Source organism: Parambassis ranga, chromosome 16 (genome assembly GCF_900634625.1).
Source record: "Parambassis ranga chromosome 16, fParRan2.1, whole genome shotgun sequence".
NCBI lineage: Eukaryota > Metazoa > Chordata > Actinopteri > Ambassidae > Parambassis > Parambassis ranga.
The window spans coordinates 10,464,550-10,741,631 of record NC_041036.1 but is presented as its reverse complement, the minus strand read 5'-3'; the positions used below and the strand labels follow the sequence as shown (position 1 = coordinate 10,741,631).

At 41.4% G+C, this 277,082-nt stretch overlaps 28 protein-coding genes and 1 long non-coding RNA gene across 62 annotated transcripts; 18 read left to right on the top strand and 11 right to left on the bottom strand.

Annotated features, from left to right (window-relative positions):
• Positions 1-18,159: 18,159 nt before the first annotated feature.
• On the top strand, positions 18,160-23,749 carry LOC114449119 (protein BTG4). Its single transcript, XM_028426489.1, has 5 exons — positions 18,160-18,310; positions 21,080-21,257; positions 21,350-21,487; positions 21,691-22,021; positions 22,710-23,749. Exons 1-5 carry the CDS (start codon positions 18,220-18,222, stop codon positions 22,920-22,922), a joined length of 951 nt encoding a protein of 316 aa, XP_028282290.1. The 5' UTR covers positions 18,160-18,219; the 3' UTR covers positions 22,923-23,749.
• A 510-nt stretch (positions 23,750-24,259) lies between these two features.
• On the top strand, positions 24,260-39,253 carry kcnn4 (potassium intermediate/small conductance calcium-activated channel, subfamily N, member 4). Of its 2 annotated transcripts, XM_028425003.1 has the most exons (11): positions 24,260-24,316; positions 24,432-25,137; positions 28,995-29,090; positions 29,889-30,325; positions 30,424-30,462; positions 32,974-33,109; positions 35,105-35,215; positions 37,182-37,303; positions 38,345-38,414; positions 38,924-39,090; positions 39,230-39,253. In XM_028425003.1, exons 2-11 carry the CDS (start codon positions 24,682-24,684, stop codon positions 39,231-39,233), a joined length of 1,638 nt encoding a protein of 545 aa, XP_028280804.1. In that variant the 5' UTR covers positions 24,260-24,316; positions 24,432-24,681; the 3' UTR covers positions 39,234-39,253. The 2 variants fall into 2 exon arrangements, with proteins under 2 accessions (XP_028280804.1, XP_028280805.1); XM_028425004.1 differs by lacking the exon at positions 30,424-30,462.
• A 584-nt stretch (positions 39,254-39,837) lies between these two features.
• On the bottom strand, positions 39,838-43,535 carry LOC114448206 (zinc finger protein 62 homolog). The gene is made up of 2 exons (XM_028424997.1): positions 43,250-43,535; positions 39,838-42,368 (listed from the first exon to the last, which is right to left on the bottom strand). Exon 2 carries the CDS (start codon positions 42,329-42,331, stop codon positions 40,526-40,528), a length of 1,806 nt encoding a protein of 601 aa, XP_028280798.1. The 5' UTR covers positions 42,332-42,368; positions 43,250-43,535; the 3' UTR covers positions 39,838-40,525.
• Positions 43,164-52,740, top strand: smg9 (SMG9 nonsense mediated mRNA decay factor). 4 transcript variants are annotated; one of them, XM_028425001.1, is made up of 15 exons: positions 43,164-43,234; positions 44,230-44,383; positions 44,473-44,547; positions 44,816-45,041; positions 45,124-45,221; positions 45,319-45,431; positions 45,874-45,985; positions 46,409-46,504; positions 47,513-47,598; positions 47,720-47,826; positions 49,804-49,911; positions 51,859-51,978; positions 52,056-52,202; positions 52,358-52,468; positions 52,538-52,740. In XM_028425001.1, the coding sequence occupies exons 2-15, from the start codon at positions 44,237-44,239 to the stop codon at positions 52,738-52,740; spliced, it is 1,749 nt and encodes a 582-aa protein (XP_028280802.1). In that variant the 5' UTR covers positions 43,164-43,234; positions 44,230-44,236. The 4 variants fall into 4 exon arrangements, with proteins under 4 accessions (XP_028280802.1, XP_028280799.1, XP_028280803.1 ...); XM_028424998.1 differs by lacking the exon at positions 43,164-43,234 and adding an exon at positions 43,606-43,922; XM_028425002.1 differs by lacking the exons at positions 43,164-43,234; positions 49,804-49,911; positions 51,859-51,978; ... (1 more) ...; positions 52,358-52,468; positions 52,538-52,740 and adding exons at positions 43,616-43,922; positions 47,909-48,016; positions 48,433-48,558; positions 48,649-48,793; positions 49,091-49,589.
• A 1,096-nt stretch (positions 52,741-53,836) lies between these two features.
• Positions 53,837-55,287, top strand: LOC114448745 (urokinase plasminogen activator surface receptor-like). Its single transcript, XM_028425885.1, has 5 exons — positions 53,837-53,985; positions 54,124-54,240; positions 54,310-54,456; positions 54,630-54,740; positions 54,828-55,287. Exons 1-5 carry the CDS (start codon positions 53,940-53,942, stop codon positions 55,034-55,036), a joined length of 630 nt encoding a protein of 209 aa, XP_028281686.1. The 5' UTR covers positions 53,837-53,939; the 3' UTR covers positions 55,037-55,287.
• A 1,259-nt stretch (positions 55,288-56,546) lies between these two features.
• LOC114448658 (urokinase plasminogen activator surface receptor-like) lies at positions 56,547-61,590 on the top strand. 2 transcript variants are annotated; one of them, XM_028425758.1, is made up of 8 exons: positions 56,547-56,701; positions 57,240-57,373; positions 57,651-57,712; positions 59,863-60,019; positions 60,241-60,348; positions 60,439-60,585; positions 60,916-61,026; positions 61,109-61,590. In XM_028425758.1, the coding sequence occupies exons 4-8, from the start codon at positions 59,974-59,976 to the stop codon at positions 61,312-61,314; spliced, it is 618 nt and encodes a 205-aa protein (XP_028281559.1). In that variant the 5' UTR covers positions 56,547-56,701; positions 57,240-57,373; positions 57,651-57,712; positions 59,863-59,973; the 3' UTR covers positions 61,315-61,590. The 2 variants fall into 2 exon arrangements, with proteins under 2 accessions (XP_028281559.1, XP_028281561.1); XM_028425760.1 differs by lacking the exons at positions 56,547-56,701; positions 57,240-57,373; positions 57,651-57,712 and having other exon boundaries at positions 59,255-60,019.
• Positions 61,591-69,906: 8,316 nt separating this feature from the next.
• Positions 69,907-74,256, top strand: LOC114448362 (urokinase plasminogen activator surface receptor-like). The gene is made up of 5 exons (XM_028425280.1): positions 69,907-69,952; positions 70,203-70,322; positions 70,399-70,545; positions 73,884-73,994; positions 74,084-74,256. The coding sequence occupies exons 1-5, from the start codon at positions 69,907-69,909 to the stop codon at positions 74,254-74,256; spliced, it is 597 nt and encodes a 198-aa protein (XP_028281081.1).
• Positions 74,257-74,379: 123 nt separating this feature from the next.
• On the bottom strand, positions 74,380-99,536 carry LOC114448280 (uncharacterized). 11 transcript variants are annotated; one of them, XM_028425134.1, is made up of 28 exons: positions 96,924-98,608; positions 93,033-93,477; positions 83,982-84,038; positions 83,513-83,896; positions 83,151-83,438; positions 82,773-83,066; positions 81,619-81,999; positions 80,972-81,259; positions 80,604-80,897; positions 79,944-80,324; positions 79,463-79,750; positions 79,095-79,388; positions 78,502-78,894; positions 77,746-78,033; positions 77,379-77,675; positions 76,732-77,070; positions 76,349-76,645; positions 76,145-76,259; positions 76,001-76,048; positions 75,765-75,791; positions 75,625-75,669; positions 75,525-75,551; positions 75,406-75,447; positions 75,296-75,322; positions 75,177-75,215; positions 75,034-75,099; positions 74,915-74,934; positions 74,380-74,716 (listed from the first exon to the last, which is right to left on the bottom strand). In XM_028425134.1, the coding sequence occupies exons 3-27, from the start codon at positions 84,022-84,024 to the stop codon at positions 74,919-74,921; spliced, it is 5,001 nt and encodes a 1,666-aa protein (XP_028280935.1). In that variant the 5' UTR covers positions 84,025-84,038; positions 93,033-93,477; positions 96,924-98,608; the 3' UTR covers positions 74,380-74,716; positions 74,915-74,918. The 11 variants fall into 11 exon arrangements, with proteins under 11 accessions (XP_028280935.1, XP_028280937.1, XP_028280939.1 ...); XM_028425136.1 differs by lacking the exon at positions 93,033-93,477 and having other exon boundaries at positions 96,924-97,163; positions 98,060-98,608; XM_028425138.1 differs by having other exon boundaries at positions 98,060-98,608.
• On the top strand, positions 86,188-87,494 carry LOC114448361 (zinc finger BED domain-containing protein 4-like). Its single transcript, XM_028425279.1, has 2 exons — positions 86,188-86,360; positions 86,567-87,494. Exons 1-2 carry the CDS (start codon positions 86,188-86,190, stop codon positions 87,492-87,494), a joined length of 1,101 nt encoding a protein of 366 aa, XP_028281080.1.
• Positions 99,537-100,320: 784 nt separating the features above from the next.
• Positions 100,321-104,576, bottom strand: LOC114448981 (myeloid cell surface antigen CD33-like). 2 transcript variants are annotated; one of them, XM_028426267.1, is made up of 14 exons: positions 104,485-104,576; positions 102,963-103,046; positions 102,788-102,863; positions 102,313-102,705; positions 101,916-102,212; positions 101,737-101,836; positions 101,613-101,648; positions 101,505-101,537; positions 101,385-101,426; positions 101,176-101,202; positions 101,002-101,037; positions 100,863-100,928; positions 100,713-100,740; positions 100,321-100,622 (listed from the first exon to the last, which is right to left on the bottom strand). In XM_028426267.1, exons 3-14 carry the CDS (start codon positions 102,837-102,839, stop codon positions 100,560-100,562), a joined length of 1,173 nt encoding a protein of 390 aa, XP_028282068.1. In that variant the 5' UTR covers positions 102,840-102,863; positions 102,963-103,046; positions 104,485-104,576; the 3' UTR covers positions 100,321-100,559. The 2 variants fall into 2 exon arrangements, with proteins under 2 accessions (XP_028282068.1, XP_028282067.1); XM_028426266.1 differs by lacking the exon at positions 104,485-104,576 and adding an exon at positions 103,117-103,169.
• Positions 103,920-110,477, top strand: LOC114448982 (sialic acid-binding Ig-like lectin 14). Of its 4 annotated transcripts, none has more exons than XM_028426268.1 (8): positions 103,920-104,158; positions 104,601-104,667; positions 108,743-109,135; positions 109,238-109,534; positions 109,642-109,741; positions 109,845-109,880; positions 109,969-110,001; positions 110,267-110,477. In XM_028426268.1, the coding sequence occupies exons 2-8, from the start codon at positions 104,622-104,624 to the stop codon at positions 110,277-110,279; spliced, it is 918 nt and encodes a 305-aa protein (XP_028282069.1). In that variant the 5' UTR covers positions 103,920-104,158; positions 104,601-104,621; the 3' UTR covers positions 110,280-110,477. The 4 variants fall into 4 exon arrangements, 3 of the variants coding, with proteins under 3 accessions (XP_028282069.1, XP_028282071.1, XP_028282070.1); XR_003671936.1 differs by lacking the exons at positions 108,743-109,135; positions 109,238-109,534; positions 109,642-109,741; ... (1 more) ...; positions 109,969-110,001; positions 110,267-110,477 and adding exons at positions 104,768-105,160; positions 105,261-105,557; positions 105,667-105,766; ... (1 more) ...; positions 106,197-106,288; positions 106,689-107,176 and having other exon boundaries at positions 103,955-104,158; XM_028426270.1 differs by lacking the exons at positions 108,743-109,135; positions 109,238-109,534; positions 109,642-109,741; ... (1 more) ...; positions 109,969-110,001; positions 110,267-110,477 and adding exons at positions 104,768-105,160; positions 105,261-105,557; positions 105,667-105,766; positions 105,862-105,950; positions 106,689-107,176 and having other exon boundaries at positions 103,955-104,158.
• A 3,321-nt stretch (positions 110,478-113,798) lies between these two features.
• LOC114448512 (myelin-associated glycoprotein-like) lies at positions 113,799-117,454 on the top strand. Of its 4 annotated transcripts, XM_028425500.1 has the most exons (10): positions 113,799-114,055; positions 114,166-114,519; positions 114,878-115,168; positions 116,048-116,305; positions 116,396-116,487; positions 116,566-116,653; positions 116,734-116,818; positions 116,889-116,975; positions 117,075-117,144; positions 117,231-117,454. In XM_028425500.1, exons 1-10 carry the CDS (start codon positions 114,007-114,009, stop codon positions 117,264-117,266), a joined length of 1,410 nt encoding a protein of 469 aa, XP_028281301.1. In that variant the 5' UTR covers positions 113,799-114,006; the 3' UTR covers positions 117,267-117,454. The 4 variants fall into 4 exon arrangements, with proteins under 4 accessions (XP_028281301.1, XP_028281300.1, XP_028281303.1 ...); XM_028425499.1 differs by having other exon boundaries at positions 113,803-114,055; positions 116,396-116,653; positions 117,231-117,453; XM_028425502.1 differs by lacking the exon at positions 116,048-116,305 and having other exon boundaries at positions 113,823-114,055; positions 117,231-117,448.
• A 1,539-nt stretch (positions 117,455-118,993) lies between these two features.
• Positions 118,994-122,911, bottom strand: LOC114448709 (uncharacterized). Its single transcript, XM_028425844.1, has 9 exons — positions 122,699-122,911; positions 122,553-122,613; positions 122,096-122,467; positions 121,980-122,012; positions 121,043-121,078; positions 120,839-120,953; positions 120,547-120,618; positions 120,389-120,464; positions 118,994-120,276 (listed from the first exon to the last, which is right to left on the bottom strand). Exons 2-9 carry the CDS (start codon positions 122,611-122,613, stop codon positions 120,202-120,204), a joined length of 840 nt encoding a protein of 279 aa, XP_028281645.1. The 5' UTR covers positions 122,699-122,911; the 3' UTR covers positions 118,994-120,201.
• Positions 122,912-124,792: 1,881 nt separating this feature from the next.
• LOC114448597 (TBC1 domain family member 15) lies at positions 124,793-129,602 on the top strand. 3 transcript variants are annotated; one of them, XM_028425640.1, is made up of 11 exons: positions 124,793-125,331; positions 126,131-126,500; positions 126,570-126,755; positions 126,846-126,964; positions 127,403-127,506; positions 127,633-127,700; positions 127,853-127,999; positions 128,252-128,342; positions 128,438-128,586; positions 128,670-128,811; positions 128,896-129,602. In XM_028425640.1, the coding sequence occupies exons 2-11, from the start codon at positions 126,407-126,409 to the stop codon at positions 129,062-129,064; spliced, it is 1,269 nt and encodes a 422-aa protein (XP_028281441.1). In that variant the 5' UTR covers positions 124,793-125,331; positions 126,131-126,406; the 3' UTR covers positions 129,065-129,602. The 3 variants fall into 3 exon arrangements, with proteins under 3 accessions (XP_028281441.1, XP_028281439.1, XP_028281440.1); XM_028425638.1 differs by lacking the exon at positions 126,131-126,500; XM_028425639.1 differs by lacking the exon at positions 124,793-125,331 and having other exon boundaries at positions 125,578-126,500.
• Positions 129,603-129,995: 393 nt separating this feature from the next.
• Positions 129,996-133,801, top strand: hsc70 (heat shock cognate 70). The gene is made up of 9 exons (XM_028426314.1): positions 129,996-130,155; positions 130,945-131,149; positions 131,262-131,467; positions 131,552-131,704; positions 131,783-132,338; positions 132,440-132,642; positions 132,724-132,922; positions 133,017-133,249; positions 133,371-133,801. Exons 2-9 carry the CDS (start codon positions 130,945-130,947, stop codon positions 133,563-133,565), a joined length of 1,950 nt encoding a protein of 649 aa, XP_028282115.1. The 5' UTR covers positions 129,996-130,155; the 3' UTR covers positions 133,566-133,801.
• Positions 133,802-134,315: 514 nt separating this feature from the next.
• On the top strand, positions 134,316-136,165 carry LOC114448301 (chymotrypsin-like protease CTRL-1). Its single transcript, XM_028425187.1, has 7 exons — positions 134,316-134,439; positions 134,630-134,733; positions 134,815-134,894; positions 134,971-135,052; positions 135,149-135,329; positions 135,429-135,559; positions 135,808-136,165. The coding sequence occupies exons 1-7, from the start codon at positions 134,394-134,396 to the stop codon at positions 135,967-135,969; spliced, it is 786 nt and encodes a 261-aa protein (XP_028280988.1). The 5' UTR covers positions 134,316-134,393; the 3' UTR covers positions 135,970-136,165.
• Positions 136,166-137,299: 1,134 nt separating this feature from the next.
• LOC114448600 (chemokine-like receptor 1) lies at positions 137,300-139,226 on the top strand. The gene is made up of 2 exons (XM_028425648.1): positions 137,300-137,376; positions 137,719-139,226. Exons 1-2 carry the CDS (start codon positions 137,367-137,369, stop codon positions 138,783-138,785), a joined length of 1,077 nt encoding a protein of 358 aa, XP_028281449.1. The 5' UTR covers positions 137,300-137,366; the 3' UTR covers positions 138,786-139,226.
• A 675-nt stretch (positions 139,227-139,901) lies between these two features.
• lin37 (lin-37 DREAM MuvB core complex component) lies at positions 139,902-143,025 on the bottom strand. The gene is made up of 12 exons (XM_028425510.1): positions 142,963-143,025; positions 142,798-142,876; positions 142,343-142,430; positions 141,836-141,933; positions 141,651-141,726; positions 141,512-141,562; positions 141,334-141,363; positions 141,097-141,182; positions 140,832-140,992; positions 140,570-140,701; positions 140,417-140,487; positions 139,902-140,213 (listed from the first exon to the last, which is right to left on the bottom strand). The coding sequence occupies exons 4-12, from the start codon at positions 141,867-141,869 to the stop codon at positions 140,126-140,128; spliced, it is 729 nt and encodes a 242-aa protein (XP_028281311.1). The 5' UTR covers positions 141,870-141,933; positions 142,343-142,430; positions 142,798-142,876; positions 142,963-143,025; the 3' UTR covers positions 139,902-140,125.
• proser3 (proline and serine rich 3) lies at positions 142,397-146,447 on the top strand. 2 transcript variants are annotated; one of them, XM_028425509.1, is made up of 13 exons: positions 142,397-142,574; positions 142,800-142,902; positions 142,992-143,227; positions 143,347-143,495; positions 143,578-143,681; positions 143,983-144,047; positions 144,132-144,262; positions 144,354-144,589; positions 144,683-145,191; positions 145,281-145,425; positions 145,642-145,810; positions 146,054-146,135; positions 146,261-146,447. In XM_028425509.1, exons 1-13 carry the CDS (start codon positions 142,555-142,557, stop codon positions 146,310-146,312), a joined length of 2,001 nt encoding a protein of 666 aa, XP_028281310.1. In that variant the 5' UTR covers positions 142,397-142,554; the 3' UTR covers positions 146,313-146,447. The 2 variants fall into 2 exon arrangements, with proteins under 2 accessions (XP_028281310.1, XP_028281309.1); XM_028425508.1 differs by having other exon boundaries at positions 143,962-144,047; positions 146,261-146,446.
• On the bottom strand, positions 146,343-147,968 carry hspb6 (heat shock protein, alpha-crystallin-related, b6). Its single transcript, XM_028425512.1, has 4 exons — positions 147,812-147,968; positions 147,563-147,720; positions 147,021-147,143; positions 146,343-146,933 (listed from the first exon to the last, which is right to left on the bottom strand). The coding sequence occupies exons 2-4, from the start codon at positions 147,716-147,718 to the stop codon at positions 146,775-146,777; spliced, it is 438 nt and encodes a 145-aa protein (XP_028281313.1). The 5' UTR covers positions 147,719-147,720; positions 147,812-147,968; the 3' UTR covers positions 146,343-146,774.
• Positions 147,969-148,940: 972 nt separating this feature from the next.
• Positions 148,941-151,100, bottom strand: psenen (presenilin enhancer, gamma-secretase subunit). Its single transcript, XM_028425513.1, has 4 exons — positions 150,945-151,100; positions 150,553-150,631; positions 150,249-150,353; positions 148,941-149,430 (listed from the first exon to the last, which is right to left on the bottom strand). The coding sequence occupies exons 2-4, from the start codon at positions 150,611-150,613 to the stop codon at positions 149,291-149,293; spliced, it is 306 nt and encodes a 101-aa protein (XP_028281314.1). The 5' UTR covers positions 150,614-150,631; positions 150,945-151,100; the 3' UTR covers positions 148,941-149,290.
• A 760-nt stretch (positions 151,101-151,860) lies between these two features.
• Positions 151,861-174,229, top strand: kmt2bb (lysine (K)-specific methyltransferase 2Bb). Of its 3 annotated transcripts, none has more exons than XM_028424846.1 (36): positions 151,861-152,202; positions 153,760-153,832; positions 154,006-157,548; positions 157,683-157,864; positions 158,483-158,602; positions 158,728-158,914; positions 159,686-159,920; positions 160,001-160,068; positions 160,162-160,419; positions 160,520-160,626; positions 160,786-160,911; positions 161,104-161,217; positions 161,332-161,478; positions 161,563-161,655; positions 161,741-161,858; positions 161,945-162,058; positions 162,278-162,462; positions 162,545-162,646; positions 162,800-162,910; positions 163,016-163,092; positions 163,222-163,445; positions 163,554-163,657; positions 163,746-163,883; positions 164,068-164,226; positions 164,318-164,435; positions 164,531-164,609; positions 164,695-164,855; positions 164,958-165,125; positions 165,209-168,227; positions 168,465-168,565; positions 169,072-169,209; positions 169,328-169,580; positions 169,673-169,780; positions 169,970-170,053; positions 171,354-171,483; positions 171,591-174,229. In XM_028424846.1, exons 1-36 carry the CDS (start codon positions 151,897-151,899, stop codon positions 171,864-171,866), a joined length of 11,526 nt encoding a protein of 3,841 aa, XP_028280647.1. In that variant the 5' UTR covers positions 151,861-151,896; the 3' UTR covers positions 171,867-174,229. The 3 variants fall into 3 exon arrangements, with proteins under 3 accessions (XP_028280647.1, XP_028280646.1, XP_028280645.1); XM_028424845.1 differs by having other exon boundaries at positions 151,861-152,226; positions 159,689-159,920; XM_028424844.1 differs by having other exon boundaries at positions 151,861-152,226.
• A 59-nt stretch (positions 174,230-174,288) lies between these two features.
• On the bottom strand, positions 174,289-177,023 carry igflr1 (IGF-like family receptor 1). 2 transcript variants are annotated; one of them, XM_028424853.1, is made up of 8 exons: positions 176,866-177,023; positions 176,575-176,767; positions 176,070-176,097; positions 175,950-176,000; positions 175,654-175,726; positions 175,498-175,578; positions 175,237-175,320; positions 174,289-175,116 (listed from the first exon to the last, which is right to left on the bottom strand). In XM_028424853.1, exons 1-8 carry the CDS (start codon positions 176,954-176,956, stop codon positions 174,788-174,790), a joined length of 930 nt encoding a protein of 309 aa, XP_028280654.1. In that variant the 5' UTR covers positions 176,957-177,023; the 3' UTR covers positions 174,289-174,787. The 2 variants fall into 2 exon arrangements, with proteins under 2 accessions (XP_028280654.1, XP_028280655.1); XM_028424854.1 differs by lacking the exon at positions 175,950-176,000.
• A 949-nt stretch (positions 177,024-177,972) lies between these two features.
• kcnj20 (potassium inwardly rectifying channel subfamily J member 20) lies at positions 177,973-182,676 on the top strand. 2 transcript variants are annotated; one of them, XM_028424849.1, is made up of 3 exons: positions 177,973-178,146; positions 179,046-180,270; positions 182,087-182,676. In XM_028424849.1, the coding sequence occupies exons 1-3, from the start codon at positions 178,012-178,014 to the stop codon at positions 182,449-182,451; spliced, it is 1,725 nt and encodes a 574-aa protein (XP_028280650.1). In that variant the 5' UTR covers positions 177,973-178,011; the 3' UTR covers positions 182,452-182,676. The 2 variants fall into 2 exon arrangements, with proteins under 2 accessions (XP_028280650.1, XP_028280651.1); XM_028424850.1 differs by lacking the exon at positions 177,973-178,146 and having other exon boundaries at positions 179,124-179,242; positions 179,341-180,270.
• zbtb32 (zinc finger and BTB domain containing 32) lies at positions 182,656-191,333 on the bottom strand. Its single transcript, XM_028424851.1, has 5 exons — positions 191,256-191,333; positions 187,863-188,868; positions 186,967-187,076; positions 185,502-185,663; positions 182,656-184,170 (listed from the first exon to the last, which is right to left on the bottom strand). Exons 2-5 carry the CDS (start codon positions 188,834-188,836, stop codon positions 183,941-183,943), a joined length of 1,476 nt encoding a protein of 491 aa, XP_028280652.1. The 5' UTR covers positions 188,837-188,868; positions 191,256-191,333; the 3' UTR covers positions 182,656-183,940.
• A 4,181-nt stretch (positions 191,334-195,514) lies between these two features.
• On the bottom strand, positions 195,515-223,606 carry aplp1 (amyloid beta (A4) precursor-like protein 1). Of its 2 annotated transcripts, none has more exons than XM_028424847.1 (17): positions 223,313-223,606; positions 205,454-205,633; positions 204,469-204,598; positions 203,462-203,574; positions 202,884-203,077; positions 202,505-202,800; positions 201,804-201,931; positions 201,030-201,104; positions 200,767-200,925; positions 200,552-200,680; positions 200,064-200,163; positions 199,802-199,969; positions 199,674-199,694; positions 199,508-199,566; positions 199,317-199,379; positions 199,067-199,210; positions 195,515-198,363 (listed from the first exon to the last, which is right to left on the bottom strand). In XM_028424847.1, exons 1-17 carry the CDS (start codon positions 223,376-223,378, stop codon positions 198,262-198,264), a joined length of 2,127 nt encoding a protein of 708 aa, XP_028280648.1. In that variant the 5' UTR covers positions 223,379-223,606; the 3' UTR covers positions 195,515-198,261. The 2 variants fall into 2 exon arrangements, with proteins under 2 accessions (XP_028280648.1, XP_028280649.1); XM_028424848.1 differs by having other exon boundaries at positions 195,515-198,360.
• Positions 223,607-225,005: 1,399 nt separating this feature from the next.
• Positions 225,006-244,133, top strand: st14 (ST14 transmembrane serine protease matriptase). The gene is made up of 19 exons (XM_028424357.1): positions 225,006-225,196; positions 230,881-231,028; positions 231,678-231,838; positions 233,095-233,165; positions 234,168-234,340; positions 235,036-235,071; positions 235,466-235,694; positions 236,843-236,982; positions 237,105-237,205; positions 237,579-237,688; positions 237,888-238,018; positions 238,443-238,547; positions 238,928-239,035; positions 239,337-239,450; positions 239,908-240,027; positions 240,443-240,623; positions 241,202-241,470; positions 241,994-242,130; positions 242,270-244,133. Exons 1-19 carry the CDS (start codon positions 225,170-225,172, stop codon positions 242,429-242,431), a joined length of 2,523 nt encoding a protein of 840 aa, XP_028280158.1. The 5' UTR covers positions 225,006-225,169; the 3' UTR covers positions 242,432-244,133.
• A 594-nt stretch (positions 244,134-244,727) lies between these two features.
• On the bottom strand, positions 244,728-276,875 carry kirrel3l (kirre like nephrin family adhesion molecule 3, like). 4 transcript variants are annotated; one of them, XM_028424360.1, is made up of 15 exons: positions 276,223-276,875; positions 256,441-256,596; positions 255,704-255,853; positions 253,674-253,831; positions 252,216-252,366; positions 252,028-252,133; positions 251,623-251,771; positions 251,402-251,529; positions 250,066-250,192; positions 249,374-249,474; positions 248,502-248,700; positions 247,568-247,687; positions 247,295-247,404; positions 247,034-247,144; positions 244,728-246,908 (listed from the first exon to the last, which is right to left on the bottom strand). In XM_028424360.1, the coding sequence occupies exons 1-15, from the start codon at positions 276,260-276,262 to the stop codon at positions 246,417-246,419; spliced, it is 2,298 nt and encodes a 765-aa protein (XP_028280161.1). In that variant the 5' UTR covers positions 276,263-276,875; the 3' UTR covers positions 244,728-246,416. The 4 variants fall into 4 exon arrangements, with proteins under 4 accessions (XP_028280161.1, XP_028280163.1, XP_028280162.1 ...); XM_028424362.1 differs by having other exon boundaries at positions 247,034-247,123; XM_028424361.1 differs by having other exon boundaries at positions 247,580-247,687.
• Positions 254,637-255,402, top strand: LOC114447864 (uncharacterized). Its single transcript, XR_003671872.1, has 3 exons — positions 254,637-254,765; positions 254,842-254,947; positions 255,071-255,402. It is a non-coding gene; the product is annotated as an uncharacterized LOC114447864 (long non-coding RNA).
• Positions 276,876-277,082: the final 207 nt, after the last annotated feature.

Genomic DNA, 277,082 nt, shown 5'->3' with positions numbered 1-277,082 from the left:
AAAGCCAACAAAAGTCCAGTGCCACGCACATCTCCCACAGTCACACACAAGCTAATGGGTGAAAAGACTTCATAAGGAGGGAGAGTATCATGATTAGACCTTGAGAGGATGAAAAGGCGCTGCAGTTGAAAAGGACGAGTCATTAAACACTGTAGGAGATCCTCCGGCTGAGCAACAAAACATACTCACCTCTCTGCTGGTGGTATACGCTGGACGTGGCAAGAAGTGACTCCGCAGGGAAAGCTAGAAGGTTGTACAGTTATCTCCGTGCTGTTTATTATGCGAAACCATACAACCAACTACCTCACACTGCAGAGCACAGACTGTGGGAGATGCTCTCCAGACAAGGTCTCGAACAGCAGGATGTAGGTGTGTATATATGTGTGTGTGTGTGTACAGACACCACACACCTGTCTGCCTCACTGTCTTCTGGTTGAACAATTACCGTCACGTAATGCCCTCTGCGCTATCATTTAGGAGTGTTTGATCGTCTTTTCTTTGCATTTGGATTTAATAAATATGTTTGTGTTCGGTTAAATGAAGTGTTGTGACAGAATCTGCTGTCTCATCTTAGCTTCCAGATGCTACACACACAGGAGCTTGTTGGAGAAAGTAACATGTAACATACAAGAAAAGGATGCCAGTGCTGAAAATGAAAAGCCTCTGATGCTTAGGCCTCTGATGCAGGTATGAGTACTACAAAGGCTTCATTTCCTACTTTCATTCATAGTATTTCCCTTTATTTCTTAGGAGTTGTTGCCCTCTACTGGTGACAGTGCGAACTGCCACTCTATACCTCCGCTCCTCTGAGCTCTGTTCTGTCAGCTTGACGACAGAACGGCACTGACAACCTTCAGTTTTAGGATCTGCAGTCACTGCTATCCCATCATCCACCTTATCCTTCTTATTGAATCATATTGTTCTCTGCCCTTTCATACAAGCACACTGCAGCATTTCATCCAAATCAGCTGTCCGATTCCACTTAATGTCTGACAGGTTTTCATAAGAGTTAAATGCCACCTGCCATAACACTGTCATCACCGTCAAGTCTGCTGTCAGCTGTGATATCTAAATCTGTGTGACTTCTGCTTCAGTCAAAATGGAATTTCCTTTACGACACACAGAGGTTTAAAATATGACTGCTTTAACTAAAACTTAAGAAAAAATATAAATCTCTGGTGTGCTGCAGCTCTATGTTCGCTGGCACGATGCTACATTCCAGTGAGTGTTTCGTTACTCTGTCTGATTCAGACATAACTGGGGCAAGATGACACGCTGTGTAAATGCCAGTTAAAGAATTCCAGCAGACCCTTATCAGAAAAGAAATGTAATGACAAATACCATCAAAATAAAGATCACTTTGTGAAAAATTAAAACATGTTCTAAGCCAGCATTGCTGACAAAAACACAGCAGGTCTGTAGGAGCTCTTTATCCTAGGCAACAAATCCTCGCGTGTGGGATTTAAGGAATCCATCTTCCAACAAAGAAGCATTACAGACATGGAGAAGAAGACACTACATGACCCAGCTTAAAAACCCTTTAAGCCAATTGGGCAACATGTCTTCTTCTACTCTTTTCATTTTCTTTTTGAACGTGTTTCTTCCTTTTGCCGCTCCCTTTCAATCTCCTGTCCCTCCACCTCCCTCCCTGCGCCTCAACCCTCTCCTCCCTCACTAAACCATTTCTCTGCTTCAGCCCTTCATGGGTCCCCCCTTACCCTTTTAACCACCCTCTGTCTTCATACCCCCCTTTTTGCCCACACATGCTGGCCGGCCTTCTTTTATTTTTTTCATAACCTGTCCTCTACTTTACCCTGTGTGTGTTTATAGTCAAATCACGCAGAAATGCAGTGTAATTGTGCCAATGTCAGCTATCCTTCTCTCTCCCTCTCTCTCTCTCTGTCTGTCTCACTGGCTCTAACCTTAAGCAGGCCTGTCGAGCGTCTAAACGGTAAAAACTGACCTGCTCTGAAAGATGTCTGGAGCAATTCCTAAATGGGGTGGCGTCGTCGTCAACTTCTAAATTCCTCACATACTTGATCATTGCCTGCATGCAGTGACACACACATTCTCCCAACGAAGCAAGACAGTTTCACTTTCAGTGATTTCACACTGCAGGTGATGAACATGATGCAACTCTGAGAAAGACTGAAGATACTTGTCCTGGTTTTCATGCAGCAAATTCCCAGACCCCAGTTCGTGTATCAGACATGAACTGAATAACACGTACAACACATCTGAGTGAGGGCAACATGTTTATGGTACAGAGTAACCCCCCCCCAGGTAGAAAAGCAGTTCTCCACACTAATCTGCTTTGGTTGACGCCAACCTCATATACCAAGATGGCAAAATGAATGTTGCCATGGGAACCTTTTGCCTGGCAACCCCAACAGCCTGGCAACTAGCCAAACTGTTGCTATGGCACAGCTGTCAATTTACGTATGCTGGGATTGGTGTGTGACTGGCCTTTTTGTGACACCTCCCCTCCAATCAAAAGCTTGAGGGGAGAATGTGCCTGATACAAAATTAAATGGGCAGGTTGTTGGTGTGGTGAGGTTTCATTTTTTTCCAAAGAAAGCATCACAGAAGAAAAAGAAAATTAGGCAAACAACTGCTCTATAGCATCTGGTACACTGCATCACAATGTCTTCATTTTACATTAGAGCTTGCATCACCACTTATTATGCGTGGCCTTAAATTACTAAACAGATATATTTTGGTTTGCAGCCTTTTAGAATAAAGGTAAAATCAATGGCTTTGTAAGGACACTCTTTCCTTTAGATGATCTCTTAGATGTAAATGTGTGTGATAACTGAAGCATTCTGATTTAGTATATTTGACAAGCTTTAAGTTTTATTTAAGTCAATGTTTTTATCCCCACAGAAGAGTCGGAAGATAAAAAGAAGCAGATTTTGAAATCCCTCACAGTTTACAATAACAGAACAGACTGAGGATTAGACAAACAGAACTTCATATCAGTCCCAGCATACATAATGGATTAGGATCCAAATGTGATATACAGTAACCACAAATATGCAAGATACACTGCAATGTTTAACATGCTAGTCTTTGTGATTAAACTGTAATTGTATGATTGAATAATCCTAAATATACATGAATTCTCACTTTTCCTGTAGTTTTAATGCTTTCATTTATGGCACAGATTGAGGTGCCACAAATTATAATGTGTGTGTGCATGTAAAAATACATTTTCACCTGACTTTTTAGGCTCTATTTTTGTTGTTTTTGTTGTATTGAATTCATTTTAAACGTGTGTTTAATAAAAAATGTTTTTTTTGTTGAGATGTTACCTTGAGGTTTTGTCCCTTGTCACCGTGTGCCAGGTGGCCCCATCACACGTGAGCTGGTAGCTGACTGGAAAACACAGAGAAAACACACACAAAGAAGTCAGAAGGTGTAAGGCTGCCCGGTGAATGGACAGGCTGTTTAACCAAGAGGTCACAGGTTCAATCTCTGCAACAGCTGAAAAGTTAGTGGACACGCTACTGCATTACTCCTGAGCTGCTCCACAGAACAGCATTATTTTCCACACACATGGGCTCTTTTTCAAAATAATTTGAGGAGAGTTTAATTTAATTATATTGTACCGCTGCTGAGGTGAATTAATGACAAGGTGCAAAGATGAGTAATAATTTAATGTGGACACAGCGTTTAAATAAGGGACGGGTTATCATTAAATACTTACACATAAAAGAGACCAGACAAATGACGAGTAGAAAATCTATTAACGTGAGACACATTTATGTAAAAATTCTGACAGAAAACAACAGCGCAAAACAGTTCACACCACAGAGTTAATTACATTATAATTAGCCTCATTTTAAAAGCTGGAAGTAGCACTTAATGCTCGGATGTGTTGTGTTACGTTTTGAGTGCTGCCATTAATAAATACTCTATTTATGAAATTCTCCCAACATGATCCAGCTTATCATGTAATTTCCCTATTGTTTTTTTAAAAACCTTAATCTTATTTACAAATGCTCCCACCTTTGCTGAGCAGAAAGTCAGGTTTTATTGACAAAAATGATATATAATGTATAAAAATATGTACCTACAATGAGGCACACATAAAATGCAAGGCAATTACTGAAGGTATCACATAAAACATTGCACATTTGAGATTGCATAGATAAATATTTGAGGCTGTTCAGATCTAGATATATGAAAGCCATCTCATGTGCACACATGCGTTCTGCAGTGTGGACAAACCATTGCACCAGCTTGAAGCGCTAAGCCTCCTGCTCCGGTTTGATAAATATAACTTCAAAAGAAGCAGCCAAACAGCTTTAGCTGGCCGACTGCACAATGAGCATAATAACTCCCCACCTCCTGGGAGCTCCAGCCTAGTTCATTTACCCTTGCAGAGCGCTGCCATGTCTGTATGTGCACATGTGTCTTTGTTTCACTGAAAGCCTCTTGGAGGCTCCCCACCTTCTGTTCTGTACAAAGCGGATGTATAGAGGAACCTTTTGGACCTAATTCTTACAGAGGAAATGCAGCCCCTCCCTCTCCTCCCTTCGATTTGCCCCTCACATGTAATGCCTGATTGACCACAGAACCCCTTAAAGAGGTCAAAGGGCAGACAAAACAGTCTGGTGTCATGGCAACCTGTGTGCCACCAAACCCGAATGGCAAGGGGGAAAGCAGGGGGGGGTGAAATGAGCTGTCAGTTAAACCTTTAAGAACGCTGCTTTGTGTTGAGGTGTGTGTGTGTGTGTGTGTAACATGCAACTACAAATACACACACGTGCACCTGCACTATGAAATGGACCCTCCTAATTTGCACTCCACAGCCGAGGATAATCAAGGCAATTCCCACAGTGCAATGCGGTTAAGCGTAGTACCTATCAGAGTGTCAGATGGCGCGCATGCTGCAGTGATGTGTGTAACTGCGTGAACACGTGCTGGCAAGTGTGTGTTTAGTGTGTGTGCGCGGGAGACACTCCGGTGTAAAAGGTTCTTTGTGACCGCTCAATGCGGTGGCAGTGCATATGTGATGGGGGAGGGATGCTAACGGATAAATGGGAAGCAAATGCATTCAGATCAATACTAAGCTGAGAGAGTGAGTGGGGCTGAGAAGAGAAAGTGGAAGGTGGTGGGTAGTGAAGGAGGGGCCACGGAGAGACTGATTAATCATTCCTGTATTGTTATTGACTTTCTGTTAAAGGGAGTGAGTCAGACTCTGAATTATGGGCCTGTATGTGCGTGCGTGTGTGTGTTGTACTGTATTCATTGAGAGCACAAAGTCATCAATTACAGGCTTGGACTTCCCAAAGGTTTGGCTGTGGAGCTGCTTTAGCTGTGCTCTGACTAGCTTTTTCAATCCTCATGTGTAGTCCTAACTTTTTAGGCTGTTAGCGAGCACTGTAGCTGTGAAGGATTTAATTATTCATGTTTTGTAAAAAGAGCTAATACGCTGTTCCATTTTGAACAGGAACAGGGAAGTGAAGGGGGCGAACAGGAAATCCCCTGTGAGGAGTTAATGAGGAGCTGACGAACGAACAGACACAACAGAGAGGGAGGGGGGAAGCTGCTGGAGGTGGAGGGGGGTTGAGGGTGGAATGCTAACCTGACATCTGACCCTCTGACTGTGACCTTGTTCGTTGTCTGAAAGGGAACAGAGTGGACACACCTGAGCACCAGCCATGTGCAGGCACATCTTATCGTCATATTTAAAAAGAAACACTGTTGTCCGTTAATCCAAAACAGTGGCGCTCCCTGCCAATCCGTGGCAAAAAAAATCCTATTTAAATAAATAAAACTGACATAATTAGTTTACAATTATAACAGCATGACACCAACGTCAGACGATGCCAAAGGCAGTGTTTTCCACTAATTGCGGCCCTTTTAAAAACAGCAACTTGTCAGAGGATGAGGGCTGAGCTACATGAATGAAACCCCTATTCAGGGTTACCTTGAACTTGAACAATGAGTCTGGTGTTTGTGCTGGGGCCACTTCCTGACCTTTCCTCTTTCTGGAAGCAACCAACCGCAGCCTCTCCTTTCATCTTACAGATGTGACCCTGACGACCTATGCTGACCGAAGAACAGCCAGGTTTTACTTCCACTACACGGACTCCCCTGTCCTTGACTTGTAAAAGTTAGCTTGACATTTACAAACAGATGTAATGCTTATTACATTGACATCTTTTCTCTTCAGTTGATCTTTACTGCTGAAGAGCTGCTGAGGTGATTGTTGGTTCCCCTGAGCTACGAGGTTCATTTTCTAATAATTCACTGACACAAATACTTCCTCCTCTTCCTCCCATTCTCCAGCGATAAACCCTTTCTTCTCCCTTCTGATGTTTTGCTTTTTTACCCACTTGTCTCTTCCTCTCAGACAGCCTGTTTCTTTACACCTTCATTTTTCCTTCCCCTCCTTTCTTCACACATGCGCTCACCCCTCCTCCTTCGTCTAGCACCAGAGAGTTGGCACACTCGAGGGAGTCGTTGTGTGACGCGGGCACTGCTGACACCTCCGACACCATTGCAGAGCATGTGTATCACTGCAAATGTAATGGAGAGCCTTGTGAATGCCATCAATATGCTGCCAGAGGAGATGTAGTGACACTTACAAACTAATACCAATAAATGTCATATTTTCTTTCTTGATCAATAATTTAAACAATCGAGTGTCAAAGGTTTTGTTGACTTGAAATGGTTAAAGCAAATTACCTTTATTTATTTATTTTTTTAGCCAAGAAGATAAATCTCACTGCTTTTTATTAATCTGACAGCATCTGTCGTCTGAGCTTCATGTCTGAATGGGCACTCTGGTCACTGTACCGTAAAAGTCATGACAGTGATATTACTGGGTTGACATAACCTTTATTTATGCCTTTCAACACAGCGCACAGCAGTCACATTAGGCACACACAAGATTACAACCAAGAAAGATGTCCTGGCATCGACAGACATCTGAGGACCTGCGCAGGCTTCCAGCCGACATGGAAGAGGCTGTCCATGAGTGAATGTGTAGATAGGGAGGCTGGAGAAGGAATTTAATCCAGGAACATTAATGTAGAAATGACCTACAACAACGATACATTTCCAGCCTGGAAGGTGCATTTAGAAGTGCATTCGGTCTTCAGGGTGGAGGTAGCAACAGGTCTTTGGTGTCTACCCAGCTGACTGCTTGGTAGACCTCTGATGGAAGGCGTCATTATCAGGAAATCTGAATAATCAGCACCTGAGCAGAGAACATTTGCAAAGCTTTTAATCGTTGTTCTGGTCGTTGCCCACATCTCAAGAGTGAAGGCCATAACTTAGAACTCAACCCCATCTAATATGAGAGTGATGTCTGATTTTTGTCCTGATTCGTCTGAGGCCATTCTTAATATAATTTACTGCGTTGTAATTCAACTAACTTGGGTGAAAATATGAACAGACAATGCCAGATGATCAACAAAAGAAGACCATAAATCATACATGACTGCTGTACCAAGGAGGACACAAGTCCAGCAGGAGACAGCCCTGCACTAGCATTATCACCATCTCTTGCTTTTTTTACCCAACCCCCCAGCTCCTGAGGCTCTTAAGATGTCTGTGAGACATCTTAAGAGCTGGAGAGGAGAGGGGAAATGGTGAGGATCAAAAACTCGTGAGAGAACATAGAAGAAAAAGATGTGCATCGAGAATGAGACAGCGGCAGGAACATGGCAAGAAAGATGAGACAGTGTGGTGTAGGAAGAAAGAGGAGACAGAAGGGGGGGCGCGATTGAGATAGTTAGGGAAGGTAAGAGGCAATGCTGTGACCTACTAATGCAGAACTGAGGAATTCTCACTGCTGACTCCAAACACATTCCTACAGCCTGCAAATATTAACCCCCACCTCACCACCTCTGCCTGCTTCAGAACATGCACAAGGCAGCCACCTGGCCCCTCCACGAGGAAACGATTCATTGATATCAACTCTGGAGAAGATTCTAACACTGCAGAGGGAGGGGAGGGAAAACACAGCCAACAACAGCTGCTCCATGCACAACTATGCGACAATTTGTATGCTGAAACCATGTACTTCGCATACCTGTAAAGACCATATTTGAGATGAAAAATAAACATGACATTTTTCTATGGTAAGGTGATGCTGCTGCCAAGCTAAGCCTCTGGGACTAAAGAAATAAAGCCTAAACTACAGCCCCTCCACTGACGACTGGATACAATCCCAATAGACCCCCATGTAAAAGAAATAAAAAAATTATATACTGCCTGGTACAAATAACAGTTTTGGTGTCTTAACAGTGAAAACAGGGGGCTTTAGTCTATTAGACTTTTAGTCTATTCGTTTTTGCAGGGTATTTCACAAGACAATTGATTTGTTGATAATAAAATGTTTAATAAATATAGTGTAGTAAAAAACACATAATTTTAGGATGAATTCAATTTTATACTTCGGCAGAGACACTAGCATCAGCAAGAATAATCTATTTACCAACAACATTACTAACACGACTTGCAGCTCTTGCAGCTGAAACCAAACACAAACTGAGACTGTGCAGAACTTTGCATCCAGTGCAACAGAGAGAAGCATTATCAGCTCTGTGCTAATAAAGTAGGAAAGCCCTATGGGTATCCAGATGGAGCTCTCACAGCTCCAGCCCCATTTCAGCCCCATGTCCTAGAGAAGGCAGACAAACACTGATGCAACTGGAACACCGAGTCCAGGGGGAATAGCTCTCACTCAGACCGTGAGAGCGTTAGTACAGCTACAGCAGTCACATGGTGCAGCGAGCGCTTTCTCTCCATGCTGGACTCTGTAGTGTGTGGCCCTTTTCCCATCTCTTTCACACCAGAACTACATAATTGATAGCGAAGGCTGAGTTACGTTTCATAAAGTGAATGGCTCCCTCTCCACTCCTACGTTTAGATGTGCTGGGGTCAGTAAGTGGCAACCTCAAGTTGAGGAGGTTTTAAATAACTGATAGATTCTTTGTCAGTACAATGAGCCGCTGCAATCCATTATTCCTGCAGCAATCAAGCGGCCATATGGCGGTCTCATACGTTCTACTCTAGTGTGTGGCGATACGATGGGCTGTCCTAATGCTAAAGCAGGAGCCAATAAGTCACAGATTTAACAACACAGGTACAGGTCTATATAATCATATATCAATGAGGGAAGGGCAGAAAGCCACCAAACAAAACAAGTGGCTTGATTTTTATGTTTGACACCAAACAACAAGCCACTCAGCTGTCAGATGGTTAAGGGTCACAGGAGACTGACAGATAACTCCCAAACAGCCGGTATTAGACAAGCATCACTAACAAATTACTGTACTGCTAGTGTAGCATTGTTAGCCACACTGAGCTGAAGGACAACACAACACTAACTAATGTCACCGTGCTGTATAAATCGTAAGAAATAGATAAGGTATAGATGAAATGAATATTCAAAATATATATTAAACACTTTTTACACTGTACAAGTAGAACTTCCACTATTCAAGACGCATGTTAACAGAAAGGGATTTTTTGACTTTATTAATCTGATTTAGAAATAATACAAAACACTTGACCAATATACATTTCTGTTTACAGTTAGTCAGAAACAAATAGATCAAGTGTATAGCACAGTGTGACCATGAACACATTTGTGTAGGAAACTATGTTAATGTGTTTTTTAATGTGAATGCAATGGAGTTACCAAAATAAATGTATCCCTATAGTCCAAATATATATGTCCATTTTCAGTTGAGTCAATTTTGTGTGAAATGACAGAAACAGAATTCACAGATTCATAACTGTCTCCAAACACCTGCATTAAAGTTTTTTTCTTCAATTTCCAACCATCTGAGCTAGTGACCACACCACAGTTACCTTTCCAGTCATAGTTAAAAATTGGGGGAACCAGCAACCACTCACATGTTCACTGTATTTACCTCAAAGGACTAGATCCTGCATTAAACCTGCAATCAGACGCACTATGTCCCTGTCATCCCCACAGTCACTCCAACCAGGAAAACCTTACAACAATTCTGCCCTCTGCCACATGGCGCTCCCTGGCAGGGACACCACGGGGTATCTTTGTGCATGCATGGGTGGCAGAACTAAAAGCCTGTATCAGATCTCCATGGAGATGCACATGGTTGTCAGGATCATAGATGAGGATATATCCCAGATTCTGGCAGTGCAGAAGACAACAGTAACTTGTCCCTATCAAACAATGGAGGCAAGGCAGCGGACAGGCAGGACGGAGAGCATGGGTGTGCACAGGCACAAAACATGAAGGTATTCAGAGTAGTAAGTTCAGTGTTAGTGGACACATCAGTCATTAGCAGCATAACAGGGATGCATACTGAGACCACAAACAAACAGTGAAGGGAATTGGAGGGTGGGATGTGTCAATTCCAAAGTATGGAGAATGATGACCAAATAATTCCAACACTTTGTGTCATCTTTTTAACTGTTTCATATCTAACTACATAAAAAGCCAATACTACCCTAAATAACATTGACGGAGTGACAGGAAACCCAGCACTAACACAGTGAATCTTATAATTCAGATTGATAAAGAATATGACAGAGGAACGAGTGCCCCGGCCCAGTTCTTCCTTCCCCTTCATCCTCCAAGCTGGGCCCCAAAACCAGCCTTTAGCAAAAACTGAACTTGTACTCAGACAAGAGCTCTTTAAGGAAATATACATATATTGTCTGGCTGGATTATGGGAGAAACATGGAGACAAGGAAAAATGTTCCAGTGGAAGCGGGAGGAAGGAAAATTACTTTATGTTCACGAACCGAACCAAAGCCGAGAACAGAAACCAAGGCGGGAAAACACCTCACAGGAGTTATTTATTTACTTTATAATACTATCAAACAGGAAATGTATTTTTTTTTTACCTTTTTTCTTTCCTCATTCCAACTTGGTTCTTCCTCTCTGCCTCCTCACCCTCACTCTCGAGTTAGTGCTCCCTCTCTTGACTTGCAGCCTTGCATCTGTCAGTCCAGCCTGGTCACATTTTATCCAGAGGTAACAACCTCATCTGCTTTTCCTCAGACAGCATTTCACTGTTCCTCAAGCCGCTCCACCACGCTCAGGACTTTGAAGGGAAACTTGCCTTGTGGACAAAGGAAATCAACACCGTGAGGAGGAAAAGTGCAGGAGGGAAAAGGCAGCCGATTAAGTCAGTGGCAGTAAAGTGAGAAGCAGGCTGATCTGCTCAGTTTGTAGCTGGGACAGCATGTGCTGTAGCTGTACAGAACCTGTTCCACCGTACGGTATACCCAGAGGACAAACAATCAAAAGTCTCAGCAGCGCAGAGACAGAGAGACAGAGTGAGAGAGAGCGAGAGCTGAAACGGAGAAGGCATCAGTCATCGTGTGTATCTGTGTGTGTGAGAGTGTATGCATGCAGGGTAGGAATGAGGGAGAGGAAAGAGGGAGGGACAGAGATTGAAAGAAAGGTGGGAGGGAATAGGAGGAGTACATGGAGAGAGGAAAAGGGGAGGAGACAGTTTTTCTCCGTTTTCCTGTTCACATTTCTTTTCTTAATTTCTACTACATTTTTGAAAATTGTGGAATAATATGCATATTGTCCCTGTGTACAACACAATTACCATGTCAATAGGTTACTATCCTGCCTTTCAGTGACTGTTTTCTCCTGGTCATACACCCCTTTGTTAGAGCCAGCTGTGTCTTTAAGCCTATGTGCACTTGAACTCAGAGAGTGCTTTTCTTTCTCAGTGTACTTCCCCTCCGCTGGCCCCCCAGCACACAGGAAAGAGACGCAGCTTGCAGGAGGGAGAGAGAGACAGAGCGGAGAAAGAGAGAAAGAGCAGGACAGAGGGGCAAAAAGGGGCAGAAAGAGAAATGCAGAGGGGGGGAAGGGAAAAGGTTGGTTAATGCTGCTTCAAGGCTATGCAAGACTTGTAGATCAGATCGAAAAATGTATCGTGTATAAACGTTCAACAAAAGTTTATCTCAGTCAGAGCAGAACCTTAAAGGGATGATTAATATGTACAAAAAGAGAGCGGGCGGTGTTGGAAATATTGACTTACAGTATATATATGCCTGTGTGTTGGTAACATCATGAAAGCATACAGTGAAGAAAGTGCAAGGTTAAGGTCAGACCATTAAGCAGCGCTTCGCATATCTGCACCAAATCTCCATGGCAACTGCTGACATACAGGTGAATTGTTTCATAATAAGACAACTCGGTTGTACTGTGGGTCATCGAGTGGACGATTATACCAGCTTATGCTTAAATGCTTTTTGCCAATTCTTTTATAAAAGAAGGAGAGTGGGCGGTCCCCTCACCTTCACTGACTTAATTGTTGAGACAGCTGGGGAAGGGTGGAGGTGGAGGATGGGGGTGAGGGGTTCTATTGTAGGGCAGCTGGGGGCACATGGTAACCTGAACTGAGCATGACGCCTCTCACAGCACAGACTTGCATAAGTTTAATTGTTGCACACTGCACAACCAGCCCCCGAGCTTTTACACTATAGAGCAGCTACAGGTAAAGTTTCATGTAGCTGCAGAGCATTTTATAACCTAAGCATGCATCCATTTGCAAACACAAATGCAAGGAAACAAAATCCTTCATAAAGAAACTATTTTGACAAACATCTTATGTATATGCTACAAATCACATCATGAATGCAGCCAGGGAATTCAACAACCAGAGAAACGCCATACCAAATTACCTTTAAAAACTGGGTAAATTAATGATTTTAAGAATTTTAAAAATGTAGATGTCCCCAATGTATGAGCACACAGATTTCTAGGTGAAGCAGCTGGGCCAGAAATCCAAAGAATACATCATTCATCCTCACTTCTAAGTGTCGTCTCTTCTAGCTTCAGTGGATAATCGGATAATAATTAATTCACACTGGGTTCATCTCATCTTAACCGGCTAGCTATGGTGTCAGTGGCTTGGTGTCATTGAGCAGAACTTTACTGTCACTGTACTAAGTCTCGAGTACAAACCTGTTTGTCTGTACATGCTGTTCTCAGTCTCAGTACATGACTACAGTATTACAATATGATAATGATACTAATAATAGGATGACAGCACAGCAGGAAGACAACAGAAGACAATTTCAGAATTGGTCAAATGCATGCCATGATGGAATAAAAGCCTGAGCCTGAGATGCTGACATTTGAATTTTGAAACATCAGCAGTGAGCTGGGAGGAAATTATCTTACAAATTATTAAAAAAAAAAAAAAAAAAACCCAGGAAATTCATTTTGCAACCATCGTGAATAAAAGCAGAAGTTTGGTACAAGCAGAAAATTACTTAAAGTTTGTTTTTGATTATTGATTTATTCACTCCTTTTCATAGCATTGTTTATTCTTAATGCACTTAGTAGATATAATGTTCACTGTGTTTAGACTGGGACCATGAGAACCAAAGAGAGGGACTGAAATATAGGTAATTAAAAAGTCGCTCTGCAAATTGTATGTAGTGAAATATGACTTTGTTGCTGATTTAACCCTATATAAAGCTTAGATCAACAAGATATATGGGCTGATGTAAGGCGGTCTTATCTACAAAGAAAACACCAGCAGAGGGAAAACGTCAACATGACTTGCACAGCACTTGAACCCTAACAGCAAAGGGCCGTCTGCAAAACTGAAGCAAGGCCTTCCCTCCACAGTGCTGCAATGTGCTTGTCTAGCTATATGTTAATCCAGATACTGTGTTCCTACTTGACCCCTGTTCTTTTTTATTCCGACAGCATGAGTTTTAAGGTTGCAGTTTGTGACACAGTGTCCTGTTTTTGGATCATCTACAAGTCTTTCAGCCAAAGCACACTAGAACATAATTGATGAACATCAGCAACTCATTCAGATAGCGGTGGTTAAACTTGAACCACTTTAACAGAGCAATCGCACCAGATTACTCTGGACTAACCTTAAATGCTGGCTGGTTGAACACAGGAAATAATGCTGTGTTTGAGGAATAACTCTTCAGTTTAGTTTCTCAACATATTTTTGTCTTCTATCACTAATCCTAGATCTGTCTGATTTTTCATGACCACAGGTTGAGCTTCAGTACCACACACCCCCACCGGCTGCAGGAAGTAACGTGCTGTTTCTTCAAAAAGCTTATACGTTGGAATGGGTGTGACTTTCTCTCAGCATGTTTCTCTGAGGATTAGAAAAAGACTTATCTATTTTAAGATGCTAATTTACATTAAAAAAACCATCTACCTTGCTGGTGTGATTTGCCTGCAAGGCAATGAACTAAGAAAGGCCAACTTTTTTTAATCTAAATAGTAGGTACCAGTGTAATGCATTGCAAATACAAAGAGGTATTGATCCACTGACAGGTGGAGAGGGGGGTGGAGGAGGTTGATAAAGGTCAGAGGAGTGGTGTGCTGCATTCTCCATACTTCTTAAAGAGGTAAACCCTGCGTTCCAGACTTAACCACATTACTGGAGACCAGAGAGGAGGGACAGTGACTGGATGCCAAGAGAAACACTTTTCTTTCTTAATGCAGACAAACTATTCCCCCCAGCCCAAGGACAATCATTACCTGAGGAGAAAGAGGCACCATGTGTGTTAGGGGAAGAGATGCTTATACTGGCGCTGATCTTGAAAGGGCCTGGACGATCGATCGCATTAAGCTCCCTGCGAAAGACAGAAATCAATATGTTTTTAAAGGCGAAGCAGGCTGCATGTGGTGTATGCGTGTGGGCTTCATTGATACCGCCAGACGCGTTCAGAGAGAAGCCTGAATTCCTGAAAAAGGACTATCACATTTCGAGGTCAAGTGGTTTCATTTCCAATACTTATCTCCAAAAATACAACACTTCATAGAAAATCTGTACATGGAGAGCATGTGTGCGGTGTATGAGGTGTCCCAGTTTGAGTTCCCATTATCACAGCACACTATTGGCCAGCGTTTCAGGAGCAGAAATGACACACTGTCAGGAAAAATCAATAGTGTTCATATGGAGAAAGTCATGCAGAAGTAGGTAAAGTCTGTGAGGCAACAGGAGGAGAAGAAAAAGAAGACCAAAGATAAATGACCAGAGACTTTGTAAGGAAAATAATTGTTCATTTCAAGCTGTAGTTCATTGCAGTCAGTCTCACAGTTAACAACAGGGATCACTGACAGATGTTGAGTTTAGGAATATGGAGTGGGAAGGAGGTCAGAAGGGAAACAAAGACAGAGAAGGCAATTTAAGTTCCATCAGTTGTCAAAACAATGCTAATCAATACAAAAGACACCCACTCAACACTTTATACTGCGCTCTTTCCTCTCTGGCCTCACTTTCTCTCTATCTATTTCTATCTCTCAGCCACTCACAGTAATAATTTACTCTTGAGTTGGCATCTGGGGCAGAGAGTGTGATCCAGCAGAGGCAGAGGTGAAAAAAATCCAAGACAAAGTGGACACACTGTCCTCAACTGCTTATACAAACACACATCTGAGAAAACAGGTGATTAACAGGTAAATGGGTGAGAGACGGAAGACATTTACATCGAAGAGTGATCAAATACAAAAAGAAAGGTAATTCACACATTAACACAAGGAAATGCTAATTTCCACAACAGCTTCAAACAGTGGCAAACAAAGACATGCAAAGAGTACTCAATTAATCACAAACACAAGGATAAAGTGTGAGGAGCAGATGTAATAAACGGCAGAGTGATACAGACACAAATAAAAGTGGTGGAGTTTCTAATGTGGCCAATAACTCTGCTGCCTGGTGAAATTTGAGAAAAGAAACCAGCCTGCCCCCCAGTGGTCAGAAGGACGAACTTCTCTACAACACATATCTACTGTGCCTTGCATTTAGTTCAGGTTTGAGGCATTTTGTTTTACCTTGCATATACATTTAGGCTACTGGATACTTTGCCTTAGATAAATTACCACCACCACCAGCTTTAACATATATGCATGTTTACTCACATTCAAATACAAAAATATGATGCGCAGCCACCCCAATACTACAAGTGATCCTTACATTGTTACATTTAAGGAAAATGTGGAATACAGCACTTTTCTATTATGTTAGAAAACAACCTTTTTCTATATCTGCTTAAAAAGATTACAAATTTCTGTATTTCAAAACATATTTAATTTTTATATCTGGTGTCTGGTATGATTTCTGGCACAAGGAGGTTTGCTGGTAGTCGGTAACAAAACAAAACCTTAACCTTGATGCTACAGATAAAGAAATCTGTTCAGAGGCACAAGCACTGTGCTAGTTATGGAAAGTCAGGATAGTTTTTACAGAAAAAAATGCTACAGTTTTGAGACAACGATCCACTTTAGAGTAAGAGCTACATTGTTATCTAGAGTGTTTGCATTTCTCGTTGCCAGAAGGGGGAGACAAAGGATTTGCATTGCAGCTTTAAGCTCAGGATCGGCAATCAAAGATGTTAAGCCCCTGTGAACACACAGACACAAACCCAGCAGAAAGAAAATGACCTGCACGCGACAGGAATAGGAATAGAACTAACACTCCAGCATACAGTACTGTCTGTTAATATGATACGTGCCTGTACTGTGTGAGTTAGAGCTGCAGTCTCTCAGTCTGTGTTGCTGTGAACTGCTGGTATTTATGGACGCTTTATTGATCTTAAACATACTGACTCACAGCTTGTTATGGCTGGAGCAGCGTGATCAAAGGAGCACTGGGTGTAACTGCAGTTTAGTCTTTGAAAAATAACCCCAGATAAATAAACAAAAGATAAACACATTTAAGCACAAAATCCAAACATCTGAAGAGCAATTAAATCCTGTAACATATCCTACCCTCATGAGAAACGACTGCTGCATTTATTTGACAAGTACTTTTAAACTAACAAATGCTCTCATAAAAAATGTGTGCACAATGTGAATGAGCTTTAATTCAGCTGTCTATAGTATAAGTAACATACATGGCTCGTCCTATTTCTGGAGACCTCAGTGGTTTAATGTAATGTTACTTTATACTTGCTGCTTTCCAGAGAAATACACACTTTTTCCCACACTAATGCTATGACAGCTGCCCAAGTGACTTTATAATCACTCATTGAATTATTTTATATTACGTCCAAAGCATAGCTCCACTTCTGTGAGCGTGTCAGATGTGCTATGCTAGTAGGTGTATGGGACAGCAGGTTTGTTTGCATTATTTTTGGCTGGAATTCAGACATTTAATAACTGCTGGTTGTATTAAAAAGCCTCTAACTAATGTCATGTTTAGTTCTCGGTGTTTTCTTGGGCTCATACGTTAATGACCTGGAATACTTACTTTCTTGCCTTCACGACTTTAAAGCACTGCAGACCGTAAATGAAGTAAAGTAGTAATTGGCGCTCACTTCCTGTATTTAAGCACTGATGACATCAACCGTGACGTAATGGGTAGAGACCAAATGTGAGGGGGGGAGTGAGGAGTTCGGCTGTTGTAATGTTTGTTGTTGCACAAATCACAACTTTAATAAACCAGTACAGTTTTTTAATCCTAGATTATATATTTTTATGACCACATTTAATTTAGTTTTTCTAAAACTACAGGTTTAGGTTAATTATGTAAGTGATTCATTTGTTTTTAGTTACAGCACTTTACTATTATGTTTATTTATCCCTGCATTTTCAAAATTCATAAAAGTCTGCTTGTTTTACTCACTCACTGTAGTAAGATAATTTAATCTGTATTTATGTAATTAAAGTTAAATGACCATCTTTTGTGATTTTGTTCCTATTTTGTGAATGTATTGATTGTCTTCATTACATTTTTATAGGTAATAATAATCCATTGTTTGATTACTTTGAATCAATTGATTGTTTTCATTACATTTTTATTTTATATTGTTGCATTGCTTTATTCTTTCACTACACAAGTTTAGGGGCAAAAAACTTTTAACTTTACTTGTTATAATGATGATTGCTGGAATTAACTTCCATCAATTATTACATAAATCTTCTAAAAAGGCAAGTGGAACAAAAATAGCTGCAAGATTCAATGGACACTACAGTCTACAAACACCAAAAACAGAATATTAAAAATAAGATATAAACAGGACAGTTACGGTAATTTCATCATAAACGCAGATGTGGCTGTAACAGAGTGAAATCCTCCACTCAGCTGTTTAGGGTGTCTGCCCATATTTGGGCTGCGGGCGGGGTGTCTCCGCCTCCGGCAGCCAGTCAGCGTCAGCTCGCGGCGGTGAGTACAGGAAGTGAGTCACGCTGACGGTAATGTTACGTCCGCGTTGCAGCAGCACGGAGCGGAGCGGAGAACAAGGAAGCAACACGTGCTGATGCACAATAACTTCCAGGAGCGGAGCGGAGCGCACGGACGAGAGACGAGAACCAACGACTGCTGTTTCATACACAGGACATCTCTTTACTGTGAGTAACACTTACAATTTATATGTGTGTTTATTGTTTGTTTGTGTTTTTCACATTGTTAAGTTGTTTTACGCTTCTGTCTTGGTCTTTGTTTTCCCCTATTTATTATATTCTGTCCCTTTAACTCAAACCTAATGTTAACATTTCACTTATAGAAACCTTAAAATGACCATTTTTGTTCGATAATGTTGGTTGTCAGCTGAAATAACCTCCGTGGGCTGGTCTCTACTAACTTTCTGAAATTCCACCGGGGGGTTTCCGCTTTGTATAGAAACACCGTGTGTCCATGGTCACCGCCTACAGTGACAGACATACGTTTAAACAACAACATTGATCTAGTTTTTCTTTCATTCTTGAGTTTTTAGTGAATATTTCCACGAGCACGTGCACTTTTTTGGATCACACTGTGCCCCCACGGCTGTCGCCTTTTGTTAGTAAAAAAAGACGTAGAGAAGATTGAAACAAGGTGTCTGGACTGTTTGGTCAACTCCTTTGAGGACAACAATGTTCACATTTTAGACAGGGAGGAAAGGTGGTATGAAAGAGGAGTCAAGGAAGCCATCTATGTTAAGCTTAAGAGAGGTGGTGGCCTCAGACATCATCTTTCTACCCCATACAATGCAGTGATTCCATCCATTCCCAGGAAGTTTGCACATACTCACAGTAAGAACAAAGGGCTGTCAACCAGTCCCCCTCCGGCAGTTTCATAGTCGTTAGCCAGTCGTTAGACACACCTGGCCCAGTCAGCCAAAACATCACAGATAAGTATGGAAACATTTAGTGCTATTGTTTAAGTTTTACCCAGACCCACCCACTGAGGTCTGCAACCACATATAAACCATGTTTCCCCACCAAACAGTTAGAACTGATGAAGCTGCTTGGATGAGCAGTGAAACGTCTTCAAGAAAACTCTACAAGTCCAGACACCTTGCTTCAATCTTCTCTACGTATGATGACCTGGATGACTGAGAATCTTCATCAACATTTCACAAGCTTCTAAAAAACATTTACAAACCCAGTTTGAAAAACACACACTTTACTCTCTCACACACACACTCCATCACGTTTTTGTGTCACTGCTGAAGTTTTTAATACCGAAACTGCTACATAAGCAGTTAGTCTCAAGTCTGAGGGGTCCAGTTGTTTTGATCACACGTGGAATTAAAACGGTGTCAGCGGAGTGTGTGATAATGGCATCAGCACACAGACACGCGCAGTAAACGAGACGTGCAGACTGAGGCGTCTCAGCGTGGCCTGGAGGGTTTTCTTCTCTTTGTGTGAGGCGCACCACGCTGAACTTTCTACAAGTGGAGCAATTTGAGAAAGCGGTCATGTTAGACACACCTATCATTCACTTATGTGATGACACAGTCCAGCTGAAGACATGACTCATCCTGTGTGTTTTCAGCAGGAAGTCAGCAGTGATGTGTGGGATGTTGTCATGAGGACAGAAATCAGACATGATGATCAGACGGGTTATGTACTGGCACACAACAATATCCGGTCTTGGTGACAATATGTTTGTTATAACCCACAAACATGTCTTCCTTCAGTTCAACTGCTTGGTTAATCGACAGACATTTAACTGGTATCAGTCTTAGTAATCAACAGTCATGCTTTGTGGGTAAACAGATTAATATGTGAGGCCTAAACTAGAGGTTAAATTTGACAGTTATGCCCACTGTTCACCATCATCTTCATGTAATACCAGATTAATTTATTTATCAAAACATAACCGTGAGATGAATCAGTAATTAAAACATTGAGAACACCAAATTTGGCAGATTTATTTGAACATTTTGAGCTGAGTCCCCAGAGTTGTCCGTCTGTCTGAGAAGTCTGTTCTGCACAGTGGGTGCTCATCGTGTGGCCTCCTCCTAAACACAGGATTGGGAGAACTGAAGAAGCCACTTGGGGGAGTGGCGAAACGTCCTTGAGTTCAGTTGCCCCGATTTAAACTCTTGGAAACAGGATTGGGAGGAATGCAAGTTTAAGGCCTCTTTAAACATTCTTCAGTGTCACAGCTTAATTAGAAAAATGTGTACAAGGCAGCATGTCGCAAGATGCATACACTCTTAGAAACAACAACAATCTAAGGAACACATGCAATTTGACCCTGTTTATCCTGCAGACAAATACCTGCCTGCTGTTTGAGCATCTGTACAAGACTGACAACATTTGTTACATTTACGGGTGTCACAGGCTCATTACCACTCTTGATGGAAGACTGTGGCTCCATCTAGTAGAGCAAATAATAATTTTCTCCCACTACAGATTGCACTTTTTGTAGTGATAGTGGTGTGTTCCAAACCACAATAACAAATGACTGTATGCAGAGTTCAAGGCACAGCTGTCTTGTCAGGGACAGCAGCAGGATATGAAAACACACACACACTGCGTCGGCTAATTCAGCTGCAGAGTTTTGAATTGCCTTGAAGCACACTCCTCTTCTTGGTCAGGCTGACATTGGCACTCAACCTAGACAGACATGCTATCAGAAGATAAACAGCACAGTGTGCTCATTGGATTTGCGTGTCAAAACACTTCTACAAGTCAACATGGCAGCACTGGTTTGCATCTCGTTTGCCTGGCTTGTAGCTTTTTGTCAACACACAGTTCTGTGAAATGGTTATAAAAGACAGGGAAGTGGTGTTTTTATTGCTACCATGACAGTTTCTGCTCCCGCACTCATGCACCCACTCTTAAACTTTGAGATAAATTTGTTGGCAACTTCAAGTGATGTTATTTTTGTATGTTCTGTTTTTGCAGACACCATGAAGCGAGAAGTTAAAGCTGGAGTCGACTTCCTCAAGCGTCTGGCTATGGAACGCGGCAAGCTCGACAAAGCCAAAGCAGAATTGTTTGCGGAGAAGCTACAGAAGCTTTTATGTGACAAATACAACCAACACTGGTACCCGGACTGTCCCAGCAAAGGCCAGGCTTATAGGTAAAAACCAGCAAACGATGAACACAGTGTAATGTAAACATTAAACTGAATGACATTAGAGAACACAATTGTTAACTTTTTAACATCCGCAGATGCATCCGGATTAATAATGGAGTGCTCTCTGACGAAGCTGTCCTAAAGGCATGTGAGGAGAGTGAGCTCACACCCAGCGACCTGGGATATCCGGCTGAGATCACGCTCTGGATCGACCCCCTGGAGGTGTGTGCAAGGTGAGTCATTGGCTGAGTTGTCGGGGCAAAGAATGAACCACACACACACACACAGACGTTTCAGTAAACGGGAGGCATTTCTCTGTCTAGCCAAGAATTATGAGTCAGTCACCTATGTATACCAATATGTTTTCTGTGAAACCACGTGTGAAAACACACAGGTTGTCAAAAAGAGGTAATTATGATCTTCTCCCCTCTCACAGATCTAGGGAAAATGGCAGACCATTCACAGTAGCATGTTTTGACGAGGAAGAAGAGGAGGAGGAGGAAGGTGTGAAGGGAGACCAGGATGACTCCTTAAATCTAGACACATCAGACTACCACTCGGCTACTTCTTCAGACTGTGGCTCTACTGTATCAAGCGACACAGAGGAGGAGGCCAAAGATGGTGAGACGGAGGCAGAGCAGGAGAAAGAAGAGGCGGCTGTGAAGAAAGAAGAGGCAGAAGGCGACTCCTACTCAGTAGTGATGGTGCCCAGGATTCGGAAGCGGCAAGGAGATGGACCAAACAAGGTCAAATACGTCAGAAATATGGTAATTTTTTTTCTCTTTTTTTGGAATGAGGAGCATCTGTTGGGACTTTACAGAATCTATGTCATAGTTTCATGTACCCTTTGATTACCAGTGTATGTGAGGCAGTCTCATCTACACCTTTCAGCAGCCACAAATATCCTCTGGGGCATAAATGTGTAGTAACCTGCAGTGCCAACCACTACCACAGATCCTTCCTGTTTGAGGAGGCTACTGAACTCTCATATTATTTGTAACCACTTTTTACTTATGGCCATATAGAAACAGCTGGAGATATTTCTGCCTTGGAAGATGAAAAATATAGTATAGTGTATGTGTATATATATGTGTATGTGTGTGTATATATATATATATATATGTATATATGTGTATGTGTATATATATATATATATTAAAAACTAGGAAACACCGCATGACATTACAGGGGACAATGTAGTAGTAGGAAAGAGTGAAAGTGGTTACGTAGCTAGCGCCCTCTTGTGGCAGTAAACTATAGAACATTTAGAATCTGCTTGTTTGGCCTGGATTTGTTGGTTTATAAAATATGATCTTTTCCAAAAATAGTTGTGATAAACTGTTTTAGTTTTGAATGTTTTTAGAAAACAAAGCGCCTTCTGCTTCCTCTTATAGCAGCCATGTTGTAAAATCCTGCTGACCTCTGGTTCTCCCCCCTCTCTGTGTCTCTGCTCAGCTCCCCACCAGCCTCCAGTACTTCTACCATTCAACACCAGTTTGGCCTCAGTACAAGAAAGGTACCCCGGTGTTCCTCCCTACAGTGTGCGCCCCCCCGGCACCGCCACCTCAGACTCAGCAGGTCTTGGGCTACTACATCTTGCAACAGCCATCTCCACAGTTCATCCTGCCTCAGGCCTCCCTGCAGCCATGGGGACCCGTGACGAGCTAGGCTGCCTCCCACTGAGCCGTGTGATGTCAGGACTTTCAACTGAGCTAAACCTGGGCCAAAAAAGAACATTTATTTTTTAATCTTTACATTTAACGATATTTCTGGCACAATCTCACAATCTGATGGCTTTCAACTTGAGTAAAATCTTTTTGTAATCAATCGTGTCTGCACTGCTAATGTTTGTTTGTACTGTAAGAAAATTAAGTCACTGGGTGCTTGGACTAACTCAGGAACTTTCAGCAATATTGTTAAATACCAAATGATTGTCTTTTCTACGTTCATCTAGGGCAGTTCTCTCATCCAGTATGGTTCACTGTGTAGAAGTCATGGTTAATCTTTGTAAAATGTGATTCAGGGTTTTTAATCTACTGTAGCTAGAGTAACTATATCTGTATATTAAGAATATTTTTTACTAAACTGCTTGTAAATATTACAGTTGACACACACTTTCTAACCTTACTATTTCTGTCATAATTTATTTTGCCACCAGTAGATGGCACCCACGTCACACCTGTTATGAAATGTGATTTTTTTTATGAACTGTGGCTGCTGTAAATCGCAAACCTAACTTCACATGTGTTTTAAAGCCTTTCACTGCTGTCAGTGAGACTAAAGCCATGCTTCTGTTCTTCAGGGAAAGTTTTTTTTCTTAAGCGTTTTTTTTTGTAAATGAAATGTTATCAGTATCTGTTAAAAATCTACAATTGCGGCTTTGTCATTAAAAGTATATTTATCTGCCGTTTGTGCCACTTTAAAGAATCTGTGCTCACAGTTTTTCTTCCACCTTTTGTATTTTAGTTATTCAGCTTTTCACTGCAGCGGATTAAAGCAACTCTCTCCTGGAAATGTAACTTTTTCTCTTCTTCTTGTGTGTGTGAGAGCAATACCATCATGGAGTCAGATGATATTTCCCATAAAAATATATAGTCTTGGACTAAAAGCGCGCACCTGCCGGACTCACCTCCCTACTTGAGAACCGTCATTACTCTTAGCAGGATGCTGCAGCGGAAGTAACTACTCCTGTGTGCTGTTGCGTCATTTAGCCCAAGGTCATGACGCTGTTCCTCTTTCAACGGACCCAGCAGAGAGGGGAGAGTTTTATGTTCCACTTTGTGTTTCCATCAAATTTGGGTTCATTTCCAAGGACCTAAGACAGGACAAGAAATAAAAAAGCGGCACAAAATCAAGCACTGATCAGTCAGTTTCTAAAACTTGGAGCCAGTGAAAAGCAGCGTGTTCTCAGCAAAGAGGCGGACCTTGACTGTTGTTATGAATAGCAACAAGTCAGGATAAATCCACAGCCACTTATCCACATGATGTCACTCTGTAGCTGTTACAGAACGTGCGCAACACGTCTGCGTTATAATAAAAGCCCGCAGGTTCCCCGTAGGCTGGTAATTTGTTACTTACTCTGACACCACTTTTCGCCCTCTGATAATTAAAGTGCAGCATTCATGTTATTATGTTTAACCTGTTGTCTCCATGTTTTCCATGTTTTTGTCTGACCAGCCTTATCCAAGCGAAGAAAACCTTCCTGTGCTTAGAGGCGTTGTGATTCTGTGGAAGCGCATCACGCATATGACGATCCACACACACCCAGGACACACAAAGACTTCATTTGACGCGCAGTCTTAAAATAATAAGTTATGCAAATAAGAGTCCGTCTGCCCGATGCAGAGTGCAAACGGCACAAGTGCGCGTAACCACGGCGCGCCGGTTGGCTATTGAGAGTGTAGGTTTTGGCAAACCCGCTACTTCGATGAGCAACAAAGGAGAGAAGGACCTGGAGCACAACTCTCCCATCGGACTATGCCTTCCCCAACTCGGGAGGAAAGCAAAGACGAGACCGGAGAGGCTGGACGGGGCAGCGGAGAACTACGACAAGGACGGGAGCGGGACAGGCGGGCGTTTCGTGTGCGCTCTGGAGATGGAGATGACAAACTGCAGCCTGCACGGCGACTCCAAAGTGGATAGTGTGAATTGCGATGGATTGGTGAATCGAAACTGCGGAGACTCAGCTGAAGTGTCCGTGCCACTGTCATATCCCGGGAAGAGGACAACTCACATGGAGGGAGACGACCTCTACAGACTGCGAGACAGAAAGTTCTTACTGGAAGATAAAAAGCGCCTTTGCGCGTTGGCTTTGGGCACTGCTCTGCTCGGGATACTGCTCATGATAATCCACGCTGAGACATGTCCCATTTATTATAAACCGGTAGGTTGAAGAAATAATAATTAACTTGATTCCGTCAGACGTCAGTATTGAAGCAACAACTAGATAGAAATGTTTAAAATGTTATTTACTTGTGTTTCCATTACAGTCCTCTTTAAAGCATTCTGTGGATGATGTCAGTCTCAGAAATCAAATCCAAAACATTTTCACCGGTGCACAAGATGCAGACAGAACAGGTTTCAGAACAGGTTTATTTATCTACAGAGTCAGAACATTTAGACAGCCCTGCAGTGGAACTGGCAGCCAGATCTTTGACATTAAATTCATTTTCAGTGTTGGGCTTTGAGATCATCATCAATTATAATTTGAGTCAGCATCACCCAGTGTGACTGAAGCCTGTGAACACTCACTCAGCTTCATCCCAGTCTAGTAACTAACATAGTTTTTCAGTTAGAAGTGATGTGAATAATGTTTTCTTTAATTTGTGGAATATTTAGTAACAAAATTGTCCATAATTGATGCAGAAAATAACACTACTCTTGCATAAATGTCTGTATTTGTTGTCATAACAACTTTCTTGATTAGCAAACACGAACCTCACGATCTGCACCTGGGCTTTGATCCTGCCTGACCTACTGATTATAGTTAGTCCATTTCCAGACATTCTATTTGGTAGCTGCAGCCTCGTGACATTAACATGCAGATCTCAGTGGATAACAATGCCAGGCCACACAATCAACAAATTATTACCCCCCCCCAACTTCCTACAGCACACGCCAGTTCCACATGTGGAAAAAAGTTCTCATGTTGTGCCGCAAAACATCAGACCACCACCATGCTGTGCAGCCAATGATTGATTACACTGTCAGAAAGCCTCTGCACTTCTAACACACGTCAACTACTACACTCCCTTTGACAAACCTGCATGGAAATGTTGCCTGATGCATTCTGAGTGTTGGACCTTGGAGAAATATGGTTGTGAAATTAACAGTGCTGGCACACATATAATGTTACTATTCCAGTTTACAAATATGAACCAAGAACAGGTGTTGTCCGACCATTCCTAACAACAGGCACCAGCTTTGGTACAATGGAAATGCTGATGCACTGGAAAAGTCGTCTCTGCCGCAGTTAAAGATTTAGATATTTAACCATAGCCTGTATAACAATCGTCAGCACTCATCCTTTTACTTTATGTGACGCCCAGGTCATGAGAGCGAGCTGTGACATGTGGGCTGACGTGACTTTTGGTCACATAGCGGCCGCCCTAACAAAACACTGCGTTTTGTTTTTGTTTTGCATTTTCAGTGTCCTGCAGCATATTTTGAAGCTGCCCTGTCATGGCTAACACCAGTCTGCACTGTTATATTCGAGCATACCTTTTAATGGTTATGCACGAAAACAAGGCTATTTATGGAACCTTTTTCCACATTTCACCTCTTCCCCTACAGCCAGATTGTTAACAGCACTTCAGGCTATCTTTCCACATCATTTAGTGTGTAATTATAGTGTTTGCATGGCCAGTCTAGAAGTCTCTGTGTCTTGACTGTGGCTGCACTACAGCCAGGAGGGTGCACTTTCACCTGGAAGTGGCCTCTTCCGCATCTTCCCTGCAAATCTCTGTACAATTTCTGTTAAGGATTTGCAATTAAAAACAACATCCACACAGTGAGACCTAAAGGCCGAGCATGATTTTCAGTTTCTAAAGTGGATAATTGGGATGATTTGCCTCAACAATGTGTGTGTGTGTCCATGTCTGCAGGTATTACTAAAGCCCAACAGCTTCAGATGAATTCAAAAATATTTGACATCTGAAGTTTTATTTTATGCTTCTTTTGTTCTTCTTTCTTCCACAATCACAGCAACAGAACTCCCAGAGCAACAATAATAATTCCTAACATTCTAAGATACTTCTGATATATAATGGCAGGAAGTTTCATGATTAAATCATTTTTCTATTTTTTTATATTTCTATTGCTACAGTAAATCCACACCTAGGAAACATTTTTGCCTGGATTCAAGCCACTGTAAATATCTAACAAAGAACATTTAGACTCTTTTTATTTCATAGAAAATAATACAGAAGAAAGAGTTGTAAGCATTTGATGACGGTACAGAAACCTCAACATTCCCACATGTAGTAACTCTGATTAAACATGCTGTGGTCCAGACAGTATGTGATGTACATCTAAACAGGCAAAACTCACAAGCATGTGTCTTTATCACCTATGTATATGTATGGCCCTTTAAAACAACACCTGTGCCTGGAGCCAATCATACATGTGACAGTCTCTTGTTTTTCCCTTCATCTCCTTTCTTCTGCCTGCTTCATTGATTGCTTAGGACACAATTTGTAAACCAACTCTTACAATTATTTGAGAGAATCTGCATGAAAGCTAAGGAAACCACAACGGCTAACAAACCTAATTGGAAAACTAAAGTCAGATGCATGTATTATTGCACTGGAAAAGTATTTATTTATCATAGAACAAACAAAGTGGACCACCTTCTCTTGCCCTGGATTTGACGTTGTTGCTGTGGCCTGTTTTGGTGACAGTGGCTCATCATCATCCTCTATCCAGGACGGCAAGAAACAATCCGTGTTACTGTTAACCCCAAATTAGGTTCACCAGGCTTGAAATGAGAGTTTCTAAAAGGAAAATGTTGGAAAGACGCTGAACTCTCTGTTATGGCGTGTGGTGAAATGTTGAGCTTTTGTGGGGTCTTCTAATGAGTCCTGGATGAAACACAGACATGATGTGGATGCTACGGGAGAAACAGTGGAAAACAATGTACCTTGCCAACGGACGTCACAGCATACCACCTACACGCTCAAGTTTCCCCGAGTTTGAAAGTTTGTAATTATCTTTTTAACTGTAAACCACATTAAACTGCACGTCCTGTTAAAAACTTCCACTGACGTTGCATCACTTGCAATGTGATGCATGCTTCAAGGATAACCTGTAGGTGCTCTGTAACCTGCTGAGACAGAGGTGGGAGGTAGAGTTTCTGATTCAGTCTGTGAAACCTTTCCTGTTTCTAAGACGGAACAAGACAGCATGGTGTGTGTGTCTGTGTCTCCAGCTCTTACTTCTGTGGAATGGAAAGTATTTAATTACAAGCGAACTCATTTCTGTAATTGAGTAGCTTTTATTTACTTTTTTCATGAGTTCATTATAGAACCGGGAATACCTTTTTTCGGTGTGAAGTGAAGGTGCACAGCAAGCAAGTTTTTCATAATGTAAATGAAAAAGCTGCTTTCACCCACTGAGTGCACATGTTATTTGCAGTTAGCAGCACAAGTGTTGTTCATAAAGCATATAGGCACTTTCAAAACACACCTACAGCTGACTGGATGAACCATCTGTCTAATGCAAACTAACTTAGCCACTCAAATCATCTCCTGAAGTCTTCAGCAGACACTTATCTTCTCTCGTCTTGGTCAAAACTGCTGCTGTTTGGTCACAAGCACAAACTAGATGAGGATGATTGACGAGTGCGCTCAGTCTCACAGACCTCAGACTGTTATTCACATTGTGGCCGTGAGCCTTTGATGATGTGTTATCGGCAGTTACGTCAGCTAGCAAACTACATAATGCATATGTCAGTAGTCATATTTTAAATTTCATTTACCTCGTATTATATTTTTAGTATTTCTGTGTGATATGTGAGACAAACAGATAGACAGACAGACAGACAGACAGACAGACAGACATATAGATAGATAGATAGATAGATAGATAGATAGATAGATAGATAGATAGATAGATAGATAGATAGATAGATAGATAGATAGACAGATAGATAGATAGATAATGTAATATATATAATATAAAAATATTAAAGTTCTGACAGAAAACTTTTTGTCTGTTTTATCTCTCTTTCTTATTTCTTCACAGGGTTCAAACGTCGCTTTAATCATCAACTGTTCCATCAGCCTGTCCACTGGGTGTCTCCTGATCCTCATCATAGCCTTCCATTATAAGGACATTAGAGTGAGTTTGACTTTGTGCATTTTCGTTGGACACTCTTCATATGATCTAATATCCCGTTAAGGTCACAATGGGCATTGGACTGATGGAAGCCTTTAACACTGCTAATCTATACTGTTAAACTTTACACACACTGGCACGCACAATAATACAGCTGTGACGTGTTTCCAGTCCACATGGCTCTCTGCCATTACATGCAAATTCATTATACATGGCTAACATTGAACAGAGTAAACATTGTTTTGTTTGCACTCACAACATTGTTGTACATGCAATATGAACAAGTGCAGAGCTGCTTAGTTTGTTGTCTCACCTCCAGTGTTTTTAGTTTGGTCCCTGATGTGAGAGGGGTTCCACTTGGAGTGTGTAGAGGAGATAAGGAAGGGGAGGTTTAGGGTGGAGACCAAAACGCAGGCAGTGTGCAAAGATAACTGGTGTCAAAGATGACAGACGAAATCATTCAAGAGGTGTCAATCAGTGATCAGGAGAAGTGTTTATTTGTACCTAGGTATCTAGGCTTTTACACATTATTTGATCCATCCACCAAATGAAGTTTTACAAAGCTTCTAATCCTCTTTCTTTAGTAGCTCAGGTCTTTAGAGGAGTAAAATATTTTCTTATCTCAGCCCTTTTCAGACATTGTGGGTTTTTATTTGTCTTAATTATTCCAACATGTGACTTTTCCTCAAACAGAAATATTACATGTGTCAATCCCATGCAAGTTATTAACAGCACTACAAAAAGTAAACATAGCACCATCATCATTTTTCCCTTCTTTCACTGTCCTCCTCCATCTTTCAGCTGTTCATCATTGACCACAACCAGGTGGACTGGCGCATAGCCATGACCAGGCACAGGGTTTTTGTGATCACCCTGGAGCTGCTGGTCTGTGTCATCCATCCTGTTGGATCATACCGGGAAGTGGGCCTGCAGGTCAACTCCTCTTCTTCAGCTCCCCTGTGTGTTTCCAGTCATGATGGCGAGGCCCTGTTGAACTTGGAGCTGCTCTTATCAGTGCTGATGTTCCTTCGCTTGTACTTGGTGCACAGAGCCATCCTGCTACACAGCAAAGTGCTGCTGAGCGCCTCCTACAGGAGCATAGGCTCACTCAACAATATCAACTTCACCTTTCGCTTTGTTCTCAAGGTACTGATGAACAAACACCCGGCTCGTACGCTGCTGGTCTTCATCCTCTTCTTCTGGCTTACTGCATCCTGGATGCTAACTCTGTGTGAGAGGTAGGGAGGCATGTGTGTGTGTTTGATGCAAATGGACTCATCATACCATAATTTTGAAGTTTTAAGTCAAATTTTATAAATGTTGTGTTCAAATCCAGTTTAAGGTGGACCCAAAGGAAGACAAACTCAAATGATTTGTAAGTTTAACCAAAGACGAGCTTTAATTAACAAAGCCGACAAACTCAAGAAACCAAAAGTCCATAAGCAAACTCCAAAACAATCAATAATATTAATACATAGTTCAAACAAAACACCCCAAAACCATTGACAGTAAAAACTATGGACAGAGCTTCCGTGATGTCACCCGTTTGTTTCTGAAGAGCCGTTCTGAGGCTCGGTGGGAGGTTCCAGGACGTTGATGACCGCCGCCATGTTGGCAGCGTCACGTCCGCCAAAACTCCAAATATGGACAAAAAGGGGGAGGTTTAGGGGGGCGGGCGATCATGGAAGCAGGAAACTCAAGTTGTGATACGTCAACTGTCTGTCACTCAAGCGGCAACGCCCATAATTATGCGTAATTTTAAGTCAGAATACAATTGAAACGAGTGAGTTGTAAAAAAATTCACCCCCCCTACAATTGACACTAGAAGAGAACCTATCATCTGAGACCAGAGTGGTTTTTTGTACCAGGCTGTAAACATGTTTTTTTCTGCTGTGAAGTCGGCCATTTTAACATGGGAGTCTATGGGAAATTACTCGCTTTTGGAGCCAGCCCCCAGCAGTTGCGGCGTGAATTACAAGTTTTGACACTTCCGCATGGGCTTCAACTTTGAGCCCCGAAGGTTGCCACTTGCCCAAAACAGAACCAACCAGACTCAAATACACAAGGAGTAACAAGACACAGGTGAAAACAATCAGGGTGGGGCAGATAATCACAAATGGAGGGAACACAAAAGGAAGTAAAACAGAGAAACACAAGGAAACAGGTTCTTTCAAAATAGAACAGGAAATAAAACAATATTATCCAATCAGAAGAGTTTGTTCAGTTGGGATATTTTTTGCAGCTCAGCAAAGTGAACGTGTAAAAGCTGAAATTAAAAGTCTTTCCATCTTAGGGTAGCTACGTTCCTTTTAATGGAAAGGCATCTGTGATACTCACCAACATGTCCTTATAGATAAAAAGTCTGCGAATGGATGAAGTAGATGGATCATCCAGGATTTCATGTCCTGTATCAGGTCATATAAAATGCACCTGTCAACTTGACTTAAAACTTTTACCACTGCATTTTCCTGGTAAGTCAGATGGAGAAAGTCAGAAAAGAATGCTGGTTATTTGTGTTTCACAATCATCGCATATAAATGAGGACTTTAAGCAGTCTTTTAGCATTGATTAAACAAGTCCTGAGACTGCTCAAAGTCATAAAACAAAGGTAAGGCAGTTAAATGTTAAATGTGTTTTTGTCTTTCAATGGACGACTGAGCTGTGTGCACAGTGCATCCAGCTCTGGCCCTCTAAAACCTCCCCCTGAACCTCCCCTCATTGTTACAGTCATGTACACTGACAAACAAACCTCCATGGTAGTTTAACATTCCTCCTCAAACCTTGATGGTCAATTTGACTTTCCTCTTCAAAACGGATTTCCAATAACTGATTTCATAATCCTCATCTTCTGTTTTGTTGCTCTAACCAAACCCAGTGCTTCATTGTGAGCCAGCTAAACGTCAGCCTGATCCTCCGCAGTCTGTTTGAACAGTGTGAGGTCATTTGTTCATTTGAACCTTAATGGGAGGTTTTGCCTTCAGTTTCCCATCTCAGTTTGTGTGTTTTGATTTGTCAAATGCAATAAAATAGCTTGTGGTTGACAGCTGATGATATGATCAAAACGGAACTCTTTTTCTGTATTTCTACATCGTGTGAGAGACAGACTCACAAACTGTATGATCAACTTGTGAAGTAGCTGCCAAGTCCTGAATTCCTGGATACTGTAGGGCATCAACACTGATTACACAGTTTGATTGGCAGAGACCACACCTTTATTAAACTCATTCTGTTAGAGATGTAAATGATTTCAGTGGCAGCTGCTGCACTTTCCTACAGTTTTTTTTTCTTTTTTTCATAGTACGTACTCATAAAAATTTACCTGGAATACTAAAATCAGTTCTTACTGGTTATACAGTCTTATTTGTTTGGCCTATTTTTCTTACACCATGATCTTTTTCCAGACTTAAACTCACATTTTAATTGCATAAACAAAGCAAACAGGGACTGAAAGTGAGGAAATGTAACCAACGCCTGGGAAAATGAACAGAAATATCGACCAACACACAACTTTCAAGTTCCTTTACGGGAACTACATAGACAACATTTTTGCTTACATAGTATCATTGTGTGAGTGTGAGTGAATGTATTGGCATGTATTTGATTTGATAAATTAACTACTAAATTAGTCGATTAGTTACCTTATGCCTATTTATTCTAGGTATAGTTTAGAAATATACACATACAGCATTGACAGTTCAGTTTAAAATGACTGTAAAACATTCCTATTTAATTTAACTAATTTAATATTTAATTTAATTGTGGTTTATTGATAGACGGCTGACATGACATATTAGGATGAGATATGTCAAAGATCATAAGTGTAGAATTCATTTAACATGGTTCCTTATGAAGACACCCTCAGCCCTGCTTTCTCTCCCCCCTGCAGGCAGGCACAAGCACCCACAGGCCACATGGACACAGCTCTGTGGCTCATAGCCATCACCTTCCTGACAGTGGGCTACGGGGATGTGGCACCCATCACCAGCTGTGGCAAGGCGGTGTGTCTCTTCACTGGAGTCATGGTAACAAGGCTGATCTGCTTGTTGAGAAACTGTGAGAAACTGCAAAGAAGTGACATGCATACTGATAAAACACACACAACCTGTCGTGACATTCTTGTTTTTCCACCAAGAGGTTTTTTGTGACCTTATCAGAACGTTATTTAGTCAGCAGAGCAGTGGTTTTAACACAAAAAGACATTTAATGGTTGCAAGCACAGGGAGTGGACATGTCTTATCTGATGTATTTGTTCTGAACTAAACCACCTCTCACATATTTCTCTCTGCACAATAACACTCAAAAACAAGATGTTCTGCTGTGCTTTTCTTTCTGCTGTGAGCTTTGTGTTCAGGTCAATTTTTCCCTTACCTCCACTTTTATTCCATCTCTCCTCTGTTCTGTCTTATGTTCTGATTTAATTCTGCCACTCTCTGTATCTTGATCTGTTCTGTTTCACTGCTCTCTTTTCCATATTGTTCCATAGCATTCTCTCTACTTTGTTCCACTGCAGCCATTCTCCCCTCTTTTTTCCCCATTTCATTTTTTCACATTTAAATTCAGGTCACTTCTGTTTGGTTCACTGTTGCATTAACTTCTGATTCCTGCCCTGATTCAGGTGGCAGCTGATCTTATTGATGCATGGGCATGGGGTGGGTGGGACTGTCAGTGGATGCTGACATTGAAACTGGTCCCATTGAAGATGACCTATTATATATTAAAAGAGATAAGTTAAATTCCCTTGTTGCGAAACTATCGGTGCTTCTCATCTGTCATATAGCTTTATAATGTGTGGTGAGGAGGCTGGTTAGGTCAACACTAATAAAAAATGGGAGGAAGAGTCAGAGTGAGGAAATGATTTGTGAAATAAACCAATATGGGTTACACTAATTAAACAATAAGTCACTGACGGCAAGGAGTGGTTGCGTGTTTGAGGAGGATGTGCACTTTGTTGCTATCTGTGAATAAATGTGGGTACAAGTAGATAAGGGTCCCTGCTGTGGTTCTGGATGCAGTCCGGTTTAGACACCTCTGTGACAGAGTGGAAAACAGTCTTCCCAATCTTTCCCTCTCTCCTTCTCCATCTCCCCTGTTTTTATAAGTTCCCCCCTTATAAGGGAAAACTTTCCACCATATCCATTTTTAGGTGGTTTATTGCTTTTGGCATGAGTACAACAGGAGGGTGTGCCAACCTGTGCCCATGGTTTGGAAAAAAATAAATTTCCTACTCCCATCAGGGAAGCTCTGGGAGCTATAGTGACTGAAGCGATGCTCACACCTGTAATATGGCTGAAAGTCTCCACGGTCAGCACTTAGGCTGTACCCCAGCCATAACTCAATTTGCAGCTGTGTTCAGGGGTTGACAACACTGTTTGCATCCCATCACCGTGTGTGGATAGATCCAAGGAAAGAGTCTGTACCTCCCAGGTTTTTACAGACGATGTAATGATAGATACTTTGCGGCTGTTGGAGTGAAGGATAAATATATCTTTCAAAACTCTGGAAAAGCTTTCTTTTGCTCATACTCAGTCTTTCTCTTTTTTTCTCTTTCTTATGCAAGCTGAGAGAAGGAAAACAGGTAAAAATGGTCACTTTTATCACTTTGCATAGTGGTCTCAGCAGTGCTGTGTTGTGTCTGTGTGTCGTGTCATGTGACTGTGCAGATGACGTTTTCTGAATATTCACTGTAGTTCCCTGTCCAGCAATAGCACACAACTATTCTCAGAGGAAACACACACACACTATTATAGTGCCACCGAGGCCTGGTTAGACCCTGAACGTTTTGTGTAAATATAACTTTGATTTATTAGACACAACCATCCGTGGTATGCAGATCAACATTGAGTTTTCTGAATAAAGTATTTCCATGGAGGGTAATAAAGACTCTAGGATGACTGTAAAAGTTAACATCAGTTTGGTTTCAGTATTTTTACATAAGGGTTGAGAATCTTTCCAGAGGACAGACAGGTGGTAGATGTGTCTGTAATCATGCTAACAGCCGTGTTTGTGGTGGCTTTCAGGGTGTAGCCTGCACCGCCATGCTGGTGGCCATCGTAACAGAGAAGCTGGCCTTAAACAAAGGCGAGAAGCATGTGCACTTCTTCATGCTGGACATCCAGATTTCTAAACGGGTAAGAGTGCACAGTATTTATTTTTAGTTTAGCATAAATGTATAAACTTTATGAGAATGTTTTTTTTTCTAACCAGCATGTCATTTGAATGTATGGGGGTTTCTTGTTTGTGATACCAGTGGTTTTGCTTGTTTTGGCTCATTGACTGTGAATCATACATTCTTCATGTTACTGCAGCCTCTGTTTGAAAATTTCTGGTTTAGGGTGAAAAAAGATCCTTTAGTTTAGTAAAACTGTCTATACAGCACTGTCTAAGTCCTGATGACAAATTATACTTAAGGAAAGCATCAGTAATTCTGGTGTTTTGTTCCCTTTGACTGATACATGTAGTCATTAGATTAATAGAGAAGCATCAGTGCCGGAGCTAAATGTTGCTGTTGTAGCTGATGGAGGTGGATGTTTAAAGTACTTTATATATAGTTTTATACACAGGGACCGCATCTCTCAGAGGGCAGAAAATACTCAAGTAAAAACAGTAGTTAAGTATATATACTTAACGACTCGTTAAATTGTCTTTCCTACCATCTAGCCAGCAGTTTCTGTAAATTTTATTCTTGTATGAAAATTGGCCAGCAGATATTTGAAACTTGTTTAAATTTGGTAATCCATCAAATTGAGCAGCATGTCTGTGTTTGTTGTTGTCAAAGACAGTTACTGGAACATTGCGTGAAAATGCTGAAGGTCTGCAGAGCATTGGGATATCAAATCTACAATGAAGTAGCACTTACATGTCAGAGCTGTGAGCATCATTGTCGAGAACCTCCAAACACGGGTCCTTATTTTAGAACCTTAGGAAATCAGAGGTCGCTCCTGTGTAGTAAAACAAACACAACACACAGCGGATAGAGATGTCAGGATGGATGCGTCATTGCTTTCCGTGTTGCCTGCGTGTTTTGGTTTTTCATTCTTTTTGTCTTTTTTTTTTTTTAAACATTTTTGTTCTTTTAAAAGAAGATGCACCAGAGGACAGAATAATGTGTGTGTGTGTGTGTGTGTGTGTGTAGGTGTGTGTGTAGGTGTGTGTGTGTGTGTGGGGTGGAGGGTGGAGGGATGAGGTGTGTCAGCCTCTTTATAGCATTTTCAAGGCGTCAAAGAGAGGAAATAATCTTATCTCTGTCAGGAAAGAAACTTGTGTCAGTTCGGGACAGTGCGTTCGCAGGCAGGAAACTGAGTGTGTGTGTGTGTGTGTGTGTGTGAAAGTGGCTCACAGAGGAGATAATGTATTTGTAAGCTTAGATACATTTTAAGTGTTTGCTTACTGAACACTTCTCTTGCAGAGAACTACATAATAAACATGCTTTTTGCATGCAGCTTCTTGTCATGTCTGTAAAGCCATGTCTGACTGCAGTTATTGCTCTGCTTTGGAGGATACAACCACTTCCTTTCTCCTGGTGGCTGCATCCTGTCACTTGGTGCATCTTTATGCTTAGAGTTTTGATTTGTGTGTGTGTGTGTGTGTGCGTGCGTGCGTCCTTCTGAGCAGTCCAGATTTACACTGATGGGAAAAAGGGAAGACATCTGGATGCAAACACTGACAGCCTCTATTAATAACCCTCACAACAGGGCCAGAGTGACATCATCACAGGGCAGTTACAGTGGTTTGGGAGGAAGACAAACATACATGAATAGAATCAAAGAGAAAAGGTGATAGTGGAGAAATGTCTGTTGATGTCAAGACCTAAGTTTATCCTGGCCTGTGTTTAAGGCCTTGTAGGTATTTATTACCTGAAACCAGCATCAAAAGGGTGAAACAGGAAAGTCTGTCTGGATTTAATCAGCAGGATCGGATGAATCATGCTTCAATTTGCTCGTACTAAAATATCTGAAAGATACAAGCAGCTCTGTATGATTCTTGTCAGTCGAGCTTGCACATTTCATTAACCTTATCTCTGTGTTATCACCATGTATTTGCTTTGCTGGATACACCATGTTTGCTTGATTCTGATGTTTTTGCATCTTTCACCAGATCCGCCATGCTGCTGCAAATGTTCTAAGAGAATGCTGGCTCCTGCACCGCACAAACCTGACAAAGGGCAACCGCGGTGAGCACCGAAGACACCAGAGATGCCTTCTGGAAGCCATCAGAGTGTGAGTTACTGTATCGCAAAATCATCCCTCCAGGCAGGGTGTCTGTGTGTCTGAGTCTGGGTGTGGGGTGTAAGTGGGTGATTTGTGTGCCTTACATGTGTCTTTTATGGGTCATTAACTTAGTGTCAACATGCTTCACCACAGTGTCTCAGATTTTAATGGCTAATTTAGATTACCAATTAGATTAGTTTACTCCTTTTATGTGGGGAGGGCATGTGTGCACAAGGGTCCACCCTTTCACTGTACAGAATCCACTTCCTGCCAACAAGTCACTTGTTAAAATTATTTATTACATTATTTGAGAAATAATTCACAAATGTTTATCAGGTAAAAAGAGCATGGCAACCATTACACTGTACCTTTTTCTTACTTTATGTTTGAGCTTTTGTTGTTATAAAGCCTGAACTCTTCTTCTAAGAACAAGTGGATTGCACAAGACAGGAAGTCCAGGAGTGTTATTATGCAGTCCATTATCCTGACAACAGGATTACACGTGTGAGGCTATGTCAGCCTGCGTGGAGAGGTTGTACTTCCTGCTTTAAACCATTATAAATAAACACTCTGTGGAAAGTATGAGAGGGAGGAACCTCCACACCTTGGGATTAAGAGCAGTAATAAGACCATCAGTCTATCATGTCTTCACAGACCGGGTGCGGGATTGTAGATCGTCTGTCTTTCTAGTTTCATCCATCAAGAATACTACATTTAGACCTTTACCATGTCTATATGTTGAAAACCTTTGAAAGTTTTATAGCTGTTTAACAAACTCAGCATGACTCCTCTATGTTGAGTAGTGGAATACTTGACTGTCAGCCTGTTCTTCCCCAAATCAGAGGTTCTTTGTGTCAGGGCTGTACTGGAGACTGTACAACATCACATATTATAGGCATTTTAACCTTTTTATTCCAAGAAGTGGTCTGGCATTAGTAAACTAATGATCTGTTTCTCTGTCTGTGTGTCAGTATTCAGAATAATGTCATTAAAATGTGTTTGAAATGTTTCCACATGACAGGGACGTAACAAACTTTTTTCTTTTCACAGATTCAGACACTTGCGGCTCAGACAAAGGAAACTGAGGGACTACGTCAGTGAGATGGTGGACCTCCCGAAGGTAAAAAAAGGACAGCTGTCACTGGGATATTCTGTTTAACTGCACCTATATTATATTTAGATATACTTACTGATCTCTTACAGCCACCATACAAAAAGCTTACCTTGTGTTTTATGTTACATTAGTCTGGTGTTTCCAGACTGCAGGTGTAGCCAAACACTAACCATGACATGGTGACTTTCGATCACAGCCCAACAGTTGTGCAATAAACTAAACATGGTGCTCTCACTTAATGACTGAGCCACAGCCTCCCTGAGCAAACAGGACTAAAAGGGATTTCCAAAAATGTGGTGACAAGTTGGCAGCACAGGGGTTTGCTGGGAGTGTAAGTTGGCTTGAAACTGTCCCACAGTGTGTGTCAGTCAGACCTTTCCAAAACCTCACTGCAAATAACTACTGTGCATTAAAACATGTCTGCACAGGATTCAAGTTTGTGGTTAAACCTCTGTTTTTTTCCACTAGAAATTATACAAATCTTTGCATTTGAATTGAATGCTGTGTTTCAACAGATGCAGATGATCATGTGTGATCTCAGCGCTAACTGGAATAACTCATATCGGGAGCTGGAGCAGCGTATCCTGTCCATGGAGCAGAAGCTGGACGAGCTGAGTCGCTGTTTTCAGCAAACGTCTGAGCTGCTGTCTGAGGTCCTTCGTCACCGCAACCCAGAGATCAGGTAAACAGCAGCAACAGCTGCCTGCGCTGCTGCACACATCTGCTGAAAACACACACTGCAGGAAGTGGTATCTACACTGAAATGGAACTTCCCTGCTGTGCAGAATAATAAAAAAATAAATATTTGTCTTTTTTTGCAGGTGACAAGACAACACTCTCTTGATTAAAAAAAAGACCAAACCCATCTGTAGTGTTGTTGTCTACAGCATCCATGAGTCCTCTCCACCCTGAGCTGCTTCAGACTCTCAACATGCTGAACCACTTGGAGGACTGGCATACCAAAGAAAGATCTCATCTTCTGGCCCAGTGCTGAGCTCACTGTACAATGACTCATTGCTGTAAAAGTGTACAGATAAAATAAGACTGTGGGAAATTCAGAGTGCATTTTTAATAGTATGTTGTTTTCAGCAGAGACGTGCGAGACAAAGAACAGAATTCATCTGATCTAATCTAATCCACGATGTCAAAGGTTCTCTGAACTGCCACCTATGAGATCTTATTAATGAACTTCTGCCTTATTCCTGTGGAATAAGATATTGTATATATACTTAACATGTTAATTTGATTAATTCTATTGCAATATCATAGCTTAATCATTTTTAGAAGAACCGATCATACTTACATTTTCTTCCATCAGCAGACACTTTAGTGGTCACTGTTGTGTTTATAATGTGTCCAATACCTCCTCATTATTCTGCTCCTCTAATGCAGAGCAACGAAGAGAAAAAACACTCAACACTTGTTCAAGTCTTGTGTAAACAAACCCTTTATTTCAATTTGTAGGATTTAAATGGCTATTTAAACAAAATTCAAATAATAATGTCTACATTTATGGCTGTAATCAAATCTCTACACCTGCTCAGGACATCCAAGTTGCCATTTCAACACATTAAGCAATCCAACTGCTCCATCTAGTGGACATACCTTCATTGTACAGCCAAACCTTTTGAAAGTTGAAAATCTTAACATAGAAAAGTCAGATGTTCTTTTCAACCTGAATATCATGACCTCAAGTGTGACATGAATGAGCTGTAGTGAAAACAAATTTAAAACAAAGAAGAGAAGAGGAGTCACTGCTAAGAATGCACTTTGTGAGAAAACAAACTGGACTAAGACTTACTCTGGAAGAAAAACTGGAGTTTTGATGTATAAAAAACTAACTGAAAAAATACTCCTTATGGGTTCATTGTTACTCTGATATGCTGTCAGATGAACATTTTCTGTTTACTATAAATCACCTGTACATGGTGAAAACGTGTAAATCATCTGGGTCATGCTTTAATTGAAACCCATTATAGGTGAATGTGTGTTTGCATTGACTTTGTCTCTGTAACAGGTTAATTAAACAAAACAATGACATTTACAGTAGGTGGAATGAGTAAAATATCCCTTTTGATCTTTTGAGGAGTGCATACTTAAGAGGAGTGGTATGTTCTTCAACTATTTTCTTTTTTTGTCCTGTTTTTAAGTTGGTGCCATATGTAAGCTGAAGGTCTAAAAAAGAATTGTCCACAATCACATGTAAAGGGCATCCTGCACTTCCTTTTCACTTTACTTTTCCTTGTATGTCCGGAACGGGATTTCTTCTGCGATTTTCCCATCAGGTGCTGAGCTAAGAGCTTGGCTCCTGTGAAAGTGTCCCCACAGCTCACACAGATGTAGCTTTTGGCTTCTGCATGCTGGACACAATGTCGCAGGAGGTGCAGCCGGTGCTTGAATGCTCGGCCGCACTGGCAGTGATGTGAGCGGCGGCCTCTGTGGAGGTACCGGTGGCTGATGATGAGGGACGGCTGTCGCAAGATGGCACCGCACTGCCTGCAAGGGTATGGGCCTTTGGAGCGCCAGCCTGTGTTCATACGTTTCATCAAAGCCACATCCTGGCTGTCATTCACAAACATGGCCAGAATAGTGGGTGTTTCTGGAGAGCCAGGGTCGGAGGCTTCAGGAGTTGGGCCTTGTGGACTTGAAGGTTTGTCGGTTGGCTGTGCATGGGCATCATCTTTCCCTGAAGGTAGGGGGGGGGCTGGAAGAGAGGAAGGCTGTATCCCTGCAAAGGCTTGACCAACATTAAGTTTTCCATTAATAGCCTGGTTTACTATGGTTGGCCTAGAGGTGGTGGACTGTACTTCCGTACTAGGGAGACCTGATGGGAATTTTTTATCCTTCAAAACTGATGGATTTGTAATAATGCACACCTTTGTGCTAACCACTGACATGTGAACCCTGTTGATGTGGTCCGACAATGTTTTCTCAGAAGTGAAAAAGGATTTGCATATGTTACATGCTTTTGGCATGGACTCAGAGCAAAAGAAGGCAAAAGAAGGGCTGGTTCCCTTGGGACACTGGTGGTAATGGTACAGGCTCTCATTTGAGAAAACCTGGCCACAGATGTGACAGGAATACAAGTGCATGTGGTGTTCTTTAAGAGATGTCTCAGTCTGAAAGACCTTCTTGCACATAAAGCACTGATATTTTATCTTAATGCCACTACAGTGCAACAGATGGAGCTTAAGTGACCTGAAAGGCCCTCTACCACACATCGAACACATCGACACATTAGCATTAGGATTCGATTTAGGGGACATTTTAGAGGGCGGAGAGTTGGAAGAGTCACTGGAACTTACAGTTGAACTTGAGTCTGATTCTGGATCTCTACTGTTAGAGCGATTTCTCTCTTCATCATCAGATTCGGAGCTTGTTGAACAATCACTTTCTACGTCTTCTACTGCATCTTTGTCATCTTCACCCACTATATACTCCACACTGTTTTCCAATGCGTCAGGCTTCATGTCAATTCTTTGTTCAGACCTAGACTCTGACACTGAGTCCTGTGGAGCTAAACTCTGATGCATAGTCACTTCATTAGTAACATTGACACTATTCTGCCTCTTATTTATGACTGCAGAAATCGATCCTTCCTGAAATGATGCAGGGGTGATGCAGTTTGTCTCCACATGTTTGTTCAGCTCCCACACATTGCTGAAAGACTGATGGCACTTTTTGCAGAGGGGAGGCGAGTGTACATTATCCAGGTGTGTAGAGAGTGATGTCAGGCGGCAGAATGTAACCTTGCAAATGTGACAGGTGGCTTTGATGTTGTGGCTTTTATAGTGTAACATCAAGCTTTTCAGATTCTTGATTTTTTTGCCACATTCCCAACATTTTGCATGTGGGTGAACATTACATGCCTGCCTTTTTGTGAATAAACTCCATTCTTCATCGCTGCTTGAGTCTTCAGACATAAGAAAGCCGGTCAATAGTAATCTTTCTTTGTGTGGTCTGCAATGCAAAATGAAAGGAAAAAATGTATAGATTGTAATTTCAAATTATTCCATTATTAGGAAAGCACAGATTCAGAATCAGAATAACCATGTGAGAGACACAAGATTAGAAATTGTAAGATTAAAATAAAAAAAATCAATCCAACAACTGAACAAAAAGTATTAAGAGGAATTGATATTTAGTGGAGGTGCTTCAGACAAAAAACAACTGTACTGTTCAATGGGGGCCAAATGTGGTGCCAACATTCATGGCACCACATGGTCCCCAGAGGATGAACCCGACCAGCTTTGTGTGACATCATGACTTTTTAGTGGTTTACACTCTTATGTTCTTTCCAATATTAACAAATAAATTGTCTATAGCCTTGGTTATCTTTATAAACAACGTAAATCCGATGATTTACGTTGTTTATAAAGAGAACCATTAGCCTTAGCTGTGTTTAATGCTACTTAGCAACAGCTAGCATGCTAACATGCTAAACATGACACCAAACATGTTAAACAGACTCAACAATAGCATGCTAGCATTGTTGAAACTGTGAGCATGTTAGCTTTTAGCTAGCTCACAAGACGTCAGTGGCACATCATTGCAGGGTTTCTAGCACATTATTTTGGACAAGTGCGGATTTAGTTATAAACCTGTTGTTTGAAAAAAACAATCCACAATATCGACCAGCAGATAAAACAATAAAAACTTGCATTTTATGGATTTTTGTCTTCAAATGCTTTGCTATGTTCTTTCACTAGCACAACCCAGGAAGAAATAAAAACTGTTTCCCGTTTTTAGTAACATGGCTGTTTCACTGTAAGAGGACAGCTGTGGTAGACTCATGTCACAGACACTACATTACTGTATCAGCACAGGTAAACTGTTCTTACCTCTGTCCACAAGAACCGGGGCTGACAGATTGTCCAAGTCACATACTGTAAAAAACTGCTTGCGTTAATTTAAACTTCCGTGTGATGTATTAGGTTTTCAAGAAAAGAAAACAACTTCTCTGGAGATGCGTATATATAGTGTAATGGAGCCGATAGTGCAAGTATGTCCGGTGACATCATAAAAACAAAAAGCCGTTAAATTCCAAATTAGAAGACACCGTTCTGTTGTTCATGGCGTCCAGGACAGAGCACAGCCATATCCGGTTTCAACCGGAAGATGGCCGCCTACAGCTCCCAGAATACACCGCTCGATTTACTGAATTTTCACGACCCAACAGCGGTTTGATATTTCTTCAGGGGCTCTCATTTAAAAAGGGCAAACAGCAACAGTTAATAAATACGTTTAAAATTATTTCAGGCAGAAATATCACGAATCTGAATTACCAGTCTACCATTTATAAATTTAAAACAAATTATAAGATTAGAATAAAGAATAATGTAATCATAATATATGTTTAAACATCCATCCGCACACGATCAAGCGCAAGTGTCTCTTAGGTGGGGGAACAAAAACAAAGTATAATGTTTCATGACGGTTAAACATACCAGACGGACATTAGGCGTTTGTTTTAATGCAAAGGGACTTTAAAGCGGGCGGAGTTTCTTTACACATGTAAGTGGACGTCTATCGCTCCGCCGGGCTAAAACGGTTTACACTAAATTACGAAACAAGCACACTATTACACTTTAGCTACCATTGTTTACGTTCTCTTGCAAGTTGTTGAGATTGATGCGCAATGATAAAACTTTTAGCTCAGTAACAGATTTAATGTTTATATCTTTAAGAGCTATATGTTTGATAACTAAAAAAGCAGCTCTACTTTGGCAGACATTTTAGTTGATGTAGCGTCATCTTTAGTCTGGCTGGCTGTAACTGGGATCTCGTTAGCTAGCTATATATTTTATTGTTTGTAAAGCAGGAGCGACATGTCAGAGTCTGGACACAGTCAACCCGGTATGTACGGGCAGGGACGCAGAAGGAGGCGACGGCGGGGAGACAGAGATGCTGGACCGCCTGGACAAAATCTGTCTGGTCCCAGTCGCGATCGAGAATACCAACAGAGAGAACGACGGGTAATCTCACACACAGAAATGAATGAAGTCTGCGTTGCTTTGGTATCCGGTTTAACTTTTCTGACTGAGGCAACTGTAACATTTTACAGGATGGAAGCGAAGATTCACCAGGCCCTCTCATTCGGAAGACCCCGATCATTCTTGCAAAACCCCCAGGAGAAAGGGTAGGTTGACTTGTCATCAAACTGTTTTTGTAAATGTCTTTATTCAACGCATATAGTAATATAGTACTTGACATATTATATTAATTTCCCTTGCAGTGGTAGGAATATGCATTTGTGAGACTGCAATTTTAAGTAGACTTCATACTATCAAGATGATTAAAAACAAAGTTTAGAAGCAGTTGTACTTCACTGACTAATTAACTCATTTAATAAGATCAATTCGTGATCTTGTGATGTAGAGTCATGTATCTGTTGGGTCTTTTCCAAGGCTAAGCCATCACCTGTCAGTGGAGCTCCTGTCCTGGAGAAGCCCATCATGCTAATGAAAGCCAGGGACGATGGAGGGAAGCCAGGGACTCCTCCAGAGGCCGCAGCTCAGTCATCTGGTCCTGGACCATCTAAGATGGAGAGGGAAGGGCAGCGACCCACCCAGCCTGTATACCAGATCCAGAACAGAGGGATGGGGGCTTCTGCATCAAGTAGCGCTGTGGACCGTGAGTTATTATTAGTTTTACAAACTTTTTTTACCTGCTTGTTCAGTACATTAAATCTTACATTTTTTCTTATGACTTTCAGCTATGGTCGGTCAGTCAAAGCTTCTTCCCCCGGAGAAGATGAAGCACAGCATTAAGCTAGTTGATGATCAGATGAATTGGTGTGATAGTGCCATGGAGGTGATGGGATTTTGAACAAGTTACAATGACAGAAATCAAATGATTTAATCATGATTTTTGAAGTTTGAATGTTTTGTTTGTTTGTGATGTTTTGCAGTATTTGAGGGACCAGACAGATATGTTGGTTGTGGGAGTCATTGGCCTGCAGGGAACGGGGAAATCTACAATCATGTCATTGTTATCTGCCAATACACCTGAGGAAGATCAAAGGTAAGACTGTTGGTAACCATGAAAAGAAAATCACATTTCTGCTTTGTATGACACAGTGTGATGTATATATTTGCTTGAGGAGACACAGTGGAGCAATAATATGAAATTCCTTTCTAATTACTATCATTGCTGTCAGTGTGTTGAAGTTAAATTAGTTGTTTTTCAACTTCTTATGGGGAAAAAAAACCTTAATCATCCAACCATTCATCAGTCCATCAGTCCACTCTCTTTGGCTTATCTGGGGAAGGCCAGACTTCCCTCTCCAAGGCCACCTCCTCCAGCTCTTACTGAAGCTTATTTTCACCGCTCAACACCTTCTTTATTTATAATATAATAATAATAATTGCATCCCCAGGCTTTGAGTTATCTATGACCTACATTCAGTGAGACACTGGCTAATTTGAAGTGACTCGGTCTTTTGTACGTGTATTTGTTTGAACAGGAACTATGTATTCAGAGCTCAGACGCAAGAAATTAAGGAAAGAGGAGGGAATCAGAGCACAGGAATCGATTTCTTCATCACACAGGAGAGAGTCATCTTTTTGGATACACAGGTGAGACTGAGGTGTTGTGGTTACTGTAGGAGTTTTTCTTTTAGCACCTGTAGAATGTCCATTATGTTATGAGAAAAGGCTGTGACACACCAAGACAATAATTTGCAAAAGCTAGGCCATCAATGAGAGTTTTTTTAGTGACAAAATCAATCAATCAACAAAATCATTAACACTTAAAGCATCAGTTTATTTGTGAAAACAGTATATGTGGTTGAGATTTGATGAAGTTTTGTGTGAATGCAGGGTTTCCTTGGCCAATAAAAAACTGGTAATGTGAATTGCATGTATGAAATTATTTTAGATTTATGGTCGTCTCGTATAAATATGCAATAACATCCAATGGAAGGCGTGGAAGACAGTGCTGTTGTGCTAGTGTAATATTCTGTTTGTGGTGGTAGCTAAATGCCTATCCTGTGTTTACAGCCAATGCTCAGCCCATCAATCCTGGACCACCTTATAAACAATGATCGGAAGCTGCCTCCAGAGTACAACCTCCCTCATACATACATTGAGATGCAGGTATGTGACTGGCCTGCAGAGGGCAGCATGTTTCATAGACACTGGTGCATAACCTCTACAGGGTACCTTTGTGTTATTTATCTATTGTTTAACTTATCTTTAGGCAAGGCGAGCTTTATTTATAAAGTGTCAAGGTGAAATCCCTTGTTTCTTCTGATCACCTCCCAGAGTTTTTTTTTGATGAGGGAGAAGCAGATAAATTCTGGTCTCAAGATTACAATTTATTAACCTTTTCTCTACACACGGGGGTAGAGAACAAGTTTTAAGTCACAGAGCTCTGGGTTGTAACAGCACAAAGACCAAAGTAAGAACAACAATACTGAACATTGTATTCACACTTTGATATAACCGGTTCCTGCCTGCGGGCCCACAGGGGCGTCTGCTTTTCTTCCCCCATTTCCGTCAGACAGAGAGTAGACCACTGATGTTTACCACCTAATAAGGTAAAACTTCAATTCCTTAAGTCTCATAGGCTGTAACTTAGGTCTAGGGGTAACCAGAAGAGAAACTCATAGGAGGGGCCCCCCTTCTGCCGGTCATGGAACTGGGCTGCAGATGCACAGGAAAGCACATCTTAATGTTACTGGACCCACTTTGATTCTGTGACCTACTGAATCCAGCCTACTGAATATGACTGTGTGAATACATTTTTCTGTGTGTTGTTTGGACAGAAAACCCTTGGTCCTAGCAATGTTTTTGGGCAGACTTAGAGCAACAGCTTTTACATGGTTGTTAAATTTCAGGTCTGAGTCAAAAATTACACTGAGATTTCTGGCTTGATTTGTAACAGTCAGTGACATGGAGTCAAGGTTAGCACCGAGCTTAGACCATTCACTTTTGGGGCCAAAAACAATCACTTCTGTCTCATCTGCATTGAACTGGAGAAACTCATTGATTTGTTATATACACTTACTTAGTGAGTATAAAGCACTGTATCTTTAATGCAGGTAGGGCAATCTGTTGATTCTTCACATACACTTTTTTACTCTCTGTTTAATCTGTCAACAGTCTCTTCAGATCGCTGCCTTCCTGTTCACAGTGTGCCATGCTGTCATTGTGGTTCAGGACTGGTTTACTGACATTAACCTATACAGGTAGGTGTTTCACTGACACATCTGCTGTCATTATCTGTCCGTGCACAGACAATGACACAGTGTGTACTTCTTGCAGTTTGCAGATGTTGTTACCAAAGCTGAGGTTACATTATCTCATTAGGTTTCTCCAGACTGCTGAGATGTTGAAACCTTCCACTCCGTCTGCCAGCCATGACAGTACTGGGTCTTCAGGCAGTGATGATGGAGCAGAGTATTATCCTCATATAGGTAGCTGTTCTATCACACAGTCTCATACACCGGCCAGGTCTAAGCCTTCTAAAGTTGCTTTTCTTTTTTCTCCATTATCCAGTGTTCGTCCAGAACAAAGCCAGGCGGGAGGATTTCTGTCCAAGAAATCTGAAGAACATGCATATGGTGGTGGACAAATTAATGGCCCACTCTCATCTCAAATACAAAGGTACAGTATTGTGTAGGGAAAAAAAGCAAATGCACCCTTGAAATGATCAGCAACAATTCAGATATTCACAGTGCAGCATGAAGGTGTATGTGAACCCCTATAACTAATGACATCAACAAGTGCTGAACAGAGTTAGGTGTCCAGTAAATTAAATACTGTTTGCAGTATGATTTAAAGCTGCACTGTTGATGTAAACCATTTGTTTGAGGTTATGGATCCTACAGGGAGGCAACTTGTTTTCATTTGTTTAATAAAGACACCAAATTATAACAATTAGTGTCTGTCATCCTGTTTCTGTTGACAATGGGGTAATAGTTTAGGTCCAAAAGTGTATGTCATTGATAAAATTACGCAATTTCCACAACACTCCTTCTACACTGTCAGTCTGACACTGTCACTGTGGTTTTGGATTTCAGGTACATTGTCTATGCTAGACTGCAATATCTTCCCAGGCCTGGGGCAGGACTATCTGGCAACTGAGGTCAACATGTTTTTGCTTCCTATTCAGGAAGGCGATGGGGAGGATAATCTGAACAAAGCAGGTTGCAGAAAGTTTGATCATATATTATGTGACAAAACTGTCATTTTCTATATTATGTGAGATGCATATTAACGTTTGTCTGATGTTTTAGGGTCAGGAACATATCCACTCTTCTCTCTGCTCCCGGGGTACCGAGGACACCCTGCCTTCTCTACCATGGTTTCAAAACTCCGCAGTCAAATACTGGCCATGCCTCGCTGTCAGTTGTCACACACCATTCTCACTGAAAAAAACTGGTAAACAGCAACACACACTGGGTACTTTATAAACCAGAAACATGCTAAAACCGCTAACTTCAAAGCATTGCCGAACAGCTTGACAGACAGAAACAACTTGCACATTTCCTGTGGTTGTGGTTGTATGCAATAAAAATGTAGTCCATCTTTTTTTATTTTACATGTATGTAAATATAAGCATAGAAGGACAGTAAACATGATTTTAAGAAGAGTTTGTGCATACTAAACCAAAAGTTAAACAAGGTATTTTCTGATTTTCTTAAAGACTTTTAAAGGTTGCCTTTTGTGTCTTTACAGGTTTCACTACGCAGCTCGCATCTGGGATGGTGTAAAAAAATCTTCTGCACTCTCTGAATATGGCCGCCTGCTCTGTTAACACCTGCTGTACTATATAATAAATGTGCAGATCTGTACACGTTAGAATGAGGTCACATAAAGACATAAATGCGTGTCTGAAAGTGAATGCTTTTGCAAGAGAGAAATGAAACTTGAGTGAAGGTTGTGTTTATTTCAACATGACACATAAATGGGATGTTGAAATATAAAGACTCTTGGTGCTCCAGGTTAGAAAGTTGCTAATCCCTGACACTGGAGACAGATAAATAATGTTAAAGGTTCCTTCGCTGTACCGTGTTTTAACTCCAGTTGTCAGTCCCTCTACGTTACTCATAAAAAATCTGTAGTACAGCGATGGTTTTGTCTGAGCTTTTCCAATTTTTTTATTTTTTGCTCATCTAAATAATTAACTGCCTGTGTTCCAGATTACCTTAAAAATAATAAAAATGAGACAATGTTATGTCTGCTTTCTATTGTACCTTCATACATAACAGAATTATGCAACACATGATAATATGAGGTTCCGTTTGTACTGCATCGGTGCCGTGGCACTTCCTGTTATCTTGATCCTGACTCATTGAGGTTATGCAGTCTTACAGTCTCAACTTGCTCTCCTCTCATACACCGGCCAGGTTTAAGCCTTCTGCTTTTCTTTAAATTTCTCCATTTTCCAGTGTTTGTCCAGAACAAAGCCAGATGGGAGGATTTCTGTCCAAGAAATCTGAAGAACATGCATATGGTGGTGGACAAATTAATGGCCCACTCTCATCTCAAATACAAAGGTACAGTATTGTGTAGGAAAAAAAGCAAATGCACCCTTGAAATGATAAGCAACAATTCAGATATTCACAGTGCAGCATGAAGGTGTATGTGTAGTGCTGAACAGAGTTAGGTGTCCAGTAAATCAAATACTGTTTGCAGTATGACTTAAAGCTGCACCGTTGATGTAAACCATGGGTCACCAAAAAGACTTGTTTTCAGAAATGTTGACATGCATAGGTTTGTGTCACAAAGAGTTTAGGGTTTAGTTCCTGTTGTCTTGATCTTGACTCATTGAGGATTCATGAAGCAAGAGGCTGCGCTGTGGATGCTTATGTGTTATAATGCACATACACGACAATGAGCATGGTGCTGTCCGGTGGTTAATGCTGTCTGTTGGATCTTCACTGTTTGAATTTAAGTTCTTTGTTGTAAAGAGCAAAGTACTGTCATTACATATTAATTTAGTATGTGAGACTAACTTCTAGTTTGGTGTTTAAGAACTATCACCCTTCAACAGCCACCCTGTACCTGCTTAAGACTGCTTATGGAGATGCTGTCTTCCTGCTCACAGCATGTCAGGTTGTTATAGAGGTTCAAGGCTGGATCATTGACATTAGACACTTGACACTGACACTGTGACGAGTTTGGATGATGACCGGATGGATAGATATATTTCTTAGATGTGTCTGTGTTCTACTTAGTGCCCAGGCTTCCAGCATGAAAGCGGAGAGTAGCTCTCAGTTTGACGTCTGACTATGACCTGAACTAAAGGAATGGACCAAAGGAATGTCGAGCATTCCGTCTTGTATCTTGAGAGGATATTTGGCCTCAGTTTTTCATAAGCTCAATAATGTCATTCCTTCAGTTGGTTTTGTAAACAACAGACGCTGACACAGCCAGACATGCTGTAAGTTGCTGACTCTGCTCCTGTAACTTGTGTTGACATTCATTCATCTTTTACAGTTTAATCTAAACAGGAACACTGTTTATCATTTTAATAGCTGGAAAATGAAACATGTATTTCTGTGCAATAAACAAACAAACAGCTATTACTCCACATGTCTTCATTTATAGATAAGGCTTTGTTGAGTAGTAGGCCATCACTCCAATCAGACACGATCAAAGCAAGTGGTGATCATATTAATTAATCCAGCAATCTATGATGATCTAATACGTTACAAGTTATGGTGGCAGCTTGCTGCATGTAACAGGACTCCACCCCAGTGCCCGATGACTGGGAAAGGAGGCATCGCAAACATGTAAGGCTAGATAATTGGTAAAATCATTAGGATTTTCAGTTTTGCATTGTTGATTCTCAATCTTTAAATCTTTATTGTCAAACTAAATGTCTCACATATGACCTCTTTATTGCTTTCTCAGACCCTGCTGTGGGGAGTTTTTAGTCCCGGCCTGGGGTCCATATGAAGCCCCAAGCTTCTCATGTGCTTAACATACACAGAACAAAGCCCAGCTCCACACAGCAAGCTGACATCACATATCCAAGTGCGTCTTTATACAAATAGGTTGAAATATTATGACAACTACTAAATAATAAAAGGTGTTGTGTCATGGATCTATTGCTATCTTTATTTATTTGTTTTTAACAGCGTCTCTTAATCAGAAGTCACTAGTCAAATACTTCAAACCTTAAAAACACTAAAACAAAAGCTGATCAGAGCATTCACTCCTGTCCAGTTCAAATACATATTAAAGGCTTTTTCAAAGGGTCCAGTTGCGTTACTATAAAAAGAAGGAGTGGTCAGAGAGTGAGGATCCTTCACAGGATAACAACTCACAGCCCGGGTCAGACATGCGTTTTCTTACACTGATCATTGGGGTCGTCCTTCTCACTAAAGGCAAGTTTTTCTTCAGACATTTGTTTTAGTACTGGTAATAAAAGGAGTACTTTGCATTTCCTTTTTGCTTCACAGGACTAAATGTTTCTTGTTGTTTTTGTCTTTTATCAGTCGAAACACTGAGATGTTATGAGTGTGTACCAGGACTCTCTCGAACCTGTAGTAATAAGACAAAAGAATGCCCTTTAGGGGGTCAACAGTGTGCTGCCATGAGAGTCTTCATATATGGAGGTGCGCTATTTTATCCTTCTTCTTCTGATAGCTTTGTTTTCTCTTGCTTGTATAGTACAGCCTCTCTTTGGTTGCAGGTGGTTCAAAATTTGCTGATTTTAGCGTGAAAACTTGTGCTTTGGTCGAAGAGTGTGTGGAGGGCTCAGTCAACTTCGGAGATGCCAGAACTGTTATCACCAGCAAATGCTGCACTTCTGATCTCTGCAACACTCAGCCTGCACCAGGTAAGGTATTTGGATGTCACTGCGGTCATGATTTTAAATAAAACAAATATGATTGTTTTGATGCTGTGGAGCAGATAAAATTTGAGAAACAATTATATAAATAAAATACACAATAGTCTTAAAAAACTACGATTTTCCCTCAAAAACATGTGCAGATGCCAGAAAATCCAAACCAAATGGTAAAAAGTGTTTTAGCTGTGAGGAAGACAAGTGCACCACAACCTTAAACTGTGAGGGGAATGAGAACTACTGCATCTCAACAACAGGTAAAAACACTCATTCTTCTCATTTTAACCCTTGAAGCATACACACTAATATTTGTTTCTCTCTATCAGTGACTGAGGAAAGGAAGACCATGACCATGAAAGGTTGTGCCTCCAATATAATTTGCTCAAGCACTCAAACTGCACAGATGACAGGAGCCGTTGGGACAGAAATGAGCTGCTGTCAGGGAGACTTCTGCAACAGTGCCAGCAGTGCGAGTGTTGGTCTACAGCTCCTGGTGGTCCTGCTCATGACTTTGATCTGGTTCTCCTAGCCTTCACATTCTCGTCTTTATGTGGCCTCACATATAGTATCAAACTGCATCTGTTTTAAATGTGTTGCCTGTCAATATAGAGGCATTTTAACCTTTAATTATTAAGTATATGTTTGGATGTTATGGGTGAAAGGTAAAATAAATACATTAAAAAATCTTGTGTTTTATTTTAAAATATTTCAAATAGTCTCAGATTTATGTACCAGTACTTTTTTTATCTTTATGCTTTCCCCCTCCTCGTGTACTCATGACCACTATGTGCTGCGTCCTTTCAAATTTACATACTAGGAAGAAAGTTTTTGTTCACCTTTGACCCCACAATTCAGTTGTTCAGGTTTCAGATGGACTGAGCATATCTCAAAGAATTAAACAGTAATTATTACCAAGCCAGCGTGGGACTGAGAGATGTGGTTTGTAGCTTACTTCCTGTTTTAACACCATGCTGCAACCATCATCACTTTTGCATCTAAATATGACAGTTAATGCCTTACCTTGCCTTACATAAATTAAACCGTAATGCCTTCAGTAAACAATTAAAAACTTTAATATTTATTGAATATTTTTAGTTTATTTAGTTTAGTTTATTTGGTGAACAGCAGACATTTAAAGGTCTCAGTCTAGAAATCATAAAATACTAAATGTGTTTATTTACAATCGGTGGGCACAGTAAACCCTCAAAATGTTTTCACATTAAGGTTTATTATTTGTAGCATGAAGAATGTGGTGCAATACAATATGATTAACATGAACAGGTGGTGTAGCTTTCATTTCCTTGGAAAGCACACTTAAAGTTTCTCTTTGTGTCAGCACTTGTTCTGGTTCTTTATTGTGATCCTAACAGGAGAAATGAAACCTTGATGAAAATAATACTATGACACTTTTTTGTAATCTAGAAGACCTCCTGGCAGAAAAAGTAGGTTAAAATTTGCTGTTTGCTTTTGTGTAACTTCATTGAAGGAAACCAACTATGCCACATATGGGCATAATCCAGGTTTTAAAACTGACTTTTAAAGAGATTAAGGTAGGGTCCTATAGTAAAAGCAGAATCACATACAACTCAGTAGAACTGAGCATGATTGTGATATAATTTTTGACACACACAGGGAGTGGTCGTTAGGGGAAGAGCCCGCCTTCTCAGTGTAACTGTTTAAAGCTGGAACAGATCAAACTAAAACTCAGTTGTATCCTGCCATCACAAAATGCTGTTTCTTACACTGATCGCTGGGATTGTCCTCCTCCCTAAAGGCAAGTTTATCTGTCGTGTTTGTCTTTTACAAATACTGTAATTTTATATAGCTGCTTAACACATAGGACAATATATAAATCTGTTTATGTTCATTCCTCACAGGACTAAATGTTTTTTGTTGTTTTGTCTTTTATCAGCGGACACCCTGAGATGTTATGAGTGTGTACTAGGAGGCTCTGGAACCTGCACTGATACAGAAAAACAATGCTCTGCGGGTCAACAGTGTGCTGCCCTAAAAGTCACTTCATATGCAGGTGTGCTATTTTCTTCTTCTTCTATTATTTTTTATCTGCTTGTATATTACAGCTTCCCTTTGGTTGCAGGTGATAAAAAAGTTGCTGATGTCAATGGGAAAACTTGTGGTTTGGCCGAAGAGTGTTTTGAGGCCTCCATCAACTATGGAATTACCAAAACTGTACTAACAAGCAAGTGCTGCGCCTCCGATCTCTGCAACACTCAACCTGCCCCAGGTGACATGTAATACTGGATTTGTGTCTTTGCACCACTGAGTGATGTCATGTTGCACAAACAAAAATAGCAAAATTTTGAATAAAACACGTAGTACCAAAAATACCTATTTCTTCTTTTGCCATATTTCATTGATGTCCCTCATTTTCCTTGTCATCTTCCCTCGAATGTACAGAGCCCAGCAAATCCACTCCAAATGGTAAGAAGTGCTTTACCTGTGATGGAAGACAATGCACCGCAACCCTAAACTGTCAGGGAAACGAGGACCACTGCATCTCAACAACAGGTAAGAACACTCAGTTCAGAGGAATGTTCCATCAATCTCAGATTAAAACTTAAAGTGTGCACACTAATATTATTTTTTTTCTTTTAGTAACTACAGGAGGGAAAAAGATGACCGTGAAGGGCTGTGCCTCCAATATAGTTTGCTCAAGCATTCAAACTGCACAGATGTTAGGAGGTGTTGGAGCAGAAACGAGCTGCTGTCAGGGTGACTTCTGCAACAGTGCCAGCAGCACTAGTGGTCTAGCTGGTCTTCTGCTCCTGGTGGCACCACTGATGTCTTTGGTCTTGTTCTCCTAGCAGCATCATCTTCTTGTCTTTATTGCAGCCTCGAAGTGGCAACGACGCTGTCCTTATTCTTTCAGCTTCAGTAAAAAAAAACAAATATAGTAAGCAGCTCATCATTTTTTTCTCTCCCGCCTCATTGTAAACCTGCTTTTTTTTAAACATGCAGACTTTTGATTAAGAGCTTGTTAGCTTCTACTTGATTCATTTAACAATTAAACACATTAAACACATGCTTGGATGTCATTGGTGAAAAGGGAACCAAATACAATAAAGTTCTGTTTAAAGGTTTTTGTTTTGTGATATACTCTTTGACAGTTTGTGTTATGAATTGTATTCTATCTTAAAACAAGTCTAAATAATTGTTATAATTGTTTTCCTAGAAGCATTGCTGTCTTATTTAACTGTCAGTTTTGGAGTGAAAAGGCGGACACAAAAGCAAGATGGGAGTCGGAGTAGGCAAAAAATATACAGTCTTTTAATAACAATCTAGGTTCAGCACACAGTAGGGCAGTGCACACACCACAGGTATTATAGGAGAAATCCAGGATCATCAGGAAACAGGCAGGAGTCCAAGAACCAGAAGACAAAGACTAAATACACCAGGGAGGGAGAGATAATGGGACACTGGTGAGGCACATTAGGAAGGGCAGGTCAGCAGGAGGCGGGAGCACATGAGGAAGGGGAAGACAAGGCCTTCTGAAACAAGAGGGGAGTCAGTGATTTCAAAATAAGAGCAGGAAATATCAGACTGTCTAAATAGACATGACCTGGCTTGTAGGCTGAGACCTGAGATTAACAGATGCTGTTTCCCAGCTGACAGTAAAACTCAGCTAAAAGTAAAACTGTAAGACTGTTTTATTGGCATCAGGACACTCATTCAGCCATGGCTCCATGGATTACAAATGTGAACATTTGCTTGCACATCTCAACACCGGGTTACTCTAACTGGAGAGACTGGACATCCCTGTGGAGATGATGCTGTCATCTACTTAATGCACAGATCCCTGCTGCACCTTGAGGAGCCTGGAAGTCATGTGTTTTGACTTCTCCAGTGCCTTTAACACTATCCAACCATCACTGCTCTGGGGAAAGCTGGAAGGAGCAGGAGTTGACAGCCAGCTAACTGCATGGACTACCTAACCTCACCAACAGGATCAGGTAGCCTGCAGCAGACTCCAACGTCCACAAGGGGCGGTGCACTCTCCTTTTCTGTTCACTCCAACATCAGATTCCACTACAACTCAAAGAGCTGCCAAAATCAAAAGTTCTCTGATGATACAGCCATTGTTGTTGTTGTTTCTCTGAAGGGAATGATCTGGTCAGACAACACAGGTATCCTATACAAGAAGGGCACAGTCGCTTCCACCTCTTGAGGAGACTGAGGTCCTTTAGTAGCTGTGTCCCAATTCAGGGTCTGCATCCTTCGGAGTGCGCATTTTAAGGCCGCTTACGTCACAACGCTGCGCGGAGGCTGTCCCAATTCGCCAAAATTCTAAGGGTCCTTAAAATGCGGCCTTCAAATGCGTCCTCCTTTTGCCTGAATTCGGAGGATGCATCGCTACCATCCTTCGTGGCCTCACATATCCCAAGATGCTTTGCGGGCTTATTTTTTCAACAAACTAAAGTAATGGCTAGCAGCAGCAGCACCACCAGCAGCGCCAAAATACACATTTACATGTAAGTAACATCTTTTTGCTTAAAGCTAGGAGTTCAAGTAATGTTAGTAGTGATAGCAGCATTTACAAAAATGATAGATTTATTTTTAGAACATGACGTTAATAACACTAACACGTAGCTACCGTAAGCTAACCTGTTGATACGAGGAGCTCACGTAACATTAAAAGCGTCACTTTTATATGTCACAAGCTTGGATGTTAACTTACAGTTTATTGAAACTGTGCTGCGATTCGTGTACCTCACATCAGGTTAGTTTGTTCTGTACGTTAGTCTACAGTTCACTCCTCTTACAATAAGCTGTCAAAGCTGAATGCAGCTGAACAGATAACGTTATATACGCCGTGTTGTGAGCCCAGCTGTGTTTCTGCGCTGTTAATACTGTACGCTGTGATTAAATAGTCAATAAAGTAAAGTTTACTGACTGTATAGTATAGTACGAAGCTTAGTTCACTTGAGGAGCAATATTATCGTTATTATGTCGAACAATCATTTTGCCTGATGACATAAATAATATGCTTTACATGTCATTTTGTTGTAGGGAGCAAGGAGCAGAGGGAAACAGATGAAATCTTACATTTGTTAACGGAGGACATGAGGCTGCAGGAAGAACGGACAGACTTCAGCTCATTGGAGAGGATGGTGGACAGGCTGTGATTTTTTTGGATTTTCAAAGTTCTGTATTGTTTAAATGGTTACTTAGTAAATTGTATGTTACATTGTTCTTGTCTTTGTGTTCTTAAACTCTTCTAACCTTGTTACATCATGTGTTTCATTACTTCTTTATAATTTAAGTAAACTTTTAAACAACTTCTCAGTGACAACAGTAAATAATTTATTTTTTCTGTTATGTACAAATATTTACAAAGATACAATTTGAACATTTCTAACTATTTATTCAGCAGAAAATACTATTTACAAAGAACATGTATATAAATGTTTGGCTGAGCAGGAGTCCTTGGTGCTGCTGGACTGGATGGGATGCCACGGTGAAGACCTTGGAGTCCTCTGGCTGTGAGTGGGACATCATCTTGGGGAGGGGGGTGCCTGTCTCACATCACCACATCGTCCATCAGGGTTTGCAGAGCTGACGATCGGCGGCTGCCATGATACTAAAGATGTTTTTAAAAAGGGCAATAATAATAATAACTTTAACAGAGCGGTTTCCAAAGCAGCTTAATACATGAATAGGTGCAGCGCTGATGCTTAATGACACATTAAAGCAGTGGTTTCAGGGTTATTTGCAGGGTTCTTACACATTTAGCTATGTAATTTAAAGTATTAAAATTACAAACAGACCCTGTATCAAGTCTTACAATTGAATAAAATATAAATTACATTTAATCATATTTGTCTATCTACTGGTTATATGGCTAGAGTTTGCTCAGTAACCGGTATATTAATTATGATCAATAATATGGTTAAACAGCAGCTTAACGTCACCTCCCCACGGCGCTCTCCCAGCCTGAAGAAAATGAGCCGTCACCGGTTTTGCTGCCGCTCATCTTCCTCCAACAACAAATGAATATATTTAAAAAAAAAAAATCCAAATTTCTAAATCCACACTGTTGTCCCGTTTGTCTGTTGTGTCGTTTGTTGTGTAGTCCGTGTTGTGTCGCTGTCGCTGCTTTTGTTTTTCCCGGGCTTGGGGGGCAAAAGTTATGACGTCGCGCCACAATCAGGAAGTGCTTTGAAGGCTAGACCGTCCCATTTACCAACGATTGAGGATCCTCAGGAGGACGCGGCCTCCTTAGACCGCGTAGGCTGCGTCCTCCGGAGGATGTGTGTAGGACACTTCTAATGACACCAGAGTTGCATCAGTAACTTTCTATGCACTAGTCTGTTTATGCATCATGTTATTTGTTCTGCTGCTCAACCTTTCTCAACCTTTTTCAAGTCAGGCAATCCAAAGCTGGTTCAACGCACACCCACTCTCTACTAGCGCGAGTGTGTGCACGTGTCTGTCTGTGTGGGTTGTTGTGCGCAGACAGCAGCAGTAAGTTTTGACAACGCCACATGTAGAGACAGCAAATAAGATAATTAACATAAGTTGGAGGGGCAGACCGCCCCATCATATAAAGGAAGGGGAAACATTGCTTTGTGTATTTGTGTTAGTCGTGTTGTGGTTGTGTTGCAATATGGTGAAAAAGGTAGAGCAGTTAGCAGCAGCCATGCAGTTAAAAACTAACTGGCTAGGGCCGAGATGGGGATATACTTTAACAAGACTGTTTGGGTTAGTAGTAAATAAAGTGATACCTGGCATGCGGTAGTAGCACTAACTGCAGATGCTCATGCTACCTCTAGGAGTGAGAGCAGTGACAAAATGCAAAAGTGATCAAACATCAGGCAGAAGGGATGAGAACAGAGAACTGGTCTGTGGTCAGCACCTGCAGAACCTCTCCTTTATAGGGTTGTCTTGATAACTGCCTCTCATTTCCACCTGTTGTCTGTTCCATTCGTACAACTGTAGCTGAAACTGATTCACAATCAGTGTTGCTTCCTAACTGGACAGGCTGATTTACAGAAGTGTGACTGACTTGAAGTTACATTTTGTTGACTAAGGCCCAGTCCACACAGAGATGAAAACGGCCGTATCCACTAAAGTTTTGTATCATTCAGATATAAGATGGTCTTCTAAAGTAAGTCAGATAAAACTTCTCACTTAGTGCAGAAGACCAGTGGAGCAGATCTGGAGAACATAGAAATTCTTCCAAAACAATGTGTCACAGCTGCAGGGTCAACCCTCCCTCCTCACTAGAATCAAACGTTCACTCTGCTCCTTCTGCAGAGTCGCTCTGAGAATGTTCTTAAATCACTTTTACGCTAAGAGTCCCTACAAAGATTTTTTAGGCTAAGATAAGATTTTTCTGAGAGAATTCTTTAAAGACTCTGTGCGACCAGGAAGTGGTGAAACAAGCAACAGGCTTTGCCTTAGGCTACACATTCACTTTTCAGGAAGTATGAACACAAACTGACTGATTTGTTCCTGTTTCTATCAAGCTCCCGAATGCCACTTTATACATCTGCACTTTAAATTGTAGCTTTTAATGTGTTGCATGTAGATTTTAATTTGAGATTGTATGAACTGTGTGTGAATGAGCAATGCTGTAGAAAAAAATGTCCTCTCTGAGACAGTAAAGTTCTATCTGTCTGTCTATCTAAAGTTGATGTGCACAGAAGGAGTGGTTGGATGGGGAGGATCCTTCCTTCACAGGATTGATAGTTATAGCTTAAACAGATCAAACTGAACCTCAGTTGTATCCTGCCATCACAAAATGCTGTTTCTTACACTGATCGTCGGGATTGTGCTTCTCCTTAAAGGCAAGTTTTCTTTTGGTATCTGTTTGTTATTAAGAAGTGTTAAGAAACAAATATTATAATTCTATTTGCTGCGAGAGTGTAGTAAACTCAACTGTACTTATGTTATTTTGTTGTACTGTTTTCTCCTTGCTTCTCTTATTAACAGATTTTTATTTATTTATGCTTCAATTTATGTCGATCAGTTGTAGACATGGCTAAATGTTTCATTTTGTTTTCTTCAGCTGACGCCCTGAAATGTTACGATTGTGTTAAAACCTGCACCAACACCACAAAAGAATGCCCTGTACAGGGTCAACAGTGTGCTGACATGAGAGTCCTTTCATACCATGGTATGCTATTTTATGCTCTTTTTTTGCTCCTATGTGGTTGTTTATTCTCTGCTTGGCTCAGGCCCTGTTTAAAAATATCTTCGTTTGCAGGCAGTTCCAATATTTCTGATGTCAATGTAAAAACCTGTGCTTTGGCTGAAGACTGTGTGGAACACTCAGTCAACTATGGAGTTGCCAGAACTGTAGTTACCAGCAAGTGCTGCACTTCTAATCTCTGCAACACTCAACGTGCCCCAGGTAACTTATCTAATACTAGTATTTGAATGCTAAAGATGTATTTAAGATGTCACATCGCATGAACAAAACCTGTTAAGAATAATATGCAGTACAGTCAAAATTTATGATGGTGTTGACGCTATGGTGCGGATACTGCAGAAACAAGTCTTACATTCCTAAACCAGCCAGGACAGGGAAGTTATTTTTCCTGCTGTCGCAATCAAAAGGATCCAAAGCAGAATCACCTTCTCATTATAACACCCTGTAGCAAAATGTTCCCATGAGTTAATGCAGATAATCCATTAGTTCCAATCCCCAAATCGTCTGTGTTTATCCTTTTTTTTTTTACAGATGCTAGCAAATCCAACCCAAATGGTAAGAAGTGTTTCCGCTGTGAAGGACAAAAGTGCACCACAACCCTTAACTGTGTGGGTAATGAGGACTTCTGCATCTCAACAACAGGTACGAAGCCTCTGCTCAGAGGAATGATTAGTGTTGTTTAAAACGTGTATGTTGCACACTAATGTTGTTTTCTTTCTCTTAGTGAAAGCCGTGATTATGAAGGGCTGTGCCACCAAAACTATTTGCTCAAACGCACAAATTGCACTGATGACAGGAGCTGTTGGAGAAGAAGCAAGCTGCTGTCAGGGTGACTACTGCAACACTGACAGTGGTACAAGTGCCAGCAGTACCAGTGCTGGTCTTCTGCTCCTGGTGGCACCACTGATGTCTTTGGTCTTGTTCTCCTAGCAGCATCACCTTCTTGCCTTTATTGCAGCCTCGCAGTGGCCACAACACTGTCCTTATTCTTTCAGCTTCAGTAAAAAAAAACAAATGTAGTAAGCAGCCTTATCAATTTTTCTCTCCTGCCTCATTGTAAACCTCCTTTTTTTAAACATGCAGACTTTTGATTAAGAGCTTGTTAGCTTCTACTTGATTCATTTAACAATTAAACACATTAAACACATGTCTGGATTTTATTGGTGAAAAGGGAACCAAATACAATAAAGTTCTTTTCAAATGAAATTCTGTGTTGTTTCTCCTTTCTTTCTGTCGGAGAGCTGCCAGACAAAAAGAGAAACCCGAACACATCCATCAATAGTCTGAAACACTATCTAGAATATATAATATATATACCGGTATGCACATCTGTAATTAGAGATGTGATGTTTACAGTAAAACTGCATGTTTATTTTTAACATGGAGGTAATAACTGATATATTGATGATCTCATGTATTTTGGTTATTTCAGAGTGTTGAAATTGTACATTGAAAATCTGCTCCAGAACGACTGCCTACAAGAAACAGCACATACAAATTAAAGAGAGGAACTTTAATACTTTGAGTCATAAAATCTCAATTCAAAAATGTACCCCGGTCTGTCACTCTGCGAACCGAAGCGCATCTCCTCTGCTCTGCTGCAGAGGGCAGAGTTGTAAACATTATGTGCTTCAAATGAGAATAAAAGTCAAGGAGGCATGCATGGTGGAAAACACACAGTGAACTCCATGAGAGAAACTTTTTGCCCACTGTGACATTTGGTGGAGGGTCCATGTTCTGGGTCTCAGGAAACCTGGAAACTGAAAACCTTGTTAAAGTTAAGGGCCACATGCCTCTCAGTATCAGAGTCTTGACAAGACTCAGTAAGAGTCAGTCTAAAAGTTGAAGCCACACCAGGGTTGGATGTTTCATCAGGACAATGATCCTAAGCACTATCCAAAATCCACCAAGGAATTCATGCAGAAGCACAAGTACCATGACTGGAATGGCCACATACCTTAACATCACTAAAAATGTATGACTGTGCTGGAGCTGTATAGAGGAATAGGCCAAAATACCACCTGCCAGACTTCAGGGGCTTGTCTGTGGCTATAGAAGGCGTCGTTATTGCAGCAAAAAAAACCAAAACTAAATATTAATAGAATTTTGTGCCCAAATTTATGCACATGCCTATTTTTGTTTAAATGCACATAAAACAGTTTGTTGGGCTAATTGATGATTTCACTGCTGAAATATATGTTAAAATGAAGCTGCTGCTTCAAAAGCTCAGCAAGTGACAAACTGATGCAGTGTTTTTCCTAAGGGGTGCCCAAACTTTTGCATAAGAATGCAAAATCCATTTCTTCATCGTTAAAGAGTATTGTTTTGTGCTGACATGATTGTTTTAATCTAATATGATGAATAGCATGTATGCATTGTTCAAATTTTTCAGTGCCATTTGTTGCACTGAAATCAGAGGGCAATCAGTTTTTTCACTGTTTGAGCATTGTTTTTAAGTATTCACATGTATTAAAATACATAACTCATGACTTCTCATTCAATTTCATGAGTCTACTGCTTGTAATTTGCTGTACTGATAGTATGGTCAGTTGGTGTAACTGATAAACGTCAATTGGGGTAACCAGGTTTTCTCATAATAATCTAATGTATTATTTTAAAAAGTTACTCTGAATATGATTTTAGCACTGTACTACACTGTAAAAAAATGAAATTTTAAATAATGTTAAACTAACTGACCCAAGAATAAAGAGAAAACACTAATGTCTTTTGCATACTGACTTGTTCAGTACAACAAAAACCTGTATTATCTTATACTTTCACAAAATATTTCAGAATAAATAACTTATTTTCATCAGTACAATTGTATAACTTATAGGAGGGTGAATTATTTAATAACCGTCATGCTTTGTGGTTACACCATTTGACAATTTTATAGGACTGTGAATCTGGTTAAAAATGGTAGAAATCTCATTTAAAATACCATGACACCAACAGAAACGCAAACTATATACTTTAAAAAACATCTAACATGTTGTTTTAACATGTTTAAAGCATATTTTATATTTTGACATCATACCAACCCTTATTTGTCACTGACCCATCAACAGTTTAAAGCAACAACAGCTGAAAATCCACACAGTCAGAAACAGCTAATATGTGCTCTGAGTATAACATCTGACATATCATGTTGCACATGCAAAATCATTATTTTACAACAATGACAACATGCACTGCTGCTAAACGTGCCACAAACACACAGAGCATGTTACTTAATGTAAAGAGTCAGTTTTCCACATTTTGTACATTAGCATGACAAGAAAACCAGTAAACTGCTCATATGATCAACAGCAGCAGGTAACACACATTAAATCATGTTTACTGTACAATAAACCGCGAGAGTCACACATGCGAAGACTGTATGTGTTCACTTTTGTGAAATATTCCATTTAAGTGGCAGTAAAAACTACAAAACTAGATCAGAAAAACTACAACAGCAGCCATGAAAACTACAGACAGGCAGTAAAAAATACAAAAAACTACAAAACCAGATCAGAAAAACTACAACAGCAGGCCTGTTTAAATGTGTAGATGTGGGTTTAATGAACCAACCATTTCACTAATGTGCAACAAACACTTGAAACATGACAGAAATGCACAAAACACACATGCACACACACGCACACTGTTACAGGCACATCATTTCATGTTTAAATGCAAAATATCCACTTGTTCCTACTCAGGTTTTCATCGAAGTAATTTGATACTTTAGGAGAAATAACCAACTGAACATGAGGAATGAGGGACGTATCCTTATTGCAGCAAATCATTTACAAGCAAAAAGCCAGACTGTGACAGTGGCTGCTTAAAGGACATGTTTAATGGGTACATTGCTCTTGTGTTCCCCCTACTTTTGGGAGGTACAATGCCACTGCCGTTAACACTTGTTGTGAGAGATGCCACTCTTGTTGTCTGAAGCAGAGGCAGAAAAAGATGGACGACGGTCAGGTCAGAGGGTGATCTCTCTATCTAGATAGACAGATGCATTTCGTGAGAGTTCTGGTGAGTGTCTATAGGTAAAATATTGGTCAGGACCCTACAACACCGGGCACAAACAATACCCACAGAGACAGAAGGTAGAACCAAGGAGCAAAAACAAGTAAACACAGCCTGGTGAAAGCTGGCAACAGGAAAGAACAGCAGACAGCCCAACCAGAACAGGACCAGTCACGCTGGAAAAACATTGTCATCCCATATATATCAGGGGTTTGTGAGAAACTGAGAAGGATTTTCAATGCACATCAGATCCCAGTACACTTTAAACCCAGCTCTACACTAAGACAAAAACTGGTCCACCCCAAGGACAACACTCCCAGGGACAGACAGAGCAATGTAATCTATGCAGTCCAGTGCAGTGAGGAATGCTCTGATTCCAAACAACCACTTCACAGAAGGATGGCACAGCACAGGCGAGCCACCTCCTCAGGACAAGACTCAGCAGTTCACCTTCACCTCAAAGACAGTGGTCATTCCTTTGAGGATAATGTATAAATTCTAGACAGGGAGGACAGATGGTATGAAAGAGGAGTCAAACAAGTCATCTATGTGAAATAGATCACATAGATGGGGGAGGGCTGAGGCATCAGCTCTCACCTGTTTACAACCATGTCCTTTCATCCCTTCTTAGCAGAGGATGATCTCCCGCGCATGCTCTGCTAGTTGAACCCATTCAGCTGGCAGGGGTGTCCCTCATACGTCCATGTGAGCTTGAGTCATTTTTTGTGTGAAAAGAATAACCTTTTAAAGAGCATTTTAAAGTTAATGTCAATAAAGTGAAGAGACTAATATGGGAGAGATAGGATTAGTCCAAATAAAAACACAGCTGGAACAAAATCAGAATTATTTTATTTACATACAAGATCCAAACTAAGGATCAAAAGATGGCCTGGAGTTGAAATATAACATATAAGTAAATATCTAAGTAACAATTTAATCCTAATACTAAATCCAGGTAGATGCAGTTTGACGACACAAACGCATCTAAGTCATTACAAAGGATTTGCATTGCTGACCAGATTTCCTTACATTTGACTGTTTATTTGTAAATTATATACCTTCCGTCCAAAATAGTCCAGGAAGGGATCCATCTAGATTCTAGATGGAGAGATATATAGATTTTCTCACAGCACACTGCCCTGTTGAACGTACTGTGAAGAACCTTTATTATTCTTTTTATGCAACATAATAACAATATCTTTATGTATGTAGAACTTTTTTAAACACAGTTTCAAAGTGCTTCACAAAGTAAAAAAATCACAAACAAGAAACATGTCTTTGCATTGCCCCTTCAGAGTTCTGGTGAGTGTCTATGGGTAAAATATTGGTCGGTGTCATTATTAACGTACGTTAAGTGTGATTTGAGGCGTCAGCATTGTAACCTGTCATTCTGGACATTTTGGATATGGGGGATATTATCATCAGGACAGTCAACTTTTCCCTCACATATACCACTCCTGAAGTTCCTGTAGCTCTGCGTGTATTAAAGGAAAAGTAGTGGGTTGTGTGGTGGTATTGGCTGGTGTGTGCTCACAGAAGGAGTGGTTAGAGGAGGAGGATCCCTCTGCTTTAGGATTACTGCTTACAGCTGGAACAGGTGAACCTAAAACTCAGTTGCATCCTGCCATCACAAAATGCATTTTCTTACACTGGTTGCCGGGATTGTGCTTCTTTCTAAAGGCAAGTTGTTTTTCCTCAACAAATATTTTATGAGTAATTTCTATAGCTGCTTTCGATCATCCACGTGTATACAGGTTATTCTGTTTAACTCTTCATCTGCTTCTCTCCTGCAGATGATTTATTCCTGTTTTTTCTCTTTAAAATGTAATTTGTCTCATGACCACATACATTTTTTTGTTTATATTTATGATTCTATTTAACTCCTTGCAGACCTTGATGTTTTTGCTATTTTTTCTTTGTCTTTTATCAGCCGAAACCCTGAAATGTTATGTGTGTGCACCGGGTCTCTTTGAATCCTGCTCCAATAAAACAATGCAATGCGCTTCAGAGCGTCAACAGTGTGCTGCCCAGAGAATCATTATATATGAAGGTGTGCTATTTAACACTTCTTCTTCAGATTATGTGTTTTCCTCAGAATATGTAGTACAGCTTCTTTTTCTTTGCAGGAGTTATGAGATTTGACAATCTCTATTCGAAAACTTGCTTGTTGGCTGAAGACTGTGTGGAGAGCTCCGTCAACTATGGAACCATCAGAACTGCAGTTACCACCAGGTGCTGCTCCTCTGATCTCTGCAACACTCAACATGCCCCAGGTAACTTATAGTAATAATACTTAGACCTATCACATTGAATGAACACAAACAGTACAATAATAATTTTGACAGACGATGTGACAGGTCTTTATCTTGTTAAATTGTCATTACTGTCTGTGTTCATATGTATCTGTGGTTTGTCAAACAAATCTACAGATGACAGCAAACCCACACCAAATGGTAGGAAGTGTTTTGGCTGTTTGGGAGAGCAATGCACCACAACCCTAAACTGTCAGGGCAGTGAGGACCACTGCATCTCAACAACAGGTAAGAACACTGTGTGGTCAGAGGAATGTTCAGTCATTCTCATAAAGTGTGCATGCTGATATATTTTTTTTTTATTATTCAGTTGATGTAGGATGGAAGGTGGTGAATTTGAAGGGCTGTGCCTCCAAGGATGTTTGCACAAGCAAACAATTTGCTCAGGGAACTCTTGGAGTAGAAATCAGCTGCTGTCAGGGTGACTTCTGCAACAGTGCCAGCAGCACCAGTGCTGGTGTTCTGCTTCTGCTGGCACCACTGATGTCTGTGGCCTTGTTCTCCTAGCAGCATCACCTTCTTGTCTTGAATCATTATTAGCCAACACAGAGTCTGTGAGGTGTTACGGTAATGAAATAAAACAATGTATTGTATCTGAGAGGTCAGAAGAATGGTGTTGTGGATCGTCATGTTTATTCTGTTCCCTCATTTGTTGTTACGATTTTCTGTTATTATTTCCTCCTCCTCTGATCCCTCTTTCCTCCCTCTTTTCCTCAGTGTTGCTGTGCCCCCTTTGTCTTATTCTGTAGTCCTGTCTTCCCTGTATGTCTCCCTGTCAGTTTTTACTTCCTCCCAGTTCCCTCCTCCTGATTACCAGCTCCTCCCTAATTGTGTTCACCTGTGTCGTCTCTCCTCTATTTGAGCCCTGTGCTTCCCCTTTGTCTTTGTCAGTTCTTCCCATGTGAATCCTGTGTGAATCCCTGCTTGTCTCCCCTTGTCTCCCCTTGTCTCCCCTTGTCTCCCCTTGTGATTACCTGCCTTCCACCGTCTTGTCGTCCTCCTTTTTCCCTCCGTGTTTTCCTGTCCTCCTCAGGTTTGGATTGTGTTTTGATCTTTTCTTTAGTGTTTGGTACTTTGACTTTTGCATTTTACTGGCACTGTTTTCAGTAGCCCTCCTTAAGTTCACCTGCTCCTCTGGACTGGTTTTGTTGTTTAGCTTTAAATAAAGCTCCTTTTTTGTTGAACTTTACTTTTGTCTGCGTCTGGGTCCTGTTAAAATCTACACCTCACATAACAAATGGAACATTAACAGTGTGGCTCCATCTAATGGACAATTTTATAACATGCATGTTAATCAGGCTGCAAGAAAAATGTATCATATGGCTATAAGCAAAGCAAAGCCGAAACCCTGGAATGTTATGTGTGTCTGTGGACAACAGTGGCGCAGTGGTATAGCAGGGTATAGTAACCGGAAGGTTGGTGGTTCGATCCCAACTCCTCCCTAGTCGCTGTTGTGTGTGCTTGGGCAAGACACTTCACCCTAGCCTGCGGCGCGCCTTGCTAGTCATTGTATGACACTGCCGTAAAGAATTTCCCTCTGGGATTAATACAGTATCTAAAAAAGAAAAACGGTGAATATATTTGAAAATTATGTCATTACAGAACTATTACAAAATGTGGTGGAATCTAATGATCTTTGTCCTTGAACTATTTTAATGTTGCTTCTTTGAAAATCCTGCAACAAATCTGAGAAACAAAAAAAATAATCAGTTACTGAGTTTCTCTGGAACTTATGTGAAACAAAACAAAAAATAAAACATTGTATGGATGAAATAAGCAGAGAAATCTGACTGTGTTCAGAGGACATTTTGTCCAAAGCAACATTTCATGAAAAAATGGTCTCTCCAGTTGTTTGAATGTCATTCCTTGAAGTGCACTTTGTAATACAGTAAATGCAAGGAATTTCAGATAATTTCCTCTCATCAGCTCAAGCATGAATGTATTACTTCATTAGGCACACACACACACACATTGGCAGAATTGTCATCAGCTGTGTACAGGTTTAAATACCTCTTCTCTGGTTGAGGTGGTGGTGTCACAGAGTCATCAGCATGCTTCCTGTCAGTTACACGGAAAAGTATGTAAAACATAGTTTTGTCACTGCAGCCAATAGAAACATGTGACACGTGCTGAACTGACATATATCTAGTGTACCCGCGAAGCAAGAGGCAGAAAAAGATAGACAACAGTGAGGTTAGAGGATCTCCTGCACATGCTCTGCTAGTTGAACCCATTCAGCTGGCAGGGGTGTCCCTCATACGTCCATGTGAGCTTGAATCATTTTTTGTGTGAAAAGAATAACTTTTTAAAGAGCATTTTTAAAGTTAATGTCAATAAAGTTAAGAGACTAATGTGGGAGAGATAGGATTAGTCCAAATAAAAACACAGCTGGAACAAAATCAGAATTATTTTATTTACATACAAGATCCAAACTAAGGATCAAAAGATGGCCTGGAGTTGAAATATAACATATAAGTAAATATCTAAGTAACAATTTAATCCTAATACTAAATCCAGGTAGATGCAGTTTGACGACACAAACGCATCTAAGTCATTACAAAGGATTTGCATTGCTGACCAGATTTCCTTACATTTGACTGTTTATTTGTAAATTATATACCTTCCGTCCAAAATAGTCCAGGAAGGGATCCATCTAGATTCTAGATGGAGAGATATATAGATTTTCTCACAGCACACTGCCCTGTTGAACGTACTGTGAAGAACCTTTATTATTCTTTTTATGCAACATAATAACAATATCTTTATGTATGTAGAACTTTTTTAAACACAGTTTCAAAGTGCTTCACAAAGTAAAAAAATCACAAACAAGAAACATGTCTTTGCATTGCCCCTTCAGAGTTCTGGTGAGTGTCTATGGGTAAAATATTGGTCGGTGTCATTATTAACGTACGTTAAGTGTGATTTGAGGCGTCAGCATTGTAACCTGTCATTCTGGACATTTTGGATATGGGGGATATTATCATCAGGACAGTCAACTTTTCCCTCACATATACCACTCCTGAAGTTCCTGTAGCTCTGCGTGTATTAAAGGAAAAGTAGTGGGTTGTGTGGTGGTATTGGCTGGTGTGTGCTCACAGAAGGAGTGGTTAGAGGAGGAGGATCCCTCTGCTTTAGGATTACTGCTTACAGCTGGAACAGGTGAACCTAAAACTCAGTTGCATCCTGCCATCACAAAATGCATTTTCTTACACTGGTTGCCGGGATTGTGCTTCTTTCTAAAGGCAAGTTGTTTTTCCTCAACAAATATTTTATGAGTAATTTCTATAGCTGCTTTCGATCATCCACGTGTATACAGGTTATTCTGTTTAACTCTTCATCTGCTTCTCTCCTGCAGATGATTTATTCCTGTTTTTTCTCTTTAAAATGTAATTTGTCTCATGACCACATACATTTTTTTGTTTATATTTATGATTCTATTTAACTCCTTGCAGACCTTGATGTTTTTGCTATTTTTTCTTTGTCTTTTATCAGCCGAAACCCTGAAATGTTATGTGTGTGCACCGGGTCTCTTTGAATCCTGCTCCAATAAAACAATGCAATGCGCTTCAGAGCGTCAACAGTGTGCTGCCCAGAGAATCATTATATATGAAGGTGTGCTATTTAACACTTCTTCTTCAGATTATGTGTTTTCCTCAGAATATGTAGTACAGCTTCTTTTTCTTTGCAGGAGTTATGAGATTTGACAATCTCTATTCGAAAACTTGCTTGTTGGCTGAAGACTGTGTGGAGAGCTCCGTCAACTATGGAACCATCAGAACTGCAGTTACCACCAGGTGCTGCTCCTCTGATCTCTGCAACACTCAACATGCCCCAGGTAACTTATAGTAATAATACTTAGACCTATCACATTGAATGAACACAAACAGTACAATAATAATTTTGACAGACGATGTGACAGGTCTTTATCTTGTTAAATTGTCATTACTGTCTGTGTTCATATGTATCTGTGGTTTGTCAAACAAATCTACAGATGACAGCAAACCCACACCAAATGGTAGGAAGTGTTTTGGCTGTTTGGGAGAGCAATGCACCACAACCCTAAACTGTCAGGGCAGTGAGGACCACTGCATCTCAACAACAGGTAAGAACACTGTGTGGTCAGAGGAATGTTCAGTCATTCTCATAAAGTGTGCATGCTGATATATTTTTTTTTTATTATTCAGTTGATGTAGGATGGAAGGTGGTGAATTTGAAGGGCTGTGCCTCCAAGGATGTTTGCACAAGCAAACAATTTGCTCAGGGAACTCTTGGAGTAGAAATCAGCTGCTGTCAGGGTGACTTCTGCAACAGTGCCAGCAGCACCAGTGCTGGTGTTCTGCTTCTGCTGGCACCACTGATGTCTGTGGCCTTGTTCTCCTAGCAGCATCACCTTCTTGTCTTGAATCATTATTAGCCAACACAGAGTCTGTGAGGTGTTACGGTAATGAAATAAAACAATGTATTGTATCTGAGAGGTCAGAAGAATGGTGTTGTGGATCGTCATGTTTATTCTGTTCCCTCATTTGTTGTTACGATTTTCTGTTATTATTTCCTCCTCCTCTGATCCCTCTTTCCTCCCTCTTTTCCTCAGTGTTGCTGTGCCCCCTTTGTCTTATTCTGTAGTCCTGTCTTCCCTGTATGTCTCCCTGTCAGTTTTTACTTCCTCCCAGTTCCCTCCTCCTGATTACCAGCTCCTCCCTAATTGTGTTCACCTGTGTCGTCTCTCCTCTATTTGAGCCCTGTGCTTCCCCTTTGTCTTTGTCAGTTCTTCCCATGTGAATCCTGTGTGAATCCCTGCTTGTCTCCCCTTGTCTCCCCTTGTCTCCCCTTGTGATTACCTGCCTTCCACCGTCTTGTCGTCCTCCTTTTTCCCTCCGTGTTTTCCTGTCCTCCTCAGGTTTGGATTGTGTTTTGATCTTTTCTTTAGTGTTTGGTACTTTGACTTTTGCATTTTACTGGCACTGTTTTCAGTAGCCCTCCTTAAGTTCACCTGCTCCTCTGGACTGGTTTTGTTGTTTAGCTTTAAATAAAGCTCCTTTTTTGTTGAACTTTACTTTTGTCTGCGTCTGGGTCCTGTTAAAATCTACACCTCACATAACAAATGGAACATTAACAGTGTGGCTCCATCTAATGGACAATTTTATAACATGCATGTTAATCAGGCTGCAAGAAAAATGTATCATATGGCTATAAGCAAAGCAAAGCCGAAACCCTGGAATGTTATGTGTGTCTGTGGACAACAGTGGCGCAGTGGTATAGCAGGGTATAGTAACCGGAAGGTTGGTGGTTCGATCCCAACTCCTCCCTAGTCGCTGTTGTGTGTGCTTGGGCAAGACACTTCACCCTAGCCTGCGGCGCGCCTTGCTAGTCATTGTATGACACTGCCGTAAAGAATTTCCCTCTGGGATTAATACAGTATCTAAAAAAGAAAAACGGTGAATATATTTGAAAATTATGTCATTACAGAACTATTACAAAATGTGGTGGAATCTAATGATCTTTGTCCTTGAACTATTTTAATGTTGCTTCTTTGAAAATCCTGCAACAAATCTGAGAAACAAAAAAAATAATCAGTTACTGAGTTTCTCTGGAACTTATGTGAAACAAAACAAAAAATAAAACATTGTATGGATGAAATAAGCTGAGAAATCTGACTGTGTTCAGAGGACATTTTGTCCAAAGCAACATTTCATGAAAAAATGGTCTCTCCAGTTGTTTGAATGTCATTCATTGAAGTGCACTTTGTAATACAGTAAATGCAAGGAATTTCAGATAATTTCCTCTCATCAGCTCAAGCATGAATGTATTACTTCATTAGGCACACACACACACACATTGGCAGAATTGTCATCAGCTGTGTACAGGTTTAAATACCTCTTCTCTGGTTGAGGTGGTGGTGTCACAGAGTCATCAGCATGCTTCCTGTCAGTTACACGGAAAAGTATGTAAAACATAGTTTTGTCACTGCAGCCAATAGAAACATGTGACACGTGCTGAACTGACATATATCTAGTGTACCCGCGAAGCAAGAGGCAGAAAAAGATGGACAACAGTGAGGTTAGAGGATCTCCTGCACATGCTCTGCTAGTTGAACCCATTCAGCTGGCAGGGGTGTCCCTCATACGTCCATGTGAGCTTGAGTCATTTTTTGTGTGAAAAGAATAACTTTTTAAAGACTATTTTTAAAGTTAATGTCAATAAAGTTAAAAGACTAATGTGGGAGAGATAGGATTAGTCCAAATAAAAACTCATCACAAAATGCATTTTCTTACACTGGTTGCCAGGATTGTGCTTCTTTCTAAAGGCAAGTTTTTTTCCTCAACAAATACTTTGAGTACTTTCTGTAGCTGCTTTAGATTATCCACATGCATACAGGTTATTCTGTTTAACTCTTCATCTACTTCTCTCCTGCAGATGATTTATTCCTGTTTTTTTCTCTTTAAAATGTAATTTTTCTCATGCTGACCTTGATGTATTTTCTATTTTGTCTTTTATCAGCCGAAACCCTGGAATGTTATGTGTGTGCACCGGGTCGCTTTGTATCCTGCTCCAATAAAACAATGCAATGCGCTTCAGAGCATCAACAGTGTGCTGCCAAGAGAATCATTACATATGAAAATGTGCTATTTACCACTTCTTCTTCAGATTAATTTTTTTTCCTCAGAATCTGTAGTACAGCTTCTTTTTCTTTGCAGGAGGTACACAACATGACAATGTCAATTCGAAAACTTGCTTGTTGGCTGAAGACTGTGTTGACCGCTCCTTCAACAATGGAACCACCAGAACTGTAGTTAACACCAAGTGCTGCTCCTCTGATCTCTGCAACACTCAACATGCCCCAGGTAACTTATAGTAATAATACTTAGACCTATCACATTGAATGAACACAAACAGTACAATAATACTTTTGACAGACAACAGACAAGTATGACTGTTTAACTGAGGAGCATATAATGGCAGCTTGAAGAGCTGCAAAGCAATTAAAGTGATGATTCCACTGGTAAAAGGCCTACATGTGTATTCAGCTGCCATTATCAGCAAAATGTGTCACCAATCCGGCTAAAAGGAGGTGTTATTCTCACACTTGTTGTGATGTGACAGGTCTTTATGTTAAATTGTTAAAATTACTGTCTGTGTTCATATGTATCTGTGGTTTGTAAAAAAAAACAACAGATGACAGCAAACCCACACCAAATGGTAAGAAGTGCTTTAGGTGTTTGGGAGAGCAATGCGCCACAACCCTAAACTGTCAGGGCGGTGAGGACCACTGCATCTCAACAACAGGTAAGAACACTGTGTGGTCAGAGGAATGTTCAGTCATTCTCATGAAGTGTGCATGCTGATATAGTTTTTTTATTATTCCGTTAATGTAGGAGGGAAGGTGGTGAAGGGCTGTGCCTCTAAGAAAGTTTGCACAAGCAAACAATTTGCTCAGGTAGCAGCTGGAGCAGAAATCAGCTGCTGTCAGGGTGACTTCTGCAACAGTGCCAGCAGCAGCAGTGCTGGTGTTCTGCTTCTGCTGATGTCTGTGGCCTTGTTCTCCTAGCAGCATCACCTTCTTGTCTTGAGTCATAGTTAGCCAACACAGAGACTGTGAGGTGTTACAGTAATGAAATAAAAACATACATACTTACACATACATGTATTTTTATTATATAGGTGCAGAAATACAGCTGGTTATGTCATGTTGCATTCTGGAGTAAATGAGCACAAATACATCTTAACAATAGTTACACAAGGACGAACATTTCATGATAATTATATCAACCCACTCACTTCAGCTGACTGAGAGGTCAGAAGAATGAAACATTAACAGTGTGGCTCAATCTAATGGACCATTTTATAACAAGCATGTTAATCAGGCTGCAAAAAAATGTATTATATGGCTATAAGCAAACAGTGAATATGTCATTACAGAACTATTACAAAAATGTGTTGGTACGATGTTCTAAGGGGTCCTTGAAATATTTCAATGTTGCTTCTTCTTTGAAAATCCTGCAACAAATCTGAGAAACAAAAAAATAATCAGTTACTGAGTTTCTCTGCAACTAATGTGAAACAAAAACAAAAAATAAAACACATTGTATGGATGAAACAAGCTGAGAAATCTGACTGTGTGTTCAGAGGACATTTTGTCCAGAGCAGCATTTCATGAACAAATAGTCTCTCCAGTTGTTTGAGTATTGAGACCCCCTCTTACTAACCTCCTCATCTGCGGTTACTGCTTAAAAAAAACAAAAAAACAGTTAATATACATCTGTGTGAAACAATGATAATGGTCATTTAAAGGAACACAGGAAGGACTGTGTGTGACAAAACTCACCTCTTTGGGGGTAGAAAGGGTGGATTAGAGATACGAATGTCAGAGTCCCCACTGCTGGTGTTGTTGCTATAGGAGGAAGACACAGTATTGTTTTTTGTCTACAGCAGGGCCATGTAACACAGCAAGGAAACGTAGATACTCACAAATAAGCAACACTGAGGTTTGAAGTGTTGTCCTGGCGTCTGTGAAGATAATACACATTTTGTTTATATTACTTGATGTTCTCATGTATTTTTGTTATTTCAGAGTGTTGAAAATGTACCTTGAAAATCTGCTCCAGAATGACTGCCTACAAGAAAAACGGCACATACTAATTAAAACTAAGAGGAGCTTTATTACTTTGAGTCATAAAATCTAAATTCAAACACTGACCTCGGTGTGTCACTCCAACCGAAGCGCATCTCCTCTGCTCTGCTGCAGAGGGCCAAGTTGTAAACATAATGTGCTTCAAATGAGAATAAAAGTCAACGTTAGCTTTTGAGCGTTCTTACCGGGAGACGCGGCTCCATATGGACCTCCTGTAAGGTAAAAACATGGCTACTGTCAGTCTACTGTATTTGTCCAGTTTGTCAGAGCAACCTGCTGACATACCTTTTTTCAGGCCGTGGAGGTGGGTCTCTGTTTTCAGGGTATCTCCTAGATATGGAGGTTTTTGTTGTTAATACATTACAGGGTGAACATCGTCATTGATTATATAATGAAATATCAGACAACCAAGACAAAAAGATTACCTTGTTAATCTATCCAACAGTGACCTTCTGTGAAATTTTTAAATGCAAAGGCAGCAAGATTTAAGAGTGGAAAACAAGATGTGTTTTTGAATGTCATTCCTTGAAGTGTACTTTGTAATACACTAAGTGCGATGAGTTTCAGATAATTTCCTCTCATCAGCTCAAGCATGAACGTATTACTTCATTAGGCACACACATTGGCAGAATTGTCATCAGCTGTGTACAGGTTTAAATACCTCTTCTCTGGTCGAGGTGGTGGTGTCACAGAATCATCAGCATGCTTCCTGTCGGTTACAAGGAAAAGTATGTAAAACATAGTTTTATCACTCCAGCCAATAGAAACATGTGACACATGCTGAACGGACATATATCTAGTGTACCTTTTCCGCCAGATAAATACTCCAAACACTGCAGCTAAGCCAATTATCATCAGGATTAAAAGTGTGACGGGGATGCTGACGTGAAGAGAGCTCCTTATATTGTACTTCAGCGATCCTAGGAATGTAGGAACATTTGAATAAGGCAAACACAACATATATGAAATACTTGTTGATATATAGGACAGATGAATTTTGTGCTCCGACCCTTCACATTCAGCTGCGCTGTGCTGGCTTGTTGCTTGCCACGCCAGAAGGTGGCAGTGCAGGTCAGGCTTTTGACCCCGTCTCCTCCAGCAGCCATGAAAGAGATTGTGGACGTTGTCTCCCAGGTATCTCCTGACATCAAGGTGTGTGAGACCTCACTGGTGAGGTTAGGCACACTCCATGAGAACGCTGGAGGATGTGATGGACAGGTGTGTGTAACAGAACATGAGGCGGTTATTGTTGAACCAGCATCCACTTCTGCTGGAACGGGGGTCATCACAGGTTTCTCTGGGGAAGCTGAGCATGGAGAACACATAGTGATGTAAGTGTCTAGAAAGCTGACAGGTTCATTTCATTGACCCACAGAGCTAGTGACTCCAGACCTTTCATAACAATAAAAACACAACTGTTGTTGAATCTGTAATTGTCCCGTCCTTTCTCAGCATGGAAACAGAAGGGCCCGTTGTCAAAGGGCATGATGTCATCAATCTCCAGTGAGCAGTTTCCCTCATTCATATTTTCTGAAATTCTGGTCCGGCCCTTAAAGTGGTCAATTACATTGCTCTGGCCATTATGGAAGACAATACCACCAGTTTTTTTGGACCAAATGCCTCGGGTCATAGGCCCATCCTCTGGGTAATGGTAGCTGCAGGGAATCACTACACAGGAGCGCGTCAGAGCGCTGACTCTGACCGGAACATCAGCAGGCAGAACGTAGAACGCTGCAGAGAGAGGTCTTCAGATGTTATCTCATCATTGTACAACAGAGAAAGATTCTCATTTACCAGATAGTGAGTTACATAACAAGACTGATGTTGAGCTGTCAGCTTAGATTAATTTACCACAAACAGGAAAAAAATGCTTTATATTTTGCACATGCTTGCAAGTGTGTTAAAGACCATAAGACATCTTGTCAGATGCCCTTTTTCCATTCCAGGAGTCTTTAAGCCAACTTACTACCACACACGAGAATGAAGTACAAATTTGTCTAACTCTGGACCAGAAATAAGTGACCATTACGTGAACTCACTTTTTATACGAAGAGTTGCAGAATCTGAGGTCTCTCCATTTGTGAACTTTGCAGTGCAAGTCAAAGGTTTACCGTCATCATCCGCAGAGCCAACATAAGTTAGTTTTGATTCTGTTTGATATTTATTGGTGGAGATCATTCTGGGGTTTGGTCGTGAACTCTGCATGTCTTCCATGTTCCACACAATGGTTGGTGTGTCTTTCTTGCACTTGTGGATAACAGAACACACAACGCTCTTTTCTGTACCCTGCATTACCTCACCTGGAGGTTCAGTCATTTTGATTTCTTCAAATGGACCTGAGCAGAAAAGTGAATGTGAGTCTTAAGACAACTCAATCATTATTAATGCACCTCATGTTGTACTCACATTCAACATTCAGTGTGAGGTCGCTTGAGGCTCTCTGACCACTGGGGTAGCTAACAGTGCACCTCACACTCTTGTTCTCTTCCTCTACTGTCCAGCTTCTCTCTACCTTCCTTTCCCAAATCCCGTCAGACACCAGAGTGTCAGTGATGCGGTCTTTTCCAGGTATGCCCTCTATGGTTAGAGTGGGAGGAGCAGAGATACAAGTATGACGCACACTGCAGGACACAGTGCTCTTCTCTCCCACTCTGGCTTTTTCAGTGAGGCTCAGCTGAGGTTCCTGTGCGTGGTCTGAAACATAAAAACAAAAATAGAGAGCAGAAGTGAAACAGAGATCTGTTCTTGGAATAAGAACATGCTGTATGTACATTCATAATCATTGATGAATAGAGGAATAGAGTCAGAGGTCAGAGAAGACACAGGTAAAAAGATAAAAAAATGCCGTACATTCAGATCAAGAAGTAGTTTTTTTGTGTTTTTCTCTTACAATTGGTTTTCTGTGTTCACAGTATAATTTATATTTTATTAAAAATATATAGTGAAAAGTATTAAAATTGCAAAGGCTCTTATATCGTATGACATGTGTTAATGTGGATTTTGATTTGCCTTTGAAAATGGAAAAAAGTTTTTAGGAACAAAAACTTTATTTTTTCACAGTTAAAACCATTAAAAGAAACCAAATAAGCTAAATAGGTTCACTGGTCCTTACAGGATGTGCCATTTTTGACTGAAAAGACGAGGAAATAAATCAGCAATTACCTGAAACAATAAGTTGAGTGGTTTTATCAAAAAATAAGTGACTCCCCATTGAGTGGTAAGAAGTAATGGGGTTCACATCTATCCATGGATACAGTCTGTCCTCATTGTGTGACATCTCCAGCCTCTGGATCTTCAGACTACAGTTCTGCTCTGCCACATTTCCAATGAAGCTGGTTAACCCATTAAACTCACTGATGACATTTCTGTCTCTTTGGTTAAACACAGCTGGGTATTCTTCACTCTGTACACTCTGGTACAAATACCATATAACTTGGAGGTCAGCAGGCTGGGAGGCACTGTAGGTGAATTTGCACGGAATGACCATACACGACCCTTTGAGTCCATTGATGCTGCCTGGAGTGGTGAAAGACCAACCCCGAGCAAACATGTCTCCTGAGAAAAAAAAACAAACAAAAAAAACCCATGGACATTTGTGATGAATGTATCTTTAAAACATTATGTTTTGGGAATCAATATGTGTATTAGACTGCTGTGTGAGAAATCCTAAGTTTTGATTGGTTTGGTTTGATTTGAATTAAGAACATGAATTTGTCACAATTCAGAAATAATGAGTGACCATTACATGAACTCACTTTTTATATGAAGAGTTGCAGAGTCTGAGGTCTCTCCATTTGTGAACTTTGCAGTACAAGTCAAAGATTTACCGTCATCAGTCAGAGAGCCAGTGTAAGTAAGATTTGACTCTGTCTTGTATGTACTGTTGGAGATCATTCTGGTCTTTGGGGAACTCTGCATGTCTTCCATGTTCCACACAATGGTTGGTCTGTTTTTCTTGCACTTGTGGATAACAGAACACACAATGCTCTTTGCCGTACCCTGCATTACCTCACCTGGAGGTTCAGTCATTTTGATTTCTCTAAATGGACCTGAGCAGAAAAGTGAATGTGAGTCTTAAAAGGCACATTTCGATCATGATTTTTTCATCTCATGTTGTACTGACATTCAACATTTAGTGTGAGGTCGCTTGAGGCTCTCTGACCACTGGGGTAGCTAACAGTGCATCTCACACTCTTGTTCTCTTCCTCTACTGTCCAGCTTCTCTCTACCTTCCTTTCCCAAATCCCATCAGATACCAGAGTGTCAGTGATGCGGTCTCTTCCAGGTATGCCCTCTATGGTTAGAGTGGGAGAAGCAGAGATACATGTATGACGCACACTGCAGGACACAGTGCTCTGCTCTCCCACCCTGGTGTTACCAGTGAGGGTCAGCTGAGGTTCCTGTGCATGGTCTGTAAAATAGAAACAAAAATGGAGAGCAGAAGTAAAGCTGGAATTCCTGAGTTCAGTTCTAAGAACATGCTCTTAGGTACATTTGACATAGTTAAAAAGAGGAAACAATTAAGACAGGGATCTGAAACTTCTTAGAATGGAAACACATGTTCTGACCTTAGTTGATTTTTTTTTTTATAAATTAACACTTACCTAATACAATAATTTTTGTGGCTTCATCATAAAATGAGTGACCCATTGTGTAGTATGAAGTAATGGGGTTCTCATCTATCCATGGATACAGTCTGTCCTGGTTGTGTGACATCTTCAGCCCCTGGATCTTCAGACTACAGTTCTGCTCTGCTACATTTCCAATCAAGCTGGTTAACCCATTAAACTCACTGATGACATTTCTGTCTCTTTGGTTAAACACAGCTGGGTATCCATTGCTCTGGTACAAATACCAGACAACTTGGAGGTTAGCAGGCTGGGAGACGGTGTAGATGAAATTGCACGGAATGACGATACACGACCCTTTGAGCCCGGTGATGGTTTTTGGCGTAGTACAAGACCAACCTCGAGAGAGCAAGTTTCCTGTAAAAAGAACGAATGCTATAAATGTGGTTGAGTTAAATATATTGTTTATATTGAGTGAACACAGACAGAATTTTAGAATCCATGATTTATATTGGTCAGCTGTGACATTCAAAAAGCTGTTGTAAAATGTTTCTGTACTACAGACTGTTGAAAATATTATAAGATTATAACCCAGCCTTTACTGAAGCTGATGCTACTACAACACACAAGGATGGAGTAGTGCCATCCATCTAACTAACCTAACTCTCTAACAGAAAAAACACTGTTTAAACTCACTTTTTATATGAAGAGTTGCAGAGTCTGAGGTCTTTCCATTCACAAACGTTGCAGTGCAAGTCAACGGTTTACCGTTATCACCCTCAGAGCCAATATAAGTGAGATTTGACTCTGTCTTGAAGTTATTGTTGGGTAACAGTTTGGTATTTATTTTACTTTGCACGTCTTCCATGTTCCACACAATGGTTGGTCTGTTTTTATTGCACCTGTACATAACTGAGCAAACAACACTTTTTGCCACACCCTCCATTATGTCACCTGGAGGTTCAGTCATTTTGATTTCTTCAAATGGACCTGAGCAGAAAAGTGAATGTGAGTCTTAAAAGGCACATTTCGATCATGATTAATGCACCTCATGTTGTACTCACATTCCACATTCAGTGTGAGGTCGCTTGAGGCTCTCTGACCACTGGGGTAGCTAACAGTGCACCTCACACTCTTGTTCTCTTCCTCTACTGTCCAGCTTCTCTCTACCTTCCTTTCCCAAATCCCGTCAGACACCACAGTGTCAGTGATGCAGTCTTTTCCATGTATGCCCTCTATGGTTAGAGTGGGGGGAGCAGAGATACATGTATGACGCACACTGCAGGACACAGTGCTCTGCTCTCCCACCCTGGGGATGCTAATAAGGCTCAGCTGAGGTTCCTGTGCGTGGTCTGTAATATAAAAAAAAATAGAGAGCAGAAGTGAAACTGAGATCTGTTCTTGGAATAAGAACATGTTGTAGTTACATTCATAATCATAGATGAATAGAGGAATAGAGTCAGAGGTCAGAAAGCACGTTACAGCTACAAAGAAGAAAACTTACATTAAGAGCAAAAGTAAACATACAGCTATGCTTGTGCTTATGTCTCATAATAGATTACTTTCACAAATAATGCCACCCCAAGTCTGCTCATTCATTCATTTTCACTGTGAAAACCAATAAAAGACATGCTGAATAGGTTCACTGGTCATATACCGTAGGTTGTTCTAACTTTGACTGAAAAAAGTTAGGACATAAATCAACACTTACCTGAAACAATAAGTTGAGTGGTTTTATCATAAAATGAGTGACCCATTGTGTAGTATGAAGTAATGGGGTTCTCATCTATCCATGGATACAGTCTGTCCTGGTTGTGTGACATCTTCAGCCCCTGGATCTTCAGACTACAGTTCTGCTCTGCTACATTTCCAATCAAGCTGGTTAACCCATTAAACTCACTGATGACATTTCTGTCTCTTTGGTTAAACACAGCTGGGTATCCATTGCTCTGGTACAAATACCAGACAACTTGGAGGTTAGCAGGCTGGGAGACGGTGTAGATGAAGTTGCACGGAATGACGATACACGACCCTTTGAGCCCGGTGATGGCGCCTGGAGTCGTGAAAGACCAACCTCGAGAGAGCATGGTTTCTGTAAAAAAAAGACTATTTAACACTTTTTATTTTGTTGTTTTATTCCTGCTGTGTGAGGAATACTTGATTGTGATTGGTTCATTGTTTCATTCACTAATCGGTTATTTTTCTAGTATCGTTCTGTATATACAGTAGTTTGATGGCAAAGCTCCATTCATGACACAAATATGTTTGTATGTATCTTAAATGTAAACTAATAATGTAACCTGCTTGGTCAGACACTGAGGAGACAAACACTAGAAGCAATCTTGATAATAAGCAGCAAATTCACCTTGTCAAATTTTCATCATAGAAGACTTTTCCTGACTTTTTTCCTTTGAAGTTTACAAAAGCTTATATGCATGCAATGATATTTACTCACATAACCTACTGTTATACAGCTTGGTCACATACACAACAGAGTGTTTTCAAAAACAAGTCTCTCCTCTAGAAATAATTGAAAATTGTACTTCACATTTTTATTATTGTTGTCAAAACTACAAGAATAGGGATCGGCCTGATTAGAGGTGAGGAGGTGAGAGGAGAGAAGAGAAGGTGGGGGATCAGACAGAGTGGTGGTGGTGTTGAGGAGGGGGTTTCCCCCGGCAGCGCAGGCCTACAACAGCATTTGGCTATGTGGCTGTATCAGCCCTACACACTAAATATGCTTCACTAAACAGAAACGTTTTAAGCCTTAAGTCTTAAAGGTGAGGGTGGTGTTTGCCTCTCGAACCCAAATTGGCAACTGGTTCATCCCCCCATTGTATTACGGTGGTTATTATTTGCACTCACTCTTTACACGGATCGTGAGGCTCTCTTCCTGCGTCTGTCCCTGTGGGAATCGTGCATAACATGTCAGAGATCTTCCATTGTCATTAGCAGATGATGTAAATGTCAGCGTGGAAACTGTCCTCCGCTGAGCCCCGGCTGGGATATTCTCAGTATTTGCTGGCATGCTGGCGTAGTTCCACGACAGAGATGGTGTGTCTTCAGGGCATGTATATGATGCTGTGCAGGTTACTTTGCTTGGAAATCCTTCAAGAACATCAATTGATGTAGAGCTGATGCTCAATGGAAAAACAGAGCCTGTGATGGAGATGGAAAATGTGAACATTTTCAGGTCAGCATTGGCTGAATAACTGGATTTATTTTTGCATACCCATTACATACATCTTGCATTGAGGGTTTGATACGTTTTTGCAGTCCGACCACCATAGTGTCGGACAAGGCACTCCACAGTTTGTTGGGATTTCTGTATGGTCAAAGTGGTAGACAAGGTGGTTGTGGTTGTGCCATCAGACTGATGACTGTGAGTCAGACGGTGGTCTCGCAGCGGGATGTTCAGTCTCAGAGTTGGCGGATTACTGCGACAGGTGTGATCAACAGTGCACTGCACACGTACAGAGTTCCCAACTTTCATCTCTCCATAGATCACTATCTTTGGTTCATTTGCTCTGTCTTAAAAAGGGTGAAGAATTAAATAAATATTTAACAAAGTAATACATTATTATTCAAAGTATAAACTGTCATACCGACGACATCAATTACTACAGTTGTATCGTAGAATTTGTAGGTGCTTTTCCCAACATTCTCTGGATCTACCCAGGGATAAATCTTCTGTCTGTAGTGAGACCAGGTCACTGGATAGATCCTCAGGCTGCATGTCTTGCCAGTTGTGTCATCTACTCTCTGTGTTTTCCCTCTGAATATACCAATAACATCCTTTGGGTGCCAGTTGTCATAAACTAAAGGATACCCATGGCTTACATACTGGTACCAAACAACACGGTCAGGTCTTCGAGGTGGATACCGGTAGTAGTCAAAACTGCAAGGGATGACCAGGCAGGAGTCGAGCAGTCCTTTGATATTACTTGGCATATGCACATGCCAGGCATTGGAACCACACAGAGTGTATCCTGCAAAAGGACCAGTAATGCAAAGACGGAATTAAAACGTCAAAGTCAAACTACAAGTAGTGTTTAAACAGTGAAAGTACAGTACCTAGAATACAGAAGTGCAGGAGAACATGGGTAAATCCAGACATCCTGGGTCACAGACCTAAGACATGTGTGAAACCATCATTTTAGTATCATGCATCAGTTTGTGTGGTATAACACCCGCACACATGAATTATTGTTGTTAAATGTAACTGTGTGCTATTTATTTCTCTTATTTTGTTACTTTGTAAAATTATTGCTGGTTATTTCTAAGTGTCTTTGGCTGGAGTGTGATTGGGATTGTTTAAATAATTTAGTGTATGTCACTGGTTTCTCATCCACCAGTCTAACCCAGCTCGTGGGCTTTACTTTCCTGTGGTGGAACTCAACAGGTGACATTGAGAGATAACTTGCTTGCTGTTTTTATAACTACTGAGTCAGAGTGAAACCTTCATTTTCACACATACGCTCACACATAGACACAGAGATCAGGTCATTCTAAATCTGAAAGTACTAACACACTGCAGCTTACAGGTCATTCTAAATCTGAAAGTACTAACACACTGCAGCTTACAGAAAAACTCTGCCAATGTAAGTGTAACCCACCTTAACTGTTGGTGGTAAAGACTGGGTGATACAGATATATTTTCTTTTAGTGTATTAATTATCTTGTGGACCAAATCAGAAGTCTAAACCCGCTATAGGAGAAAGGGGTATTAGCAATTTGCATTGAGTGGAAAAGTAAAACTCACAGAGCCAAAGAATAGATGCAAACGAATGTTATTAAAAAAACAGAGCATCTATGAACATGTGAAGCCTTAATCAAATTTAACAAAATCATACATAAAGTCAAAATTCTGGGTTGGATGGCTCGCCACGACCACTGAGGTCCCCCTCTACCTTTACAGAATAGGGAGAATCCCAGCAGAAGAAGTCTTCACACAGATCTCGAACCCAGGGATCCACATAAAGAAAAGACCCGGCCTGTATAGGCCAAAATAGGGTTAAAATAAAATTCTTATAACAGAATATGTCTTTACATATAAATAACAGTGTTAATTTTGTTGACGAATCATTTTCGTCATAGTTTTCGTTAACAACCTTTTTTTGCTGATAAAAACGAGACGATAACTAAATAAAAACTAACGCACGGTGCCAAAAACGAAGACGAAATGTATTGACACTTTCGTCAACGAATAAAAACGAGACGAAATTATTGATGGAGACGAGATCCAATCAGAGCAGATTTTATTTGTGGAAGGGCGGGACGAATTAGGAGACAGCGGCGGAGAGCCAATCAGAAGTAATGTCTTTGTGTCGTAAGGACGTTACGCACACATTTGATGTGACCCCGCGATGCAAGACAAAGCACATGGAAGACTCAGTACTCAGTTTCTCGTGAATGGTGACCAAAAATGACAACGCTTGGGAGAAAAAGAAGAACAGACATATGGACGCATTTCACGTTTGATGTGAAGACAAATAAAACCGTTTGCAAACCATGTGGAGCGAGTATAACCGGCAAGAATACAACAAATTTGAAGCGACATTTGCACGCGAGTCATCCTGACATCCATGCAAAGGTAAACATAACAAAATGTCTTCTTTTAATTGCAAGCCTCTGTTTCTGCTATAAATTAAGACATCACTGCTGTCCTGTAAAGTTAACACTACTTTTAAAAGAATCTGAATCATGTTTAATGTGAATTAAAAAAAGTTGTTAGCTTAGTTGACAAGAACATTTTTTTTCTGTTATCACGTCACAGTTACAGAAGACCTCAGAAGATAACAGTGGACCACCGAGTGCAAAGAAAGGGAGGGTGTCCCAGCAGCATATTTCAGCAGCTCTTTTAAGTGCTGCAAAGTACAAAAGTGACTCTAAAGAGCAACAGACTAAGGAGGAAGCTATAGCAAAATGGATTGGTTGCACAGGATTACCAGTCACTACAGTTGAAGATGAGGACTTTGTTCTTATGATGGAAACAGTGGACAGGAAGCTCACTGTTCCAAAGAAAACAAAAATAAGCAATCTGATAGACAAATATTATGAAGGTGAAGTACAAAAATTCAGAAGGAGATTGGCTGCTGCCCGAAGAATAGCTATTGGCATTGACTTGTGGACGAAAAAAGGACTGACTGCTTCTTTCCTGGCTATTAGTTCATGCTACTTTTGTGTAGAACAAAATAAGCCAGAACATATATTGTTGGCCCTGGAACAAGTGGCACATCCACACACTGCACAATCCATCAAAGCATGTGTGGATCAATGTATGCAAGATTGGGGCATATCAGACGAGAAGATCATCACTGTGATCACAGACAATGGCAGTAATATGGTGGCAGCATTTAAACGCATCACACCAGAGGGAGAAGCCACCACTGAGGATTCAGAAGACTCCCCAATGGCTGAAAGTGACTGTGAGCCTGAAACTGATGACATGCGGTGAGCCCATTTTTTCATTACATTTACATGAAAGGGAATTGCATTTTCCCCACAAGATCTGTAATCTAAGATAATTACTTAATAAATTACAATAATTTATTAATCCCACAAGTAATCCACCATAAAGTGTTTGTAATTTACAGTAAATGGAAGCCTTTTTATGTTATTTATTAATATGCTCATTTGTCTGTGTTCGTCCTTTTTAGATACCAACATATTGACATGGATATACAACGAATGCCATGTGTGGTGCATACATTACAGCTCGTCGTCCACACAATACAGAAGGAGGCAAGTGTCAAGAGAGTCCTTGATAAAGCACGGTCAGTGGTGAAGCTTTTCCGCAAGTCCTCTGTTGCAACACAAAGGATTTTGGATGAATGTGGCCTTACTGTTGTAAATGACTGCCCTACACGATGGTCAAGCATATTCAACATGGTTGCAAGACTCCTTAAAATTAAAGACTCAGTCTGCAAAATTGCAAATGACATGGGATGGGACAGCTTGCTCCCTAGTGAGTGGCAAAAGCTGAAGTCACTGCATGAACTACTGCTGCCTTTTGCAGAACACACTCAAACCCTTCAGAGTGACACCATGTCCATGTCCCTTGTGGTTCCTGCTCTTTTTGACCTCCTCAGCCACCTTGCTGACTTTGAAGAGAGCACTAGCCACCGAGACCTTGCTGCTCTTGCATGGAAAATGACAGGAAGTATGAACCAGCGCTTTGCATGGATCTTGGATCCAACTGATGAAAGGTTCTTACCACTTGTAGCGGCTGCCTGCTTTGTCAACCCTACCGTTTGTGAAACTCTTGTTGATGTGGATAATGAAAATATCCAGGAACTTCTGAAACAGGCAGAGGAGTACTTGGTCCAGTCCACTCAGTCACATTCCCAACACGAGGATCTGTCTGAAGATGATGGAGAGGAGAATAGGAAGGAAGCAGAGGACTCCAAATCAGCACCGTCCTCATCAAAGCAGCCAGTCTTCAGGTTTCTTTCAAAATGCAGCACAAAGTCTAAACAGAGGACCTCCACAAGCAGGATGAGGCAGCAGATCATAAAGTATAAGGAACAGCTTTCACAGCCCATCACATGTGACACAGGGACTGACTTCTGGCTGGAAAAAAAGTGACACCTTATATCACAACTTAAAACCTTTTGAATTAGACATATTGGCTATGCCAGCTTCTCAAGCATTTGCAGAGAGGGTATTTAGTGTCACAGGTGATCTCGCTCGAGGTCGGCGCAACCGAGCAAGGGTCACATTGGCGCCAAGTGCTTTTCTTAAGATGAATCGAACCAAATAAATCTGTTTTCTGAAATTATAGCAACAAGTTGCATAATTGTTCTGAAAGCAATGTTATATTTTTATTAGGTGTTTTGATGTTGACAGATTTTTTTTTTATCTCCATGCACCACAAGATCTGGAGGTTTGCAGTTCAATCATGAGAGACTCAGTGAACTGAATGAGAAAGATTTATTAAGTACAAAGTTTGAATGTGCATTGGCGTCCTAGACCCCATTGTGAAGACCACATCCGGAAAGGGGGGAAAACGCAAGAGGAGAGGCTGCTGGATCATAAGATCCCCCCGGGGTCTAGACCTGGTGGTGGTGGAGAGCTGGAGGGCAGGAAATAGGAGGCCTTACTGGCGTGGACCTGGTGGTGCTTGGGGTGGAGGAGGGTTGCCGGGTTCGATCAGAAGACAGCTGGAGAAGAGACGAAGACTTTTAAATTTCGTGCTAAGCTGTGATTGGTCAGGAGAGGGATGGAAAGCGACAGCTGATTGGTGAGGGAGGTGCTTTCTATTAAGCACCTGACTAAGAGAGCGGAAGAGAGGGGGAGCAGAGGAGTGAGGGATAGAGGGAGAAAGATTAGGAAGCGGATAGGGATAAATGGTGAATGATGGGAAATAGAGTCTTCCTGATTGAACTTACGCTGAGAGCTACATTTCAATCAAACTCAGCGAACTGAATGAGAAAGATTTATTAAGTACAAAGTTTGAATGTGCATTGGCGTCCTAGACCCCATTGTGAAGACCACATCCGGAAAGGGGGGAAAACGCAAGAGGAGAGGCTGCTGGATCATAAGATCCCCCCAAAACAGAGACAGAGATGAGAATTGAGGTCAATACTTACATATCTGGGCTCTAGGTGGAAATCATGTAAAATGAAAGACAATTGTTAAAAAGAATGCATAACATGACAGCAATCTACGGACTTGATGCCTTGAGAGGGGGAAGGAGAAACAGAGCTTAGCGAGTTAGGGATTAAGCTAGGGACAGCATAGGAAGAGGAGGGTTTAGGAAGTCGAGGAAGGCGTAGAAGAGTTTAGCGAGCATGTGCTCAAGCTAAGGAAGCACGGGAAAGGATGGAAAAAGGAATTTGTTTAAACAAAGCCCAACGGCTGAGATTGTGTTAAAATGAAGCCTAAAACGAAGCCCACAGGCTGAAATTGTGTTGTTTATACAGCCTAATCAGAAATTAAGCATGGTTCAAGATTTGCACCACCACCAGTAAGTGATGAAAACTTACATAATGAAATCACCCCAATAATATGATTAATAAGCATATCAGCTAGGCCAGAAGGGCCTGAAAGTGAACGAGTGGTGAGATATGATGGAGCGTGCTCGTTGGCAGGAATATCTTAGATATATTGCCTAGTATGAATTAAGCCCGCTGGCATGATGGCATTGATTAAGTGACCTGTCTGAAATAAAACTCACTGCTGTGAAAGCATAGCTAAATGGCCTTGTAAGATCCGAAGCCCACTGGCTATGAATGCATTGATTTAAGGCCTTGCGTGAATGAAGCCCGCCAGTAGAAGGTGCATTGATATGAGGCCTCGGGAATGCCGTGAGAATGAAGTTTGCAGACATGAATTGACGATACAGCGGTAATAGGTGAAACTCACCAGGGACGGAGATTTCTGAGATACGAGCACATGTTCGGTGTTTTGGAGAATACAGGAAGTGAAGATCATCGACCAAGTGGTTGCAGAGATGGAGGAGATACCTTGAGCTGACAGAATGAAGCCCGCTGGCTGAGATGCACGGATAATGCCTTGAATGAAACGAAGCCCACTGGCTGACAGAACATTAATTATAAAGCTTGAGGGAAAGCTGAGAGGATAGAGAAAAGGAGGGCATGGAGACAACATACATGATTCGAGCATTACACCACCACCAGTAATATGATGAAAACTCACATAATGATGAAATCACGTAATAATATGTTTAACAATTCTACCAGCTAGGCCAGGTGGGCCTGAAGATGAATGTGTAGAGAGAAGATGACTGAGCGTGCCATTAGCAGGAATTCATTGGTTAAATTGCCTTGCGTGAAACAAGCCCATTGGCTATGATAGCATAGTTATATGGCCTGCATGAAAGCACCCACTGCTGTGATAGCATAGCTAAATGGCCTTGCATGAACCGGAGCCACTGAGTTGCTGCTGAAGTAGTTGCACCTATTCTAAAGGAATGACCCTAATAATGATTAGGGGATAATGGGGATCTGAAGAGAGGTTGTATGAAGTGAGCATAGAACCAGTTCCTAGACAGAGGGAGATTCCTGTGATAACCGAGGGACTTGAGGATCTAAATTGGGGCAACCTGTAAATAACCGCTCATGGATTTAAAAGGACAGAAGGATGAATTAGTGCGGGCTGACTTCTGAACATGCACCACTGCATTTAGGGTGTAACGGCAGCTGTAGTGGTTAGATGGAATACTAGTTCTGAGAAGGTGAGTTCTAGAAGGACTGAACGAATGGGAGGCCTACTCTAAGAAAGCCAAAAGCTAAGCGAAGAGAGATTCCAGGAGAGAATCAACAGAAGGAGAAATACACCTGATCTGGGTTGAAACCAATTAGTGGAGAATTGAAAGGGTTATAGGCCACGGAGATTCTAGAGGAGAGGGAGAAGCCTTCGAATGCCTTTAATAGTATAACTGCAGGTTTGAGAAATAACCTGAAATTGAAATGCATGTGAGCCGACAAGGTTCTGATGTGAGGTAGTATGAACCACCAGGAGCACCCTTATCTGAACTAAATGCGTTTCCAATGATGAACCCAAATGAAGCAAGCCCGGCTATGGGATAGATTGCATGCAGCACCGAAGAGACAGAATTGTGAGAATTTAAAGGCCGGCATCTAGCGAATCACTGGCCTTGGAGGAAAGAACCCCCCAAAACCCACAGATGGGCTCCATCTGGAACAACCCGAGAGAATTGGATGAATGCACTACATCATCATTAAAAGAATAACACCATGTTGCAGAACTGATGAAGCTGCTTGGATGAGCAGCAAAACGTCTTCAAGAAAACTCTACAAGTCCAGACGCCTTGCTTCAATCTTCTCTACGTATGATGACCTGGATGACTGAGAATCTTCATCAACATGTTGCAGAGCTCTTAGCAGGTGAGACCAGATCCGCAGATCACGCTGCAGCCTTGGTTCAAGGCAACATGGACACGGAAGACAGGAACTGCGGAGGAGCATCCTGAGGGGAAATATGAAAGGTTGGCCCTACGCAGTGTTGGGGAGATAATGGATTACATGTACCGACATTATGTATTTAGAATACAAAATAGGAGTAACTGTATACCGTTACAGTTACACTCTAAAGAGATGGTAATCAGAATACTGTTACATTGATGAAATCAGTGGATTGCATGACGGTACTTTCCCGTGTTGCTGCAGGTGCGGGCGATAGAGAGGACGGAGCAGCCGGACTGATGGGAGTCAGAGTCTGAATCGCTGCGTACTTAATGCTCATCCGTCATGATGCCGGTTTACCGTTAGCGTCACTTCGATAAGTGAACTAGTTAGCCGTTAGCTGCTAGTTAACTCCGTCCAGACCTGATGCTGATGAACATTTAAGTATGAACGTGTGATTGCAGTCAGCTGGTTTTATACATGGGTCTGTTTGATGTACGTATTCAAACATTGATTCTGTGTGTAAAATGACTTTTGGTTGCATTGTTTAAAAAATATTATTCTGTCATTACGTTCCGTTTCTGTTTCTCTAAATAGAACATTGATGGAACAATCTGGACATTTTCTATTGAATGTTTTATCGCGTCCTTTGTAGTCAGCAGGGGCTGATGGCTGCGTTCAATCACTTAAAATGTGATTTAATGTGTGAGTAATCCAAGTATTCAGAATACGTTACTCAGACTGAGAAATGTAACGGAATACATTACAAATTACGTTTTGGGCATGTAATCTGTATTCAGTAACTGAATACATTATTATATGTTTATTATATATTATTATATTATATGTGACCTGTCAAACCATATGAATTTATACGTAGCAAAATACCCATTAACGACGGCATAGCGAACTCGCTTGTCTAATACATGTAAACACGAGCACATGGCTACTTAATATGCAGACTACGTCATCGTCATGATGGATAGTAGATCGACTCGCGTTATTGATAAGTCAGGTAGTAAGCTCCATGCAGCTGATCCGAAGATGACTAAACAGGGATTTCTGAGGAGGAAATCATCCAGCATGTGAGCATAGAGGGAACTCTAGCTTCTTTAGCAGGATCTGGCATAGGGCTTTGACACGAGATTGAAGATGCAGGTACTAAAGCAAATGAGACGAACAGTGAAATATATATATTTTAAATCCCACTTAATGCCGAAAAGATTCCAATGCAACAGGTGAATGGAGGAATCTAAATGGGTCAGAGAAGTCGGCTCCCAGGCCCGTGAATAGATAAGTTTAAAGCGCTATCCGCTGGCATAAAGAGGGGACAAATGTTCGGCGTAATCAGACTAATTGCTGAAATTTGCCGGAGCGAGGAGCGGACAGATCGAATAATGCCATTCTGCAGGAGTATTGCGTGTGGCTATGCCGATGGGGCTTGTACGAGAAGACGAGAGCGGAGGTTATATACGGTAGCCCCTCTAGTTCTTTCTGTTCAGAGACTATTGAGTTTTCATATCGTGCTGATTAGATTTTTTTTTTTTTTTTTAATTTATACCTGTGAAACTGAGAGGAAATAAAACAGACATGAACCAGAGAGTTGACAAACGCGAAATGAGGATTTGAAAACCGTACTGCGCACTGACCTGGGGTGCGTATCCTTGTAGGCGCTACAGATGAGGAGAGGTGACAGCCATTCAAAATATAACGGCCTTGTATATCCGTGGCAGATTGAGAAAAGGTTAAATGCTGAATGCCATGGCGGTAGGCTGAAGCACAGAGGGACACGGAGCAGTGAGCCCGCGAGCGCCACATGAATTGCCGAGATCATTTGGGACCCCGGCGAACATGGCCAAATTCGGAGTCCAGTCCACAGACCAGGCTAGTAGCCGAATAGTGAGAAAGGGCTGCTTACTGGAAGTGATATTGATAGAATATGTTTTCCGGCTATTTAAGATGGGGGTCTCCGGTAAAGAGCTAGATAGTCCATTCTTGGCGTCTCTCCGGGAAAACTGAGCACATACATCCTGAAATACACGCTGAAAGACTAGAAACTGCCCGATGGATCAGATCGCTGACAGCCGGGGATCTGCAGATGAGGACGGCTGAGAATTTAGCTAGATGCCACAGATTTATGACGCTGAGGAGATTGCGGGATGAGGTTTACTAAAATATTGTCCCTGCCTGCAGAATTAATGTCATATGTTAGCGGATTGCGAAATGAAGGGCCTACCTATAGGAGGGGCAGGCCGAGCAGACGCCAGAGTGAAGCAGTGGAAGATGGTGGAGGAGAACGGGAGATCAGCGGCTGAGATCGAGTGGTCGAGAGTCGGCAGGGACCGCAGGAGCAGGAGATGTGGACTCTACGACTGCCTTCAGGTGGAGGTCGACTGATTGAAGAAACAAAGACTGGCACTGGCAGTGTTTGATTGAGCGTGTCGAGGGAATAAGTGGAGTAGCGGCAGCGGGAGAGTAAGCGTTCCTCGTTTAGCCCTGGGAGCAGAGGAGGCTGACTTCTCGCTCCTTTTACCGGCCGCGGGAGCCGCTGCCGGCGCGGGTGCAGGGGAGACGGAATTTGGATCTGATGTTGGATCAAGTTAGTTCAGGAGGAGGAATAATGCCAGTTGATTGCAGCGTAGAGCAGCGCAGAATCGTTGCCGGGTTCGATCAGAAGACAGCTGGAGAAGAGACGAAGACTTTTAAATTTCGTGCTAAGCTGTGATTGGTCAGGAGAGGGATGGAAAGCGACAGCTGATTGGTGAGGGAGGTGCTTTCTATTAAGCACCTGACTAAGAGAGCGGAAGAGAGGGGGAGCAGAGGAGTGAGGGATAGAGGGAGAAAGATTAGGAAGCGGATAGGGATAAATGGTGAATGATGGGAAATAGAGTCTTCCTGATTGAACTTACGCTGAGAGCTACATTTATGTTGTAGTTGAAGATCCTTAAAAGGAATTGTTGCATTTCCAGCTACTGACAGTGAAGAATGTCATGCACTCTGTCATTGAACAGTGTATATCTTATTCAGGGAGAGCAGGTCACATTTTTTTGTTGCGTTTTTAAAAATTCTTTTCATAAAAGATAAGGGCACTTAAATAAAAATTTTGTGTCAAAAGTTAAAGCTGTGTATGTGTTTTTTGCACAATAAAACCTTAATTTCATGACACACACACACACATCATAGAATTTTAGTCGACTAAATCTGCCTTGGATTTAGTCGACTAAAATTCTATGATATTTAGTCGACTAAAACTAGACTAAAAGTTGAAAAATCTTGATGACTAAAATGTGACTAAAATTAAATGACATTTTAGTCACAAGACTAAAATAAAAACTAAATTAAAATTTGCTGCCAAAATTAACACTGATAAATAAGGACATATAAACACATATATACACAACCATGTACATTAAAACATGGTCTCTCAATTCTCAATTGTCCATCAACTGAACAGATTATAAACATAACTTTAACATGAGACAATGATTGGACCATTACTTTCCATACTCATCTCCTATTTTCCTTTTTTTCACTCACTCTCAAATAACAGAGAGGAAAATATATTTTAACATGGTAATATAAACAATATTTTTAAGCAAAACACGCCTCCTAAATCCATATTAACAAATGCACAGTTTACCTCCTCTTAAAACTAATATCAGTTTTACTCACCAGAGGCTCAAACGTCATATACACACCATTGACAGTAAAAACTATGGACAGAGCTTCCGTGACGTCACCCGTTTGTTTCTGAAGAGCCTGCGCACTCCGAAGGATGCAGACCCTGAATTGGGACACAGCTTATAGCTGTGTCCCAATTCAGGGACCCTTCGACTTTTGGCGAATTGGGACAGCCTTCGCGCAGCTTTGTGACGTAAGCGGCCTTAAAATGCGCATTTTTGGGACACAGCTTATAGCTGTGTCCCAATTCAGGGTCTGCATCCTTCGGAGTGCGCATTTTAAGGCCGCTTACGTCACAAAGCTGCGCGAAGGCTGTCCCAATTCGCCAAAAGTCGAAGGGTCCTTCAAATGCGTCCTCCAAATGCGTCCTCCTTTTGCCTGAATTTGGAGGACGCATCGCTACCATCCTTCGTGGCCTTAAATATCCCACAATGCTTTGCGGGCCTACTTTTTGTCCAATAGTACAACGACGGACCAAGCGAGCGGCAGCGGCAGGAGTGCCGAATTCACATTTAAATGTAAGTAAAGAGCAGTAGTTCGAGAGTTTTAAAATGCTAGTAGTGACAGCGGCATTAAAAAAATGAGTTTTATATTTACAAACATGACGTCCTGTTGATACGAGGCGCTGTAAACTAAACGCTTTGATTGAATGTTGTTTCTTGTTGTTTACTGTAGTATAGTATAAAGTATAGTTCACGTGAGGAGCAATATTATCGTTATTATATCAAACGGTCATTCTGCCTGTTGGCATTTTGTTGAAGGAGGAGCAGAGGGAAACAGAAGAAAACCTGACAACTGATAACGGAGGAGATGAGGCTGGAGAGGGAGGGAGAGAGGGAGAGGAGAGAGGGAGGGAGAGAGAGAGAGAGAGGGAGAGGGAGAGCAGAGAAAGAACGGACAGACCTCAGCTCATACAGAGGATGGTGGACAGCAGTGATTTTATGTTCTGTTATTTAAATGTTACTTATTAAATTGTATATTAAATCGTTCTTGTCTCTGTGTTCTTAAACTCTTCTAACCTTGTTACATTATGTGTTTCATTACCTATTTATAATTGAAGTAAACTTTTGAACAACTTCTCAGTGACAACAGTAAATCATTTATTGTTCTGTTATGTACAATATTTACAAAGACACAGAACATTTCTAACTATTTACCAGTGGGCATTATGAAAATGTGCAGTTTATTATTTATAAAGATCAGCAGAAAATACTATTCACAAAGAACATATATATAAATGTTTGGCTGAGCAGGAGTCCTTGGTGCTGCTGGACTGGATGGTGCCACGGTGAAGACCTTGGAGTCCTCTGGCTGTGAGTGGGACATCATCTGGGGGAGGGGGGTGCCTGTCTCCTCTGTCCACCACATCGTCCATCAGGGTTTGCAGAGCTGACGATCGGCGGCTGCCATGTTACTAAAGATGTTTTTAAAAAGGGCAAAAATAAAAATAATAACTTCCACAGAGCGGCTTCCAAAGCAGCTTAAAATATGAAAAGCTATAAAATATGTATCCTCACCCTCCAGAGGTGATGATGGTCAGTACACCTCCTCCAGGACAGACAGCTGGTCCTGCAGGGAGCCCCACTCTCCTCCACCCAGCAGTAATTCTCTGGTGCAGTGACAGACCTGATGCTTAATGACACATTAAAGCAGTGGTTTAATACAGACCCTGTATCAAGTCTTACGATTGAATCAAATATAAATTACATTTAATCATATTTGTCTATCTACTGGTTATATATCTAGCGTTTGCTCAGTAACTGGTATATTAATTATGATCAATAATATGGTTAAACAGCAGCTTACTGTCACCTCCCCACTGCGCTCTCCCAGCCTGAAGAAAATGAGCCGTCACCGGTTTTGCTGCCGCTGGAGCCGCCTCTCCTCTTCCTCCAACAACAAATAAATATATTAAAAAATTCCAAATGTCTAAATCCACACTGTTGTCCCGCTTGTTGTGTAGTCCGTGTTGTGTCGCTGTCGCTGCTTTTGTTTTTCCCGGGGCAAAATTTATGATGTCGCGCCACAATCAGGAAGTGATTTGAAGGCCAGACTGTCCCATTTACCAACGGTGGAGGATCCTCCGGAGGATCCTCAGGAGGACGCGGCCTCCTGAGACCGCGTAGGCTGCGTCCTCCGAAGGATGCAGACCCTGAATTGGGACACAGCTTATGGGAAATTACTCGCTTTTGGAGCCAACCCCCAGCTGTTGCAGCGTGAATTACAAGTTTTGACACTTCCACTTTGAGCCCCGAAGGTTGCCGCTTGATACACACGCACACCAGCATAAACGCAGATCACACGGCTCTCAACAGTCCAGGTTCAGCTTTTGAAGAAACAGGGACATGGGAGTTCAGCAATGCAAAATATCAATTCGGTGTTTAGCAAAAGCACATGTGGCTGCCAGCCTAAGCTAGCACCATAGCGACTACTAAGCACAACTTACTTTCTCCTTCGTTTCCCTTGCACACGGTCCAGTAATCGATCCACCGCAAACTCCGCTGCCCACGGCGGTGATTACAGTGACAAAGAAGTTGTCTATATCTGGTTCTTGAGCACAAAAACCCAGTAATATCCGCAGCAAACAGAGTAAGCGCGCAGCTACCTTGACGTTGGTCCCACTTCACACGTACGCCATTAACAGCATCTGATTGGTCACATTGCATCACGTGAACTCCTCATGTTCCTGTTGCTTGTACACAGAGAGGCACATTCGTCACACCTCAAGTAAAATATCCGTTTTAACAGATATAAAAACTTACATACATTAATTTTTCTGGTTTCTTTGTTAACATCCAAGATTGTTTTGATCAAAAACACTATTAATTTCCTGGTTTCTCTTTAATAAGGTTATAAAAAAAACAACTATTTATTTATAAATGATTAATTTCACCAATTAAATGGTAAACTGGACAATTGGTGAGAACCTGTTAACCTGGGTTACATAAGTGATAAACAATTTTCATAAATATTTCTTATAAGCTCTTTATCAGAAATTAAAAATACATGTACATCCATCCATCCATCCATCCATCTTCTGAACCCGCTTTGTCCTGCAGTACAGGGTCATGAGAGGCTGGAGCCTATCCCAGCGTATCTATGGGCAAGAGGCTGAGTACATGAGACAGGGCGCCTGCCCATTGCAGGGCTACAAGGAACTTATGAAATGAATATAGACTTGGTTACAGAAATGAGCTGACCAAAGTACGACCCAAAGTGGAACACAAACCGACCACCCAAAATAAATAAAAGGCAGCACAGAACCCTCTCTGACTCGCCCTTATGGTTGTTGTTGTTAAAATATGCATATGCAGCATTGCACATGTGATTTTCTTTTCTTTCTTTTTTTTTGTCTTGCGTAAAATGATCAATACCTTATTTGTGTGTGCTCTAAAGTGAAGGGAAGATGCAACAGCGTGGACTAAAGGTGGACATGGATGTGCAAAGGGTCAGCAGCGGAGAGGAGAGGACAGAAAAGCAATAGTAAAATGTTTGTTTATGTTTGTTTTATGTGTGTTTAGCAAAAGCACATGTGGCTGCCAGCCTAAGCTAGCACCATAGCGACTACTAAGCACAACTTACTTTCTCCTTCGTTTCCCTTGCACACGGTCCAGTAATCGATCCACCGCAAACTCCGCTGCCCACGGCGGTGATTACAGTGACAAAGAAGTTGTCTATATCTGGTTCTTGAGCACAAAAACCCAGTAATATCCGCAGCAAACAGAGTAAGCGCGCAGCTACCTTGACGTTGGTCCCACTTCACACGTACGCCATTAACAGCATCTGATTGGTCACATTGCATCACGTGAACTCCTCATGTTCCTGTTGCTTGTACACAGAGAGGCACATTCGTCACACCTCAAGTAAAATATCCGTTTTAACAGATATAAAAACTTACATACATTAATTTTTCTGGTTTCTTTGTTAACATCCAAGATTGTTTTGATCAAAAACACTATTAATTTCCTGGTTTCTCTTTAATAAGGTTATAAAAAAAACAACTATTTATTTATAAATGATTAATTTCACCAATTAAATGGTAAACTGGACAATTGGTGAGAACCTGTTAACCTGGGTTACATAAGTGATAAACAATTTTCATAAATATTTCTTATAAGCTCTTTATCAGAAATTAAAAATACATGTACATCCATCCATCCATCCATCTTCTGAACCCGCTTTGTCCTGCAGTACAGGGTCATGAGAGGCTGGAGCCTATCCCAGCGTATCTATGGGCAAGAGGCTGAGTACATGAGACAGGGCGCCTGCCCATTGCAGGGCTACAAGGAACTTATGAAATGAATATAGACTTGGTTACAGAAATGAGCTGACCAAAGTACGACCCAAAGTGGAACACAAACCGACCACCCAAAATAAATAAAAGGCAGCACAGAACCCTCTCTGACTCGCCCTTATGGTTGTTGTTGTTAAAATATGCATATGCAGCATTGCACATGTGATTTTCTTTTCTTTCTTTTTTTTTGTCTTGCGTAAAATGATCAATACCTTATTTGTGTGTGCTCTAAAGTGAAGGGAAGATGCAACAGCGTGGACTAAAGGTGGACATGGATGTGCAAAGGGTCAGCAGCGGAGAGGAGAGGACAGAAAAGCAATAGTAAAATGCAAAAAACTCATAACAATAAATGAGTCTATTAATAAAGATAGATACCTTAATACCTAGAAGTAGTAGCCAATTCACCGTATTACTTTAAAACATGAAGAAAAAACGAGCAAAATTAGTGTCCCTTAGCTTTCTTTATGGAAATTGCTACCAAGCCTATAGACTTCCTCATACGACTATATGCAGAACTTTGATTTGGCCAAATTTAAATATCATTACTGTTATTATTGTTTGCTGGTCACGTATAAATCAATCTTCCAGATACCAGGAGAGGGACAGGATTGCAACCTGTACAATAAGGACTAAGCTCTAGCCTTTGTTTATAAAACTAATAGTAACACAAATATAAAAAAAATATCACAAATGATATTATCCTCTATGAATCAATCTATAGTCCTCATAAGATCAGAGGGACTTACCTCTGGAGCTGCACATGAAGATCAACTAAAGTACCTAAAACGGCATCTTTTTAACAAACTTCCTCAAAAATGTGGGTGGAGTGTAACATTTTAACACAAGAAGAGTGGTGACCTGGTGTAGGTCATGCATGATCAAGCATAACACATGCAGTGCCGTCACCTCTTATTTATATATTTATAATCACTTTATGTCAGTGACTGTGTGTCCTCTCTCCCTCGTGGTTTTGTGCTTATTCCTCTCATTCACTCTCTGTATCTTTCTGCGGAACTCTTTGTCTCCTGTGCTTCCAGCTGCTGTTATTAAACAGTCCAGTGTTTATCCAACCATGGATCCAACATAATAACAGGTGTAATATATATGAATGAGGGCCTTTGTCTACAGGCTGCACCCACAGGCCCTCTTCCTCATTTCTGGAGATTGTCTCATTTCTCATCACCCGCCCCACTAGAGACAATAGAACATAGGACTTGTTTTATGCCAACACCAAGGAGGCATTTATTTTAACACTATTATCTGTTAGTAACTGTTAACTGTATTAACTGTATTATCTGTGCTTTTGCAATAACACAATTTCCCCATTGTGGGACAAGCAAAGGTTTTCTTAATCTTAATTTAAGCGAAAATCTGAGCTAATCCAATAATTACTATTTACAAGTCACATCGATAGGTTTAAGCTTCAGTATAATTAATATGATTTATGATTTTTTTTTACATTTAAATGTTATCTTTTATACATTACTACAACTCTTCATAGGAAAGTATATAGTGTGGCCTGATTTCCATCAACTTAAACCAAACAAAGTACAGTCGAACACCCAACCTTTATTTATTCATTTAAACAATCATTATGTATATGACAGTACAATATTACAGGATTATACATTGACCACACCACACACTATGACTTACCCAACAGCTTAATATGTTTTGATTGGAAGAAAAAAAACAGCTGACATACACAACAAAAGCTTAACGTAAAGAATAATGAGCATGATTGAATTTGTTGTTGGCTATAATGATTCTCTTTCCTTGTAATGTTTTTCAGATGTTTCCATAGATGTTGAGGTCTGCAGTGTTTATGTAATCATCACCATCATTATTGTCCTGTTAGAAAAAATGATTATCATTAAAGGATGGAGAGATTCAGAACACCAATGTGCTGACTGTGAATTTGTGCTGTAAGCAAAGAATTACCTCCTTGTAATTGCAGGATTTTGGCTGGCTGAAGGTCCATGAGCAGCAGTAACAGTGTAAAAAAAGACATAAAAAATGGTATACATAAAAAAATGGTATAAATGAATCATGTCTGTACAGGCACTTGTGATGTTAAAACTGGCCGGGTACCTTTTAGGGGACGGAAAACGTGGCTTGGAGGCCTTCTGGTCAGCACAGGATCTCATATTGTTTGGACTGTGGATTAAATTTTGTGTCACTTCACAGTTACAAAAATAATAACTAGCTAACTTCTTCCATTAACACCTACCCTTGACCAAACTCCACCACATCCCCCCTATGTCTTCTGTTAAAGAAAAAAAAGAGGTACTGCTATAAGTGGAACTGCGTGTGTGGTGTGAAGGCCAAGTGAGAAAAAAAAAAAACAAAAAAAATTGTGAGGTCTTTGATAGCTGATGCACTGCCATACATGTACATGTCTTACCTTGAAAATCGACTCCAAATAGATCTTCTGCAAAACAAAAAACCAAAAAAAGGAGGAACAGAAAATATGCAAATGTTTTTAAAGCGTAGAAAGACAAGCATTGACCTTATCAAAAGAAAAAGGCACAGCACACTTCTGCATGTACTTCTGCAAATAAGACATTACTGAACTAAACATTACATATTACATTTTCAGACCAAGACTCTTACCGTTGATCTGACCGTGATGGTCCTGAGCCACCAGAATGAAATCTAAAAATACCACAGATTGAATTACACATAAAGTTGTTAGAAAAAGACAAAAAAACAAAAAAAAACATAATTTCTCACCTGCGAGACAGCCTGGACAGCCGGTTCCACGCGCTAAACACCACAGCAGCAACAATTATGATAGGATTGGAAAAAATAAAAACATGATAGTGGTCAGAATCATTTTACCTGCCATCCTGGTTTTGCAGCTCTGCAATGCGACCCCTGGTGAAGACAGAAATAAATTAGGTCACGTAACATGGTGATGTATTATCACTGATGATACTAGAAGTAAAAATAAAAAGCTTCTCACTTGTACTTCTTTGCCATGAAGATGCAGGCAACGCCAAAGACCAGAGCAGCACCAATCCCCACTACAGTGGGAATGATGATGTGATTGTAGCTTTCAGCACCTGTAAATGGACAGAATCTTCATCATGTCATTCAACGATACTGTCTCCTGCGACACCTGAATGAGTAAAAAGATCTCACGTTTTACATAGAGTGTTAAAGTTTCAGAGGATGTCTTCTGTCCATTAAACTCAGCTGTGCAGGTGATCTCAGTGTGGTCGTCTTTCTCTTTAGGTACAAGCGTTAGGATGGACTGTACCTCCCAGTTGCCAGACTGTTGGTTTTTATGAATCACAGTGATGTCCTCTGCTGTCTTCAGACTCCATTTGATTTGAGGTGGATGGGATGGACAGGTATGGGTGACTGAACAGGTGATGGTGTAGGGTTTCCCTTCATAGGCTGTCTTAGGGTGAGTCACTGTCGGCTTTGGAGCATCCACTACATAAAAAAACACACAGACAGAGATGAAGTGAGAGGAAAGTTGATGGAACAGAAAGCTAATATACATTTATGAAGTGGATAGAAGTTGGTGACATACACAACATGTTCAGTGTGACACACTGCTCAACAAAGGAGAACATTTCCTTGGTGGGTTTATTTTTCTCGTCGATCGCTAATTCAACCCGGAAACAGAAAGGACCATTGTCATGATTTCTAACTTGAGTTATTTCTAAGGTGCAGTTGCCCTGGCCCAGGTCTCCCAATATCTTTGTTCGTTCCTTGAAGTTGTCCAAGATCCTTGTCTGATCTTCATAATAGATGAGTTCCTCTCTACTTTGCTTATGCCAGAGCCCTCTGAGTCTGGAGCCTGGCAGGGTTCCTCCAGAATGGGTGAATGTACAGGGAACCACAACACAGGAGGAAACCAGAGCATTAATCTGTGATACAACCGTGGCCCTCCACTCATCACTGAACACAGGACTGCACACAGCTGCAGGGACATATGAGAGACGGTAAAAGGATTAATTTTTCCATTAACCAACAATGTAAATAAAGGATTGACATTGTGTTACCTGCCAGAAGCAGAAAGAGCATCATCATCATCATGTTTCTATCTCTGTCCATTCTTCTAGGTTTTCTTACAGGATACTGAAATGAGAAGGAAAGAAATAGGATTTTTTCAAATGTACTGAACGATCATTAATTACAAACAGTGGAGTCACCTTATTTTCTGCAGGATTTCCCTACCTGATGAAGCTCCTGCTGATCCGGTCTTCTTTATGCCTTTCTTTGAGAATGGTGACAGGCGGCGTGTTCTTCTGCTTACAGAAACTAAAAAACAAGAACAACATGATGTAGATGTAGAGGCAGCAGAAACATGGGTGTGGCTTGTTATGTGTACCTCGTTCATATTTGCATGCAAATGATGGTAAGTGCAATATTTCCAGATATGTGACTTCTGGAGGCAACAGAAAAAAACTGCACGCACTGAGCATGCTCTTTTAATATCACCCCCTTTCCTGTCGTGTTACACTTCACTTTGTTGTTGTGAGTTTCTTTTCCTTTTACCGAATTGCACTTGAAAGTGAAAACATTACTTCTTCAAAATCTAAGATGCATGATGGAGCTGAGAGCTCAGTTCACACATGTTCTAAGACGTGAACTCAGCTGCTGTCAGAAAGCACAGTGGCAACATTCTGCAGTGGTTACTTGACAAAATTGAACATTAAACAGTGATTATTACTAATATGTCAAGTCAAGTCAGCTTTATTGTCAACTCTGCTATATGTGCTGAACATACAGAGAATCGAAATTGCGTTACTCTTCACTCCGCAACATATAACATGTAACTAAAAACTAAAGATAAATATAAAGTGTAAAAAATGTACCTACAATGAGGCACACACAAAATACAAGGCACATAATGAAGGCACAATGCAGTCAGAGTGCAAAAGATGTATAGTGCAAGTCAGTGCAGTTGGCATAATATAAACAGGAATGGTTTAACTTATAACAGCTTATTGAGACTGGTATATGCTGAGTCAGCATAACAATGGACAGAAGAGGAGAAAGGAAATCAGCTAAATTTAACTGTGTTTGGTATGTCAGCGTGTAGAATGATGATACTCATTCACTTTCCCATCTGAATGGACCTAAGTGGATATGCACTGCCCACTAGTGGATATCCTCTCTGATATTGGATACTCATGATTTGAATGTTTTTCTTCATCTTGCTCACAGATAAGAGAAGATGATTTTATTCAGTGTGGTAAAGTCTAACAGAGTAGAATCAGGCCTATGCAGAGCTGAACAAAACAAACAAAAAACAAAGAACAAAAAACAAAGAACAAAGAAAAAAAAACGTCTTTCCTTTCTACATCATTTCCTGTAGAAAGGGAAAAAACTGAGGAGAAGGCGGAAGGTTCACATAGCAGCAAATTCGGGTAAGTTCACTAACCTATTTTTATTTTCGACAATCACAAGTTATAACTCGGTTTACATTATACCACATTAGGGAATTGACTCATATACACTATGTGCGTCACTCTGTTCACTGCTCCGCACGTTCCATCGGCAGCGTCAGCCAATCACAGTCAAGTATTCTCCTAGGCCACAAAAACAGATTATATTATTATTATTTTTGTGCTATATTCCAACCGCGAGTGAAAACGTAACTTTTTACAGCAGCGACGAAGGGGTGACGCACATCCAGGATTCCTGGGCGCGTTGCCTGTAGCCCACCACCACCGTCACAAACCCGACAACCAACCTTTTTTTTAGCTGTATCAGTCCCATGATCGTCTCCATGATTTTGGCTGTCCACTATAACCGTGTGTCGTTTCTGAGGATTGTAAATGTGTAATAATATTGAAACATTTCATTCAGTGAGAAAGACTTCTCAGAAGAATGGAGAAGGAGAGAAAGATGATGATGCTCTGTCTGCTTCTGGCAGGTAACGCAACATCAGTCCTTTATTGCATCAATTTGCGTTATTGATTAACAAAAAAAAAGATAAAAATATTCATTTTACTTTCTCTCATATGTCCCTGCAGCTGTGTGCAGTCCTGTGTTCAGTGATGAGTGGAGGGCCACGGTTGTATCACAGATTAATGCTCTGGTTTCCTCCTGTGTTGTGGTTCCCTGTACATTCACCCATTCTGGAGGAACCCTGCCAGGCTCCAGACTCAGAGGGCTCTGGTATAAGCAAAGTAGAGAGGAACTCATCTATTATGAAGATCAGACAAGGATCTTGGACAACTTCAAGGATCGAACAAAGATATTGGGACAACTGGGCCAGGGCAACTGCACCTTAGAAATAACTCAAGTTAGAAATCATGACAATGGTCCTTTCTGTTTCCGGGTTGAAATAGCGATCGACGAGAAAAATAAACCCACCAAGGAAATGTTCTCCTTTGTTGAGCAGTGTGTCACACTGAACATGTTGTGTATGTCACCAACTTCTATCAACTTCATAAATGTATATTAGCTTTCTGTTCCATCAACTTTCCTCTCACTTCATCTCTGTCTCTGTGTTTTTTTTTGTAGTGGATGCTCCAAAGCCGACACTGACTCACCCTAAGACAGCCTATGAAGGGAAACCCTACACCATCACCTGCTCAGTCATCCATACTTGTCCATCCCATCCACCTCAAATCAAATGGAGTCTGAAGGCAGCAGAGGACATCACTGTGATTCATAAAAACCAACAGTCTGGCAACTGGGAGGTACAGTCCAACCTGACGCTTGTACCTAAAGTGAAAGACGACCACACTGAGATCACCTGCACAGCTGAGTTTAATGGACAGAAGACATCCTCTGACACTGTAACACTCTATGTAAAATGTGAGATCTTTTTACTCTGCTGGTTATTTACTCATTCTGGTGTCATACTTCAACAATATTGTTGTTGAAGTGTGTGAGATGACCTGATGAAGATTCTGTCCATTTACAGCTGCTGAAAGCTACAATCACATCATCATTCCTGCTGCAGTGGGGATTGGTACTGCTCTGGTCTTTGGGGTTGGCTGCATTTTCGTGGCAAAGAAGTACAAGTGAGAAGCTTTTTATTTCACTCCACAGTCTTAAGTATCATCAGTGATACCACATCGCCATGTTATGTGATCTAATTTATTTCTGTCTTCACCAGGAGGCGCATTGCAGAGCTGCAAAACCAGCATCGCAGGTAAACCGTGGTGGGGATTGGTGCTGCTCTGGAGTCTTTTGTGTATAATTTAGGTAAGTTCAGTCACTCCATCTCTGTGTCTCTCCTCCATCTATTTGAATCCTGTTTAGCTTCTTTTCCTTCTCTCTCCACTCATCATCAACATTTCTGAGAAAAGTTCTTAATATTTAAAAATAAGCTGATTTTCTGTTCTGCTTTTTTTCTTTTCCATGCCTGTATCTGAGAAGAGTGAGTGAGAAATTAACTTCATTAAAATGTGATAGTGTTAGATAGTTGTCATAGTTGTGTTTCCTTCACAGTGATGTGTGTGCAGAAGAAAAGAGGAAGATCAACATCAAAGCAAACTTGGCTGCGACTTGCACTTAGCAAAATGATGATACTAAGTCTCAAAGTATGTGACATTCTTTAAAGGATCTGACATGCACAGACCTTATTATGTTGAGAGGCCACATATAAATCCACACAGGTGGGAAACTGGGCCACCAGGTGGATTTCTTTCTAACTTTTACAGTGTTAAAATGTTTGTTTGTTTTCCGTGCTCTGACTTTTGTGGGCATATTGTTGTTGAGTCAATCATGTCACATCTTAAGTTAGTGGAAAAACACCGCTGCTAAATGTGCTCTAGAAATTTCCATTACATACAGAGGGAACATCTGCTGCTGTTTTGTGAGCTTCCCTTCAGAGAACAGGAAGTGGCTGTATTTGTCCTGGCAGAGATCTCATCTCCATGTTGTTCTGTGAGCTGATACACACTGCTCAATTACATTCAAACATGTTTTAATGTTTTTCAGGCATATAAGGAGCCAAGGAGGAAAAGACTGAAGGGAAATATGTTCATCTTTATTAGAATTGATTAGGTCAAAGGCTTTTGTTGCTTACTTGCTGTATTGATTTTCATATTATTCATGCATCAGCTTGATAAAATGGCATTACCTTAATAGCTGCTTAAAACTGGACCTCTAAAATGAGGATTTTGAAGTTCATTTTCTGTTTATTAATGATGCTAGCTTGTGATGACAGGATGCACTGACTTCTATAAATGTGTGATTTCTGCTCATACTGCCAACTAATATAAGAAACACCAACTGCTAAATTTACTTATGATTTAAAATATGATTTACATTTACATATAACACTAATTCCATCTGAACATCTGTATCGGGAAAGTTTGTATGTTAACTTCTCATGTCATATAAACAGCTGCACTGCAGAGACCTGTGTGTAACATGTTGAGGTATTACCATGACTATACATCACAATAAAACCTGTTGTGTCAATTAAAAGACAAGGTTTACTGTTTCTACTGCAGAAGCAAGTCAAGAGTATCAAAGTTGTCCAGATGGTGGAGCGTTTAGACTAATCAATAGTCACTGAAGGGTGAGGCAAGGAGTGTAAGCAAACAAATGTGAGTGATGGTGCCAAGTGGCGCTCCAGCTTTTACAATTCAAGGACAAAACAAAAGAAATATGAGTAAAACAGTTTGACTTGTTAGAAAATAAAGTGTAAGACTCAGGAGTGTCTTTGAAATGAAGCAGTCTAATCACCTCTGATTCTGTTTCAGTCGTTTGAAAACAAAATAGATTCTTCACTTTTGGCTTCACTTAATATGTGATAAATAATCATGTTTTTAAAGGTGTGATTTTTGATTACATATTCACAGATCGGCCATTTTATATTCGCTTTATGAGTCATAGTTTACAAATAAGGAAGGTATGTTTACTGAAAGGCATCATTACAGTAGGCTAGGTATATGAAAATGAGCTGGGTTAAATATGTAGTTATTTCACAGATGGGGGAGGAGTTGGAGTGAGTGGGCACCGTCAGCAGTATAAACACAACCAGTGGGGGTGGGCATTGTGTCTTCAAGACATAGACAGTTGTTATCAGCCAGACTGCAGTTACATCAGGTATGTTGATTATACTAATATGGAAAATATCAGAATGCTCCTTCCATTGTAAGAACAGTGCCTTTGAATTTAATTGCTTTTTCTAATGTGCTGCAGGTTAATTAAGGGTATTGAGATTCAATAAAGTGAATGAGAGGTCATTCAAAGACAAGAACTTAAATACCAAGATAATAAGGTGAGTATCGAATACCTATTTTAATAAGGAATTAGGTTAAGTATTGAAATACTGCTTAATCTGGAATAATAACCATGTGACATGAAGGGCTGGTCCTCTAAGCATGAAGTTTGATTGGCGGGTGGATTCCTATCCCTGGCTGTGTGCTGATGTGTCCCGTGGCACAAGACACTTAATCCTAAATTAGCTCTTTGAGTACCACTGAGTGGTAAAAACAAAGCGCTAAATATACAGCTTTTAGTATAAACTATATGAATAAGTTTGGTTTATAATGTTATTATGTTATTATGATGTTTATAAAAAAACCTCAGAGTTTTAATACACTGTTTTTTGAGGCATTGTACTGATTTCTGTCACTGTATATGAAGTATGAAAAATGGCTTGCTGAATTATTGCACCTTTTTTGCATTTTAAAAAGGTGCAAAAGAGGAACTGAATTGTCCATGTATAGAACTGTGAACCACGGACAGGCTATAGAGTGAGAAAAATACATATGTGAGCACTCCAATAATTGTCATATGTTTATAATGCATACATTTTACTCCCATAAAGTGTTTATTTAAATGTTTGTGGTCAGTTTTTCCATATCATGTTTTTTTCAGATCCTGAATCCTCAGAGAAGAATGGACACAGAGAAAAAGATGATGACATTCTGCATGCTCTTGGCAGGTAAAATGATCTGTCTCCTCACAAGCATCGAGAAACAAACATCACATTTACCTTTTAGGTTAATCCATTTACCATCTCTCATATGTCCCTGCAGCTGTGTGCAGTCCTGTGTTCAGTGATGAGTGGAGGGCCAGTGTTGTATCACAGATTGATGCTCTGGTTTCCTCCTGTGTTGTGGTTCCCTGTACATTCACCCATTCTGGAGGAACCCTGCCAGGCTCCAGACTCAGAGGGCTCTGGCATAAGCAAACTAAAGAGGAACTCATCTATTATGAAGATCAGACAAAGATCTTGGACAACTTCAAGGATCGAACAAAGATGTTGGGACAACTGGGCCAGGGCAACTGCACCTTAGAAATGACTCAAGTTAGAAATCATGACAATGGTCCTTTCTGTTTCCGGGTTGAAATAGTGATCGACGAGACAAATAAACCCACCAAGGAAATGTTCTCCTTTGTTGAGCAGTGTGTCACACTGAACATGTTGTGTATGTCACCAACTTCTATCCACTTCATAAATGTATATTAGCTTTCTGTTCCATCAACTTTCCTCTCACTTCATCTCTGTCTCTGTGTTTCTTTTTTTGTAGTGGATGCTCCAAAGCCGACACTGACTCACTCTAAGACAGCCTATGAAGGGAAACCCTACACCATCACCTGTTCAGTCACCCATACCTGTCCATCCCATCCACCTCAAATCAAATGGAGTCTGAAGACAACAGAGGACATCACTGTTATTCATAAAAACCAACAGTCTGGCAACTGGGAGGTACAGTCCATCCTGACGTTTGTACCTAAAGAGAAAGACGACCACACTGAGATCACCTGCACAGCTGAGTTTAATGGACAGAAGACATCCTCTGACACTGTAACACTCTATGTAAAACGTGAGATATTTCTAGTCTCTGCTAGTTATTTACTCATTCTGGTGTCACAGGAGACAATATTGTTGAAGTATGTGAGATGACCTGATGAAGATTCTGTCCATTTACAGGTGCTGAAAGCTACAATCACATCATCATTCCTGCTGCGGTGGGGATTGGTACTGCTCTGGTCTTTGGAGTCTTTTGCATTTTCATGGCAAAGAAGTACAAGTGAGGCCTTTTGTTAAATTCACATGGAGGGAACACAGTCCTCCTCACTTTGTTTTATTCTGCTCTGCTCCCTTAACTGACACATGTTCTCTCTCTGCTGAAGGAACCGTATTATTGAGCTCCAAAATCGGGATGGCAGGTAAGAAGAGGCAATATTTATTTCCACATGTATGTAGTGTCAGTCTCATATTAATGGGATTCATTACCGAGTCATTGTTCTCATACAGCATGTTGAACCGGCTTCGGAGTCTATCTCGCAGGTGAGAAAAACTCTATATTTCTTTAAGGCAGGAGACCATCAGGTACTACACTGTCCCAAGGCTTTCTGAGTGTAGGTCAACAAGTGTCACACTTTATAAACACATTCTATTATTAACTATATAACTTTAAGCACCATTGCTTTTACAGTAATATAGATAAAATCTGCAGAGGAGGACACATTTAGTTTATTTTAGCAGCTAGTATTAATAACATATGTGTAAAATGTCTTACTTTCTGTTCCCCTTTTTTACATGGGCCGAAAAGGGGCAGAAGGTGAGAAGTGAAAGACGCCGAGCATTAAATAACTGCAAATACTCACAAGGCATGACAAACTGCAATAAGCGACAAAGACGACACCCACAAGATGATTTCACAAGATTATTTGACAAAGCAATTAACAACAAGGCATACTCTCATCTTTTCAGTTTTTGGTTATTGGCTGCACTTCTTTATGTTTGTGAGTTTCTGACAATAAAGGCGCTCATTATCTTTAGAACAAGCTTATTCTCGCACAGCTACTTGCTTGAATACAGTCAATACTCAAATTTTAAATCCTATCATGTCTTTGTAATTACATGATTACATAATTACATTGTGATTTGAATTTCCACTGTAACACATTTCTGAATGCTGTACTCATTATTAATAAAATTCTATGTAAAGATGTTTTTTTTATTACGGTGTCATAATCACAGTAAACCAGCTGGGTGAATGACAGCTTATTGGCAGATAAGATAGATGACTTACATTGTCCACATGGTGGTGCTTTAAGACCAATCAATAGCACTGTAGATGATGTAGGTAGCAGTGTTTCCTTGTGTGTCTTTGTGTGTTTGACTTCCTCCTGTGTCTCAGGCCAGTGTGATTACCTGCCTCATCCTGATTGTGTTCACCTGTGTCTTGTTGCCCCTGTGATTATCTTTGTCTTCATCAGTTTGTTTGTTTAGTAACCTTTGGTCCTGCCTGTGTGGTCTTGCATTGATTCCCCTGTCATTCCAGTGTTGGTCTATATGTTTTTGTTCATGTCGTCTGGTGCTTTGTTTGTTGTATTCTGAGTTTTGGATTTTCTGATTTTATGTTAATAAAGCTCCCTCTTAGTTAAACTTCAAAGTCTTTTTGGTTTGTCTGCATTTGGGTCCACCTCTAACTGAACATGAATATTACACCGATAGTCTGATTAAAAAAAAATCATATCTTTAATAAGTGCATTGATTTGTTTTTTAAGAGAAAGCAGAAGCACAGCCACATCAAATATAGTATGTGAGTGAGAGTGTGAGTGTGAGTGATCATCAGAGTGATGTTTTGAAATCACTCTGATGTAAAAAGTCAGTGAACTTTGACCTCTTTTTTCCTTTGACACTTATTAACAATGATCCTCTGAGATCTAATAATACTTTCATCAAAGTCCCGAAAACTTCAGAGCTATCTGTGATTGGGGGAAGTTCCCTTTGATTGACTGATTAATACAAACGATGGGCTATAAGACTCATTAATCAGCTGTAATCAGCATTAATCAGCCCTAACCTGGATTGTTACCACTTTGTTTAATCTCAGAGAGATGTGATCATTTGTTTCTTTTGATGACAGACAAGGCCAGGCCCTGTTCAGCTTTTAAAATGGAGGAGCCTGATCACTCTTCATTCACCTCTGGAACCTCAGCAGGAAGACGAGACACAACACTGACCTCTTTTAGCAACCAGGTAAAACAAAAAAATAGATTGTGGAATCATTTGTGTGTGTGTGTGTTTTCAGTTTATACAAGTTTCTATGTCTTCTGTTTGTAGATTTGAACCTTTCACACTTGCTGCCATGGGTAACTCTGTGTCCACTGGCATCATCACTCCTACTCCAAAGAAACTGGCATGGAGACACCAGAGGGAGGACACTGTTAGGCTGGAGGACTACATGACACAATGTGAAGAGGAGCTCTGGAATATTAAAGGAAAGCACAATCTTTCTGTGAAGAAGATCTACCTCACTCCCAGCATCCGTTACGTCAACCTTGCAGTCCACGAAAGTGACATAATTAATCCAACCAGGGACAAAATGCTGAATCCTGCCTTTGTAGACTAGACTCATGAATTAAGTGCTGCCTTGACTGTGGGAACTTTAATCTATACACAGAAGCTCAAATGGATGGACACTCATTCTGTGGTTTTTGAGAGTGCACTCATAAGGGACGTGTGTTGCCAGTTTTACTTTCAGTGTAGGTGTAAACTTGTGAACAGGAAGTAAGACCACAGTTTAAACTTGAAATGAGCTATCGGTTCCTTTAAGTGTGAAATAAAAAAAAAAACTGATAATATGATAATGATAATAGTTTCGCATGTCTCAAACACTTATATCAAAACTAGTCTATGATCGGATGTGTACACAACTTATCTCAAGAGCTCTGCATGCAAGGTATAGTACATGAGCTTCACTTTTACTTCATGAAATCACCTTTTATTTTAAAACAAACTTTGTATATAAGCATGTCTTTGTTGTGAGCATTTGGGAAATATTCAGAACTCAAAACTCATTCATGTATCGGGTTATTGTGTTAAGCTGTTTTAAAACATGTTGGGTATACACTACATGATACATCGTCAGCTAATGTTTCTCTTGGTTTCATTTTAGGGCAAAAAAAAGTTGTTTTTGTGTCAAAAGTAAAGAAAATGACTGTGTTTTTGTTGCCCCTTGTTTTTATACAAAAAAAAGAAAGAAAGAAAAAAAGAAATCTAAAGACGGAAGTGAGAACAGCATATGGCACACGTCTAACTACGCCAAGATGGCAAATGCATCCTGTAATGAGAAGTTATTAGAAAACCGACAACCTTCAAAAAACAAGTGGTGTTATATGGCTAGATTTTCCCTGAACACAGGAACAGGACTCGAAGAGATAACTGTTAAACATTAGGCAGTGTGGAGACATGAAAAGGCAGCACAACACAAAAAGAGACCGTACAGTCTTAAAGGAGAAAGAGAAACCCTGGCCGGGGCATAGCCGCTAGCTGATGGCTGGACCTGAACACAAAAGAACTGAGTCAAAACACTGAAAGCTCAATACTAGCTAACTCTTCAAACACACTGGGAGGTCTAATGCTGCACTGCTGTGTGGGTAAACTCATGATCTGGTCAAGACCAAGTGGAGCGCAGGAGTCTAAACACAGCAGGTGATAATTAGTGATGGATTGATTACAGGTGAGACGGTCAGCCCAGCTCCAACACCAGGCCCTGAAACACACACAAACACACACACACACACACACACACACACACACACACACACACACACACACACACACACACTGCCTGCAGATCTCCCTGCTAGGCAACATTCACACAGTAGTTAGCTGTCTAAGCAGGCCACTGGATTCACATGCTGCATAAGGTCTAATACATTTTGTAAATTAAAAATTGTAATTCATTAATTAACAGGATAAGCACTGAAGTTCTTTAACCCACTGTTTAAAATGTGTTTTAAACTGTTTAAAAATAAGACATTTTAAACAATGGTTTAAAGAACAACAGTATGCTGACATTGTTTGATTTTATTCCTGCTCAGTGGTTTTCTGTTAAATAGAAATTAATTTGAGGCCAAATATTCTGCACATATCTGTCAATGGTGCTTTGCTTGGTGGCCTCGGCCTCAATGTGTTTCATGAAGTGGTGGTTACTAAAAACAAAATTGGAGAAGTCACAGATACAAAAAAAAGAAAGAAAGAAATAAGAAATCTAAAGACGGAAGTGAGAACAGCATATGGCACACGCCAAGATAGGCAAATGGATCAAATTTGTATTTTAGCTGATAAAGGAATAATAAAGGTGAAAGAACTGCAACTAAAGACTTCCTCAATATTTTCACCGAAAGGGCTAAAAGTCCAACAGTGTGAAATACAGTGCACACAAGATGTCTTAAAAGTGGAATGGAAACAGCACATGTCATCCCAGCAAAGGGAAATGACAACAGTGAACACAGCTGGCTCTTTATTTATTTGCAGGTTTGACACAGAGGAGATGAGATGGACAGTTTGAAGCAGCCTTGGTTGTTCTTGTGTCTTTGCTTTACAGGTATGGTACCACCTGAATAATCTATGTTATCATCTCTACTGCTCACTGTGCATTATTCTGAAGAGTGTTGCTCTTTTCTTGTTTTCTTTGTTTCTGGGTCATTTTTTCAGGTATTCAAACGTCAGATTGGACAGTTGAGGTTCCATCCACAGTTAAAGGTCTCCTTGGATCATGTGTGGTGATCCCCTGTTCGTACAACTACCCATCACCACAAAAGACGCTCACTAAGTTCACAGGGATCTGGGTAGATGAGTCAAAAAACAACATTTATCACCCGGACGTTTCTCGAATGCAACAGAAGTATTCGAGTCGAACGGAGCTGGGAGACGTCAGCCACAAGAACTGTTCTCTGAAGATTGACCCCCTTCAGCAGACTGACCATGGGTCTTTCTATTTCAGGATTGAAATTGCAAACTTTGACAACTTTTCTTTTGCAAATAAGAAAGTCACCCTTCAAATTATTGGTAAGTACATTTTTAAGTTAAGTTTTAACATGAAGTCATCTTCCATTCACATCTTACATTCAGTAGTTTATCAATCCTGCTAATTACCTGCTCAGTTTTAGAATTAGACATAATTAAAACCCTTAGGTTGTAATGTTTTTACCTCAAGAGCTAAGTTTTATTATCTGATAAAGGGAAGTGGGTTAATATTAAGGTTAACAGTTTTTTCTGTTCCCCATTTGTGTTATTGTGCCATTTGTGTTTACGTCTTTGTGTGCTCAGACATATCTATATCTATATATATATATATATATATATATATATATATAGATTGTGACCATTGTGACCTGATAGCCTATCATGGTCTTTCTTCGCACAGATCAACCAGATCCCGTTAAATTCTCTATGAAAGAGGAGATAAAGGCAGGTGAAACTGTGTCTGCATCCTGCTCCGCGTCTCACTCCTGTCCTGCTTCTCCTCCTGCTTTCAACTGGAGTCACCCTGGAGAGAAGCGCATCCAGACAAAAAACCTGACCAATGGCCAGTGGGAAGTTACATCCACTCTGACCTTTCGCTCGGCCAATACTGACCACAACAAGCTGATAGAATGCATCGTGACATACAATGGAGGTCAGCCACTGAAAACATCCAAGGTCCTTCAAATAAAGTGTAAGTGTGTTCATCAGCAGTGAGTAGAGAAACAAGCAATGTTTATACAATTATAATAATTAAAAAAATGCAGTTAATGTAATATTAACAACCAAAGTTTCATTGAATTAAGAAAAAAACTTTTTGTTATTGCAATTACAGCCTGAGTGAAACTGACTAGGGTAAAATATTTGATGCTGGCTGCAAATCCCATATAAATACTGCATACACAATGACAAGCTATAGGTGGCTAGCTGCCTTGCTAACATAGCAGATTGATTTTGATTAGTTATATTGAATTCAGCTCAGGTCTGAGCGCACACAGAAAACTTTGTTAAGAAGAAGTTGAAGCACATTTTATGTGTTATGTGATTTATGTTTTATGTGCGATGACACCAAAGCATCTTCGTCACTCAAAGCTGTCACATCCCTACTTATGATTTATGTTGCATAATATTATTTATGTATAACTTTAATGTTAAATATTAATTTAAAAGGAGAGTTACAAACTATATATCATTTCTCTCCCAAATATTGTAATTATATATTCCTAATGACTTAAAATCTGATCCACCCTAGTACGGACATTTCTTTTTTTAACCTACATTGTTTATAGTATAACTTCTTAAGCTTCTTGAGTCACTATCACAGGATTCACAGTCATGGGTTGTGTGTCATATACTCTATATTAACTGAGTTTGTGGGAAGTCAGTGTGTGTCTGTGTCTATGCCCCTCCTAGCGTTTGGCTCAGTCTGTCACTCCAACCTAAAACATGTAGATTTGCTATTTTCCACAAGCATTAGATTCCATTACATTACATACATTTGTTGTCTCCTGAACATTATTGACTTTGGTCACGTTTTTTTCTCTTTGGTATCATGTCATAATGCTCCACGCAGATGCCCCAGTGAATGTGATGGTTGAGTACAAGTCAGAAATAAAGGAGGGAGAAACAGTGCCCATGATTTGCTCCAGTGATGCTAACCCTCCCGTCAGCAGCTATGAGTGGCACAATGAAACTGGTGCTAAAGTGCATGAAGGAAATCTATACATGGTGCCAAATGTCTCTAGACATTTCTCACAGGGATTCCTGTACTGCACTGCCATCAACAAAGAGGGACGAAACCAATCGAGCCTCGTGCAGCTCAATGTGTTATGTAAATACACAATTAAAGATAAAGGAGTTGATTTTTGATATTTAAACCATTTCATTGCATGACTGTCTCCTTTATGCTTTATCCTTACAGATGCCCCCGACATTAAAAATATTTCTTCATGCTCCGTAGAGGGGGACACAGTAAAGTGTCTGTGCATTGTGGAGTCCAATCCTTCCAGCAAGGTCCATTTTGTGCATGACGACAAAGTTCTAAAGAGCAAAGTGGAGAAACACGGCCTTCTAACCATTGTGACTCTGCAGGCAAACACTGGCTCCTTCAAGTTTGTGCACTGCCTGGCAAACAACACACAGGGCAAAGCCAGCCTGACACTCCATTTACCTGCTGACAGTATGAAAAACCTTTGAATTTCATGAATTTCAGTACACAATGGATTGTGATTTCACATGTAATTATTTCTGTCTGAACAGACAAGATGCAGAACATTCTCATTGCCATTGGAGCAGCCGTGTTTTTGGTGCTTCTTTTAATAACAGTGGGAATTGTTAAAAAATGGTAAGTTGCTACAGAAGGTTCTCTGTGTCACAGCAACCAGAATTGCTTACGGTCTTAAATAATTTCTCAGCAGGAGGAGATCTGAAACACAGTCACCACCAACTAACATGAGCACCTTGAAGTCTGAAGTAGCTTCTACGTATAATACAACAATCAGGTTTTTGTAACTTTACTGATATAAATTTAAACATCGTGTATAACCACGTTCATCGTGTAGGTTTATGTGATTTTTGTCTCGTCTGTATTTTCTCCTCAGGAAAGAGAAGAAAGAAGACGTATGGTGCCCTGACATGTATGCCAATGATCCCGTGTATGGCAACGTACAAGTATGTAACAGTTCCTTCTGTCATTTAGTAGATTCATAATGCATGAAAAAAAGTGAGTGAGTGAGTGATTTTTGTTCCCTGTGCAGGATGATGAAGACGATGCAATATATGCCAATGTGTGACAAGACGAAGAAAAGTTGCAGTTTGAGGTGAAGAATGTAAAAAATATGCTGTTATCTATATATATCTTCATTTTTCTTTCCCCCAGTGATAACTGTATGATAACTGAACAATGCATCTGTGTTTGATGCTCCTCTTATTCACATTGTGTATGATCTGTTTTATGACAAATAACCATTAAACTAACATTTTACTTACTAAAAAACAGTCTCGTGATTACTCTGTGGTTGATTTTTGATAACATCTAGGCCTACAACAGATGAAAGGTGTGTTTTCACCAACAGAACCTGAAAAAGCAGAGCTGTCACTTTGCAGTGCACTCTCACAGATGTGCTACTTAAAACAGTGAAACCATTTTTTATGTGCATCAGTGTGAAAAAAACCCACATGTGGCTTGAATGTGTTTAAGAGGTAAAAAGTGTGTAGCCATTATTTTACAATATTCAGGTTCGAGTGCACAATGTCAATGCCAGGTTTATTTATATAGCACATTTATAAGGCCATAGCCTACCAAAGTGCTTTAACAGTAGAATGCCTAGAATAAAGTCAAAACAATAAAATACATAAAGGAGATTCAGTGCAATACAATACAATAAAACAACATGCACAGGGGTGGCAACTGAGAGGAAAAAATGCCAGAATGAAGAAGATAAATGTGGAACTATTTTTATAATAGGGTCAATGTGGGAAAAACCCTGTGCGTAGCTTTAAATGTGACAGGAAGGTGAAGAGGACGCACAGAGTTGGCACATCTGAAAGCACAGCTTGTAAATAAGGCGTAAGTGTACCTGAGTTAAAAATGAATAGAATATATTTTCCGACATGACTCAATGTGGAGCGCAGTTCTCACAGTTCTCCTAAATAGGAGAATAGCTCCTCAGTCTAAGTTGTGTGTGCAGGTGTCAATTAAAAAAAAAAAACAACAAAAGCCAGTTTAAGCCAGACTAAGCTTATAAGCTATTAAGCCTATAAATACAGTACATTTTACAAGAACGAGCATACAAAAGAAAACATTTACAACACATTTAATATGAGTCATTCACTCAAAGTTACACTGTCAAACAGTGAGGCACTGCTAGAGAAAAAAAACTGTGAATTCTGGTGTTTTTTTAGACCTACATCAAGCTGTTGCTACATGTGGTGACTTTCTCCACATGTAGCTTTACTGTTACTCGTTTTGCAAATGAATACAGAAAGATGAACCCTCAGTTCTAGTCCAGAAGCCTGGCCCACAGGGGGCGATACTGCACCTCACCACATCATGTCGATACACATGAGGGAAACTGCTGATATCATAGGATGATATTTTGGTTGAACCGGTCTGTGACTGAGGGAGAAAAAAAACACTACTTGACATTGTTGTGCTATGAGATGTGGTCATAAACTGCTTATTCAAAACTTATTTACATGTCAATCAACAGGAACATTTTGCAGAAACATCCACTCCTCAATTGCTCAACAAGTTTGTTTTTTTTCTATATTGCATATGCAAACCACATTCTAGATGCCACATGATATGAACAGTGTTTTTAAGAAGCACTACACATGTTCCGTGGACTCCTCCAGCATCTTCTTACATTATTATTGCACATGACCATTTGAATGAAGAGAAACTCTGATGATGATGTGTTGTCTCTTAAAAGTGAAATCAGGAGTCAAATGGTCAAACAGCCAAGTAAACTCAACTCAACTTTATTTATAAAGCACTTTAAAAACAACCTTGCTGGCCAAAGGGCTGTAGAAATATATAAGAACATATAAAACACATAAAAGAATGAAAAACATATAAAAAATTAAAACAATGAAACATTAAAACATTAAAAGCCAACATTTAAAACTGAGTTTAAAGCAAAAGAGAAAATATGTGTTTTTGGAGAGGAAGCGAGTCAGCCTGCCTGATATGCAGAGGCAACTTGTTCTGGGGCAGCACGATCACCTCTCACTCTCCTCTTTGTCTCAGGAACAGCTAAAAGAGACAGATCTGAGAGGCCTGAGGGAGGCTGAAGCAGGTCTGACTCTGCCCAACATAACTTGTACATCAATAGTCTAGTTGAGATGTGATAAAAGCATGGATTAAAATCCAGAAAGCAATGACTTTCACTTTGGCTAGTTGCCCTAACTGATAAAAACTGGACTTGACCACTGACGTCATGTTTAAGATCACTTACCCCCAGATTTGTAGTTGTCTGTGTAAAAGGACACTGCTGACAAGAGACGATCACCTTTTTATGCTTTATTTTTGGTAACGTCTATGAATTTAACATGCTATCACGGGGCAATAAATTAAATCTTGTTTAAAAAAAAGGAGCAAAACTGATTAACATGTTACAGCCTGCTGTATATACGCTATTAACTATTAACCATGCATTATAAATTCCACAGAAAACAGAACTTCAACGTTGCAAAGGGCTAAAGGCTTATTATCATCATTTCCTGCAACAGTCAGTGCTGCAACACTGACACTGGCAGGTAATACAAGCTGCGCTGTGTGGAAGGCCTGCTGTCAACCTTTGGAAGCTCAGATATTTACACGCTTATGCAGATTGAATGAGTGATAGAAAGCTTTGCATGCTGGTGAAGGCATGTAAACAGGCTGGCAGTACTGTTTGCATTGGACTGTCTACTACAAACAGTGGAGTCTTGTGACTCAGTGAATCCCCCACATCTCCTCCAACATTATCAGCAGTAGCCACATTCTGCTATCTAGCTAATTATTGTGCTTATACAATGACAAAGCCATGAACGAATGAAACTAAAAATCATTTAAGAAGCAGTGGATTATTTACATTGTTCTAACATGATATGAATAATACTTCTGTTCACATTGTTTCCTTGTTATTGTCAATGTAAAACTGTCCAAATCTGGAGTCTGATTCTAATGTACTAAAGACAGCTATCAGAGTTGATAAATTAAAGTACAGTTGTGCAGCATTTGTGCTATTTTGAATAATCCACATTTACATATATGTTGTCCGTGGTATCCATATTCTGGTTCATTTGACCTGTTGGGTTCTATAAAAGACAGAAATTGTGTAACATTAACGTTGCTGCTTTATGTGTTTGTTAAAAGTGTTGTTTTGTTTGTTTCATCCTGGCTGCTTCTTTAATTAAAGGAGCATCGTACCTGAACATTGGCGTAGACAGGATCATCAATGACTTTTGGTTGAGGACAATTCACGTCTTTTTTAGAACATGATTCACTGAAAGACAAAGGAGAGCAGCTTTGATTCACATGGTCAGAAATGTAAGTGTTAAAAATGACTGAATGATAATAATACAAACCTGGGTGGGCTAGAGGAGGCTCTGCTGAAGTTTACGTAGTATCCAGATTCCTCCCTGGTCAAAGTCTGAGACCTGCGGAGAATTGATTATTATGGTAAGTATGGATACTTTACTGCAGCCTTTAAATCTTCAAATGTTGTTAATGTAAGAATCAGATCATCCTTGTTAATAGTGAACTGCTGTCTTTCAGTCAGCCATGTTGTGTACATATATAGAACCTTTACATCATATGTTACTGGCTAAAACTGTTAGAATATTTCAGCTAAAGTTTATTCAAATGAGAACATCACACCTTCTGCGTTTTGCGATAATGGAAATTCCAGCCACAAGAAGAATGATTACAAGTGTAGCAAGAGGTATAAAGATGGCCAAATACATGGTTGTCGAAGTATTTAGGATCACCTCCACTGTGAGAGACAGGATGAAAAAGAACAGAAAGATTGTTTTACTCATTTACAATTAATGTGGGACTGCTCTGGAAACACACTGAACTTACTTGTCGTGTCTTCAAGGGTGAAAGATGAGAAACTGTCTGTGGAAGACACAACAAGTTTCAACAGAACTGCTGGACAAATATTAAACAATGTGACGACGAAGTGCTAAATCCACTGGCCTCATTTAGTGCTGAGAGGAAAGCAGCTCTGTGCAGCTTTGCTCACAGTAGTGGTTCATGTGTTTACATCAACTCAGTGCTAGTTTGGACCAGTGGTGGAGGACGTACTGAAGCTTGGTACTTAAGTAAAAGTACAATTACCCAACAAAATATATACTCAAGTAAAAGTAGAAGTGCTACATCAACAATCCTACTTAAGTAAAAGTCTTAAGCACTTACTTTTAAATGTACGTAAAGTATTAAAAGTAAAAGTATCACACACCGAATATGTGTAGTTAATTTACATTTTCAGTACAGAACCAGCTATGGACAGGTCTGTGTGTCATGAGGCAGGCTGTGGGCATCAAAAGAACAGAGAGGCTAATAATGAAAAAATATGTATTCACCATTTTTTACTGTGTAAGTATTCCGGCTGTAGATTAATGTAATGATTAATGTTAATCAGACATTAACGGATGGATCTGTGTTAGCTGACAGTAGCTAACTAGTTAGCTAACTGAGCCAGAGCACCGGCATCATGACTGAGGCTCATTATAGAAACACAGCTGGCAGCGTGACACCACCCCCATGCAGAGTCTGACCTCACATCAGTCCAGCACTGTGTTCATCAAATGTAACAAGTAACTACAAACACTGTAGAAATATAGTGGAGTAGAAAGTACAGATAACAGCTGCAAAATGTAATGTTCACTCTGTAGTAATCACATATGTGAAGCACTATGGAGTCTATTACCTCAGGGCTACAACTAAAAAAAGCATTAATAACAGACAAACGACTCCTTCAAACAGGTTGAATGAAATAAAGCCTTAAAAGTTATACCTGGGTTTGAGGTGACTGCTTCATAACCTGACCCTGTAGGAGAAACATGCAGTGTCATTTCTTTCTGCACTCTGGCACATTATAGAAATCATAATTGCACTTATTGGAATACTGACCTTTGACAAAAATAGAGACAGAGTTCCCTTTGAAGCTGTAGTTGTCACCTTTGACAGAAATTCTCACGTAGATGTCCAATTCATTGCTGGTGATGTTTAAGATTTTGAGGGAGCAGCTTCCTCTGGCTTTATCCCCTTCGAGTAAAGTCCTTCTCCTGTACTTCTCAACCACACACAACTCATTCGGGTGATAAATGAATGCATTAGTATCTTTGTCATTCTTGCTGCATAAGCTTTGGCCCCACTTTTTCCAGTAGACACTAACATTGTCCGTGTGATGCTTTGATGGATAGGTGAAGTTGCACGGTATGGTAATGTTTGAGCCCTTTTCAGCAGTGATATTTCTACTGACAGTTAGATTCCATTTTTCACCTGTGTTTAAAAAACAATACAAAAAAATATATGTTTATGAAAGAGTTAACTGTTGAAAGACAAAATAACTCACTATGACGCTCACCTTTTGAGTTACAGGCAGGAACCAACATGAGACTAAAAACAATCAAGCCTGGCAGCTGCATCTGACCCAAACAAACCGCCCTCAGGTTAGTATTGATTATCAAAGATGGTTCAGTTTTACACACACGACACAAAGTAAATACTCACCCTGACAGTTGGATCCAGAGGTGGTTTTAACACTTCGTTAGACTCAGTCAATATATAAGAGATCTTAGCACTGATGCTAAGTTTCCTGGGTGTGTTTCTTGCTGTTTTGTGGCAATGAATTTGAAAAAAAAAGAAAAGAAAGAAGGAAGTTGTTGGCTAAGAAAAGTGACCTCAGTGTCAACATCTCATCGTTTTAGGGCAAGCTGTCAAGCTGTTCTTAATCTTTTTTAGTAAGTGCTTGTTGTGTGAAGGAGGAAGTAAGCAAACTTTTCACCACACAGGATGAGAGTGTCGTAAAACTAAATATGCTGCCAGTGGTGCGTTAGCTTCTTTTCAACATATCTGTGGATGCTCTCATTCATCCGGGTCATAGTCATTTTAGTTTAAATCGAGGCAACTGGACTCAAGGATTGTTTTTTGAAGACGTTTCGCCACTCCCCCGAACGGCTTCTTCAGTTCTGCTGCTATTCTGGTTGGGAATCTGAGTTTTATGTGTTCAGGACCTCTGTGGGTGGGTCTTGCAGGAATTTACATGACTAAGATCCCTATAGTTGGTTAATGGCCAGTTAACGACCAGAAACTGTGTCCGGTCCATGTGCAGGACTTGTTGACGGCCCATCGTTAAAGTTTGAATGGGAGTGAAGTCTGCTAGGAAGGGATGAAAGGACAGAGTTGTAAACAGGTGAGAGCTGATGCCTCAGCACTCCTCCTCCGTTCAAAGAGGGTTTTTCCAATTTTACATAGTTGGCTTCTTTGGCTCCTCTTTCATACTCTTCAACATAGGTTTGTTTATTATTTATTTATACATTGTTGATGACATCATATAAGGGCCTAACCGGCCCTAACCAATATGGCGCCATAGGCAAGATTTCAGGTGGCGCCCCGTTGTATCGCAGTAAATTCCACTGCTAGTGTACATATACTCATAAGAAACTTAATGGCTTTGTCTCAGACATTCTTTTATTTAAAATACTTAATGAAGAATTAATAAAACAAATACAAAAAAATAAACGGAATCATTCTTGTGACACTATCCTGACAGAGAGCGGCTACTTATGACTCGGATCAGGGGTGCAGTCTAAAATGATGGAGAAATATTGGGATATTTTGATCTCTTTCTATCATTTAGAACAAATTGAGTCTATCAGTTCATTTTGGATTGTTTTGCCAAGATAATGTATATGGCTGCCAGCTCCACTTCCCACTACTGGAGCAACAGAAGGTCTGCTTGATGCTGCTGCATCAGTGCTGGGTGGTGCTGCTGAGGAGGAGGCGACAGGAGGATTTGCAATGGTTGGACTGGGGAACCTCAGCAGTGCCTCTGAAGACAGAAGAATAGTATGTGACAGCAGTCTAATAATAAGCACATGATTTCAAGAATAAAATAACATGAGATAATATAAATGAAACACCTAGATACAGGTATGATGTAGACTATACTGTACACAGCGTACTTTAGCTGATATACAAATTATATTAGTAATTCATACAGACAGTTTGGGAGGTTTTGACATGTTGTGGCTTGTTGACCATTCAAAACAGACCACCGTGCAGCAGGTAAAGTCCATTATTCAGAGGAGGAGGGGGCGTTTTAGGAAAGTAGGCTATATTGGAAAAGCAACTACAAAATCCTACAATTATTATTGATGTTATTACTATTAGGTTTTAAGATTAGTGGAAGTTGCACTGTTTTTCTTTTTTTTCTTCCTCCATTTCTGGCGCCCCCTGGATGCATGGCACCCTTAGCATTTGCCTATACTATATATATACCTATATTCCACAAGATGGGATAAATAATGAGCAGCAGTGGTTGTTTAAAAACCTGTGTTCAGATCCTGCCAACTTCATGACAGGAGGAAAATGTGCTCTAAAGAATAAATTATATATATTTAATAATTATTATTAATTATTGTTTGATATATGCGTGTTAAAAATCCTCTTACAGTGCCAGACTGAGCATATAAGGAAATTAATAAAATGTGAAGTGGCCTGCAAAACAAAAACATTGAGGTCAAATAAAGTGCCTGAAAACGCTTGAAAACTCTGATGTTTAAAGAGTCCACTAGAGGGAGCTCGACCTGCTGACAAATCGAATGTGAACTTTGGCACTTCTGAGCCGGACACCACCTGGAATGTGGGCCAAACTGGGATCTGTCTCAAAGGTGCGGTCATATGACTGAATGAGAGTCAACAGAGGTGAACATGGTCTCCTAAAACTCACTCGACGGCTTTCTTGGTGTGATCTTGAATGATCCGAGCCTGCTGGGGGAGATCAGAAGCTCGCACGGGGGGAGATGGGAGGTTTTGGGAACAGACGTGTTGTTGTTGTAGCGTAGGGAGCAGGAGAGATGACTTTGCTGTGTGGAGTTCGTCTGTGGATGCGGAGCGATTGAGAAACTTTTCTTCATATGTGCGCGCTGTGATCGGGAAAAAACTACAGGCACACATGGAGGCTATGAAGAGCAGGGAGCTTGGAGCAGCAGAGAAGACGAGCTCCAGCAGCCGCTGCCAGAGGAGGGTAGCGGCGGTCAGCAGTCCTTCCGTGTCCGGGGCACGTCTCACTTTACCTGGGGTCATGGACGCCGAGGGGAGGGTCGACGAGTCAAGACTGAGGATGCACATCTTCAAAAACGGTTTACCTGACTATCTGTCCTAAAATACAATAAATGACACATTAGTTACTTTCACATGAAAAACAAACCTGCATGTTTTCCTGTGGCCTGCTCTGCTAATGAGAGTTTTGGAGAGATCTGCTAAACAAACGTGTGACCACTCTCCAATATAATACCTGATTTATGGTGAAAACTGACAGACAATGAACAATTTCTATAGTAAACCAAACAATACCTGGCTACCAGAATTATTATGATCTCATTTTTTTTCAGTTGCTTCTTGGTGTATTTTATTGGAGAGGGGGCAAAAATCTATGTGTAAAAATTCAGAGATTAATGCCAAAATATGTAAAAAAAAAAATATATAAAAAAATAAAATGTATCACTGCAGGCCAGAGGAAAAATACTAATATTTGATTATTTTGGGTGGACGGGCAAGTATTGACCTGTTATGTTTGTATTTTGATCTAATACCCCTGAGACTAAAGATCGTTAGGTCACAATAGGCTAAATACAAATCTTAAATAATCCTTTAATGCCCATTTAGAAATATAAATCCGTTACTTATTCACTAAACTTCACTTCAAAAGCTTGTTTTGCCATTCTGTGGTGATACGTCATAGAACCATGGTTTGTAAAACTAAACACATCACCTGTTTAATCCTATCTATTTTAAATGTCAGTTAAAAAGGATGAAACTTTTCTTGTGAAATTGTGCCCAGGCTCATTCCTGCAGACCAGGTCAAGTGATGCTTTCCTTCAGGATGTGAACTCACAGTCGATCTATTCTCTAAAATGTTAATATTTCATTGTTCATCAGACCCTCCCTGGAGCAAAGAGCAGCAGCATGACTGCAGTGATAAAACAACATGCACCATTTATGGAGTTTATGAGAAAAATACAATCACATGATGTTCAAACAATATTCAGCCGTAGATGTGAGGATGCCTCTGGATCTATGTTCTGATGGGCTGTGTTATCAGGTTTGTTCTCACAGAGCGGTTCCTCCTGTGGCTCAAACATCACATTGAGTCTATCATCTGTGAGCAGGAATGTGGAAATTCACCCCCCACTTCTTTGTGGCCCTCTGACCTTTATGCACATTCCTTCCCTGAAAACACTGAAATCAACCAGCAGAGCCAGTTATTACATAAGACACTTCAAATCCTCAGGTTCTGCTGAAAACAAGGGTAAAGTTCACTAAAAAGTGAGATTTTCTCCTACAGTCAGTCCACTCAAACTCTTTATCCTCTGTGCAGGTGGTGTGTGTCCGTCTGAGCGAGGCCTGGCATGGCGTTTTGTCTTCGGGATGTACCCGTGCAGCTCCACAGCGTTGGAGCGCTCCCTGCTGCATGAGCAGCTGCTCGTACGTTACCAAGCCATGAAAAAAAAGTGGCAGCAGTTCCTTCCCCAGGCTGTGCGGATGCACCTCAATGGCACTGATGGTAAAGGCACAAATGCCACTGGGAAGAAAGTCATATATGACTCTGATGTTTTCGTTTAGTTTACAAATGTTTTCTCTCTGTTTCAAACAGCTGAGTTGATAGCAGCTGTCAAGTACTTTGACCAGAGGGAGGCAGAGGCCCAGCAGCAGACCCAGGATCAGTGTGAGGAGGTCAGAGACAGGCTGACCTTTTTGGAGCTCCAGGCTCAGGTTAGATCCATCATTATTATTATTATTATTATTTATTGGGTACTTTTCTGCATTTGTTCTGTTACACAGATCTCTCTCAGTATGTTCACTGAGAAGATCAGCAGGGAGGGTATGTGCATTTAGGGAAACAGACAGCAGGATCTAATTTTGTTAAGCAAACAGTTTATCTTTTATTTACTTTACATTCTTTGTATTTGCTTAAGTGTTAAGCTGTTCTATCTGCAGTGTGTGTGAGCAGCTGGTTCAGAGAGGAAGGCCTCTCATGCAAGCAGAAAGACACAAATATGAGAAATAGTTGACAGTCATCACATTATTATTATTATTATTATTATTATTATTATTATTATTATTATTATTATTTAGTGCAAAAACCTAACATATAGAGAATTTTGCCTATAATGGTGGAATACTGTCTCTATATTTCCTTCCTACTAACAGATATTATTTGAGCGGGTCACATTTGAGCATGATGAGCTGCGGGAAGCCATACGAATCATTGACAAGGATGCTCCTCGGACCAACAGAGACCTGAGCTATTACCAGTGAGTGATCCTCAGCCATTAAAATAAAATGTTCTGTGCCACAATTGTTTACTGTTGTTTTAAAATGATAAAAATCAACCTGATTAAGTCCAAATCTGTGAATCTAATAACTTTTTGTATCTACAGGAATGAAGGATTAGGCAATCTGTTGGTGTTGAGAGACATCCTCATCACATATGCTGCTTTTCATCCAGGTAATCGGCCACAATGAGTCCCTTGCAGGGTTATTGACTCTGACCTGATCAGTCAGGTTCAGGGGCTTATTGGTTTTGGTTTGTTTGGTTTGTTTTGGTTTGTTTGCATCAATAAAATAAAATAACTGTGCAACACTTGATTATTGATCCAGAGGTCAGTTACGCCCAGGGAATGAATGACCTGTGCAGCCGCTTCCTGGAGGTGCTTGACTCTGAGGTGGATACTTTTTGGAGCTTTTCTTGCTACATGGAGAAATTCTCAAAGGACTTCAGGGCTGATGGTCTTCACAGAAAAATAGGTGGGAAAACACTGCTGCACTTTGCCTGTAAGACCTCACAGATGCATAGGGAGCAACAGTGACTTGTTGATATAGATTTTTAGATGACCTCTAGTGGTGAAATATAGAAACTGAAAGCATTATTCCAGAGCTGGAAGAGCTTTATGATAGAACAGCCATTAAGGCAAAACAGAAGAACAAAATCACATATTGATCTAAAGTCCAGTTTTAACATAAAATGTAAATTTATGAGTTATTTTTAACATCTGTTAGAGTTGGAGGCTGCCCTGTTGAAAGAACTGGACCCTGTGCTTTACACTCATTTGGTCAAAGACAACATGGAGAGCTTCACATTCTGCCACAGGTAAATCTTTTATATATCCTCTTGTGTTATCAATTAAGTGGATTTATGCATATGTTGTGATTCATGTCTGCATGATGTCTGCTATCCTGTTTAAGGTGGCTGCTGCTGGGTTTTCAGAGGGAGTTTGCACACAGTGATGCACTCCGTTTGTTTGAGATCCTGAGTTGTGACCACCTGGAGCTCATCTCTCAACAAGTTGACCGAGCCCGTTATCAGGAAAGACTGGCACGGACATATAGCACAGGTGAAACCTTAAAGATCAGGTTCAGTGAAATATAAAACCACAACTGAAACACATGTGTGTTAAATGTCTCATGATGTTTCCAGAGGAGACTTCGGAGTCAGAGTTACCGGCCCTGAACACTGACTTCACCTTTGAGCTCTTCATCTGTGCGGCAATCCTGATAGAGAACAGGGAATCTCTGCTGCGCTGCCGTGATGATGTGCAGCTCATCCAGTTCACCAGCAGGTTTGTCTGCATGCAAGAATATATTAATAAATGTACAAATTGTGTATTTGTTTGTGCGTGATACAGTCTTAAACTTCTGTGCAGCCTTCAGGGAAGACTAGACCTGAATAGCACACTGAAGAAAGCAGAGCATCATTTCTACAACTACTGCAAGCGCTGTGCTTGGGATTATCTGAATGGTCACTGCAGAGCACACAGGAGCAAAGACGAGGACTTTTTTTATCAGCTGCGTAGTTTATTTGTTTTAAAATGATAGTTATGATTTATACCTGATCTCATATGCAACTGTAATTTTATGGAAAAGGATTTTTATGTGTGGATTTGATGGCTCATGGTGTTTGTCATAGCTGAGGGAAATACACTGATAATATCGATGGCTGCTTATATTTTTAACTTTGATTTGTTTTTGGTTTTTATTAGGAATGTACAGTATTTTAAAAAAAAAGCTGACCGGCGACAACTGTGAGACATTTTGTTTGGATGTATGAACAGCGTAATACCTCAGAGGAAGAGCTTTAACTGTTTTTTTTTTTCAGGTTATGCAATATCCCACTGCAGCAAGTGTGTAAGATGTGGTGTGTCACAACAGGTGCTGCCTGTAATGAACTGCAGTTATATTTGATGCCATAGCTAGCATAAGTGTCAGAGAGGCCTATGTAACAGGAATAGATGGGACTCTGGCAGAGGGACCATGCAGCAGTGGGGAAGAAAAAAGATACTGCACGACTACATTATAACTGTCACAATGTCTGTATGAAAATCTGTGCCTCAAATTAAACTACAGAAGATGATTTTTTTCAGTTTTCTATTTATTTTGTCACATATACAACAGATATGCTGACCTTTGGTTAATGTCTTGCTATCTCCTTTTGCTTCTAATGTAATTATGGCTATGAGATTTTCACAATGTTTGAAAACTGTCATTGGTTACCATCCAGTGTTATTACAGTGAAAATGGAACATGTGACCCACATTAACTGTATCCAGAAAATACTTAATTATGCTGCTCACTTAATTTTAGAATTCATGCCTAATTTGAATTTAAATTTGACATTTTCTGCTAGCAGAGAGCTACAGAGACAGGAATAGCAACTGTTTCTTTCAAGGAAATCCTTGCAGGAACATGGGTCTAGAACTTTCCCTGGTGGAGTCACCTGACTCCCTGATGGGCTCTCCCTGCACAGTGCTCTATATACACGGGGGAGCAGAGACACTCGCCCTCTTAGTCTGCCTGCCAGGAGAGGGAAAGGAGTGCTGGAGAGAAGCTCAGACGGCAGTGTTTAGCGCTGGGTGAAAACAGGGCATCACTTTAATTCAGTACACTCTCAAGTCTAACTGCACAAGGTAACCCGTTAGAATAAGAGGCAATGCACTTTGGCCTGGTTTCTTACTTTGTCTTGCTTACTGCTTGTCTGGTTAAAGTAAGAAGTTCCCAAATAAGTAAATATTGCATGGCATGACAAATGGAAGCAAAATGTCTATGAAACGTTCCTATCAGCCTTCTTCTGGATGGTGAGTGGGTCGGGGAGGTTTCCTGTTTAGTGGGTGTAAAACAAAGTCAGCCTTTTTCTGTTCTGTTTTACTGGATAACAAGATGTAACTCAATAATGGTCTGGCTGCAACAAGGCTGCATCCAATAGGCATACAGAAGGGCGGAAAAACAAACTTCAATCTAGGTAGTTTTCTGCTCTCTGATTAGGGGACTATTCCACTGTATGTATCTGTGTTTTTTTCTCTCTTTCTGTGCTTGGTTTTGTGGTTTTGTCAGAGCACACCCTTTTCAACTGTGGCACCAAAAAGCTCTTACTGAGTTCTTCACTAATCAGATATGTTTGTTATTGAACCTCAAAGTTGTTTTTTTTTTCTTTTTAAGTACTGATCCAAGCATGTTAATGAGATGCTGCTACGTGATCCCTACATTTTTATCTGCCTTCCATGTAGACATGCTGACACTTATTATAGTAACTGAAAGGTATTTGTGGAGCCAGCTGTCGGAAAATAGACACACTGATCACTATTGCAGGATCACATTTAAAGAGAGGCTGTATGCCATGCTGCTGAGGGAGGAGAGAAGCAGTAAGGATGGAGAATTAAAGGGCACTGTGACACAGTAAGCCATTTTGTTCATTCCAGATGTCTAAAGGACCTGCTGTGGGTATTGATCTGGGCACCACATATTCCTGTGTGGGCATCTTTCAGCATGGCAAAGTGGAGATCATTGCCAACGACCAAGGAAACAGGACCACCCCCAGCTATGTGGCCTTCACAGACACAGAGAGACTTATAGGAGATGCTGCCAAGAACCAGGTGGCCATGAACCCATCCAACACTGTGTTTGGTAATAATATTATTATTATTATTATTATTATTATTATTATTGTTGTTGTTGTTGTTGTTGTTGTTGTTGTTGTTATTACTCTATGTACTCTTCTCATTTAAATCTCCTTTAGATGCTAAACGTCTGATAGGTCGTAAGTTTGATGATGCCGTGGTGCAGTCTGACATGAAACACTGGCCCTTCAAGGTAGTAAATGACTCCTCCAAACCCAAGGTGGAAGTTGAATACAAGGGTGAGATTAAGACATTCTACCCTGAGGAGATTTCCTCAATGGTGCTCACCAAAATGAAGGAGATCTCTGAAGCTTACCTTGGCAAGGTAAACACAATGGCTCCTCCACACCTCTTTAAGGGTTTCTGTTACTACAATGCACTGGCTGATATTGTCCTACTATTTTTATAGCCTGTGACCAATGCAGTCATCACAGTTCCTGCTTACTTCAATGACTCCCAGCGTCAAGCCACCAAAGATGCTGGAACCATCTCTGGGCTCAATGTGCTGCGCATCATTAATGAGCCTACTGCTGCAGCTATTGCTTATGGCCTGGACAAGAAGGTATCACTAATGTCTGAAATGTAAACCTTATCTTAGTTGCTTAAGTTCACCTTAGTAATTCCCATCATTTATTTTTAGGTTGGTGGTGAGCGTAATGTTCTCATCTTTGACCTTGGAGGTGGAACTTTTGATGTGTCCATCCTGACTATTGAGGATGGCATCTTTGAGGTCAAGGCCACAGCAGGTGACACGCACTTGGGAGGTGAGGACTTTGACAACCGCATGGTGAATCACTTCATCGCTGAGTTCAAGCGTAAGTTCAAAAAGGAAATCATCAACAACAAACGGGCTGTTCGTCGCCTGCGCACAGCCTGTGAACGTGCCAAGCGCACCCTCTCCAGCAGCACCCAGGCCAGCATCGAGATCGATTCCCTCTATGAAGGCACAGATTTCTATACATCCATCACCAGGGCCCGCTTTGAAGAGCTCAATGCAGATCTATTTCGTGGAACTCTTGAGCCTGTGGAAAAGGCCCTAAGGGATGCCAAGATGGACAAGAGTCAGATCCATGACATTGTCCTGGTGGGGGGCTCCACACGTATCCCCAAGATTCAGAAGCTTCTGCAGGATTTTTTCAATGGCCGTGACCTCAACAAGAGTATCAACCCTGATGAGGCTGTGGCCTATGGTGCAGGTGGGTTTTTCAAGCTTTTATTTAAATCCAATAAACCTGATTTATGTAAGAGCTTCCTGGACATCGTGGCACTAGTTTCAACATTTGGAAACTCTTCACAGCTGTGCAGGCAGCCATCTTGGCTGGTGATAAGTCTGAGAATGTACAGGACCTGCTCCTGCTGGATGTCACACCCCTGTCCCTGGGAATTGAGACAGCTGGAGGGGTAATGACTGTCCTTATCAAAAGGAACACCACCATCCCAACCAAGCAAACCCAAACCTTCACCACCTATTCAGACAACCAGCCTGGTGTGCTCATTCAGGTACAATGACCTCTACATTGACAGCAGCTCACTCCCAATTGCCTCAGTATATTATAGATAATAACACTGAATCATTTTCAGGTTTATGAAGGCGAGAGAGCCATGACCAAGGACAATAATATCCTGGGGAAGTTTGAACTGACTGGTATACCACCTGCTCCCAGAGGTGTCCCTCAGATTGAGGTGACCTTTGACATTGATGCCAATGGCATTCTTAATGTGTCTGCTGTGGACAAAAGCACTGGAAAAGAGAACAAGATAACCATCACCAATGACAAAGGTACAACCATGCCTCCTAAATAAAGAAGCATTAAAATTAATGGTATATCTATATATAGAAAAAATAAACATGTTTCTGCTTATTCTTCCCATAGGACGGTTGAGCAAGGAGGACATTGAGCGTATGGTGCAGGAGGCAGAGCAGTTCAGGTCTGAGGATGAGGCCCAGAGAGAAAAAATCACAGCCAAGAATTCCCTCGAGTCTCTGGCCTTCAACATGAAGAGCACAGTAGAGGATGAGAAGCTCCAAGACAAGATCAGCCCTGAGGACAAGAAGACCATTGTGGACAAGTGCAACGAAGTCATTGCCTGGCTGGACAGGAACCAGGTAAAGCATCCTTTGACTAAACCATTAATATTGTTTACAGACAGAGGTTCACAGCAGTCCACATCATGTAATCAATGTAATCTATTAAAAAACATATTTATGTGCTTGTTCTATTACCCAGACGGCTGAGAAGGATGAGTATGATCACCAGCAGAAAGAACTCGAGAAGGTGTGCAACCCCATCATCTCTAAGCTCTACCAAGGGGGTACGCCTGGAGGAATGCCTGGGGGAATGCCTGGAGGAATGCCCGGTGGCTTTCCTGGTGGGGCTGGGGGTGGCTCCTCTTCTGGCCCAACTATCGAGGAGGTTGATTAAACACCCGGCAGATCTATAAGAGTATTCTTTCGATCAGACCAGTGTTTTGTGTTTCAAAGAATACTCTTATGGTTTAAAAGGTAAAGACAAAATTAATCTTGTTGAAATACCCAGCAGATCTCATTATATTTTCATCATCTGCCCTGTTTTGTTGATAATATTAAAATCTAATCCAATAAATCTGACCTTAACATACCACATTTTTTGTACAAGACACCTCAAAAATTCTCAATAAAGATCAGAAATGAAATGTTGATCTTGTTGTGTTTTGTTTACTATGTATTGCAATGACAGTTTAGATCTTCTCAGAGAGCATGCTACAGGTATGATTTTTAAGATTTTAATCTTGCAGCTGTTTGCTTGCAGATAAATCTGGTTCCTGTGACAACCTCAAATGTTTTGCTCAATATCCTTTTCCTGTGTTTTACCAAGCCTTAGTCATAGAAAATGTTGCGTATGTCAGATCTAAACTGTACAAAGTACATACAAAGTAGTTGTTTGCAGCCTTTAATGCTGGTTCCTCCTCTTATGTAAGAGGTTAAAACAAATACAAGAAGCATACAGCTTAACATACAGAATGTGATTTTAATGTAGCTTGCATGTTTTACTACAACCAACAGCAACATGGTCTTACTGTGCCAGTGGAATAATGCAACAATTTGTTTTTTAAAGCCTTGTGGAAGTGCTTATCACCAGATGCTCTCTTCTCAGACTTAGGCAGGTGTGTGTGTGTGTCTCAGGGTCAAGCATATGAGGTACGCACCATATAAAAGTGAGTGGCCCTCACAGATGAGGCTCAGGGACGTGAATCACGACTGAGACACAATCATGTTCTTGCTCATCAGTTGTTTTGCACTTGTGGCTTCTGCACTGGGTGAGTGAATAGAGATGTAAAAAAACACACACATCCGTATTTGGGATTTGAGGTGGCAATGTGTGGGTTTCAATCTTGTTTAATCTGCACTTCACAATGATTTAACACACTTTGTGACCTAACATTGCACAGACACATGTTGGTATATATGCACCAGCAGGTGTTTATTTTACATGTTGTCATGCCTCAGGGTGTGGAGTTCCTGCTATTAAGCCCCAAGTGAGTGGGTACAACAAGATAGTAAATGGGCAGAATGCCGTGTCTGGGTCTTGGCCGTGGCAGGTGTCACTTCAGGTAACATAATTAATCTCTATATCCACTGTAGCTACTATAATGAATGAGAACTGTTGTTAATGTGGATCCTCCTAATCCTAGGATAGTACTGGATTCCATTTCTGTGGAGGATCTCTGATCAACCAGTACTGGGTTGTCACTGCTGCTCACTGCCGCGTGTCGTAAGTAGCTTGACATGTGCCAGCAAAAACACCATACTGCATACAGCAACATTGTGTAACTTCTCTGTTTTTGTAGTCCCAGAAACCACCGTGTCATCTTGGGAGAGCATGATCGTCAGTCCAACACTGAGCCCATTCAGATCAAGACTATTGCCCAGGTAAGGATTGGCTTCTAACTCATCTATAAAAATGTCCACAGTTCTCTCAGTTTTAAAATGACACATGTGAATGAATTTTCAATGCCATCCATTCAGGCCATCAGTCACCCCTACTACAATGCCCAGAACTTCAACAATGACATCACACTTTTGAAGCTGACCTCTCCGGCGCAGATGACCCCCCGTGTGTCTCCTGTGTGCCTCGACTCCTCCGGCACCAACCGTCCCTCTGGCACCAAATGCGTCACCACTGGATGGGGCAAGACTGGGCAAACCTGTGAGTGAACAGCTTTTCTTTTTCCTCTACACAACCCTACATATACTCAATTGTGCAGAGATTTATGACTTTGACTTGCATTTCTTTTTCTGTCCTCAGCAAGTCCTCGCTACCTGCAGCAGACTGCCCTGCCTCTGCTCAGCACTGCTGAGTGCAGTCAGTATTGGGGTTACAACAGGATCACTGATGCCATGATCTGTGCTGGTGCCTCTGGAGTGTCTTCCTGCCAGGTAACAAGCACACAATGACATGAAATACTGAAAGCAAGGGATTCGGTCATGTCTTTAATAGTAGTCTAGTTAATTATATAATTTAAACTTTAAACATTTAAAACTGTAAACATTTTCAAATAGTTTTACTAAATATTTAATGTGTAGTTCATAAATTGCAGAATATATAGAAGAAGAAAATCAATTTGAGTTCACATTCTGCAAAAAGCAGAACACAAGTAATGACATGAAAACATGCCTGATTTTAGGGTGACTCTGGCGGCCCTCTGGTCTGTGAAAGAAGTGGTGTGTGGTACCAGGTGGGTATTGTGTCCTGGGGAACCTCTAACTGCAATGTGCGTGCCCCCGCCGTGTACTCCCGCGTGTCCTACTTGCGCAGCTGGATCGACCAGACTGTTGCCTACAACTAAAGTGGAAATGCACACAAAATCTTCAACACAACACAGGCCTTGGCTGCATGTTTCCCACTCCCACCATCACCAAGTGATTCTAGTCAGCTTCACTATTAACTGGATGCTATTGTTGCATTGACACTGAGTAGACGCAGCCACACGTCCTGCTGTTTGGTGCATTTTGACAAATAAAGCATTAAATATTTGAAATAACTACTGTTGGTTACATGTGTTTTTTTATGTCAACAAGACATGTGTATGTGCTCACTGCCGTGTGTCGTAAGGTAACAAGCACACCACATGAAATACTGAAAGCAAGCAATGCAACAGTTATTTCTTTAAAGTCAATTATAATATCATAATTATGCATTGGTCTTATATGGCACTTTATATTGAGATGCATTTTTCATTCACACCACATTCACACAGTGGCAGTGGTAAACTACTGGGGGAGACTGACAGAGACATGACTGCCAAGGTGTGCAAGTTGTGCCTACAGCCTCCGACCACTGCCGATTCATTCGTACACATGCAAGTGCCTTGCCCAAGAACACACAACAATGACTAGGGAGGAGCTGGGTTCAAAACGCCAACCTTCTGGTTATTGGACAACTCGCTCTACCACTGTTACCCTCCTTTATATAATTTTAAAACTGTAAACATTTCAAATAATTTATTTATAAGGTTTGAATATTGAATGCGTAGTTTATAATTTGCAGAATGCATTGAAAAAGAAAAGCAATAGAAATGCAAATCATTATTTCTGTATAGAAACCTTCAGTGTACGGAAGTGGCTATATGCATTAATAGACCACATATGGGTTTTCCTTGTTTTGAGAACACATCTGCAAAAAAAGCAGAACACAAGTAATATTGAGAATTTATCTGAGTCAATTTGAAAACAAAAGTCTCATTTTAGAGTGACTCTGGTGGCCCTCTGGTCTGTCTGTGTGAGTGTGTGTGTGTTTGTGTTGTTATCTAATTCTATTGACACATTATAGTCACATTTTATAGAGATATGGGGACATAAAGTCTTATGTTTAATGTCAAATGTTTGCATATAAGTAGACATGATTTAAGTCAAATAGTGACAGTGAAACATCTTCTGGAACAAACTGCAGCTTGTTTTGTGCTGCACTCTTAAAGGGGGACACGGTGTGGCGGTTCAAAATTAGGTTCAGGTTAGATTTAGATTAATTCAACCTCCATCTTACATGAAGCTCTCAAATTCAGCTTCAGTAATTATAATATCATGGTGTTCCATTTGTCCACTCCCTCTGCACAGCTGCATTTTATCATTGGTAGTTGCAAGTCTTGAGAAGGAGGAGTACTAAAAGACAGAGAGTGAAGACAAGTGAAGACGGCACCAGCCGACCAGACAGTGATCACCACACAGGCACACGGCTACAAGGAAGATGAGTGCAGGTACTTAAAATATAATATAATCTTGCTTTTTCATTCTTTCTTTATTTAATTTTCTACATTTATTATGAAAAAAATGTTTGCATAAATGTGCTTTGTGCAGGTCATCTTTTATGATAACAAATGAAATCCAGTGGAGAAATGGAATGCACCTTAACTTGTAATTTAGTCCAGTGAATTAGGAGCCTTTATGCATTATGTACCAGAAGAGATTTCAAAAATTTGATGGTCAAATCACATGCAGCGGAGCAAAATAAGATCAATTCTGCATTGTGGTTGCAGGTTTTCTATGTTGCATGTTTCAGAATGCAATTATCATTAATTCTGATCCTTTTTGCTCGTCAGGTAACATTACTTCCACTGGGGATCAGTCTGGACTGGCAGTGATTGCCAGCCATATGAAAACATTTTCCATGGTCATATACTGCATTGTTTTCATTCTCGGGACTTTGGGGAACGGTCTGGTCATCTACGTGACAGGCTTCAGGATGAAGAGAACTGTCAACTCAGTTTGGTTCCTCAATCTGGCCCTGGCTGACTTCCTTTTTACAGCCTTCCTGATTTTCTCTATCATTCAGCTGTCGACGGAGACTTGGCATTTTGGGATCCACATGTGCAAGCTTCACAACTTTGTCGCCAATGTCAACATGTTTGCAAGCGTCTTTCTCCTGACAGCCATAAGTCTGGATCGCTGCTTGTCCATCTGGGTGGTGGTGTGGGCGCAAAACAAGCGCAACGTGCGTAAAGTGCAGCTCATATGTCTGGGTATCTGGATAGCTGCGGCGGGCTGCAGCATCCCTTACGCAACATTTCGCACCGTTTCAGTTAGAAATGGGAAGGCGCAATGTGGTTACTCAGGAAACACCAGACCTGTGCACCTGTTGGGTTTGCTGATCCTTCGCGTAGTTTTAGGCTTCCTTATCCCATTCCTGGTGATACTGGTCTCTTATGTGGCCATAGGCATCCGTGCAAGGCGCCTGCAGAGAACTAGGAGCAAGAGATCTCGCCGAATCATCTTCTCTATTATTTTTGCGTTCTTCATCTGCTGGCTTCCCATACACATTTTTAGTTTCATTGAATTAATACATGCCCAAAACGAAAATATCATGGAAATTATTCTCATTGGAGGTCGCCTCTCTGTGGCTCTGGCTTTTTTCAACAGCTGCCTGAACCCCATCCTCTATGTCTTCATGTGTGAAGAGTTCCAGACAAAGCTTCAGCAGTCCATCTGCTTTGTTCTGGAGAGCGCCCTGGCTGAGGACCACCTGTCATTCACGTCCTCTCGCTCCCTATCCTCACAGTTTGCAAGGATTACCCGGAAGTCAGACTCTACTGCTCCGGACAAGAAAGCTGAAGGCGTCACACTGACCTCTACAGACAGCAAAGCAGTCTTCACTGATGAGACTGGATAAGCCCTCCACATTTTACACAGAGTGCAGGATCAACTCTGAGAAATGTAGATAAATAAAACTCATCTTTAACTGCAATGTACTCAGTAACAAACAGGTGCTAAGTGTTAATACATGTGTTAAAATGCCTAACCAATAGATTAGGTTTCACTTAATGAGGAAGTATGTGGGTTAGAGATCAGTTTGACAGCTCTCCTACGAGGTGTTGGTTTATCACAAATGAAACATTGCTGCAGTTTCATGCCATGCAAACACGGTGTTCTTCAAGCTGTAGCTTACAAAAAACCTATATGACATTGCTTAAAATTGACTTTTAACAGAATGATTTGTTGTTGATGCTCCAGCTTATTCATACGAATTGAATGTATAACTGACAGCTGTCACTATGCTTCACTGAACTTTATGCACTTGTAAACGGTGATTAAAAAACGCTTTATAGATGAACTGCATTTGTCTTTGTCACACATGAGTACACACCAAATGACATGGAAAACATCTTTCACATGTGCTCACACCCATTATGGGTACCTAGTCAGGTCTGTTGTGGGACAAGCTGTGGGCATTAAGTGAAGAGAGGCTGGTAAATGGATCATAATAAAAGGCAATAAAGAAATGAGCAGTCCCCCATTTTCACCGTGTATTGAACTCATAAAACTGACAGCAACCACATTTTTCCTACTTCACTCACCCAAAAGTGTTATTCAAAGATTTTGTATTACCTGTAAGAGCTCTCACTCCGTCTATCTTTCATGCTACTATATAACACAGCTAAACATTATCAATATACAAATCTGGAAAATAAGTTCAGCAAAGCAAACTACTGTCATGCCCCACACTCATCTATCACACTCACAACTGTGGAAGTAAATGCACCAGGCATTACTTCAGTTGCCTCCAACTCCCTTGTTGCACAAATGTTGCATTTTGGGATCTCTGGTTGTTGTGACATCACATTATGTTCCTTAATCATAGAATTTATAACACAATCTCAGCAGGAACAGCAATGATGAGTATTGTATTATCTAATTTCTGTGAAACTAAGCTTTTTTTAGCTTATTCTCTATATCCAGCATCAAAACTAAGGAAGACCTTAAAATGATCAAAATTGACTTCAATGACTTGATAAATACTAATGAATTCATTTATTCAAACATCTAAACTGAAGATCACACTAGAAGAAACTCACATACAAGAAGTTACGAGGATTTCTCCAATCAAATTAATACATGTTATTTTTAAGGCTCCAGGTTCTGTTAATGTCTTCCTATGCATCTGATTTTATAGTAGACAAAGTCATGGCTCTTTTCCAACTGCATAGAGTTCACTCTGCTCTGGAGATAAGGTCAATGGTCATAGAGGTCTTTCATTTCCTTGAGGATCTTGATACTTTCACTGTATCTTAGCTGGTTCTTGTTGGAGCACTCCTTCCATCTGAAAAAAGGTCAATAAGAGCACATACATATGCATTAAAACCAACAAAAAAATAGGATTATTTTGTTGTAAATTATTTTTGTCTATGAGCTACACACACGTGTCAGTGTGATTTAGTGTAACTTAGAGAAAGTTGCTCGGCTCATTAACGTAACAAGATAGTTTATAAGAGGGTTTATAAGAATAAATATTAATAAACATACTTTTGCCTTATCTTTTTCCAACGTTCCATGTGGTTGCATATGAGAGATCCCGATACAGTGACATCTGTTAACTGTGTAAAGAAAATTAGTAGTTAGTTACTCACAGGTTGACATGGTCACAATGCCATTAAATACATGTGCTTATACAAAAACCTTGGTAACTGTGGGTTTCTCAGTCTGTGGGATCCTCAGATTGATAGGTTCACCAGAGGAGGTAACTGGACAGGGAGTTGGAGGAGGAAGTCGGTACACATTCTGGCCTTTACCGTTGATCATGTCTGTGACCTGGAAAAAGGAAAAAAAAGATATTTAGTGAGGCAGAACCTCCAAATTTTTACAGTTTAACCACATTTTTGTGTGTTGTTGATTTTATATTCTGAATAGAATAAAAGTGATTCAACAAAACGGTCTTTACCTCTTCCTCTACCATGCTCTGTGGGGAGCTTGGGGAAGTAGCTGGCTCTCGAACAGAGGGATTGTTTCTCATCCAGGCCCGGCAGATAGGATACAGGGGCGTACTGGTGTTGAACTGAGCCAGATCCACACTGCGATCGAACAACTTAATAATGTAAGCATCTAGCAAAGAGGGGAAACACAAAATTAAAAGATAAGCAAAATTTAAAGTTTATACATTGTAGTAAAAGGCAGAGTGAGATGCAGCAAACACTGTACCATCTTACTTTGTTTATGCTGATTGGTCTCTGGTAGGCCCTCATCCATCTCTTTTCGTTTCTTTCTCCGGTGCTGTGAAAACCGGGCTGAAGGTCTGGGGGAAAAAAAGCGTGTCAGAAAACTGACAAAACAGATAGAATGCACATACTGTGAGCAAATTAATAATGTAAAACAAATATAATCATTGAGCAGTAACAGCAAACTCAAGTTACTGTCAGATAAGGCTGATACAGACAGACACTTACCGTTTCCCGGCAGATGATGGAGACAAATCCCTACAGAGAGAAGGTAGGAAATGCTATCTTATAATACTGATCTGCATACTTTATCATTTCAAAGCATTGTAATAAATTTCAAAGAAACCGTTGAAATCTTAAATTTACTTAATGAAATAAGAAAGAAAACTAAACCAGTGGTGCATACTTGCTTAAAGTGTCCGTGGATATTTTTCCAGGATCGCTCTCATTTTGCTCTCTGTTAAAATCAGGTAACGGGATTAAATAAGATAAAGCATATTCACTAATATTATATGATTAAACACATAAGAATATTTTTTACATGCCTTTCGGTTTCACTCTTCTCTACCAGTCCATTTAACACCGCATCTAATCTGCTACGTGCACCAACTGCCTCCAAATCTGTAAAGTAAAAGAACACATTTCAAAGAGTGGATTTTTTTTGGAATTGGATACTACAATAGTGACAATTAACGCAATAATACTGAATACTGGCATTCATCATCCATACCTGGCCTTTCAGTCTTGATCTTGACGTGGTGCATTATCTCCAGCTTCTCGCATCGGTAATTTAAGAACAAGGCCGACGTAAAATCCACACCTTTACTGCTGAAAAATATATTGTCCAGTGTCTTTCGGTTGATCGGTTGCTAGTTGCTTGCTTGCTAACGATAGCGTTAGCTTGCTAACTGCACTTAGCAGCAGGTTACACAAGCTACTTCTTAATTACAGCGTTATATACGTTTTTCTCATATATAACAATTAGCTCAATAACATGCCTCTTAGCGACTCCATTATATTCACTTTGAAGATACAGAGAAGTGGCCGTGTTATTATTGTAAAAAAATCGTGGTTCAAGCTAGCCAAACTACCGTTGCTAATTTAGCGTATTTTCAACAAACATTCCCTTTGCAGACTTTCCTCTTCCGCGCGCTGCTCGCTTCCTGTTATCTGATTGGCGCTTGTACAATCACATCGTCGCATGTGATTGGATAAAATCAATGTCCGTCATACTTACCTCAGTATCTATTGGCCGTATGACGGGTAGTAAATAATCTCTACACAACAATTTCTTCTGGTTTAACCGACACTGCAGGCAGGTAGTTCTGTAAAACGAGAGATAAATGATGTTTTCAGCTAAAATTGTGGGATACACAAACAAACAAAATACCTACTAAAACAGTTTGTGTCGCACTGCCGTGTGATCCGTGGTAACTTTCTTTTGTGGACATGCCAAATAAACTCGGAAGGTTAGTAAATGAAGTTGTCTTCTATTATTTTACCCCAGTAATCAGGTCAGACGTGCAAGTCCAGCTATAATTCGGGGTTAGAGAAGTCATAAATCAGATCCACGCAGTCTTGTCCTGTGTTTATTAAGGAATCGCCTGTGAGGTCGTAGAGCTGTTATGAAATCCAGCTAATGTGCATATGTATATTGTATTTGTGATACAATTAGTGCTGTGTTGGTCTTACAGTCGATCTGTATTCACAAACAAGAATCCATTCCAACCGGTGTCCACAGTGAAGAAGTCACCTGCAACCTGCAACCAGGCTGTGTCAAAGAAACAGAGGACAAAAGTAAGTCAGTGCAACATAATACAGCAAGCTGTGTCTCTTATTCTTAATCATTACCCTTACATCTGTCACTTTGTTGCATTTTTCTGCAGACTCTAAGTCCTGTGCGGCCAAACCGGCGATCGGGTTCACAATTACATCAAGGCAGCAAACAGCTGAATAAGAAACGTGATCACTGTTTTCCTAACAATGATGGGCAGCCTGTTGTTGAAGAAACCTGGCCCTCCTCTGACAATGAATCTTCTCCTGGCAACAACACAGCCTCGTCTGAGGTGGATGTACTCACTCAACACACTGCAGGATCTCAGCAGGATTCAGTGCTGGCAAAGTATGTTTTAGAACCTGTAACTAGAGGGAAATTAGTGTGATGCAAAACTGAACTAAATATGCCAATGTCATGGTAACTGTGATTAATCTATTAGATACTATAACCTATACTTTTTCCAGATACGTAGAACGTTTTCGCTGCGGTCAGCCTCAGAGTAGAGAGGAGCGCCGACAGATGGCGTCTGTCATAGGAGATGAGCAGGAGCCTTTTTGGTGGATGTCACACTCATCACTCCACAGTTCAACGCCAACCAAGCCAACAGAAAAAAGTATGTTACAACAATATTTTAATGTGTGGGCTGTTACTTTTGCAAACTTTTGAATTCTAATAAAGTGTCCCTCTTTGAACAGACATCATCCCGCCACTGAAAGGTGATCATGATATTGCCACATACAGTCCAGCTGGACAGCGTCAGTGTGACAGATCTCTCTCCCCCTGCAGAGGATCTCTTAGTGTGAGTGTACAGATCGTCTGCAGGAGAAACATTTTATTCTAACTAAGAGTGCACATAAATATTTGGACTTACATCAAGACTCCACCGCATTTGGAAACAACTGTGTTTATGAAATGCCTGGGAAGCTACAGTTTGTATAGCCAATAAATTATTGATGTGCCTGTTGATATCATATATTGGCCTTAAGATACTAAAAGAAAAACTGTGATGTTTTTATTGAAATGCTGCACATTGTATTTTGGTTAATTTTGCACATTTGGCTGTTTTATTTGTTTCCCAGATGTTGTCTGACCTTTCTCAGGGTGAATTTGATGACACAGAGATACTACACCTTCAAGAAAGAGCCAACAGACTTCTGCTGCAACGGTATGAGGACAAGAAAGTTATAATAATAAATGAATGAATTCTTTCAGTTGTAATTAACATTTGTTTGTATTGCCTTTTCTACAGGGAATGTAACAGTGATGGATCTATCCCTGTCAGTTCAGAGGGCCTAGGATGCTCAGACTTCTCTTCTCCAGTCAGTGTAGAGGAGCTGGCAAAAAGACCTTTGATTCCCAGTTTGATAAATCCTTCTACTCGTAAGTAGAATTGGAGTACAATGCAATTTTTTTTATCCTGTTGCAGCTGTGGTGTTTAAAGCTATGTTGTTGTATTTATTAACGCTTACAGAAAAGGCCAGCCTAGGTTCTGTTCATGCTGCACCTTCCCAAAACCCTGTTATCTGGTCTTTGGTGCCTCCCACACGTCCAGAAGATGACATCTTGTTCCAGTGGCGTTTAAGGAGAAAGATGGAGCAAGCCAGGGAGTGGCCTCAGTCCCTGCACCAATCCAATGTTCATGGTTCGACTTTTAGCTGGCAGCTCCCCAGTACAAGTCATTCCTCAATCGGTGGACAAGCGTATAAAGTAGGAATAAAACTGTTTAAGATATTTCCAGACTTTTTTGTTTAATATGGATTGCACATTTACAGAATGGTATCAATTTCCTCTAATCGGCAGGAACAAGATGGTGCTGAACCTTCTCGTCTCTCACAAAGATTCACTCGTCCACACATCGTTACCCCCCAGCCAGAAGCCAGAGCGGCCCACAGATCATGTCCCCCAGCTCCAGGGCCTCCTCTACCTCCCCACCATGCATGTGCTCTCTCTGATCCTTCAGTCTCTCAGCCCCAGACTATAGCTCATGTTCCGGCCCACATGCATTTACTCTGTGATGTGTTACCCTGTCCCATCCAGTCATCGCATGCTAAAGAACAACACATGTCAGATGAGTCTCACACTACATTTGTCCAAAAAAAGACCAAAATCCCTGAAAGCTCCACAAATACCTTAAATGATGTGCCTCTAGATGAACAGCTGTCACCTCATTCACCTGATTCATCTGGATCTATTCAAGGAGAGTGGAGTAGACACCAAAAGGTATATGAGAGGAACAAGAAAAATAAAGTAGAGACAAAAGAATCAGAGAGGACAGCAGGGTCTATGAGACAGCACAAGAAGTCAGCCAGGTAACATATTGAAATGTGTGTGTACTGTTTGAATCAGTTGTACTGTACTGCTGTGCACTAAACACACTGTGGCATCTCCGTGCAAACAGGAGTTCTTCACATCAAAGACTTCCCAATAAGGTCATATCACTGAAAGAGCAGCATAGACGAGAGGAAAGCCGAGACTTCTCCAGTGAAAGCTGCACTGCTGATCTCCAGCCACCACCCTCTCCAGTCCACAGTGCCTTAGGACAGGTCAGTACATGGACAATTCCATCACATTTTCTCACTGCTCACAGGAATGGAAGTCTGTGTGTATTAATCAAGCCTACACATTCTTCTCAGTTTAATTTTACCTTAATTAGTTTGCACAACTCCACAGTTTTCTAGATGTCAAACATAACGCCTGATGTTAAGGGACTGTTATGGTATTTAACATCAGTATTAACAAGCCTGATTGGTCCTTGACAGGTTGTTTCAGAGGTGTTGTTCCCAGCAGTGGATTCAGCTCCAAAACAGGAGATCCCTGTTTCATCGGTTCTCTCTCCTAGCACCATTTCTGCACCAGTACAATCCCCTGTTCCGTGCAGCGCACAGAGCTCCATCGAGGTCATTTCACAGCTGCTGCAAGAGGCTGAAGGTGAGCTTAGGGAAGCAAAGAGCACCAACCTTTGCCTTATAGTCCATAGTGGGAAATATAAGCTGATCTATGAATAGACGCATTCCACTTCTTCAAATCCCTAAAATGTTCTCTGTAGATGTTGCTTGCACTTAAAGTAATACTGTTTAAAATACTTGTTCAATTATTTGCCACTTTCAGTTGCTGTATTACTTAATTATGAAGTCTGTCCAGCTCATTTCCTGCATTCTATTTTTGTGCCAGACTCTGATGAAAAGGAATTTGAAGACGACCCATTGTTACAAGTCCTTCGCAAGCAGAGAAGATGGGTGAAGGAGCAGATCAGGTAAAATGAAATTGTCATCAGAATAACTTCTACAATCCATACACTTGATCTGAAGATGTTTCTGTAATATGTATAATACCATTACAATCGTCTAAACATAATTGTGTTTGTGGTTTTCCTCTTAGTGAAGTGGACTCCATGTTGAAGGACTTTCAGGGAAATCAACAAATTACATGAAGATTTGCAAGAGGCATTTAATGTACGCACTTTTATATTTTTAAAGAAATAAAGTTTATTAGTACTTTCTGAAGAAAACATTTCCACATTAAAGAGATATGAATAGATATATAATAGATGTCTGAGTGCATTATTAACACATTCACATATAGTGCTTTTACAAAAAAAGAGCAGCAGTTTCACATGTTAACACAGCATATTTACAAAGAGTGGTTTGTTGACACATTATGTAAGAGGGATGAGTAACAGCAGAACAGTATATACAAACCTCAGAGAGCATGGAATTATTGCAGCAGTGCCAGGAACAGAACAAATGTGTTTTTTGGCACATGCTGAGTGTTGCTGTGAGTGGAGGAGCCTGGAGTTATCGCTGTTTCAGTCTATGTGTGTGTGTGTTTATAAAGGCTTCTGTTCAGTTGTTTTCATATATGGTGAGGATGGTAGTGTTTAATATTAATGTGCTTAAGCCAGGGATCTGGAGTTCTCACTTGGTAGCATGGGTGCAGATATGATAAGGATGCCGTCTGGAGAGACTGCCGACTCCAAAGCCATGGTGTCCACCCCCTTTGGGATTCGGTAGCGGCGGTTAAACTGCCGCGTCGTGAAGCCAGGACCACTCTTCTAACAGAAGAGAAGTGAAAGCAATATTAGTGGATAACACAATAAATCACATCTGTTACGCCACAATGCTCCTTCCTGCACACTGACCTTTTTCTCTTCGTGCTTTCCTTGAACTTCTACAAAGTCTCCGATCACTTTCACCATTAGGTCCTCTGGGTTGAAATGTTTTACATCAACATGAACTGTGAATCCACTGTCATCACAGTTTACCTGTCAAAACAAGTGAGATATAAAACTACTCATGCACATAATACTTTCTACATTAAATCATTCTCTTAAAATATTTGCACATTCTAAACGTCCTACCTCTGTACATAGAACTGCACATTCTGTACATAGAACTGCACATTTTGCTTATTTTATTTTATTTTTCCTATTGTTTATTCGTATTTTTATTTATTCTTATGCCTAAGTCTACTGTTTATTTTTTTTAATTTAGTTGTGTATAAAGTCATATGAAGGGAACTCGCAAAGTAAGAATTTCATTGCTCAGTGTAACTGTAAAGTGCTGTGCATTTGACAATAAACTTCTTGAATCTTGAGAAGAACACTCACTACAAAACCCTTTTCTCAGCCTACTGTCATAAAAGCCTGTTTAAGATGGTATTTCATTAGTTAAAATGTCACACCTCTGCCGAGCTTCCACTGTCAGTCTCTGGCATTAGTAATGTCGGTGACCAGTTGTATTGTCCATAGGTTCCATTCAGCCGAGGAATAAGAGGAGGTAAGACCTTCTCCCATGGGATACCTCCGTTTGGCATGGTGGGTGGTAGAATGAAGTCCATTTCTAATCAACACAAAAATTAAAAAAAGGACAACTGAGCAGCCAGCATGTGAGTTCACAGCCTGTGTGGCTACATGAAGACTGATCGACTTACCTCTCAGTCCCTGTTTAACTGTGTGTGTTCCCTGTTTAACTGCGTGTGTTCCCTGCTTGTCCTGAATGAAGTGAGGCAGGATCTGGCGTGCACCTCAGTCTGACTCTCTCTCTCAGTGCTGGACTGTTATGGTCTGTGTTTTATACTGGTGTTGCATAATGAGTTGGGAATTCATACTGGGGCACCTTGCTTCTGTTATGTTCAGGACTGTGTACCCTTGGGTGTTCAGGCATTGCCAAATAGGATAAGAGTGTAGGTCTTTTGTGTCCAGAGTGAAGCAGCTGTTGCAGGCTTATTGTCAATTAACATATTTACTAGCCATTACCAATGTTAAGGTCTGCTGTTTTTTTTTTTTTCCCGAACCGGGAGGATGGCACTGATACAATCAGACCATTCTTGAATAATTATCAGAGCTGTTATGAGCTGTGTACTTAAGCTCAGTTGTCACGGAAGGTCTGTCCAAAAATAAGTTCAAAAGACGATGTTGACTGTTGTGAGCCGATGCCAGACAGACAGTGACAGCAGGAACGTCCCCAACACATGCTAGAGCACGTGCACAACAAATAAGCCTGTCCTCTCCTCCATTACTCTTCCTCCTCACTTTCACACTGGTGGATCACTTTCTAAAGTAGCAGCAAACAAATGACTTATCAATAAAGTAGCTATCTCGCCATATGTGAAGAGAGGTACACAGTCCATACACAGGACAACAATATACAACATATTTACTGGCTATTAAAAAATGCATTTTCTTTTTCTATTTATCAGTTTCATTACAGGACCTGCATTATGAAGGGAACGCTGTGTGCTGATACTTCTTGTTCTTGGCTGTCACTAGTGAAGTCATTGGTTCAGTACAGCAGGCACATGTAGTCCCTGTTAGCAACATAGGACCTGTCATTTAAGCTCTGACTGACTAAAACTGGCACTGATTATGCTATGACTCATAAAGGATGACAGGGAAGTGGGGGACATTTCAGGGGGATCAAGTTATTAGGTTTCACAACAGGCGCCAGTGGTCGTCCAGACCTTTGGAGACATATGTTACAATGAGGCGTGAACTATACAGAGAAAATAGCTCACTCATCTGTCACCACAACTAAAAAGTCAATATGACATGGCAACATAATACTGGAACTTGGAAGCATTGTGGATATTTTAATCGGCATTCACACACAAGTAAAGACAGTTTTGAATGCACAATCACACATTACCTCCACAATATTTTTAAATCAAGAAAAAAAACACCTTTTGAATCTATAGTTCAGTGTCAGAACAACCTGAATGTACATCCAGCTTTATCAGGTTCATGACCATTGACATTGTCTGTTAAACAAGAATAATTAGTTGCCTTGTCTAAAACCGAAGAAACTTCTTCAAATAGCATTAACAAGCAAAAAAAGTGAGTTGTCAGTGAAAAAAAAAATCTTTGGTCATTATGGTAGACCATTAGTTGTTTTCAAGAAGAAAAAAGTCATCTTATGGAATGCCCAGTGGAATAGTAAAGGAGAGGTAATCTCCCACCTCCCCCCACTCTGCTCTGAAGTGCTGGAATATAGTAATCCATGTGGTGAGAACTGCCACCCATAACAGTAATCCCAGTGCAGACCGCTTCACATCTAAAAAAACAAACAAACAAGATTTAGTTGGAAATACAAACACATGCATACAGCTTTTTGCCTAAAGTAACCTGCATCAACCATTAATTACCGTTAACCTCTTACTGTATGCTAGGGAAAACTATTTTAATTGTCAGGACCTAGAATAGGTATGTAAATTAGCCATCTTAAAATATGTGACACTAATTGCATAGTTGTACTAACAAGCTTCAAAGATATGGACCGGCATATGGACCAAATTATTATTCCACACATTCTCAAAAATAGTGCAAAAAAAAAGCTAAACTCACTCATCCTGCTGAGTTAAATGAGCTTCAGTGTATTCCCAAAACTACTAAAGGCCTCAGCATAACTAAACAAACTACAAGACCTGAAATTAAAAGGACCATTTCTACATTTTATATTATCATTATTTAAAGGTTCCATATGAAAGAATTTTAGGAATTTGAATGAAAAATCTGGCCAGCTTACTGTAACTATGCAGATCTGGCATTAGTTATTCCCAAACTATTCATTAATTAATTCAACTGTACTTGTAGTACACTAAAACTCAGGCAGACAGTATAAAAAAATCCTATGTGCTGACTTATAAGTCACAAAACAACATACACTACTTCAACATAATAGGGTAAGGCGTCATCACAATAGTACAGAGCATCAGTAACCATCATCAGTCTACGCCCTGGGTGATTTAGCAGGAATTGTTGGGACAAGCAACAACATGATGCAACAGTTTACTTAAGGCAAGGTGTCACTTTCTGATTCATACACTGTGAAACTTAATCAGTGAGCAATGGGTGTAGCTTTTTAACACTCACAAGTTTTAATCTGAAGCTGTTCGGTGTAGACTGGCTTCACAAAGGCCTCACGGAAAAACCAAACAACATTGACAAGCCAGAGGAATGGGAGAAATGCAAAACCACCTGCAAAAAGAAGGGGGAACAACCAAAACGTAATGTCAGTAAAATTAATACATTCATAAAACGTTTTTCCAAAAAACTTTCAGCCATTAAACTACACAAAATACAGTATATAGCTTTAGCATACCACCCATGTTACCAATGCTTGAGGAGCTCATGGATAAAAAACTACTACTAAACAGTTTTTTTACGGTTTATTTACCTAAGTAATACTTTCTGCACAGGCTAAGTTTCTCCTCGTTGGGCAGCCGTTCCAGGTTCATCTTGACTGTTTGCGGATCCTTTTACGGAAAGAAAAACATACATGAATCTCCTGTGTCAAAGCGGATATTGCTTATGTCTACGTAAAACCACTGACTGTCTCAAGCAAGGCAGGCTGTTGCAAACTGTATAAAACAATTCAACAATAAAGCTGATGTTAGTCATATGACCTGAAATTCACTCTGGCTAACGTTAGCATTTAACTAGCTTAGCTGTTATCAAGGCTGGCTCCGAGTGCTTTAAACAGTCTTTGCATTCAATTACACTGGTCTCCAGATTATGAGCAATTACCTCTCAATGAAAAAAACACATTCATTATATATGGCAATATACCTGTTCTTTTTATGGACAAAAGTCAGGTAGACGTCACAAGATAACTTAATGGAAACAATCAAACACTTCCTCTTTCTTCTTCTTCCGAATTGCGTACCGCCCTTTCTTCTTCTTCGACTGTCTTCTTTGTGTTTTACCAGAATCACATGCTATACCGTATGCTATACCGCCACCTACTGTTGGTTTGACACTATTTTTAAAAAACGTAGTAGAAAATGGATGTACGTGTCCTTAAAATTAATTACCCCTTCTCTCCGTCGCTTTCCATTTTGTTTTTTTAATCACTTTATTTTTTAAACAGATTTAAAAGACAATTCTGTCACAGTAATCATTTGTGTCCAAGTATTCAATTAATTGGTAAAGAAAATATTTATATTCAAATGCAAGTTTTCGACTCTACTTTTAGCTTATTTGATGCAATACATTCAAGTAGAATTGTGTCATATTACAGTTGCTGCTGTTACATGTGGGACATTTTTGTTTCTTTACTGCCATCTACTGCACTGCAATGTGCCGAACTGGGGATGGATGTTATGGATTATGGAGTATGGATTTACTGCATGTACTGCATCGTAGTTCTTTTAATAATAAACAATCAAACAAATAAACAAATAAATAATCACACTTTTTCAGGTAATATGAGCTTTACTATATGTATAACGTGCTGAAAACTTCAGCATTATGTGAAGCCTAATAAATAATCCGTTTATTCAGTTTTGTTGTCATCAATGAAAGAGTGATGCCAATAATAATGTGTTATAAAGCGGTATAACCTGGGATTTCTGAATGAGTTGACGTGCAACCACTATGAGCAGTCGCTCCTCCTGCAGGGAAGCCACGCCGCAAAAACTCACTTTCCCTTGTACCCTTGCGGCTCCCCCCTCCCATCTCGCGCCTTCCCTCTTGTCTCTCCTCGAACGGCTAGCCGTCGGTGTGTGTTGTTGTTGAAGCAATGATGGCGGCAGCGGGATGCGGATCAGCAACCGCGGCTGCCGTAGGAGGCCAAGGTGGAACCGCTACGGCCAGAGGTCGTTTCCCCGGTCGGCCTTGGTCATCTCGCAGTCGTTTGCGCTCTGAGAAGCGATGGCAACTCGGACGATCAGGCTTAGAGGCTGATGATGTGACTAACGGAGGGCCAAGGCCCGCAAACCTGGTTCTATCGTTAAACGATGACCACTCGCACTTGCGCTTACTTGGAATAGAAGCAAGCCACAAGATCCTTGGTCAGGCTGGATACAGCTCTAGTGGGAGTGAAGAGGTGAGGTCCCAAACCGACCCAGGAGTTAGTATCTTTATTTCCTCCTCTCACATTTTGTATGATCGTCAGTGTGCACGAATGAGTGCTTCACAGCAGTGTGACTGGTTACTGCTTAGGTGCCATGGAGAAAATGTCAACATCTCTCTGCTAGGCTAACATTAACTTTAGCTTCAGCTTTGAGCTCGCTAAGCTAGCATTACATGCTAATTAACGTTAGCAGCACTGTACGGCTTTCCGATACATTTAATGAACAGTCGTAACACAGAATACCTCCCCAGCCAAGCAGCAGAGCTGTGCTATATGTTACATTAGAATTATTTACTCTTGTGCCCTCATAAATGTTAAAATGTTATAAAGTGAGAACGTGAGTAACACTTCTAACCACCAGAGAGCGAGAATGTCCATTTAAAGAGGGATTGTAATTTATTTTATATATGGCCCTCTCGTTATCGGGCCAGAGTAGCACCTAGCTAGCTAATAGCGAACACAAAGAACGGGAAGGCTAGCGCTTCTGTACCCAGCACAGTAGCTGGCTGCTAACTGTTCTGCTTTCATGCGCTGCCCAGATGCGGGTAGAGTAGTCTCCTTTGCCATATAAGACACAATGCACATACATACGCTGGATCCAGATTGTCCGGCACATATAACTGCTGTATGAACACTTAGGCAGTTTTAGTTTTTACGTTGTAGCTTTTCTGCAATTACAAGTGAGTTACAGTGCTTTCTGGAGAATGAGATGGCTAACTGCTAGATAATGTTACAAACACGACAGATTTAAATGGTGGTGCACAAGTGTGCCAAAGTCATCGCACCCTTGTTAGATCCTAAAGTCCTTTAATGCACATGTAATAACCGAAATTGAAAATAATGTCCTGTTCCGGCTCATACGAGTGTAGTAGTGTGAATGCTATCAGGTCACAGTGATAAGTGTGAGAACAATGTAATGTGCTGGAAGTAAAACGTAAATACAAAGACATATTTCTCTGCAGGTTTTTGTATCGTTAGTATGCGTGCTCGTCCTACCAGGTCAAGTGACAGCATGTCGCTAATCAAATTTGACAGTGTTTCCGTAAACGGCAAGAAGCATTTGTAGTGTGTTACTAACGCACATCCTCTTTATGTATGATGGTTTACAGCCTAGAGAGATGATGAATGAAAATGTCTGGTTTGAATGTGGAAAATGATGAAAACATTAATACAATCTGTGCTACGGTTTCCTTAGGATTAGCATGCCAATAATGAGGCTATTCCACAGTTCCTTTGCATTATAATAATGAGATAGGCCTTGAGTCAGCAGTTACAATACATATCTATAATCCATAAACTGTTTAGGTGGATGTTTTGATGAGGTCACCATTGTGCTGACCATTAGTTCATTTAGTCCGTCCTTCAGCATGAATATTAGAGAAATGCAGTGTTACATATTTAAATTGGGTTTTATAGTGGACACAGTTAATGCTAATGACTAAACATTATATTATTGCTTTGTTTATGGTTTAGTAGTTTGCAGTATTAAGTGGCTTTAAGTGTTAACTACCAGGTTTTATTTTTTTCAAGGGTGATGACTTCAGAGGATTTGAAGGTGAGAGAAAAAGCTTCAAAGGATCGTCTGGACAAAATTCTTCCAAAGGTAAATAGTTTATATTACTACATCACATGACCTATAAGGTGTTATTTATATGACACATGTGTTAATCATTTTAAATAATCAGTGTACTACACTCTCCCAGTTTTGTACTCAGTAATGGTCCTTTGGAGTTTGAGCTATTTATTGTATTTTTTTTATGTATTTTTTTTTTGTAGGTGATGCTGTCAACACAAAATCAAAGCGTCACAGTGAGAAGCTACCGGTTAAAATGCCAGCAGTGGAGGCAGCTGTCCCGGCTGATCTTGTTAAAGATGTAAACTCTTTGGAGGACATACAAGGAATATCTCCTGAAGCAAAACCTGCAAAAGATTGCAGGAAAGGTTTCAAAGGAAAAAACACTATGGATCGACAGTCTGCTAAAAGCAGAGCTTCATCAGCAGCACCAAGGATTACTATAAAGTTGGTGGCAAAAAAGAAAGTAAAAACCTTAAAGGAGACTCCAAAAAAGTCTGGAAAGAAGCTGAAGATAAAAGGAATTCAGGAAGAGCCTAAAACCAAGGACACTCAAGGCGACCAGATTTTAAGTGCTCACGTTAAATTAAAAACAGAACCACATGAGGATAAACATGGCACGGAGGATAAAGGAGGGGGGACAGTACCAACAAGAAGGCGTGGGAGATCTGCTTTAAAGACAGCTGAGCCTGAATGCAAGACTAGCGCCAAAGCTGTGGTTGATGACCAAAAAGCAAAGGGGAAAGAATCGACTGTTGATCAACTCAACACTGTAAAGAAGAGCGGAGGTGTTGAGCCAAAACAGAATGCGAAGAAAATAAAGCATAAGGAAACTGTTGCAGGGCAGAACTCCGAAGGTAATCAACAAGTGACTCGTAGAAGCAATAGAGTCACTAATCCTCTTCCCAAAAGAGTGTCTGACAGTGCAGCAGAACCAGAAAGGTTGAATAAAAGTGATACGTCTCTGGCAGACTGTAAGTCAGAATTATCACACGTAGAAGAGGCCAAACCATCGCCCAGAGGTGACAGACGGAGGCAAAGTAGGAGGCTAAATAAAGATGTTAAAGTGCCAGAAAACCAAGGTTTGTCAGCTGCAAACACTGGTCACTTAGATGACCTCCCAAGTGACAGCTTGCCTTTAAAAAATGAGGACGCGAGGGTCCCAAGTCTAAAGTTGATGAAGATCAAAAACCCCAAATACGATGCACAGGCTAGTGGGAAGAATTCATCTCGGAAGAAAAAACGGAGAAGAAAATTTATCTGGACTTTAACATTAGTAAAGCAAGGAGGTCAGACAACAGCTGCAGAAATCCCTGTCAAAGTAACAGCAAAGACTGTTAGTGAGGCAGATCATCCTATTGTTGGTGACAGCAGTGTAAACAAAGATTCAAAGGAAACTGATGAAAAATCCAACTTGGATGTTACAGCTCCTCAGGAGAGTGAAAGGGTGGACCATAATGAGAAGGATCGTCAAAACAAGACTGATGTGTTGTCTGAGGAAAACTCCACCTTACAGGTGGATGTTGAAGTGGAGCAAATGAGTGAATTGTCTCCTCAAGACATCACTAAAACAGATTGTGTGAAAGTCCCCCGTCTTCAGATTAAAAAGGTCTCCTCTCCTGGCAAACATCGAAGCTCCAAGCCATCCTTTCTAATTCAGCAGGTTGGCCCTGTGGCTGAAAAGAAAGAGGATGTTCTGCAAGACCCAAGTGAAGCTAATGTGGATAACTCATCATGTCTGGACACTGAAGTGAAACCATCCAGGAGGCTACGGAGGAGGACATCAAGCCTTGATTCACCACAAACAAAGTCCGCAAGTCAGAAGCTAGTGACTGCTCCAAAACGGAGGCTTAGAAAGAGTCCACAGGGTGAAGCACAGGTTAAAGAGACTCCACAGGTGCAGGTTGAAGATTCTTCTCAGGTTTCCACTGAAAATTCCAGTTCACACGTTCTTCCTGAAAACACTTGTCATGTTTTGGCTGAGGATCTGTTGCAGGTGACCAGTGTAAACTCCTCTGAAGTTCTTGATAAGGATACCTCACAGACTTTGGATGATGCTTCACTGGTGCCAGATGAAGTTTCTCCACAGAAGGAAAAAGAGATAGAACCACAGACAAAAGAGGCCAAACAATTGCCTGTGCCTTCCAAAGCAAGAAGATGCAGAAATAATAAACCAGGGAAAAAGAAGTCTGTTCAGAGGAAGAAGGCTGTTGTTTCTCCTGAAACTCCTGTCACCACAGAGCTTATTCCAGTTGATACGCCTAACACAGTGACTGTTCTACCAGAAGATACTCAGCCTTCAGTAGTAGAGGCAAGTCAGCCAGAAACAAATAATTGCACTCTGCCTGAGTCCAAACAGGACACTGTCTCGGTGGAAGAAGAGCAAATACTGCCACCAGTAAAAGAGGAAACAGACATTCAGTTGATCGATAGTCGACCATCTTTGGAGTCAGAAAGTCAAGAAAGTGATCCAAAAGCTTCAAGGAAATCTCCCAAAAAATTAAAGAAGAGGCGCAAAAGTTTAATTGGGCAGCGTCAGAAACACAGGCACAGGAGCAGAGATGGGAAGTTTGCTCCACTGAAATTATCTGAAAGTGAGATAACTGTTGAAGGTGACGATGACGTTTCCACACCACTAGCAGCTAAGACACCAGTCCCATGCTCTAAACTTATTGGAATACATAAAAAGTACAAAAAGAGACAGCCAGGTCTCCAGTTTATTGGACATAAAGGGCCTAAACCACAGTCTAAAATCATTTCTAACTTGATAGAAATGGAACTTGACAAAGATGGCTTGAAGCAGGAAGAAACTGACACATTGGTTGATGGGGGTCAGGCAGACGTTGTTGATCCTCAGCCTGGTAAGGCAAAATTCATGAAGAACATCAAGCACTTCATTATGCCTGTTGTAAGTGCCAGATCGTCACGTGTGATCAAGACCCCACAAAGGTTCATGGATGATGCTGGAATGTCTGTGTTGCCACGAAGACACTCCCCAAAGAAAGGGTTACAACTGGGCCTACCAATACGTCCAGGAAAGAGGCAAGATGACAGTACAGAAAGAGCAATATCCCCTATCCTGCCAATTGATGAGGAAGATATATTGAGTGAAGCTCAACTGGACGTCGATCTGTTCTCAGCTCAGAACCTTGATGACAGCATTGGAATAGCCGAAAGCCTGTTTTCAGAGAGAAAAAGTAGCAAAAATGAAAAGAAGCGCTCCCTTCTAAAGAACTCAAGTTTTAAATGGGATGAGGGGTCTTGTGAGAACTTGTATACACTGGACAACACTTCAGAGAAAAAATGTGATGATCTGTTTTTATCTACACCAGTTGATAAGCCCATAGAATTATCTACAGAACTTCTGGATGTTCAGAAAAAGAAAAGTTTTCCTAAGTTCAGCAAGCAAACGGCACACCTCAAGATTTATCAAAGGCTAAAGAAGCCACACTTGGGGCTTCCTAAAAGCAAAAACACAACCGAGCTGGACAGTGTGACTAAACCTCTTCAGCCTCCTGTTGATTTAGCAGAAGGACTTGATGATGAAGCCATGAGCATCAGCCTCAGGCAACGGAGTACGAGTACAGAAAAGGACAAGTCCAAACTCAAGATAGAAGACCTTGATTCTCCTGGAGTGGTAAGAAAGGTGTCTGTGTGTGTAAGGACTATGAACTCCAAGGCCCTTGTACTTCAGCATGGTGAACAGGAAGACTTAGCAGGGAAAGACACTGCCAAGCTTTACTCAGGTAAGAAAATGATTTAGTAGATTAGTAGTATGATTCCGTAATTCAAGGTTGAGTTTGGTATACTACGTAGACAAGCACATATTCATATTCATATTCCTCAATAATTTATCTATATATATGTTTTATATCCACAGGAGAGCTGCAGCCACAGCAGAAATCAGGCCAAGGTGAAGGTCCCTACCATGGGCATGTGGAGAAAGGAGCATCGCAAAGAGCACGGCTCACTGGTGCAAATAAAAGAATGTTCAATCTCCTCAGGAAAGCCAAGGTCCAGCTCATTAAGATTGACCAGCAGAAACAGCTGAAGTCATCTGGGGTAAGCGCACGACCCCACTCCATTAGTGACAAAGAGAGAAAAGTTAAACACAACGCTCGGGGCTCGTGTACTCTCTTGCACGGCTCCGACCACAGTTTACAACTGTCCAGATTTACTCTTCGTTAGTCCCCCTCTGGACGGGTTGTCGGAACAAGCACGGCGGATACAACTCGTAGTTTCCATGCACTTTATTTCACACACACACATACTACATGAACTGTGAGCTGAACTAACTTTCAGCTGAACTGTTACGAACTTTCAGAAACTTTTAGTTTCTGTTAGGTGAACTGTTAGAATCTATTAGAACTATTAGGTTGTAAACCGACACAGCGTGCGGGTCCCGACAGGCAATCAGCTATAGCTGCACTTCAAAGCAACAAGCATTGCTACGGCTACACTACAAACACAATAGTCGCTATAGCTGCACTACAACTGCGCATGCTCCGCCGTTGCGTCATTCATGTATACATCTAACAGTCATGAACAACTATTACAGTCAAACACATAACACAGTACCTTAAACTTCCCACAACCACATCAGGAAATACAGTTTTCTACTGGAAAATCCTACACTTGGTGTTTTCTGAGGTTTGTAATGATGTCTTGCTTTCCTTGTAGCTGTTATCTGGCCCAACTGGAGTCAGGTCTCAAGATGTGACCTCTAAAAGAAAAAGGAGGAAGCAGAAAGTGCAGCCTGAATCTGAAGTTCCAGTCAAGACAGAGCCACCCCAAGGACAAGTAAGTGTGCAATTTAATGGGCTCGAGGGGAAACATCGACTTGACTGAACATCTTGTTTCTGTCTCAAAGAAAGCCGAGTCCCCTGTGAGTTCCTGCCTCTTCATATATTCTTTCTCCTCCTCAGCCACAGCTCATCTCCCCATTGTGTCAGGAATTCCGTCGAGCAGGAGGCCCGCGTATCAAACATGTGTGTCGTGCTGCATCTGTGGTACTTGGGCAGCCACGAGCCATGGTACCAGATGACATCCCCAGACTTAGCGCCTTACCATTGCATGAAAGATCTGGCATTTCCCCAACAGCCGTTACTAAAGGTAGATACTACAACTATTGACAAACATGTCTGGATTTTTTTTTTAAAAACGTTTGGGTGAATTTCTTAGAATAGAATGTTATTACAATTTTACATAAATTGATTTCATTATTCTTTCATAAATATTTCATTTTGGTTTAATTCAGGCTGTGTTGGCTAAGGGGATAAATGGGATTAGAGTAAATAGAATTATTTATGAAATATAAATGTGTTAGGTAAATGAGCCATTAAAAACCCTTAGACGACATTTATCTGCTGCTCAGTAGGAAAGGTTTTGTTTTGCATGTGGGTTGTAAAACCAGCTGGATTAGATCTCCCCTGTAGTAAAATAAACAGGCCATGCCTAACTCAGTCCAGAGCATAGTGGACAGCTTGACTATTTTTTTGTTCAATGGCACAATGGCAACAGGTTGACATGCTGTGTGGTTAGCCTTGTGTGCAGGCTGTTAACTGTGACCACTTAAATGTTGCCAAGAATGCAGATATTGTGCCTGATTGTTCAGCCAGTCTAATAAAGTGATCTGATTAACTTCCTACCAGTTGATAGCTTACTATTGTCATCCAGAAAGGGTGGTGTTGCATGTCATGAAAGTAAACATGATGTCTTTGCTGTGGTGACTGTCAGTGGCTCTTGTTTGGGCAGCAGTGACCACTGTCTTATCTAACCCAGCAACATTCATTTTTATTAGCAACATTCTTAGAGTTACTAAACTGTTTGCATTAATCAATAAACATTATTAGTCAGTTAATTCTTGTGGTATTTTTGTTCTAGCAGATGTTGGATCTCCGTCAGAATCAGACAGTCCTGGGCTGTCAGATCCAAAGGTCGCCAAGGTCAAGAAGCCAACAAATTTTGTGAAACGGAAAGGTCTTGGGCCATTTGGGTACCGGTCACGGAGGTGTGGAGTGTGCAAAGGCTGCAACCATGAGGACGATTGTGGCAAGTGCATCAACTGTCTTGACAAACCCAAGTTCGGTGGGCCCAATACAAAGCGGCAGTGTTGTGTGTAAGTTTATTCAATTATTCGGTGTAGTGTAAAATAGCACAATGTTCAGAAATAACGAGTTCTGTTTTTTATACCCTAAGATATAAGAGATGTGATCAAATAGAAGAGAGGAAAGCACGCAGGCTAAGTGGAAGAACAGCACCCAAAGGTAACGCTTCAGGACTGCTTGTAAGCTTCATGTTACTGCTGCATAATATTCAGCTTGTCAGCTTTAATGGCGCTCGTGTTTGTATTTATTTAGGTGCCTCAAAGCGGCGTCGATCCTCTCTCAGCGGTGGTCATTCAAGTAATGATGAGGGGAACGAGGGTGCCATGGATTCACCATCTGGTGTCCAGGGTGATGGCCTCAGTCCATCAGTAAGAAAGCAGCCAAAGCGTGTTGTAAAACCGCGTGTCTATTTTGACCTGGTGGACTATGACTCAGATCTAGATGATAAAGCGTTCTCAAGCTCCACCTCCCCAGCAAGGAGAAGAGGTACTGGATCTAGGTTCAGTCAAGGTAAATAAACACTCAGAGGTATATGTAAAATACAAGATCTAATTGAACACCACAGATAATTCATATGTTTTTCCCTCTGTTTGTTTTATTTTCTCTGAAGACTTTGTGTCACTGGATGGATTCCTGGGAGACATTTCAGATGATGAGGTTAGGCATCGGAAGTCCAGTTCCCATCGTGTACAATCAGGTCGGCGTAAACCTGAGAAGGTGGGTAATTCTTAGTGTGATCTGTGCCCCAGATAGGCTAAACACAGAAGGTCAGCTGAACTGAGTTTTGGCATATGTTTCTCTAAGCATGGCACACCGATAACTACAGTTTTTAGTTTGTTCATTATTGCCCATATTCACATTCTACCTCTCTCGCAGGGTCTCCCATCGCAGGGTCCTTTGGAGCAGACTCCTCCCAGTGTCCTGGCTGCCCTGGCCCATGGATTTGAGCAACGAGATGTTGAGTGTTCTAAACCCACTCACAAAATCAGGGTTGACTTCAAGGTAGGTCATTTTTACTGTATATGCAAACAGTACTGTACTGTATTTTTAAGAGGTCACAGGACACTATTATATTTTGCCCATTAGAGGTCAGTATTTGCTCTTAAATAAACATCTGTGGTATACAGTCCATTTAGGTGTTTTGTAAGTACAGTGAGCACTCTTTTCTCATCTGTTATTAAATGTCATTTTCAGGAGGACTGTACTTTGGAGAATGTCTGGAATATGGGTGGCTTAAGTATACTGACCTCTGCGCCGCTTATGCCACCTTATGTCTGCTTCCTCTGTGCCAGTAAAGGGCAACATGAGGTAATTCCCAATACCTGTTTTCTTTGCATCTTTGCTGCTCCTTGCCACCTTATTCTGCAGTTCAGTTGTACACAGTTGGACATTTAACATACAGATTCATTTGTCTTTTCACAGATGCTGTATTGCCAAGTATGCTGTGAACCCTTCCACCAGTTTTGCCTTGAACCAGCGGAGCGCCCATCTGAGGAGAACAAGGAAAACTGGTGCTGCAGACGCTGCAAGTTTTGCCATGTGTGTGGCAGAAAAAACAAACTCTCAAAGGTACAGTCAGACAGTTTGGCTTATTTTACTTTCCTGTTGTTGTCATTTTTTTCTAATGTCATCACATTTCATGTTTCCTCTCAGCCTTTGTTAGAGTGTGAACGTTGCCAGAATTGTTATCATGCTTCCTGTTTGGGACCCAACTATCCCAAACAAAACAAGAAGAGGAAAGCCTGGGTAGGTTTTTATAGAAAGCACGAAATAATGAATATTTCTTCTGAATGTGTGTTTTTACTGTACTAATGTGATGCTTTTTATGCAGGTTTGTATGAAGTGCATCAGGTGTAAAAGTTGTGGTGTTACGCCAGGGAAGAGTTGGGACACTGAGTGGAACCATGACAAAGGACTCTGTCCAGATTGTTCAAAACTCTATGAACAGGGTGAGTGCAAACTTGACAGTACATTTGTAAGAACCTGCAACCATAACACTGCATAGTTTGTGGCTCAAATGCTTTTATTCTTCCAGGTAATTATTGTCCAATCTGCTTCAAGTGTTATGAAGACAATGACTATGATAGTCAGATGATGCAGTGTGGCACCTGCAACCACTGGGTACATGCAAAGTGTGAGGATCTAACAGGTAATTCATATTTTTGTTTTCAGTGCGAAAGTACACTAGTGACACACTATCACACATTATTGCTATTATTTGCTCAGTGTGCATGTAAAGTCCTGCTTCATACAATCATTTTTAGTTGTGGTTTCCTGTTTTCTTTGGACTGAAATACAATGCTCTTGGTGTGAGTTTCACTTAGAGACAGTTTTCACATAATATCAAATTCTTCTCTCCTTATTTCAGATGAGCTGTATGAGATCCTGTCCAGCTTGCCAGAGAGTGTAGTGTATTCCTGTCGACCATGCAGTGTAACCCAACCCAGTGCCTGGAGAGAGCTGCTCTACATTGAGCTCAGGTCTGGGGTGGAGAAGGTGCTAGCCTGCTTACTTTCCTCCACCCTCACTCAGCACCTTGTCACCTGCTCACAGGTGGGAACAGTATAAGTCAAATACACAATGTGACAGATGGCATATTTACATTATAGTGCTTACATGATTTAATCTGATGCAGTGTGAAAAGTTGGTTGACTCGGACAGTGGGATAGAAGGACGGCCAGCGTGTGACCTCCGTGCAGTAGGCAAGAAGTTTGACAAAGGCCTTTACACAACATTGGTGAGTACATAACCTCATTTTAATGTTTGACCTTTGTAAAACAGTTGTATGCTTTTAATGCTTTGTAGAGTGACATTAAGCCTGCAAACTGGTAGGGGAAAATAATGTCAGCGAATAACTTTATACTAAAATATTCGTGCTGTGTTTTAACAGAAAATGTTCCATGAAGATGTGGTTCAGGTGGTTCGAAAGAGGCTTGAGCAGGAGGAGAATCTCCCAGCAGAGAGGAGGCCCACTGCCCTGGCACGCTCTTACTATTTAAAGGTAATAAATGTCTTTTGTGCTTATGTGTTAAAAACTGCAAGAGAAGCTATGAAATCACAGCAGAGGAATTAGCAGTTAGAATTGACAGATTATTTTTCTCTTCAGCTCCTTGAGGAGGTATTTAACTGGTTCAACAGCCAAGACCCAAAGGTGTGGAACCCTTGTACCAAAGACTTACCTGCGTAAGTACTAGTTACAAATTATGGATTATTGGTTGTATATTTATTAAAGTCTATTATTCATGTCTGTAGATACATTTTGAAAATGTCATCCAATGTAATGGCTGTTACAATCTGTGTTTATTTCTTTAGGGGGATGCTTTCCAATGCTGTTCAACCTCCTACAACAGAGCATGTTTATTCCCAGTGGCAAGAGAGGGAGGAGCTCTTGTCCAGGGCTCCACTGGGGCTCCTGCAGGAGGACAATGGGCAGAGTTTAGATATAAAGGAAGAAGAGGCAGTTTCTCCAATGTCAGGGGAGCCTACAAGTCGGAACCACTTCAAGACTAGTCGGGCTGTCAGACTGAAATTCAAAGGTAATGCCGTCAGTTCAGGAGAGATGATAAAATGTGGTATTCGTCAACATTTTTATATTTTGTCTTGTGACTCGGCCGTAAACTGTTTTCCTTTGTACATTTGTAAAGGGAAAAGAGGTCGTCTATCAAAAGCAGATCTAGACACTGGATGGTCTAAAGATGATGAGAGACAGTGCTCTTTGTGCCAAAAATATGGAGACCTGAAACCCAATGTAAGTAAATCCCTGCACATGGAAATAAGCAATGCACAAACAGTTTTGGTTAGTTACTCTATATTTCTTTTTTTATATTGATCCACAGGAAGCAGGCAGGTTACTGTTCTTGGGCCAGAATGAGTGGGCACATGTCAACTGCTGTCTGTGGTCAGCTGAGGTGTTTGAAGAGGACAATGGCGCTCTGCTTCATGTACACAGTGCTGTCACAAGGGGACGCTTAATGGTTGGTGGTTAATCTATCTTATTGATTGATATGTAGTTTTAAAATCTTCAGTGTTATTAGGAATCTGGTTATGTGTTAATCTGTTAATAGAGTTTTTATGCTTAGAAAAATGTGCCCGTAATTGATTGCTGTTCCTATTTTGATTACATTTTACCTTTCACCCCAATCAATTTTGATATATTAGAGATGTGAACGCTGCAACCAGACAGGTGCCACAGTGGGCTGCTGCCTGACTTCTTGTCAAAGCAACTACCACTTCATGTGTGCTCGCTCCCGTCAGTGTGTGTTCCAGGATGACAAAAAAGTCTACTGCTACAAACACCGACATCTCATCAGTGGAAGGGTAATTTTAACTAGTCTGTTACTGCATGATCTCACAGTTAGAAGATGGAGAAGTACCATTTGTATTCCTACTTTGCCATCTTGTTGTGCAGATGATAACTGGTCAAGAGTTTGAGGTAAACCGCAGGATATATGTGGATTTTGAGGGGATCAGCCCTCGCAGGAAGTACCTGACAGGCCTGGAACCGGAGTTGATCAGTGTGATGATTGGTATGTCAATTTCATTTTGTTTGTTGCTTGTTGCTCTTGACTGGGAAAAGGTTTATGTATGCTTATAATTGTATGCTTACATTTTCTCTGTGCAGGATCCTTGCAGATTGACAAACTTGGGGTACTGACAGAACTTTCAGCACGCAAAGGAAAGCTGTTTCCTGTGGGGTTTCAGTAAGTTGCATTTCCCCTTTTATTATATGTACTTGCATCCTGAAATGAAAAGTATTTTTTAAAATCTGTTCCTATTTCCTCTGAGATGTTCTCGTTGGTATTGGAGTACCATTAACCCTTCGCGGCGGTGCAAGTACACATGTACTATCCGTGAAGTCCGACCCATTGTCCCCGAGAAACCTGTTGAGGAGATGCCTAACCAAGGAGACAATCACACCATTGCTCACAGCCCCTGTCCTCTGCCTGGTGTGTGTTTTACTATATAGTATCTATGCTATGTTAGGAAATACCTTACTGCAAAGTGTTGAAGGTACTTACAGTTTAATGAACTGTGTCATGAATCTTTAGAATCTGAAACCCAAGAGACAGACGTCGCAGAATTCCACTCCCCAACAGAAGAAACATTACTTCCAGGTCCTCCCTTAAAGTCTGATCCCGGTGCAAAGCCAAAGATTCCCACTTACCCCCAACCCAGGAGACCAGCTGGAGGAATGTCCCGACCTCTGCCATCCCCAGGTATACATTAATTGTCATTAAAAACTGTTTATATTCAGACTCAAACAACATGCACAGCTGCTCATTAAGTCTTTTCTTCTTAGGAGTAACTCAGCTAAAACCCCACCACATATTGACCATAAGTGATCTGGAAGAGACTCGAAGAGTTCGTCGCCACAGCCCGCATTCACAGACAACAGGCATTCGCAGTCACATGTCCCCCCCTCATTTGGGCTCTCTCCCTGGACCAGTCACCTTACGAGCTGGAAAATCTTCCCTTCCCACCTCCCCCCTCTTCCCTCTTGGTTCTACAGAAAACATTATAAATCCTCCATCAACTCGCCCAGTTGGAGGTAGAAGTACTTCCTCAGTCCGATGCTCTGGAAATACTGTGACCAACTGTACCTCCTCATTTTTTCCTCAGTCTCCTTGGCAGGACAGTGCAGGCTTGGGTCTGCCTTTCTCCTCATCAATACAGCATGTACCAAGACCTCGATTGTCATTTGATCTGACCCAGTCAGATTCAGTGGAGGTACCGCACAACTTCTTAGCTTCACCAGAGCCTGAAGATGTCTCTCCACCTAATGGAACATCACCCCAGGGAGACCAACAAAAGAATGAAGAGTTTCCCTACAGTTCATTCCACAAGGATCCCAGCATGAGTCAAGAGATGCGGACAGAACTTGAGATTGAAGAAACTCTCCTAAATGAGGGAGTAGCAATGAACTGTGGGGGGCAGATAGTGGTGGAAGGAGATGATCAGGAGGAATTTTGGGGTAGAGCCCAAGAGGTACACAAGAGGAAACCCCTTATTGCCAACCTGCCATGCTCTGCAGTCTCTGCCAGGGATGATTTAAGCAACACATCATCTGATGATGACATGGAGCACTATTTTGACTTTTCACGAACAATAGTCAGCTGCCCTGCATCCAAAGATCATTCCAAGCCTCCCTCCTCTCCTTCCTCAAGGTCTATGGCTCAGCTGGATGGGATAGACGATGGTACAGAGAGTGATGCAAGTATAGCAGGTAGTGATGATGCTCAGAAAGTTGATGGTTCAAGCCGTCAACAAGACAAGAACATAAATAATAAAAACATCCCTGAAACATCAGTTGGTGCACAGGAGCTTAAAGTATCGTCTAAAGATAAGCAAACAGATTCTTCATCAGCCTCCAGCTCAGTTACCAGAACAGATTCTACTGACAGTTCATCTCTAGATCCACCCAGTCAAACTGCAGACACTGCTTTAGTAGATGAGGATACAGTGCTTTCTCCTCCAGTTGATGACACTCTGCCCCGTTTGCTCACAAAGATGCCCACAGCATCATATTCAGAAGATCTATTGGTGGGCCCCACTTTGGGTTTGGCTTCTGAAACACCTCTTGTTCTTGAGAGATGTGACATTACTTCACGCTTTGCTGAGATGGATCCTTTGCTTCAAGGCACGCCACTTGACACCCAGCAGTCTGAAACATGCAAAGTCCTGAACTCAGACCTGGACAGTAGTCACTTTGTATCATCAACTGATGGGACTACAGTGCTGATGAACCATGTTCCACCTAACACAATGGAGCCTTCATTAGCAGAGTCTGCTGATAATTGTCAGGGATCCCTGCTTGGTCTTCTTCAACCTTCGTCTTTAATGTCAGCAGAAATGCCTTCTCAAGGCCTTGTAGACCCTCTTCAGATGTATTCTTGCTTACCAGGTTTCAGTCAGCCCCCTCTAGCAAGTATTACACTCCAGCCAGTCACACAAGAGTCAGCAACCTTCTCATCCATGGACCCTTTGTCCACCAAACTAACAACACTCAGTCCAGTTACAGATGTGACACAAACTGTGCTAAATGTCGCCCCTCAAAGTGATCCAGGCCTGACAGCTACATTAAGCACATGTCCCACTGTAGGAACTTGTGGTACTGTTTCTCTCCCTGTGTACTCCACACAAACACAGCCATTAGGTTCTACAGCTGTCACCATTGTTTCATCCTCTGCTTCAGTATCATCTCTGTCTGGGCTGTCAACACACTGTTCAGCTTCTTCAACACCAGTACAGGTCACATCATCCCCAGTTATCTTAAATGGTTACAGTTCATCTGTGCAGAAGGAGGCAGCATCTGGTCATACAATCTCAATTAACTTTTCTACACCCAGGCCAGCTATAGAACCTCAACAGCCTGTGGTCCCGCAGGCATTGCCCGGTCATGCCATTCTTACTGTGAAGGAGGTGGGAGGGCCAAATGTAGATCCTACACCACATGTCCTACTGGTGAACCGCCTTGGGCAGATCTTTGTGAAAAACCCAGAGAGCAACACTTTCCAGCTGCCCACACCCAACTCCCCTTCCTATAACTGTGTCACTCAGATTGCCAGCCTTTTGCAGAGCAATGCACTGTCTGCCACTTTGGCTGCAGCAGGGAACTTGACTCCACCACCACCTGGGGGCAGCATAACAGCTATGCCTCCCTCAGTTACACCTGCAGCTCAGAATCCAGCCACAGTCACACAGCTGCTAACAAACAATAACAACAGTGTTGTGCCATCGGTCAATGTGAAAAAGTCTAAAAAAAACAACAAAACACCAAAAGATGAAATTGCTCCAGAGTCAAAAAAAACAAAGAAGAAGAAAGAGTCCAATACTTCTAAAAAATCCAAGTCATCCAAGGCCTCGGGGCAGCCTGTTTTGTCAACTGAGACTCCTGCTGAAAGTGCTGAAGCAATTATCAATCAAGCAATGGCAAGTAACTACACCCCTAAGTGGGGCGGGCTTCGAACGATTAGCCCTTCCTCACTAGTTTTGCCACCTGGCCTGTTAATAGAACCAGAGCCCTCAGTGCCACCTCATTCTCCATCACGAACAGCAACGCCAGCTCCGGTACCCCGCCCTCGCACCCACGTCCGCATGAAAAGAGTGTCTTCACTGTCAGACCGCATTGTCACGAAGAAGTCTAAAGTTGACTTCCTGCCACCGGAGTCCATCAGTGAAGAGGAGGAGCACCGCAAACCAACTTTTCTGAGCATTTCCAGCAGGACTTCAGGAGTTCGCATAAAGACGCCAACAGTGAAGGGAGTTCTGAACCTGGACGAGTTGAAGGAGGAGCACATAAGCGACTCTGATAGTTCGGGGTAGGTTTCCATTTTTTCTTCTTTATTAATTGTGTTCTATTTAACAGACCAAGAAAACATCAGTTTACCCTCTTTTACCCTCTTTACACCCTGAGTATATTACATACATAGTACTTCATAGTACTAGAAGATGTTCTATAAAGCAAACTCATGCTGTCAGATGCATGTCGGATCACTATGAATGCATATATTTGTATGTATGAGATGTATTTACTTTAGTTTTTTTCCTGTCCCTAGATCAGAGCCTTGGAATTACATGTGTCAAGGCGAACACGGCAAACAGCATGCGTGGGAGCCAGTAGGGCACAGCACTCTGACAGACTGGAAGAAATACTCTGGTATTGTTCAATTAAAGTTGCTTTTAATTATTTTATGGATTTGAAAAACAGTTCATGAGTTCAACAATGTCTGGCAAGGGTTTATTATGTCTGCATAATAATAAACCCTTCATACTATGTGCAATTATATTTATTTTCATTCTCTCTCTCTCTCTCTCTCTCTCTCTCTCTCTCTCTCTCTATATATATATTCTATATATTTAGAATATATATATATATATATAATATATATAATATATATATATATTCTATATATTCTATATATATATATATATATATATATATATATATATATATATATATATATCTTAATTTGTATAGTAGCGGTTAATTAAAGCTTTCTAATACATTTAAGGAAGTAAAGCAATGTAGTGCATCCCATAGCACAAGTACAACAAAACATGAGAATATAACATGCTGTAGGTGTACCCTTAACCTGCACTAAAATTGAGGTGTAATATTTAGGAGTAGTTGAGGACTGATGGCTGTATGAATTGTTTTGTTAGGCGCTGCTTCTACCTCGGATGATGAACTGTCACCGTCTGATGAGGATGGGGGATGTCTAACTAATAGAGACCAGCCACACTTGCGATTTGAGATCACCAGCGATGATGGTTTCAGTGTAGAAGCGAACAGTATTGAGGGTAAGAATAATATTGCATGAGAACTACTTCTTTTCGATGTCTCCAAGTAATCTAAACTAATACGTCTCTTAAAGTAAAAGTTAATGTAATGACATTTATTTTGTAACTTTCTTTCCAGTGGCTTGGAAAGCAGTGGTAGACAGTGTGCAGGAGGCAAGAGCATTAGCAAGGCTGAGGCCTCTGACGTTTCAAAACATCACTGGTACCCGTATTCTGGGTCTGGTCCATGACGCAGTGGTCTTCCTGCTGGAACAACTTCAAGGAGCTCACCGCTGTCAGCGCCACAGTTTCCGTTTCTTCAAACAGTTTAGCCAGGAGGATGATCTGCCTGTCAATCCCAGTGGCTGTGCTCGATCTGAGCTCTATCTTAGGTACGATGCCCAACATTGTTACTTGGAAATGTGAGTCATGAAGTGATCTCATGATCTGTCTTGTACTGAAATAGTTTTCTCTGTCCTAACAGAAAGTCTACATTTGACATATTCAACTTCCTGGCTTCCCAGCACAGACAGCTCCCTGACATTGGGCTTTATGATGATGAGGAAGATGAAGTTCTTTTGAAGTCCACAAGGTCAGACCTAACTCATTTAATCAAAGGTTTTTTGCAGCCCTGCGTGATTAAAACCTCATTTTGTCACCCCCTCACAAAAACCGTTTTCTTTTCTCAAAGATGATTTACCATTCATACTGTAGAGGATTAGTATGAAACAAAATACGGTTGTGGGTGTTGTGAGTGAATTTATTTCCTTTGTTTACTCAGACGGGCCACTAGTTTGGAGTTACCCATGGCAATGCGCTTCAGACATCTGGAAAGGACATCTAAGGAGGCTGTTGGAGTGTACAGGTAAACATCTTTATTTAACAGAATAAAAACTGTAATTCTTACAAATGGGAAGCAGACGAGTCAAAAGAAAATGGCTGCTTCTCAAGCTTAAGGCAAAAAAAGCATTCTATGATTTCATCTGTTCTTCCTTTTTCGTTATGTATGAGTAATGCAGAGTGCTTTTTGCAGACATGCCTGTGCTGAATACATGCAACTGAGCCAATTGCACATTTGCATGATCTTTACCTTTGAATGTTAAAGGCCATTTATCAGTCAGAGAACCAAAGCATACATTTTCTCTTAAATGTCAGATGTGACAAAAGGTCACGGCAGCAACTATTCTAAAAATAGACAAAGGAAGACATGTTGTAGTTTTTTTTTTACTTTAAACCACTATGTAATTGTGTGATGTAATGGATTAAGTAGAAAGTGCATAAGTCACCTAAATGAGATGTATGTATGTATCCTCCTGAAATAATGATGAAGTGATAGTGATGATAGTGCTGTTTTCCTGTCACACTGCACAAAAACAAAAAGACCAGATGTAATTAGTCAAGTGGAATAAGGAAAAATTCCACATCTGTCAATGTGGTTTTATTGCCAAAAACAGATTACTGGCCTTTTGTAGACTTACACAGAGTAGGCCAGTTACAATTGCCGGTAAGTGTTTAAACCACCAATTCCTCAAAGTTGATTTCAGGTCTTCATTAGAGGGTTTTAAGCATACCCCTTAAACTGGAGAAGCAGTCAGCCAAAGTACAAGCACACAAGAAGCTGCTTTGGAAAGGTTTAGCAATATTGTGTGTATAGTTATATAAAATGTCAGTATCAGTTCACACTGTATTGAGTTGTCGCTGCTTTACCTTTCTGCTGCACAGCCTTGTCTAACAGGAACTTAAAAGAACTTAAATCACCATCTTAAAAATCTTGCTGGTCCATTGCAGTTACACTTTGGTATTTTAACATGTTAATTCCGAGTTAAAAAACCACAGACACACAAGTACACTCTCTTTTTTTTACGGTAAATCAGCTGTATTTGTTGGTGGAGTATATATCTTCTTCTCTCTTTTCTGCTCTTCTGTGGAGGTGAGCTCAACCCTACTAACTGTAGGTACCACACTGTTGCTGTGGCTCACACCTCCCCACCAACCTTTCCTTTCTTGAGAATACCTGATGCTATCTTTACTTTAAAGGTTACATCAGCAATTCTAGAGAACTAAGTTGAATTCTCCAGAAAAGGAAGTTCAAAACTGCCATCTGTCAAGATTCAATCATGCCTGTTCTGGTGGTGTTCTGACTTTTGTGTCATTCTGTGTTGTAGGTCTGCTATCCATGGACGTGGTCTTTTCTGCAAGAGGAACATCGAAGCAGGAGAGATGGTTATTGAATACGCAGGCATTGTCATTCGCTCAGTGCTTACCGACAAGAGGGAGAAGTACTACGATGGCAAGGTTTGTTTGGTTTCCATTTTTTAAAAAAATGTGTCAGGCTGTTTACAAAATTTGAGTCAAAAAATTTTAAAGCATACACCAAAACGATTTTTTTTCTGCTTTCACAGGGCATTGGTTGTTACATGTTCCGAATTGATGACTTTGATGTGGTGGATGCTACCATGCACGGAAATGCAGCAAGGTTCATCAACCACTCTTGTGAGCCTAACTGCTACTCACGCGTGATCAACGTGGAGGGACGAAAGCACATCGTCATCTTTGCTCTTAGGAAAATCTACAGGGGGGAGGAGCTCACCTACGATTACAAGTTCCCAATTGAAGATGCCAGCAACAAACTCAGCTGTAACTGTGGGGCCCGGCGATGTCGTCGATTCCTCAACTGATAGATCCCTCAATACAAAGGGGAGGATCTTGTTTACTAGTAAGCCTTAAATGAAGCTGGCACTGGATTGGGGCTTGAGGCTGTAAGGGGAATTATCCACTATGTGACCGGCCAGAAGCATGTGGCTGGTTAGCGGTGATACATGGAGCGTAAGAGGAGGAGAACCAGCACAAAAAAATCCCTTAAATAATTCCTGTTCACTTTGTACTTCTGCTTGTGAAGAGTTCTGCTGGCAATGCAAAGACACTGCAGCATAAATCATTGTGAAAGCTTTGGTATCAATGACAAACATGTGGGAAGTTCCTGGGTGTATATGGAGGAGACCAACAAATATCTGACTAACACACCAAGCCTTATCTGTTTGACTCATTGCTGAAGATCCACAGCTAAACTATGAGAGATTCCGAATCTGTTTTATTTGTCTATGGGCAGGGGGTGGGGGGGGGGCGTGTGTCTGTCTGTTGTACACTTGTAATCACAATTGCTCCATCCTCTAGTGACTGCAACATCATGGCACCATCTTTGCAGTGAAATCAGTTCTTGAGCCATACATACACCCACCCAAACCTTTTTTTTGTGTTTTATGTTTTTAGACTTAATTTGGTGAATAACAAAACAATCATGGTGCTAAGCTTTGAAAGCTTTGTCATTAGTCGAACTAAGACGTCTCACAAAGTCAGGAATTATTTAGCTGTTTATTCACCCTGCTGAGAACATGTATGCACTCAAACAGTACTCTTAACAACATTGAAATATTACGTTTCATATTTAACATCGTAGATGTGCTATGTGTCACCCACTCTTCCTGTGTTGACTTTAACAGCGACCATTGGAATGTACTGGTCTCAGTCAGTAACATGGTGTCATAGTTCTAAACAGAGAAACGTGTCTTTTAAGATAGATTTCAGTTTTCTTGATGTATGGTGTACGTATGTAGCAAACACTACCCAAGCCAAAAGTGAAGATTTGTGGTGAATACCATTTTTTTTAAAATATATATAATATATATTTTATTACTCTCACAGCAGATGCTCATTACCTATTGCAATAAGACTTTTGCTGCCCTACAGTTGCACATAAATGATCAGACATCAGACCCATCAGACATACAAATTATCTTCATCTTTGAGAAACCTGCTACACTTCCTCTTTTAATCAGGGAGAGAACTAGTATAAAGCTACTGAGCGTGAACGTTGGGCTCCTGCACCTGGCTATAATGTTGCCGTTTCAGATGTGGAGCTGACGGAAAGCATTCAGCACCTTTAAAGCGACGTTTAAAGCTGTTGTAAGTTGATGTTCAGTGCTGTCATTGACGAGGCTAATTGAAATCACACACTGTTCAAATTAGTAGTTCTATTTATTCATGTTTTGATTTATATTTTTAAAAGTTAAACGGTTGTGCTGTGTATAATTGGTGGCGGTCTAGTATATTAACAGATTTCCCCCATGTGTAAATCTTTTGTTTTGTTTACAAATCATTGTTTCGCTAATTTACTTGAATTTATTTGTTTGGGGCAGTTGTGTCATACATTTAAGCCTTTATGACAGCGATGGTTCTAAAGCAGTTATTTTTAAAGAGAAATTTTTATTTTATGTTTTTTTGTTTGTTATGGTGGATTATTGATGGTCTCATATTCAACCACAGGAGTAAACTGAGCACTGTTTTCCTTCTCAAGCCCATACTTTTTTTAAGCTTTCCCTTTTCCCCCAAACTTAACAAAGCAAATTTACATCCTATTATTTGTCTCCTTTTTTTGTCTTTTTAATCCACTTTTTTCCTCTTGCATGTCCAATCACTGGGATGGAGCCCAGATAAACTTGTGTCAATCACCTAGCTGACAACAAGAGCAGAGTCACTCCCAACTCCTTGCAAGGATTCTACCTCAGCTGTTAAGACAGATGTTTGGGAATACTGATGCAAAAAGAGAGGATGATTATTGATAGCTTGGTTTTAATATCCTGGTGTGTGTGTATGTGTGTGTGTGTGTGTATGTGTGTCTTTGTCATTTTGTGCGTTTGTAATGAAGGATGCAAAGCACTAGTCAAAATCAAAGTTATCATGATCATCTCTCCCGGAATCTGTTAAGAAAGCTGTATGTTATATATACACACACACATATATATAAATGAATAAATATATATATATATATATATATTGTAGGGTTATTTTAAAGTAAGTGTAAAAGACATAAAAATGAGAAAATATGTGCTCTTTAAATTTACGTCTTTGTTACCATGTAAAAATAAACCTTGAGTTTGTAAATATTTGTATACATATTTCTAAACCTGTTTAATTTTTCTATGCACTTTTTTTTATTTATATTGTTATTTGCTTAATAAAGATGTTAAGATGTTTGAACAAACTTCAATTTTATTTATTGTAAAAGGTGAGGGTATAAAAAAAAGATTATACTCTATAAAATGTTTTAAAAAATCATTTAAAGGTTGTACAAAATAACACAAACCTCAAGACATTTCAGACAAACTCATTAAAACCTACACAAACAGATGATCAGTGTGCAGGACTCTGCACAGAAGAGGAGCCACCTCATAATCATCACAAAAAAAATCATTATTAATACTGTATTATTATAAAATGTCTTAATATTGTTCAAGATAAATATGCTGTCTGGTGACAAAGGACAAACTGTTTAACAGCTGCTCACACAAACATCCTTGCAGGTAACTCTTGCCAATACTTCAAACTGCTTTTACAACAATGGAAACCAGCAAGCGACCTAAAGCAGCATGTGCTTTTTCAGCTGTTTGAACAGATGTTCCATCAAATCGACAGAAAAACATGCTCTTGTTTTTCTTGTGTCGCTGTATTTTCAGAGCTAATACTGAAATGTCCTTCATTTTATGTTTTTAAAGGAAGCCACCTTTTTCCACTGTATACTGGAATCTGCTGACAGATGGGGTTAATACAAATCTCCTTCATTCAGCCTGAGTCTGGCAAGAGCAGCGATGGCATCATTGCGCTCTATCTGTCTGAGCAGCTTAGCCAAGTTTCCTACAGTCCAGTCTGGGTGCCTGCAGGAGACCCCTTCCAGTACAGCTTTCAGGGGGCTCTTACTCTCCTTCATAGAGTAGGTGTAATTAATCCAGGTGGAGGTGAAGTAGCAGAGGGAAGCCAGGTGTTTTGTGTTCTTTATTCCGTTTGTCTCTGGATCCAGTAAAATCACTAACTCTTCCAAAACATCCAGGTTGTCGAGCACTTTCTGTAAAGGCGCCGACAGGACGTTAGGACCTAAGAAAGATATGCTACATTAAAAACTGACAGCAGGAAAACATCCAAAAGCAGAAAAAAAAATAAATGTCACGATGACATGACACAGGATAGCAACATGCTGAAGTCACTCCCACTCACTCAGGATATCCTCCAGCTCTGGGTTATTTTCTGTGGTGGTGAGGGAGGAGAAACTGGGATTCATGTACTGCCCTCTGAGGTGGGCTGTGTTTTAAATCAGAAGAGATATATCATTACACCCAAAATTAAAATCTATGTTCCCTACTATAAAATGACATGCTTGGGTAGAAATGAAGGCAGTGGCTCTCCTGCCACTTCCTGCTCTCTATATTAGTGATGACAATGACATGTGGTATAATTCTGCAGTTTCACTTCACCAACCTTTTTTCCATTTCACCTTCATGATGTAAGCTGATAAGGCCATCAAGATAATGGAAAACAGGATGCCTAATGGTACTGCCCCTGCAAAAACAGAAACAAGTCAAGTTAGATGTAATGAGGGTGAGCGTGTCACCTTCAGGTGCATGTTTGACTTACATGCAACATTTCCCAGCCTGTTTGTGGGCACAGTGACTAATGTGCTTGTCTCAGCCTGATATGGAGGCTCAGTCTAAGTGGAAAAATAAACAGAAAAATTTTTTATAAACTGACTCAAAACATGAAATAGTTTTACAGCTCGTTCTGTTCCCCTATATATTTATAAAATATGAACAAGATGAGACAAAACAAGTAAAACCATTTCAAATGCAAACACTCGATAAGTTCTTATAGTTATTAGATCATATTTATTATTAGATAATTATTATTATGAGATTTGCCCTTTAAACATTTACCGTTGTTGCAAAGCTGGAGGGCGTTGAGACATTCTGAGAAGTTGTTGTTTCCTCATAAAGACAGATTTAAGTTGAGATAATGTAAGCCCATGTAAAATGTATTCAAATAATCATACTCACTGTGACGGGAAGTGTGGTGGTTGGGCTTCTGCGGGTAAAGGGTAACATGTGGGCTTTTACTTAAAAATGCGTAGAAAGGGATCATACGGTGGCAAACAATAAAGATTCTGAAAAGACTCTGAAATGATCACTGAACAGTCACAGTTTATTACAAGCAGCTGCATGGGGAGAAGCACACGGACAGGTCTCAGTGGTTCTCCACCGAGCAGGAGGCGGTTACATCTTTTACATCTTAAAATATAAAATGAGTGTGATGCAGATGCTTCTTCTCTATCTATCACATGCACGTGTAGTCAGATTAGAGGCTAACAAGGAGGTATACAAGGACAAACGATATCATTCAGTATTTTTCCACCACAACGGCACACTAACATTACGTATTGCATTGAAACCAACAGACAATACACACACACACACACACACACATCTTAATAAATAAACTCCCACAGTGGCCCTGATGGCTGATGTGTTCTGACTCTGTGCGCACCATTCAGTCATGTCTTACCTCGGCTCGTAGCACAGCGTGTCGGTCGTTGTGTTGCAGTGTCTCACGGTGTCATGGCCAGGAGGACATGAGCTGCAGGGTTTACAGTGCGCGCTGCTGCCGTCATTAAAAGTGCCGTTTGCGCACGGTTCGAAGGGGACATCGTGTCGCGATCCATCATCATCGTAGCCACAGTTTAGGGTGACTGAATGTCCTGTAATAATATAATATAATATAATATAATATAATATAATATAATATAATATAATATAATATAATATAATATAATATAATATAATATAGATCACATACCTGCCTTTTTTTGGCAATCAACACAGCGTCGACTGGCCCTATCCCAGTAGGTAGTTCGATTGCGGCACCTCGTAGAGTATCCCATCATCATCTGCTCAAGAGACACAACCTTCAGCACTTACCATCGTTTAGCTTTAGCACCACCCTTTCCCTCTCACACACACACACACACACACTCAGTTTCCTGCATGACTTGACAGCAATGAGTTTTTTTTGGGTCTTGATTTTTTTATGGTTTACCCACAAGCCTCCAACTAACAGACGAACTCTAGAGAAGACTGACGCCAGGCGTCTGCAGTCTGGACTTGTAGAGTTTTCTTGAAGACGTTTCACTGCTCATCCAACTGCTTCATCAGTTCTAACTGTTTGGTGGGGACACATGGTTTACATGTGGTGGAGTACCTCAGTGTGTGGCTTCAATCTTCTCTATGAATTATGACCTGGATGACAGAGAATCAACACAACAGGCTAACTCATACGGACTGTGGGAAAGGTGATGAAGAATCAAGACTTTGTGCAGTAACAGATCAACAATCCACCAAAAACAAACAAACAAACAAACAAAATGAAAAGTCAAAATGTTTCTTCCCAGAAACATCTGTCAGTGTGAATTGATGGAACATACGACACAATAATCAAGTAAATTATGAAAACAAAGGGCATCATAAGTAAACAAATCACCATGTTAAAACATTACTGTTTTTGTTTGTTTGCTTTTAATATTGAGTATTAAATTATGTTTGATTCCACTGTGGTTAAGTTAATAGCATTAAACACCTTAGCACTGTCCTCTTTAAGAACTGAAGCAGGAGTACTGCTGAGGCAGCAGGATGATGCTAAGCTTAGCTCCAGCTGGAAGGATAACTCATAAAGCTTTTGCATGAGCAGCTGAGTGTTGCGTTAAGACTAAAGCGTTGCTTTATAAGGAAATATTCAGGGCCCTGTGTGTGGGATGGAATGACTTCATTTCAGGTTGGTTGACATCAGCCCTAGTTTTCCTAAACTTCTGCAGAAGTGAGATTTGTTTTTTTTTTCTGCCCACTGGTCTGATCTATCAAGGTGTGACTGTCTTCTCTTAGTCATTAGATCTTCCTGTTCTTTAGCTTGAAGACCAAGACCAAGTCCAAGACTTGCTCTGGGACAACAATGGAACCATCAGGGACCAGCCAAGATGGGACAAGAGGACAGCGAACTTCTATGTCCAGTCAGCCAAAATCTGTCATGGTTGTCCATTCCACATCTTCAGGGGGGACAATTCAGTGTGACAGCTACTTAATAAATGTAAGACAGTGTGATGCAATTTCTAAAGATTAACTATTTAAATATTTATACAATGTTAAACATACCTGAACAACCCTGAACTTGCACAGTCTCACCATATGGTTTATGCTCTGGAAGTTCTAACCATATTATTACAGTCTTCTTCAGCAGAGTTTGCATTCTATAGTGAGGTCAGCCAGGCTTCTTTTAAAATGCACATTTCTGGCCTCGCAGTTTAGTCTGCCAGAGTAATGTTAGATATCCACATTTGGACAAAGGCACCCAAAGTAGGCACAGAACTCAGGGCAGGGAGAGGGCAGAGTCTAAATAAAAGGACTCTCTTAGACATTCTAACAACAGTATAGGGATGAAAGTAAATACGTTAACACAGAAGTAACCATTTAACACCACCCCCAACACACTCTCACATACATGGCTGTGTGAGGACATTCATTAATATAATGCATCCCCTATCCCTTTACCCTAACCTTAGCAATAATTCTAACAACACATTTTAATTATATAGAGGGTTTTAAAGACAATGGCAGAGAAGTGATCAAAACACTTTAGAGAGTAAAAATGAAAAAAACTACAAACAACTTTAACCACCACAACTAGCCCCAAACCTAAATCTAACTCTGACCTTCATCCTGTAAAACCAAGTCCCCAAACAGTCTGAAACAAGTCTGACCCCCCAAATGAAAGGGTCTAAAAAAGTAAGGATTTTAATACTGTAACACAAACTGACTCTCACAAAGATAGCTGTACAGGAACACACACACACAGTTTGTTTTGACTAATGAAGTCTTGTTATATAATCCATTATGTAAGAAAGTGTGGAAAGCAACACTGCTTTGATACTCCCTGTACATGCACTCAATAACCTTGGTGGGTTAAATAAACCATGTTTTCTGTTGCAGACAGACAAAGACACTCCTCTTCCTCTCCCAGACATCATGCCAGGAACTTTCCCTGAACTTGGAAGTGCTAAGCGACGCCACAAAAGCACAACAGATATTCCCTATCGTGGCTGCCTGTTGCCACTAGCTGGGCTCACAGAATCAGAGCAGGCCTACTTGCGGCGCTGTTCACTCAGAGAGACCAACAGTGTTTCAAGGTACCCTCACCATGCTCTCAGTGTACCCAACATGGGATGCACCAGCTCCCTTCATGTTACCAACAACAGTCCTTATCACAGTGCTCCTCTCTCACCAGCACGCAGCAACATTTCCAGCCCTGCCAGAGAGATGGAGAAACTTGCCAAGGCCAAGAGTAAACTCCTGGAGAGTTACAGCACCCAAACCCCAACCCTTTCCCCGGAAACCAGACAGCAGCTACGCTACGTCTCTAAAGATGGCAAATGTCGTGTCAACCTCACTCATATTTCTGAAAGAGGGCGCTTCCTGTCTGATATCTTTACATCTTTCGTGGACCTTCAGTACCGCTGGTTTCTATTTGTTTTCATGATGTGCTACATCACCACCTGGTTCTTGTTCGCATTACTTTACTTTCTTAATGCTCAGTATCGAGGTGACCTCAGACAAGAGCAACCTCTTGGAAGTCCTAATGAGCAGCCTATAAAAGAAAGGCCCTGCTATTTAGGTGTCGATGACTTCATCTCAGCCCTGCTCTTCTCGGTGGAGACACAGCGTACCATTGGTTATGGCTCTCGCACTGTTTCTCCCAGCTGTCATGAGGCTGTGCTGTTGGTCATGATGCAGTGCATTGTTGGGTCCATGATAGATGCGCTCATGGTGGGCTGCATGTTTGTAAAAATATCCCGACCGAAGAAACGAGCAGAGACACTTCTTTTCAGTCGCACTTGTGTTGTTGCAAATCGTGACGACCAGATGTGTTTGATGTTCCGTATTGGAGACCTTAGAGAGAGCCACATGGTGGATGCAAAGGTCCGTGCAAAGTTAATCAAGTCCCGGCAGACAGCTGAGGGGGAATTCTTGCCGCTCGAACAGACGGAAATTGACCTTGGCTACGAAACAGGATCAGACCGACTTTTTCTAGTGGAGCCTCAAGTCATTCAGCATAACATTGACTCCAGCAGTCCACTGTGGGAGCTGGGCCCAGAGCAACTCAGAAGACAGCAGTTTGAGATCATTGTAATCCTGGAAGGAATTGTTGAAGCCACAGGTGAGTATCAAGAACAGTCAACATTTTATGAGCTTCTTGTCTTTTTGCAGTCTTGGAAAAAAAAAACAATTTATCCTGATTACAAACATCGTATTCCAATAAAAAATATACTGTTCTTTTATAGCCAGTTTATGTGCAGCACATGTTAGCAATTAAGGAATGAATTCCTTGTTTCACATCCATGGAAATCGTCTGTGTGTTCTTACCTACATCAGCACCGAAAAAGGTTAAGACTCTCACAAGTATTTCCCTCCCTGGCTAGTCATTAGCGATAGAGATCGCCTCTTAAAAATCAGATGTGTACAAACCACTCTCAGGTTTAGATACAATAAAACATGTGTAGGAGAAGATGTGGAGCAGACACATATACAAGCAGAAAAGTTTAACAATCTACCAAAAACAAAACCAAAAACAGTTTAATTTATGGTGATATTTGTGTGGTGAGCTGATATATGGTTAAGAAGTCTTCAGCAATGTGTAAACGATGTGTCATAAAGTCATAAGTCTTGACTCAGTAACACATGTTTTATATCTCACTGAGTTGTTGTGGGACAATGTTGTTAGACTTCTACAGTGGGAAGAAGTTTCTTTATTTCTGTATAAATACACCACAAAACATGAGCAGATTGTCCTTGAACTTAATAAAACAGAACTTCTATACTTGGTCTTTTGTCTTTTAGGGGGAAATGATCTAGTAATCTGTAGGAAAAATGATTCATTATCACAGTCTTGTGGTGCCTTTTCTTAAAACCAAATCACTTACATTTGAGACTGTCAGACTACAGGTACATTGAAAAGCAGCACTAAACTGAGTTGCGAATCACCTCATTTATTCGCAGTCAGACACATGAAACCTGCAGCTTCTGGATAGACTGAATTTCCATGTGAAATTATTTACTATTCCAAATAGTTTCCAGTGATGCTGGCATGAATCCTTAGGTAGCTAGCACATGGGAATGTGTTTGATCACTCAGTGGTCAGTCAGATGAACTCCAGGAAATGAGTCACAGAAAACAACTTTTTCTGTTTATCTTCCTTCTGGTTTTATCCTGCATGGCTGTAAACACAGTTGACACAGTTTAACCCTCGATGTGGCTAAAGCTATAACAGCAACTTATGCTGAAAAATTCCGTGTAAAAGGATGACTAAGGTTTTAGAAAAGAGATGAGTAATGATGAAAACCCTTGACGTGCAGGAAAAAGGCTGCTTGTTGACCTGCATGGTTCATTGACCTGTGTCACAGCATGTGGACAAGCAGATCTTGACCATCCCACAAACAGTGCACTGAGATAAGTCAGGAATGCTGTGCAGCACTGTTAGATTAGATCTAAATCACCCTTATGACATCATCAGCTTATCAGTAATTAATGCTTTTGCTTTTTTTATGTTTCCTCCTTTTATTGTTTTGTTCTGTTGTCCACTGCAATAGCCAAATTAAGCCTGTTGAAATCTACTATTATTTGACAATACACAATACACTTTATAAACATCTGACCTCTGAACTAAAGTAGATTATAAGTTGATAGACCGCTTTCTTTTAACTAATAATGATATTATTGTTCCTTTCATACACTCCTTTTCTTTTCTATTCAGATCCATATCATTCTGTTGTAGGTTTTAACAATCTTATGGCTGCATGTAATAGATTTAATTTATATATTTTCTGTTGCATATTGATGTCTTGTCATTGAACCCTTGTTTTGCTCTTGATTGTGCAGAAGTGTGCAGATATAGTGACATCATGTGGTAGATGAAATGTACTTCAGTTTTTAAACAGTGATGAAAACTTCTTCTTTCTCTCTCATTTAAAACCCAGGAATGATGTGCCAAGCAAAAACATCATATATCGAAACAGAGATTGAGTGGGGCGCTCGCTTCGAACCCTGCATGACACTGGAGAAGGGCTCATTCAGGGTGGACCTGCGTCGCTTTCACACCACCTACCAGGTGCCGCTTCCAAACTGCAGCGCCAGCCAGGCACACCTGTTAATGACTCTGACAGACTGTAATCTCCAAAGCCACATAGCCAGCGGTGTCTGGGATGCCTGTGCAGAGGGAGTAGCTGTAGAGGACAAAGACAAGCCCACAGCGTATGGAGGATTCACTATTGATAACATTCAGGAGGAGAGAGCGTCTGAAGAGAATGAAAGTGAAGAGAGAGCTGAAGACAGTGTACCATAACTCACTCTCGTATCTTGTCAAATGTTTTGAGCATTTGTTATCTTGCCACAAAATGTAAGTCAGACTTTCCAATGTGCAACACACATCCTGTTTAATGGCAACTCTCTCTTTCACTAACAGGTTTACCGCTCAATGTTCTAGTCTGGTTTTCAGATAGAGCTAGACAGAAGCCATAAAACATATCATTACATTACACTGCTTTTATTTCCCAATATGCAGGTTAGCCCCCACAGTCTGACTGTATTAAATACCCCATTAACAGGGAACAGTTGTTTGCAAGCTTGTCTGTGTAGTATATTCAGTGATCCATTAAAGACTCTAAACACAAGATGGGTTAAACAATCATTATATTATATAAGATGATGCTGAGTCTACTCTATTACAGGTTAATGGAAACAGAAGCACTGCACATGGTTTCACTGTAAACCTTTGAATTTATGTGCTATTACAGAGGTATGCCATGCTGCTAAATACCACTTACATTAAAAAAAACAATATTTAACATCCATTTAATGACAAAACAATACAAAAAAGAAAATATACTAATGAAGACATAATATTTAAAAGGAGACATGGCTGCAAATAACTGTTTTTGTGAGGCTGGAAGTAACCCTGTCTGTGCATGCTGATGAGTCTAAATGGCAGAAACAACTTACTAATAAAAACAAAAACAATCCTCAGCAGTGATCAGACCAAAGTTCATTACAATAGTCTGTTAAGAAATAATAGTTAATAACAGAAACAATTAAGCGAATTCTAAAACTTACAGCTATTTACTGGAATGATAACAAAGATACAACAGGGGCCCGGCCATGTGTGTGGGAGAACAGTATAGTATGACAACATTTGAATCCATCCAAGGCACTGTTAAATGAGAACTTTTATATTTCAGTTTACCTTATTGTGACCGCGGTATGTGTGATACGGGCGGACAATCAATACATCAAAACTTATAATGCATCACAATAAATATAGATTATTTTCCCAGTAAAAATTATGATCGAGCACTAAATAAAACCTCTACCTCATTTGTCCAGCTGCAAATGTGTTTGATCAGATGCTTCATCTTTGGAGTGCTACAGAAGTCGTCCTCATGAGGGCGCTATAAACTCAGATCTCGCTTGCCAAGCTTATAAAATAACAGTAATTGTGAAAGTCAGAGGGAAGATACCTGCGTCATTGGATCAGGATGAGCCTTTGATGTGGTTAATGCATGGTAAACACTTTCAGCACTTTTTCTGTTATTGGAAATTAGTGCCCTCTATTCTATATTTATGAAATACAGAAGAGTTTCAGAACAGAATTATTGCTACACTCATGATGACCCCAGTGTGTGCTTTTGTGTGTGTGTTGTTAATACTTCAAATGTTGGGAAAGGGGCCTTCTGGGTTATTTCCAAACATTATCAGGGACTTATTTTTCAGATACTTAACTGTGTTTATTGACAACACAGCATACAGGAGGCCCAGACTGAGTCTGTCTGTGAGGCTCAGATGTGGGAGATGTACAGGTACGTGCTGTTGATGCTCCAGTCGGGGGGAAAGTCCTGCACTGTGTGGCTCTTGACGTGCCTCTGCATGGCGACCAGGCTGCTGCAGAACTCCAGGCACACTGTGCACTGGTAGGGCGCTGCCCCGCCGTGGGTACGCAGGTGCTTTATCATGGCTGAGTAGTCCCGTGAGCGCTGACCACAGAGACGACACTCAAACGGTTTCTCGCCTTGAAGCAGAGAGCAGAGAGAGGATGAGGAGCACAGGAAGGAAGACAGCGGAGGGCAGAAAGAGGTGTGAGCTCATAAGAGAACTGTTCACCTTTTAAACATACTTATTGCCAAACATTTGTTCATTTTACATAGCCTATATATAACATTTTGTTACTGTTACTCAGTACCATACTGGAAAACCCCATCCTTTGAGGGGGTTATTCACCCAGTTTGTCTTAATTCACTATTGTTTAAGTGGGTGAAGCCGTCATAATCATCCAGATCTGCACATCTAACTGCATGCATAGGTCATCTTCACTGAGCCAGTTTACCCTCACAGTTAGTGTTAGAAAGCCCACACTGTGACTGTTATTATCTTGTTTACTGAACTGAGTTTCATTCAGTATTAATTTGTTTCATTGTAAGGTCATATGTCTGACGTTCCTGAACGCATCATAGCGGTCCTGACGCTAGTGAATGCATCACACCTATGTAGGGAAAACCTCCGTGTTTCTCCAGTGGAAGATTGTAATTTCCTTATCACCTTGTATCTCCCTGGTTTATTGCTGTTCATAGATGCCAGGAGGTAAGATGAATGATCTTTGTATGCCTATATTGTGTGTTGTTTAGTTATGCATTAGTTAATGCTATATTTTGTTAATGTTAATAAGCTAACTAATAGCTAACTAGCTAATACTCCGTGCCTCCTGTGATGGGATTTGTTTGCGTTTTATGATTTATGTGACATATTTGAGTGCTGAATATAATTATTTGCAATTTAGTTAGTTCAGTTAGTTTTCCTGGTTATTTTAGTATAGTTGTGTTTGTCTTTTTAAGTTTTGGACTTTGTTTTGGCTCATGTTTTGTTTGGACTTTGGTTAATTTTGTTAGTCTGCATTTGGGTCCTTCTTCCTTTTTGAACATCAAACATGAATAACTATGTGACACTGAAAATATATCACAGTGTCAGCATTGTATAAAACAAAGCTGCAGACATTTGAACTGCACTGCTTTGTCGGTATACTGTTGGACGTGATGTTTACCACTGAATGATCGATTTTCTGTCTTACACTAGTTTCACATCTGCAAGTTTCTGGAAGGCGTGTTTCATGGTTTTATTATGAATGGAAAAATGTAGCTGCCTGGAAGATGGTTAAGAATCAGTAAACAGTCTTGTTTTGGAAGATGTTCAGAGTAAGTAAAGCCTACATGTTTTGCAGTAAATGGTTAAAAAAATGTATGCTAGAACTTTCTTTTATATAAAAATATATATAAACTACATGTAGCTTTTTATGCGTCAGTATATTTAACTGTGACCCAAACAGTGAACAAAGTTGTGCGTCTTTACCAGTGTGAACACGGTGGTGCGTGTCTAGTTGGTGTTTCAGGCTGAACTTCTTGGGACAGTGTTGACACTGGTAGGGTTTCTCTCCTCTGTGGTCTCCTCTGCTTTCTGGTTCACGCAGTACCGTGTCTCTTCCACAGAACCGACACCCTGCACAGCTTTTAACTGTGAAAACAACGAGATGATGGAAAACAAAGTAAGGGCAGGGTGTGAACATTGCGGTGGACAGAGTGGCCTGGCTTTTCACAAAGAACAAAACATGCGGTGGTTTAATTCCTCCATTAGCAACAGTGGTGTCCAAGTAGAGACCAAAGATGTGAAGTTATTATTACGTATTCTTACACAAGAGCACGCTACAAGCCACCAGCATGACCCGTAAACATAAATGCATGTCAGAGCGACTTCTAATTTATGTAAGCTGAACAGCAGATGAATTGACGAATGTCTCGCTCCTTAAATTGTCTAATTATTTATAGAACACTTTGTTGCAGGTGCTTCAAAAATCTGTAACATTTCAAATATTTATTTGTATTTTAAACAAGTATTTTCGGTCAGCATCCTGTTGCATGACAATAGAGTCAGGCTGTTCTCGCATGCTTTCCTGTCACGGCATGCATGTCTCCTCAAAAAAATTACAAAGGTGTGACTTTGAGATAGGGTGGCTTGACTTGAGTCGGCTACAAACATGGGCCTCCTACAGGATGGGTTGGGGGCTGTATACTCCAGTAGGTGAAATTGAAAGAATAAACCACAACAAGTGAACACTTACCACTCTAAACACAACCTGAGACCTGCATGTTTTCTGTCCCATTAATCAATGCATTTCTACGTCTCTCTTAGAAATAACATTTAAAATCTTGTATTTTACAAAATTACTGTCGCACAAGCTCTGCATGTTAATGCATTGAGCACCTACATTCACACAGAGAGAGGAAAAAGAGCATTTTTGTTATGTAAATTGTGAGTAATTGCACAATAAAACACATTTTTAATCTCCTCAAGTATGGACATAATTTTCCATTGAGCTAATCAGATAAAACTGTATCAGCTTGATTGTACTCTCACATAAAGCACGTACACACGGGCAAGCTCTCATGCACACACGCAGACTGTTGTAGCTCGTTGCATTCATGGTAGAAGGATTAATAAGAATAAATCAATCTTTTTCTTGGCATAGTTCAAACCACTGTTGTGATGCAGTACATACTGTACTGCATGTATATAGCTGTATCTAGTAACCACACTACTGCTCCTGCTGCACCTTGCTTTCAAAACCACAACTCTCTTTATCACTTTCCATTGCGTAGCTATGTTGCTGGAGTCTGCCAGGGTTAAGGGTCATGACGAGAGCCGTTGCATCTTCTTAGAAAATTATAATTTCTTCACAGAAATATTTTTTAATATAGTGACGACGGTGTGTTTAATTAATGTGCTGCCATCATTAAAAGAAATATGCTCATATCCTTACCTAATTTTGTGGAGGCTGATTCCTGCAGCACTGGATCATCACAGAGACTTGTACTGCAGTGATGACAGTCTTTAACCCTTGCTGTGCTGGATTTAGGTACTTCAGGGTAACTGTAAAGCAATAGAAAATAACATTCTTTAACTTTTCATTTAACACCACTGGCACTGAAAAAAAATCAGTTTTCTTTTCAGTATAAAAAGTCAGTGTACATTATATGTTATCTTATATTACATCCTTTAAACACTCTTTCCTTCCTCTTTAATCCAAACCACAATATCTTTAGTGCATGTTTGTGGGTAAGAGTGCAATTAACTTTATACAATATATTATTTTGTCTACAGAGGCACACATGCTTTGAACATTTCGATGTTGTGGTGCAGACCTAAGAACTGAAAGTTTCTTTTAGTGGGTGGAAAAAAATCATGAATTGTGCAAAGAGGGGAGAAATTTAGGGGGCTCCCCTTTTTAATACTGTCTGGTTACTGTGTGGAACACTGTATGATGTGCCAAAATGAGGTAAATCACTAAAAATACTCAAGCACTGATACCATCAAGGACCGTGTTAACCTTACATACAGAAACCTTTTTATTTTAACATTTTTAATACAATTTATAACAATAGATATAGCTTTAGGTTAATAGGGAATATGATTTGTGTGCGTATCACAGCTTTGATGTGGAATCTAGGATAAACATGCCTTCAAACAACAGTCTTGGGAGTGGCAGGTAAGGGTTAACACATGAAACTGAAGTCGCTGGAAAGTGCAGAAGGTTTGATCACACGTACATATCTACCCAAACAGCAGTGAGTCAGTAAGGGAACATTTGAGCAAATTCTAAATGACTCTGTGAGAGGAAAAACAGGTTTCCACCTGCATGTCCGAGCTTTGACTTACCTCGGCTTAACAGCTTGCCTGGGTTTCTTTCTTTTTAACAGGCCTTGTCTGATTATGCTGCCCATCTGTGCAGAGCCACTGTACAGGTTGTGAGTAAAACGTGGGTGCAGACCTGAGAAGCCCATCACAGAGCTCTGCACTGGAGTTTGAAAATGTGGACCCAGCAGGGGGAACATGTGGGAGTTGGGGATGGATAGTGGGTAGGCTACAGAGGACTGGTTAGGAGATGGAAGAGAGTGAACTGCAAGTAAGTTTGAATAGTCCTCTGCTATCTGCCTAAGGGTGCTCACAGACTCCCACATGTTTCCAGGGAAGGTCCAGGGAGAAGAGAAAGAGGAACTGCTGGTGGCAGGCCTGGCAATAACACTATCTCTGTTAAACATGGGGGACAGCTTGGGCTTCTTTCTTGGTGAGGGTGGACTACTGTTGTTTTTAGGAGGATCAGAAAGGCTCTCTATGATAATGCTAGCTTTCTCTGCTCGAGGAGATGTCTCTCGGATATTTTCTTCATTAGCTAGACTGCCTTCTTGATCTCTCTTCTCTGCACTTTCCTTTTCTTCTTTGACATGTCTGATGTCTCCACTTTTGGCTTCTTCTCTGGCCCTGCAGTCCAGTGCGTCCAGCTGCTTTCGGCACTGCTCCTCCAGCGGCTGCATCTCCAGCAGCTGAGCCGCTCTTAGCAGCAAGTGCAGATCATCCACAGGCACCTCAAGAGCTTGTGTGTAGGTGAAGTCCAGGACTTGCTGGAAGGTGCGGGGTGAGAAAGACTCCAAAGTGCAGTGGATTGGGTTGTCTATGTCTCCTTGGGCAAGCTGCTGTGCTAAAGTTCTGCTGGCACATGCTAGCACTAACCGATGAGCCCTGAAAGTTTGAGTCTTTACTGAGATGATGGCATCACAGAGTGACCCAGAGCGACGGAACGCGTCTGCCTGCTGCAGGAAGTGGAAATACTGGGTGTTGATGATTCGGATCATTTCTGAGTTTCTCTGTAGAATTACTATGAGGTCTGAGAGGAGAAAACAAGAAAACATTACAATCCTTTCAGATAATGCCCACACTTAGTTTCAGATTTCATGTTTTTGGTTAGCATGTGACATTTGTAGAGATGCTAATGCTAAGGTGGAAAATCTCTTTCCTCAGCAGGGATTGGCCAGCGATTAACAGATGCGGTATAGTGTTGTTTCCATTCTTTCCATACAGCATATTGAGAGTTGAGGGGGCAGAAAGTACCCACGGTGAAATAATAACTAATAAATCAATGAAACATCGTTAGTTTAACAGTCTTTGTCTTGAAGACGAAGACACAACGCTTCATTTTATTAGAGCTTCACATGTGGAGGGCTGATCAGAGCTGTGCTGGCTGTTGTCATGTTTGAATGTCTGTGGAAATGCACTCTGCTATGTAACAGCTTTGATATTCGGAGCTCTCATACACACATACATACACAAAAGCCACAACCCGAGCAGTATATGAAACCATGACTAATGACTGTACATATGAGTAAACATGAGTAAACTTTGTAGATCAACAACAAGAGCATATTTAAACACAATAAACAGCAAAATGTCATGAGGGTGCAGGGGTGGAATATGTAAATATGTAATTGTGTTACAGAAATATTTGGAATTTTACAACTAAAACCGAGAATACATGGATGAAAACACTGTGGCTATATACTACCGGATGTCTGAGAAGTTATCATCGTCACAGTCTGAAGCCTAAAATGAACCTTTATGATCATACAGTGTGTGGTTGGTTTCTGAAGCGGAGGTCACAAGAACTGTGCGATTACAAAGGGCTTTTTTTAAGCTGCTGCTTTTTCTTTCTTTTTTTTTTTTTGCACAACTGCAAACTCTCCAAAGGATGAATGTAAATGGCAAGAAGATGTGAAACAAAACGGCATTTAGTTGCCTCATTACTACGTGCACCTGTTTCTACTGTCACAGAAGACGAACATCATATCGCATCGAAATGAGATTTTTAGCTGCATTTGAGTTCGTTTTGATTCATATTTTAATAATCCCTGGCATGAATGTGGTTGTATACTCAAGGTGCAGCATGTACAGTAGTGCTGAGAGTGAAAGTAACAGTAGAGGAGCTGCAGCGCAGCATTTGTTCGATTTACAGATTATAGTGATAATCTGTAAATCAGTGGTGATCACGACTTCACTCAATTCTATTTTTTCTTAAATGTTATGTTGAGTTAACAACTAATTACAAACCCTCAAATATGCATCAGACCAGAGAAGTGTCGTCTGTTTAATGCGGAGCAGGATCTTTGACATTGCATGAATAACGCAACACGCATCATGCATAACACATTTGTTAGTATTTATTTCACCTATAATAATAAGAATATTTTTTTCCTTTGACAATTTTAGTTTTATTTATTAATTTACTTTTGTATTGTTTATATATTTTTTGTGGTTATTTTATTTTTAATTACAAATCTACAATGTAAAAACAACCGCAATAATAATATTACGATTACAATAGGGCCTTCGCACCACTTAGTGTTCGGGCCCTAATTATAATAATTCTGTCGTGTATATATATATATATATATATATATATATATATATATATATATATATATATATATATATATAATAAAATGCATATATAATGCAATGGAAGGCATTGTAAAGGCTTTGTGAGAACAGTGTTTTAAGCAAGTGGATGCGTATGCTCTTTTGCAATACGCTCTGTAGTGAGTGATGTGAGGACATTATTATAAATAAGGACGTTGTGCTGAGCGCTTACAAGACAGAGACAAATTTTTTTGAGGGATTTGTATATGTGCAAAGTACATGATGGTATTCTCACATTTTGCATTTCTCTTTCTTTTCACATTAATGTGATGCACCCAAAGCTGTATTTTGAATTATCTGTTGAGGTAATGCATGTACATAGACTGCTGTGCGCCCGTGGAACTGCATTTTGCTTTGCTAACCTTATCTGAATCCTCTAACTTAAAAATGTATTTGATTGTGTAATAAAGTCACTTGTGCAATAATCACTTCTCCATGGTTGATACTCAAATCTACAAACATGCTTATCAGGTTGTGACACAGTTAACAGCTCCTTTCAGTCATGGCACAATCTCCATGCTTACAAAAGTGGAACATCATACATGCATATGTCAGATTTGCACATCCTTTCACAGGACAAGAAGTTAGAAGCCAACCCAGAGCTCAAATGTAAAACAGTGGAGTCACAGGAGAGATAGGCCTGCATAAAAGACTCTGCAGCTGTGACAGGTTGTGCTTACACCAGATCACAGAAAAAAAGACAAAGCTAAAAAAAAGACCAAAGACGTGCTAAAGTAAATCTGTGTGGTTTTTTTCTCGGAAACTTAAAAAGCAGCAGGGTGCATAAAGTGAGACACTTACCAGGTGTTTAGTGAATATTTTCCCTGGAGAGCGATGAGCTACCTTGCATCATGACTGTGAAAACACTTGTAAAGTGACATGTCTGTCAGGGCACAGGTTATGCTGTGGTGGTTTCCTCTTTTGACTTTACAGTCCCTCCTCTTCAAGTTGACTGTCTCTCATTGGTGCATTGATTACAGAGCTAAAAGGCTCACTGTTTGTGGTAAAACATGATGCCTTTCTTTTATGCAAACCATTTCTTTGTTAATCTAATACGATTTGTTGTCCCATATGAGCGGCATACAGAATATTGTTGTTATATATGAACCAACAAAAGTAACTATAACAGCTGTGCCTTTTTAGAGGTTTAGTGTGATTGAGAAAGAGGTAGAGAGAAAAAAAAATGAGGACAGTGGTTGGTGGATATTCACGTGTCTTTCTGATGCTGTGACCTGTACATGCTTAACATGATTTCCTTTTCTCCAGCATCACTTGCTGGTCACTACATTAATAGACTGTTCTGAGCTGAGATAAAAAAAGCCCACTTCAAAGACACTGATCTGTGACAGGAAATATGCAGACCAAAACCCACTGGTACTGATGTGCAGGTCTAGGCTTCAGTGAAACCTGCACCCTCGAAATAGAAATATATGCTCTGTTGGTGTGACAACCTGTAAAAATAGGCCAACTGTAGAGCGCTGGTCAGTTTATTAGGCCATGGCGGTTTGCGTACACTCAAACCAGCATGGCATACAATGGTATTGTGTTCTGGCTCATTGCAGAAGGCCTGCAGTCCTCTAAAAGTTCCACATGCATTGTTAACTCTAATGTTATTTTTCCTGACAAGTCTGAATAAAATAATTTCTTTAATGCTAACATTTTTCTGTAGTGAAAACATCGCAGTAGGGGTGAAGTAGTATTTATGTTTTTTATGTATGAATATAATGCATGCAAGATCTTCATGACACGACAGACTCCATCTCCACGTACGTACCCATGAAAATGACAGAGAGCTTGTTGTGCAGGCCTTGTAACATGTGTAACAATGTCAACATCATCTTTAGAGCTTTTTAGCCAACAGGACAATGTAAACACAAGACAAACGTCTGTGTGTGTGCAAAGAGAAACAAAATATAATCCTGCAAACTGAAACCAAAACTAGACACCAAACACAGATAGCCACATTATGCTCTCTGTAGTTGCTTCGTAACATCTGCCAGGATGGAAGCAGACTGCAAGCAGAGAGCAGGTGGCATGTAAACCTGTGTGACATCATATGGTTGTTTAGGGTGATGAGAAGCAGAAAGGTGCACAATAAAATGTTACTATTTATGGTTAAGATTAAGAGAGTAGCTTTTGCATTAATTGTTAGCGTTTATGTGAAGTGTGCATATAAATGTGGGTGTCATCAGCATAGATGTAAAAATGAATGACAAATATACCTACTGTGGGAAGCAAAGACAGAAACCTCAGAGTGAGATGATGGGCAGCTGTGCATCATGTATTTAATAACTACAGTCAAACTATGACACTGCATGTAAAAATGAACGCTGAAGCAGTGTGTGGATAGATGCAGTGAGAGAACAGATCTCTATAGTGATAACGCTTGCAAATGTTTGGAGGAGCATCATACAATGTTTTGCAAGAGAAATCGATCATAGGCTTTGAGATAATAATGTGGATTAGTTGCAGTTTCTCATGAATCATTTTAACCATTTCACGTCTTCACATTGACATAAATTCATTAAGAGTTCAGCCTCAACACAAACCATGCTGCTCTGTTATGCCTTGAATGCACCTTTGGTGGTGGCCTTCACTCTTCTCACTTTTTTGGTGATCATACATGTGTTAACCACAAGGTGATTTCCTTCTTAATGCTGCAATGATATGTTTTACATGTTGATGCAAGAAGACAGGAGCAAAGCAGAAGATTTACTCACCTGCTATGCATCAATTCTGTCATTCAAAATGTGATTGAAAAGTCAGTGGCCTAAGGCTAAAGTAGGTGAATATTGTCCAGCAGGTTGTCTCAGACATGCAACTTCCTGACAAAAGTAATTTCTCTATAAACCTGCACACCTGCATGTAGTGAGAGCAGTGTGCTCTACCATAGCCCTTTGATTTGTCAGCCATCCTCATACAGTACAATAAATGACTGTCCATGATAAGCCAATGCTTGCACGCATGTGTGGGTGTGTGAATGAGCACAAGCAGAGCTTGCATACATCACTTACTGCTCAAACCGCTGGACAGTCTGATCTCATCTATTCCTCTGAGACATATTAGCATTATACCAACACCTAAATGTCACCTTGTACTACATGGGAAGGAGTCACCCGGGGGCTGATGCACAGGGCTTCACCTACCAGTAATATCAAGACTGTCAGCCCCCCCCCCAACACCACACTCCCCAGCCATCCTCTCACTGTCAGTTTAACAATCACCATCAGCCCAGCTACAATGCTGACTCACTGAAGTGTCTAACTCTGTGGGGTATATGAGGAAAAAGGCTCTTCTATGCACATTACACATTACTGTTTCCTTCATCACCCAAAGGTCATGTGATGGTATGTGATCTGTACATGTATGCGGGGATATCTTTGATCAACCTACAAGGCTGTTTAATCTCTGCATACTAAGGGGTTTCATATTGTTGTTTTGCTGAATGAATCAAAGTGTTACTGAACTAAACAAAAAGCGCACTCAGACAGTGATGCGATTAAAGTCTGGGTTAATATGACTCGTCTTACATTACCACATGTGGCGGTATGTAAGCAGTTGACTTCAGAGGAACCACTACCAAGATGACTGATGCATGGTGGAGGCAATAAAACTGTCACTGTACAGCAACAGAGCGTTTTCACGGTAATCTGGGTAAACAGGGCTACCCGTCAGTGTTGTGGTTTGGAAGAAGTGAACCTGTGCAGAGGCTAGGGGCTGGGGCTTGACACTTCTTTGTAATTTGTGGGTGAAGGAAGTGGGGCCTACCCACGCTAGTGACAATCAGGTGAACTGTGTTGGGAAATGTGTCAACTGGTTGCTTTTACTGAGGGTCTCATGTTTATTGATGCTTATCAGAGTTCAAAAATGTTCAGGAATATGATTTGAAGCTTAAAGACACGAAAGGAAGTCACACAGTGCAACATATGAGGTTCAAAGAAAAATACTCATCAGCTGTTGGAGTAATTAGGGGTACGTTTCTGGTATCTTATATGGCACTTAATATGTAAATCTAAATTAAACTTTCATCCAAACATATTTCTTGTCTTCAGTGTGAAAGAGGTTTATTGAAGTGATATGATTGCATGTAACTCTTCTGACAGAGGAAGTGAGCTGCAATTTTGTCTTCACAGAAATGACACTGTGGCTTGGGAGTCACTGAAACTCTATACTGAAAACCTTATCTTAACCTTATCCTGAGATGTTTATCTCGTTGAAAGTTTTACTACTAAATGTATGTCATTACGTCAATGTTACACAGAAGGGGCAACATTTGAATTTTTCACGCAGTCAAGATGACTGATGTCAAAAAACACCACGTAGGCTTTCTTACGATAAAAATAGCTGGTCTTGGCATTTTGTGACAAAAAGTAGGTTACACTGTAGTACTGCAAATCATAATGCAGGCTTTGGAAAATATGGAGAAAATAAAGTTACAATTTTTACTTTTTAAAGTCTGCATTGCACTTTTGTGGTCAAACCTATTAGCAACTAGACCAGCCAGTTAATGAGATGTGTGATTTGTAATATACCATCAATCATTTTTAGCCTATAACATCTATCTAATTAAAGGTAACAGAAAAAACCTAACACAAGATACCTTATCCTCTATGCAGGGTTTGTTATTTGTATATACAGTATGGTTTATGCAGTATCATTTTATGCTGTGGGGAAAAACAGTTTTAATTAATTATTTGTCTCGTTTAAATGATGGTGTGGAAAATAAATGGTCAAGGAACTATTGATTTCCACAGGCTCCACAGTGTTATGTGCAATATTATTAGTAATAGTAATTCAAACTACTTAAAATGCGTCTGAGTAAAATTTCATGATGAACCATGTTCAGCACCATGAAACCCAGTAACATATACTTGTACTTTAGGTTTCTTTTTCCAAAGAACAACTGAAGAAAAGGCTATTTTCCAGTGTGGTAAGCAAAGTTTTCCCCATTTTGAATGTCGCTTCTTCATCATAGGGTTTAGTACAAATGACATCATCAAGTTTCCTGGTCCTATGAATGTGGTCAATTCTCAGGGAAGAACAAAATAATACAAACAATATTTTAATGGGTCATTCATTTTATTACACTATTAATTACCAGTTTGAATTTGTCAGACTGCTTGCAATACAGTTACACAGAAAACATTGTTTTTTTCTTTTTGCCAAATTAGATTATCTGTCTGTATTCATGGAGCATGTCTTTGGTTAAAGGTCTGAATGAAAATGAAGAACAGCTCTCTCAATAATACTATCAACATCCCTAGAATTATGCAATAAATCTGACAGACACAATAAATGTCTTAACATGTAGCAACCTGTACACAAATGGAGTAATTTGGTTCTACTTGTGCTTAGTGCCACCCCTTGTCAATTAGGCAGAGGCCATATATCTGTCTGTAATTCACATTTCTGAATGTTATAAACTTCCATCCATGTTTTCTCATACGTGTGAAAAGCATGACCCTCCACCGATTATTACATACAAATAAAAAATACAGAATAATTACATCCAAAACACAGCATTGTAAAAGGCAATAATGCAGCAATTAAAATCTCAATAACATTGTTTATATTTCATCGGGAAGTAAGGGGACAGACCAACAAAGAAGTCTAGGGTTCGACAGAGGACGTTAAGTACAAATGTGATTTGAGTAACTACAGTATACACCATTCTAAGTCTGCTAAATGCTGGTAGGAAACCTTCAGTGGTTTGGGAAACACAGGCAAGCTTATTCTCATCTATGGTTTCAGTAGTATCATTACAAGATCAACTGACTTAAACTGTGAACATACAACGTTTTCATTCACTAATGTAGCTGTACAAATTATACAAGGGCTATGACCTCACTCCACCTGTCATAACACGACCTGCTAACTAACCTGCTAACGGAAAGGAACTCAAAATGAATGCTGAATTCAAAACTCTCCTTGTTTAAAAAAAAAAAAAATCAAATATTCATCCAACAAATGCAGGTTTCTACACAAAACCAGAAATCAATAAAATAACCTGATTTTGGTTACCGATCGTCTCAACATCCCACAATGTGACCTTTTCTAAACTGAGATGGTCTGACAAAAATTAAGTGGCTAAAGGATCAAACTGACACACAATCAGCCAGAACAAAAAAGGGGCAATCCCTATTAATCTCTTTTTCAGTTACCTATACAGGGTACTATGATGATCATAAAGATGACAAACTACAATGAGTCATTCAGTGAAAAGCTTCTTATGAACTTAAATATAGCGTCTATAAGCATATTAGCACTGTGTAAAACTGGCAAAGACAAACAGTACTACTATTGTGCCAGAGTGCAGTCTGTGTTTTTGTTTTTTTTAGAAGTTACTACACACACTGACACGTCACATGACTAAAGCTGTGCCCTCTTTTTTTTTACACGCCATTGCTCTGTGCAAGTAGTATAACTGTTAAACTCCTCCTCGCTCTAATACACACACACACACCTGCCGAATGTGACGATGAGTAGTCTGCTACACAAAGTGATGAGAAGGCCATCAGGCATGTAGTCTGTTATAGACGTGTTCACTACTTCTACGTTTGACTATAGGGGGATGATGCATCACTGAAAAAAACATAAGATGGGATCTCAACGTCTACCTTAAATACATTCAGAAAGTAGTTGCTGTGTCGTTGTCTTGTGCTGGTTTTTACAACAGTCCGTTTTCAATCAGCCATGTTAGGAAAATGTTTCTCCTTCTCGTAACAGCACAATGCACTATTTTTTGTTTTTTTTAAATGCATTATTCCATAACATCAAATTAATCCTAGAAATGTCTACATCTAGAAGTATGTATTTCTTACGTTATTTACAGTATCCACTTTGAACAGTGACATTTCTCCACTTCTCATAAAGCAATGACAGGAACAACACAAATAAACACAGGAGCATCATACACCGAGTTATCATGCTTTCGTTAAAATAACGGACTTCTGATTATTCTGTTTTTACAAATAAAACAAACCCAGTGAAAGGTTTGGCCCGGTAATTAACAATAATATTGAGGGCAGATCTTCAGAAGTCAAAAACAGGGTGTTTTTTTCTGTACCAGCAGCACATAGATCTGTATCGATTGGTGCACACTTTTCAAATTATAGCCTAAATGTCCCAAACACTCACACCTCCTCATTCTCTACTAATCGCTAGACGTATCGTCCAGTGTTACAGTAGCTCACGGAGGTCAGTCTTTCTCAGTGATTAGTTGGTTAATGAAGTTTGATTTGATATTACTATGCTGTCACTCACTCATCTACACAGATATATTATATCTAACTGTGGTACAATCTGAACAAAGAGACTACTGCTGAAAATAAATACTATAAAGCATTATGCACAGTTCAAATTCAGGTTGCTGTAAGGAGAACAAGGTCAAGTCATGCCACTGGAGATGAGGTGAATGCTTTCAGGATTATGAAATGCTGTGGCAATCCTCAAAGGATCGTTACATTACAATAGGTGATGTAGGGGTTTGTTTGTTTTTTATTATTACTGTATCTCATTATTCACATTCTGGTAATGATGATAGGTTATTGTTGGTCATTTACACATGGGTTTGGGATGTACCCCGTACTTATACATTTGTAACACATCACAAATCCATCAAAGGGAGTGCAGCGGAGACACAACTGTAAGGAGAAAGAGTAGGAGAGGAAAAGGGGTTGGGGGAGTGGGGGTGAGGGTGGGGTTGGGGGAGTGGGGGTGAGGGTGGGGTTGGGGGAGTGGGGGTGAGGGTGGGGTTGGGGGTGACAAAACATGTTGTCAGGCATGACTTGCTGGCAGCCCCTCTACCTCAGTTCATCTGTTCAAAGAATTTGTAGGTGGGGTTCTCGTAGCCGTGGTTCTGCATTTTGCTGAGCTGTCGCTCTTCTGGCGTGAGCATGGGGTCGACCTGCTGCGAGACACACAGAGGCTGGAATTATAACACACTAAAAATGTGGACCACCACACAAACGACTAAACTATTCACAGAATATGATAAATATGAGTGACTGCGTGAGTAATGGTTGAGAAAGCAGGATGCCGTCTGTGATATATAGGGGTCGACCACAGCTTTGGTGCTTGGGAGACCCCCACAGAGTACTGCGAGATCTGTGTGTCCTTAACAAGTCTATAAGATGACGGTGAAAGGAAGTGGGTTTTAAAAAAGCAAGCATGCAGGACAGGAAGACTGTATGACAGGACATCACAGCTGCTGTCTTTGAACTCACATTAAGGACATGTGAGAGTTGTACAATCTCCTCATTTAGCTTTAAAAAGCTCCAAAACATCTATTCTTGTATCTGAAAGGAGTACGCCTGTCTGTCTACAGCGGCTTTACAATATGGTAATATATAATATACAATATAATGTATTTTACAGTAACGGCAGGTTTTACTTCAAGTAGTAGTAAAACTATAGCGTTTAAAATGCTCATGGTGTATTCAAGTAGACTTGCAAAAGCAGTAATGTTTACTTAAATATTCCATAATAGCCTGATGAAAAAAGACTGTATATACATTTGTTACTCTGTGACGTATACAGACTGTGTAATAAACACAGTTGTCGTCCTTTTTGATTGCTCTTGGTTTAAATGAACAGTCTAGCTGGAGTCGTACCTCGACAATGCCGTGACTGATAGTGCCGTATGGCTTCCTGCGCACGAGCAGCAGGCTGATTACCATCACCATGGCAATAGCCACAGCTACCACGAGCAGCCCCACCATGGCCCCACGGTTAAAAGTCTCCAAGGCGTCAGGTTGCTATACGGAGAAAAAAAAAAACGATAAGTTAATAAATGTAAATGTTTAAATCCCACAGTAATAATTATAATAATAAAACATGTTGTCATGATGTTTGTAAACGTACCAGTTCGTCTCTTGCAATCTCATTAGGCTTGACCGCCTGCTTGAGCTCTGCAGAAGTGTTAATCTAAGTGGAGAGGGATCATGTATAATGTAACATACACATAGTACAACATATTTTTGTCTAATGCAGTGCAAGGGAAGGCAATGTGAACTATTACCAGCCTTTAAATCAAGTTCAAATGATCATCTTACCTTTTCCTCATATTCATAGGTAGGGCCTCTCTCAGATGTGGTATAATCATATTCATCCTCTGCAGGCACAAGGGATGAAGCGAAAATGCAGTTTAGCCAAAAGAAAGAAACATGAAACAATTATTGTAAACAGTAAAATCCCAGGATTGATCGAGTCTTAGCTCACCTTTCTTATTAGCAGGCACTTCTACAGTGAAAAGGAGCAAAACAAATCACAGTTAACCTTTACGGACATAGTTCATAGTTTTAAATCTCACTATATTTGTGTGTGTGTGTGTGTGTGTGTGTGTGTACCAATGTGGGGAGGATAAGGCCTGTTCTGGAAGGCCCTCTCCTCTTCCTCTTCATCATCCTTCTCCTCCTCGCTCTCAGCTGGCAAGAGCTCTTCAGTAGTCCGGGTCTCAGAGAAGGAGGTGGTCATGAGCTCACTGATGTCTCCTCGCTCTGCCTTCACCAGCTCCTCTACCGGTGACACATGAGCAACACAAACATGTTAGGAACTTCAACACAGCACATAAATTCAGAATCTATTTTTTTTTTTACGAATCTGTCTTACGAATATCGTTGTGAAGCTCCTCGGCCAGTGTTGGATCCTTGTACAGCAGTGCAAGACTCTGGTTCATCCTCTCCTCGATCACATGGAGGTGTGTGTACACCTAAAATATTAAACATACATTCTGCTTAGGGTTTAGCCAAAAAAGGGGCCGCTCTTATCTGCAGTGGACTGGTTCCTTCGGTGAATCTACAATTAAAAAAAATCAAGTTCCAGCAGATCTTTTTTTTAGTTTTTTTATCAACTCATGTGTATAAGGCTGCTTTTGAAGTTGGGAGAGAGAGCCTTTGATCTTATTTTAATGAAAAGAAGAGTGGTAGCTGCTTCACATCTGGTACTTCAGTAATAATTAAGTTATCTGTAGCAACTCCTCACAACCGTTCACACGGTCAGCAGAAAGGAGCCTCACATCTTGAAAGCACAGGTGTGTGCGTTAAAAGCACTTTCTGATGCAAGTACATCACACACACACACACACTCTTGAGACACACCTGGAATTTCATCTGCTCAGCCTTCTGAGGGTCAACAGCCACGATGTGCTGGTAATGCCTCAGAGTGTGTCTGCGGTCCTTCTGCTCTGCTGCCATGTACCGCTTCAGGGCCTGCAGCACACGTTCAGGCTGAAAGTATAAGAGATGGCAGAGTCAGGAAAATGTTTAAATCTAATGAAGATCTGCTGCGTTTTCATGCTTCAGGACCGACCGACCTGAGGGGGATCCGACTGTACGGCAGTCAGGTAGTTCTCCAAGGCCAGGCGCCGGTTGTTGTTGAGTATGGCCTCAACTCTGGCAAGATGAGTCTCTACCAGCCTCTGCCTCTGTCCTGCCACCTGTTCCTCCAACGTCTGCAGCACAGACTGGAAGTGCTTGTACAGAGAAGATGAGGAAGTTGATAAAAGAAAGTTTAGTTTTTTATCTGATCTCAGGAAATGGAAAAAAAACTGTGAGGCACATGAACACACGAGTGTACCTCATTCAGGGCCTGTCGCTCTGACTTGGGCAGATTTTTTGACTGGTTGTCTGCCTCTGCCCATTCCTTCATGATCTGAGGGATATAAAGACAAAACAAATCAATGTATTACTGTACCAGTATCACCCTCACTTGATGGGTTTGTGTGTAGTGTGGAGAACTCCACTGATTCTGATTCTGACTAAACTTTAGCCAGTTTTAGAAGAACATAACACACCTAGCAACACATGTAAAGATTTGGAGCTGCCAAATGAGCAGACTTGACAGTGATGATAACAGTCCAGCCAGTAACACCGACTGTGTCGGTGGTACACAATACCACAGCCCAAACCCAAATCAGACAGACAATCTCTCAGCTGTATGGCAGCTTGAGATAATGACTGAAGACACACACACGTAAACCTGGCGTGGCTGTAGGGCTGACTGTTCAGATGTACTTTATTTGCTGCATATATCTGTATTTTTGTCAGTAAGACATCTAAACATGCTATAATTCCTGAAGTCATGTCTTCTCTATATAACAAAAAAAACACATTTTACCAATGTTTTAACAGAAAAACAGGCCTTCAAACATATTTTTGACATTTTATATTTTTTAACCCATGATAGACATTTTTAGGGGGATATGCAACACTTCCCTGAATGCAGGTGAAGCATGTTCTGGCCAACTCCCCTGCCATTTTCTGAATTAGACTGGATTAATGAGCCACCTGTCAAAAGTCCGACCTGCCAGCCAACATGCTATTAGCCTTTTCTTAGCCCTGTGAAATTCACCTCATTGATGCGCTTCATTCTGCGCTCCTCCAGGTCTGTTTTGGCACGCAGGAAGTTGGCATGCTCAGTGTCATCCACCGGTTTCTCAAAATACACATCGACGCCATCTGTGGGCCGAGGTGTCGTCACTAGAAGGAAAAGACAGGAAACAGGTTGTTGGCGTCACATATAGGCTGCAGCAGCTAGAGAGCAAGTATCCTTGCAGATACCAGAACGACCTCTGCCACACTTTTCTCTCAGCGCTGTGTTGCATGTTTCGTGGCTCTCAGCGCCTGTAGGTCTGAGCATCAAGCAGCGTTCTTGCCTGCACCCACTGATAAATGTTTTGAAGGACTGAATGCTCACTTTTATACACAGATACTGATCAACGTCATGACTTAGCATCCTGAAATTTCTCTTTTTTCAGTTTTGTAAGTAAACTACTCCATTTACTGGACTGACCTACAACATGTAGACTGATTGGAACCTGGACTTGAAATAAATAAGACGCCAAATAAAAACCTGATATATATGTAAAAAAGAGAAATGTCTGTGCATGTACTATTCTTACATGCATGCTTGAGGAGCATAGGAAAGCTTTGTGTTTGTGCATGTGGGAAGGGGGCTTTTTCAAGCAGTTGCCGACATAAGAGGAGTTGCTGAGTTTGCTCTAAAAAACCACAGGGCAAAGTTTTTATGGACAGAAAAAAAGGAGCACTCACAGCTGTCCTTCACCAGAGAAACTGAGGTGGTGGGTTTGTGATTTTTCTCATCATAGAAGGAGTCCAAATAGTCTGACGTCTGGTAGGGACCTGAATCAATAGGGTATTCGTACTCCTCTGGATCTTTAACAGCTATTGCCTCCTCTTCCTCCTCTTCTTCTGCCTCCTCCTCATCCACCTCCTCTTCCTCTTCCTCCTCTTCTTCTTCCACCACTTCATCATCTTCCTCTTCCATATCAGCCTCATCTACATCTGTGTCAGGAGAGGGGCTTGGAGTGGGAGGTGTCACTTTGGTGCTGTGGTAAAGTGGGGAGTCATTGACTATTAATACTGAAGCAAACCACAATCGCTGCTGTGTAATTAAGCTGAATCATCTTACACAGAGCTGAGTTTTCCACTGGTCTGGGATGTGAGTGTCTGAGGACCAGCAGGGACGTCTCTCTCCTCTGTCTCTCCTTTACCGCTAGAGCTGCCACGGCCTGGGCAGCACACATATTCAACACCTCGGAAATGGTCCCCACAGGGCAGCAGCATGCCGTAGCTGTGCAGCTCCAGATTGTCTGCGGTGCAAACCTAACACAGACAGAGTAATATAGGACATTGCTGGTGTATATTATGATATAATATTGGATATTATATATATATTGAATATAAGATGACTAAAAGATGAAATTACAATGACTACACATTTTAATGTATTAAAATAGAAAGCTGACAAGAGGTGACATGGAGGAGTGTAGGAGCATGAACTCTGAGATCCTTTTCTGAAAGGTCAGACTAATGACAACTCTCTCTCACACACACAAACTAGTCTGCTCTGCTATTGTTAGCACTGGCAGCATAAGATCCTTTAAGTGTCCTGGATAAACATTTATTCAAAAACAGTAGAAAGCAGCATTTAAAATCCAGAGGTCTCCATTTTCAGCACAGTAATTTCAGTTTGTCTGTCCTTCTCACCTCCTTGGCAATGTTGTGCCAGTACACATAACTCTCGCAGGCATCCATCTGCTCCTGGTGGAGAAAACGGCATCGGTCCGGCACCAGCAGGGCCTCGCTTACATACTCGCCCTCTGCAGTAGGATTGGAAACAAGCTGAGGTCAGTGTATTATGTTTGAAGCAGTGCGAGCATTACAGAAGTTTAACCAGACCTTAAGGCCTGCGCTGGAACATGGCTCATCAAACAGGCTTTGGTAAGGATAAAACAGAAGTGAACTGATAGTGAACTGGTACAGTTAGATGGGGGTAGAGTGCATAAATTTGCACTGACAGAAAGTATAAATGTATAATGAGTAAGCACTCTGAACAGACAAACTGCAGTTACAGTAGCAAGTAGGGCTGTAAGTTCAAATGTACTTTATTTAAAATGAATGTAAAATATTTATTACAGAGATCACAGATCTGTAAACTGAGCAGTAATAAGCTGTTTTATAGTCTTGACTTTCTATTTCTTTATTCTGTTTCCTCTGCATACAGCAGGATTATTACATGTAAGGGTCATCATGTGTGTTCACCCGTACAGCGACTGCTTTTTGACTTTCACACATTCACTCATCGTTTGTTAGCCTACCTGGCCCCCTAGTGATTTTTAGCTGACATAGCCTCTCAACAGCACTGGTGTTTGTACTGCACTGCATATTCTATATAATATAACCTACATCTACATTTCTTCAACACATCTAAAAAAAACAGTGATAATGATAGGCATCAAATAAAAGAAGTATAAGCATGAGCCAGCCCTTTATAGGACAACAACAGTGGTTGCATTGAAAGCTGATAAAAGGGTCCAGTGTTTGTGTGTACTCCTGTGATCATATGAACAAGTGTGGGTTGGGCCATGATTTCACCATGGCAACCAAAAATATGATGGAAAATCTTGTTGCAGATAGAAGTCTTAGGGATTTTTTCCTCTACAATAAAACTTCGTTATTTAATGCAGGCTTGTGTTTGTGCATTTTGTTCTTACCCAGACAGCGGTAGGGCAGGACTATGAAGGGGTGTGTCTGGCAGTGACCCCAGCCTTTCTTACACCAGGCGGGGATGGTGGCAGGTCTTTTGGACTCCTCTACGTGTGAGATTGAAAGCTCTGGGTACATCTGGATGGACAGGGACATGCAGAGATGACACAGAAACAGATCGGAGGGTGGACAGCACAGAGGGGTTGAAGACGACAGGAGCAGGGAACGGGGAAGAAATGGTTACAGAGGGGAAGAGATCAGAGAGGCATCGGGGAAGCAGAGGAGGGAGAGTGCTGTCAGTGGGGAGAAGACCGACAAGGGAAAGAGTCATGCAGCATATTTTCTAACTTGGAGCTGTGTCAGGTATTTGAGACATGACACCTTGAAGTTACCATTACAGTGAACATTATTCCTTGGCAGTATGTCTAATTTCACATCTGACTATTTGCATTTAAAATCCAGGCCAAACATTTTAAACTCATAATAAGATTTAAACAGTGAAAGAAATGTAGCCAGCCCACAGTCTGGATACACACTGAAATGCTTTCTTCACAAACATCAAGGAAAAAAAGAAGGCTTTGTGCAAAAGCCATCACAGATGCATAATGTATCAGCTAATCGCATTACAGGCCATTCAAAGCTCATGGCTGCTGCTGTCTGGAGCTGCTATGTGTGCTTTGGCCTCCAGGTGGCACTTGGCTGCCTTTTCTGTCTGAAGAAGGAGTGTGTGGAGTTAAGGTGTACCACTGATAACTTAAAGATTACACATACAGACGGAGGTAGCAAGAGGAGGAAAGGTGGATGGTAGCACAAATGAAATATTGTAATATTCCAGCAGACCACCATCACTCCACTATATATGTTAAATATATAGATTTGGTGGGACAGGTGTTAGACAATCAAATTAGAGAGAAAGAATGAAATGTTGTTCCTTGTTGTTGGTCATTTGACATTGACATCCTGCTAGTATTAAGCTTAATATCAGATTCCTACCTCCTGACAGTAGGACAGAATTCTGCTGGGGTCTTTGAAGCAGCCCTGGCGCCCCTGAGGATCCGGCTCCCATTGGCCAGTCTGTGTATTCATGTGCAGGAGCTGACGGCCACAGAACATGGCAATCTGCGGCTCTGCCACCGGGGGGCTTGGCCCGTTCACCTCAGTCATAGCCAGCGCCTAAAGAGCAACGAGAGGGATGATGATGATGAGGATGAGGAGTCAATACAAACACAGTGGCAGAGCATAAGCTGATCCACGGCAGATAGACCACAGATAATTCCTAAATGCACTCCAGCACTATCCAACATTAGACCGAGAGTGCAAGACTGAGAGTGAGTGCATGATCGAAACTGAGAACATAGAGGGAGGAATAGGAGGCTAATGCACACAAACACTGACTGCAGTTTACACGTGACAAACCTAAAGTTTAGAAAAGATTAAGATTAAGAAACCTTTATTAGTCCCACAATGGGGAAATCGCATGAAAAAAGAAAAGATCCATAGAAGGCAACCTGCTGAAATAACCCAAAGTGAATGATAAAAAGCCTGATGTATTGACTGGTGTTCTGCGTTCCCTGTTTGCTGACAGCACTGACATCTGAGAAAACAAGGAATGGACGGTGGAAGGCATGTAGAAGAATTTACATGAGCATGTAAAAGATGCCCCCCCTCCCCCCTCCACCAGCCAGCAGCCTTCTAGGATGTTGTTATTGATCGTGGGATATGTTGCCTTTGCCTGGGGTAAGGCTCAGGGGACCCTACATAGAGGAACAAACAGCAGCCAGAAATGGGAGTCAGGTGTTAATACAAGCTCATTGACCGATGCACCACTTCACTACATTAACACACAGGACAGAGACAGAGAGAACCCAGGGGTGAATAAAGGAGGGGAGGGGTTTGGTAGGGAGGAGGAGAGCTCTATAAACAGCACAAACAAGGACTTCTTCTACCTTACTATAACTGGTATCTTCCCAGAATATGCCCTGAAATGTGTTTAATGTTCCTGTGGATGCCTGAGTCATCTCTAGTGTCCCGGATAGAGCATTTAAAAAAGCCTCCTGCAGGTCATGTGAAGCAAAGCGATGTGGATTCCATGTAAACATTCATGGTTAAAAACATACACTGATGTTTACTGTGTAACCCTGTACCAAAAAAAATGGCATCCTGCACCCCGGAGCCTTATGTACAGCTCACATCCTTTCATCTGCGCTGACAGACAGAGAGATGGACCGACTGACGACAGACAAGAGGAGCGACGCTGAGCCAATTAGAAGGAAGTTGCCCAAAGGGAAGAAACGGAGGAGAAAAAAAAATATGGGAGAGTGACGCCTGATCAAAGGGAAGCCCTGCTTTGGCCAAACGGAGCCAAAGTGTTTGAAGTCTTAATTAAAATTCATACAGAATAAAATAAATATATAAAGGCCTCTGAGTAAATGTACAATAAATATAATAAGCCCTGAGCAGACTTGTGCATTATAATTACGCTAAAAGGAGTTTGTGTTTCTGCATGTCTTAGCAGATTTCTTACAAATTACGGATCTACTTTTCATTAGTGCTGACCATTCCCAAAGCATAGCATTTTTAAGATTTATGAATGCATCTTATAGGAAATAGTTTTCATTCAATATCAATTAGATAAAGAATGCAAAGTTGCTTAAAGCAATCCATCACAATTAATTAATACCTCTTTTCTAAATACTTTTCTGAGTCTTGATGTGATCATGTTCCATTTATGGCCTACACAGCTGTTTTGCAACCGTTCCACTTTTTTTTTTGGCTGTCAGCACATCTTATCCAAGTTACAAGTCTCAGCATGTTAATAATCACAGCACGGAGAAACAATGGCTGTTTGGAAAGACATTTAGTACTGCAGTAGCTGTAGTGTGATGGAGAAATTGGTTTATTTATCAGGTTATAAAGTAATAGAACACAGGTTTCTTATTTAAAATTTAAATACTAGGCTAGGTAAGCAAAATCAAAAGGCATTCATTATACACTAAAATCTGAAAGTTTCGGACTCCTAAAAGTGAACAAACTATAGGTCAACTACTTTTTAGCTTTGCACTGTTAGATATCGTTATCCTCCCAGAAAACGGGCTGGCACTGTTTCTTATTGACAGAGCTAAATAGGATCTTTTAATTGGTTAAGTGTAATGTAAGATAAGCACCGTAAAACACTGCTGAAGCTGCTGAAACAGTCTGTCTAGAGTAGCTGCTGAGCTAATGTTTAATAGATATATCTCTCTTTGAGTCAGGGAAGGTCAGTGCCACAGAGAAGAAAAAAAAACCAAAAAGAAACTTCCGGATATTTGAGAAGATAACCTGGCAGCTCCCCCTGGCCCAGCTCTCTCGTTCTGCCTGCTCTTCACTACTGCACTTGCAGAAAATCAATGCTGAGCGACTGCAACTGTATCGCCACGTTCCTCCTAATCAATAGCAGTCCATCAGGAGCCTGAGGCCCTGACCTCCAGCCCAGAAAGGCTGCACACCCAATCTTCAGCCAGATCTGGGACCAGATTAGATCTCCCTCTTGTGATAACCCCCTAAAAAAGAAGTACTGTATGTACACGTCACATGTCAGTCTGTTGCTCCACAGCTCCTGCTTGTTTCTGACCCAGTTTGGAGCTCTGTTCCTCCACATGCTGGTTGCCACATAAAAAAATCACTCGTAGTCAGACATCACACACAAGACTGCCTTTGCTCTGCTGCATGAACACCACACAGTCTCTGTAGGTGTTTCATTGTTCTCATTATATTCTTACTGCAGTAACAGTCATCGATGTGTGTCACATCTATTCATTCCCACTAAGAATGCTTTTAGAGACCATTAGTCGCAGGATATAAATCTGTTTTGTGCTATTTGACATCTTTATTGTCCAACGGCTTTAAGCAGATTAGACAGATTATTTTTTTATATAACCCACCTATTTGTATAATAAGGCTTAAAAGTTATGTATAATTAAGGGCGGGGCCACAAGTTGCGACTTCACTCGTGATACACGTCATTGACCTTTTTCCCTTTAGAGAGATAGTTGGTGTCAGGCACAACAGCAAGCTATAATGATCTTCAAAAACTTGCTTAATTATTCCACCATCCAAATGCAGATGGAGATGAAGATGATCATGTGGTTAAGCCGGTCAGAAGGTATTTTGTACACAAAAATAACTTTTACACCACAAATTGTTACATATCACTAGTCATTTAGATGAAGCTAAAAGGACTATCAATAACAGTCTGACAGTCTGACAAATTCCTGGTTTCGTTCGCTCCTCATCTTCAACATGTCTAGATTTACATGTGTTAGCCTGCTAACATGGACCTGAAATGAGTATGTTCCACATATATATCATTATCAGGCAAGTTTAGCTCTAAGCACCGCTGTGGCCTCAGGACTGCTAACATTTAACAGGAAAACGATTTTAACACTTTGTTGTTTCTAATTCATCAAAAATAGATCAGTAATATTCTGCAGATTTTAGACACAGACGCACACAACTGTCCTCTGTTGTGAGGAATTAAGCTTACATTCACATCTAAAAAGCTCTGCCACAGTGAATGAGTCCCATTCTTGATTAAGCATTTTTCTTCCATGTTTGATTTGTACGATTTGTAGCTGTAATTCCCTTTGGACTGACAAACACGCTTCACGGTAAGAAATATTCCAGTCTGTTGAAGCCAATTAGACTTCAGAATGTTAAGACTGTTGGGGTGTGAGGATGTCTCTGAACACACACTCACCCAGTTGGCTTCCCCATAATGCCTTAAAATCTCTCAACAAGGAGGCCTCTCTAGTAAAGACAGGTTGCAGATGCTTCTCACTCAGTAAGAAAATACTGTAGCGTACTGGAGCTGTTCTGTACTGTACAGACATGGAGGCAGCGAGGAGTTCAGTAGTTGGCGAAGCAAAGCTGCCGACCAGCCTGAGCTCCACATATCATGTCCTACTGCTGATGAGACTGAACAGGCAGACAGCCTGACAGCTCTCCACTGCAGGAAATGCTGCATCTTTAATAACAACCTGGTGGTATGAAGCCAGACATCGATTAGCTTCCTCTTTTTTTTTTGCCTCATTCCATGCTTCTGTTAGCTCCCCTGATATTCTATTATTTCTCTTCCTCTGCTTCTCCATATCCACTGCATTCAGCGCGTGCTGCTTACCTACCTCCACACTCTCTGCTGCATCACAAGGAAACTAAATTCTCCCACAGAGACAAAAACACACCGCACCAGTCCGGGCATTATTGGTTGATTATACTTCTATAGATGGCTGTTGAGTGTGTGCAGCATACATAATAAATATGATCTGAACATATAGACTGCTGCCAGTCAGGGCTTGGTTTGGGAAAGGGCAGTACATTCACATGTTCCACCAACATCTTCCATCCTGTTCTAATTAAATTTTCAGCACCTGTTCCACCCTTATGTTGCAGGATGACTTCATCCTCTGTAATGATGCAATCTCTCTGCCCTGCCAGGCAAGCTCGAGCATGCAGCGCAGGCTGAGGGGAGAAGCCCACCCATCACTTGTCACCTTTTACAAGCTGCTGCCAGACTGTACATTGAAGTACATTGCAGAGTCTTTTAATGCTGATGTGCTGCGAGCAACAAGCCACAGTGATACGGGGCCTTTGATATCACAAAGCGCTTTTATTACTTGGCATACATGGTTCTGTTTTTGATTTGGCTTTCATGTCTGTGAGTTTAGTGCATCTATAATTCATTTGTTCCATACTTCCTTTGTAATCTGACATGTTCACAATTATCCGAGGGACGTACCACGTGTGTATACAAGGTGCATGAGCCTCTGAATGTGTCTTTGTGAAGCACTGTGGTACATACTAATGTAATGTAATAATGTACTTGAAAAATACACCTCTAATGGAGCTTGCCTGACATATAGCAAGGAATACCAAGCACCCAAAGGGGGGGGGGGGGGGGGGGGTCTTTACTTATTCTGCTCCACTGTACAAACATGTAGGACATCACATCTATACAAAATACCACACAGTGGTGTTGCGATGGCATGCACTCCAGGTCAAACTAACATAAGCCTGCCTCCACTCTATCTGCAGCAGCTCGCTGCTCCTGTAACAGCATTTTTTTTATTAAGGAAATTACTGTACTATTCCTTCCTCTGTTTAAGTGGCAGTAATTGAAACAGTCAGTGCAAACACAATGGCCTTTGTTGCACTGTCCTGGCTGTGGCATGTCACTTTGTTTGCACAATTTGAAAATATGCAAACATAAATTGCTCTCTTAGTAACACACACACACACACACACACACACATCTCTTAATTAAGCAGCGTCCTGGCACAAGTTAGTCTTGCAGAACCAGAGATCCACGCATGCAAAACTTGCAGATTTGTTCTTAAGTCATCAGATGGGGATACAGAAAATAAATCTATCCAGTAAACTTTAGGGCGACTTTGAGCTTTGACATCTCTAGTGTGAAAATCCTGATTAACTAGGATAGCTCCTACCACTGTAGACAGGCCAACTGCCATCATTCATGCAGAGATCACTCCCACAGACAAAAAGGACTCATAGATGCACACCCATGCATTTATGAAACACACACACACACATACACAGGCCCTTCTGAGTATGCCTTTGTGCTTCTCTGCAGCACAGATGGCCAAATAGTGGGTGTCTTCCTGCCTCTGAGCCCCTCCTTCCTTGTTTCTCTTATTCCGCCATCCTCTAAAGGCTCAGCTCCATCCACCCTCTGCCACCCTATCCTTGAGAGCCCTCTTGTCTCCCTCTCCCTCCCTAACAGCTTTCACACAATGCGTGACACTCTGCTGTTTGGCCTTCCTCCCTAGACTAGTGCTAAATGGCCAGATAGATTTGGGAGCATTCATCATTGTAATCATGTTGCTTAATTATTCATAGGCTCCATCAGGCCTCTTCCTGATGTAGCATGTAGTTATTAGTGAGTAGCCACATTAGTCTGCCAGACTCTCCCGGTGCAGAAGGGACAAAGGAGGATGAAGCAGGTTAGCTCTGCACATTGATTCATTATTATACATCTCTGACTAATGGCTAATTGAAGCCATTAATTTTCTTTTCAGGAGAGACGGATGGGCAGAGTAGAAAAATATTGCATTGTGTTTTATGTATTGTTCTATAATGTTCTGCTGTAAACCACACAGATATCAGTGAAGTTACTTCTAGCAGAATAATTTCTCTCACGTTTGATCACTAACCTCTTATGACAGAGGCTTTGGGTTGCAGAGATATGTAAACATCACAGTCTAAGTCAGACTTCATCAGTACAGATTACAGCGGTCCAGCATCCAGCTGGGCACACTGGGAGCAGATGGCCCCATAATCACCAGGGTTCATCTAGGTCTGCAACAGCAGCCAAAACCAGCTCCCAAAATTTGATTTGATTTCAAATATAGTTTAAAATACAGGACATGTCAGCTGGCATCTTTGCAAAGACTCCATAGATCTGGAGGCAGGGGGAACCAACTGTGTTATGAGTATTTAGTATGGATGCTAAGAGCTGAGGGGTGATCCATCAGTTTAAAAGGACATCTATTGTCCATTCATGGACTGATCAAATCGTTGAAGCTGGACCAGTACAGCGACTAATTTGTCTCATCTGTAAAGGTCACTAGCTGCTCCTGGCACTGAATGGCCTTAAAGCTGGATACAGACTTCCCACATGTGCAAAAGCAGGTCAACTGAAGGTCTGCACCAGAGCAAGAGGGACTTCACCTTCCCCAGCTGGGAACAACATCCTCCTTCTCTGTGTATAACACACCTGAATTTCCCATTCTCCCATTGTTAAAGCTATGTTTCCTCTGAGCTTCACATCTGGGCTTTCAGCCACTTCCGTACAACTTGTCAAAAAAAAAAGTAGCACACAAAAGGAAACTCCCACAACCCTTATGCGTGCACAGAAAGGCGGCATTGCACAACATTCAGCATGACACAAGTGATTGTAATACTTGTGTTGCATACATGTCTGCCTCTCAGTTCCACCCACATAACAGCAAATGGTTCTTCTGAGTCACACACCATAATGACGCCACGCTGTGCGTGATTCTCTCCAGAAAAGACACAAACACAAAGCATAGCTGGCCATTCTCACAATCATACTTCAATGCAACCACCTCCTGCAGATATGTGGGAGACAAACAACTGCGTAATAATGTTTAATAAATCCTGCCAGAGGGACACAGTCCGGAAACACTTAGTGCCTGTAAGATTCTGTTTCTGCAGCACATCCAAAAGGAAATGATTTGTCTTCTCTTAGAATTGTTGATGAATCTATGCTGTTATGTAACAGCAGCTGAACCTCCTTCACTGTTAAGTAACACAACATGGGGATGCCAACATGTTAATGCCAAACACTGTGAGCCTGCAGATGCAATTTCAAGCTGAAGAGCTGTACCTCAGGGGATTGAGGGAATCATCGGCTTACTGGAGATTTGAGCACTGCAGGTCTATCTGAATCATCCTAATGTCAAGACAATCGACACTAAATCACAGATTGTCTGTAGGCAGACTGAGATTATCACAGTGAAAACAAAAGTCATAAATGGGTTCAAATTCTATTTGTAAACATTTCATGCATAGATTAATGTTAAAATTATCAAACACAAAACTCAGTTATTTTCTATTACTATAGGCCATTGTTGTTTAATGAGGTAAACAAATAAAACAAACAGCATGTTAATTCTAAATTAGAAGGTAAACTGATTTTAAATTTCAGATAACAGGTATATTCAGATGATTCAATTTTATAGCTGAGTGAGATGAGTGTGTGTTGGTGCAACCCCCTTTTTTAAAGCAGAATCATTGTGCCCTTGAGCAAGTTTTAAGTAGATTAAACCAATCTAGAAGCCTAAACGAGGGTATGTTTAGGCTAAAGGACTGTAGTAATTGATCCACTTTAAGACAGACTGTCTTTCTACGGTGATCCTGACAAAGAGCAGGCAGCTAAGATGATTCGTATCGCCTCCTTCTTATCTCACCCTCTGGGCTTTTCTGCTGTGTTTAAGTCTGTTGTCTCTGTAAAAAAAACACCTCCTAGTTTCTTTCCTATTCACTATTTCTTGACCACAATAGAAAACATCATGAAGTCAAGGGGAGAAAGAGGAGAAAGAAGATAGATATGCAATAGCAAATGTTGTTGATGTGGGTTTGTGGGGTAAAACTCCAAAGTTCTTTGTGCTTTCTCCACTAAAGATCACTATGAAACTCCTTTCCTCAGTATTTAGAAGTCTTTCATAGCACATATCATGGCTGCCATGGTGGGGCTCTGGGTCTTTTCAGTCACCCTTTGTAAGCAAACTAATAACTTTTAGGATTCTTTGTTCTACTTTTTGGCTAGAATTGGAGGGATTCAAAGCACTACCTAACTACCTAGTTGATAGAGTCGACTAGAGTCGATCTGAGGCTGAACTTTGAGTGGCAACAGATGAAAGAAGCCAGTTTCTTTTTAGTAAACAAATACAATAAAATAAACCATGAATTAAGTTTTTCTGATGCTAAACTGATACATGTCTGTAGAATTCTTCGCAGGAAGTCTTTATTGATGCTTGCCAAATGAATAAAGCTGTGCTGAACTGAATCTATGATGGCAAAGTAATAAAACTGCTTTCAGCAGAAGATGGAGTAATATTCGCCGTACAGGCAGAGAGGGTGCGACAGTGGAAGAGGGGGAGGGGGAGAGGGGGCGTGGGTGGGGAGGGAATGGAGGTTAAAACATCCACATTACTCATATTTATGCATATATACTATTTCCCCTGTGAGCCAGCAGATGCATCTGATGGAAATGAGGCTTTGAGGTTATGTATGTGTGTGAGCCTAGAGAAATTAGGCACATCCTGCATGTATATTAATATTATTATTGTTGTTGTTAGTTCAGGTGGGTGGGGGGTGACCATTAAACTAAAAGCATCAGTTTATGTGTCTATTAGTGGCACAGACCCCAAATCCCCCACATACATTTTTTTATTATTTATATATATTTAGGTTTTACATATGGCTCATTGCTTTAGATGCATGTTGTATCACCACAGTGAGAACAAGCTGGTTCTTAATTCCCACTGAGAGGTCAGAATGTGCTGATAAAATAACACAGCATGGCCAGCATGACCCCTGCTACTGCACAGACTTGCAGGATAACCTCTTTGTTCCAGGCCTCTCAGGGAGGGTGTTGCCCTGCGCAGCATCGATGGCCTACTGTTCATGATAATGAGGTGCTGTGTTAACGAACAGTATGATAAACAAGTGATGCTGGCTGGGTCAGCTGGGACCATGCTTTCCACGCCACACGTACAAACACACCAAACCAAAGTTACTTCTTAAAAGAAAGTTGATGGAACTGCTGTCGCTCTCCCACGTCCCTCATCAGCTTCGTCCTCTTCATCTGTCACACTTGTTGCCATCAAACACGTAAACACACATGTATTTGTTTTTTTTTAGCCTTCTCCACGTTCTCCGTCTCAGCATCACTTGGCCGCTGAGGGTGGTTGCCATGGTAACACCACCCACAGGAGCCGACTACCTTCCCTGTTTCCGTAGCAACTGGTTCCCTACAGAATTTCAAGCATGTCACTCTCTCTCTCCTGCTCATTATGAGCCTACCTCTCTCTATTTCTCTCTCTCTCTCTCTCTTCTTCTTCTTCTTTTTCTTCTTCTGCCTCTTCTTCTTCTTCTTCTCTCTCACATGACAGCTTATGTGTGGTACTACTTTCTATCCTCGGCAGGCCGCTGATGGCTGGCTTAATTGTTGTTTAGCTTTCATTATCAGGGCATGGTGATTGTTTACATACTACGGTAGATCAGGCTACATACAATACTAGGTCAGGGTGAGTGTGGGCTAAATGTGGTTTTTAGAAGGGAGACAAAACTTCAGTGTACATTGTGAGTTGTTTTACTACATATATGCCAATAATATGCATCTGAATACATAAAAACTGTGACAACAACAATGCATTGCCAGTATAGTGCTTACATTTATGTAAATACAATGATGTATATAACGTAATAACCTTCAATAATCAAGTTAAGCATGGATATTTGTGATTAAAAGCTACAATTAAATAAGTGAAATAAAAAAAAAATCTAAAATGCAAAAACTTTTTAACTACAGTTAATACGACAAAGTCCAGTGTCCCAGATGATAGTGTTGCTCACTTGCTGCCCTCATTGAATCAATGTCTCTCTGATGTGGTGAATCAGTGGCTGACTTAACAATGTGTCACTCTTCTGAACAGGCCACATTTTACCACACAGCAGATTTATCAACATCACCTTCCAAGGTTTCATCAAAGTGTGCTCTCACAAAAGTACCAAAGTAAATAATCTGATTATTGTTGAACTGCAGCACCGAGGTAATTGTCTGTGTGTATCACAACCTGGAACACACAGTTTGATAAATCAACTCAATCCAATGTCAGAAAAAAAACAGGATCACGTCAAGCTGACATGTTCAATCTTGCTTTGCCTCTCTCAGTGCTATTTTAAAGCGGGGCCATCCACTGCTGAGATAATGTGTGCTGGCTGTGCAGTCTGCAGCAGATTAAATATTAGTGTTATCTCATTTCCTCTGGATATGAAGTCTCCACAGACAGTCCAACTAAAGAGAAAAGGCTTTAATCACTGAGGCAATCTGCAAAAAAAAAAAAAAAAAAGCAGGGCGTGGAACGTCCATGCTTTGTACGTCCATTACAATCATTTTCCAAGCCAGAGATAGACTTATGTAAAGCATCTAATTTGTCAGTCTAGCTTCTATAAGTATTGGCTGTTGGCACAGTGCGGCCTTGGCAAACAATTGACCCTGAGCTGAGAAAAGAATGAAATACTATTTGCCTCTCCATCAATAGCAGAATTACATTGTTGATGAGTAACAGCAGCCACAACAGCACCTGACTCCCTTCATCTATCCCAGCTGTCTGCACCAGCAGCCTGCTTCTTTATAAAGGATCTCCTTCTGTGTGCACTGTGTAAAGTAGGCGAATGATGTGGGAACATTTTGTCTCCAGGGAAGGGAAGGGATGGACCCTTCTTCATCAAATTCCACCCTAGAACACATAAACACCAGTAAACAAACAGTGGCTGACAGTTACTCCGGAAGCCATTTTCAACTCTCAAATACATTAATGAATGTACCATTGCATAAATAAATTCACTGGTGCTCTCAATTGTCTTAAATAAAAATATACATATGATAATGTGATGTAAACAATCCAGCTCCTCCTTAAATTTCACTTTACATTTCTTTGCATTGACACTAGTAAAGCAAGATTTTAGTACACTGTGGCTCCTGATGATGTATAAAATTGTGTCAAGATGTCAACAAATAAATGTGAGACTGCCACCATTTAAAAAAAAGTAAAATTCTGCAAAGAATCCATTGTTACACGGCATCTGGGAGGTCACCCAAGGAGATAATTTGAAAAGGACAGTCAATTTGAAATGAATACTTGGCAGATGATTGGTTGAACCATCTGTCTGTCGCCATCTATCAAAGGCTAACATCAAAGAATGGTATCACTGAAGGGGAAACATTACAGGAAGTGGAGATAACATAGTGAAGGTCTTTGGAAGGTAGCAAGAGGTACATCAGACGAATATGCAAATAAATGGTATGTTTTACTAAAAATAAAACATATTTGCAAACTAGTGTTCATGAATCAAGACACTTCCTACAACCTAAGCTGTGATCACACAAAACACACCCATAAATGGGGAGCCACTGCCAATTTTCACCTCTATCATCCCACAGATTTTACCACAGCAGCACAAAGACTAAGCTGCACGTTGCAAACCCTTAAAGTTCAATGTGCGTCCTATTAAAGCTATATTATTATTATTTACAGTGTGTGAGAAAAAAAAAAATGAAGACAAAGACAAACCTCACAAAATAAATTATGTTATTAATAAAACTGAGAGAACTGAGGACAACTACAGAGTACTTCATTTGTAAATGTTACAAATGTAAAAGAAAAAGGGCAAACGTAGAAAGGGCAGACAAAATAATGAAAGCAGGGTGAGTCTGGAACATGAATTATTCAAGAATAATCAAAGTACAAGCAAGGAAAGTGAAAAGATGTCACTGGCCACTGAGAGCTGCTGAGGCAGATGGAGAAGCAGCATCTGAGGAGGGGAGGGGTGAGAAGTGCCTTTGGGATGTAGAGGAGAACAGAGGAGGTTGGGACAGAGAGAGAGAGGAGGGAGGAGGGGGAGGAGGAGGAGACAGGCGTGAGGATTTTCTTTTGTGTTAAGGGTGGGTCTGGGTTTGGATTCGGAGGAAGGAGGAAGGAGGGGGTTAAAAAAGACAGGTAGAGTGAAGAGAGACGGCTGCTGGCATCTGAGTGCTGAGAGAGTGCGTGACAAGTGCCAAAGCCCTGTTGACAAGCGAGAGCCCAGACCTTTCCATGGCCTTCAATAATTAATGCAGCCTCTGCAGCGTGCCATCTTTATAAATCAGCAGATGTGTGCTGAATGTGTGTGTCCATGTGCCTGCGTCTTGTGTGTCAGTGATTTCTACCCATTTTTGTCACATCTGAATTGGAGATGTGTGACAGAACAAAAATACATCAATTTTCAGTGTCCAATGTTCTTATGTGGAATATTAATACCGGCCTGATCAGCCTCAGTGAACCACAGCAACCCCGAACACTCTCCATCCCTACATCCAGGGGTGGCTAGGAAATTAGATTTTGCTAGCTGCAGTGGCTGAATAAGACTGGGCTGCTCCATGAGTATGCACTCCACCCTGCAACCCACATAACATTCTACATCCTCTACATCACTTACACTCTCCTCCTCTGTTTCTCAAATCATCTGCTGTGCCAGGGCAACCCCCCTCCCTCTCCTCCCCCCTCTCTCTGTCTCTCTACCAGCCCTCAATCTCTTTTCACATGCACTCTCAATTTTTTTTCCTCCTGAACATGGAGGACAAGTGTTATCACCACACTGCAGATGTTTTTGTGGAGGGCTCTGCTGAAACCTCCCACCCGCTGCTGCGGCAAGACTAAACAGCTTGCTTTGCCCTGGCATTAAACTTTTTTCCACAGAAATACAACCCATTCAGCTTACTGAGGCAGTGTGAAGACCTTGGGCTGCAGTGATATCTCTGCCCTGCAAGACTTTGGAGAGCAGTGGCAGTGAATGATGTCATTAGGACAGCTGTGCTCATCTCTCAAATCCCTCTAGGTGACAATGGACAAACACACACTGCACACAGCCAAACACATCCTCACACACAAAGAGAGCAGCTTCATCTGCTGTGATTCTCAAAACGACTTTGAAAGCAACAACAAAAACCCAGCCAAAAACTCAGAATAAAAGTAAAAGGGGCCTCCTGGGTGAAAGTCTGGACTGTCTTTTAGCAACAAACTTCACCATTTTCTTGGCTATTATGAGGGCAGGAGGAAGCTTAACACCACAGAATAATGCAAAGATGGATGAGTCCAAAGGTTTCCTTTGGCCGTACCTGAGTCTGCCTAATTCCTGGCTATACCAAATATGGGCAAAGCTAAGGTGGAGCTTAGAAGGTCTGCAGTGCAAGTAGGAAGCGGTCACACCCTTAATGAATCACTTTCTATAATGCTGTATAATACTCTACCCAGGTGTAAAGCTGGATAATGCTTCAGGACTAAAATTTCTGCCATGGCCACCATAGGTTTAAACCTACTTGGTTAAAATAAGTTTTTTTAAATAATGTTTTTTCCCAGGTAATAACTTTGTGTAAACCCACAGTCCCCTCTGGGCTTTAGCCGTTACACAAACAGGTGCAGGAAGGAACAGGAACCTTTAAACCACTCCCTGAACCTGAATGTGTCTGCCTAAAGGTAAAGTTATATTTGGAAAACTGGAATCTAAATGTTATTCTTTTGCCTTGCATCAGTTTGCGCATGACAGATTATGGAGATGACAGAAAGCAATGAGCCAGGCAAGCAAATATTGTTAAACTCTAGATTGGGAATTACTCCCATAATTTTAAATATTCCATAAAGGCCAGAAGACAAGATGAATCATTTTAAGTGGGACTTGGCAGAGGATCCATCAACCTACCGGGGGGATGCAGAGCAAATGTGCAATTAATGCCAATTTATTTTCTGAAGGAAAAGCTGGATGAACTCCACGCCTGGGGACGCACATGCACACATGTACTCCTTTTTCATTCCCACCACAGGCTCTCTAAGTCACTCGCAGCAGCAACCAAACAACACAAGGTGCTGTTTCAGAGCTGTCGATTTCAAAAATGGCCCAAAGGGTGCACAAGTACATTCATTAGTATGTCACCTCAGGTAACAACTCAATTGCTAAGGCACATTTACAGCACTCCTTTCCTGCACTACAGTGTGGAAGTTCTCATTTCACAATGACTCTGCAAGATCTAATCCAGGTCCTGTGTGTGTGTGTGTGCCTATGCTGCACTTCAAAAACTTGGAAAGGAAAGCACATACAGAGAGCAGGGGGGACATGTGATACAATAAAATGGTTCGTTTTATGCCCACTGGCACACGGATATAGTGGAGAACAGCAAGCACACGGGAATCCATTAGTGGAACCCGATTATCTCTTAGCTCTAAAATTAATTAAGTGAGTGTAGGGCAGAGAGAGAGAGAGGGAGCGAGAGGGAGATCTGGTTGTCTTTACCTTTTTTCCTTCATTTTTTAAACAAATCCTCTTTTATTACTGCGCTGAATGGCAGATGGGAGTGGGAGGTGCCTGGATCTGTATGGCTGTGCTCCAGCACAGGGTCTGATGGGGTTGTGAGGTGAGGCGGGTTAGACAGCGACTTTGCAACTATTGTATTTAATCTTTACTAAAATGTGTTTTTGTCCCTCCTCTCTTTTATGCCCGCATCACAGACCAGTGTTTTTGTTTTCTGGGTCTGCCTGAGTGTTCAAGTTCAAGGTTTACACTGCAGGTATTTATCTTGATAAATGTATAACTAAACAAAACCTGAGCACACCTGTGGTCCCTTGGCCTGCTTTTTCAAGTCAACTCTGGCTACACACACCAGTGCACTCACTATATGATTGTTTTCTTTGAATCCAATCTTCCTCTGTGGGGATTTTGCTCTTCGGAGCAAAAACCGAGCTGACTGTGAGGCTTTGTGATTTGCTGATTAGGGAGGAGCATCACTCCCTGATGACTATGCAGGCCAAGGATTGTGTGTCAAAATGATGATGATGCAAGTTGATAAAAAAATACAAAAATTGGCACCATGGCAGATTTAAACTATTTCTACAAGAGTAGAAGCTTCTTTAACGGCTTAATCAACATGTTACCATAATGACACATTTGATCACCTTTGCTAATTATATTATTAACTGTTTGCATTATTTTTCTGAAACTAATTATCATAATAATCATGATCAATGATAAAGTTGTACTATAGGGGATAACAAATGTAGTTTCATATCATGATATTGAAAGTATTATAGTATGTTTTAAGTTGTTTTGCATGCAACATCATAAAGCTGAATGTGCTCTAAACACATATATTACTCCATCACTTCTTTATTGTCAGAAATGACAGGATATTTAAAGCATAATTTATTTCCTACAAGACACTAAAAAGGAGCCCAGGCTTCTGCTGCCAATATAATTTCAGACATTAAATAATAATAATGTAACGTTTTCATTCCTTCAAGTCTACAACATGTATAATGGACTTGATTTGGCTTTGTATCATTATCATTATTTATATTAATAACAATATGAGAAGATGTGTGGATGGAACTCAGTGAGAGAGGTGTTTACTTCAGTGACATCAGTCTGCCCGCAGACTACAAAACACGACTGAATCATTTCTGTGGGAAAGTTTGTTCTTATCTCTTCTGTTTGTTTGTCTTCTGATCTTGAAGTTAGAGTTGAGCTGGTGCCTCAGTGCCTCCATGGCTAGAACAGTATGCACACTGCTATCTTCATTAAAGTGAATTAATGATGAATCAAACTCATGCATGAATCATACATCAATAATAACCTAATTCTGCACATAATCCCTAATGATGAGATTACATAAAAAACAAAAATGCACTGAAAAGAAGAAAATAGCATAGTGTTAATATTTCAGAAAGCCCCTGGTAGTTCAGACTCTAACAACACCTGAAAATATACCTAACAAATGTTTCATGGAGCTCAGAGTGTGTCACTTTTGTGTAGAAATCCTCCTCAGTTTGGATTACTGATTTGCAACAACACCTACTGCAGCCAGTTACCACAGCATAAACAGCATGAAGAAACATATTAGACAAACAAACAAAGCTGTTTCTATTTGCCATTAAGGCAAACTGCACATGTTTACAGGCTGGTGTGCTGCTGGCTGTTTCTACGGACCCTTTGTGTCAGGAAGAGGACTTCTCTGCATGTCAATTAGCTAAATGCTGTGAGTGTGGTGGCAGGTAAGTCGTTACTGGACATATGTCATACGTGACAGTTGGCATCAGCCTGTCCGAGCCTTCAACAACAACACAACACAGGATGATGGTGAAAATGTGTTTCCAAGCTGAGAAATCATCATCAAAATGAGGTGTAGTAAGGCTTTACTAATGCAAAATACTATTTTCAATTATAGCCTGATTAGACATCCTAATGCAACACATTTATGTTTCATACAATAATAAAGAGATCAAAACAAATTTGTCCAATTCATATTTTAACAGAATTAACATTGAGTAAATTAAGGGAAGCTGACAGTTTTATTATGACTAATACCAGAGTGTAATCCAACCCTCTCAGAGTGTAATCTTCAGTGTAAACCTTCATGGGCAGGTCTTCTTGTATGAAGCTAAAGCCTGTTCCTCAGCATAGCAGTAATCCCACTAAGGCTCTTAGAGAAGTGAAATAATCTCAGAATGAAAGGCTTTCCGTCTGTTACAGACTCGCCGTGGAAGATGGCTAATAAATAAACATATCGCAAACCCTATTAAGGACTGAGGGACACTCTGAACCCGACATGCATATCAGATCAGGCACAGGTGCGTTTGCTCTTCATTTCCAGGTGGAAAAGTGCTGTTTGACCTGTACCACAGCTCCAGCTGGGACATCATGACTCATCCTCCTCCCTCCTCCTCCTTCTCCTGCTCATTTTCCCTTCATACACCTCCACCATACATACCCCAACCTAAATTCATGCCTCAGTCCGATCACAAGAGGAGGATGACAGGCATCTGAAGAGTTATGGAGAAATTAAAGGTCACATCTATGAAGGAGTGGGCCTGCTGTAAGTCGTGATGAGGCAGGATGGAGGAAGGAGCAGCTGGTGGCCCATTGATCTGTCACTCTGTACAAGAGACTCCCTTTCCCCCTATCAATGGAGACAGATGCCAATAGGATGACCCCATATCCCACACACACACTATTACCCCCCCCCCTTCCCCCGGTTTGTATAAGTATATGAACAAAAACTATAACCATCACTGTGCTTTCATATGGTTCTCCACTGAATATGCATGACTCCATCACGCTCTAGAAATGCAGCACTCCACTAAAGCCAAGGATGCAAGCTGATTTCCTCCTCTGCTGCTGAGGCCAGATGGGATGCAATGAGATGGGATTTGATCTCCATCCTGCCACAGAGCAAAAGGCCCGTAACGTCCATCATGTCAGATAACAGGCCCACCACACTTGACGCAGCGAGCCAGGATAACCCGTGAAGCACAGATCAGCCTTTATTTTCACTGTTTGGTGCATTTTGTTGTCTCTGTGCCATCCTTCTCGCTGACATAGGGACGGTGCGTTTACAGATGAAACCTGCCCTGGATAAAGCTCTGTGTGTGTGTGTGCGTAATGTCGACACAGAGAAAACACGACATTTTGTATTATAAAATAATCGCAGTGCAGTGCGCCGTGAAACGATTCAGCTTGTCTTACCTCGACGTTTTTCCACGCACAGTAGGACAACACAGCCATCAATATAGGTATTGCGGTATGTCCCATTTTCTCGCCTTCTTTTGTCTCTTTTATGACGAAGTTGCTAATGTAAAATAACTGTCTCCAACATACGCTGCTGTCTGGTTACATTAGCTGTAGTGATGGACTCTGCGTTCCTGGGATATCTCCTGCGTCCTCCTCCTGTTCGCTCCTCTTGCCAACGGGCTCTCCAATGGCAGCCGGGGCTTTTATGTGGATGAAGTCTGACAGAACCAAGCCCTGTTTCTGCGGGTATTTATCACAGACCTGAGCCTACTCACGGCCACCAGACTGTGGCTTAGTGAAGGGCGACATCTGCTGGTGATGGAGGGAAAATACACCGCAAGCTGGCCTGGATAGGGGAAATGTAGCCTATGATTATTATCCTTGTGAGTTTAGATGGTTGTTGCCTGATTTTATTCTAAATCTCAAGAACAAAAAAGGGGGGGATAAGGCATCTGGGTCACATCTGGCAGAATATGTGCAGATTATATTTACATGCAATGCCTTGAAGGAAAAGATTGACATTTGCACGAGCACAAATAGGACAAAGGAGGGTCATCATTCAGCAAACCTGGCAAATCCATTGTGTGCAGATACAGTGGTCATAATGTTGATTCCTTTTTATAAATAAACTGTCAGATTTTCCATTGAAGTGGTGTTCAGATGTCCCTCTGCCAGCTGTTATCGTAGAGATGAACAGCTGCAATAAATCTGATCAAAGAGAAGCAGCACCTCATTCACCAACGACAAGCTTTGCTTTTCTTTTCAAAACTGTGAGGAACTACTTGAAGGTTAAAAAAAAAGACCAAAGAGTGCTGAGTGTCACTGACTTCTCTCTGTAGTCACCAGATCTCAACCACACCGAACATTTATGGAGGTACCTGAACAATGAAAAACCCCAAACACTTCTGATTAAACAGGAAACTCTTCTGGCATTGCCACATTATAGTGTCATGACATGGGTTATGCTACACATACATGTTTTTTATTTATTTATTTATTTATTTATTTATTTTAATACATCTCATAGGGAAAAAAACAATTGAAATCGTACATTCTGCAAATGCCTTTTGAAAATTGAAATTAAAATATATATATATTTGGAATTATAATATTGGATCATGTATTATGTATACATATAAAATTATTTGTATGCAGAGTTTACATATTAAATACTATAGGCTAAATCTATAAATATAAATAATACTATAAATATAAAAATTAAATCTTCAATTTGATATATAGGCTGTTACACGTGACCTAATCTGGATTATTATACAATATAGTATTTATATATCGACTATACAACAATGCAGCATCCCAAGCAGTGCTTTTCTAATTGTGACGTAATTTAATCATCTGTTTTCCTGCCGTTTGGTAGCAACACCTGCAGATGGTCAGCAGGGGGAACACACGTAATAAAAATAAGAAAAAAAGCTTCCTCATGCAATAAAGAGCAAAGTGAGGAGCAGGTAAACACAACCTTCCACTGCGTCTGTAACACGCCAGACAAGTGTAAAAGCATAAAGCAGTCACAGCTGACTGGAGGTTTCTGAAAGTCTGTGTAATTAGAGTCTTCATTTTAGTGCGTGAGCTCTGCGGGTGTTGTGGGCGGGGCTTAGGCCGGAGGTGGGACAGGTGATGTTCAGGTGTGTCTGGCTTTATTAAACCCGCGACGACACAGGAAGAGACGCCAGCCCTAAATATTTGACTTTAAACGACCACTAATTCACGCTTTAATCAAACGTGGTGGTTCCTACATTTGCTGCACGGTTGTTTGGAGAAACGAAGTGACTTCTGGAGCCTCTGTTGAAGATGCATTCCGCCAGATATGAATACGACGTAAGTTTTGTCCTTTTTTTAAGGCGCTGTCGTGGGTTTTAGCGTCACTGTGGGGTCGTTTGCCCCCCCCCCCCCCCCCCCCCCCCCACACAGCCGTGCAGTTTAACTCCATGTTTGGACCTGTAGGCTGTCCGCTGCTTTTGTCTACGTTGGAGGAAGTGTGCTTCCTCCAACAGTAACACATTTGAACGCTGCTCCTGTGTTTGTCTATTTGAAGCTTACATTGTCATCAGTTTGTTTCCGGATCTCTTAGATCAGCAGGACGGAGTTCCACCAATAAATGAGACCTCAGTGAAACAGAATAATTAAACCTGTATGAATAAAGGAAACACACACTCTAACCTTTTAAAGAGAGGAGTGTGGTTTCTATATATACAGAGCCTTTAAGCTATGTGAACTCTCTGATGCAGATCTGCTCTGCTGGCTCCAGATGATGTTGGTTTCCCCTGCAGGAAGAAGAGCAAAGGCCTACAGAGCCTTAAGTCAGACACACTGTGACATAAAGGCTAAAATTTGTAAAAATGTTTTTTTTTTTAATGCTGTCTCTATAGAAGACTTCTTGGCTGACTGTCATTGAGTCTTGTGGATTTCTGAGTATAAACTGCACAGTTTCAGGAACTGAGATGACTGGCATTCATTCTTAGAAGCACTTGTGTGTTTCCAAGAAAATGTTTGTGTGTTTAGCTGCTGTTGAAATGTTACTGTACTCCGATATCTGATTACCATTGTACCCCCACATGAAGGTGTGGTGCGACACAAATAGCAAGCCTGCAGGTTGGTTGTGTTTATTCATGCTGGTGTAGCCATGAAGGGGTATGATCGGCATTTTAGGCGACAAAGGTCGGATTTCCTTCGAGCATGCAGTATGAATTGTGTTCAAAATTCTTTAACTCATCTGGGTGATATTTGATTAACATCCTCAGTATTTGTTTAAAACTTTATACTGTATAGTATAGTGAAGGTCTTAAGACGAGTGATGAGTGCCTATAGGCTGGAGATGGTTTAATGCCGTGCTGCTGACCTACATCGGAGGAGAGTTCCAGTTCCTGGACCTTGCAGCTCCTAATCTTTTGTTCTTGCATCTGTATACAGGAATTTGGCTGTTGATTAAAGTTGTAGTAGTTAATATTTATTAAATTTTACCCACTAAGTTAGAGCAAAAATACAACTCTATTAATAGGTGTCATTTAACTCAGCATTATAGTTAATTTGACTCACTAGTGACCCAGCGGTGGTGTTAAGGTTGGGTTATTTTTTAACCCAGCACTTTTTTGAGTGTGCTTTCATTCTGTCCATGTACAATTGTTATTTCACACATACTTTCTGCAGCACCAGCTTAGGATGTGGGTTGGGGGGGGGGGGGGTGGTAAGTGACAGACAGCCAAAGGTGAACTTCTCTTTGCAAGGGGATTCATTAATGGTTACAAGGCTCTGGTCAGTGCTGCTCAAACTTACCAGCCCCACAACCTTTATATGACAGCTTCATGAAAAGCTGGGGAGGGCTCCTGGGGAATTGTTGTGTGCAGCTAAGAATGTGAGTAAACAGGATTCAGACTAAAAGAAAATCTGCCTTTCTTCGTGTTGAATGATTTTGCAAAGGCTTAAATAATCAGAAGCATAATGTCAGAATAGCTCACTCCTATCACAGAGATGATCACAATGCTAGGTATTTGACAAGAAGTATACACAACCAGTCTTTGTGAAAGTATTGGAGGTCTGGAAAGTGGTTTACTGCCATCATCATCATCATCACTGTCAATATATCAATCACTGAGCTCCATTTTCTTGCCTAATGGGAGGTACAGTGTGGCTGTAACACTGTCCACCAGCAGCTCTCCTCTTTGTGCCTCAGAAAACAGAACTTGTGGTTGGACTTCACCACTGTTTTTTGCTGTTTAGATTGCTGTTTAGATTGCTATTTCAGTGTTGGACCCGAGGCGTATCCACAGTTACAGCGGTTTGCTGGATGAATCTTTCGGGACCCAGCAAGCTGACACTAAGCTAGTCACTTAGCTGGTATTGATCATGGATCTTGTTGGGGGTGGTGATCTTCCAGGCTCCCTTTGCCGGATTCGTTTTCAGCAGCCCGCTTCCTCACCGGGCATTCATAGACCCCATAAACCAGTCTGAGGCAGCAGAAGATGGCTAATTTTGCTAATTTTCTATTTCCTCAGATACTTCTGACTTGCTTTGTTTGCATCACAGATGTACTGTAGAAAAATACAGTATTTGGGTGCATATTTTTTTGTAGCAAAATATACACACAAAACACTAAACTAACCTAAACCACCAAGTTTCAAAGTGTAAATATAACATCTTTCTACTTGTTTTTAATGAAGTGGTTTGAGTGAAACTGTTGGTAAATGAAAATTTTTTCCTCTGTAAATATTAGATTGCTCGTAGACAATGAGGTCAGCCTTAGACACAGGATCAAATGGGAATACTGTGATTAATGTAGTCAGTCTGTTCTCTGTTTATGTGGTGACTCAGCAGAGCAGTCAGTAAATAATTCTTCAGGCAAGGCCATGCCTCCTCTCTTTAGTGTTTCAGTCCACTTTTCAAAAGCAGTCATGTTGAAACCAAGGAGTGAAGTGAATGTGGTGCTTAAGTCACGTCCCTTACTACTGTCTCCACTCCGTGATACATTCTTATTAACAACCAGCACAATGGAGGGACAGGTTCAGTCTTCGACTGTGTCTGTGTTTAGCTACATTCAGGCTTTGACATGCTTTTGATATGATGTCTGCATCTGCAGGTTAAGGGGTCTGTTGAGTATTTTTCTTCCTTCAGGCTTCTGTGGCTGTACAGTGTTGTTGATGATACAGAAAGGTTGAATTCCTCCCAACCTCCGGTCCAGTTCCTCTTTAGGCATGTCACGAGGCTGAAGCAGGTGTCAGACTGCACCTGCAGCTTACAGTAATAGCAACAAACTGCTAAACATCTGCTCAAGGCTGCTGTCGGGTAGGTGATGTGTGTAGGTGTTTATGTATATGAAGCCTGAATTACATTGATTTAATTAGCCTGTACCAAGGAGAATACCATCATTCTTTACATGTCAGCGGTGTATACTGTAAATAAAGATGAACAAACTTTCTAATCTCAATTTTTAGAGATTGTAATATTTTACACCATCAGAGCACCTTTTAATATGTCACTTTTGTGTTGTTTGCTATTAGAACTTCCTGCTTTTTGCAAACTGACCTCTTGATATTGTTTTTTTATAAATGCCCACAATATAGGAGTTGAAATGCAGCCTGGGTTTAAAGGGTCAGAGACATACATTTCACATGCATCATTTTAGCTTACGCGGAAAAGGTATAATTGGGCTGTACGTGTGTTTCTTATATGCTTCGTTCTCACAGGAGTTGGAGGAGCAACTGCTCGGTAACTCGGTAATGGTAAATGTGTAAAATGTAAAGCCTCATAGACCCTTTTTCCTGCTAGACATTTTGATTTGTCATGGTGGGAAAAAAATCACTGGTGTTACTAATGATGTTAGTGATGGTTCTGTCCTCCTAGTAGGTCGTGACGATGCACAGCAACAGGGCCCTGAAACCGACACAGCTAAATGGAATTTAGTCTTCCCCATTTGTGGAAAAAAAGCTAGCTCAGTTTTGAACTGAAACTAACACAGAGGCCCTCCCTTTGTCATCAGAATTATTGCTGTTGCTGGATATGCATAGAAACACATGTAAAAGGTGCATTTAAATTTATTGTATCCTATTGCAGTTTATTGGGTCTGAAGGTTAGAGAAGTTAGAAAAGATCAGTCGGACATCTGGCATACACTTTCTTTCCTTCAAAGAAATTTAAAAGAGGACAAAAGTTTGAATTGGAGGTTGGTTAAAAAAAAACAGGCGCCTGGGAGGCCACCTCCACACATCAACTGAGGTCTGAGAGTTTGTGAAATACTGGGGCAGAGAAGCAGGAAACCGTCTATTCTATATATATATATATATTTTCACTCCAGTTTCACACATGTGCAATGGCCTTTACTATTGTGCATGTGTGAAGAAGTGTTCCTTGTAATGAGATGCTTCACAACAGCGCACTTCGTGTGGGTGAGCCTTTTTTTTTTTTGTAAACCACACCTCACAGCAGTCAGTGTTTTGACTTGTTTCCTGCCTGTCTGACTGGTTAGACCACATTGATTTACCCGGTTGTAGCAAGTGACTGTCAGTGCAGAAACATGCCTCATTTTTAGCCGGCACAGTTTCAGCCCAGATTGTTTTCATGTCAAAAATGAATGGTTTGTGTTGGCATGTTGTGGCTTTTTCTCTCTCCATATTTTAGTATTGAGTGACAGACAGTAATTTCTCTTTATTGATCTTTGTGTGAGTGCTATAACAAAGGCTACAAACAAAAAGAAGAGAGATGAAACGCCTGCAAGTGATGCCACAAGCCTTCACTTAAACATACTGTGACCTGGTAGACCGAGAATCTTCCCAGACACATACTTTAGAAATGTGATATGGTTTTTTTTTTCCTTAGAAGAGAAGAATGGAATATGATGAAGAGTATGTAATGGTTTTATTAGAATGTGATCAGGGTGAGTGATACAGAGAAACCCCGGAGCACTTGCTGACCCCCATATCTAATGATTCGCCTCATTCTGGCCCATGATTGCTGTTACAGATTCCAATTAGAAAGCATGTGTGGAAGCCCGAGCTGGGCAAAAAATAGGCCCTAATTGCCATGAGTTATCATCCAGACTCGTGTAATTGAGCCCACATCTTAAGGGGCTGCACGTCTGACAAATTGATTTAATACCAAAGTGATTCTCCATCCCTAATGGCACTCGGGCTTCTTCACTCATGGGCTACAGGCACTGAATTCATTGTGTGTTGATTACTGAAACCTTTCTGTCGGTCCACCCACTCAACAACAGATACAGTATTGACAAAGGCTGCCTAAAGCACCAGAGCCGTGTTCTCTATAAGGTTACCTCTCAGGGTGTATGTGCAGCTTGTGTACATGGAGGTTGGTGTGTGGTAAGGCTGTCACCTTTACCAAACAGGTTTTGCCTGTATTGTTTATGTGTCATAGCTGCCTGTTTGAACATGTCATTCCTGGAGAGCACTTTTACATTACGTTGTCTAACTGTGTCATAGTGCATCAGTTGATTTATCAAAACCAACAAACCTCTTCCTCGATTACACAGGTTTAGTTTAGGTGTTTAAACATTAAAAATACTTCTGTTTTTTTGTCAGTTTAAATACAGGTTTATACCCCTAATGAGAGATTCAGGACCACAGCTGATCATAGAGAAAATACCAAGTGGAGGATTGCAAACATCGTTATTGCTTAATGCCACAAAGGGATGTGTGGGCTTAATTTGACCGCCCCTCTGACCTCACACTGGCACCTTTTTTGTTAGATAGAGAATGTTTAGTAGTGTCACTTTGTTGTTATACTTGGGAAACTGAAAATTAGCCCATCATTGATCTGTGTGGTGTGCAAAAGCAGACCTCAGCCATGAGATTTACTCTGCTGCAATATTTATTTACACTACAGGTTCAATAGTTCTTACAGTCTGTACATTTTATAAAATGTAACTGTTCACTCATAAAGGTAGCGAGTTAATTGATAAGCAGTTATTGAACCATTTCTCACAGTGTAACTTGGGATTCTGCTATAAGGTTTCTTGCTGCATATATTTACTGACTTGTTTTTTTTCTGCTTCAGGGCAGCAATGGCAATCATGAGCGGATTGACTTCCTAACCAGCAAAGAAAAGGTGCCATCAAAGCGGAAGACTGGCATCCTGATTGGCGTTCTTGTGGCGCTTCTCATCGTTGCAGCTGTTGTGGCCATACTCATTTGGCTCTTTGTCTGTGAGTATTTAAATGTTGCTGCTGGCGCATCACACAGGGACACGTCGTCGGGGCACAGTGCACTATGCTCTTATATGTTTGGGTTAAATTAAAGATGAACACACCAGACCTGTGTATAAATCAAATTATTTATACACAGTACACAATATTCCTGAAAATTAAATGAAATATTCAGATATTTTCATCACTGACATCACTTAGTGCCGAGACAGACATAAACTGTAAAGTGGATCATTTACACTTGCTGTGAAGGCTCAGCTCTTTTGATATAAAAGTGTAAGAGTGGCTTGTTTGGACTTTGTAATTTCCCATTAGTGTTAGCCTGTTTGACAGCTCTGACGGTTTCCTTTAATAATGCAAAGGAGAAAAATGTCACAGAGTCCATGGCACAGCTTTCTTGTCATTTACACATAGAGAGCCTGATTTAAAAAAAAAAAAAAAAAAAACCCTCTGAAGTCTTGATAAACACCATCTTCATTCAACTGGCTGTTTTAATTGCTCTGAGAGCCAAACTGTCTTCACAGTACGAGAGTGCACTGTACAGCTTGAGTGCTGCTTTAAAAGTTTCCCCTTTTTATCAGCGGCGTCTATCTCGCTGCGTTTTGTTGATCAAACTCTTATAAACTCTCCTGTGTCTGTCTCCTCCAAGTTAAAGATGCTGATTCAGAGGGCACCCTCAGTAAGAAGCTCATCCCATCAACACCGGTCTTTAGCGGCCATTTGAAGCTGGTTGGTCAACCATATAACCAGAACCTGGAGGACACCGAAAGCCAAGAATTCAAGGATTTGGCAGAAAAATTGGAGGCGATTGTGAGTCAGACACTCAATGCAGATATTTCTGTTTCCCTTCTGTCACGTACATTGTTATTTTTAACTGTTTTGATCACAGCGATACCCTCTTCTCTCATTAAGGATTAGCTCAGAATCTTGTTTGCCGTTGTGGAAAAGCTTCTTTTTTATTTTTATAAATATGTCCCTCCCAGTGCATTGAAACCGCTGAAGGCACATCTGCGTGGGTGGAATAAAACTCTGCATTCCCTTAGTAATTCCCTCAACAGGATCTCCTATTATCAGAGGCAGTGGAGATGTTTGTAGCACCACTTAGGAGCATGGCGATAACAAAATGCCCTCGCTCAACTCGTCAAGCTGCACTTTCTCTGTTAAAAGCAGCATAAGTGAGGGTGTTGGGTGAGAATTAGAGTGGAAGTGGTAGATGGGAATATTAGATGACTAGACAATTGGGGGTTGGGGGGAGCTTTTGTGAAAAGCTGGGGTTGTATTTGCAAAACACAGAAAGAGCTGCTTCAGGAAGGTTAATCGGTACATGACAGGTGTGACTTGTGGAATATTACTACAGGTAAACAATGCTGGGCAAAAGTGCTGTAGAGATAGGTGCCAAGTGTCCTGGTTTAACCAGGTGTCCCACGACTATAGGCCGTCTGTGGAGTATTAAAATGAACTGGAACTCAGCCTTGTCTGGTGTCGTGCAACCTTTTAGACAGAATCTCACAACAAGCTAACCAGTCAAGGCTGGTAGAGCAGAAACTCCTTTTTTCCTGCCAGATAAAACAAATCAGTGAAGTCTGCTGTCTTTGAAAAGAACAAAGGTAGATATGACGTTTTGCTGCTCACCCATCCACAGTGGTTCTTGGCTTCTGTGTCAGTACTGTTGTCTGCTGCATCACACTGAGGGTATGCCTGCCACCCTCCACACACTATGGATAAATGCCTTATACAAAGTTACTTATCCCCTATATATCAATATCATTTACAACAATTGCACTTTTTTATCCTCCTGAAAACACAGTCACGATCCACTGTCCCCACCCTGAACATGGCTAACACTGTACTAAGTTTAGTACAATGGTGGGGCCCACAAAGTATGACTGCAGCCTCATGTGCCACAGTTCGCAGCTCACTGCTGCTGAAGGCAAGATTGTTAATTGGGAATCACGTAGTGTGCTTTCATGGAAGGCAGTTTTTATGTTAACATGCTGATTTATACACTGTCTGTAGGCAAGACTTGTACATTCTCTCTTCAGTAAAAATACATTTTCTCTTCACAGCTGGGGGAAACCTACAAAACGGATCCATTCCTTTTAAAATACTACACTAACTCAGTGGTCACGGCATTCAGGTAACTTTTTTTAAATGGCTTGAAATCCAGCTGTGATGCTTTTGAAGGCTTAATGTCAGATAAACAATGTGCAACAAGCTTCGTTGGATTGACCTCTAACAGTAAACGGTTGAATTTGCTACTAATGTGGGGGACCAGTGCAGACAGCATTGGTCCCCAGTTCTCCATTCTGGGATAGTCTTACCTTACTGGCAATGGCTCAAGATTTGCAAGATGTGTCTGTGGCACAGCTAATGTCGTCCTGTGTGGTTTAGGTGCCATTATAGCCTTTGATGACCACAATAAGCAATTGCTTAACAAACCTTTTGGTGTCAGTAAAAGGGCATTACATGTGCATATTGTTCTTACAAACAGAACAAAAATCCTATGCTGAAGTGGCTACTTGATAACCTTTTAAGATGTGATTTCTTGAGGTTAGCCTGTAAAACACAGAGACCGATACAGGCTTCATCCAATCACTGGACAGGTATTCTTTGGAAGCACCTGTCCTACCAGACAGTTCTGTGTAAGAAAGCATCAGTTTCATAAGGTTTCAAGTACCGTAGTTGGTATATACCCGGGTAATGAAAACAATCCAAACCTGCTCTAATATACACTATATATGTACATTGTTATTTTTAACTGTTTTGATCACAGCGATACCCTCTTCTCTCATTAAGGATTAGCTCAGAATCTTGTTTGCCGTTGTGGAAAAGCTTCTTTTTTATTTTTATAAATATGTCCTTCCCAGTGCATTGAAACCGCTGAAGGCGAATGAAAACAATCCAAAACCTGCTCCAATATACACTATATTTCCTTGTTTAGTTTAGCGACAGGCTACGACAGCACAAAAACACTGACTGCCTACCTGCATGCAACCAAAGCTCGCTTAATAAAAGCACATTAATTATTAGGATGTGTAAATAGGTCAACTAGCTGTGTGTATTAGGGATGTACTATGCCAGATGTGATTACATCAGTTGAAGCTCATTTGTGAATAATCTCTTCTCATCTCTGCACCAGCGAGGGTGTGCTTGTGTATTACTGGTCCCAGTTCCATATTCCAGTCAGTGACCTGGAGATCTTGCCGGAGTTCTCAGAGGAGAGGGTGTTGGAGGCGCTGATGAATGGCATTAAGGAACAGCGCGTTGGAGTGAGACGCGGAGCCATCCAGATCAGTGAAGTCACTGTCTCACGTAGGTATCACCCAGGAGTGGGGAGGGGGGGTTCAAAAGAAAAGGCACAACAGCTAATGCTGGCTCCAGAAAATGACATCAAGCAATCAGTGAAGATAAAGCTCTGTAAATGCAGATCTGAGGTCATTGTCATCTCCTATCAGAATTGCTTTTCTGTTTGCTTTCCGTTTGTATTACAGGGGCTCACTCTGAGTTGTGCTGATAAGATGATAACAGATAAGCCAGACCTCTCAGCTTGTGCTGCATCTGAGATTGCACATTTTATGCTGTTTGGATCCTCTAATGATATTAGCTGGGCCCTGGCCTGGCTTGAGACAGCCATTTTTCTTCCTTCTGTCTTCTCAGCATTCACATTGCATTTGTCCACATCCTGGCCACCAGCCAAGCAATGGCCCTGTGACTCAGTGGTTTCGGGCCTCTTTAAAATGATTTCTCTGGGTATGATTTGATGTTGCTGTCCCAGATAGTTAGACAGAGATGTATGGGCTGCTGCTGTAGGGCAAGGTGAGATGGAGCAGAAAGAGCTACAGGCATCACCAGTTCCTTTAACCGCAGGGAAATGGAACAGAAAATGTGCAACCCAAATATTTTAGGCTCATGCATCAAATTCTATCAGCCTCCCAACTTAAGAGACCAATACTCACCTTTCCTCCTGTCTCCCTGTCACCACCACCCCTTCCTTCTTGTGTCTCCAGTCACAGATTCTCGCATGGCCAGGAACCCCAGAGCCAGTGAGTACAGCATGTCCCATTTCAATCACTCGTAGCTGTAATTTTCCAGCTGGCTAGATGCTCACCCTTCTGTCAGTCTGTAACGAATGGCTGACCTGGCCTGTACTGTACATGGGCTGCTCTAGTCAGAGATTGAAAGCCCTGTATCAGGCCAGGGCGAGCCAGTCTCTGTGCCCAACATTTTGACACACTGATTTATAACCTCAGAATGATTACACTACATTAAATTACCGTAGTAGCTGTATGATACACAAGTATATCCTCACACGCATTGATAGCATACAAGATGAAGAAAGACGTGACACACGGTTCACATGCTTTGCAAAATGTAAAACTTTGGATGAAGTCCTGTCCATGCACACTGTACAATATCACCACTGTTTGTGTTTCCCAGAGGAGTGTTTTTTCAGTCTGGAAGCTGACATACAGGAGCAGAAATTTTCATCTCCGGGGTACCCCGACGGCTACCCCTTTAAGTCTCGGTGTCAGTGGCAAATCCGAGCCTCTGAGGAAAACACCATATCCGTCAGCTTCCCCGTTTTCCACATTGAGGATGACTGCTCTGATGACTTTGTCTCGATCTATGACTCTTTGAGTCCTGACTATTCTCAGGCCATCACAGAGTAAGTGGGGCTTTAAATGTCCAGAGGGTTTGGGAAACATGTTAAATTGTGACGAATGGATCAGATTTTACCATTAGGCTCTGCAGCATTCAGTGCAAGTAAACTAGTAAATTGACTCATTTTACCACAGTACATTAAATTGTGACATAAATCACATTCTCAGTTTGCCTTAAACCTTGTTAGGGTTTTTTTTTGATGGGCCTCAACCAACATTTGTCTCATTTATTTAGCCGTGAAGATCAGAGAGCGGGGAAATACAGTTCTACATGATTCCCAAAAGACAACCACTAGGAATCACTTTGTATTTGACTGAAATGTTGCAGAGGGATCTAGGAATAAAAGCTGTTCTGATGTGGGTGGAACATGTTCCACTTCATTCATTTCACTGGATTTGTCATTACAACCTCCTTTTTTTTTTCTTCTTCTTTTTTGGCTGTGAAGCCTTTAGCACTATGTGTCCCATTTATTGTCAACTTTTGTGACCTCAGTGAGATTGAGTTGGCTCAAAAAGACCTCTCCTTTCAAATCTATTAAAGGTGCCACCCTGAATGCTGCTACACCACTGTGTGTAATTGCACTACAGGGATGGGTTTGATTCTGAAAAAGCAGGCTCCTGAAAGCACCCTCAGTTGTAGCTGCAGGCAATTTTAACTCTGAAACCATTGGCAAACAAATATGCGTTACCAAGCGATGCATAAAATTTTTATAATGCTATAGAGCGATCAGCTTTATCCAAGGTGACATGGGGTTTATGAGAGCCATAATATAATACTCTGTAATGACATTATTCTACTGGAGGTAGATGTATTGCTGCTCTTGCAGCGTCATTCACACCTCCATGGCTCTGCCGCCAGCAGTGCTGAAACTTTTTGCTAATGTTTGACTTTGAAACTCCATCTAAGCAATTTCTGCTGCTGGCCAGCACTGCTTATTTATCTCTTCCTCCACCTTTCACTGCTTATCTATTGATTTCTTTTCATTTTTTTTTTCTTGAAGCCTTTTAAATGTGTTTTCTGTATAGCAGTATCCCAGTTGTGCACATCCTAAAAGAATCCAAAAAGTCCAGTCAGTAAATATAGCGGACGTTCAGAGAATGCATCACATCAGAACTGTACCTGGTTGTACCCAAATCCTCTTTCGTCTCACAGGAAGTGTGGTCAGAGACCTCCCTCCAACCCTCTGCAGGTGGTGTCATCTGGCAACATCATGCTGATTAACTTGATCACTGACTCCGATGTCCAGAGGCCGGGCTTTGAGGCCGTATATAAAGCTATCCCCAAGGCTCAGGGTAATTAAGCAGGGCATAATATAGTCCATTTGTCAACTGTATTCTGTGCAATGTTGGCATCCATAAATGTGTTACACTTAGATCCTTCACAAAAAGGTAATACAGTGTTTATACATTTTCAGTTACTTGTGGTGGTGTCCTCTCTGAAAAAAATGGAACCTTCACTTCCCCACTTTACCCCAGCTTCTATCCCCCTGCTATGGATTGCAAGTGGACCATCCAGGTTTGCCATAATACTTCTCTCTCAGCCTCCACCCACTCACCTCCTCCTCCTCCTCCTCCTCCTCTGCCACATCCTTAGCCTGCCATGAGAGGAATGCTGAGGCAGCACTGTAGAAGCCAAGCTGTTCAGTACCTCTTCTATCTTCATCTGTCAGACCGCTGTTGCTGCAGCTCTAGCTGAGCCGCAGTGCTTTGTGTGTCAGTTTTGTTTGTTGGTGTGTGTGCGCGTGTGCAAAACTGCTCACCCAGTTTTTGTGTGTTGCAGTTCGAATGCTTACACGGGATAGGCATGTGTCTGTGTGTAGGCGGAGGAGTGACATGCATGGAAAGTAGGGACATTGGGAACCACTCACATGCTCTTCTATATACACCAGGTCCCTGCTGGGCAAAAGGTGCGGGTGAACTTCAACATGTTCCGCATGAAAGAGCCCAGGGTGGATACCCGCAAGTGTCACAAAGACTATGTGGAAATTATGGGAAGCAAGTAAGATCTTAAGACTCTTTTAAATGCTGCACAGTAGCCCTCACTCATCTATAATAATTTGCATTAAACAGAAATTCCAGCTCTGCATTTTGAAATGAGAATGTTGTCCCTGTTTGGCTGTCCTAATGTCACCAATTAATTAAAAAAATACACCAAACCAGGCCAGGACTTTGTGTTAAACATTGATCTTGTCTCTTAGGTATTGTGGAGAACTGCCCACTTTAGATCTGACCAGTGACAACAATGTCCTGGAAGTGACCTTTCGCTCCGATCACTCCTACACCGACAAAGGCTTCAGTGCAACCTACAGCGCCTTCGATCCTGCTGACCGTGAGTTCAGTCTGGTTTCTAAAAATTTGGAATCCAACATTTGGCAGCATTGGGGGAAATGTTACATCTTGAGTGACACTTAGAGCCTGCCATTATAGAGTGGGACAGCAGTAGTAACTGAAAGACCAGAAGCCATGTGGCTGACTGCAGCAGTGAGACTCAGGAGCTAGGCTAATCACCAGAGAGCTTGTTTATTGGGTCCATTTTATTTGCTGCTGCCAGTCAGGAACATGTTGTTCTCAATACGCTCTGCTCTTTATGTCGTCCCCCAGTTTGTCCAAAATGGATTTATAATTGCACTGATCAACAGGGACAGGCATTGGCAACATGACGGATGTTGGGAACATACTGTCACTCCCTTTTGCCCAATTTGTCATTGTCGTGTTTCTGCTTTTTTTCCCGTCTCTCTCTGTTGTGTGAGCAGCTTGCCCCGGCAAATTTGCCTGTAACAATGGCATGTGCATCGGAAGAGAACTGAAGTGTGATGGCTGGAATGACTGCGGTGATATGAGCGATGAGATGCAGTGTTGTAAGTTCTCCCTTGATTCTTGCCCTTCCTCCCTAAACTACTTTCACGTCCTCTTTCCTCTGTCAAAATCTTTAGTCTGTCCTAATGTGTTCAGGCTATTGAGTTTTTATACACATTATATATGAGATTTAGCATATTAATTAATGCAGTTCAGTGATAAGTTTAGTAAGTTAAAATATAATTGTAGGGAAAGGACTAGCTCTCGCTCTTAGTGGTAGCATATACTATGTCTCAAACCTTATACTTCTAGCACATTTTTGCAATAACTACGTGATTCTGGTGATTGTATCCAGTGAGTTGTATTGCTGGATTTCTGTTGTCACACTATTGTATTACCTTCCTGAGTTTTGCTGTTTACTGATGGAGCTTTGTTGCTTCAGACTGCGAGGGGGACCAGTTTTCTTGTGGGAATGGCTTGTGCAAACCAAAAATGTGGGTATGCGATCGAGTCAACGACTGCGGAGACAACAGCGATGAGAAACAATGCAGTAAGTATTCCCATCTCTTAAATCAACCTTTATTTAATGCTATGTTAATTGTGCCATCATTAAAGGCACATCACTGCTAATGCTGCGGTCACTGACTCCTGGGCGGTGCACAGTCATTATTTTATCAGTAATGGAGTTTGTTTGAAGCCTTGCCCAATCTCAGCGTCCATCCAGACGGTTAATCTTATGTAATGCATGCAAAAAGAATGGAGGTGGATGCTAATGCACCGCTAATGTCCTTCTGAAGCTTATTGGAGCTTATTCAAGTATTTTGATATGATTTCTTCATCACTGCCTCCAGGTTGTGAGCCGAACGAGTGGCGCTGTGGGAATGGAGTTTGTCTGCCCCAGGATGTTGTGTGTGACGATAAGCAGGACTGTATTGATGGAAGCGACGAGGCCTCTTGTAAAACCTGTAAGTGGCACTGCCCATTCTCCTCCCTGCCAGTCGCACACTCGAAAATCTGAAAAGTGATTGTTGAACGTGTTACACAAACCATTAAGTAATTAGTCTCCATCCACAGCTCAGCATAGATGTACGTTTTAGATGCTGCTAAAGACTAGCATTTTTTGCTCTTTCTTTCATTTCCTACTACCTACCTCTTTATCAATTCCCCATTCACTCCCCTCCTCACTCACACACATACACTCATGCACACATCTCCTTTTGATTTTCACTTCTGTGAATAAAGAAGGATATTAGACCTCAACCCCAATCAATACGCCCAATCAATGCAATCTGCTGCTCAATCATTCTGCATTGTGCATTCAAGCCTCTCCACTCTGAAGCCTCGTTGATTGCAAAGTATTTTACTGCTTAAAAAAAAGAAAATGTGTTTTCATTGTGGGGACCTGTCTCCATCCTGTCACAGCTTCAGGTATCTGCACAGAGTTCACCTACAAGTGCAGCAACAACGAATGTGTCAACAAGGTGAATGCCGAGTGCGACCGCGTCAATGACTGCTCTGATAACTCGGATGAGGCCAGCTGTGGTAAGAAATCTTTCCCCATGTCTTGTTTAGATACAATTCAGCTTTCTAAAAAAATTGCTGAAAGTGGACCTAATCGCTTCAGTGTCATTCAAACTAGATTATAGAAGCAGGGTTGAGCCGCGCGTTGGGCTGTCTGTTAGAAAAGAGCCTCAGGCCTTGACTGCTTTATTTATTTCATTCTTCTTTGAAAACAGCTCTTGTCGTCTCTGAAGTTTTTGTTTTTTTTCCCTCCACTTAAGCCTCTGGGTGTGTCTGTATGTTTTGATCATCTAATATGCCAGCGTGCCTTATTAGGATTCCAAAGAGTCGTGGCTTCAAGTCAACTTAATTTTTCTGTCTGATCATTCATGCCAGTCTCACCCAGTGTTTGGCCAGTGCTGCTTTAACTTACATGATATCCTCTGTTATAATACAGATTGTGGCACCAGGCCTTACAAGCTGAATCGCATTGTGGGAGGGCAGAACGCTGAACTGGGGGAGTGGCCCTGGCAAGTCAGCCTTCACTTCTTGACCTATGGACATGTCTGTGGTGCCTCGATCATCTCTGACAGGTGGATCCTTTCTGCATCCCATTGCTTTATCACTACAGATACACGGTGAGTCACAAATCTCATACACACACGTCTACATCTCATATGCATTTGGCTGAATGACATATATAACAACAGATCAACGAGACAAAAGTTGTTAAATTGTCCCAGGAAAAAAACTTCAGTGGTAGTGTGGATCAATACACTGCATTCAGTGCGGAGCTGTTATTATTGGAGTGACCTGTAGGTGGTGCACTAGCCATGCTGTTCTTTCTGAGCCCCCTGTTTTATGATTGAGCTGGGGATGTGTTCATTTTCACAGATTCACAGTTGGTGTTGTTTTTTTGCAAAACAATAAAGCTGTTTATTTAATTTCCTTCACAGTTATATTTTTACATCATATGTCAAGAGTAATTTGTTATTTTGAATGTTTTGTAGTTTCACAAAAATAGAATTGTTTTGTGTGTTCAAAGCTATTGAGTTGACAAAACAGCAAAAATCAAAATATCATAAGCTTATATCTTGCAGATTTGTTTTGGCTCATGTTAGATTGAATGCGATATTCATGTTTTTGCTTTCACTCGATCTGGCTTTTATGTTTAAATAAACAAAACCTTTGCCCCTGTGATGCTCTGCTACCAAAGGAACCGTATGCCACCCAACTGGCAGACCTACAGTGGTATGCACGACCAGTACAGGCAGGATGGCGTACAGCGCCGCACGGTGAAAAGGATCATCACCCACCCGGATTACAACCAGATGACCTTTGACTATGACATTGCGCTGCTGGAGCTCAGCACGCCACTGCAGTTCAGCAACACCATCCAACCCATCTGCCTACCAGCTCCCTCCCACATCTTCCCTGCAGGCATGCCCTGCTGGGTCACAGGCTGGGGCGCGCTTCGAGAAGGAGGTACAATGCATGAATATTGGGTGAAGCTGTTGTCAGTTTTTTTTTTTTTGTTTCTCACTGTAACTAATTATTCAGTTTTGGATGATCCATTATAGTATTGTTTTTTTCCTTTTTTTGCATATCCAAATCAAAAATAAGACATCCTTCTCTCAGCGTTCTATTCATCTATGTCCTTCATCTTCTTCCACTGCCTGCTGTTTTCCTCCCTTCATCTCATCCTCATTTCATCCGGTCTTCATCCTCTTCTTTAATGTTCCTCTCATTTCTTTATCTCTCCCATCATGACACACTTCTCTTTCGCTTCATCCTGCCTACCTTCTCTCTCATCTTTTTTTTTTTTTAATCTTTTCTCTTCAATTAAGCCTCCTTCCATATCCATATATCAACATGGACGTCAGCTCTCCTGGGAAGCCTCTTAAACCTTCATTAGCTAACACTAATCCAGGCCATTAACACCTTTGATGATGGTGACGAACAAAGAGGTCACATGCGGAGTGCTGACCTCTTTGTCCCGCTCCTGCAGGTCAAAAGGCACAGGTGCTGCAGAAAGCATCGGTGAAAATTATCAATGACACAGTTTGTAACGTGGTCACTGAAGGCCAAGTGACCTCTAGGATGCTCTGCAGTGGATTCCTGGCTGGAGGGGTTGATGCATGTCAGGTGAGATTGTGCCACACGTTCAACAGAAAAAGAATAAAAAAATGGGCTGATACAGATTGGCTTTCACACCTATATAATTATCGTGCTCTCACATCTGAACCCAATCTAATAACTGTTCTTTCCCGGCCACGCTCACTAGGGAGACTCCGGAGGCCCCCTGGTGTGTTTCGAGGAGAGTGGGAAGTGGTTCCAGGCCGGCATTGTAAGCTGGGGTGAAGGTTGTGCTCGTCGGAACAAGCCCGGTGTGTACTCACGCGTCACCAAGCTGAGAGACTGGATCAAAAAGGAGACGGGGATTTGATGACGGTGAAGTTGTTATTTTGAGGGACAGGGAGCGATGCAGACCGGGAGAACATCATAGTGCTAAAAATAATGGAGACGTAACAGTTAAGTCTGATTCAGGACAGGTCTCTATGAGATTTATTCACTTAGCAGCAGGCTGAGGGTACTGTTGCGTGGACCCAGCTACTCACATGAATTACTTTAAGCACTTTATTCAGTTGCCAAGTCCCACATGAGCTCCTTCCTCTCACCCTTACAAATAGACCACATTCACTCACATTTTGTACAGTTTTTAAAGACATTCATTAGCGTCTCTTCCCCTTATCAACAGGGTGAGTATACCCTCAGTACAAATAATGACATACATGTAGTTTGGGAATTACTTTTTCCCACTATTTGTCCAATTTTTAAAGTGTGTTTCTGAGTGCAGTATCGTTCTCTAACAAATTAACTGTGTTTTTAGTATTATATATTTTTAAACTGGTGAGATGCCTTCATCTTTTTGTAGCATTGAAAGTTGCATATTGCCAGTAGGCTCATGGGGAGAATTTAGACAAGAACTCAACAAAAAAATAAAAAGTACATTTCCAAAAGGGGCAATTTCATAGACTAAAATAAATGTAAACCAGTAGCAGCCTGGAAGGTAGAAAATACATAACAATCAATTTAAAAGCCTTTGATTTGCTTTGGAAAATGGCCAGCACTAAAGTATACCAGATTTGTAGTCTGTGGTCTAAATCAGGCTAAAACACAGTCCTTGAAGAAGAATGAGACCAGAGCGGTTCCTAAGATCTGGAAAAAAAAGGCGTCGTAGATCAGTATTGCTATTTTACATGTACAGATGCTCACTGGCCTTGCCTGGTCAGTGATTGATTTGCCAAAATATATTTAGAAGCAAAGGCAGTGGATAAGGATTAAGTCCAGCTGGCTTTTGCACAGGTCTCTAGTTAAGCCCAGAGTGATTTGTGTCTTCAATCAAACATGCCTGAGAGTCAGAGTAAATCAGTGGGGTTTTCACTCACTGTGAGAGCAGTGCAATCCATTCTTATCAATATTTCCTCTCTTTGGTCAACTTAATCAGCTTAAACAACATAATTGACTGCATGGTTTAATTTCACTCCCTATTCTGACACTACTACATCCCGGATAGAAACGCTAAGGACTATAATTACTATTTATTGTATCTGAGGAAATTAAGAAGACATAATTGGCGAAAATATTACTCAGCTAGACCTTTTATTATAGGGAAATAAAATCTGTAAAAGTTAAATGCACTCAAAGCACAAAAAAACACACGAAAAACGTTAGGGCAACTTTATTTGAGGGAAAAGCCCCACATATTCTTCTGAGCAATTTATTAAGAAACTACATTCTAACTACAGCCAGTGACAGGAGTAGCTTTTAGAAATCGAGCACCAGAAACTGATTTCCATTTTATTGAGGAACTGGTGTTAGAAATCTCTATTGTCAATACCTGAAAAGCTGTGTGACTCACACCAAAAATATCTGTTTAGCAAAATAGCACTGCTGGACACAGGAAGATATAAATATTTGACGTTTTAATATGCGTAAGTGTAAATGTATGTGTTTTATTTTAATTTTTTTTAGCAGGGAGAGGCTTTTATGAACATTGTACACAGAGACAATGATTTGGATTTACGTGTGTGAATTTTTATGTGTTTTCATATGAAAGGGTCATGATAATAAACGCCTTTATCTGATTGCTCAGTGCCTAATTGCATCAACTGTACCATTTGTCTTTGATGGGGTCTGTTGTATTATGTTAGTGCATAATAAATGCCTGTCTTGGGAGACCTTGTCCCTTCTCACAGTAGAATTGTAATGAGCATGTACTTCTCCTCCCCGTCGTGAGCAGTGTGCCTACCTGCGGGAACAGAGGTGACAAGACGAACTCATATTGTCAAATAATACCTACCTTTGTCACAGCTCTATTCTATTTCCCTACGAGATGGGCATGTTGGCTTCGGGAGGCGGATACATGTACAGTGGGGGTTCTGCTATCTCATCTGTCTTCATTAAAAGCAGTGCACCACTGGGGGAATTGGAAAATCAACATAGACGGAGCTGCTAATTTATGTATTCATCACTTTTGCTACACGGGAAGCTTTGTTTGGCACCACACCCAACAAAGCCTTTCACCGGGCTGATTAACTCTCAGGAGTCACGCTTCTTTATCGGAAATGGTTTTATTTAAATATAAATATGTGTACAAAGGTACAAGCAACAATAGCTCATTTTTTTAGCAAATAAAATTCTTAATACATTATTAAAAGAATGAACAAACAAATGGCCATTAGTTGTGTCCAAAAACAAACAAACAAAAATAAAAAGCATAGTAACTGCATTCAATGATTGATGAACAACATAGACGAGAAAATCTGTGGATCCAAATAAATCAACCAAGATAGATACATATGTATATAAAGATACTTTACAATAGAGCAGCTTACACGCTGTACTTTTAAGGCTTATATAAAATATAAAAATAAAGACAAGCGATGATGTTTGCGTCTTCACTTTGAGTGACATTTGTTCTCTCATTAGGCTGCCTGGCAACAGCTTTTTAGACAAATGGCAGTACAGGCGTCCATACTGAAACATCCAGGAAGTGGAATGCAACCAGGTCAGGTGCAGAAAAGCAATGTCTCGAACATGAAATGGACATGAATATAAACGCTGAAGAGTTTCACTAGACACATCATTTGCATGCAACAGAGAGAGAAAGTATGGGCTCAGCCATTTGTACAGGTACATCATGGATCAGGGTAGTACTGTTTCTTGTAAACATATTGAGACAAATTTGATTGAGTTGTTGTAAAACTTAAAGAGTTTATGGTCCAAGGTTTTGGACTCGTCTTTACTCCACCTGAGCCTGCTGAAATTGACGCTGCATTCAAGTTTATTTCAAGTTCAAGATTGCCACCATTTTCCAAACCACTACTACTTTTGATTGTTCTGGTAATTTCCTTCTCTTTGTTTTACAATCAGAAAACAATACCAGGGGTAGGACAGCAGGTTTCAGCATCATCCCCCTTTTTCCCCCCCTCACTAATTATCACCATCTTTGGGTATTCACTGTCTTACCTTGCCCATCATGGTACAACAGTTATCTTCGAGTCCTCCGTCAAAGTGAAGGCTAAATTACACATTCTCTTCATATCTCCTTCTTTCATCCGCCGATGAGAACACTGCTATGTCCAACATGATACGGTTATTCAGAAGAATCAGACAAAGCACAAGGAATACAGCTCAGGCCACAAGTATCCCACTGATGATTAGACTCTTCATATAGACAGTGCCTGTAGCACTTGTTGGTCAGTACAGCTAGCCTGTTGTGCAGAGGAGTGTATGTCTGTCTCTGTGGATAGCTCAGTCTTTGTTGATGATAGAGACACAAATGTGCTTAGAATTCCTTTCGCATGCCAACAAAACATCAAATGACAGACAACAAACGGTTGTTCGCATTGTCTTTTTTTCCTTAGCTTGTAATATCTTCATCAAAGTATTTAAGAGGTCATGTTTGACATTTAGTGTTGACACAAAGTAAATTCTGGAATGCAGGTAAACAGCTACCCCAGTGAGTTTTTCGCCACCCAAATACAGGAGATGCATTTTGTTTATTTTCTAGTTGGCCCTTGCGCACACACACACACACAGACCATCTCCACGGTTTGGGTGGTCATCATGTGGAGATAACCCAGTGAGGTATCACACTGTGACGTTCATCATATGTTTGACGAGAACATCACGATCTGCTGAAGTTTCCAGCTCAGGAGCTCTACTGTTACCGTAGATCCCACCATCCAGCACAGTTCTTTTGGTTATCCCATAACCTAAATCCCAACCAAAGACAGCCCAAACAAATCCTCTCAGGACCATCTGAGTAAAGAATGTCTCTGTTTTTGTTAGTCCAGCCACATAAGTATGTGGACAATGGTTATCTACTCACTGCTCCTGTACTTTTTTTCCCATTTTTCCCCCAATCAGACATGAGTCTGCATGCGTTGGGAGGGCCGGCCATAGTCAGACTGCTGGGAGGACACTTGTGAAGAGGCATAAGAGAAGCGAGACGAGCTGGACACCTTACTGGCCTGATCCGATTGGTCATATGCATCCACTTTCTCATAGGAAGCGGGCTTAACATAGCTGGTGAAGGCACGACCGTAGGTAGCAGGTAGGTAAGCGGAGCCACTGTACAGGGGATCAGTGGGATAGATACTAGCTGGCTGTGCAGGTTGCTGCTGGGCAGCTTGTTGCTGTTCATACGAGGTTCTGCCCGCTGTGGTGGTTGCGTATCGGTGGGAAAAGTCATAGACGCGAGGCTGGGTGCCGTGCTGACCGTATACAGGGCTGGGTGAGGGCAGCTGTGATGGAGTGTAGACTGGCCGGGAGTTGGGCACATACTCAGAGAAGCCACTGCTACGAATATGGCGGTCATCATGGCCACGAACATTGTAGTAGCCATTGGTAGGGTCCTAGGAGGAAGACAGAAAACATGGATATCATCAGCTTAGAATGACTTTAGCTTATGTGCAAAGGATAAGTTAAACAAACACATGGTATTTTTAGTGTTTCTTCTAGTTGATGTTTTCAGTTTTACCTTGATGTCTGATCTTTCGTCCTCCTCCTCTTCCAGGAGGTCGCTGTGTTCCGTGCGCGATGTCCCAGGAGACTCGCTGCTGTTCGGAGCCTGAGGGAAGACCAAGCATTTCTAAAGAATTACAAGGGTGAACAAGACATAACTTGAATAAGAACAAAAGAAAGTGTGCACATTATGTTACAGTGTTAATGTGATCCCCCACCCCACCCCCACCCTCACCTTCAATAGACAAACAGAAAAGGTGAACAAATAAAAACCTACCATGGGTTCTTTGACATCCTCCTCGTCATCGTTGCCGCGTGTAGCGTTGTGATCGCTGTGAACGATCTGAACTCTGATGTCACTCTTAGAAAGGCGAGTGCATCTTTTACCTATGGGGATTAAACAAAGGATTTACTTGACATTAGCTGGCTGATGTGTGCATCCAATTATACATTAAAACAAAAGACTGAATATAAAGAGTCACATTTTCAGCTCACACTTGAAATAGTTTGATTTGAAGAATGGGCTTTTGACCCTCTTGCCCATACTAACCGTTGAGCTCACCTTTGCCTGTGTGCCTACAGCAGAGGGAGACCAGAGTGATGACACAGATGAGCAGGACACAGCCACCGCCTACTGCTCCTCCGACGATTATTAACATAGGCAGGGCTTCTGCATGAAGAACAGAAGAAAAACATAGGAGGAGGGAAGGGGGTAAGGGGGATGAAATGAGAGATCCAAGAGCATAAGTGTCAGTGTCAAGAATGTGCAGATCAGAGCAAATGAAAAAAAAAGAAAGAAAAGGATCCATTCATTTGTCTTGCTAATCCCAAAAAACGCATGAGTGCCTATAAATTCATCTGCAGTAAGCTCCAGTCATCTCACTCGCTACTGTAGCATATGCTCAAGCGGGCAATCCGGCATCTCACAGCCTGGCTATTGTCTCTAATCTCTCTGAAAGAAGGGTAACAAGGCCTGACATGCAATGAAGCAATAGACAGTAATCTAATTAGAGATTCCAGGAGATACCGTGCCCATTTCTCTGGAGACCACCGCTCTGCTACGTTGATGTAAATTACTAGCGAGGACCTTATTTTTGGTGTCTGCTGCAACAAAGGTTCCCACTGGCATCAGTGTGCTAGTGCCACTGCCCAGTTTTAGGACCACTTAAGGGTGCTGCAGCCTGAGATGCTGCACTTGGCTCTGAGACAGTGATAGAGAATATGATCCCTACTGCAAACACATGTGGCTTCCTTTAATTGACTTTTGTCCCCAATCAATACCTGTGTTATGGGGCAAACATATTCATTAAAGAAGCCATCTGCTGATTAAATCATATTGATTAGAAGAGCATAATTAAGATAAGCACAAGACAGGGGGCACTGCTTTTACCTAATCTAGCCCCGTTCACAGCAAGGATTGAGAGTATCACTATAACTTCTGCACAGGGGTCTGGTAGGGAGAAAAACTCAGCGTCAGCATGTACCTTGCTCCTTCAGGGTGACCAGGGCGGTGCCGGTGCCGAAGCGGTTCCAGGCAGTGCAGTTGTAGCGAAGCTGAAAGTCTTGTGCGAGAGTTTCGGACAGCACCAAAGTGGACATGACTCCATGGTCGCTGGTGACTGTCTGCACTGAGTAACGACCAGAGGATCCAGACGATAGGCTCATGTCTCCAAAGGTCCACACCTGCAGAGAGGAGCAAGAGAATAGACAACAGGGAGTAAGAAGCTATTCTATGAAGAATTCTGTTTATCCTCAGATCCCTAGCTGCCGCTGACTGAACACCACTTTCTCTCTCTGTTCTGCCCTCTCTCTCTGGTGACCTCTGAGTTGCTCTGTGGCTGACACAGCTCATAGGCTCATGTTTAAGCTGCCTCCCACGTCTGCCTCACAGGTGAGGCCTAAGGAGGGTTAGGTAGCTGCACTATGAAATAAGGCTCCTCTCTGCTGTCTGTAGCGCAGGGCCAGCAGGGCACCTGTCTCTCACTCCTCCTCACACCCTAATTATCCTCTCTCAGCCCAGCATACGTTCAGCAGTTCAACAGGGTCAGTCGAGTGATGCCTCTTGGGCCGCTAATTGAATGTGGTTTGGCTGAAACCTGCAGGAAGCAAGTCTTCTGCTGCTCCCCTCACTCTACCAGTCAATGTCTGTGCAATTACAGTTGCGAATGTGTGAGTATGTATTTTTTAGCAAGCGAGGCGGAGACATGCTGGTGCAGAGGTGTGAAGGAGAGGTCAGGGGTAAAGCTCCTCTGAGTGATCACTCTCGTGTGGGTGTGGCTGGGAGGAACATGGAGTGTGTGAGCTCACAAACACACTACAGTGAATGACTCGAAGCAAAAACAAGAGGCTGACTTACAATCTTATCAGGCGGGGGGCTGCTTCCCACACGGCACTCCAGCTTGCCCTTGGAGTGCTTGACAGCATGCTGTGTGGCATCTGCTGTGATGATAGGTGGACCTAGTGTAAAGAAGAAAGACAAAGAATTTAGATCTTAGATTTAGGTTTATTTTGGATATCTTTTTTAGGTTTAACTACTCTTAGGCATTAATTTCGAATATAAAGGCCAGGGCTTACAAGACAAATGTGAGATGATGAATAGTGTTGGCAAGAAGAAATAAAAAACTTTTATTCATTGAAGAACTTTTGTTTTGTTTTTGTGCAAAACTGAATACATTTAAAGGGAATAAACATCTGAACACAGGCAAAGGGGTAGAAGTCAAAAAGGTATGGGAGCCATTTTTATTCTTCAAAATTGAAGATGTGTGGGGTGTTAAATGTCACCTGTATACCAGCATCCATCTAAACAATTCAATTTAGTTTCTGTTTATCGTTTTCTGGGAGAATTGGAAAAAAGTTTCATGACTCATGCTGCATATAATAATGTTGCATCAAATCAAATGCTTTTTTTTCTATTTCAGCAGGACTGGGCTGGGCCTGCTCAAGCCAAGGGCCAGTACACATACTCCAGTATCTCACAAATGTAAGCATGGTTCTTGAGTAAATATGCTTTGTATGTAATTGCTTTCCACGAATGAAGAAGCTGCTCACCATTTACTGTCAAAGTGACGTCTCTTTCTGCAACTCCAATCCGGGGAACAATGGCCTTGCAGGTGTATGTTCCAGCATCCTCCTGGGTAACAGCCTTCAGCTGCAAGGTGTTACCATTACTGAGCACCTAGTGAGAGATCCAGGGAGACAAGTGAGAAGTGTGTTAGAGAGAGAAAAAACGAGAAAAGAAGAAGGAGGTGGTGTGGTGGTGAGGAGAGGAGCGAGACAAAGGAAACCGGGACCTTTATCAGTGGCCCACTCGTTGTGGAGGCAGCACAGAGGTGGGCTGACCATTGTAACAAATGCTGGTGGTTTGAGTTTAATTTCATTGTGAAGAGCTTTAATCACAGCATTAAGCACTCCAGCCACTGCTGAGTGACCGTGCTGCTGGGGAGATTGTTGTAATTAAACAGTGGGGACAGAACAGAGCGTACTAGTATGTGTGAGTGGGCCTTAGCCTTTGTAGCTGCTACACTCACTCACTCCTTAGCTCATTGATCCTGTCATTCCATCAAGCTGTGATTAATCCATTTACCCCCCACACCATTACTCCTCCCCCCTTCCATCTTCACATCCCCCTCTCACTCTCTCCATTTTTTTATTTCAACACACTTGTGGAGTAACCCAATTAATCCATTACTCGTGGCCGTGTGAGGGACAGTGGTGGTGGGTGGATTAGAAAAATGCCTGCACATTTTCCTCAGAGTGGCTGAAAGTGTTCTCTCTGCGAGATGACAGCATTGCTTATGCCATCCCACAGCATTCTTTACCGGGGGTGCTTTCTCCAGCATCAGCCTCAGAAATTATATTAGTTGCCAGGAGAGAAGCTCCTATGGGACGCCCCCACTAATGGTGTGCACACTGAAAGACTTTTACCAGGATGATGTAAAGTGAAGGTGGAGTTGTCCCATTTGTTCCACCTATGAAATTGACTTTGAGGAGATGGATACTCAAGTCGAGCCATTTTTAATATCTGAGGAAGCAGCTCTAAAAGTTGCAGCACATGTTGTAATTCTGTTTATTTGAAACACACCTCAGCTCCCTGTTTGATTGATTGACCGATTGATTGAGTTGGAGTTATGACAGCATGTCATGTGCACTGATGATGCTGTATGAATCTGTCAGTGGACAGACAGTTTTCTGCCAGAGGCTTTAGCCCTCAGGGAGCATAGTGAGAGGAGGTGTTGAAGATTCAGCCTGAAAAAAGAATGTGTGGAAAGAAAAGTGTGAGGGATTCATGCCTCAAGGCCATGTGTGAACGTTTCTCTCTGGAGAAACGACGTTGAGGGGTGGTGTTGAAGCTTTACAAAGTGGCGACTCGTGTTTGTTGCCTTACCACGCTGGAGCCTTGCTTAGTCCAAGCCAGGGTCAGAGGAGGATTTCCCGTCCACGCACATGTAAAGGCTGCATCCATCCCTATATCCACCGTCATTGGCTTCGGCTCCGACAGCAGTCTGGGGCCAACTAGGGTGAAGCAACACAGCCAGGCACTTACAATCAATAAGAAACCGCTTTTACAGCAAAATAAAGCACAAAAATCTCAAAATACAAACTCACATTGGACATCGACCAGAGTGCTGACATTGGTGCTGCCCACTGAGTTGGACACCTCGCAGGAGACGGGGTCTGTGAAGTAAGAGAAGTCCACGGTCACCTCGAGGCTGTCCCCGTTTGCCTCGGAGATAGGCACCCCTCCTTTGGACCACCTGAGACAGATAAATAATCACATTACACAGTCACATTAGTTCTGGGGAGGCACTTAGCCATGCGTGTCAAAGTGGCTGTTAGCTGATTTGTGGCTTGTGCCAATCAAATGCTGCCAATCAAGCAGCTCATTTAACCCAATGAATCTGCTAAACACTTGGCATCCTTTTCTTGCTTTCTCCTCTTCTCTCTTAGAATAGCCCTATGATTGCACTCTATCAGCATTAGGATCACAGTGAACAGCTGAAAGATGTATACCTGTATCCAGTGATTTCAGGATTGGCTGAAGCAGAGCAAATGAAGCGGACCTTGGCTCCCTCTGTTACAGTCTGAGGTTGCACTGATAGAGTCACTGAAGGAGGGTCTGTAGGAAGCAAAAACCTTCAGGTTACTGACACAAATTTAGGACAAAATTTGGATTTGTATATACTTGATGCTTCACTTACGTTGAACATTGATGGTGACAGATGTCTGTCTTCCAGCAGGAGCAGCTGGGTTAAGAACCCTGCAGGTGTAGGTGCGTCCAGAGTCACCGTCCTCCGGGACGATTGGTAGCATACTGACAGCCGCCTCCCTCTTCCCATCTTCCATTGGAGTCTACAAAGTTGGACAGTGCAGAACCAAAAATCAGCTCAGTGTCACTTAAAACAAGTCACTTGCCATTTGTGATTGTGCCACTTAGTAATATCTCTGTGACACTGCAGCCTTATTTTTTTCATGTGTGAAGCATTAAAATTGCCATCCTGTTCTTTGGCGTGGCAGTTAAATCATATATTTTATGATGCAGCAGGGGATATTGTGCTGTTCCCACATTTCTGAGAGTGTTCCCCGTCAGCGCTCCTTGTTTGTCATCATCTTTTAAATCTATTTACTGCTCACAGAAATCAATACGCCTAAGTGAGGAAAGGTGTAGATTCTGAGGATATAGCTCACTGCTCTCTCACTTTCTCCCTCTCTTTTTCATCCATAAAAAAGTGTCAGTGTCTGTGTGTGTGTGTGTTTTCTTTTTGGGGTGGTGTCTGTGAGGAAGAAGTGTCACACATCTTTGGAAAAGAGCAAGGCCAAGCTGAACCTTTTCCCTGGACAGCCGAATCAATGGAGCAGGTCTTTCACTTCCTCAGCCAGACACACAAAAAAGCATTTTTATGCTAGATCAAATCACATCACTCCCTGTCACTGCCCCTCAACCCGGACAAAGCATCACTACCCACCCAGTATTTCACAAAGCTATCTTTCCAGTTAACTCTATGTTCATTTCCCCCCTTCTGCTCCTCCTTTCTCCTGCTATCCCCACATCTCATATAGCCTCTCCTCCCTCTTCACTCTTCCCTCCCTTCTCACTGCAGGCTCTCGCCTCCTTAAACGCGGCGTTTAGCGTCGTTTAGCGTGGTCAGAGAGCATGAAAAATGTGACACTTTCCCAGCCGTGGCTGGCTTACGCTCCGGCGGATCCCCATTGTGTTTCTACATTGTTGTGGGTGATTTCTCTGCAGAAACTCTACTGTATGAAACACTCATGCCTGTCTGAGCTTTGGCATGCTCCAGTTATGCTGTAGTGTCGCTGCATTAGCGAGCGAAGGGGTGGGGGGTGCTGGGGGGTGGGGGTGGAAGGAGGGGGGGTCAGGCATGTGTGGATATGGGAGGGAGACTGCAGAGTGCGCAAACAAATCTTGTGAGAGAAGAGGGTAATAGAAAAAAAAACACAAACTGTGAGATACTATGGAAGAAATATGAGAAATATAAAAAGAAATAGAAGAAAAAGACATGGGCTATTATACCCTAAGAGAAAATATTTCTCTTTTGAATAGCTTTGCATTTATTTCTGCCCGCTGTTACATTTTGTAATATCGTGTGGGTGGTAGTGATTGAATGATAATGCTGGGCGCAGATCTGCTCTCACTGTACCTTGGAATAAATTGCAGTCTCCATGACCTCTCCATCTCTGTACCAGGTGATCTCAGCAGCAGGTTTGGCTCCTGAGGCTCTGCAGGTGAGGTTGTGTGGTGTGTGGGCCTTGAGTCGTACAACGGGGCCACCTTCCACCACAGGATCAGAAGGAGGAACTGTGAAGCAGAACAAACATACCACTCAAAACAAAAAGACTCATTACAGCTCTAGGCGAGCACACAGCCACGAAGAAGTAACACTCATATTAAGCCTGTTGTTGCTCTTAGCACAGCATCAATATATAACAAGGCCTTCTTACTGCCGAGTGTCTGTTTAACAAGGTGTAGTTTCAGACAGGAGAAAAGACCGAGAAGAGTTGTCATTGGGAAAAAAAGAAAGACACTCAACCTTATTTATTTCCTTGCTTGGGAGTAGCATTATTGCTCTATTTGCTCTTACTGTTGTGGAGTGATGTTTCAACTGAATTGCTTATTTGTTCATTTATTTGCATGGTTTCGCACGCACCACTGGCAAGCCAAGCGTGCCACCCCTGATGAAGGCGTCTATCTCCCCATCCAATAAGAGAAGGCGTAAACATGGGGTTTGTGCTGGCCTTTCTCGCACCCTCCACCAAACCAATTTCACTGTGTGTATCTGAATTGTCAGAGGTCCTTCCGCTGCCGCGGCACGGACACTAATGGAATCCGAGTGCTAGGTGATTTTAATTTCCATGCCGATTCCCCTGACTGCACTCCCACCGTTGACTCCTTTGACTGTGCAGGATTGCTTTGGTCTCATCTGGCCACATTGATTTACACACACACACACACACAGAGAAAAGTCCCCCCTCCCTCTTTAACACTCTGTGTGTCCACACAAAACCATAAACTGCAACACATCTGATTTCATTTATATGTTTATGAAATGCATAATGTTCATGAACCTCCATCTCTGGTCTTTCAGGGTGCATTTAATGTAGAAGTGGCAGTTTCATCAACTTCCATGGCTGCCTCCACATGCATTTTTATGGTTGTGCGTGGGCATGTGATGGCCGCTCTGCTTTGTGCTGACAGTGACACTAGACACAGAAAGGTGGGCAGAGGAGCATGGGTGAGTACTCTGACTCTATTCATTTAGTTGAAATGTTCCTACATAACGCTTGTAATCACCGTTTGCCTTCCCATAGCAACCTCACGTCACTGTGCTCAACAAATTCACAATAGACAGCAGATTGATTCAAGGACACCAGGCTCTATGGTTGCATTATGTCGTGGCATAAGCTGCAGCAACAGGTATATCTAATTGTGCTCTCAGAGCTTTCCTTTTTTTATTATGAATAATATTTGCTTGCAGGGCATTTTGTGGACAAGTGACAGAGCTAATTGATTGAGTGATATTCCTCTGCATGCCACCAGATGCCAGCAGTGCTTTGCCATTTCCAATTCCCACAAGACCTGGCAGTCCTCCTCCTCCTCCTCCTCCTCCAACCCCCATCCCACACCCGTCACCTCTGAACGTCTGTGTGAAGAAATAGATCACTCACATCATGTTAATGTAGAAACCGCCTCACGCTTGACAAATGTTGTGGCTCACTGTAAAATGTGCTAACTGTGCAAACCCTGACTTTCAAGCGACGACGCAAGTCATTTGTGACTGCAGCAATCACATTATCCTAGACGTCCACAGTGTTGATTATCACTGCTGAGAGTACAGGCATTTTTTTTTTTTTTTTAATCACTACATCTTATGGCAGCGCCCGGATTAGTTTGAATTATGCTCTCAAGACATGTTTTTCACCATGAAACTAGATTTACAACTACATTATCTATGAGCAGTGATAAGAAATGATTCTATGAATTGCAAATCACCGCCTATTTTAATGCATTCGGATATTCCTTTTTCAAATTGTACATGTGTTATTAGTATATCAGTCTACGTGGCTTTTGTGTTTTGTGATGAAGACTACTTATTGTTCCCAGGCGATGCCAGCCTGCAGGCCTTGGCATGAGGTCTGGCTGTGAGGATCATGTGTGAGCTGTGTATCTTACCTAGTACAGTGAGCTTGGCACGGTGGGAGCGCAGACCCGCCTGTGTAGCCTGACACTCATACACCGCGTCATCCGCCAAGTCTGCTGAATCGATCAGCAAGCTGTGCTCGCCTGATAGCGGGTCGCCCATTAAGGAATAGCGAGTCCAGCCTGCATGAAGCCAGCACAGAGAATAGAGTCAGAGACAAACAAACCAAACAACAACAAACATGTAATTGAAAGGACTGTAAAATGAACAGACTTGTGCCCTGAACAAAGGCACAAGAAACATGGCGAGTTGCTTTAAGATACAAAATAAAAAGCAAGCAGCACCTCAGTGTTGTGTTGTGTTAGCAGAGCAGCATGAGGCTAGAAAATGCAACACGTGAGGTAGCTTCTGCATGAGGAGACTGTCCTTTGAAACACAGACACAATAAAGATGGGGTGGCTAAGGTCAAGAGGAAGCCTCTCCACCTTCTCTCTAGTCTGCCACACATTTAAATGTCAGAGCGTGACAAAAGCCAATTGATTATCCACCTTCCTACAAGACTTTTAAAATGCTAAACAACAAATTAAAGTTTGGTGTGTGCAGCGGCAGCCGACCTGTCTGCAGTACATTGTTCTCCCACGATTCATTTGTGTAAAACCCCAACGTTGACAGAGAGATTTCTACTGAGACCTGGCATTGATCACAGCAAGACAGAGATAGAGAGAGCCGTAAATGCAGAAAGGGCGCTAGAAAGGATAAGCTGTAGTACCTGGTAGGTCTCTTTCTCCACCCAGTGCCAGGCCATCTTTGGTCCACTGTACCATTCCTCGGTAACCCACAATGACACATGGAAGAGTCACTGACTGACCCGATACAACCACCTGGTCCTGTGGCTGCTGGGAGAAGTAGGCTGCTTGGGTGGCTGCTAGAAGAGAAGAAAAAAACACACAAACGTCAATATAGGCTTCCATGAAGACACATGAACACACTCAAAGAGCTATAAAATATACAGATCTGCATTTCAGAGAACATTATGGCAGCATGTTTCTGCAGATGCAGCAGGAGAAAAGCCACACTTTTGCTGTAAGAGTGTAAATAAACAAAGCATGAAAAAGAGCAGCCTGCCCTGAACTGGTCGGCTCACTCATGTTTTCATGGAGCTTGCTGAGAGAATGGACAAGGCTGACAAAGTGTGAAAATATTATTTTTCACCCCTATAAATGTGTCTTCTAAGAGGAAGACTCAGCTGCGCCTCATAACTTATTTAACTCTTTCCCCACGACCATATGCTCCCTGACATGAAGCAAACACACACTTCTGGAGAGAGAAAATCTGTCAGTCTTTCAATGTGCTTTTTGTAAAAATGGATGTTAAACAATCAAAACTCCATTAAAGTTCCCGGGGGACACATCCGTTTGAGCCTGCTGAAAGTCAGCAGAGACACCTGCTGCTGTTCCGCTGCTGTGTTTAAGCATGGCGCACGGTCTCTCTGGATTGGCTGGCTTGCCTTCACACGCATACAGAATACACAGCATGAATACGGATTCGCAGCTCCAACTGTTTGTGCCACACTATGCTAAAAGATTGAGCATTACAAACCCTACTGGCAAAAGGAGGATGGCAACACTCCAGAGGTAACTAATCCTTAGAGGAAGGTAGGAGGTGAGAGAGGGAGAGAGGCTGTTGGTTGGTTATCTAAGTAGGGTGTGAGTTGGGAAGAGGACTTAAAAAAACCTTGCCTTATTCTCTCTTTTCCTTTGTTGCTTGGTGGAGAATGGAAGGGAAGGGGGACAGAGGAAGATAAAGAGGGTTCTATTCAGGCACTGCTAAGCCCCCCCCCCCCCCCCCCCCTTGAACTGCTCCTCTTGGTGGGAGCGCTTAAACAGACAGGGCTGCCCCCCCACCCCCACCCATAGCAAGAAAGAAAGCCCCTGAAAGGAGGGCAACATACGGCGGCCAGAGACGCGCCATTGTCCCCTTGTCCCTCGCTTTTAATAGGCCTCTTCATTTCCAATCAATCCTGCTAAATGCAAGTTTAATAGCTTTTCAATAGCAGCTTTTCCCCCCAGAGGGTAGCTGGGATTTTCTCTCTCACCCCTTTTCTCTTTACCCATCTCTTTCTCGCTTGAGTTTTTTTTGTTTTCCTTTGAAAAGGGGGGCTTCCAAGGTTGTTGGCAGTGTTTATTCCTCACTCAATTATCCACTTCATCTCAGGGTGCACCATGGACTGAACCTCACCCCTAAGCCTCACTCACCCTTTTTATGCCCTCCTGCCTCTGTCACCCAACAGCACAATTAAAGCTGCCAAACAGTGATCTCATCAGCAACGTGAGTTCTCCACGACTCAAACCACCGTGGTCCTCAACCCAACTACATTTTCACATGTGCCCATGCATTTGTGTGCCTTTATATTTTCCATCTGGACCAAACTGGGTGTGATCAGATAGTTACACAGAGAACAATGAATGTTAGCTGCACAATATTGTACATCATTTTACCAAAGTTTTTTTTTTTTATTAGAGCTGATTGAGCTGTGTCTGCAAGCAGGTAGACTGTATGTGTGTCACGCATTGTGGATCAAAAGAGGCCAATTTGAGAGTGTCAATGAGAAATGAAACATTTTTCAGCTCAGGCTATTAGGTATTTAGCGAAGGCTGGCATTTTCCCATCATACCTTTAAAAAAAAAATGCTGTTTTTACAGTCTGCCTGTCCCTAACGCTCAGCCTTTATGAGCTATCGAGCGTTTTCATTTTCCTCTCCTTGCAGAGCGAGTTAGGGATTTTCCTCTTTGTACTTGCAACAGTACAAACATTGATTGCAATTAAGTATCTTGCCCAGAGTATCTAAATGTTTACAATGGCTAATAATTCACAGCATTGGTTGATTGTTTAGATGGATTATATGCATTGAATTGTTTCTCTTCACCTCACCCACACACAATTTCTCATGCTCGTGGATGGCAATTAACACCGGCGCTCACACACACACACACATTATATATATTTATATATATATATATATATATATATATATATATATATATATATACATACAACCGTACAAATATAGAGTAGAGAACATGTGCTGTAGAGAATGTCTTCACACCATATGAGTGATTCATTGCTCTCCAGATCCCTTATTGAAAATGTTCAACAGAACATCTCGACTGGCTAATGACTCATGCCAGATTCCTTTAATTCCTCCTTGCTGAATTAGACAATTCTTTGACGGTGTATTAGCAGCTTAATTACATGAATACATTTCTGACGGGGAGAGAGAGAGCGAGAGAGAGAGAGAGAGCGAGAGAGAGAGAGAGAGAGAGAGAGAGAGGGAGGAAGGAACAGAAGCAGACAAAGAAACAGTGGAGGAGAAGCAGTCAGGAGAAGAAGAAGTAGGGAGCTGTGGGTGTGAAGAGGCTTGTTCTTGGTGTGCTGCAGTGTCACATACACACACATATGTACACAAACAGTTTTTTTTCTTAGCAGACTAAAAATGAGGAGCTTGTCTATTGGCTACAGTTGAATCAAATTCGAAAAGAAAGACTTTCAATCCCCATGAAATTCCAGCATTTCTGCAGTGGATGTGAGTTTATTTACCATGCTGTCGTGAATGCTATGCAGGTAAATATGTGCAGAGTAGATTAGTCGTACCACATGTGATGTGCTTAATGTTACATTTAATGCTGTTGAATGTAGTTTTTCCAAGCCTGCTGCCACAAAAAAAACTGCAATATATACTGTGTTTCTTACCTTGCTGTGTGAGTGTGTGTGCTTTTCCATCCCCCAGTAACAAGGTCAAAACACATTTGGCCTGATACATTTTAATCCGGATTTCTCAAAATGGAATATCATTTCACGCCACTGGATGCACATGGGGCCAAGTTTATGTGTGTGTGTGCATTTCTGCCTGATGGTTTGAGCTCAATGTGTGTTGGCCTGTCTGAAAATGTGCAATGTATGTTATGTGTGTGTGTGTGGTGAATGTGTGAATGAGTGTGGGGCAGTGTTAATAGGGAAAGCAACTTGTCAGGCACTGGAGGGCACATTTAGCAGTTACTTTGACACAGTGACTTTGCTGTTTCTGTCACATGGCTGGAATTAAGTGCAAAAACAGCCTCCCGACTTGGACGCAACCTATTAAAGAGCTTTGCGTTGACCCTGGCAGTGCCTGCACTCTCTCTCCTTCATCTGAAGTGATAGGGATATATTCACATCAGGAAGGATCAGGAAGAGATGGACAGATGTCAGCAATGATCCGTCCACCACTGGACATCTGCCTTGACAGAATTAGATTGAAGCAGTCGCTCTATGTGTGTGTGTGTGTGTGTGTGTGTGTGTGTGCTGAAAATGTGTATGTGTAAGCACCAGCCATGATGGCAGATAATGGCACTCCAGATGACCTTTAGATAAACACACACAGTGCATTTACTACCAATTTACTACCATAATCAGTTATACCATCTGATAAAATTAAAAATACAGCATCCCTGCCCATAAGCAAGTCAGGTCCTTCCAATAATATATCTCCAGACACTGCACTCTTTTCATTTTCCCATGTTTTACAATCACACTCAGCCGCATACATGGTTAAGAAGAGCTACATTCGCAGGGAGTCACTATTTTAGTCCCGATTTTATTCCATGTCCTCATTCCCATCCAGTGAGAAGAGTGCAACATCGAGTCCTGTGGGGTCTATAAATATAAGTGCTCTCAACTTGACTGGACAATTTGCTCTGTGCAGTAATAATTCAAAATGTTAAAAAATAGCACCCAATATCTACGTGCATCTTTGCCCCAGTAGTAAAAAGGAACAACCCTGAGCCCAGCTGGTGTGAGTTTTCCACAATAAGAGCCAGAAAGAAGAAAATGAGGAGGGAAAAAAAAAACGACACACAAAAGCCAGTACAAAACAAGGCAACTGGCAAAAAGTGTCAAGCTTGGAATAAACAACCCCTTTCCCCAAATGCCATCCATTGTGTCTTGTCTAGATAAGGCTTCTAAATCGGGCTGGAAAATGGGAGCTCCATTTCTCTCTGTATGGAATTATTATCCCTTTGTTTTGAGTCAGGCTCTTTTGTCTTCTTTTTCCTGTATGTGTGCTCAGAGTGTGTGTGTGTGTGTGTGTGTGTGTGTGTACAAATACACAGTATAGCGCTGAGTGGAAGCTAAACCAAAGAGTTATGTCCCAAAGGGGACGCTGCACCCATCTCATGTTTGATCTGGCTACTAAGCTCATTACCGTGACTCCCACAGAACTTCTGAAGGCTTGAAGGGGGGGCTGACAACAGATACCACCCACCAGAGTGTGGTGGCGTAGCACCAACCACACGCGCTACATGTGCGAGTACCTCTGTGTTTTTCTTTGACTTGGACCGTTGCAAAAAGCTTCACCATTTGTGCCTCTGCAGATGGTCTCGTCTCGCATACCTTAATGCATCCCAGGGTCTCCTCAATCCTTTTCTCTCCCACGTTGCATTCCAGCTGCACTCCCACCCACCCACTCTCACTATCTTTACTCCCATTCTGCGTTTTTGTGCCCAAATTGCAGTCTAACAGCTTTTTAAGAGCTGTTTTGCTGGAGTTTAATCCTCCTAGCCTCCCCTTTCAGCCTTTATTCTATTGTGAAAATCTTGGCTCAGACCTATGGGTCCTTTATAGAGACTGGACCCGCTCATCCACCCTGCAAGCCCCCCATCCCCACCCCCATCCAAATGCTGCTCGGCTGATACCACCACCCAAGGCATTCGGTTCCATTCCTGCATCCATCCACAATCCAGCCCATCCTCTCATTTGTCTGCTTATCACTCATATGTCTACAGTCAGTGAGGCATGATCCCTGAAATCAATGCCTAGCAGACCCCCCTTGAGAGTTATATAAGGTGTTACTAATTGTTGATTTGCTTTCTCTGTGGTTCTTTCTGCCATCACGCTACTTTCACAGACTCTGTGTCAGCTGTCATCTCTTGCCAGACTCTCTCTTGCACTTTCTCTTCCTCTCCGCTATCCTGTATCCCCTGTCCCTTTCTTTGGCTCTCTCCATCCCTGGTGTGAAAATCACAGGGGTTTGTGTCAGCTTGTCAACACAACACTCAAGAAAGCAGGCTAGGAGGGGAACAACAGAAAAAAGAGCCACTATAAGTTAGGAAGACCAGAAAAACTGAGGTACGATAAAAATGGAAAAAGTGGGCTCCTGTCAGCTTCCAATTGCAATGGAGTGAGCCTGAAAGGGGATTGATGGAATGCTGTAATCAGTCTGTCTCCAAGGCTGTCACCACTAGGTTTTTCCCTGCTGGCATAGGGCGCTGCACACATCAGGGCAGCAGTGATGCTGATCGCATGGGCGAGCACCGGCAGGGTTTCTCCCTGGGTAGCTGCTACAACAGATGCAGTGGATAGTGTAATAGAGTGGTATGCATACAAGGAGTAGAAGAAGGGAGGGAATGGGGGAGCAGGAGGAGTAGAGGGGGACCAAGAGTGCTGATGTGACATAGTCATAGTGTGTGTGAATGGTTTGCGCTGCAGTGCCCACCAATGTGCCATAAATACACGTATTCTTACAAAGTCTTCTCATAGTTGCCACTCACACTCACACAGATTTGCACACTCACTGTCGTTGTCCCATATCTTTAGGGGTTCTAGTGGGCAGAAGCATCTCTCTGAGTATATTTCTAGCACGGCTTTTAAACAGTTCCCCCCACTCTGAAGCCAAGAGCCAAAGAGCTGAGAGCTGACTCCGTGCAGACAGATAGCAAGTGACTGGCTGGCTGGCAGGACGACAGGAAATAAAAAGCCATACAAAAAAAGAGAGGAAAGGGGAGGGTGTCAGTGGTGGCGGTATGAAATTGTCTGTACACATCAGCTAGCAGTGTTGACAAGATGTTGATTGAGCTAGTCTTGTCATTTCGTTCCTGCTTACCCCCTGGTGTTTTCACTGCAAGACAGCTGCTGGCTGGATCTGTGTCACAGTTCCAGCCCTTTTCTGTCCCCCCCTTTGCTTCTCTCGCTTTTTTTTTTTTTTTCTGTTTCTGTATCCCAATTTCTCCCTCTGGCTCCCTCCCCCTCTTTCACCAGTGTTTGGATGGAAGGGCTTTCAGTATAATTTACTGTGCTTTTAAATCATTAACTTCTTGTGCTGTTTGCAAAAGCCCTGGTTTAGTGTGTGCATAACAGCTGACGTGGTGGATAAAACAGTGATGGTACACAACATGTGGCAAAGAGATGGCTCAAAGATGGGAGCGAGAATAAAAACCAAAACATTTCATTCCCAGCTGCATCCATGACAAGGATACAAAACAAATAAATATATTAATAAATAATACATTAAGAATCCATAAAACAATGATGAGATAATGTTAAATTTGCCTCCAATGTCTTTCTTTTTCTAAAAGGCGCTGGAAATGAAAACAAAGGGATTCTCTGCATAGATTCTGTACTGGGACTCTGGGCCTAATGCTCAGGGGTATCAATTAATTTAGTCAAGGGATTTGCAGTCTACTCTTCCTAATTGAGCCCAGTGGAGACCCCCTTGGCTCTACACGATAGGAAGTAGTGCGTTTCATAATTAATACTTTTTTTTCTCCTTTATTATTATTATTTTTTAATGAGGGTGGTAATGTTGTAAATGTATGCATCTCATTAGAGTAAAAGGACCTTCCATGCTATTGTTCACTTGCGCAGTGTTTGCTGCTGGTGAGATGAATAAGACAGACAAGCTCATTCAGAAGCAGCAAGCGCAGATTGAAGTCAGAGCTGTGCTTTTGTGTGTGTTTGAATATAAAACACAGCTAGCTCAATGAGAGTCTCATTAGTGTTGCTTAATATGTGTGCTTTTTAAAGCTTAGAGGTTAATGCCCGACTTGCCTCCATTTCACTGGAGCTCTCTTTAATTTGATGCATAATTCTTTTTTGTCAGTAGCTGACAAGAGCCTCTTCAGAGAAAGCAGCTGAGCTGTGTTGTGAACCCTGCATCCAATAGGAACACAAAGAGACACAAACACTTCTTATTAAACCTGTTTAAAATGTTTCTCCTCTACTCTTTTTCTTATGCTCGATCCACGCTGCTGAACATAATTCTGAACTCCATCCTATCTTCCGATCCTTTCTGTCCAGAGAACATAACTCCTGGCGATTAAACAAATTACCTCCTCTCCCAGGAGAGCCATGGAAAGCCAGTGAAAACAATAAGTGTGTGATTCACAACACTGCCACCTCTCTGTTCCTACAAACAGCTTTCAAATTGCCACTTATTAATCAATGTCTGTGGTTAGTCTGTGAGCAGAAAATCTGCCTTTTCTCATAAAAAGGTACAGAAAAAACAACTGTTTATTCAAATGTATATTCTGTTCATTAGATCGCCTGTAACAAGAAAGATTCTTCTAAAACTGCTGATGAGTAAGAGCTTCCAGAAACGCAGAAAAAGGGAGGGAAAATGTTACCTGCCGACCTCGATACATCCTGCTTTGTGCTGAGAAAAAGAAGGCAAGGGGAAAACTAATTTCCTGAAACTCCATTTCTTAAGCGTTGATTAGTAAAGGAGCATAATTAGAGTGAAATGTGAAGTCAGGGTTTTTTCAGATTGCACCGCTTCCTCTAGAAAAATCAGGCCATGATTAATGCATAAATGATTAATGAGCGAACTAATTAATCAATTAATTATTAAGCAAGTACTCTGAACAAGAAAATGGGTAGGATGACAGGAACAGTGGATATAAGAGATGGTTAGGTTGTGTGTTAAGAGGGAAAAAAATGTTTTAGGATAATCTGCCTGTTTGTTCTGTCTGTTTGTTTAGGCTTCTCTTACTGAGGAGGAAGAGGAAGAAGGTGGATGAGAGGAAACGGGAGGTTCAGTCCCTGTCTTAAGCTTCCTGAGGCAGCCAGCAACGTTTTGTGTGAACCTCAAAATGCTTGCATTAGCAAGTTACCTGAGGTCAAGTCTTTATGCAGGAATGAGACCTGACATAACACTTAAGCAGAAGCAGTGCTGATGTTTGTGTTGGGCTTTAAAAGGCCACACCACCCACGATCAACACCTCTGAAAAGGTGGAGGGCAACAAAGTTTCCTTCAGTAACCAGTCACCTCTCCTCCCCTGTCTTTAACTAGGACACCCCATCAATCTTTGATAATCTGCAGTGTGGGTCTCTCCAGTGTGACCGGGCTGATGAGACATCACAGCAGGGATTGATGTATGAAATGCAGGATCCAAATGTAACTGTGATATACTGGACCGTTTCAAGTCAAGTTTGACCTTTTTTTCCTAGATATTAATCGCTGCAGTGAAAGAATATATGTGTGATATATCACTCCCCTAGGAACTCTGCACACTTTATTCTTTGGCATGGGTTTCTTCTATACCTTTAGCTTAGCAGAGGTGGAGTTTTTTTTCATGTCTGCCAAAAGTCCCCAGAGCTGCAACACAACAGGATATGGGACACAAAATATTGTTTTATAAGCGGATGGGTTTATTGTTTCCATTAAAATGCAGCATTACTCTATAAAGCTGCATTTTTCCACCTTCCCCTGACACCCGGAAACACATCCTCAAAGCAAGAACATGAGAGAAGGATCTTTTATCCCTGCATATTTTTTTCCCTGCCGTTTACTGCCAGCCTTATTAAGAGAGTTGTGAGTGACGGAGGCAGAGTGTGTGCTAGAGAGTCTCTGGGGGCTTTGATGGAGGCAAGAGCTGGTGATGGAGGCAGGAGCTGTAGCAGGCTGAGGGCAAGATCACGCTTATGTTTATCAAGTGCTTTATGAAGTTCTTTGTCTGCAAACCCTTCTTCCTAACACTGGTTTCATTTTTCTCTTTCAGTCTGGTCCATTGTTTTCTGGACTAGTGCTGCATTCTGTCCTAATCATACCATGGCACTGCTGATTTCCTCAGAGTCAACTGGGTGTGAATAGGTCTTTGTCACACTGGGTGGGTTAGCTCATTGACTGTGAAACTGTGGACATATGGTGGCAGTGTGTTGGGATGCAACACAGCAGAGAATGCCATGGGTTGGGCTCCTGACCCTTGCCTGGCCTTTAACACCTTACCGGCTGCACTGAAGTCTGCAGTTTGATGAACTTAAACACTTCTTTGTGAGCTTTGTTTTTGGGGTGTGTTTTCTTAGGGGGGCTTAACTCCAGACGAAGCATTTACTTTCTTTGCAGTAAGGGCAGATGTGTGATATGTGACTGTTTTACCAAACATGCAGCACACGCCCTTCCATGACACATGCAGATTAACACACTTTGTCTTTAATTCACTGTTTTCATGGTGGAATAAAAGCTGGAGGATAACTCTGCCTGCATCTGTGGAACCAGACCACTATAGAGAAAACTGCTATTGTCATGCTGTGATAAGAGAATGCCTGAAATGTCCACTCTAGTGTCACTGCCACCCAAATAGAGTTTGGCTTTTAGAAATGTCTGGTCAAACTACCGACAACAACAAAAGCAAACTTTTACCTGTTAAAAATCTCTCCAGAGCTCTTTCATGCATTGTATCAGACTGTCTACAAAACAACACTTTCTTTGCAGGTCACATTTACTGCACGGCTTCAGGTTTGGGGCTCTGATAAACAAGTGAAGCGTTACAGGCTCTTAAGCCCATCTGGTGAGATGATCGATCATTAGACAGAGTGTGGAGATAACTTCCTCAGCTTGCCTGCTGGCTACCACTGATCCCATATCACCCTCTCAGGATATGGTATGAATCACAGGAAGTTGAGATCAATCTATATAGATTGTGGCGCGTGATTATGAATGAAAAAAAAAATCCCATTTGGCTTAGCCACTCCAATGCCTCTCTGTCTGGCTGTGTGTGTGTGTGTGTGACTGTGTGCACGTCTACGTGTGTTAAATTCTAGCTTTTTAACTTTCTCCTTTTACTGATTTCTATTATTTGTTGAGCCCTGTCTACAGTCTCTCTTACCTTCACTCATTTACTTGGCTTGGTCCATCCTGTTCTTAAATCTCCCTTCTTGAGGGAGTCGTCTTTTAAATCTTAATTAAAACAGACTCCAACTCCCCCCCACCCCACCCTCCCAGGGGCTGGCTGAAAGCAGCTTAGAACAATCAAGAGGACGGATTAGAAGTGAGAAGAAAAGAAGAGGAGAGGAGACGCAAGAGGAAGGGAGAGAGAGAGAGAGAGAGGGACGGGAGAAGGGGGGGACAACAACGAGATTGGAACGGCAGAGAACAATATTGAAAGGAAAGAGAAAAATGACCCCTTTCCTTCATCCCCCTGATCCTCTCTCCTCCCCTCTTTGCTCCGTCTCTCCCTCTCTCTCAGGGCTCTGGAGTCTTGGCCTGACCTATTGACATTCAGCTTCTCGGCAGATTAAGCAGCGAATGGAGCCTCTGGAAAGGGTAAACACACTGGAGGAACAATGACCAACAGGCGGCAACCTTATTGGATTCTAATTAACTGCCAGGAGAGATGGCTAGGGGCATGTTAAGTGCTGTGGGACACAAGTTAAAGCCCCAGACCTCAAGTACCACAACTCACATCACCTCCCCTCCCTTTTGGTAGATTGCTTTTATCTCCTACTATATCTATCCTTCCTTTCTTGTTCTTCTGTCTTTGAATCTATTTGCCCACTGTTTCACATATGGCCAACAGAGGCCTTTAAAAACACTCCTTAGAGAACAATTTGCCATCCATCTATCCTTGGGCCACCGCTCCCTTTTTTTTTAACAAGGTGGAATGAGGCTCATCCCCTAAAGGCAGCTGTTTGAGCGATAAGGTTAAAATAGGCTGAAAAATTGGGATAGATTATTTGATATTAAACAGATTGAATCATCTGTAGTGAAGAAGAGGGATGAGGGGAGAGCAGAAATCATTTTTCGCATCGCCCTCAGGAGGAGCACAACCACAGGGAGTGAGTGCTAAATGGGATGCAGTGAATAGCTGATCCTCAGTGGTCACAAATCTGAAAATACAACCTCTCCTTTTCCTTTTTTTTTGGTGCTCTTTTCCCAGTGAACCAGCTCGCTAATTTGAGTCCAAGCAGGTCTCTGTATGTATGTGTGAACTTTCTCACTGGTGCAGTCATGGGTCCTCTGTCTGTTGAGTGGTCCCTTGATTAGGCAAACTCACAATGGTGCTGTGGTTTCTAGGGGTCCCCTGTATGGAACCACATGCACTAATTAGACCGGTCTCATTAATGTGTTAGTGTGAGAGAGGGCCCAGGCCATCATGGGCTGTGGCTGACACAGAAGGGAAAAAAACCCAATGCCCCACTGGAGACAGGCCATCGTCACCTCAGCAAGCCTATAAAGCAATTCATTAATTGGTGTGAAAACACACACATACACACACAAAGGCATTTGTGCAAACACACACACACTCTCACACCTATGTGTGAATACACATACTGATGTTATGGGTATTCCATGAACCCATTGCTTGTTAACACATTACCTGGGATCAAAGAGGCAACAGCTAGAAGGAGAGGAGACTGGAAGAGCCATTATTTGTTGAGAAAAATTGCACGTCGGTGTTATATTTGTCCTTTGGCAGAATAGAGGTTTGGTGCATTTCACAAAACGGAGGGATCTCTCCTCTTCATCACTATCATGTGAGAGTCTTTGAAACCCTCAGAGTATGGTTTTAATCAAAGCTAGAATGGAATGAATCAGAGCTTCAGTTGTGATCCGAGCCTGGAGGTAAGAAAGGGATCCACATGACCACTGTCCTTTTCCACACCATTACAGCAACAGTCATGGCTGTAATAGATTGAATTGGGCCCATTGATTTCTCTCCTGCACCCTCTCTTTCAACCACAAAACTAGTCTGTGCCAGTTCTGAGATACACCAAGTTCTTTTCAACAAAACATCACATGCTCAAAGACGGCTCACACAAAAACTTAAAACCTAAACCATAAAAGAACACACACACACACACTCAGCCAATACAATACATCCCAGCTTGAGTTTCCGGGGAGTTAAACAAAAGACTGAGTTTAAATTGGCTTTTAAAGAACTCCCTAGAACAATAAGGGAGTTGACTTGAGCCACTATAGTATGTCAGAGAACCGCTTAGAGAAAGAAGGTTGAGGTCTATAGTGCAGTGAATGGCTAATCTAAAGCGTGACAACTCAAGAGCTTCTTTCGACTGGCTTCAATGGGCATCCAATCAGGCCTGACTGCCCCTCAATCTTTCGGTCAGCTGTTTTAACTGGCTTGTGATGGAGTGGCTTCATTACGGGCCTATTTATCTCCCCCCGTTTAGCACAATCCTGAAAGACTGGTGACATGCTCAACACACCCTTGCACTGCCTACACACAAATCTAAGGAGATGCACAACTGGTTTAGCGCATGAATACACTCAACTTGATTGAGAGATTTTCTGAAATTTTGGATTCAAAGCAACTTACATTCTCTCTATAAAATTGTCCCGGGCCATGCAGCCTGTGAAGCATTCGGCTATGGCTATGATGAAGAGTAATCTTGCCTGAACAAAAAACCCTGTTGGGCTGAACCTGTGACCTCACATGGAAAGAGACCCTCCCAAACTAACCACAACAAACAGCTTTCTGTAGCCACTCTGTCTTTGATCTGAAGAAGCTGAGATGAGATCTGTCCCCTCTTTCCTCTCTTCTCTTTGCCCTTTTCTCTTTTTCTTTACAACATCTCCTTACATATCCTTTTCCTCTCCTGCTGAGCAGGTGTATAAAATGAGGTGACTATTGCAGCAGCACTGGGCCGCACCTCAAAGTGCAGTCTGTGAGGGGGACTTTTCTCTTCCTCCCTCTCATCTTTTATCCTTTCCATCGCCCCATCTCCTTTACTCTCCCTTTTCCCTTTCCCTTTATCCCTCTCCATCCCCTTTACTCCTTTTAACATGTTCCCTTGTACTCCTGAATGTGGAATAGAGAGGGTCATGTCTCTCATCTATGTGAATTCATCAACACCTCCCTGTCTATCTGCCTCTGTGCATCTCTCTCGCAGCCTATTGTCTATTTAGCTATATGTCTAATTATGCTGTCTCATTTATGTAATTAGTGCAAAAATAAATGGCTGCCATAGCTTTGTGTTTCCCCCTTCACCCCTCCCGTTGCAGGCTCTGAGAAAACAAATTATGGAGAACAATAGGTACAAATGGCTTCTGCACCAAACCAGATGATGGATGCAGCCTGGGTTCCCTGCATCTCATCCTTTCGTTTTTCCCTTCACTCTCTTTACTCTCCCTCCCTTCTCCATTATCTGCAGCTCTATATGTCTCTGTTTGGAAACTGGGGAGGACTTGAGCACTCCCTCGCCCAACTACCCTATCATTGTATGGCTGTATCATCTGTCTTCCCTTCTTGGCAATGACACTATATTCACACTGACATCATATTAAGCAAGGTCCCTTTTCTTTCTTTTTCTCCCTCTCTCTGCTCTACTGTCTCTTTTCTTCTCTCTGCTGTTGTCTCCAGTGGTACTCCCTTCTCCTCCTTTATCCCCCAGAGTATTCTATACACCATGACTGCAAAGCAAACGCCTGGGACTTTCTAAAGCAAACAGCAAGCATCCTGTGCCATAGCCCCATCTGTGGATAGTCTGTGCAGGGAACAATCAGTCCCTCTCCTCCTCTGCCTCGTTCTCTTTCCAGCCCCCCTGGGATCTGCACAGCACTAGGATGCCTCAGTCAGACGGGTGCAATGTGCTGGAACAATGGCTGGGCTGCTTCCTCCAGGAGGGGTGTTAGGTTTACCTCAGCCAGCTCGGGAAGCACTTAGCCATGTGGTTCTTGCCCTTCTTGCTGCAGTTTCACAGAAATGTGGGAGAAAAGGAAAATAAAGCTTCCCAATATGCAACCTCACCTTCGCATATCCACAGCTCTACACACTCACACACCAACACTTTCTGCACGACCAACTGCACACAGGAGATCTAATGTTTAGCCCGAGGTGTTGAAATATCAACTTTCTATTAATCCCCCTCGGACTTGCAGTCAGTTACACCTTTGTTGTTTTTTCACCTCTGCCGTGCTGGAAGAAAAACAGCAGGTTTGGTTTACACCAATACAAGCATATCCATTACCTGAAATGCTAGGCTCCTGGCAGTAAATCCCTTTGACCCCTCTACCTTCTTCTTCGCCCCCCCCTCCCTCTTCCTATTCTCATGCTGAGCACCATTGTTGTCTTAGCATCAGCTTTCTTCACCCCAACAGACAGCAGGAGGGAGAGAGTGAGAGAGAGAGAAAGAGACACACCTTACCCTCCTACCAGTTCAACTGCCACCCACCTCCACCACCCACGCACTTTGCTGTTACTCACATCTCCACACAGCTCAATAACATTAACATGTTTTGCCATTGAGAGAGCTGCAGTTAAAAGCTCGATCAATAAGCTTTGACTGACATCCCTCAGTTGATAGCAAATTGGCTGCCCTCTCTCTCAGACCTCCCAGGGCAAGTTTCTCAGCCCTGTCCGAAATTATCGGCAAAAAATGAAAGAAAAGGCACTTTATCCAGACCTTTCACAAAGCCTCCTGCAAACACACAGAGAGGCTCTCTAGTGTGCAGAGAAAGAGGAGAGCCAGCCACAGCCAACCCACTATTTTGGTTAATGGTTGAGTCACTAACACAATATTAGCCCTGGCGTTCCAGGCAGTTTGAACTGACAGGAAGGAGAGATGAAAAGAAGAATAAAGCAGAGGGGAGTCGGACTTCAAGGAATGAGCAGTTGGAATATTTAGTCCCAGAAGGGTTTGCACTGTTTCCATTGCAGATAAAGTGAGCAGCACACAGGCAGGCAGGGAGGCAGGCAGGCAGGCAATTTCTTGTTTCCTTGAATGTGTTGCTGGTTAAGGAGATGACATGTCCTGAGAGCTGGAGCATCATTAATTAGACAGTTGGACTTTGACTAATCACTCTAGAAAGAGCACACAGCCCTGAAGATGCCAAACACTCATCTCAGCTTATCATCCACTGCCCCAGCCTGTGCCCTTGACCTGTGTGAGCATGCATGTGTGTGAAGGGTGTTGCCTTCCGTGAGCTTCTCATGAGTCATTTGTGGGGGTGATGTGCCATAAGTCCTACTACATGCAGCTTAATGTCTCTCATTTAGTGCCACTGACAGTTATATTTCACAGAAGGACAGTGAAAAGAGAAGTTAAAAACAAATCAGCCTCTTGTGTTAAATAAATGTTGTCTGATGGTAACTGAACTTTTTTCCCCCTTCTCAGCTGCCAGAATCCTTCTCCCATAGAGATATCTTTAATACAAGGTTAAGGAACACGGCTGGAGAAGATAACACAGGAACAGATATTGCTGCAACGCAGAAGATAAATTTCAATTTACTGTTGGTTTCTGTGTCTCGGCAGGAGATATGAAATTCTTGTCTTGCAGGGCAGGAATTGATTGGAAAATAAAAATGAATGTGTGGTCTAGTACGTCTGCAATTTTTTTCTGTTGTATGTTGGTTTCTGGGCTTAGGGTCTTTTGAAATGGTGATACATCTCTCTAGAAGGAAGTGACACTTGCATTTTAGGAGGGGATAAATGCAATACAAGGTTTTCTTAAAATAGCTGCTACTGTATAAATGTGACTGTTTCCCTCGGGGGTCTGTTTTAATGACATGCACAGAATTAATCCCCCTCCCCTCTCTCTCTATTCTTTCCATTACTGTGTTTGTACAGAAGAATAAACAAATTTGTGCTGTCGCCACCAGTCTGTACGCTGATGATACAGCCTGAAGTGCCATAACTAAGGAAGATGAAGACTCTAGGCAACAGCAGGAAGCTGACATGGGCCCTCCATTGTCCTGTTCCTTGTCATTTCCTCCTCCAACTGCCCCAGAGGAAGACAAGGTGAGGATGTGCAGAGACTGACACAAGGAGAGAGCGAAGACAAAAAGAGGATGAGCGAGCAGTGGTAAAAATAATACTGGAAGAAACCATCAACAGTTTACTACCAGGTTACCTTGGCTTCCTGTGTTGAGCCACACCAGCGTGCACATCCAGTTAAGTTGCTAACAGCTGATAACAAAGCCTCAGGACACACTGCCAAGTTCTTTATCTGTGTTTACCCGCATGGCAAAGCTGATTAGAGACAAGCAACATTATGAAGCTCCATTGTTTCCTTTCTCCTTCCAGATTCTCCTTCCGTAGATGTTGCAGTACGTGTGCAGGAAGGGGGAATAGGAGGATATGAAGAAGGGCAGAAAGACAATGGCATGCGTGTGTCACAGGTCTTCAGGAAGAACAAAAACAGAAGAGCGTGTTGTAAGTCATTAACAAGGATTTGTGTGTGCCTGTGTGTGTGTCTGCAGGAACAAAGTTTGAGAAAGTGAAACACTTACAGTCTTCTTTGTTAGAAGACAAATCTTGGATAGCAAATACCTATAACTTAAACAGCACATAGAGAGGTTCATATTTGAGCTGTGGCCACAAATGAATCTACAACATTCAGCAGCAAAACCATTTCAGAGAGTTCGCTTAGACTGGAAATCAAAGCAGACCAGAAATTATCTATATCTTTGCCATGACTTTGTCTCCTAAATAATGCAAGACACTTCTGTTCAAGACTCAGCTGTGTTCAGATTCTGCTGTGTCTGCACTACTGTGCACCTCATATCTCACACTCCTCCTCATCAGCCGGCTGGGGTTCTTGCCTCCAAACTTTCCACCACATACCTACTTTTATCACGGATGTATAGAGAGGGAATGAGCATGATAAAGGAGAGCAACGGGGAAATGTAAAGGGAGAAAGAGGGTATAAGAACGAGTCAAGAGTAAGACGGAGAAAAGGTTAACAATGCTCAGCGCTCTTTGTCTGTGTTTACCCACTGCTTGTCTGCCTAATCATCAGTTACACTGGTGACACATCCGAGTCTGCAAAGCCACCCTCCCTCCCTCCATCTTCCACCCCCAACCTCATCTTTAAACTGTGCTTTCCTCTGCCCATCCTCACAAGAATTCAAAGAGCCGCACTTCATGAAATATGCACATACACCCTACAACAAACCTCTAGGGCCACACTGTCACTGCGTCCACAAGCATGCTCCATATGGGAAAAAAAACAAATCTCTGGTAATAGGGGCAAGAAAGGGTGATGGAGTAGGGAGAAAAGGGATTGGTCTATCACTTCCTCAGCTCAATTTCAATTCTGTGTTTGTGTCTGTATGAGTATGCGAGCAGGCTTTCAACCTTTGGTGAAAGTCTGCCATCTGCCTCCGGCCCATTAAGCAGATACGCTCTCATGTCCTCATGTTCCAGTTGCACATTCTGCGACCAGGCAAAAGAGCTGTGAGAAGAAGCAAGGTGGAAAATTTCCGCAGCGTTACACTATAGTGAGACATGAGTGGCGACACGACTTAAGAGGAAAGGAGAGAAACTTGTAATCTCAGCTCGCAGCCTTTGAACTTGGCCCGATGAGACGCAAGCGACCCAAACCAAAAGGTTCCAAAGAAGAGCTCACTGAAGATTACTCAGAATACTGATGCAGTGTGGAATTCAATTCCTGTGGGAGCCCAGGGGACTTTCCGAGAAAGTAAATTATCTGTGTTGTACAAGACTACATACAAATGTATGTGATATGCCATACATACATTTCAAAGTGAAGCCACGTGTTGTGGCCACGTTTGATATTTTGCACAAAATTTTATATGACTGCAACCAAATTTGAGCATCTGTGACTCTATGAGATTGACACAATAAATGAGGTCTAGGGTCTCTTAGGTTCTAATTAGGGCAGCTGTTACCATTTTCATTATTTGTGTATATATGTGTGTGTGTGTGTGTGTGTGTGTGTGTGTGAGAGAGAGAGAGAGAGAGAGAGAGAGGAGTGGTGAGTGTGTGTGTGTGTGTGTGTGTGGGGGTTAGGTTTAGGGGGAGAATTTGCCACTGTCTGGCTACTGCTCCTTCTTATCCAGCTGTTGTAAGTCTGTCAGGGAACTGAGGTTTACTGGTGTCATATCCCTCCCCCCGAGCTTTGAATAATGAAAAAACCATGCGGAACAGGGGCTGAAGGTAAAGATGTACACACAACAAATGGCCATTTACCACGCTTTGCCATTTGTTGAGAGCTGTAAGAGATTCAGCCATGACACTAACAACACTGCATCTGGTTGAGGCAAAGATACAAAAAAAGTTAAAGGGATTTTAGATTTCATTATTCTGTCTTTTGTCCCTCCCAGAGAAGATCTGTGTCAGTGTGATGCTGTTGTGTATTCTCTCACATTTAAATTTAATTATTTCCTCTGAAAGTGTTAATACCATGCGCTGGTTGCAGACTCTGAAAAATGCTGATAAGTCAACAGTTGCTGGGTGTTAATTGCTGAAAACCTTTTTTTTTGCCACAAAAGCAACAGAAAATTATTCTAATAAATTGTACCAGCTGCTCAGAAAGCACGCCTGCTCATTATGATTATATTTAAACAGAAAAACACATAGAAAACAGATGTTTTCTGCGTCATTCTGTGCTGATTCTATTACAAGACTGCTTTAATTATAAGTTTGAGATATTGATCCACAGATAATAGATGGAAAAACATATTGCTAAAGCAAGACTTGCAAGAAACTAATTATTTGTTGTTCGACATGCAGTTTCTTTGTGAAATCTTCCTTTAAAGTACATTCAGAGTCTATTAGCCACTGATACTGGATATTGTGACTGATGGTGAATAAATGCTGTCATGATTGATAAACAAACTCAATCAGCAAACACAGAGCAGCAGGGGGTGGTCGCGCGGGTGTGCGTTGAAGGGAGAGTTTGTGTGTGTGTGTATGGGGGGGGGGGGTAAGGGGGTGCAGGTGTTTCTGCCTGTCTCAAGAAAAACAAATGCTCTCTCGGGCGATTTGTCTAACCTTCACTCACTCATTCGCTCTATCCCTTTCTTACCCCGTTTTCCTCCTCACCTCCTGCCAATTGCTCCATCACAAACGCACGTTCCCGAGAGACCGGGCTACCCCCGGTGATAGACCCATGCACCTTTTTCTCCATTTACGCACGAATGGCAAAGAAAAACTCTGCCGTATCAGCGCAGTGGAAACCTCCTATCATTGACTAACTTCAGGGGGAAGATGCGGAGCTGACTTAAGCTCACTGCATGCGTGCCACTTGTATAATCCTCACCTGCTTCAACATCCACTATCAGAACATGATCCTCATTTTAAAACGCAAGGAAATTTAACGTAGATGGACACAAACGCGTGTGGAGACGTTGCAGTCCAGCGTGGTGATTTAAATAATATAAGTTGAACTTTTCGTTTGTGCGCCCTGGAACAGTAACCCTGTGCAACATCCCCTAAAAAAACAGAGATCGCCTCTCACACATCCGATATCTGAACAAGAAAGGAAACATTCACCGCAAACTCGAATTACGCAGTGACATTATTCATTGAGGATTGCTCGCAGACAGTGGAACCTCCTGATGTAATCACTCTTTCAAACTAATTAAACATTTACCGGCAATTAACAGCAGTGAAATGTAGCATTGCAGCAGATCAGTTGCCCCACTAAACCAGCGCACTGAATGGCTTGACGCAGCGCGCCAGTATGGAGCGCGGTCCTTCCTCTCCATCAGTAAAAGACCATAACAAGCAAAATGATAACCGAACAAAAAGCATGGCTTACCTGTGACCATAAGGCAAAAGATGAGGTATAACGAAGACATTTTATTTGCTCCAGCTACTGATAGTGATGTGGGGAAAGATTCTCGCTCCGTCTATGCGACTGAGCTGGTTACGGTCCCCCGCGGCACCAGGATCAGGATCACCGGACAGACAAGTGCGCCGAGATTCGTCTATAATAGCATCCAATTTAAAGAGATGACTCTGAACGGTCCGAACAGTTCGTAAACTCTCATTCAACAATACATGTCCACAGTTGGTAACTTTCCCCTCTGCATCAGCTTCGTTTCCAGTGTCCGTTCTCTGCCACTCTGGCACGGTTTGCCTCTCACTGTGCTCTCCTGCAGTCCATTAGTTCATCTGCCTTTTCAATCAGTAGGTTCATCCACAGTCCACTTTCTAGCCTGCTTCAGCATGCTGCGCTCGAAAACGATCTCTCCTCCTCGGCAGCGCGCAGTGATCACCCCGCTGAAGTTGCCTCTCGCCCCTCCGCTGAGTATCTCTCTCTGTTCCCACTAACACACTCACTCCCCTCTTTCTCTCTTACACATTCTCTTCCCCGGTCGCTCTCCTCGCTTTACTTCTCACTCCCTCTTGCCAATTGGAAATGCGCACCGACAGTCATCTGGTAAGGGGTTCACCAAATCTGGCAGGAGCTGAATTGAGGAGCCCCTCTGCCTCAGATGCTTGCAGTGGAGAGGGGGGTCCAGCCCCCGCCCCAAGGGGGCTGCGATTGGCTGAGCGAGCTTCACGAGGAGGGCATTTAAAACACTTATTCCAGGTTTAACGGGCGCTCCTAAAATGTTGGGGTTGACTGGGGCTTGAAATGTAGAAAGCTGCAGATTGATGGACAGGCTGTGAGGG

Excerpts from the sequence above, each read along its gene's own strand:
- LOC114449119 (XM_028426489.1), top strand. The coding sequence starts at position 18,220 with ATGCACAATAACTTCCAGGAGCGGAGCGGAGCGCACGGACGAGAGACG. Across the intron at positions 21,258-21,349 it reads AGCAAAGGCCAGGCTTATAG|ATGCATCCGGATTAATAATG; the intron begins GTAAAAACCAGC and ends TAACATCCGCAG. Across the intron at positions 22,022-22,709 it reads TCAAATACGTCAGAAATATG|CTCCCCACCAGCCTCCAGTA; the intron begins GTAATTTTTTTT and ends GTCTCTGCTCAG.
- kcnn4 (XM_028425003.1), top strand. The coding sequence starts at position 24,682 with ATGAGCAACAAAGGAGAGAAGGACCTGGAGCACAACTCTCCCATCGGA. Across the intron at positions 30,463-32,973 it reads AAGACAAACTCAAATGATTT|GCAGGCACAAGCACCCACAG; the intron begins GTAAGTTTAACC and ends TCCCCCCTGCAG. Across the intron at positions 33,110-35,104 it reads GTCTCTTCACTGGAGTCATG|GGTGTAGCCTGCACCGCCAT; the intron begins GTAACAAGGCTG and ends GGTGGCTTTCAG.
- LOC114448206 (XM_028424997.1), bottom strand. The coding sequence starts at position 42,331 with ATGTCTGAAGACTCAAGCAGCGATGAAGAATGGAGTTTATTCACAAAA.
- smg9 (XM_028424998.1), top strand. The coding sequence starts at position 43,882 with ATGCAAAGGGACTTTAAAGCGGGCGGAGTTTCTTTACACAT. Across the intron at positions 45,986-46,408 it reads TCATCTTTTTGGATACACAG|CCAATGCTCAGCCCATCAAT; the intron begins GTGAGACTGAGG and ends CTGTGTTTACAG. Across the intron at positions 46,505-47,512 it reads ATACATACATTGAGATGCAG|TCTCTTCAGATCGCTGCCTT; the intron begins GTATGTGACTGG and ends ATCTGTCAACAG.
- LOC114448745 (XM_028425885.1), top strand. The coding sequence starts at position 53,940 with ATGCTGTTTCTTACACTGATCGCTGGGATTGTCCTCCTCCCTAAAG. Across the intron at positions 53,986-54,123 it reads GATTGTCCTCCTCCCTAAAG|CGGACACCCTGAGATGTTAT; the intron begins GCAAGTTTATCT and ends GTCTTTTATCAG. Across the intron at positions 54,241-54,309 it reads AAAAGTCACTTCATATGCAG|GTGATAAAAAAGTTGCTGAT; the intron begins GTGTGCTATTTT and ends CTTTGGTTGCAG.
- LOC114448658 (XM_028425758.1), top strand. The coding sequence starts at position 59,974 with ATGCTGTTTCTTACACTGATCGTCGGGATTGTGCTTCTCCTTAAAG. Across the intron at positions 60,349-60,438 it reads GAGAGTCCTTTCATACCATG|GCAGTTCCAATATTTCTGAT; the intron begins GTATGCTATTTT and ends CTTCGTTTGCAG. Across the intron at positions 61,027-61,108 it reads CTTCTGCATCTCAACAACAG|TGAAAGCCGTGATTATGAAG; the intron begins GTACGAAGCCTC and ends TCTTTCTCTTAG.
- LOC114448362 (XM_028425280.1), top strand. The coding sequence starts at position 69,907 with ATGCATTTTCTTACACTGGTTGCCGGGATTGTGCTTCTTTCTAAAG. Across the intron at positions 69,953-70,202 it reads GATTGTGCTTCTTTCTAAAG|CCGAAACCCTGAAATGTTAT; the intron begins GCAAGTTGTTTT and ends GTCTTTTATCAG. Across the intron at positions 70,546-73,883 it reads CAACACTCAACATGCCCCAG|ATGACAGCAAACCCACACCA; the intron begins GTAACTTATAGT and ends AAAAAACAACAG.
- LOC114448280 (XM_028425139.1), bottom strand. The coding sequence starts at position 84,024 with ATGTCTGGATTTACCCATGTTCTCCTGCACTTCTGTATTCTAG. Across the intron at positions 83,897-83,981 it reads CCTGCACTTCTGTATTCTAG|GATACACTCTGTGTGGTTCC; the intron begins GTACTGTACTTT and ends GTCCTTTTGCAG. Across the intron at positions 83,067-83,150 it reads TCAAACCCTCAATGCAAGAT|GCTCTGTTTTTCCATTGAGC; the intron begins GTATGTAATGGG and ends TCTCCATCACAG.
- LOC114448361 (XM_028425279.1), top strand. The coding sequence starts at position 86,188 with ATGCAAGATTGGGGCATATCAGACGAGAAGATCATCACTGTGATCACA. Across the intron at positions 86,361-86,566 it reads CCTGAAACTGATGACATGCG|ATACCAACATATTGACATGG; the intron begins GTGAGCCCATTT and ends CGTCCTTTTTAG.
- LOC114448981 (XM_028426267.1), bottom strand. The coding sequence starts at position 102,839 with ATGGACAGAGATAGAAACATGATGATGATGATGCTCTTTCTGCTTCTG. Across the intron at positions 101,538-101,612 it reads CTGCAAAACCAGGATGGCAG|CGCGTGGAACCGGCTGTCCA; the intron begins GTAAAATGATTC and ends TGTGGTGTTTAG. Across the intron at positions 101,427-101,504 it reads CTGTCCAGGCTGTCTCGCAG|ATTTCATTCTGGTGGCTCAG; the intron begins GTGAGAAATTAT and ends TGGTATTTTTAG.
- LOC114448982 (XM_028426268.1), top strand. The coding sequence starts at position 104,622 with ATGGAGAAGGAGAGAAAGATGATGATGCTCTGTCTGCTTCTGGCAG. Across the intron at positions 109,136-109,237 it reads TGTCACACTGAACATGTTGT|TGGATGCTCCAAAGCCGACA; the intron begins GTATGTCACCAA and ends CTTTTTTTGTAG. Across the intron at positions 109,742-109,844 it reads TTCATGGCAAAGAAGTACAA|GAACCGTATTATTGAGCTCC; the intron begins GTGAGGCCTTTT and ends TCTCTGCTGAAG.
- LOC114448512 (XM_028425499.1), top strand. The coding sequence starts at position 114,007 with ATGGACAGTTTGAAGCAGCCTTGGTTGTTCTTGTGTCTTTGCTTTACA. Across the intron at positions 114,520-114,877 it reads AGTCACCCTTCAAATTATTG|ATCAACCAGATCCCGTTAAA; the intron begins GTAAGTACATTT and ends TTCTTCGCACAG. Across the intron at positions 116,976-117,074 it reads ACGTATAATACAACAATCAG|GAAAGAGAAGAAAGAAGACG; the intron begins GTTTTTGTAACT and ends TTTTCTCCTCAG.
- LOC114448709 (XM_028425844.1), bottom strand. The coding sequence starts at position 122,613 with ATGCAGCTGCCAGGCTTGATTGTTTTTAGTCTCATGTTGGTTCCTGCC. Across the intron at positions 120,465-120,546 it reads GCCTCCTCTAGCCCACCCAG|TGAATCATGTTCTAAAAAAG; the intron begins GTTTGTATTATT and ends TTTGTCTTTCAG. Across the intron at positions 120,277-120,388 it reads CTGTCTACGCCAATGTTCAG|AACCCAACAGGTCAAATGAA; the intron begins GTACGATGCTCC and ends TGTCTTTTATAG.
- LOC114448597 (XM_028425638.1), top strand. The coding sequence starts at position 124,947 with ATGATCCGAGCCTGCTGGGGGAGATCAGAAGCTCGCACGGGGGGAGAT. Across the intron at positions 126,965-127,402 it reads TTTTGGAGCTCCAGGCTCAG|ATATTATTTGAGCGGGTCAC; the intron begins GTTAGATCCATC and ends TCCTACTAACAG. Across the intron at positions 128,000-128,251 it reads TGGTCTTCACAGAAAAATAG|AGTTGGAGGCTGCCCTGTTG; the intron begins GTGGGAAAACAC and ends AACATCTGTTAG.
- hsc70 (XM_028426314.1), top strand. The coding sequence starts at position 130,945 with ATGTCTAAAGGACCTGCTGTGGGTATTGATCTGGGCACCACATATTCC. Across the intron at positions 132,339-132,439 it reads GGCTGTGGCCTATGGTGCAG|CTGTGCAGGCAGCCATCTTG; the intron begins GTGGGTTTTTCA and ends AACTCTTCACAG. Across the intron at positions 132,923-133,016 it reads AACCATCACCAATGACAAAG|GACGGTTGAGCAAGGAGGAC; the intron begins GTACAACCATGC and ends TTCTTCCCATAG.
- LOC114448301 (XM_028425187.1), top strand. The coding sequence starts at position 134,394 with ATGTTCTTGCTCATCAGTTGTTTTGCACTTGTGGCTTCTGCACTGG. Across the intron at positions 134,734-134,814 it reads CGTGGCAGGTGTCACTTCAG|GATAGTACTGGATTCCATTT; the intron begins GTAACATAATTA and ends TCCTAATCCTAG. Across the intron at positions 135,330-135,428 it reads GGGCAAGACTGGGCAAACCT|CAAGTCCTCGCTACCTGCAG; the intron begins GTGAGTGAACAG and ends TTCTGTCCTCAG.
- lin37 (XM_028425510.1), bottom strand. The coding sequence starts at position 141,869 with ATGCACCACGTCAAGATCAAGACTGAAAGGCCAG. Across the intron at positions 141,727-141,835 it reads GATCAAGACTGAAAGGCCAG|ATTTGGAGGCAGTTGGTGCA; the intron begins GTATGGATGATG and ends TTTACTTTACAG. Across the intron at positions 140,214-140,416 it reads TGGAAAAAGATAAGGCAAAA|ATGGAAGGAGTGCTCCAACA; the intron begins GTATGTTTATTA and ends ACCTTTTTTCAG.
- proser3 (XM_028425508.1), top strand. The coding sequence starts at position 142,555 with ATGCCAAATAAACTCGGAAG. Across the intron at positions 144,263-144,353 it reads TTTGATAAATCCTTCTACTC|AAAAGGCCAGCCTAGGTTCT; the intron begins GTAAGTAGAATT and ends TAACGCTTACAG. Across the intron at positions 144,590-144,682 it reads TCGGTGGACAAGCGTATAAA|GAACAAGATGGTGCTGAACC; the intron begins GTAGGAATAAAA and ends TCTAATCGGCAG.
- hspb6 (XM_028425512.1), bottom strand. The coding sequence starts at position 147,718 with ATGGACTTCATTCTACCACCCACCATGCCAAACGGAGGTATCCCATGG. Across the intron at positions 147,144-147,562 it reads ACAGTGGAAGCTCGGCAGAG|GTAAACTGTGATGACAGTGG; the intron begins GTGTGACATTTT and ends TTGTTTTGACAG. Across the intron at positions 146,934-147,020 it reads GAAAGCACGAAGAGAAAAAG|AAGAGTGGTCCTGGCTTCAC; the intron begins GTCAGTGTGCAG and ends CTCTTCTGTTAG.
- psenen (XM_028425513.1), bottom strand. The coding sequence starts at position 150,613 with ATGAACCTGGAACGGCTGCCCAACGAGGAGAAACTTAGCCTGTGCAGA. Across the intron at positions 150,354-150,552 it reads GTGCAGAAAGTATTACTTAG|GTGGTTTTGCATTTCTCCCA; the intron begins GTAAATAAACCG and ends TTCTTTTTGCAG. Across the intron at positions 149,431-150,248 it reads ACAGCTTCAGATTAAAACTT|ATGTGAAGCGGTCTGCACTG; the intron begins GTGAGTGTTAAA and ends TTGTTTTTTTAG.
- kmt2bb (XM_028424844.1), top strand. The coding sequence starts at position 151,897 with ATGATGGCGGCAGCGGGATGCGGATCAGCAACCGCGGCTGCCGTAGGA. Across the intron at positions 162,059-162,277 it reads AAAGTGTGAGGATCTAACAG|ATGAGCTGTATGAGATCCTG; the intron begins GTAATTCATATT and ends TCCTTATTTCAG. Across the intron at positions 164,436-164,530 it reads GTTGATCAGTGTGATGATTG|GATCCTTGCAGATTGACAAA; the intron begins GTATGTCAATTT and ends TTCTCTGTGCAG.
- igflr1 (XM_028424853.1), bottom strand. The coding sequence starts at position 176,956 with ATGATGATGGGATACTCTACGAGGTGCCGCAATCGAACTACCTACTGG. Across the intron at positions 176,768-176,865 it reads TGATTGCCAAAAAAAGGCAG|GACATTCAGTCACCCTAAAC; the intron begins GTATGTGATCTA and ends ATATTATTACAG. Across the intron at positions 175,321-175,497 it reads GAAGGTGAAATGGAAAAAAG|CCCACCTCAGAGGGCAGTAC; the intron begins GTTGGTGAAGTG and ends TTTAAAACACAG.
- kcnj20 (XM_028424849.1), top strand. The coding sequence starts at position 178,012 with ATGGAACCATCAGGGACCAGCCAAGATGGGACAAGAGGACAGCGAACT. Across the intron at positions 178,147-179,045 it reads GTGACAGCTACTTAATAAAT|ACAGACAAAGACACTCCTCT; the intron begins GTAAGACAGTGT and ends TTTCTGTTGCAG. Across the intron at positions 180,271-182,086 it reads AGGAATTGTTGAAGCCACAG|GAATGATGTGCCAAGCAAAA; the intron begins GTGAGTATCAAG and ends TTTAAAACCCAG.
- zbtb32 (XM_028424851.1), bottom strand. The coding sequence starts at position 188,836 with ATGATCCGAATCATCAACACCCAGTATTTCCACTTCCTGCAGCAGGCA. Across the intron at positions 185,664-186,966 it reads ATCAGCCTCCACAAAATTAG|TTAAAAGCTGTGCAGGGTGT; the intron begins GTAAGGATATGA and ends TTGTTTTCACAG. Across the intron at positions 184,171-185,501 it reads GCACCACCGTGTTCACACTG|GCGAGAAACCGTTTGAGTGT; the intron begins GTAAAGACGCAC and ends CTCTGCTTCAAG.
- aplp1 (XM_028424847.1), bottom strand. The coding sequence starts at position 223,378 with ATGGGACATACCGCAATACCTATATTGATGGCTGTGTTGTCCTACTGT. Across the intron at positions 201,932-202,504 it reads TTCTCTGGTGAAGGACAGCT|TGACGACACCTCGGCCCACA; the intron begins GTGAGTGCTCCT and ends TTTTCCTTCTAG. Across the intron at positions 198,364-199,066 it reads TCAGTCACGGCATTGTCGAG|CAGGTCGACCCCATGCTCAC; the intron begins GTACGACTCCAG and ends TGTGTCTCGCAG.
- st14 (XM_028424357.1), top strand. The coding sequence starts at position 225,170 with ATGCATTCCGCCAGATATGAATACGAC. Across the intron at positions 231,839-233,094 it reads CAGAAAAATTGGAGGCGATT|CTGGGGGAAACCTACAAAAC; the intron begins GTGAGTCAGACA and ends TTCTCTTCACAG. Across the intron at positions 234,341-235,035 it reads CAGTGAAGTCACTGTCTCAC|TCACAGATTCTCGCATGGCC; the intron begins GTAGGTATCACC and ends TTGTGTCTCCAG.
- kirrel3l (XM_028424360.1), bottom strand. The coding sequence starts at position 276,262 with ATGTCTTCGTTATACCTCATCTTTTGCCTTATGGTCACAG. Across the intron at positions 253,832-255,703 it reads TGCCAAGCTCACTGTACTAG|TTCCTCCTTCTGATCCTGTG; the intron begins GTAAGATACACA and ends TCTGCTTCACAG. Across the intron at positions 251,530-251,622 it reads CACTCTGGTCGATGTCCAAT|TTGGCCCCAGACTGCTGTCG; the intron begins GTGAGTTTGTAT and ends GCTTCACCCTAG.